Source organism: Labeo rohita, chromosome 20 (genome assembly GCF_022985175.1).
Source record: "Labeo rohita strain BAU-BD-2019 chromosome 20, IGBB_LRoh.1.0, whole genome shotgun sequence".
NCBI lineage: Eukaryota > Metazoa > Chordata > Actinopteri > Cypriniformes > Cyprinidae > Labeo > Labeo rohita.
In genome coordinates, this window is record NC_066888.1 from 19133652 (window position 1) to 19422009 (window position 288358).

The 288358-nt window shown below is 35.4% G+C and overlaps 9 protein-coding genes across 18 annotated transcripts; 5 read left to right on the forward strand and 4 right to left on the reverse strand.

The window, feature by feature from the left end:
* The first annotated feature begins 2298 nt into the window (after positions 1 to 2298).
* On the forward strand, positions 2299 to 19612 carry ywhaqa (tyrosine 3-monooxygenase/tryptophan 5-monooxygenase activation protein, theta polypeptide a). Its single transcript, XM_051138659.1, has 6 exons — positions 2299 to 2396; positions 3085 to 3521; positions 14064 to 14187; positions 16355 to 16518; positions 17830 to 17925; positions 18542 to 19612. Exons 2-6 carry the CDS (start codon positions 3228 to 3230, stop codon positions 18599 to 18601), a joined length of 738 nt encoding a protein of 245 aa, XP_050994616.1. The 5' UTR covers positions 2299 to 2396; positions 3085 to 3227; the 3' UTR covers positions 18602 to 19612.
* Positions 19613 to 20866: 1254 nt separating this feature from the next.
* On the forward strand, positions 20867 to 37772 carry adam17b (ADAM metallopeptidase domain 17b). Its single transcript, XM_051138492.1, has 20 exons — positions 20867 to 21166; positions 21267 to 21439; positions 23401 to 23533; positions 23618 to 23751; positions 23835 to 23923; positions 23999 to 24188; positions 24438 to 24565; positions 27437 to 27523; positions 27610 to 27720; positions 29965 to 30109; positions 30195 to 30290; positions 30363 to 30511; positions 30607 to 30806; positions 30939 to 31042; positions 32789 to 32923; positions 33006 to 33136; positions 33227 to 33305; positions 33391 to 33479; positions 35932 to 35988; positions 36325 to 37772. Exons 2-20 carry the CDS (start codon positions 21352 to 21354, stop codon positions 36706 to 36708), a joined length of 2529 nt encoding a protein of 842 aa, XP_050994449.1. The 5' UTR covers positions 20867 to 21166; positions 21267 to 21351; the 3' UTR covers positions 36709 to 37772.
* A 1440-nt stretch (positions 37773 to 39212) lies between these two features.
* On the reverse strand, positions 39213 to 48516 carry cpsf3 (cleavage and polyadenylation specific factor 3). Its single transcript, XM_051138493.1, has 18 exons — positions 48326 to 48516; positions 46627 to 46690; positions 46452 to 46549; positions 46253 to 46381; positions 45986 to 46163; positions 45817 to 45906; positions 45539 to 45689; positions 45286 to 45461; positions 43955 to 44113; positions 43725 to 43871; positions 43065 to 43217; positions 42778 to 42886; positions 42587 to 42685; positions 42155 to 42249; positions 41963 to 42050; positions 39905 to 39971; positions 39727 to 39823; positions 39213 to 39636 (listed from the first exon to the last, which is right to left on the reverse strand). The coding sequence occupies exons 1-18, from the start codon at positions 48394 to 48396 to the stop codon at positions 39535 to 39537; spliced, it is 2073 nt and encodes a 690-aa protein (XP_050994450.1). The 5' UTR covers positions 48397 to 48516; the 3' UTR covers positions 39213 to 39534.
* A 410-nt stretch (positions 48517 to 48926) lies between these two features.
* Positions 48927 to 73462, forward strand: asap2b (ArfGAP with SH3 domain, ankyrin repeat and PH domain 2b). The gene is made up of 28 exons (XM_051138506.1): positions 48927 to 49349; positions 55852 to 55924; positions 57276 to 57421; positions 57595 to 57669; positions 58692 to 58741; positions 59203 to 59332; positions 60896 to 60985; positions 61072 to 61146; positions 61244 to 61330; positions 61423 to 61526; positions 61634 to 61703; positions 63313 to 63400; positions 63525 to 63573; positions 63710 to 63876; positions 65810 to 65943; positions 66018 to 66109; positions 66239 to 66428; positions 66651 to 66736; positions 66821 to 66936; positions 67913 to 67980; positions 68260 to 68367; positions 69464 to 69710; positions 69803 to 69895; positions 70962 to 71220; positions 71333 to 71412; positions 72393 to 72463; positions 72961 to 73080; positions 73169 to 73462. Exons 1-28 carry the CDS (start codon positions 49224 to 49226, stop codon positions 73241 to 73243), a joined length of 3069 nt encoding a protein of 1022 aa, XP_050994463.1. The 5' UTR covers positions 48927 to 49223; the 3' UTR covers positions 73244 to 73462.
* An 846-nt stretch (positions 73463 to 74308) lies between these two features.
* Positions 74309 to 81726, reverse strand: e2f6 (E2F transcription factor 6). 4 transcript variants are annotated; one of them, XM_051138498.1, is made up of 8 exons: positions 81308 to 81726; positions 79331 to 79470; positions 79185 to 79237; positions 78903 to 79104; positions 78655 to 78801; positions 78455 to 78569; positions 77147 to 77321; positions 74309 to 75462 (listed from the first exon to the last, which is right to left on the reverse strand). In XM_051138498.1, the coding sequence occupies exons 1-8, from the start codon at positions 81620 to 81622 to the stop codon at positions 75425 to 75427; spliced, it is 1185 nt and encodes a 394-aa protein (XP_050994455.1). In that variant the 5' UTR covers positions 81623 to 81726; the 3' UTR covers positions 74309 to 75424. The 4 variants fall into 4 exon arrangements, with proteins under 4 accessions (XP_050994455.1, XP_050994452.1, XP_050994451.1 ...); XM_051138495.1 differs by having other exon boundaries at positions 74309 to 75934; XM_051138494.1 differs by lacking the exon at positions 81308 to 81726 and adding an exon at positions 80553 to 81032 and having other exon boundaries at positions 74309 to 75934.
* A 1088-nt stretch (positions 81727 to 82814) lies between these two features.
* mboat2b (membrane bound O-acyltransferase domain containing 2b) lies at positions 82815 to 120775 on the forward strand. 3 transcript variants are annotated; one of them, XM_051138499.1, is made up of 13 exons: positions 82815 to 83085; positions 101363 to 101508; positions 103074 to 103151; positions 109197 to 109292; positions 109378 to 109433; positions 112223 to 112277; positions 112451 to 112634; positions 114299 to 114491; positions 115293 to 115396; positions 115478 to 115542; positions 118541 to 118673; positions 119334 to 119485; positions 119579 to 120775. In XM_051138499.1, the coding sequence occupies exons 1-13, from the start codon at positions 83002 to 83004 to the stop codon at positions 119733 to 119735; spliced, it is 1503 nt and encodes a 500-aa protein (XP_050994456.1). In that variant the 5' UTR covers positions 82815 to 83001; the 3' UTR covers positions 119736 to 120775. The 3 variants fall into 3 exon arrangements, with proteins under 3 accessions (XP_050994456.1, XP_050994457.1, XP_050994458.1); XM_051138500.1 differs by lacking the exons at positions 82815 to 83085; positions 101363 to 101508 and adding an exon at positions 104967 to 105187; XM_051138501.1 differs by lacking the exons at positions 82815 to 83085; positions 101363 to 101508 and adding an exon at positions 104967 to 105184.
* Positions 120776 to 122385: 1610 nt separating this feature from the next.
* On the forward strand, positions 122386 to 153656 carry kidins220b (kinase D-interacting substrate 220b). 5 transcript variants are annotated; one of them, XM_051138486.1, is made up of 30 exons: positions 122386 to 122586; positions 124947 to 125100; positions 125202 to 125300; positions 126349 to 126447; positions 126569 to 126667; positions 126775 to 126876; positions 127168 to 127266; positions 127750 to 127947; positions 128053 to 128151; positions 128347 to 128445; positions 128529 to 128627; positions 128712 to 128889; positions 130399 to 130563; positions 130762 to 130941; positions 131034 to 131199; positions 133587 to 133738; positions 133840 to 134129; positions 134234 to 134374; positions 134973 to 135210; positions 136722 to 136810; positions 137701 to 137845; positions 139960 to 140122; positions 141225 to 141403; positions 142562 to 142782; positions 143591 to 143713; positions 145917 to 145949; positions 149068 to 149205; positions 149305 to 149403; positions 151109 to 151336; positions 151419 to 153656. In XM_051138486.1, the coding sequence occupies exons 2-30, from the start codon at positions 124969 to 124971 to the stop codon at positions 152547 to 152549; spliced, it is 5184 nt and encodes a 1727-aa protein (XP_050994443.1). In that variant the 5' UTR covers positions 122386 to 122586; positions 124947 to 124968; the 3' UTR covers positions 152550 to 153656. The 5 variants fall into 5 exon arrangements, with proteins under 5 accessions (XP_050994443.1, XP_050994445.1, XP_050994446.1 ...); XM_051138488.1 differs by having other exon boundaries at positions 145920 to 145949; XM_051138489.1 differs by lacking the exon at positions 145917 to 145949.
* Positions 153657 to 155405: 1749 nt separating this feature from the next.
* On the reverse strand, positions 155406 to 157065 carry id2b (inhibitor of DNA binding 2b). Its single transcript, XM_051138504.1, has 3 exons — positions 156629 to 157065; positions 156377 to 156437; positions 155406 to 155842 (listed from the first exon to the last, which is right to left on the reverse strand). The coding sequence occupies exons 1-2, from the start codon at positions 156962 to 156964 to the stop codon at positions 156381 to 156383; spliced, it is 393 nt and encodes a 130-aa protein (XP_050994461.1). The 5' UTR covers positions 156965 to 157065; the 3' UTR covers positions 155406 to 155842; positions 156377 to 156380.
* A 36055-nt stretch (positions 157066 to 193120) lies between these two features.
* Positions 193121 to 215496, reverse strand: rnf144ab (ring finger protein 144ab). The gene is made up of 8 exons (XM_051138503.1): positions 215232 to 215496; positions 199404 to 199563; positions 198812 to 198916; positions 198613 to 198673; positions 197923 to 198133; positions 196276 to 196423; positions 195961 to 196050; positions 193121 to 194463 (listed from the first exon to the last, which is right to left on the reverse strand). The coding sequence occupies exons 2-8, from the start codon at positions 199542 to 199544 to the stop codon at positions 194332 to 194334; spliced, it is 888 nt and encodes a 295-aa protein (XP_050994460.1). The 5' UTR covers positions 199545 to 199563; positions 215232 to 215496; the 3' UTR covers positions 193121 to 194331.
* Positions 215497 to 288358: the final 72862 nt, after the last annotated feature.

The following is a 288358-nucleotide window of genomic DNA, read 5'->3' on the forward strand; positions in this document are numbered from 1 at the left end:
ACTGGAAACATCTTCCTTATCTTAGGCTTTTTATCAGGGAACGCTTTCCCTCTCTTCCGCTACCGATGAATGTTTTACAGCCCTGGGGCCAGAGAGGGAGCAGCAGTTCAGAAACTTCACATAAATGCCCAGCACTCATCATATGCACACTCTCACACATTCTCCACAGCTCTCAGGCTCCATGTGAGTGTTAGATAAGCCAAGTATAGGCTGAGAAGGAGGCTCAGTGAATTACTGCTCTCTATCACTGTAATATCCCCATATCATTTTAAGCCTGATAGAAGAATATAAAGTGGAGTAAGTGGAGGCATAAAGTGGAAGATTTAGAAAGACAGCGCTATAACGTGGTGTAAGATAGAGCTGGCTTATTAGCATCTCTGTCACTTTGTGTCCCTGTGATTCAGTGAAATATGAACTGGTTGGAAGATGCAGTGAAAGCTGATCTGTAAAAATGTAAAGTATTTATATGTTGCACAGCAGAGTTGAGGAATGCCATGTCATGAATCAGAAAAGCTTCATTCAGAGATAAAACAGACACACATACACCCTTCCAGTCCTTGGGGCATAACAAAAGGATGGGATTACAGGGCAAGAGATCATTCCCGGTAACTGATCTGCAGTTTTTCCTGTTTCAGAGCAGGCCATGTGACCTATTGTGGAGTCAGACCGGAGCCGAGTCTGACCTGGAGCTAAAGGTCCACTATTTTCAATCCTGTCACCATTTTATTTCTTTTGTTGGTTCAGTTTTGGGTGCTTCAATTTAAAAGTCAACTTTGAGTGTTTCTTTTTTTTTACTTAAGTGCATTTAATGTCTTAGAAAACATCTTAGACACAACATCTTAAGTCAAGCACATTGAATAATATTGCTAACGTTTGCATGAAGATTTTAAAAAAAACTGGACATTTTAAATGTACAGAAAACATTGAGAAATAACTTTTCCACAACTTTAGAAAATATACTTTGAATTTTTTTTTGCTATGGATCAATGGCATAAATATGAAGCATACTTTGCACACTTTGTTTGATTCACTCACTGTATGTTTTAAAGTAAGATAATGTTTGCCCTTTCTCTGTAAATTGGTATCAGTGAAAACATTTATAATGCATGATCTTCTAACATATTGATTAAATTAATGGATAGTTGGGCTGTCGGTGCAGCACTGAAAAATTTTGCACATTCTACGCTACCACTTAATATTATATAAAAGATTAATAGAGTGTTTTCACGTCACACCATCAATCGGCCATACTGGCAGCACTGAATGCCACTGAACAGAACGAAACTTGCATATTTTGCTAATTATTGCTAATCGGTCAGACTGGGAACAACATTTGAAATACTAAAGACTGTCAAAGGTTATAAAAAATCAAGGAGAAGAGTGCAAAAACTGTCTGAGGAACAAAAGGTGCTTGTGGTTGGCCAAACTGAACCAGGATATCCAGGGCAAGAATCTTGACAACATGTGTGGTCAGGTAGGTGAAATATTAGGCTAATATATTGATTAATACTGCTGGTACGTATCTTTACCACCTAATAACTTTAGTTTTTCAAAATATTGCGCCCTTTCCCGATTACTAAGTCCATCTCTATATGATTTAGCAGCTTCCACATGTTTTTTCTGAGGTTTAGACAGCATAAATTAGCAGAATGACATATTCAGTAATACATTAACCATGTAATCAATGCTGTTGTTTACATCCAAGTATGCCAGTATGGCCATGCATCCGGGTAACTGACCACATTTTGACGTAAACCTCTATGTAACTTTATCATTTACATTATTTTGTAAATGTTTACATATTTTTAGCAGACACCGTCTTATCACAGCAGTTAATTCATAGCTCGTACATGTATACGAGTCAAATTAAAGCCAGCATGAAAGTGTAAAAAAGACGCCTTACTCAAACACAATTACAGACAGCGCTACATGTGAGTGGAACGTTTAGACATTTCCAAGTGTTAATAAAAAATTACGACGTTAAAGTGGATATAATATATTTACAATGTTGTAAATATATCAAACATTTGCACATCATCAATTCTCCATGTTTAAAAGTCTAAACCCAACCACGCCCGCTGAGTGCACAAGAATCGGGGGGGGCCGTAACCATCGTGATGATGACGTCCTCCCACTTTCTCTAATTGGCGTGAACCCCTATGGTCTCAGATTGGTCCTCCTCTAACCCCGCCTTTATTTCAACATCTTATCGATTATTGGTCAACGTAGCTTGACTGACGTTCGAAAGCATGGCATATGAAAGACCCCATTGGACTTGCGTTCTAAAAGCCACGCCCACCTTTCAGGTTCGGTTGAGATGAAGGCGAATCTTTTCTCCCTCCAACCCAAAGCGGATATAGCTTTTGCGGAGTAGCTGATTGGTAGCGTTCTTCAAGGTGGGAAATTTTTCTTACCTCTTCTTCCCTGTCTTATATAATTCTTTATTTCACTTACATGATGAATATGATAATGTTTGATATTACTGTTTTCTGCCAGGCGTTATTTCGCAAAACGCAAAAGCCCTGTCAGACAGGAGTGCAGTCGTTAGCTGTTACAAGCTAACCAAATCATATGCACGCGCTGTCATTTATTCTAAACCAATGCAATAATTTGCTGTTTGTTTACGTTATATACCTTAAACAATGTTTTAAACTTTCTGCGTGAATCGCGGACAGCTTTGCTGGAAGTGACAGGGAGTCGTGGCGCTCGTCGTGGTCCGTTAGTAGCAGGTTAGCCATTGGCTGGTTTAGGGAAAGTATTAGATTAGACAAGGGTGAGTAACTCGGGTAGAAGAAATTTTAAGGGTTTATATTTGACATTAATATGTCTATGATATTTATTTTGTCATTTGAATAAGGTTAAACAGTAGGAATCAACGTATAACGATGTATGTCTGTAAACCGCTTAACGTGATTTAAATGCACGTTAGAATATGTATTGTGTAACGTAACACTTGTTCTCTGACAAGCTAAAAACAGGGTAAATATGCTAAAATACCATAAATCTGCATATGTTACGAATCAAAACTGTCATAATTCTCGCGTACTTGCTTCAGTGATATCTTATGGTTATATTTCTCCTCAGGTGCTTCTGGATTGTTCCACTCTCACTGCTTCGGCCAGCCAGCTTGTCCTCTTTCCCCTTTACACACTGTTTCTCTCTCCCTCCCCTCTTTGCCGGACTCGCCAATTCCCGGAGTTTAAACGGCCGCGTTGTGCGATTAAATCATGGATAAGACGGAGCTGATTCAGAAAGCCAAGCTGGCAGAGCAGGCAGAGCGCTATGATGACATGGCCGCATGTATGAAGCAGGTGACGGAGCAGGGAGCCGAGCTCACCAACGAGGAGAGGAACCTGCTCTCTGTCGCCTACAAGAACGTCGTCGGGGCCCGGAGGTCGGCCTGGAGGGTTATCTCGAGTATTGAACAGAAAACCGAGGGCAACGACAAGAAACTTCAGATGGTGAAGGAGTACAGGGAGAAAGTGGAGGCAGAATTACGCGATATTTGCAACGAGGTGTTGGTAAGGCTCTACTCTATAATACCTATATGCAGCATATACTCTATTCTGTACTATCAACTGACAGTCTACACTTGCTATACCGTAGTGACTATACGCAAAATATACCCGATACTGACTCTGTACTGACTAGATTTCTATACTGGTTCAATATATCTTGTAATCTATACTGCATCTATAGTTGCTAATATAGATATAAATATATACTATACTGCATACTATACTGCTAACTAAACTATATATTGACTCTTTGTGATACACACTTAAGGCCAGTTCCAGTGTTTTTGTACTATTCATATTATATTATAGTGTTTTTTTTATTATTTAATATTTTGAATTAGATTTTAACTTATATTTTCAGTTTTCATTTTCAGTTTAATTTCATTTTAATACGTGCTTTCGTAATTTTAATATTTCTTAATTTGTTTTTAAGTTATAATTTTAGTACTTCATTTCAGTTGTTTTTTTGTATTATTCACATACTCTTATAGTTTTTTTTATTGAATATTTTGATATTTAGTTTTTATATTTTCAGTTTTCATTTTAAGTTTTATTTCGTTGTATGTGCTTTTATATATTTTCTGCTGTATAGTTTTAATTTTTACACTTTTATGTATAGCTTAATTTTTTATTTCATTTCTAATTAAAAATGATAAAATAGTAAATATATATTTATATACATTTATTTTTTGTTATATTCATATAGTTTTGTTTTTTTTAATTAGTTTTTAATTTTATATTTTTAGTTTATTTTATTTCATTGTAGTATGTGCTTTTATAATTTTTACACTTTTATATGTAGCTTATTTTATTTCAGTTATAATTTTAAAAATGTAAAAAATATTTTTTTACATTAATAACACTTCTGAGTTATTTGTATTATTCATAATCTTATATACATTTTTCACTGTAGTGTGCTTTTATATATATTTTTTTTAAACTTTATGTATTTTTTTTTTTTTAGTTATTTTAAAAATTATAATTAAATATATATATTATTAAAAAAATGTTTAGAACATTCAAAAACATTAATTTCGGTATTCAAATACTCTGATAGTGTTTTTTTATTTAATATTTTGAATTTGTTTTTAATTTGATATTTTCTTTTTTCATTTTAAATTTTATTTCATTGTAGTATGTGCTTTTATAATTTTAATTATTTTTCTATATTGCTTAATTTTTTAAAATATTTATTTTAATTTATTTTGTAATCTCAAAAATATATATTTTTTACATTTATAACATTTTTGTTTTTCGTCTTAAAAGAATATATTATTTATTTATTTAGGGTTGTTTTTATTTGAGCTTTACAGTAACACTACTGGCCTATTCACACCAAAGTCTGTAACTGTGATAATAATCGCTCTAGTTTTATGACACTAGGGAAGTCCGCGCCACAACAAATGATACACGGAGGAACAATATTGTTGAAATCATTTTCATATTTTACAACTGATGAACAATAAAAAACATTGAGAACCAAACAGAATCCACCAGACTTTAATGTGCCCAAGCATTTAAAGCAGCAGAAAACATGTCGCAGTCAGCACTTTCATTAAACAAAGTGTTATCATCCGTTGTTGTGGATGCTAAAATTGTTATCATTATAGTTATCATTCTTTGTGTAAACTATATACTAGCTGTAGCCTGTACTAGCTATAATATGTACTTTCTGTACTCTACTGGCTGTATATTTTGCTGCTATACTCAATACTGATTTTGTACATGCAGTATACTGGCAAAAATCTATGCTGTTTTTACTCTGTACTTTTTCAGTACCATCATTAGTCTACAGTGCCTATAGCTATACTCCATATACTTCTAGTTATACCATCTATGATATATTCTGCTTCTATGCTGAATGTCCTGGCTGACCTCTGTACATCAGTAGTACATATGGACGATTATATATGCATACACATATGGAGCCTTTAAGGTTTAGCAATGATGAGGAGCTGGTTGTGAGCACCAGCAGGCATCTGTCACTGTTAGCAGTATCATCACTTGGTTGTACGTGACAGACATTGAACCCAGTGGTTATGTTCCTCACCACTTCATTGTATCAGGAATAATTGTATTCATCTCAGAATGAGTGCTGCATAGAGCTGTGTCACTTGGAGGGGAAAAGGGCCACATACAGTGTTCTAGTGTATAGCTTGGCACCTCATCACAGTGCTCTTGTTGTAAGAGGCTCTCGTGGAACTATTAGAGGATTGATTCCTCCGAGCAGTGGTGCAGCGAACAACAACCAAGCCTTCAGCTTCTCACAATCAATATATATTGCAGGCAGAAGTACAGCATCTTTCTATCTCTCTCTCTCCTCCCACAGGCAGTGACAGTGAGGTTCTGTGTCATCACTATTGGATTCCCACTGTCACTTCCCTGGTAGCCTAGTCATCTGTTTGACACGCTTATCAAACTTGTTGAAATTCTGCCGCAGCAAAGACAAGACCGTTCATGTCAAGTGTTTGTATAGGATGCAGTAAATAAGAGCGTTAAGACCAGGGCTGGGTTTTGCCACAAATTGATTCTTATTCACAAGCTTGCGATTTGATTCAATTTCCGATTCCATATCAATTCTTTTGGATATATATCAGGTACAGTACATGCCAAATTTTCTCGGAAAAAAAAAAAAAATCTAATACTGAAAAATATACAAGAGTCAGTTGGTACTACATCGACATACAGTTGGTCACCGAATGGTTTTTCTGAGGTAGATGTGACGTTACGTGACATTGTTTACAAGCTGTTATATTGACGTCTTTGCGTAGTTGAAACACTGAGCGATTACATAAGACAGGATACGGATTTCAGTAAGTTGTACTCTTTCTTTTTAGATGCCTTCGGATGTTCACTCATGTTTATTTCGTGCTGAAACTGGTATTAAAGCGGAGGAGATGATCAGCTCACACGAGCTTCGTGTTGATGCTTTTCTTGAGCAAAGGCGGTACAGTGATCTGTTGCTTCACATTAAACAGTGCCAAAATGGTGTTTATTGTTTGAATACTGCAATAAAATGGACAGAATTTGAATTGTGAGACTTTTTCATATCAAAAGTAATAAAGCATAAAGCTTATTGCGATTTTTCTTTTTTTTTTTTTTTTTTTGGATGGGAGGTTAGTACTATGTTCTGTTCATTAACTGAAAACAGGCTAGACTAATCAATTTATGGGATTTAGGAATCCATATTGTTTCATATTTTTATTTTATTTTATTTATTTTTTTTAACCCAGCCCTAATTAAGACCATTTTTGCAAAAACTCAAAATTGATGGAACACCCTAAAATGAAAATTGTCATTTATTCACCCTAATGTCATTCTGAACCTGTATTATTTTTTTTTCTTTTATGGAACACAGAGGAAGATATTTTGAAAAATGTCTTTATGCAAAATATCTCAATAATATTTAGCCAATCACACAGTTTTAAAACAACACGAGGGTGAAAAAATGACAAAATATCTATTTTAGAGTGAGCAAATTCTTTAAAATGTTTTGTCATTTTGGTAGATAAAAGATATCTGGTCTGTTGTGGGTTAATATCATAAAAACAGTATTTGTTACTTGAAATTAGCTTTAACTGAAATAGAATATAAAAATAACCAAAACAGACTACATTTTTCCATGTTGGTTATTTTTTTTATTATTATTTATTTTTTAATCTTGTTAAAGCAGAAGTTCAATTACAGATAATTTACTCCATTCATCCAACATTCATCCAAGGTGTTCATGTCTTTTTTTCTTCAGTTGTAAAGAAATTATGTTTCTTGAGGAAAACATTTCAGGAATGATCAACATATAGTGGACTTTTATGGTGCCGACGAGTTTGAACTTCCAAAATGCAGTTTACATGCAGCTTCAAAGGGCTCTAAACGATCCCAGCCTAGGAAGAAGGGTATTATCCTGCAAAACAATAAAAAAAAAAAAAACAATCAAAAAACCAAACAAAATTTATTTTCTAAAACAATGTATAATTTATATACGTTTTAACCTCAAACCCTTGCCTTGTCTAGCTCTGTGATGCACATGCAACTCTTTGTAATCCAGGTCAATACAGTTAGGGTATGTCGAAAAACTCCCATATCATTTTCTCCTCCAACTTCAAAATCGTCCTACATCGCTGCAGAAGTACCGACCCAGTGTTAACAAAGTGAACGTGCATAAAGGGTCAAACACCCTTCACAAAAAAGGTAAAACAATGATGTAGGACGATTAGGACGATCGTTTAGAGCCCTTTGAAGCTGCATTTAAACTGCTTTTTGGAAGTTGAAACTCACAGGCACCATTGAAGTCCGCTATGTGGAGAACATTCCTGAAATGTTTTCCTCAAGAAACATAATTTCTTTACGAAGAAATACACGAACCTCTTGGATGACAAGGAGGTGAGTAAATTATCTGTTCTGCTTTAATACTTTCCCATTAAAAACATACTACCACGTGTGTAGTCTGTTTTATACGGACATGTATGACCGTTGCGCTTGCGTCTTTTGCAGTATCTTGCACGTTAGTGGTGCGTTTAAGATGGCAGGTCAAGTGTTTTTTGTTTTTTTTTAAGATTTATTTTTGCCGTTTTTATGCCTTTATTTAGATAGGATAGTATAGGTAAGACGGGAAGTGAAGTGGGGGAGAGAGAGAGAGAAGGGGGTAGGATTGGGAAAGGCCCCCGAGCTGGGATTCGAACTCGGGATCCGAACTCGGGACGCCCGCACCACATTGGCGCGCAAACCACGAGGCTATCGACACTGACAAGACAGCAGGTTAACAAAGTTAACAAAATTTAAACTTTTGCACGCAGCGCTGCTCAATGTCAGTTCCAAAACAGTGAACCAATCAGAAGACCATGGAGGCGGGGCAAGCATTACCAGTTTTTGTTTACAGTAGCAGGTTGGCATGGCAACTTTTGTATTTGACTACAATATGGCAGAGTAGGCTTCCTGCACTGCGCTTTTTAAACTATTCCTGTATTTTAGACGCAAAGACGTGTTCTGTGTGAATCGCCAGTAAGAACCTAGAGTAACTAGGTGATGCATAACGATTTTTAGAGAGATTTCAAGAACGATTCCAATGGAATAATTCATGGGTTATTGTTCATTATCAGGTGACCAGATCTCAATAGCTCAGTGTCTATTATCTTTCATATTGCGAGAGCAGAACAATATATAAAAAGCTTGCAACAGAGCTTGCGTTTGGAGTCTAAAAGATCAGAAGTACTTATTCATTAGAAAACTAAACATTACACTAATTTTGCTGACAGATAGGGCATCATGGAAAATGTACAACCCAGGCTGTCATAATGGCAGATAATTATTATTTTGTAGTGCAACCTATGACTTTGACTTAAACTCAAGCTGGGCTGCATATTATAAAGGCTTGTCAGCTTGAAAGGAGCTAATAATTCAGCTTTTTCTGTCATGAAGGGTTTCGTTTTCGGTGGACCTCCATCTCACATTACCTGCATCTTTCTCTCACACGGTTAATAAAGGAGCTTTTATGGTTGTCACATGCTGCAGATATTTGTGGTTAGAAACAGGTGACCTCAGCTACTAAAACTAGCCACGAAGACAGTTTCCGTGGCGATGCGTTGACGGTTGTAAGTGTGCTCTGTTTTTTAATAGTGCAGATTGTTTGTTTCAGAATTGTGACAAGCTAATCTGTCGGCATGGAGGGGTATCCTTAACATGAGGGGCCCATCCTGGAATGGGGAGTGATTGTGTGCATGCATACTGTAGGGTACATATAATGTTGCACAAGGTGGCAGGAAACGGACGTGCTCATCATCATGCCAGACCCTGTTTACTCTGCACCTCTTTATGCTGAAGAAAAGAGGGGAGTGACTGCATTAAAAGAGCTGGTTTCCTGTCAGATAAAGAAAGGAGAGTGTGAAGACTGGAAGGTCATAGGATTATGACACACAGGGAGGATATCCATTGGTCTGTAGTTTAAAGGGCATGACTCTATGAAACCTCTCATTGTCTGAAAGGTGACCAAGGGGTCAAAATTTGACTGGTTAGCATGGCCTTGTTTGCCACTGTAACTACACCATGTGACTGCAAATGAGTCATTGCCATTCAAAAGCACCTATGTGTAGGGCTGTCACGATTCCTTGTTTTAATTCGACTACACTGCATTTTACCCATGTCGAGTAACCGGCAAAATACCAGAAAGTGACGCTTTCCACAGATGAGAACCAGCATTATAAGACCGTTTTTCATGATATATTAAACTAATTTAAAATCATAAACCATAATGCTATTGTGAATTCACAAACGGTACAATCAAATTAAATAAATTTATGCGATGCAGGTTTAATATATGCGCTTAATTATTTGCATGTGTGTAGGTTACGTATGTGCGTCTCAGAGCAGTTCTGTTTACAGTAAATGCTGCTCCACACAAACTGTTATCATTTACATATATGGAGCATCTCAAACTTCATCTGTGCATATTGCTCTGAGTTTGAGTTTATTGTAACGTTCATCTGGGGACGCAACGTCCACCATTTCAGCAGATAAATCTTTTATAAACCTATGCAAACAGAGGAGAATGCATCAATATCTTTCTCAGCATGTTAACTGTTCATCACAATTTCAAAATGAAAGTTTAAACCCTCGCACACACGTTTTGATGCCCACATATTCAAGACATTACAGTGGCTGTAGCATTTCTGTCGTAAAGAAATGACCAAGTATGGAAGATTAAGTAGACATTTGAATTATATTGTTGAATCAATATTAAACAAGGATAAGATGCATAAAAGTGCAAAAACAATTACCAGGCCGTTGGTGCCCTCTGCAGTCATTTGTTATTGTTCATAATACGTTATGTACTTTCGTTCAGTAAAACCATATGATTACTTGCTTTTGATAAGTTATTTGAACAAATTGATACCTCATTGCTATTATACATGAATTTTAAGTAATTAAAAAAGTATAATTATCCGATTACTCAATTAATCGCCAGAATAATCGTCAGATTACTCAATTACCAAAATAATAGTTAGTGATAGTCCTACCTATGTGTATCAGTGTTGTTAGTGTTAACTAAAACTATTAAAAATAATTATTTCTGAAATGAAGCTAAAATATAAATATTAGATGGTAATGTATTAAATGAAAATTACAAATGTCTTGGCAACTGACAGGAATAAATTTATTACTGTTTACTAAATTACTAAAACTAAAATTTAAGTAAAAAGCTCATTCAAAATATTCAGAAATATAGTATAAAAATATACTAAAATAAAATGTCTTGAAAAAGACAGGGGGGCTGTTTTCTATTTTAATGTGAATAGTGTGGCGTAGTTGTTAAAACGTTTAAGTTTGCTGGTTCAAGCCCTACAAATAACAGGCACATGACCTTTCACCATGTTTCCCTTGAAAGCACTTAACCTCAGGAAATCACTACCTGCTTGTTTCCATTTATGTTCATTGTTTGCTGTTATTCAACTTCGTACAGTCATGTGCAGGTTAAAAGCTAGTTTTACCACTAGACTTCCACAGACTGCTCATAAAGATGCATCAAAACCTCTTAGACTATATTTTGCAGGGGACTCAATCTCTTGTTTTCTTCAGCTGGACTAAACTCTACATCATAAATTTTCTGCTCTCATTATCAAATCCTGTTCCACTTCCTTTTCATGAGGTGGTAGCAGCTGGGTTACTGGATGGTACACAGTAAAGTGATCCTTGGCTTCATAGACATTAGAGCTATGCTGATTATCTGTAAAACTGATTCATGTGTAAAGTTGGGTTAAATGTCATGCTTGCTTTTCTGGCATTTAGCATTTAAACTTTAGTTGCTGTTAACAGCAGGTGGTGAACACTGATATTTAAACAGCTTTCATTAGGAGATTGAAAATGACAGTGCATTAGTTTCTTGTTTTATCCTCCCTAATGTTACATAAAGCTTTTTTTTGGGTCCCTGTATGACTTTCCCTATAAACTGCTGAAATGAACTGATGGCATCATTGCACGATATCTGAAAATCTTATCCTAGGTTTTTCACCTGATCGGAACCAAACCAGTGCAAAAACATTCTCTGGAGAGTGAATATCACTGATTATCAAAAAAAAAAGTTGAAGTTTCAACTCTCCGTCGCATAGGGACGCAAACATGTTCGAAAGGGGCAAATCGATATGCGTGCTCTTGGTCCAAAGTGCCACAAGCATCTATAAGTACATTTGCGTATCTCAAAAAATGGCCGCCAATGGCCAGTGAAGTTTGAGCACGTATTAGACAAGGTTAACAGAGGTTGATCAGAACAAAACTCGCGTTTGACTTGCATACCTAGACGTCTATAAGAAACTTGAAAGAAATTGGCCACTGGGGGGCAATATCACAATTTTCAAGGGTGTAACTGATTGCATTTCGAACAACTTTGCCTCTAGAACCGCTGCTATCAATCAAACCATTTGTTAAATAATTGAGAAAATGAAAAAAACTACTTTTCTGAACTAATCAAGTTTTGTTGCTGGAAAAATCTTTGCAGTTCAATTCTCTGCACTGTCTAGGTCAGTTATCAAAAAAAGGTTGAAGTTTACCCTTTGGGAAGCTATAATGGGGATGTTTAAAAAAGGGGCCTTTCCCATTATACCCAAAAGCCTGTAAAGTCTAAATGAAAACTTAAAACTTCACGAAACCTGGTTAGTACATGCGATAGGTGATTCTAAACAAGCATGCAAGTTTTAGGGAGATCGGACCACAGCTGGTGCTGTAACAGTCATAAATGTTAAAGGGGCCAATGGATGCAAAGTTCACTTTTACATGTTGTTTAATGTGTGTTGGCAGTGTATGTACAAATCTACCTTATAATGATAAAAATCCATGCAGTGGTTTTTAATTAATCTGTAAAAATAATATCCCCTTTTTTAAATGGAGCCATTCTCAGATGCCTGTCGGTGTGGCGATAGAGGCCGCTTTCACAATAGTTGATTGACATGAGCGTCTTACCTCAGATCAGCTGTAACAGTCCGACCTCCATTGTTTCGATGCCGGAGCAGGGTTGTAAGTTAGACAAGAATATCTCCGATTGAGCGATTGAGGTGTTGTGTTGCTGGATGTAATAATGAACATAGTATTCGTCACTTACTCCTGACATCTGAGCCGCTGAAGATGCAGTGGATTACATTTGTAAAAGGAACGTGCCTCCCGATCTACATAAATGCATTCGCATGAATTTGTGATCCAGCTTCACCTACAGCAGAAGTGAATATAAGGGATTTTATTATTCTCTGCAGTCACCTTTCCTAATAATGTGCGAGTTAGCGGCTAAAGTAAACAATCTCTCAGAACAGCTCATCACTCCACAGAGAGAAGAGCAGGGCGGGGATAGCAGAGCTCATTTGCATATAAAGAAACAATCCCTCAGATTGGGATGAATTTTGCAGAGCTCATTTTGATATATTTTTTTTTAAATCACAGGATTCAGAAGTAGTATGTAATGTCTTACTGCTTATATATATATATATATATATATATATATATATGTATATATGTATGTATGTATGTATTTTATTTTATTTTTTTTTATATATATAACTTGTATATAATTTTTTTTTTTCAAATCAATGGTGTAAACATGCATGTATATAAAAAAAAAAAGAGTAACTTTTAGGGAATATGCTTTTCAACCATTTAAGAGACTCTCTAATACTAGGTCTCTAGATTCACAATATAGTAGCTGTCTGGTTTACGCAAGATTGTCTGCTTGTGGTTTCCTTTTTTTCTGTTCCACAACACCCAAGGTCACCTTTACGCCATCAGTGTTCAGTTACCACATATTTATATGCTTTATGCTTGGTAAAAACCTGGAAGAAATCTAGAAAGCGTTACGGTTTCTTCAATATACGTAATGTTTCATTTTTATTGCCTCAATGCTGACAGTTGCTTTTATGTTCTGACATGTCCGTGTCTGTGTTGTCATGAGGGGTGTGTCTTGCAGCACTCAGACGTGCTGTTAAATCGGGCATTAGGAAGCACATGTGATGTGGCTGTTGCTCTGACTGTGCAAGCGCAGGGTCATGTGGGGCCAGAGTACCATGACTGCCTTCTTAAGATTAAATACACTGTCATTTTTAATGTCAAAGTCATTTTTCTTCTGTTTTTAGTTTCCTCCTTCATTTTAGTTCTTTCTTTCACAGTAGGGAAATGTACACAGTTGGTACAGCAGATCTAAAATGACAGGCTGAGCATTGAAAGGGCTGGGCTGTCGCACAGGAAGTCTGCACGTTCTGTGCTTTTCAGTTGTTTATTTGTGTTTGCATGGTTCGTCTTACAGCCCTACTGAACCACCAACGCCCAGAATGTGGTAAACTGGAGAAGATGCAGAATATCAGTCAGTGTAGTAGCCTCAAACTGCAGTGAAAGTGTACAAGTAGTACGATTGGCTGTGCATACATTTTTTTTAGTTAATATTTAATGTTTATAATCCCTTAATACCGCAGCCGTTTCCACCTTAATTAATTGCTTCTGTTGTAACCGTTTCAAGGTAGATAAACAAGCCCTCTCTATCTGTCTATCCTTACACTTCCTCTCTCTCCCCACCCTTAGGGACTGCTGGGCAAATATTTGATCAAGAACTCAACAAATGCTGAGAGCAAAGTCTTCTATTTAAAGATGAAGGGTGACTACTACAGATATCTTGCAGAGGTTGCCTCAGGAGAAGACAGGACGGGTAAGTGTCTTACTGCAGCTCTGCTATAAATAAAAGTATGTATATAGATGTTGTTTACTCAGATGTGAATTATATAAATTTGGTATGTGTTTGGGAGACCTCGTCAGTGCTGCATCTTGTGCTTTGCTCTGGGCCATATTGGGTCTTTGGATTTCAAGTTCAGGATGAATGAGTCTGGGTTCTGTGCCGAGTATTTAGCTGCCTTGGGGCATCTTCTGCACCCTCTTTGAGTCAGCTGCTTGTCCTTCTGGGAGACAGTCTTCTGGGGCCTTAATTCCCCTTCTGGCAGGCTAAAGAACAGGGGCAGTCATGGAGAACCAGTTCAGAATATGCCTCACGATACATTTCCAAGCATCTAATGCTGGAGGATATTTCAACATCTCAGCCTACAGTCAAAGGCATTAAGTGTTTGTTCTTTGATTTAAAATGAGTGCGTTAGATGTTTAGAGGTTTTACCAAGACATTCTGTAATTTATAAAGCTTATGTATTTTCATGCTTATATCATTATATTCATACTTACACATTTAAAGGGATAGTTCACCCAAAAATGAAAATTCTGTTATTGATTATTCACCCTTATCTTCTTTCAGACCCAAAAGGCCTTTGTTCATTTTCAGAACCCAATTTTTTTTTTTTTTTTTTTTTTTTTTTTTTTTTTTTTGATAAAATCTGAGAGCTTTCTGACCCCGCATAGATAACAACACAACTGACATGGTCAAGGCCCAGAAAGGTAGTAAGGACATTGTTAAAATAGTCCACGCGACATCAGTGGTTCAAGTGTAATGTTATGAAGCTACAAGAATAATTTTTGTGTGCAAAGAAAACAAAAATAACGACTTTATTTAACAGTTTCTTCTCGTCTATGGCAGTCTTCGTGTTTACAACAGCGTCATGATGCGTGTGTGGTGCTGCTGATGCTGGAGCCGGCATTCTGATGTAGAATGACCATGGGCACAAAATTGCAAGTCATCCTATCTGTCAATCTTCAGACATGTTTACGAAGACCTGCATCCGGGTTCCATGTCAGAACGGTGGCTCCTGCATCAGCGGCACCAAATATCTGAGTTACCTTTTCAAATAAATAATGCATAGTTACTTTTTTCCTATTTGTTGATTGAAAGCTCTCCTGTCCCTATGTTGAGAGAAATCGGGAATAAAATGTCACTTATTAATTGTAGAATAAATGCAAACATGCATTAATTAATCTCACTCACAAATAAAGCAGATTCATTTGTCTTAAATATAAATAAAAATGGTTAAATGCAACTCAGAATATGATGCAAATCTGCAATCATTGTTAAATAATACAAATATCTTTTATATATTTAATCCTGGTTTATTAACAAATGTCTTTGATGATCCAATTCAACCATATTAATAAGCAAAAATTACTCAAGATAAACTAACATTGTTTTTTTGTTTTGTTTTGTTTTTTTTGCTGAAGGGTGTTAAAATTTCGTCTTCTGCATTCTGCTGTACAGATGTAAATTTACTTTTCCTTCAGCTTGAGACTTTTGGTGTAAAAGGGCTTTTACTTTTGCCAAAAATATAACTTTTTATATTAAAACAAGCATGCCCTGCCCACATTTAGAAAGATTTAGAAAACGCAAAAATAATGTAATGCATTACTTTCCATAAAAAAACGTAATTAGTTACTTTTTAGGGAGTAACGAGACTCTCCTGAACGTGCGTCAAAAGAGAAGAAAAAGTTGTTCTTTTTGTTTTCAAAAAGCACAAAACATATTCTCGTAGCTTCATAATACTAAGGTTGAACCGCTGATGTTGCATGGAATATTTTAATGATGTTCTTACTACTTTTTTGGGCCTTGAGCATGTCAGTTGTGTTGCTGTCTATGCAGGGTCAGAAAGCGCTCGAATTTCATCAAAAATATCTTCATTTGTGTTCTGAAGATGAACAAAGCTCTTATGGGTTTGGAACGACATGAGGGTGAGTAATTAATAACAGAATTTTCTTTTTTGGGTGAACTATCCCTTTAAGAACCACTAAATTAAAGCCAACCAGTTTTTAATAGGATTAATAGGTCCACATTCCTAGAGCTATGTTATCAAAATCAAAAACCACTGACTCATTGCTACTAGCTATAATTTTACCAACCACTAATAATGTGTCGTAACTTCTCTTTTTGTGTGTGTGTGTCACTTCAGAAACGATAACCAACTCTCAAGGCGCCTACCAGGATGCTTTTGACATCAGTAAGAAAGAGATGCAGCCCACACACCCCATCCGTCTGGGACTGGCTCTCAACTTCTCTGTCTTCTACTATGAGATCCTCAACTCTCCCGAGCAGGCCTGCGCTCTGGCCAAACAAGTAGGTCTTTAGAGATAAAGATACCAAACCTAAAAGCATAGTGATACGTTCACAACCTGATTGGTTGGGTTGAATGACGTATATTTTATGATGGAACTCACTGAACACTCCACAAACAAAAGGACAAGGTGCGTTTGACTTAAAGTCACTTTAAGTTGAATACACCTAATGCCATCTGCTGGATTAAGTGCTTATTGTTTCGTGTATATGATTTTATTTTCACCACCTGCAAGCTCACAAAGAGCTCATAAAAGGTTTTACCTCCTCGTTCTCTCCATTTTGTTTTGGATACACCGCTTGATCCCTTCGTGAAATTATGTCGCGTTGCATCGCATCTTATCATTACTTCCTCTTTTTGGTTAGTTTAGAAATATTTGGTCCATGCTGCGTTCATATTTCATTCAAACCACCAGAGTTTGTCTGGAAGCGGACCAAGACCCATCTTTTTAGTCTCGGTCCACTTGTTTGGTGCGCACCAGGGTTCGGATGGCAGCTTACTCAAATTACTCAAATGAACTGCACTAACAAAGCAATTGCACCTGAGTTTGTTTTGATCGAACCAAACATGACAAGTGTGAACACATCCATAGAAGATCCTAAAACAGGGGTGTCCAGACTTGGTCCTGGAGGACCAGTGTCCTGCAGAGTTTAGCTCCAGCTTGCCTCAACACACCTGCCTGGAAGTTACTAGCAAGCCTAGTAAGAGCTTGATTAGCTGGTTCATGTGTTTAATTAGGGTTGGAGCTAAACTCTGCAGGACACCGGCCCTCCAAGACCAAGTTTGGAAACCCCTGTACCGAAAGATTATAAAGGCATCATGAAATAAATCCATATTAATCTCTTGGTTTAATCCAAGTCCTGTGAATAGATACGATCATTTTATATGATGAACAGGTTTAATTTATGGCTTTTATTCACATCTAAACATTGGTTTAGTGTGAGTATATGACAGAATTTTTCAACATACTGGCGTTTAGCTCAACAAATAATATGAGTTGGAGGAGGGACTACCTGTAATAAGCTGTTTAACAGGGATTTTCCAAGTTTTTCTCTAAACAACAGCAGATAGGGTTGGGGCTCATTGTTATCATTCTTTTGGGTGCTGGTAGTAGTGTAAAATGCTCAAGTCAACTTTAATTAGACGTTGAGCTCAATAAAGGGAAATTCCTATGGAAATTTGACCCACTTGTCCTTCTGGATTTGTAGCTTTACTCAAGCTTTGAATTTTATCAGACACATGGTTCGCATACCAGGGGCTTGACTTGTGTGGCTCTTCACATACTTTGACTTATTGTGGCCTTGTGTTTGCAGGCCTTTGATGAAGCCATTGCAGAGCTGGATACACTGAATGAAGACTCGTACAAAGACAGCACACTTATCATGCAGCTGCTCAGAGACAACCTCACAGTAAGTTAAAAAGAAGTTCATACTGACCTACAGAAAATCAGAAATAATGTGCCGCTCAAAAGTTTTTGAACAGTTAGATTTTTCATGTTTTTTAAAGAAGTTTCTTCTGCTCACCAAGCCTGCATTTATTTGATCTAAAGTACAGAAAAACAGTAAATTTAGAAATATAATTTTTTACAATTTGAATATATTTTAAAATGTAATTTATTCCTGTGATTTCAAAGCTGAAATTTGGCATCATTACTCCAGTCACACGATCCTTCAGAAAGCAGTGTAATATTTAGATTTGCTGCTCAAAAAACATTTATTATTTATTATGTTAATGAAAACAGCTTAGTGGAATTTTTACAAGTCTTTTGTAACATTATAAATGTTTTTATCATGATGTTTTATATAGTAAAAAAAAAAGTAAAACTATTTCAACATTTTACTGTTTTTGCTGTACTTTCGATCAAATAAATGCAGGCTTGGTGAGCAGAAAAGACTTTCTGAAACATTAACATTACAAAAAAACATTAAAAGTCTTACTGTTCAAATACTTTTGACTGGTAGTGAGAATTCAAAATATAAATGTTCAGTGTTCAAGCACAGCATTTTGTCTTCTTTTTTTTATTAGTTATGGACCTCTGACAACGCTGCAGATGAGGGTGAAGGAGGAGACGGAGGCGAGAACTAAACCCCCACATCTGTCCACAAATGAAAGAAAATGAATCCTGGAAAAAGACAACTTTTTACACTTCTTCATTCCTTATTGTTTCACTTATGATTATTCTAGCCATGTATAAGCCCATGATCATTACCAATGAGCTGTGAATGTGGGAATTCCAATCAGTTTTGTTTTCTACCACCTGGCTTGTGGTTGTAATGAAAGTAAATATTAAGTTAAAGTAACATTTCCACTCCTCAGTTTTGTGTTTTTGTCCTTTGGCCTTCTATATGTGCAGTGTCTGCTGTAGAAAAGTATTAGCCTCACATAAAATCAATTGTCCTTTAATTGTGACAAAGCGACTAGTGTGTATATTCTGGTGAACTGAAACATTGGAAGTGTCGGTCACAAAATGCAAAGCGTTTCGCCTCCAAGCATGGCTAGTTCCTGTCCTGCTATATCACCTTCCATTATACGTCTCTCTAGGGAGATCAACATACACTTGAATGAGATTAATGTCTTGTTGACTGTCATAGTGTTGACTTAAAATGAGCCTGTGCTTTAGTATTGATTGCAGGAAGGCTGTTGTCTGATGTACCAAGTCAGCTAGCTTTGCTCAGCCAAGTATGCACTTTTCATAGACCATCTGAATCATGTCCTTATCATGAAGGTCACGAAACACTCCTGCCTGGTTATGGTTTTCACTATAATGTGTTACCTTGCAATGGCTTGTGATGTTTTAAAAAAAAAAAAAAAAAAAAAAAAAAAGATTAAAAAATATCATGCATGCCCATTTTTCAATATACACTGGAATGGGAACCAATACTGCATACTTGTTCCACAGTTTGGTTAAGTACTTTTCATTGCAGGTTTATGCACATGTTGAGAGGATGTTTGATTTGTCAAGTGATGTCAATAGTTATTTGGACCACTTGTGTTTTTGCTAATCATTGACTGTAGTCCCCCCAAAGCCTTGTGAAAATGTACAAGCCCTACATAACAGCTATGTAACCTGAATTAAAATGACCATTTTATAAACCATACCGTTTTGTCTTGTTTTCTCTCATTCTGTCCTGGTGACTTTTAGTGAGTTAATGTCATGCAGTTGACTGGGTTTCTTATGATATCGACATATTCATGTATTTCCTATACAGGGGTTTGCACTTACGTCATGGTTTGGTCAGTTACCCGGATGCGCGGCCATATTGGAGATACTTGAAATGTAAACAACAACACTAATTGCACGGTTAATGTACTACTGAATACGTTGTTCTGCCAAGTTATCCTGTCTTAAACATGGAAAAATATGTGGAAGCTGCTAAATCATATAGAAAAGGCACAATTTTTTGATTAACTAAAGTTTATAAACATATGTACGAGCAGTATTAACTAAAATATTAGCCTAATATTTCACTTACCTGACTGGAAATAAGAACAAATGCGAATTCTTAATGTGGAAATCTTGGTTCAGTTTGGCCAAACACAAACACCTTTTGTTCCTCAGACAGTCTTTTGCACTCTTCTCCTTGATTTGTTATAACTTCTGGCAGTCTATTATACTCCAAATGTTTTTTCCTGGTCCGACCAATGAATACAGTCCAAAACATGACAATAATTGAACATTTTCAGCAGCAATAATCCGCAAAATTTGCAAGTTCTGTTCGGTTCATTGGCATTGTTTACGTTCAGTCACAGTGCCGCCAATATGGCCGGTTGATGACGCATCGTGAAATAGAACGCTTAGTTATTTCCCTTATTTACTGATTTATTTATTAGCATTTTTCTTAGTAGAAACACTTTGCAAAAGTGTATAATCAAATGCTATAGTTCTAGAAAGCAACTGAATGGTTAAAATGGAGTGCAGGATGAGTCATCCGTATTTTTTGTCAATTTTCCGGGAAAACCAAATATCTGCTAAATGTAAAGCTTGTCAGCATTTACTATTACACTAGCATATTGGCGACCTAACAACTAATGGACGAGGTTTAAAAGCAATAATACAAAACTGGTTTAACAGTTCTCTGAAAATAATTAGCACTTATGACTAATCTTTTTAATTCATTTAAGTTAGTGATATTATCTCTCTGAATAAAAGGTTTACGGCTGCTTGTATACTGTCCTCCAAATGAGCCCAGACACTAGTCTGAATTTCATGGGGTTTGAGGTAAGATTTTAAAAATAGAGTCTGGACGAGACCGAGTCTGTTCTCAAAACCAAGTGCGCTTTCTACCTATACACACGCTCACACGTCTGTGACGCCGAACACATGCTGTCTATATAGGCAGCTGGCTAGATTTTGAGCCACAGCCCGAGAGTTTATCTTCTTACGTAAGTCATACCGCGGATACACTGACTAAAACCCATTTGAAATACCCCGTGTACTGTCACGCGTGAATTTAAAATCTAGAAAACGCCTTCAACACGACCTCTACATAAAGTTGATAGTGATTTCCTGGCGCGCCGTGAATCTGATCCATCCATCCCACATTAAATACTTCCGGGTATTTCACTACACTCAGATGTTTGCATGACTTGGTTTTGAGTGAATCTTTTTTCTTTTATAACATCAAGCGACATGGACGAGAGCGTTTTGAAGTGAGCGTTTTTTCTTCTACTTTGATACTCGGTTAATACTTTGTAGCTTTGTTTTATCCAGCCCAGATGTGAGCGTTTACATTTGTTTGGCCGTGTCCAGATGTTGATCTCAAGCAGATTGGTAATCCTTGGGATTAAATGCCGCTGCTGTGTGAAGTACTGTGTTGTACATTGACGTCCTCGCCATGAAACGCATCGTTTTCTTTCTGGCGTCTTTTTTCTTGACGGAATGTTCAAGGAGACCCATTAGGGATGTCCTGGACGACGAGTACGGTGAGTTTTTGGAAATAGGAATACTTTAAAACCATTACGTTTACATTTGTATTAAAAGACTGTGTTGTTGTGGTGACGCCGTCATAACCGTACTGCACTTTTTCAAACCCCTTTCTGTATTTTAAATATCGGATCTCAATGTTTTTGTCGTTGAATTGAATGACTTTCATCAAACAGTTTGTTGAGAAACTAAACCGCAAAGCATTTTTCTTACAAGAGTTAACCATGTCAACTAGACTTTTCATAAAAATGCTACGCTTTTAGTTGTAAGTATATAATTTGTGGTATTATAAAAAACAATATAAACAGGGCTTGACATTAACTTTTTTTTGTAGCTAGTGTTTTTGTAAAGTTATAGCCACTCAGTATTTTCCCTGGCCACTATTTTGTTGTTGGGAAATGACGTGTTATATGATTAAAGTTTAAATTAAGTTTAGATTAAAATTGTATTAATTTAAAATACGCATTTCTTACTGTCTTAATTTGTTTAGATTTATTATAAGTACTTATTGATTCACTGGTTCACATTTATAATCCGTGTTTGCTGTGTAGAAATATGGAGATGGTCCTTACTGCAGAACACAAGATCCAGGGGGGGAGAGGTTGGATCCAGATCCAACTCTTCCCACCTTACATATCCCTAAAAAGACACATCTCCACCCTCTGATCCCAAAATCCACCCATCTTCACCCCCTAGATGTCGATACAACCAATCTTGTGTTCTGCAGTGAGGGGCTACTGAAGATATGGGTTGATTTTCGCATTGCTCTAAACAAAAACAGTAGATGAGCTTATTGAAAATGCCAATTCATTTTCTGCCAGTTGGTGGCACTTTTGGAACGACAGAAATATAGTGTTTTTTTTTTAGGTATGAAACAAAAAAATGTCAGACGGTTCCCTTTAGAGATAGATTTATAAAAAACACCAGCGTCGTGTTATGACTTTGAAATGTGCAGACAATTTATTCAATGAAATGTAATAAACTAGCCTTTTAAAGTTTAATCTTCACATTAAAAAGGAATGGTTCACCCAGAATTGAAAATTCTGTCGTTATTACTCACCCTCATGTCGTTCCAAACCTGTAAGACCTTTATTCATCTTCTTAAGATATTTTTGATAATCTGAGAGCTTTCTGACCCTCCATAGACATATTCCTACCACATTCAAGGCCCAGTTACTCTCAGTAATGGTGAAACACAGTTACTTGGATGAGAAGAATTGCTGAATAAAGTTGTTGTTTTTTTTGCACACACAAAAGTATAGTTGTAACTTCATTAAATTATGGTTGAACCAAAGTCACAATGCTTTTGTCGATGTTCTTGGTACCTTTCTGGACCGTGGAAGGGTTGCCCCTTAAAAGAGAAACTCAGAGTTATGACAAATAAAAGTTAGAATTGAGAGGTGTAAACTCAGGATTGCAAGATATAAACTCACAATTCTAAGAAAGAAGTCAGAATTGCAAGACATAAACTTGCATTTGTGAGAAATAAAGTCAAAATTGTAAGATGTAAACAGAATTCTGAGGAAAAAATGTCATAATTGCAAATTGTTTACTCATTTAGAGAAAAAAAGTAAGAATTGTTTGATTTTAAACTCAAAATTCAGAGAAAAAACTCTGAATTAGATATAAATGCGCAATTTTTAGAAAATGTAAGAATAGCAAGATGTTAACTCAAAATTGTGAAAAATAAAATTGTAATTGTTATAAACTTGCAGTTTTGAGAAGGGTCTGAACTGTCAGATATAAATTTGCAATTGCAAGAAATAAAGTCAGAATTGTGAAATAAACAGCCAGAATTACCTATTTTCATTTTTTATTCTGTGGCCATAATTGAGAGAAACTCATTCTGAGCAATAATGGGGACAGAAAAGACACAACTGTTTCTTAAAACTTGTAAATTCACTTCAAAAATAAAATTGTCCTCATTTAGTGATAAAGTTGTTCCCTGTGCCTCTTTCAGACCAGCTCAGCTCATTGCTGTCAGACTTTGATGTTCTTCAGCTGTCCAGTCTTCAACAGCATTCAGTTCGCAAGAGAGACGTCCAGTCGCAAATGCAAGCAGAAAGACTTCTCGGTTTCACTGCATTGCAGAGGTGAATACTCATCACCCATGTACACACTGTCAACACCAAGATTACTGTTCAGTCATCTGATAAACTCTCCTAAATATTTCACAGGCATTTCAGATTGTACTTGACAACCAACACAGAGCTCTTCACTCATGACTTCAAGGCCGTGGTGGTAGGAGAGAATGGTGCTCAAGATATATACGAGGTCCAGAGAGAAAACTTCTTCACTGGTCATGTCATTGGTAACTGCAACTCTTTGTTTTAACATCTAAAGTGATTTTCAATATATAAAATCTAATATAAAATTTTTCCCGTTGATTTCTAGGAGAGGAGAATTCCAGAGTACAAGCACATATCGGTCACAATGACTTCACAGCTCATATTCTTACTGATGAAGCTGAATACAACATTGAGGTATTATAACATCACAAATATGATGTAGTTCATGCCGCTTAACAAAGACAATACATTTATGTTTAACCCATTCAGCCACTGTGGAGGTTTATCGAAAACCCTCGTGACAATCGGCTGCTCGTGTATCGCTCAGAAGACATCAGGAACGTGAGCCGGCTGGCGGCTCCAAAAGTGTGTGGCTACATCAACGCAAATGCCAGTGAGATGCTTCCAGAAAGTGTGCGAGCAGCCAGGGCACTAGATGAAGATGAAGAGGAGGAGGATGGTAAGTCTTTGAGTTAATTTGTAGATGTTTAACATGTTATCAAATTCTAAGAGCTCAATTAATGGCTTTCTATAACACCTCTGGTCTCAAGTAGAGCTGACACTTCTGCTCATCTGAGCCAAAACTAGACGGTGTAATGTGAAATGCCACTTTATATAGTTACTTTGTTACCCATGTGTAAATTTTCTCGTCTTCTCACCCTTTGTCTATTTTCACCGTCTTTTTCTCTCCATTGCGTCTTTTTCACAGTGCACCTGAGAGAGAGGAGGCAGACGCTGGACCACAGTAAAAACACCTGCCCTCTGCTGCTTGTGGCTGACTATCGCTTTTTCAGACACATGGGCCGTAGGGAGGAGAGCACCACCCTCAACTACCTGGTAAAAAAAGCCTTTAGATCCAATATTGTCAACGGGCCTGAGGCTACGTTCACGCTGCAGGCAAATGCGGCCCAAATCCGAAAAATGTGACTCAGATCTGTTTTTCTCATGTCAGTGTGAACAACACAAACCACATGGAATCTTACCTATTCAATTCTGATTTGTGCCACTTCCATATGTGGTGCTAAATCCGTTACAGGTCAGATGTTTTGCAATGTGAATGCAGTGTGAACAGTCACATCAGAATTCATGCGAAATTTACTTCACTCTAGATCAACATTCATCATGATTCTGCAATCATGGGAGTCACTTCAAAAATTTAAAATAGCCAAAGTTGTCAAAACAGTTGCGAAAGATACTCAGTGGAAGTACAGTGATGTGTCAGAACTCATAAGCATTACAGTGACAAGTCTATATACAAGCAAAATAAGGACGTGTATCATAAGTTCCAAAACGCTGCTCTCTTCTGTCACATCCTTGTCTTTATTTTTCATATTGCCTGCGCGTAGTTTCGTTGGCTTCTGCAGCAGGGCACACTATAAGTAAACATATAATCTCTTACTTTATGTCTGCTGTGTTTACTTCCATATGATGGCGCACTGCGCAAGTGTTGCCAGGTCCACAGTTTTCCCGTGGAATTGGGATACTTTTTGCACTGTTGCCATGGGTTGTTTTTCAAATCCGTGGGTTGAAGTGACCCCACTATTGCGATATTTACCCTCCGGGATGCAATTGGGCTAGTTTTGGAATAGTTTTGAGAAGCAATTGGACAGATTTTGTTGTGAAAACCTGCCAACCCTGTTTGTATCGTTCTTTTGCACATGTAGGTCAGTTCAGAACCATGAACCCCAATATTGGCCACATTTAAAACAAAAATGTGAACAGCTATACAAAAAAAATCAGATCTAAGCAAAAATCGGAATGGAGCACGAAGACTCGCAGTGTGAACATAGCCTTAGGCCCTGTTTACATTAGTGTGTTTTCGTTTTAAAACAGCGTTTTAAATTTTCAAATTGAGTATTTTAAATTGAGTATTAAAGGAGAAGTCCACTTCTAAAACAAAGATTCACATATAATGTACTCACCCCTTTGTCATCTAAGATGTCTTTCTTTCTTCAGTCGTAAAGAAATTGTTTTTTGAGGAAAACATTTCTGGATTTTTCTCCATATAATGGACTGATATGGTGCTCCAATTTTGTACTTCCAGAAGGCAGTTTAAATGCAGCTTCAAACGATCCCAGCCAAGAAAGAAGGGTCTTATCTAGCGAAACAATTGGTTATTTTCATTAAAAAAATACAATTTAAATACTTTTTAATCTCAGTCGCTTGTCTTGCCTTTCTCTCCCTGAACTGTGTATTCTGGCTCAAGACAGTTAGGGTATGTTGAAAAACTCCAACGTATTTTCTCCCTCAACTTCAAAAATCATTTCAAAATTATCCTACATCACTGCAGAAGTACGGATCCCAGTCTTTGCAAAGTGAACATGCAGAGAAGATCAAACACCCTAAACAAACATGAGATGGGAGTTTTTCGACATACCATAACTGTCGTGAACCGGAACAAAAACAGTCCAGGCAGAGTAAGACAAGATGAGCGTTTGGCATAAAGTATATAAATTGTATTATTTTTATAAAAATAACCGATCGTTACGCTAGATAAGACCCTACTTTCTCGGCTGGGATTGTTTACAACTGCATTTGGGATCGTTTGAAGTCGAATTTTAAACTGTTTTTTGGAAGTTCAAAATTGGGGCACCATATCAGTCCATTATATGGAGAAAAATTCTAAAATGTTCCTCAAAAAACATAATTTCTTTACGACTGTAGAAAGAAAGACATGAACATCTTGGATGATAAGGGGGTGAGTAAATTATATGTGAATCTTTGTTTTTGAAATGGACTTCCCCTTTAAAGTCATACTGATGTAAACGGTCACATTCAGTGTTTGTTAGACCAGTGGTTCTCAAACTTTTGACTCTATGGACCCCATTATTAAGCATTATTTAATTATTTGATAATTATTTGAAGGACCCTCTCTTCTGTAATGTGAATGCTGTTCATTCACAGTAAACTTTATTTATGGAAACTAGGAGTGGCAATATATTATAATAGTTCAATAAAATAACTATAAATAATTAAAATACAATTTCATCATTCTAGAATTTTCAGTAACTGAATGATCTTCAGGGTTTATACTTTTACATCAATTAATTTACATTTCTAGCCATTGATTTACAATATTTTTTTACTCTACAAATAGAAGTTGTTACTTGATTAAATATTAAGTAATCAGATGTTTAAGTTTGTTAGTTTTTTTGGAAGGAAATTAATACTTTTATTCAGCAATGCATTAAATTGATCCAAAGTGAATTTCTATTTCAAATAATAGTGTCCTTGTGAACTTTGTTTTCATCAAAGAATCTTGGAAAAAATGTATCACCGATTCTACAAAAATATTAAGCAACTGTTTTCAACATTGATGATAATGATTGATAATATTGAATACTGATCTGAATGATCATGTGACTCAGAAGACTGAAGTAATGACTGCTAAAATTCAGCTTTGCTATCACAGGAATAAATTCCATTTTAAATATATGAAGTTATTTTAACATGTAATATTACTGTTTTTACTTTTTGATTAAATAAATGCAGCCTTCTCATGAGAGAATTCTCTTAAAAATTAAACATTACTGACCACAAACTTTTGAACGTTAATGCAACTCGAAAAATCATTTTAAATATTGTGGCCCTCTTTAAAGTTTGCTGAGGCAAACTTAACTGAGGCATTGGACCTTAAAAATATCCGTTTAAAATGGTTATATACAATTGTTGGCAGATCTCTTACAAATTTACCTTGGATGTGTTTAGATTGAGCTGATTGATCGCGTGGATGACATCTACCGTAATACATCATGGGATGAGGAGTATAAAGGTTATGGAGTACAGATTCAGCAGGTAAGCTCAGTTCTTTGAGAAGAACGCTATAAGAACTCTAGTGAAATGCTATTTTGAAGCCAGCAACATGAATTTGCCTCTTTCAGATCATAATTAACAAGATACCCACACAAGTCGAGTCGGGAGGTGCCCACTTCAACATGAAAGGGACTCCTGTGAAGAACAAAGACGTCTGGGACGTCAAGAAGCTTCTAGAGGTGAGCGAGCTGGAGCTGTAGGAGCGAAAGACTGAATTCATCAGAGCGTGTCTTTTGGTTTCCGTTCTGTACTAATTTGAAATAGTGAGAAGTGCTTCTACTTGAAAGTGAAGAATATTATTGAGGACTTATGTATTGTGTTTCACTATCATTCTCTTACTGTGACCTGTTTGGCAGAGAACCAGCAAAGAGAAAGAATGGAAGCGTTATTAGAGCAGTTCAGTTCGTAACCCTAAAACTTGGAGGAGAATTATTGTCTTCCAGCCTGTTTGTGTAGGATTTTTGAGGAAAATAAGTCTGTGGTTAATATAACTTAAGGAGACTTTTGCGTTTTGCTGTACATGCTAAATCATTCAGTCATATCTAATATGTGAATCTTAAAACCACTGAGTGATTTTAAAGAGTACATTGAATGCAGTGTTAATTTTGACTATAGTCTAAGTCATAGTATTTTGACTAAAACTCTATTTCGTTTTAGTCTTATTCTAGTCATCTGAATTGTTTTAGTTTAGTTTTAGTTGACTAAATATAAGATTTTAAAATGTAATTTTAAAATTAGAATAGAAGAACAGATACAGAACAGATTTAACTGTGCACTGACATGCAACATTTAAATTTACTTTATATTAAAATTAATTGAAACCACTTCTCATAAAGAAACAAGAACATGGTCTTCTTTTCAATGAAATGCCAATGGTTATATAGGCTAATTATGCATTCTTTATAACAACTTGTTTACCACATTCTTCATTCGTTCAAGCAGACATATTTATATAATTTAGATTAATCGTTATTAGGGTTACTAAAGTGATTCACTCAAAAGCAGTGTGATTTTCTGTCTTTCGTTTGTAGCTTGATTAACATCAATGCCACAGTCAATAGCAACTAAATTAGACTGTTGTCCCTTTAAAACCGAATGCATGGATGCAATGTACTGATACATGTCTGATATTCACCCAACTGCTTACGTTCACCTAAGAGTCTTTTTACTTGAATACTTATCAAAACAGACCATTCAGCATCATTATGCGTGTAATCCTTTGTTCATGATACATGAAAGAGTGCTCGTGTGCTGTGTGAGAGGCGCTGCTTCGGTGTCTGCGTTCAGAAAGCCGGACCAAATTGAGTTCTCTTCTGCATCATATAATTTATCCATATGTCTGCTCTTCTCTTACTCCCACATACTAACTTTTTTTTTTTACGTTTTATGAAACGTGCAGCAAATGTATGTTAGCTTATTTCCCGCCGTATAGATCAGTAGGCTATGATACAGTTCAAATGTACGCATCTAACCTCCTAACCACGCAGCAGATTCGTTCTAAATAAATTCCCAAATCATTCCTCCATAACATTTTCATCTCGTTTTTATTCGTTGAGGAAAATGTCAAGACTTTCATCATAGACTGTCATCATAGTTGTCATTCAAAACGAGTTTTTTGTTTCGTTATCGTCTCGTTTTCGTTGGTGAAAAAATGTTGTTGACAAAAAATATTAGTTAACGAAATTAACACTGATCGGATGCCTATTTTCCACAAGTTGGTATGATGCTTTAGGGTCTTCATGAAGTATGCAACATACTTTGGTTAAAAGTCCTCAATGGTCATGTAAAACACCACCCTTTTTACCTTGTCAAAAACAGCTCTGTTTGCAGCAACCCATTTCGGTGCATGTCTCTTTAAATGATAATGAGCTATTGCTCATCCCGCCCCTCTCTTCCATTTTTTTTTTTTTTTTTTTTTTTTTTTCGTATTCGGTGGCGCATTACCATCAAAAAACAAAACTAATCCACTGCATCCTCAGTGGCTCTGATGTAGGGAGAAAATTAAGACTCTTATGTTCGCTTTTCCCATTCAAATACAAAACACCTGCATTGCTTACGAAACGTTGACACAACACCTGCTTGAGCATGGAGAAAATGATGGACAGCGTACAACTGGAGTGTGGAAATATGCTAATATGAGACAGTCAGTCAGCAGTCGTGGGTGGGGCTTGAGCAGTGTGACATCATACTACTCAGTAAATCAAATCGGCTCGATAACTTTAGTTTTAAGTGTAATTTTTTGGGGAGTAAAAATAAAGGAGTAAATGGATGTTTATCATTGTAGGGTGGTTGTGTCAACACACTGCTAAGACGCATTTATATGCAAACACCATGTAAAAGTAAATTTTGCATCTGATGTCCACTTTAGCTATAGCTGTGCTATAAATAGTAGTAAAAATAAAATTTTTGTCTTCCCCCTGCAGCAATTTAGCATTGACATCGCAGATAATGCGTCCCAGGTGTGCTTGGCTCATCTGTTCACATATCAGGATTTTGATGAAGGCACACTTGGCTTGGCTTACGTGGCTCCTTCCAAATCAGGCTTTCCAGGAGGTCTTTGCTCTGAAAGTGAGTGCAAATACCACAATATGGATGAATAAATTAGATCTTACGTTTTCACCATACTTAGACATTTTTGTTTGTCTCTCTTAAGAGTGTCCACCTTCAGGAAATGACAACCGTGCTATATACCTCAACACTGGCCTAACCAGCACCAAAAATTACGGGAAAACCATTCTCACCAAGGCAAGTGAAGTCCAAACACATGTACTTGATGGAATTATTTGGTTAACCGATTGTCTGACCATATACCAACAGGAAGCAGACTTGGTTACTACCCACGAGCTTGGCCACAACTTTGGTGCTGTTCATGACCCAGATGATGTATCATACTGCGCACCCAGAGAGGACCAGGGAGGCAAATACGTAATGTACCCCATTGCGGTGAGCGGGGACCACTCTAACAATAAAGTACGTCCTTCAGTGATGTGAATTCAGCTTGGTGTCTTTGTTCACAATGTCACATGAACATTTTGTAAGCGTTTTGTTTTTGTGCTCGCCTATAGTTGTTTTCAAACTGCAGTAAGATCTCCATAGCAAAGAGACTGAGGGCCAAGGCCCCCATCTGTTTCAGAGAGAGGAACAGTAATGTGTGTGGAAACTCACGGGTGGAGGAAGGTGAGGAGTGTGATCCCGGACTGCTCCACCTCACCAGCGACCGCTGCTGCACGTCAGATTGCAAGCTGCGGCCCAATGTGCAGTGCAGGTACAGCTCCTCCATGTGGCCTCATGACAAAATGCACACATATGCTGAATTAAAGGGACAGTTCACACAAAAATGAATATTCTGTGGTCATTTACTTTCTGTAACTTCTGTATTTTTTTTTCTTGACACCAGTGACAGGAACAGTGCATGCTGCAAAGAGTGCATGTTTGAGAAGCAGGGCAAGGTGTGTCAGCAGCCAATGGATGCCACTTGCAAGGGAAGGTCTTACTGTACAGGTGAGACAAAAAAGGGACAAACTCCAAGTTCAGATAATTGTACTTCTGTGCCTCTTCATACAGTACACTGCCATTCAAAAGTTTGGGATTAGTAGGATTTTTAATGTATTTTAAAGAACTTTTCTGCTCATCAAGGCTGTGTTTATTTGATTAAAAATACAGAAAAAACTGTAATATTGTGAAATATTATTGCAGTTTAAAATAGTGGTTTTCATTTTTAAATATGTTTTAAAATAGAATTTATTCCTGTGATGCAAAGATGTATTTTCAGCATCATTACACAGAAATCATTCTAATATGCTGATTTATTATCAATGCTGGAAACAGTTGTGCTGCTTAATATTATTATTTTTTTTTTTTTTTGGCACCTGTTTTTTTTTTTTTTTTTTTTAGGATTCTCTGTCTAATAAAACGTTACAAATAACAGCATTTATTTAACATTTACACTAATGATCAAAGTTTGGGGTCAGTAAATGTTTTCTTTCTTTCTTTGAAAGAAAGTAATACTTTTATTCAGCAAGAATGTGTGAAATTGATAAAAAGTGATAGTTAAGGCATATTTTGAATAAATGCTTTGAAGCTTTTTAACTTTTTATTCATCAAAGAATCTTGAAAAAAAAATATCACAGGTTTCAAAAAAATGTTAAGCAGCACAACTTTTTCCAAAATTGATAATAAATGAGCATATTAACATGATTTCTGAAAGATCATGCGACACTGAATACTGGAGTAATGACTACAAATTCAACTTTGCATCACAGGAATAAATTATATTTTAAAGTATATTGTAAAAAAGAAAGCTTTTTTTAAATTGGAATAATATTTCAAAAAACATTACAAATCTTCGAACAGCAGTGTAAATCTGATTATTATGATCGGATTTATTAATATTTTTAATTGGCTTTTATTTTTAAGTTTTCTTTTTTTTTTTTTTTTTTAGTTTGCTTTAGTTTTTGTTGTTATTTAAATTTTCTTATATATTTTTTATCTCTTTATGGCTTGATTTATTTTATTTTAGTTTTAGTTATTGAACTATTTATTTCAGTTAGTTGCCAAGACAGTTTTTTTCAAGTTTTGTTCAAGTTTTTCATCTGATGTTTGTATTTTATTTAATTTTAGCTTTATTTCTATTGCCAAAAGGTGGTTTATCATAGAATTAGTTAACATTTCATGAAACCTGTCAGTAATATGTCTAGGTCATATTTCAACCCAGAATCAAAAGATAAATAAATAAATACATTGTTTTGATACCATTAAGATTTTTGAAATTGTAAGACAGAAAAATATTTTTTCTTTTTTAAAGACATAATTTTTAAAAATCATATTTTGTTTTTATGGTACCATACTTTTTCTAGATTTATATGTAGAATATTTATCATTATTAACTCACTTAATACCATCATTTTAAATCCCATTCTCATTAATGAAATTCAAAGAAATTATGCTGTTGTTATATTTAAATCATGAAATATTTTAATATCATCAGGTGCCTTATGGTAATGAGAATTTGGGAAGAGAATGTGCTTAAATTTCATGAAAACAATGTTGCAATACATGTGGTAAAAATAGAATTTATTTTCTTGTATGATACTGTAATAGACTGACCTTGAGTGGTATTATAGTATAAAGGACTAGTTATGCTGATAGTTTATTTTCTTTAAGCTACATTCCTTACTGATGAGTTTTAACTGCATTTGTCAAGCCCTTCATCCTCACTGAAAGTCTATTCTTCTGTGCTTCTAACAGGACGCAGCAGTGAGTGCCCTCCTCCAGAGAACCTCCCTAATGAGACCATCTGTGTGGACAATGGCCGGTGTCGGAACGGAGAGTGCATCCCATTCTGTGAAGCTGTGGAGAACCTGCAGTCGTGTGCTTGCAATGGTACACTGAGCTGCTGATAACACTAATAATTCCGTCTCAAGCAAACATTCCAATTTTTACTTTTCTTGTATGTCATTTTTAGAGACAAACAACTCTTGTAAGGTGTGCTGCAGGGATAGGAACGCTGTATGTGCTCCTTACGTGAATGACAAGGGCAGCCACCTCTATCTGCGGAAAGGCAAACCCTGCACTGTGGGCTTTTGTGATGGAGACGTGAGTGCCAGTATACAGTTACATTATGTAAAGACACATCACAAGACAATTGGTAATGGTTTGCGTTCATTTAATTCCTCTTTTTCCCAGGGCAAATGCATGAAACAGGTCCAGGATGTTATTGAGAGGTTGTGGGATTTCATTGAAAAGTTGGACATCAATACTTTTGGTAAGTTATCTGTGAATACAGTGATTTTTATCTCACTTGAATTCCAGTGGAGAAATGAGACCTGTGTGTGTATGTGTGTTCTCAGGGAAGTTCCTGGCTGATAACATTGTTGGCTCAGTTGTGGTCTTCTCACTACTTTTCTGGATCCCTCTCAGCATTCTGGTCCATTGTGTGGTGAGTCATTTCCACTAACCTTTTACAGCTTGTTGTAGCTCTGAGGAAATGTGTGATACTATAATAGACTGACCTTGAGTGCTGTTACAGTATAAAGGACTATTTTTGCCCATAGTGAAACAAAAAAGTGAAATACGTTGCAGACAAAAGGTCCATTTACTAGGGCTGCCCTTTACTAAAGATTTTTCTGGTTGACTAGTAATCATTCTTTTTAAGCATTAGTCGACTATTAGTTGCCTGTTTATTAATAAACCATTTAAATCATAATAATGAGCCTTTAATTGTCTACATACCCTAGTAAGTGCTCAAGTGCATGCATAAAGCTTGCCACAGCGCAATGGCAGATATAATAATTATGAATGTGTCAGGGAAAAACCGTAAGGAGGCTCCATTAACATTTTAATAATTTATTAATAAACTAGTGTTTTCATTGTTTTGGGGTTAAGATATCATCTCTGCAGTAGTGGATGTGCCTGTATGCATTCATACGGATGAGATAATCTGAGAATATTTGTTTTCCGTTTGAATTGGGTCATTTGAAAGTAGACATTACACTCTCTATAGATATATTTTTCATGTCTGTAAGGCAGGTATACACATAAGGCAGGTATCGGGACCAAGATGTCAGAAAACGCATCCTGCTTGCATTCACTTTACAAAAGTGCAGTGTTTTGTTGTTATTGTAAGTGCACACTAATAAACGTAGAGTATTTACAGATTCGAGAAATGCATTACATTTATTACGAGTATTTTAAAAGAAGTCACTGCACTGTCGCCTCCATCTACTATTCGGCTTCTAAACTTGGCACAGACACTTGAATACCACACATTTTTCTAGGTTAACTTTATATTGAGTGGCCATGTAAATTTGCTTCTTACATATTTCAGATGTTGAGGTCAATGATAGGTGAGTGTTTGGATGTCCTGCCCGATGTATTTCTACATAGACCAGCCGTAAACGATCTGTGACTGTATGACTTCGCCACTTCCAGTTTTTTTTTTTTCTGCGACTAATAAAATTTTGGTCAACTAAGCCTCTTCTCGTCTAATACATAGTCGACTATTAGGGAGCAGCCCTACTATTTACACCAGGAGCATAAATGAAAATTTAAAATCATTCAAAGGAATAGCCTGCTTCCACCAGGACTAAAACAAAAATTTGAATGAATCACAGATATGGTGTCTATTTACACAAAGTGCAAAATAAAAACATTAAAGGAGAAGTCCACTTCCGGAACAAAAATTTACAGAAAATTTACTCACCCCCCTTGTCATCCAAGATGTTCATGTCTTTCTTTCTTCAGTCAAAGAGAAATTATGGTTCTTGTGGTAAACATATCAGGAATGTTCTCCATATAGTGGACTTCAATGGTGCTCCCAAGTTTGAACTTCCAAAATGCAGTTTAAATGCAGCTTCAAAGGACTCTAAACAATAGAGTTCACACAGACTTAGACAAGATGAGCGTTTGAGGTTAAAAAGTATATAAATAGTCAGTTTGTTCAAAAATGACTGATCGATTTGCTAGATAAGACATTTAGAGCCATTTGAAGCTGCATTTAAACTGCATTTTGAAAGTTCAAACTTGGGGGCACCATTGAAGTCCATTATATGAGATAATTCCTGAATTTCTTTTCCTCAAGAAACATAATTTCTTATCAACTGAAGAAAAAAGACAAACATCTTAGATGACAAAAGAGTGAGTAATTATCTGTAAATTTTTGTTCTGGAAGTAGATTTCCTCTTTAAGCAAATAACACTCAAATCACGAGAATGAAAAGAAATGTATTATATTTTTAATCTTATTTTTCTTAGGTTAATGAAAGGCATGGTCATTTTACCAGACAGAGTATTAAAGATATTCATTTATGTAAATTTAGGACACTAAATGGGCAAAGGTCATTTCAATATTCAGGTGCAAAAGAATGGAATATGCTGCCTCTGAACATTAAGGTATTAACAGATTGTGAGGGTTTCAGAATAAGGGTTAAGAGACTATTTTTGGATAAGATGCCTTAAATTGTAGAATTGTATAAAATGTATGGTTTGTAATTTTATGGGTGTGTATGGATTATTGATTAGGATTTTATAGGATTTTTAAGTTAATGAAACTTTTTTGTGTTATCCTTGACAAGAAATATGTAACAGTTTATTGTTACTTTTTTTATGTCTCAAATATAACTTATAACTCAAATAACACTACTGGAAGTGGGTAATTCAGGTTCCTAACAACTTAATTTACTTGCTTCAGTGCCAAATTTGACTGATTTCAAATTTGTACGTTTTTTTTTTTTTGTCAAAAACATTTGACTGATTTCAAAGCAAAAATGCACAGACAATAAATATTTCATTCACTTAAATGCAAAATATTTTTAATGCAATAATGACAGGCCCCATCCAAGAAAAAATGAGTTTGTTTTGTGTTTTACACCATTCTTGTCTCTCTTTGTCTAGGATAAGAAACTCGACCAGCAGTATGAATTGAACACAAAATCACTCTTCTACCCCAGTGTAAGTACCAATCAGTGTTAAAGTGTTAACAGTGTTAAACAGTGTTAAAGTAGCCCAATTCTTGGCAACACTGTAGGAGCTGTAAAGGCACAGCCCTATTCTGGAAAAGGGGGGGCGGGGAGCAGCAGCTCATTTGCATTTAAAGAGACATGCACGGAAACAGCGTGTTTCTGCTTCCTCTCAAAATAGGCATTTTCAAAACTATATAATAAATGATCAAAGCCGAAACGTCATTCTGGGGACACCTTGTATTACATATTCTAAAACAGAGCATAATTGGTCTCATTTAACATTTTACAAAGTTTAACAAATGACTTTGTTCATGTGCTGTCTCAGAATGCAGAGCTGCTGAGCAGTCTTGAATCAGCCTCAGTGCGGATCTTCAAACCACCCTCATCTTCGGGCTCCACTGCGGTGCCACGCTTCCAGGCGTCTGGACCTCTGCAGACCAGCACACCACCTGTCTCCATCTCTCAGGTAGCTCCAGCTCCAACCCAAACCCCGTGTCCTCTCCCAACAATAGAGCACCAACGAATGGCCACCATCCAAGAAGATCCCAGCTATGATTCCCATCTAGATGAACAAGTCTTAGAAGAGGACTTCCACACCTCAGGCTCAGCATCACGTTCTTTTGATGATCTGACGGACAACCGAGAAAACGCCATGTCCTTCAGGGTAAAGAGACACGCACAGAGTAACAGCAAGGAGACAGAATGTTAAGAGTGTAATTACATAAAATGGGAAAAAGAAATGTGACTATAAATGAACAAAAAGGGAATATGATTGGGAGTGCTCAAAGCTGAGCAGAACTGCAATGTGTGCTTACAGCTCCAGTATTGAAAATAACCAGAATGCAGTATGTTTTAAAGGGGTCGCTTGTCAAAAAATGAAAATTCTGTCTTTACTCACCTCATGTCGTTCCAAACCCGTAAGACCTTTGTTTATCTTCAGAACACAAATTAAGATGTTTTTGATGAAATCCGAGAGCTTTCTGACCCTGCGTAGACAGAAACGCAACTACCATGTTTAAGGCCCAGAAAGATAGTAAGGACTTTCTTAAAATATTCCCATTCAAAATCCTAGTTTATGTTATGAATGACTTGTATGTAATTAATGACTTATATTTTGGTCTGTTTCTCCACAAAGCTATCATATAGCCTTAAAACGCTATATCACATGTTCAGTTGATCACTTTTAATGCTAGTTTTAAGGTACTAAAAATACATCATACAGTTTTGGAATGACATGAGGAGAGAGTTTTCATTTTTGGGTGAACTGTCCCTTTAAGAGTGCTGGACATTTTTATAAAGAAACAGAAGGCACAAATTATACAGTGACTAAACATTAGATAGGAACTCCATGTTGTCAGTCCTGTTAGGATTATGCAATATGCACACAGAATTACACACACAATCACACACACACCGGATCTCATCAGCATTTTGTACATGACCAGCTTCATTGTTAAAGGATTAGATCACTTTCATAACAAAAATTTACAGATAATGTACTCACCCACTTGTCATACAAGATGCTCATGTCTTTCTTTCTTCAGTCGTAAAGAAACTGTTTTTTGAGGAAAACATTTCAGGATTTTTCTCCATGTAATGGATGTCTATGGTGCCCCCAAATTTGAACATCCAAAGTGCAGTTTAAATGCAGCCTCAAATGGCTCTAAACGATCCTGGGCATGGAAAAAAGGGTCTTAAATTACAATTTATATACTTTTAGCCTTAAACGCTTGTCTCGTCTAGCTCTGTGTGAATTGTTTTTTTTTTTTTTTTCAGTCAAGACAGTTACGGTATGTCTAAAAACTCCAGTCTCATTTTCTCCTCAAATTTCAAAATCGTCCTACATCGCTGCAGAAGTACCAACCCAGTGTTTACAAGGTGAACATGCAAAGAAGATCATACACCCTTTACAAAAAAGGTAAAAACAGCGATGTAGGGCGATTTTGAAGTTGGAGTAGAAAATGACGTACCCTAACTGTTCACACAGAGCTAGACAAGACGAGTGTTTGAGATTTTTTTTAAAGAAAACAACCAATTGTTTCACTAGATAAGACCCTTATCGTTTAAAGCCCTTTGAAGCTGCATTTAAACTGTATTTTGGAAGTTCAAATTTGGGGGCACCATAGAAGTCCATTACATGGAGAGAAATCCGGAAATGTTTTCCTCAAAAAACAATTTCTTTGCAACTGAAGAAAGAAAGACGCAAACATCTTGGATAACAAATACATTATTTGTAAATTTTTGTTCCTTTAAAGCTTAACTGCCCAATACTAAGATGTTTACAGATCTGTTTTTGTCTAAGGGATTGAACAGATGCTAACAGATCTTGAGAACCGTTATATTACGAATATACGTGTAATAGTTTAGTTCATATGTTATGTAAGTGCTCTGACAGTCACCAGCAATTTGTTATCTGTATAGAACACAATATTGTGTTCTTGCCTTTTATTGTTTGCAACAGACAATCTGACTTTTTTTGGACGTTTGATATTTTCAGATTTTGTCTGTGAAATATTTTTTGCTTTAAGTTGTACTGTTCTTGAAACAACATGTATCATTTAAACAATTCTACCAGCAGATGTTATAGATGTTTGGTAAATGAAAAGGTTTTGGCTCACTGGCTTTATTTGAAACTAGTAAAATCAGACAATCTGTATGCAAGAATATGTATCTTGCAGCTGCTCCCATAAGAATGTACTGATGAACACTGCTTTAAGATCAGCATCCAAAGTGCCTTGTATATGTTTTTTTTTCATTTGTATTGTGAAATCATATTTTACTCCATGTGTTTTGTAATACAATCTATAGGAAACTCAAAAAGAGTATGACAATGTAATTTATAGGTGGCTGAATAGTCACATTCTTTTGAATTTTATTCAACAATGTAATTGGTGATTATCTTGCAGAATACCAAGCATAGTAGTGTCATGTCTAAGTACTAGATCTTATACATGACCCAACCCTGAAAACTTTTGTTTTGATTCTCTGGTGTCAAATCCTGTGAAACCTTTTTCGATGTTGAGAAATGTGCCCATAATACTCCGACTGCATGGTTCCTCACAATGCTGTGATGGGCCAAGAGAGAAAGTATTGAATATTAAGACAGTGTTTTGTATCAGTGTGATATTTGTGTAACGTGGTGTATTTTGCAAGCTTTCATTTTTAAATAAAGTGTCGCCCTTAATGCGAGTTGTATTGAAATATACACTCAACTTGACTCAAAGACCTTGTTTATTAAATCAGATTAGATCTTAAATTACAGCTTCTTTTCAACGTAAAAATGTGAAATAAGACAAAAACAATATTTTAAATGATCACTACATAATGCATGTAGCAGACCTGGAAAAGAACTGCACAGAGTCCTGACTGCACACGTGTATCAACATCAACTGTTTTACATTTGGTTCTAATGTAAATTCATTGCTTTGAAGTGCTTCGGCCAGTTCAGTATCCGGTGTCTTCAGTCTGGTTGAAGTAGTTCAAATGAGATGGACTCTGATAACAAAAGTTCTTGAAGGAACTGAAGAAGCCTATCTCACATGACAGGGTTCATGGCTTCATACAGCCTCTGTACAGAGAGCTCCACCATTTCTCTGAGAGAATCATCTTCGGAATTGGCTTCCTCGCATTCCACGGTCTGAACACAAATATAAAAACACTCAAGAATTAGAAGGCTTCCCTTCCTATAAAACTTAAGTGTGTATGATTCACATAGTGTGATACTTACTCTGGTCTCCAGGTTGATGAAGGCAGTTTTCCCATCTACACATACAGCGAGACAGTTCTTGTCTTTAAAGTCGACACACTCTTCTCCAAACATGTCTCTGCAGATTGGAGCAGAAAAAGAATTTAGTTCATCATAAATATCATTGACAGTTAGCCGAGCGCTGTGAGGATGAACTTACTGGAACATTTTCAGTAATCGGTTCTGGAAAACATTCACATCCACCTTCTTTTCTTGGGGCTGAACAACTACAATGAAAAAACAAAACGAAAATGTTGATGCAAATAAGACTAGTTATTAGTTTTCACATCATGAGAAAGGAAAAAAGGAAGAGAAAGAAACAAGGAAGGAAGGGAAAAAAGTGAGGAAAGTCAAAATGAAGCAAGCAAAACAGTGAAAAAGGAATGAAGGAGGAAAGGAAGCAAGAAAATCAGAAAAGAGAGAAAAAACTAAAAAAAAAAAGCAAGTAGTAAAGAGAAATGTATAAAAAAAAAAGAAGAAAGCAAAAAAGGAAGATATAAAGATAAAAAAGTGGGAAATGAAGATAGAAAGCAAACGAGAATGTAAACTAAGACATAAAAACAAAAGAAACATGTAGAATGAAGAAAAAGTTTATTAATGTTTTAACATCGATAGAACAATGAGAAAAGTGAACAAAACAAAAGAAAATGAAGGATGGAAAAGAAAAAGCAAGGAAAGAAAGATGGAAACAAAAAGCAAGCAAAAAGTGAGGAAGGAGGAAAGAGGAAGGAGAAAAAAATAGAATGCAATAGAAAAAGAATAGAAGGAAGAAAGGAAAGAAGCAAGATAAAGACAGTAATAAAGGGAAAACAAGGAAGGAAGGAAGAAAAAAAGGAAGGAAAGTAAAATGGAAAAGTAGCAAGAAGGATGAAAGGAAGAGAGAAATGATAGAAAAAGAATGGAAGGAAGAAAGGAAAGAAGAAAGATAAAGGAAGTAATCAAGGGAAAGGAAGAAAGGAAGGAATAAAGGAGGGAAGGAATAAAGATTAAAAACAGCAAAAAAAGAAAGGAAGCAAGAAAGAAACGAACAGAAGAAAGGAAGTATGCAAGATTAAGATAGTACTAAAAAAGGAAGGAAAGAAAAAGAAAGAGACAGAAAGACAAAGAAGGAGAAAGAAAGAAAAAGAAAGAGAGAAAGGGACAAAGAAAGACAGAAAGAGAAATAGAAAGAAAAAAGACAAAAAGAAAGAGAAAGAAAGAATGGAAGGAAGAAAGGAAAGAAGAAAGATAAAGGAAGTTATAAAGGGAAAGGAAGAAAGGAAGGAATAAAAGGGGGAAGGAATAAAGACTAAAAACAGCAAAAAAGAAAGGAAGCAAGAAAGAAACTGACAAAAAGGTAAAGAGAAAAAGAAACAAGAACAGAAGAAAGGAAGTATGCAAGATTAAGATAGTACTAAAAAAGGAAAGAAAGGAAGAGAAAGAAAGAAAGAAAAAGAAAGAGAAAGAAAGAAAAAAGACAGAAAGACAGACAGAGATAAAGAAAGAAAGAAAAAGAGACAAAAAGAAAGAGACAAAGAAAGAAAAAGAAAAGAAAAAAGGGAGACAGAGACAAAGAAAAAGAAAGATAGACAAAGAGAAAGAAAGAAAGACAAAGAAAAAGAAAGACAGACAGAGACAAAGAAAGAAAGAAAGAAAGAGAATGAAGGGAGACAGAGACAAAGAAAAAGAAAGACAAAGAAAAAGAAAGACAGAAAAAAAGAAAGACAAAGAAAGAAAAAGAAAGACAGACAGACAGAAAGACAAAAAAAAAAAAAAGAAAAAAGACAGAAAGACAGACAGAGACAAAAAAAAAAAAAGACATAAAGGAAGAAAGAAAAAAAGAAAGAAAGAGAAAAACAGACAGAAAGACAGATATACCGAGACAAAAAAGAAATAAAGGAAGAAAAAAAGAAAAAAAAAAAGAAAGAAAGAAAGAGAAAAACAGACAGACAGAGACAAAGAAGAAAGAAAGAAAGAAAGAAAGAAAGAAAGAAAGAAAGAAAGAGAAAAACAGACAGAAAGACAGACAGACAAAGAAAGAAAGAAAGACAAAAAAGAAGGAAAAAAGAAAGAAAGAAAAGAAAGAAAGAAAAACAGAAAGACAGAGACAAAGAAAGAAAAAAAGAAAGAGAAAAACAAAGAGAAAAAAAAGAGACAAAGAAAGAAAGAAAAACAGACAGAAAGACAGAGAGACAGAGACAAAGAAAGAAAAAAGAAAGAAAGAAAACAGAAATCTCACCTTTCTGAGCTTTAGGGTTTGACTGCACCTCCAGCACCACTGTGGTGACGGCATCAGCGTACATGTCATTCAGAGGATTGGCAAACCACTGGAGGAAGAACACAACACACACACACACAAAATCAACCTTCACTTCAAGTCACTTCAGTTGCCATAGTTACACTGTTTTTGAATGGCTGGTGTGCTGCTCACCTCCAACATGACCATGTTTTGATCATGATTCACTGTGATGCTGTTAAAGACTCTCAGCGTGCTCTTCTCTGAGATCTCAATCTCCTCCACATCACCTGTAACACACACACACACACACACACACGATGAGCACCACATATGAACACAACACACACACACTTACATAGACTTCTATTGTTTTATATAAAGATAGTTAAGACATTTTATAACCTAACCCTACCCCAAACCCTAACAATACCCCTCACAGAAAACATCCTGCATTTTTACAATTTATAACGTTTACTTAATTTTGTATACCCGTTTTACAAATGAGGACATCCCCAACGGAAAGGTTCTGGCAATTTTGTCAGGTTTTGCTTACATTTGGGGACAAATTTGTCCCCATATTATGATAAAGTAGGCGCACACACACACACACACAGGTATACACACCTGTCAGGTGCCGTAGCTGACTCAAAAGCAGGGGAAAAGGGCCAGTGAAGGGAATGGCTTGAGTCTGTTTCACTGTGCTCATGGCCAGGTCAGTGTAATCTGTATCATTAAAACAAAAAAAACAACAGGTGTGAGTAATACACACACAAACACATATGAAACACCTGAAGCATTCACAAACACCAACTTACTGGAGAGGTCAGAGGGGGCGAGGATGTGATAACTGAAGTTCTTCTTCACGAGGATGCCTGAGACACGCTGACCCTGCGCACACTTCTTATCCGCAAGACAGCCCATCACCTTAACAGGTCAAAAAAAGAAAAGAAATGATAAAAAAGGACAAAAAAAAGATTTATCATAGAAATTAAAGATTCATAATAGGGCTTAACTATGTAGTAATTTTGTAATTTTTTTTGTAGCTTATTTGAAAGAAAGAAAGAAAAAACCTGAGACGTGTGAATGACAGCTGTGGTCTCACCTTAGCCAGTTTCTCTCCTCTGAAGTTCAGTGTGACAGCCTCAGTGTTACGAGGATTGTGCACCTCAATGTGAACCTCATCATTGTCCTCATATTCCCTAATCAGGGCGGCTTTCAGTCGAGCCATCTCATTCTGCTCTCCATGAACCAGGATCTGAAAACCACAACAATAACTTGACATCTGAACTAGAACCTGATGGCCTGCTGCCATGACCATCTCACGTAGGTGTGCGACAATTCAATTTGATTTTCCAAATGCATCGCGATACTCTCTGGAATCGATTCTGAGCTTAGTTTTTAACCGCACACTCAAATGCTCATGAAGAAGAGCGCTTGTGTGTTCAGTTGAGTAATGTAAGTGGTTAAATGTACTTGCACCTCAGCTTTTAGGCTTTTATGACATAAGATTAATGTAAACACAGCCCACTGTGAACACTCTTGTTATTTGCTTCAACCTTTTCAAACTTTATGAATGACTATTTTAGATTCATGTGTGTGTAAGGATCTCGACGCAAGCAGCATAAGGCTATTTCTAAAATACTCAGTGCCATTTCTGCTGTTAAAAACTAAGCTCAGAATTGATTAAAGAGAGAATCACAATGTATTTATGATAATTGCAAATTTATCGTTGCACCCCTAATTTCATGACATAATCACTTACCACATGAGGAGGTTTCAGAGCTCGGATGAACTCACTGGTCTGCTGGTAGTCTGTATGAGCAGAGAAGGAAATATAGTCCACGGACATCTTCAGCGGAAGCTTCTGTCCTGACATGGTGGTGATTTCCTCTGGCTCAGACATGATATGCTGAAGAGAAAACAGGGTTTAATTTAGCATTCATAAGAAACCTGGTGCTGGTCTGTGGTGATATTGTTGCTGAGGAGCTTCACCTTGGCGAGTGTTCCTTCCACACAATAACCTGCTATGATGACACCGTTCCTCTTGTCGGTGCACCAGCTCTCAAAAAGCTCTCTGGAAAGACCGCTCTGCATCATACCTGGAGATGCCATCACTACACTAGGGCCAATGTCATCGAAATGGTCCATACTCTGGAGGAGAACACAAAAGTTTAGATTATTGAAACTTGCATTTCCTACCGAGCCAGTGTTGTTATTGTTAGCTAAAACGAAAACTGTTAAAAATATTGGTTGGTAATTGATTTAAAGCTAAAATAAAATAAATTACGAATGTCATATTTTTAAAAAAAAAAGCAAAAATGGTACTATAAAATTTAGTAAAAATAAAGTAAAATACATAGAAATTTTAAATAACAAAATGTAAAAATATATAATAAAAGCCACTAACAAAATTACTAACACTAAAATGACTAAAACACTACATTTTAAAGAAAATATAAAAGCGAAAGGTAATTCAAAAGAAAACAAACTTCAAAAGAAAAAAATATTACATAAATTGGATTTTTTTTCTTGGCAACTAACTGAAATAAGTTCAAGTACTAATATTACTACAAAATTTAAATAAAAATAAATCAAAATAGAAAATAGAAATCGTTTTCAAAAACAAAAACTAATAAAAACAACAAAAACAACTACGAAAATTACTAAACCAAACTAAAATGAAAACAGAAATGATAAAATAAAAGTAATTAAGTTTGAAAATTAATTAGTTAGCTAATTAGTTAGAAATAAACTTTAATGGATATTAGAAATTTTGCTTTTGCAACTTACTAAAATGAATACAAAAGTTAAATATAAAATGAGTTAAATAAACAGGAATGCTTACAGAAACAAAAAATAGTAAACATGAAAAAAAAAAACAACTACAAAAATGACTAAACCAAACTAAAATTAAAATAAAATCAGAAATTATAAAAATAAAAGCTAATTAGTTTGAAATTAACTTTAATGGATATTAGAAATTTTGCTTTTACAACTTACTAAAATGAATACAAAAAAATAAATATAAAATAAGTTAAATAAGCAAAAATACTTACAGAAACAAAAAATAATAAACAAAAAAAAAAACTACAAAAATGACTAAACCAAACTAAAATAAAATCAGAAATTATAAAAATAAAATCTAATTAGGTTAGTTAAAAAAAACAACAACAAATCAACAAACAAGCAAAAAAAAAAAAAAGTGAACTAAACAGAAAAATAAATAAATACATGAATATATAAATTCATTAAAAAAAAAATATATATATATATATATATATATATATATATAAAAAAAATGTCTGGTCTGTGAAGATGCCAACCTTAAGATTGCTGATATGCTTGAAGACAAACGGGTTGTTAATGTTGATGGCCTTGCGGATCTTGTCGTTCATGGCGTTCACATAGGTCTGGTACACAGCCATGCACTTCTTTGCCAGGGATGAGGCATAGTAGATAGGAATGTCATGAAGTTCAGGGTGATTCTGCCAGTATTCATCTGAAATACAGGACATGCAGAACTTCAGTGAGCCATCGTTTAAGATGAGACTGAGAGTCTAAACTGCTGGACTTTACCTAGAATGAGCAGCAGCTCCTGTGCTCGACCCAAAGCAAACACAGGGATGAGACAGCGGCCCTCGCGGTTCACTATGTCATGGACCGTGTTACAGAAACGAGCCTCTCTCTCCTCTCTCTTCTCATGGATGTGCGTACCATAAGTAGACTCCTACATGAACAGAAAAGAAGACGAGCATAAAACACGTTGTAATGTATTTATTTACAAGTAAAAATGCTTGTGGGGCCAGAGAAAAACATAATGTTGAAATCATGTTGGAATAAAATCTAGTACGTACTGTGATAAGAATGTCTGGTTTGACGCTGGGAATCTCAGCTGCCATGAGATGTCTGTCTTCTTGACGTGAGAAATCTCCTGTGTACAGTAGCTGAAGAGAATGACCATGATCATTAGCTCAAACTGAGTGTGTGTTACTGAAAAGATCTGAATGAAATAACTACACCTACCTTCACTCCTGCAATCTCAATCATGAACATGGCTGCTCCCAAAACATGACCTGCGTGGTAGCACCAAAACTTGATGCCGGCCACCTCTTTCACTTCATGGAAGTTGATGGTCTCTATCTTGTCCATGCTTTCTTCTAGATCAGTCTCGGTGTACAGCATGTCATCCGCTGAGATGTTGCTTCAGAAACAAGGAAACAAGATAATATATTAGGGCTGGTACTCATTAGAAAATTTTTTGTTTTGTTAAAACAAGAGCTTTTGGTGTACCTGACTTTCACATAGTCTGAAAGCAACCAACGGTAAATGGCTTTGGTGGCATGGGTCATGAAAGTCCTCCCTTTGAAACTTGTCTTCTGTAAAAACCATGGCAAGGCTCCGCAATGATCCAAATGAAAACTGGAGAAAAAGAGGAGGTCAGCAAATGTCACTGACTTCTTATATATTTCATTTAGAGAATGGGACTCACTGGCTGATGAGGAGCAGGTCAATCTCAGCTGGGTCTATCAAATCAATGTAAGGCAGTGCATCCATGCCCTCCAATCCAGGGTGGATGCCACAGTCCAGCTGCAAAGACATTGCGTGTCAAAAAAACCATCTCTTAAATCCATCAAAACTAGGATGAAGCACAAAATCTTGCTTACCATGATTTTACGCCCCTTGAACTCCAGGATGATGCATGACCTGCCCACCTCTTGACCAGCTCCTCTGTTAGAAACATCACAGTAAGGAATAGTTAGAGTTATTGAGTTGCAACCAAAATTATTCAAGCTTCTTGACCTGCAAGACATTTTGCTGCAGAGAACAAAATTTTATAAAAACACTTCAACAAAATCATCAGTAAACTATCAGAGAAAGTTTCTGAGAACATAACATTGATGAATCATGATTGGCTCTAAACATTCATGTCTAAAATTATTCAACCCCCAAAAGGCAAATTCCGCGCAGAATCGTTTATTCTTTAAAAACCACCAATAAACACTAATTGGAAGCGCTTAGAAACTTCTGTCACCTCTCTACTGCAATCTTGTCCCATTCCTCGCCTAAAAAAGCTTCCAGGTCACTGACAATCTTTGGTTATCACATTGCCACTGCTTTCTTTAAATTCAGTCAAATACTTTCAGTGAGAATTAAATATTGACACTAAACAGGCCACTCAAGAACATTCTGTGACTGATCTCTAAACCAAGCTTAAGTAGATTTGGATGTATACTTTGGGATGATTGTCCTGCAGGAAAGTCCATTGATCATCAGCACCAAAGACTTCACAAAACAGCCTGATACTTCAAAGAATCCATGATGTCCTTCATACTGTTATGATTTTCACTGCTGCTACAGTAAAACAACCCCATAACAGGACTGATCCACCTCCAAGTTTGACGATGGAGATGGTGCTCTTCTGCTTATAAGCTTTGCCTTTTTTGCACCTGACATACTGCTGATCCACAGGTCCAAAAATTTCCAGCTTGGTCACATCATAAAACATTCTTCCAGAACTCCACAGGTCTATCCGAATGAATTTTAACATATTCAAGTCTGCCTTTTATGTTCTTCTTGGTCAAGAGTCTGACACGAAAGCCATACTTTCTTGTGTTCTTCTTATACTCTGCACTAAAATGTTTTTCCACCTTTCATCGGGTCATCTCGCAATGGCTGTACATTGCAGGTTTTTCTCAGTTGCTCTCATCAAATTTATGATGATATTGTGCTTTTTCTTCAACACCCTCAAAGGTTTTGCGGTACAACATATTTTAAACTAGTAAATTAAGGCTGCCAGCTGTGTCTCTAAGAACTTTTGAAGTCTTGGAAGTCTTCACGTAGCCTTAGACTTCCTAATGTAATAAAACTAATCTTCTCTATAGCTTTTTAAAGAGCTCTGTTGCCATTTTTGCTACTCAAGCGTAAGTTTATGTATGTGCAACAGCTCAAGCTAATTCTGTTTTTAAAAGACTGCATTGTGTTTTAAGACAATTGTGTTCCCCACCAGACAAATAAGTGACTTAAAAACATCAGTGTTGAATACTTGACACAACTGTGTTATTAAAAAATCCTATAACAAATATTACATCATATATTGACATTATCACTTTTAATATGCCAGTAAACTGTTATAGATACAATTTATATACAATCCTAGATCTTCAGAAGAGCTTGTATTTGCACAGTACAGCAGTCGGGGTTGAATAATTTTGACTGCAACTGAAGTACTTAGAGGATGGATTTCCAAGGGTGCAAGATATATTTAATCTCACTTTGGTGCTGTTTGACAGTTTATTATTAGTCACCAAAACATTTGGCGCGGAATAGAACTACTGAATGTAGTTATGAATGAACTGAACTCACAGTGGTCGTATGAGGAGCTGATCGCTCTCTTCAGCAGGCACTGGCACATCCGCTTTACGTTTTGCAGCCATGCTTACGACGTATTTTATACTTAACTAAGAATTACCTATTCAATATCCATCGATACTTCTAATAATAACAGACAACGACCATGAGCACTAAGAACCACACACCGTGAGCATGAAACAAGTACTTCCGGTGTAGTCATGAGTCAAAATAAAAGTTCGACGTGAAAATAAAGAAAAAAAGTGAAATAAGGCGAATAGTTAAACAGTTTGTTAAATAATATTAAAAAGCTTTAGGAAAAACTATAGGGATAGCTTAATAAGGATAGAAAAAAATAAACCGAATTTATTTAGAGATAAAAACTGACGAATGAATAAATACGAGATGTTGTTACCGATTAAAGGGTACAAAGTCAACACTAAAAATGCGTGCTAGGTTAAAAGCGTATTGTTTTTAAAACGTTTTAAAACGTTTTTCATGTTTTCAGCTGCAGGTTACGTCCCTCAACTCTGATTGGACAGCGAGACCGGGAGCTCTCTCTCATTGGCCGACTGGATATGATTGACGGCTGATATGATTCTACAAATCACAAGTAAAGTGAATTTGTACTGTACAGGTACGAATGGGTGGAATCCAGAAGTGTTGATCTGGTCAGTTGCGCGTGTGATGGAGCTGCTCAACTCTCCTGTTCAAAGACGAATTAACTTCTCATTGCCACTTTTTCTTTTTGATCTGTTTGGACTCCATAAGGAACTTTTTAAACTAAATTTAAGGAATGACTGACACGAACTGAGTTTGAATAGGGTTTTGTGCGGTCTTTTAGTAAAGTGCAAGCTTTAACAAACTTTATGTTTCTCGTCTTGGTCAAAGTCTTCATTTAAAGGGAACAATCATGCCTGATCAACTGACAGTACCGGAGTTTATGGACATTACCAATGAGGACTATAAAGCACCAACAACATCAGTGTTCTCCACACGCATGGCTCACTGTAGGAATACAGTTGCCGTTTTGGAAGAGGTAAAACACCTTTACAAAGTCAATAATACGGATGTACAGCATAACACAATTTACAGACGAGCGCGAAGCGCGCAATACACAATTATGAAATCGTTATAACTGTATTACAGAAAGCGTGCTGTCGAACTTCAGAACATTAGTTCAGTAAATACTATGAATTAGGTCTGTTTTGGAAAAGAAGCCTGGAAAATGACTTCCTTCTTCTAGCACCATAGCTCAGTGTGTCCCGTGTTGGAAGTGAACCTCGCCCATGTTTCTCACGGGTTCAAGTAACTTCTTATCGCAGTGTTATGAAATAAATAGACTAGTACGTTATGTTAACGTCACTCTTAACTTGAGCACTTTTAGTCTTTTATAAATCTCAAAGTCACATAAAGAACCTGGTTTTACATACATTTACCATAACAGTGATGTGTTATTAATAAATGCATGTAGCAGATCTTATGCACTGATTTATACAGCTGTCTGAGGTACCAGAGCTGTTATTAACACGACAGAAATAAGACAAACAAAACATAAAAAGATGATGGAAGATCTAATACAATGTATCAAAAAGCATCATGACATTGGTACCATAATTGTGCCATATTTAACAATTATTTTACAGTGGTACTGCCATATATACTGTAAAGATATAGAAGTTGTGTAAAGTCAAAGACACAAGTTTTATAAACTCAATATGTTTTGCTTTATTTAAGTGAACTTAAGGATTTAAGGATTTTAAGTTAGGCTGATCATTAACTTTGCATACAGTAATAGTGATGTAGAACTTTGTCTAACTTGTGTATCAGTTTGTTGAGCTGATACGGAGTTAATTATACACCAAAACATACTCATTTAAATGGAAGAAACTTAACAGAAGAGAACACTAACATAAAAGTGAACTGAAACATAACGCAACATTTAGTTACACTTCATTTTATGTCCTTTTTACGCATGTTACATGTATTTACTATAGTAATAGCAATAAATTATGCATAATTACATGTAACTAACTAAACGAAGTCCTCATCCTAATCTTAACCATTTAGTAAGTTCAAGTAGTTAATTAATATTATTCAGTACTTACATGTATAGTTATGCTACAACAAGGATATGTTAAAATAAAGTGTAACCCAACTTTAACAAAATATAGTCAAAGAACTATATGGAGCAAAAACATGTTAATAGACTGTAAAAAAGTTATTCAAATGCATCATCAGTGATCAAACTGAGCATGCTTAGTAGTAAGTAGTAAGTGCTTTTTAAGTTGTATAGCTTATATATAGACTTTAATTTAATTTTTGTGTAGCATCAACTTTATCTTAATTTGATAGTTCAGTCTATCTTTAAAATTAAATTTGTCTGACAAAATTGTTTATAGTGTACAAGCCAAGGGTTCACCTCTACATGATACTGTTAACTGGATTTCAGATGTTAGTTTCTTGTTGTTAGCAATTAATCCACATGATGGGTACTGTAAATCAACTTTTGAATTTTCTAGCAAAAGTTAGAACTAGAAAAGTGGAAGTTACATTGTAAAAATATGATGTCAGATAACCAACACAGTAAAAACAGTAACATTTAAAATAACAGATTTCTGTTTGAATATATTTTAAAATGTAATTTATTCCAAAGCTGATTTTTAGCATCACTTCAGTCACATGATCCATCAGAAATCATTCTAATCATTTATTATTATTATTTTGTTGAAAACAGCTGAGTAGATTTTTTTTCAGGTTTCTTTGATGAATAGAAAGTTCAGAAGAACAGCATTATGATATATTTCATATCTGAAATACAAAACTTTTGTAACATTACAAATGTCTTTATCATCACTTTTGATAATTTAAAGCATCCATGCTAAATAAAAGTATTCATTTCTATAATTTCTTTCCCCACAGAAAAAAAATAAACTGACCCTCAGCTTTTTAATGGTGTAGTGTATAATGTCACAAAAGCTTTTTATTTCAAATAAATACATTGGATCTTTCTGTTCATCAGAGAATCATGAAAAAAAAAGTACTCAACTGTTAAATATTGATAATAATAACAATAAAAAATGCTTCTTGAACAGCAAATCAGCATTTTAAAATGATTTCTGAAGGATCATGTGACACTAAAGACTAAAGACACAAGAATAAATTGCATTTTAAAAGATATTAAAATAGAAAACAGTTTATTTTAAATAGTAAAAATATTTCAAAATTGTATTGTTTTTTTGCTGTACCAATGCAGGCTTGGTAAGCATAAGAGACTTCCTTAAAAACATTTAAATACTTTTGACTGGTAGTGTAATAATGTATCATCTACATGAACTAGTTTACACCAATTTCAAAATTAATTTAATAGTTAAATCAGGTAGAAAGTTCCTTTAACGACAGAATTTAATCATTTTTATATGCTGTTGATCTCTATGAATAGGAACATCTATGTATGTTCTGTAGTTCTTCTAAAGGTTTGCGTTAGTTTCAAAATTGCTGTGACTTCTTCAACGGAAATACAAGATCTTTGTGCAAACAGTTCTGAACTCTGTCAGCCTGTTTCATTATCAGAATCATACTGATGTCTATTGACCTTGTATTTTGTTCTGTTAATCTAAAGAAGCCCTGCAGCTCTTCCTCTTTTACCCCTTTTGCACTCTGACTCCGAACTAAAGATGTTGACCTCTCATGAATGGGGAAATGATCAGTCATTTCTGAAGGATGATAAAGAAGCAGCTCAAACACTTCAAAAAGGAGATTCTTCATAAGATGTGGTCACACTTGGCAGGTTTGGTTTGATTAAAACAAACTTTGGTTCGACTGCATTGTTAGTGAGGTTTATTTAAACATGTCTACATGTCCTCTGCACAATCAGATTTTGTTGCAGCCTGAAATTAAACTGCTGGTTTCGTCTGGCCCTCTGACTGAGCCTGGTTCCCAAGGTTTTTTTCTCCATTTCTGTCACTGATGGAGTTTTGGTTGCTTGCCACTGTTGTTTCTGGCATGCTTTGTTGGGGACACTTAATTTTTTCTTGATTGCACAGATACTATTTAAAGTGAGCTTGGATGACGACACTGAATTAATACTAAACAGACTTTAACTGAACATTGAACATTGTTCACTATTGTCCTTTTGCATTATTGACACACTATTTTCTGTTTAATACTGTAAAGCTGCTTTGACACAATCTGTATTATTAAAAGCGCTATATAATTAAAAGTGACTTGATTTGAATAAGCGTGAATGCTACCATCCGAACCTTGAAGCGGACCAAACAAGTGGACCAAATGAACTAAAAAACAGGATATGATGTCAGAAGGTGCGATTAAAATATCTGTTTCTTCTCATCACAGAAGCTGTGTCACAACCGCCATCTCCTCCATTTACTTTTTTGGTCCTGTCCAAAAGAACCAAAAGAACTGAACTACAAATATAAACACCATAGTATATCAAGGACAAGGTGATTTTTGGAAAGCAGGCATGAGTAAAATCCACTGCCTCCGGCTCTTAGAGGAACTGGCGTTTTTGTGTGACTGGGATAAACAGAGGGAAACACTCTTTATGAGTTGCCCTTTGGCACTATCCAATTTGCATTTAGCCTCAGTGGAGGAAGTAACTGAGGTAAACAGATGTTCATGGTTTATGTAAAGACTGAAACTGGAGCTTTATGCATAAGTTTGCTTGTCTGTAAAGTGATGTTAGATGATTCGGTTGTTTTGTCAAACCCTGTAAATATTTGGATATGCTCTTTCTGTGTAGCACGAAGGGTACTGTGTGTACACTCACAGACACCATAAAGATGGCAGTTGGTATACTTCTTGCTGTCGTTTCCGGTTCTTCCATCCCTTTTCGTGGTGTCCTGCTGAGACTTGCCTTTGATGGAAACCCCAGTGCAGCTAATATCTCTCATCTCTTTCTTGCCCTTTCTGTTCTCTCTTTCTTTCCCTTCATCTTTTCTCATTCCTTAAGGCAAAGGCGGGATGGCTGTCCCACTTCTTGTCCCAGCTTGTCCTGTCAAATCTCCTTCTCGCACACACACGTCTGCTAACTATTTTTCCACATCTTTTTTTTAATGCGTCTGTGGCCCTGTTCGGTCACTCTTTGTTTTTTTGGTGAACCAGTGAGCTCTGACTATACAGTTTCTAAAAAGTGTCACATCTGAACAGCCTAGAGATGTAAAAATGGCTGTACTTGAAATACTGTACTTTATTAAAATACTTAAGTATTTTGTACTTCCAAGGAGAAATGTAACTGTATTTTATCAAAAAAAAAAAGCCCATTTTACTAAGCTTACAAGTAGATAAAATTAAAGTTCTTACTAAACCTCTATAGCCAATGATAATGTTGTTATTTAATGTTATTTGTTGAATTTAAATTTCAAAAGAACAGCATTTATTAGTATTATAAATCTTTTGTGACATTATAATTTTAAATTTGTCATTTTTGGTTCATTTAGTGCCTCCTTGCACTTTTAAAAAATCGTACTGATCCAAAACTTGAATGATAGTGCGTGTTTCATCATAACACTCTTAATGCTCAGTATCAGACAGACTGTGACAGTCTTAAATGTATGAATGTTGTCAGCTGGTGGGCACCAGGCTTGTCCCTCATCAGATGATTTTGTCTTGGTCTCGTACCAGACATGACATAAACACAGATTTTAGGCCACAAGTCTGTCTACTTCACTTGGCTCTTTTTGTGCAAAATTCCCAGAGTGTGATTCAGCATGAGTGATGGGTGGCTAGATTACAGGCTATATGAGTGTGTCTGGATGTAAATTCATTGTGTCGTGTGTCAGAGAGGGAAGTATAAACTGCCGTACAATGCTGTACAAAACTGGGTTACAAATGCTGTTTACATTTGTTATGTTAGTTTGACCTATATTATGCACACAGAGGTGTTGGTTGTGTTTATAAGGCAGTCCTGTAGACTTAGACAGTAGAGCATGGCACTAGCAATGCCAAGGTCATGGGTTTGATTCCTAGGGAAAGTAAGAGCTGATAAAATAAGTATCTAAAATGCAATATAAGTCATAAAAATGTCTGCCAAATGCATGAACGTAAATGCAATGCACTCTAGGAAAAGAAATGCAAAAAATGTCACTGGGGCATTATCCTTACAGCTGAGTTCAAAAGTTTACACACACCTTGCAGAATCAGCAAAATGTTAATTATTTTACCGAAATAAGAGGGATCGTACAAAATGCATGTTATTTTTTAGATTTTACATCTAGTCCACAAGAGAAAATAATAATTTAATTTATAAAAATGACCTTGTTCAAAAGTTTACATACACTTTATTCTTAATACTGTGTTGTAACCTGAATGATCTACAGCTGTGTTTTTTTTTTTTTTTTTTTGTGATAGTTGTTAATGTTCTGAACAGTTAAACTGTCTGCCTTCAGGTCCCACAATTTTTTTTTTTTTTTCAGCATTTTTGTGTATTTGAACCTTTTCAACAATGACTGTATGATTTTGAGATCCATCTTTTCACACTGAGGGTCTCATATGCAACTATCACAGAAGGTTCAAACGCTCACTGATGCTCCAGAAGGAAAACAATGCATTAAGAGCCGGGGGTGAGAACTTTTGAACAGAATGAAGATGTGTACATTTTTCTTATTTTGCCGAAATATCATATTTTTTCATGTAGTACTGCCCTTCAGAAGCTACAGAAGATACTTACATGTTCCTCAGAAGACAAAATAAGTTAAATTTACTCTGATCGCCAAATTCAAAAAGTTTTCACCCCCAGTATTTCAGTGCATCGTATTTTCTTCTGTAGCATCAGGGAGCGTTTGAACCTTCTGTAATAGTTGCATATGAGTCCTTTAGTTGTCCTCAGTGTGAAAAGATGGATCTCAAAATCATACAGTCATTGCTGGAAAGGAATCAAATTGTTCAAACGGTTCAGGACAAACAACTATCACTAAACACACACAAAAAAAACAGGTGTGGATCATTCAGGTAACAACACAGTATTACGAATCAAGTGTATGTAAACTTTTGAACAGGGTCATTTTTATAAATTCAACTATTATTTTCTCTTGTGGACTATATGTAAATGTCTTTAATGTGAAATATCTTATTCAGGTCAAACTAAATAAAAAATAACATGCATTTTGCATGATCCCTCTTATTTTGGTCAAATAATTAACATTTTGCAGATTCAGCAAGGCGTATGTAAACTTTTGACCTCTGTATGTATAATTTAGGTACAAATAAGAATCTTTAAGGTACCAATATGTACCTTTAAAGGAAAATAAGGTACCAAGGTGTACCCTGTGAAAAGTATGCACCCCAGTGACAACTTTTGTACCTGTTTTCTGGCAGTATAGAGTATGCAGCATTTTTAATCAGTGTAAAACATTTAAGATGCAGGTTCTTATTGTTGCATTTTGAATGTTGTTGAAATAAACCAAATTTTCACTTTGTTATCCTACCTTTTTTTTTTTTTTAAATCATCCTGTGTGTTTAGAACTGGTTAGTTCAATACAAAACATCAAACCTCTAAGTAAATGATTCATGTTGTTTTGCAGGCGTTGGATCTCGACCGCAGTGTGCTGCACAAAATGAAGAAGTCAGTCAAGGCCATAAACAGCTCTGGTCTAAGTGAGTATTACAAATAATCATTTGCCTCTCAGCCTAATCAGTAACCAATAGGTTTGCGCTTTTATTTTGTACTGTAAAGCTCAAGTGAAGTTTTTTAACTGTATAAATAACAGTATAATTGTTCTTTTAAGCCCATTTACCCAAACAGTGACAAATGATATATAACAATAGCCTGAAAAAAGCTTTTGGTTTCATATACAGTGCAATTTAAGCCATTGTTACTCTCGCAAGCAGGTTTTGTGCTCTGCCTCACACATTCCTCTCATTCCTACCAGAATCACCGATACCTGTTCCAGCAAGAACCTGCTTATTTCCCCTCTCTCTTTCGTTTTTTCGTACTCCTGTGTTCCATGTACAAATTTAGAGATTAACACATCTGTATTTTTACTTTAAATCTGCTGTACAAAAAAGTACTGGTGAGCGGTTATCTGTACTGTTCTGTGTACATACTGTAATATGGTACAGGAAAGTTATTCAGGGTTTACTGCAGTGATGTTATTGTTAAACTGCATGAGATCAAGATAGACACTTTTTACTTTGCACAGTACTTGTGGCTGAACAGTTATTCCCACAGTGGTTGTGGTTAAAAAGTTAACCTACAGACAGAATGTGTTTGTGTTCATAATCTGTATTTAAAATCAGACAGTTTTCTTCCGTTCTGGACTGTCATTTGTTTTTAATGATGTCAGCCTGATTATATTTGACGGCAAAAACTTATAAAAATGACCGAAGCCCATCAAAAAAATACTAAAGCTTAAAATAAAATAAAGTAAATAATCAAAATGTGAATAAATACTAAAATATTATATGCATAATACTAAAACAACACTCATTTTCACAAAATGAGTACTCTGTGTGAAGATTTGAAAAATTGGGCAAATTCTGAAAACTAGTTGAATAAATAACAATAAATGATTTTTTTAAATAATTCTATCAGTGGCAGTTCTTTCTTAGTGAATTTCCTTTAGTGAAGGAAGCAGACTTTGAAAGTGTTTTGTTTCCTCTTTATAGTAAACCTGATCTTAAACAGCCTGTTGGCCTCTTGCTGTACTGCACACCAGTGAGGAGTGGTTACTAAGCTCTTCTACAGCACTTTACTCATAAACTAGGAAGTATGTTTTTTTTTTTGCAAGCGTTAGGAATGGAAAAGGCCCACGTGACAGGAGTTTGCTTATGCCCGCATGAACCACTAAGATAAGGTCAAGCAAAGTGTATTAAAAACAAATGAGCTTTAAACTTTGGAATTGGAAAATGCATGAAGTATCCTTGATCACAAAACAAGTTTTTGTATATAATAATAACAATAATGTGAAGTGTACATGACTGACAGACTGTTTCTGTGTGTTTTCAGCTCATGTAGAGAATGAGGAGCAGTATATCCAGGCACTGGAGAGGTTCACGGATAACACTGTGTACAAAGATGACCCTGAGATGTCTGGTTACTTCCTCTCATTTTCTAATTTCACTAAGGAGCTCACTGGTCTCTTTAAGAACTTGGTGAGCAAGTTTCTAACACCCATATATTGTATATCTTTTTACTATGAAAACTTTAGACCTGTAGCTCAATGGACTCTTCAACTGCACATAGAGTGTTTTCACACAAATATATGTAATTACACAAACTATACGGTTTGTTTTAAAGCTCCTAATGTTTTCTTTTTTACCCACAGCTGCAGAACATGAATAACATCATTACTTTCCCACTAGACAGTCTGCTCAAGGGAGACCTTAAAGGAGTCAAAGGGGTATGCAGTGACAAATATTTGTAAAAATATGAAGTAACACTATAGCTTACCAATTCGTACAAGTCGGTTATTAGTGTGCATACATATTACTAGCATATTGGCTGTTTATTAGCACTTATAGAACACATATTAATGCGTTATTCTGCATGACCTTATTTTAGATCCCTTAATCCTACCCCATACCTAAACGTAACAACTATGTTGCTTATCTAACTATTACTAAGTAGCAAATTAGGTTTACTGAGGCAAAAGTCATAGTTAATAATTAGTTAATAGTAGGAGTTGATCCCTAAACTAAAGTGTTACCAAATATGTATTATGCTACTGTTTGGAAAGAATACAGTAAAAATAGAGTAAAAATAGTAATATTTTGACATTTTATTACAATAATGTACAAAAGTACAGCAAAAATAGTACAATTTTGAAATATTTTTACTATTTAAAATAACTGTTTTCTATTTGAATATATGTTAAAATGTAATTTATTCCTGTGATTTCAAAGCTGATTTTTTAACATCGTTACTCCAGTCATATGATCCTTCAGAAATCATTATAATATTCTGATTTGCTGCTCAAGAAATATTTATTATCATTATTATTATTGTGTTGAAAACAGATGAGTAGAATTTTTCAGGGTTTTTTGATGAAATAAAAATCTTTTATAACATTATAAATGTCTTTATCATCACTTTTGATCCATTTAAAGCATCCTTGCTAAATAAAACTATTAATATCTATAATTAGAAAAATATATTTATTTTAGTGTAACTGTTTTTTTTTATTTTAATATATTTATATTTTAAAATGTAATCTGTTCCTGAGATGCTAAGTGCCATTGGTGGTGCTTAAAAATAATTAAATAATAATAATAATAATATTAATAAACATTTTTTAATTTATTTATTTGAAAATACAATGATTTCTTACCAATACAATGATTATGGAGGTTTGTGTGTGTGTGTTTTTAATATTTGACCTTTAAGTCTCTTCACATGTTGACTCTACTTTTATTTGTTCGTCAGGATCTGAAAAAGCCTTTTGATAAAGCATGGAAGGATTACGAAACCAAACTGTAAGCACCTGTTAACCTCTGTATATCAACCTCAGAAAAATATAAAAAAGTAATAGTTACAGATTAGTGGGTGATAATTAAACTTAAGCCTTAGACATGCCTTAGTGATTGGATATATTTGAGATATTCCTGTTCTTGATGAGCATGATGCATAATAACTGTAGATTGGTTTATTTGAATCTAGCACATAGGGAAAGGGGAGGTTGCACAACATAAATGGAAGATTAGTCATTTCAGATGTTTGAGCTTAAAGGGATTGTTCAGATGAACCATCCCTTCAAGTCCTGGGCCTGTAGCATAGATAAAAAGATCATAATGTGGGGCAATACCTTAAGTAAACAACAGCACTGGCATATGATTTGTTTGTACAGTATGAGGCATTGATGAAAGCATGTTTGTGCATGTTAACGTACATACACTGTAATAGTTTTTTTCATGTCAGTGCTATAAACTTTTTACAGGGGCAAGATTGAGAAAGAAAAACGGGAACATGCCAAACAGCACGGCCTGATCAGAACAGAGATCAGTGGAGGAGAGATTGCAGAAGAGATGGAGAAAGAGAGACGCCTCTTTCAGCTTCAGATGTGTGAGGTAAAGAACGTGATTCACATACCGCCAGCGTCACTTTAGTTTTTTTGAGTGAGCGCCAGTGGTGGTCCTGGTTCACTTCTTGCCCTTGGTAATATAAGACATGGATAAAGAGAAGTTCGGCATTACAGTTGTAGTTTAATTTGCAAGGTGACCCGAGTTTAAATTCTGACATTCTCACACTCACACACACACACTCACATGTTGTGTTTCCATGTTTTATAGGGACATTCCATAGGCGTAATGGTTTTTATACTGTACAAACCCTATTTTCTATAGGCCTACACCTACCCTATACCTAAACCTAGCCCTCACAGGAGACTGTGCACACTTGTACTTTCTCAAAAAAACTCATGCTGCATGATTTATAAGCCTGTTTCCTCATCGGGACCTAAAAAATGTCCCCACAAGGTCAAAATTTACTGGTACTACTATCCTTGTGGGGATATTTGGTCCCCATAACGTGAAAAATACCAGGTACACACACACACACACACACACACACACACACACATATACAGTATATACACTGCCTTTCAAAAGTTTGTGATCAGTAAGATTTTTAATGTTTTTTTTTTAAGAAGTATATTATGCTCATCAAGGCTGCATTTGTCCAGAAAATCCAGAAAAAAAATGTAATATTGTGAAATATATTTTTAATATAAAATAACATTTTCTATGTGAATATATTTTAAAATGCAATTTTCTGTGACGCAAAGCTGAATTTTCAGCAACATTACTCCAATCTTTAGTGTCACATGATCCTTTAGAAATCATTTTAATATGCTTGAATGTTAAAATCTTAATATTTTTGGAACCTGTGATACTTTTCTTTCAGGATTCTTTAATAAATAAAAAGTTTAAAAGAACAGAATTTATTTAAAACTGAAATTTTGTAACAATATAAAGTACCATTTACAATTTGTGTTCAGTACATTTTTTCTTTTCTGTTTTGAAAGAAATTAATACTTTTATTCAGCAAGCATGTTAAATTAATAAAAAAGTGTTGTCAAAGACTTATATTGTAAGAAAATTTATATTTTGAATAAATGCTGTTCTTTTTAACTTTTTATTCCTCAAAGAATCCTAAAAAAGAATCAGTTCTAAAAAAAAATATTAAGCAACACAACTGTTAATATTAACATATTAAATTAACATAACATATTAATTAACGTATTAACATATTAAAATTATTTCTGAAGGATAATGTGACACTAAAGACTGGAGTAATGGCTGTTGAAAAATCAGCTTTGCATCACAGGAATAAATTATATTTAAAAAAAATATATTAAATAGAAAACCATTATTTTAAACTGTAAAAGTATTTCACCATATTACTGTTTTTTCTGTGTTTCAGCCTTGATTAATAAGAGAATTCTTTTGAAAACATTAAAAATCTTACTGATCAAACTTTTGAATGGAAGTGTATGTGTACATACATATATATATATATACACACACACAACTCTTTTGAAATAGTTAACAAACAGGTAATGGAAACAGAAAGCAAAAGAAAGCAATTGAAGTGGTTGTTTCATAATGAAATCTGTAACTTTTTTTCCCTAGTATCTCATTAAGGTGAATGAAATTAAAGTCAAGAAGGGAGTTGACCTGCTCCAAAACCTCATCAAATACTTTCATGCCCAGTGCAAGTATGTTTGTTTATAATATTCTCTCAGTAACAATACATTTCATTTTTAAATGAGACTTTTAATAGAAATGATTTTTCTATTTCCACACAGTTTTTTCAGGATGGGTTAAAAGTTGTGGACGACCTGAAACCTTTCATGGAAAAACTTGCCACGGACTTGACTGCAGTATGTTTTTTGATATCACTATCTGCTCTTTTAAAGGTGTGGGTTTTTTTAGACAAAGTAGTTCATTTCTTATGCTATTGTTTTGTGTGAATTGCAGAATAAGCAGACACAAGATGCAGAAAGGAAACAGCTAATGCAGCTGAGAGATGTTCTCAAATCTGCCCTACAGTCGGAGTGTAAGGAGGTGAGACAAAAATATTTGGAAGCTATGAATGATAGAACAATTGCTTGATTTTGTGGTAAATCTTGTTGTTTTGTTTGCTTGTGTGGTGAAAGGACCTTCAGTCAAAACAGAATGCAGGCTACAGTCTTCACCAGCTGCAGGGCAATAAAGCTCACGGCACTGAGCGCTCTGGGATGCTCCTCAAACGCAGCGAGGGGTGAGTTTGTCTGGCACTTTAATGATATTCACATTATATGCGTCCTTTTTAAGAGTAGTGAATGTTCTGTAAAGTTTGTGTGATAAAGGCTTCTCTCCGTCTTACAGACTGAGGAAGGTTTGGCAGAAAAGGAAGTGCACTGTGAAAAATGGATTATTGACTATTTCTCATGGAACGGTAGGGAAACAAAATAAACACTATGTGTCTAAACTCTTTCCAAATTGTGTTTTAGTTTTGCAAGGTTGCCTCCAGCATTTTGAGAACAGTATATTGGAAGAACATAATCTCAAAATACCGTTTAGTGGCTGCGTTTGAGAAAAGAAGTATGTGTAGATACAGTTCAGAACATATCCGAGGTGCATTTATCATGTTTACTCTATAAATATAATAAATAAATAAATATTTCTACTTATATAGAAATATTTATTTCTATAAAATATATTTTTTTCAACCTAGAGAAATGACTCATTCCTGTTCATTGGTGTTTTTAAGATATTTAAGTAACAATTAATATTTAATTCCATAAGGATCTTCTAAAGATTGTATTATGTAATATAGTTTATGTATTAATAAAAAGTATATATATATATATATATATATATATACATATACACACACAGTATGAATATGTATTATATGTATTATAAATATATTTATTTATTTATTTAAATGAATACATGTATTTTTTTAATTATTTATTTATTTAATAATTATATAAATAATAAGTATAATAAATAAATACATAAATAAAAAATGTGAAATTTAAAATAAATGTATTTAATTATTATTATTAAATTATAATATTGTAATTATAATATATATAAATATATACACACAAATACACATTTATATATATATTTAAATGAATAAATAAATGTATTTTTAAAATGATTTATTAATAATAAATAAGCACATAAATAATATGTATATAGAATCTGTATAATTTTTATTAATACATGAACATGAACTATATTACATTATAAAATCATTGGAAGATACATATGAAATTAAATATTAATTAATTAATTAATTAATTAATAAAAAATTAAATTTCAGATAAATGTATTTAATTATTATTAAATGAATAATACAAATAATAATAAATAAATAATAATATGTATAATAATAATAAAATAAATTATACACACACACACACACATATATGTATATATATAATATAGCATTTTATGATAAAATTACTGTATGCAGAATAAATTCTGTAAGTGTTTATATAATACAATTAGAATTATATACATAATTTTATAAATATAAATGTAAATAGGTTTATTAAATATATTATTACATTTATTAAATAACACACACATCATTTTTTATATTATTTTTAGGGCTGTTAAACGATTAATAAAAGTTTGTGTTTTATGTGTGTGTATTGTGTATATTTGTAATGTATATATAAATACATATACATACATGTATGTATTTTAAAAATATTTATGTCTATATATATAATTGAAGTACATTGAAATATTTTATATATAAATATGACATATTTCTTAAATGTATTCATACACGTGTGTGCATTTATATATACATAATAAATATACACAATACTCACACGTTATGTAAGCACAAACTTTTATTTTGGATGCGATAATTGTTAATAATGAATAATTGTTCGACAGCCCTAATTATTTTATTAAATAATTTTTATATAAATTCGATATATCCCATTTCAATGGCTATTGCCATTAGTGAGTAATAAATCCCTAAATATACCCATTTTTCTGCTCATTCTTTATTGCTCTTTCTCTCTTTTCTCTTGCAGGCCAACACACCGCCAGCAAACTTGAACCTCTTAACCTGCCAAGTGAAGCGTAACCCAGACGAGAAAAAATGCTTCGATCTTATATCACGTAATATACTTTTACAACAAGCACAGTCACGGCACAACGCTCTCATAAATTCAGCAGAGTCTTTCATGGTTTATACGGTTGGTTGACCATTTTTATTTACTTACTGTTTTATTCCATCTTCTAGATGACAGAACGTATCACTTCCAGGCTGAGGATGAAGCAGAGTGTCAAATGTGAGTGTGGAAGTGAGTGTGTGTGTGTGTGTGTGTGTGCTCATATGCCGAATTTTGCAATATCTTATAAATGTCGTGAGAATGTAATTCTAATTATGATGTCCATCACTTCTGTTCATGTGTGTCTTTCTATTAGATGGGTGTCTGTGCTCCAGAATAGTAAAGAGGAGGCGCTGAACAACGCCTTTAAGGATGATCAGAACGAGGGCGACAACAACATCGTACGGGAGCTGACCAAGGCTATTGTGGGAGAGGTGAAGAAGATGAGCGGCAATGACGTGTGCTGTGACTGTGGAGCTTCCAGTAAGCAATATAGGATTGATGTAACCTAGTGGTAAATCATCTGGGCTGGTGTCTGAAATGTTGCAATTTTGAATCCTAGAAGGTTTGATCCTTGAGTTTTTAATTTATATATACACATTTCTGGAAAGAAATTAATACTTGTATTTGGCAAGGGTGGATTAAATTGATCAAAAATGTCATGAACCTCTAGATGGCCCAGGCTGGCGGTCCTTAAAGGGTTACTCCACCCCAAAATGAAAATTTTGCCATTAATCACTTACCCACATGTCGTTCCAAACCCGTAAAAGCTTTGTTTGTCTTCGGAATACAATTTAAGGTATTTTGTATGAAAACCGGGAGGTTTGTGAATGTCCCTTTGACTGCAAAGTAAATACCACTGTTAAGGCCCAGAAACATATGAAAGACATCAAAATAAAACATCTGCCATCAGTGGTTCAAGCATAATTTTAAGAAGCTATGAGAATACTTCTCTATGTACACAAAGAAAACAAACATATGCTTATGCTTGAACCAGTGATGGCAGATGAACTATTCTGATGACGTCTTTCATACTTTTCTGGGCCTTGACAGTGGTATTTACTTGGCAGTCAATGGGACAGTCACAAACCTCCCGGTTTTCATACAAAATACCTTAAATTGTATTCCGAAGACAAACAAAGCTTTTACGGGTTTGGAACGACATGGGGGTAAGTGATTAATGGCAAAATTTTCATTTTGGGGTGGAGTAACCCTTTAATGCAAACTGATGATATTCACAGTGTTAAACAACTTGGCAGAATCTCATTGGTTCATGTTGCATATGCAGCTAATGAGCTTGCTGCTTTACATTTAAATGGCTGGTTAGCATTCACTAGCCGTAATCCTCTCATTGGGTCAATTTGACCCGAAATTCATTTTCAATTATTTTTTTTAAAAATCAGGCGTTGGTCTTTATGGTATGAAACTTCAGGACTTTTGTCATACTTGAATTTGGAACACACATCAAAAAAATTGAGTGGATTTGAATACTTTAATTGAAAAAACAAACATACAAACCCTTCTCTCGCAGGTCAACACTAAACGCCACTGAAACGTTTTTTTTTTTTTTAAACTGTAGGGTTTTTTATTTCATTTTGTCACACTTGACAACGTAACAACATAAATAAAATAAAATAAAAACCACCAAAAAATTATTTTATAAAACTACATAAAAATTAAGAAAATGAATCATAAAAATGAATGAATATATGCTTTCTGGACCAAAAATTCGTTTTCACCCTCATTTTGACCCGGGAGGAGAGGATTTGTTACACACTCGGGAGGAGAGGATGAGGGCTAGAAACCCTCCACCTCCCCAGCTCCACCTGTATAGATCTGCTACGGGCTATATGCTCTTTGTGCAGCAGCAGTATGTCTTAAATAATAGCATAATAGCATTGTATCTGTGTATGTATTGGCAGTAGCAGGTTCCTGTACTTGCTTTGCAGCAGCAATAATCTACAACAACAGCAATAAGCAACAGCAGCAGCAATTCAGCAGCATAGCAGATCTGTTCCACCAAGACCAAATACATTGTCATATCCATTACCATGCTAAAAGTCATGATAGAAGTAAAATTAAATGCTAAAATAATAAAACTAGAATTTATTTATTCATAATGGCTGAATCAAATACTTTGTTGTTCTCGGCATTATTTGCACAAACTAAAACGGACATTTTAGTGGAGCGTAAATCTTGGCAAAGGTCACTCTGCTTTTTTTTTTTATTGTGAAATCTACACCCTGCACTTCCTGTTTTGCATCTGGCCTTTCAACTTCTCTTTGCACATCGTATGAAACTTAGTCATCCCAGTAGAACTTGTTTTATTGTTTAGATCAAAGTTTTTCTTAGAAAAGATAACCCTGTATGAAATTCAAATGATACATCAGTGGCTTTTCACTTGTTGTTGCTGCAGATCCAACATGGCTCTCCACAAACCTGGGTGTGTTGATTTGCATCGAATGCTCTGGAATCCATCGGGAAATGGGAGTCCACTACTCCAGAATTCAGTCTCTGACGCTGGATGTCTTGGGCACGTCTGAACTCTTGGTAAAGTCTTGAGACAACTCTGTCTTTTTTAAGTAGAAATTGTACAGATTGTGATGGTATTAAATGCGTTGCAGCTTGCTAACAGCGTGGGCAATGCAGGATTCAACGAAATCATGGAAGCAAACTTGTCAGCAGAGATTCCCAAACCCAACCCTACTAGTGACATGTGAGCAATAGAGAAGTTTCACTGAAAATTTTTTAAAATTAGATTTTTAATCTCAAGTTTAGTCTTCACATCATAAATTTCTCTCGTAAATTTATACTCATAAATTAGTTTTCTCTTGCAATCCTTCAGGCAGGTACGAAAAGACTTCATTACAGCCAAATACACAGAGAAGCGCTTCGCTCAGAAGAAGTATGCGGATAACGCAGCCCGACTGCACGCGCTATGTGATGCGGTGAAGTCGCGGGACATCTTCTCTCTGATTCAGGTGTACGCTGAGGGATTGGACCTGATGGAGACCATTCAACAACCTAACCAACATGTGAGTTGTAGTTTGGAGTCATTGTGCATTTTCTTTTTTTAATGAGTTGTCCTCATGGGCTGCACACAAAAACAGCATGCAACACCACCCGTGAAGTCCGATTCATGAACAAATGACTCTTATGGGCTCCATTTTAATAAATCAAATACATATAGTGTGTTTTGTATTAGCATTATTTTTATTAAATGAAAAAGAATATAAATCTTTGCTTTTCACTGACAGGAACCAGGTGAGACAGCGTTACATCTCGCAGTACGAATGGTGGACCGGAACTCACTTCATATTGTGGACTTCCTTGTACAAAACAGGTGCTCCACTGTTTTTCTGTATTTTAGCCAAAATAAGATTTGATATATTATTAAGAGATTTTACATGTGGATATGTGTGTGCAGTGGGAATTTAGACAAGCAGACTACCAAAGGAAGCACAGCACTGCACTACTGCTGCTTGACTGACAATAGTGAATGTATGAAGCTGCTACTTCGGGGGAAAGCATCTGTCACCATTAGTAAGAGTTCATATCATTTGCTGCATTAACCTCAGGAATTCAAAGCTATCTATCTGTCTGTCTATCTATCTATCTATCTATCTATCTATCTATCTATCCATGTTTATTTGTATATCTATATCTGTTTATCTATCTATCTATCTATCTATCTATCTATCTATCTATCTATCTATCTATCTATCTATCTGTCTATATCTGTTAATCTATCTATCTATCTATCTATCTATCTGTCTATCTATATCTGTTAATCTATCTATCTGTCTGTCTATATCTGTTAATCTATCTATCTATCTATCTATCTATCTATCTATCTATCTATCTATCTATCTATCTATCTATCTATATATGTTCATCTATCTATCTATCATCTGTCTGTTCATCTATCTATCTATCTATCTATCTATCTATCTATCTATCTATCTATCTATCTATATCTATCTATCTATCTATCTATCTATCTATCTATCTATCATCTATATCTGTTCATCTATCTATCTATCTATCTATCTATCTATCTATCTATCTATCTATCTATCTATCTATCTATCTATCTATCTATCTGTCTATCTATTTATCTATCTATCTATCTATCGATCTATCTATATCTGTTAATCTATCTATATGTTCATCTATCTATATGTTCATCTATCTATCTATCTGTCTATCTATCTGTTCATCTATCTATCTATCTATCTGTCTATCTATCTGTTCATCTATCTGTTCATCTATCTATCTATCTGTTCATCTATCTATCTATCTATCTATCTATCTATCTATCTATCTATCTATCTATGTTCATCCATCTATCTATCTATCTATCTATCTATCTATCTGTTCATCCATCTATCTATCTATCTATCTATCTATCTGTTCATCTATTTATCTATATGTTCATCTGTCTGTCTATCTGTCTATCTATCTATCTGTTCATCAAATAAAAAACTTAGGGGGGGAAATAAATGTGTTTTTCTTGCAGCTAATGATGCAGGAGAAACTCCTTTGGATCTGGCGCAGCGTCTCAGACACACAAAATGCGAGGAGCTGGTGAGTACATTTGTTCCCTTTCAGTCAGTTGCGTTCAACATTACGTCGACTGACGTTCGGGCTCCCAGGTGAGACCCCTATTGTCAGTGGACGTAATGTCGAACGTGACTGACTGAAAGGGAACGTCTCGGTTACGTACGTAATCTTTAATGCCAGGAGAAATCCTGCTTTTTGCCCTTTTATTTTCCTGAGATCACGTTCTTTGCCTTGCCTGATTGTGTTCAAGCTAATTCCCCACCACTATGTTCTTCTGGTTCTTCTGTGTTGTGTGACCGACAGCTGACTCAGGCGCAAACAGGGAAGTTCAACGTCCATGTGCATGTGGAGTATGACTGGCGTCTGCATAACGATGACCTGGACGAAAGCGAGGATGAGATGGAAGACAAGGTTAACATGCTTTTTACACAAAAGATCCCATTTAATTCAGTTATACTATATCTTCAAGATTAAAAAAAAAAATTATACTTTTATTCAGGAAGAATGTATTCAATTTTTAAGACGTAACAGTGAAGACGTAGACATGAAGAATAATGTTACTAAAGATTCCTATTTCCTATGGTTTTCACAAAAATATTAAGCAGCACAACTGTTTTTACCACTGATAATAAGAAATGAGCACCAAATCAGCATATTAGAATGATTTCTTGAAAGATTGAGACACTAAAGACTTAGGGCCAGATTTACTAAATGGGGCAAATTAGCATTAGAGCACAATTCCATAAAAGTGCAGATGAGAGGGGAAAATTCTGCATGTGTTTTACTGACAATGCGCACATTAAGGAACAGACATGCCGCCAGATCATTTCCATAATGACCAGTGCAAATTGTTTTTTTTCCATAAAAACCAAGTGGAGCGCAAATTATTGCCTGCTTTAAGACATTCCTTTTTTAAATAATGGTACAAATACCAGTAATTTGATGAGCGCAAATGTTAGTAAATCACGTTGTATGATTCATTTTAATACTCTCCTCCCATTAATTTTGCATCTGAAATGGAAACACCTGCAAATAAGGTCAGGTGCAAAGTAACTGTGTGTCTTTAGTATATCCTAACAGTACTATTTTAACAACAAAAGACTGTTTGTGCTGGCGCAAGCTGTTGGTAAATCTGGCCCTTAGATTCTTAACTTAGCTAGCTTAGTTAAAGAGATAGTTTAGAGTAATGGAAATACTGTCATTAACTACTCACACTCATGTCGTTCCAAACCTCGTCTCAGAACACAAATTTTTGATGAAATCCGAGAGCTTTCTGACCCTATATAGACATCAACGTAATTACCACATTCAAGGCCCAAAAAAATAGTAAGGACATCATTAAAATAGCCCATGTGACATCAGTGGTTCAACCTTTATGTCATAAAGCTATGAAAATAATTTTTGTGTGCCATATATATATATTGATGAGACACAAATCAGAGTTGAATCAGATTTCAATCCATGGATCACTATGGCTCATTCTTATGCCACTGATTTTGTGTTTCAGCCTATTCCCATCAGGCGTGAGGAGCGTCCAATTAGCTGTATTGTTCCAGGCGTTGGCCCCATGATGCCCAACATGAGCGCTCTGGCACGGGACGTGGCTAATGTGGTCAATAACAAGCAGAGGGCTTTTATTCCTAGCATGATCTGCAACGAAACTTATGGCACCATGCTTGATGTTAGTCCACCGCCTTTGGGTTTACCAGGAGTGCCTGGTATTCCTCCTCTACCTCCTCGTACCTTGGGAAGGGGTGAGTAGAATCTGAGAATCTTCTGGTAGTAAATTTTAGAAAGTCTTAAGCAGATACAAGTTGTAAACATGTATATGTGTTTATGATGTCAGGGTGGAGTCCCCCAGTGGAGATAGCTGGGAGGCAGAGATCATGCTCAGACCCTTCAAACCCTCAGACTCCAGATAAAAACATGTCAGTGTATGGTGAGTCTGACCTCTGTAGATTTTTATGGTAAGTTCTATAAAGATTATTGTTTATTTGAAATGGTAATCTTTTGTAACATTGTATATGTCTGTATTTTGTTTATTTAAATAAAAAACATACTGCCCCCCAACTTTTGAACAGCAGTCAAGATGTTTTGGTAGCTGTTTATTTGTTCCATAATGCACTACCAGCTGTACCAGCTGGTCAACCAATTACAACTACTATGGAACAACTGTAAAACAGGGATCATGTTCCAAAAATCAAGCTAGTTTTTCTAGTATTTTCTAGTATTTATAATGATAATTAGACAATATTTTGCTGAGCGTGTTGTGCTGGTGAAGTTTAGGACTTAATGTTTTGATATTTAATGCTGAATATTGATATTTGAAATGATTTGGGGGGGCAAAGGGCAAAATATACTTTTAATATAAACATAATCGGCAGTTGGTGGCGGCAAATCACTGCATGAGTGAGTCATTGAATCATTCATTCAACCAATTAGTTCAAACGGATGACGAAACACTGTCGTGAGTTGCTTGGGGAAGTAAAACAATTCTGCTGTGGCTTTGTTTGGAACTATTTTCGTTGTCGAAATACAGCAAAAACAAACTGTTGTGTCTAAAATGTAAGTCACTTAATATTAACTTTGTGTTTATTGAGCTGTTCATCAAATTAATATTACATTTGCAATCGTGTTGATATTCGGAGAAAAACTTCACTTTTCATGTGATATTAACTGTATCAGATGATATAAATAGGAAAGATATAGTAGTCATACAGGGACATTTTTGCCCCCTTATCTTGAATTTTGGGGAAATTCTAAATGTATTATAATAGGTTAAATCATATAGTAAAAGCATGAACTCTAAATGTGCTCACGCAGTAGTCTAATCTACATCTCATAGTGTATGCATGCACTCTCTGGATGTGTTTTTGTTTGTTTTTGCAATGTTCTTGATAAAATCAAATTGCATATCGTTTAGAACAACAGTTCGATATTACTGTAAATGATATATATTGCACACCCCTACGTCAGAGTTGTAACAGGTTTTGTCTCTCCTATAGTGCTCCCCCCTGCTCCGCCACCTCCTCCTGCGGCCAAGAGACCACCGCCTCCAGATCCAAAGGCAGCTCTTCCCCAAGTGCCTCCGGTTCCATCTGCATCCTCTGCTCCCCCAGTTATACCACCCACCCCAGCTAGACCCGCACCCATAGTGCCACCTGCTCCAGTATTGCCCACGTCATTTTCATTTAAACCCCCACCTCCTCCTGTACCCCCACAGCCAAAAGCCCCTGCACCCAAACCAGTGAAATCTCCCACAAGGTAAGATGTCACCTCCCAGCTTTCAAATGCTGTTTTTTATAGGAATTTCAGGTGTGAGTTTTATAGCATTGGCTACATTGTATCAGCTGCACTGTTTTATGTTTTTCCTCAGGGATCCTGTTGGTCCTTTCAACAAAGATGTAAATATAAGTAAAGCTCCATCCACTGTCCCACGTCTAAGTGACAAAACAGGTAAATTCAATGATACTTACAAACATGACAAGTCTACACTACCAGTCAAAAGTTTTTGAACACAAAGATTTGTAATGTTTGTAAAGTCTTATCTTCTCACCAAGCCTGCATATATTTGATCCAAAATACGGCAAAAGCAGTAATATTGTGAAATGTTTCCTATTTAAAATAACTGTTTTCTATTTAAATATTTGAAAATGTAATTTATTTCTGTGATCAAAGCAAAATTTTCAGCACCGTTACTCCTGTCTTCAGTATCACATGATCCTTTAGAAATCATTCTAATATGCTGATTTGCTGATCAAGAAACATTTTTTTTATTATTATTATCAATATTTAAAACATTTGAGTACATTTTTTCAGGATTCTTTTATGAAAGAAAGATCCAAAGTATTTATTTAAAAAAAAAAAAAGCTTTTTTGTAACATACAGCATATCATTTAAAAACTTGGAGTCAGTATAGTTTTTTGGGATTGGTGGGGGAAAGCAATTAAAGAAAATAATACTTTATTTTAGCAAGGATGCTGTAAATTGATCAAAGGTGATGCTAAAGACATTTATAATGTTCCAAAAAAATTCTATTTCAGATAAATGCTGTTCTTCTGAACTTTCTTTTCATCAAACAAACCTGAAAATCTAGTTTTCAACATAATAATAATGTTTTTTGAGCAGCAAATCAGAATATTAAAATGATTTTTTTAAGGATCATGTAACTGGAGTAATGATGCTAAAAATTCAGCTTTGAAATCACATGAATGAATTACATTTTAAAATATATTCGAATAGAAAACAGTTATTTTAAATTGTACAAATATTTCAAAATTGTACTGTTTTTGCTGTACTTTGGATCAAATAGATCCAGGCTTGGTGAGCAGAAGAGAATTCTGTAAAAAACATTAAAAATCTTTAAAAAAAAAACTTATTATAGATATTTTAGGTTTAAATAAATCTAAATGGTGATTTTCATTTTTTCCCTCCAGATTCCGGGCCGCCATCTGCCTCCGCACCAGTTCCTATTCCTGCTCCCAAACCCAGAACGGCCCCACCACCTGTAAGTGACCAGTTAAGACATTAAAAGGACATTTTCCTCCTCAAAAGTATACTATCATTTAAAGGTTTGGTGTAAAAGTTTGTTTTGCATACCAAGCCAATGTTTATTTGATCAGAAATACAAGATAACTGTAATATTGTAAAATATTGTTACAATTTAAAATAACTGTTTTCTATTTAAATATATTTAAAAATGTAAAAAAACAACCCACATTTTTGAACAATAGTTTATATGTAATTCTTCTTTTAAATGAAATGACATTAAAGGTCTAGTTCACCCAAAAATGAAAATTCTTATTCTTATTATTATCATTAATTACTCACCCTCATGTCGTTCGAAACCCATAAGACCTTTGTTCATCTTAAGAACACAAATTGAGATATTTTTGATAAAATCCGAGAGCTTTCTGACCCTGCGTAAACAGCAACGCAGTATTTTGTTGTACATATTATGATGTCAGTGGCAAACCTAAGATATTTGCTTTATTTTTGTTTTAGAAACAGAGACCTAAGAGAGTAAAAGCCCTATATAACTGTAAGGCTGATAACCCAGATGAACTGACCTTCTCTGAGGGAGAGGTAATAATAGTGGATGGTGAGGAGGACAAGGAGTGGTGGGTGAGTATGCAGTCATACTTTACATACATCCTCACATTAGCTGACTGAATCATGTATGATCTTGATGACTCTTCCGTGTGTCTTGCAGGTGGGCCACATTGATGGGGAACCAAGCAGGAAGGGCGTTTTTCCTGTCTCGTTTGTTCACTTCATCACTGACTGATGTCATACATTGCTGTCTTACTAAGATCACAGGCTCAGACTTTTTGTGTCAGAATCCTGAGACCACTGATTATTTAACAACGGATTAACTAGTCAGCCCTCCTTACGGCTGGATGGTGGCGTACGGGACATTCACAAACATAAGACCTCAGGAAATGGCTCACTTTATCAATCATTACAATGCCAAGTGCAATTACCTCTAATTTTGAGGCAGAAATAATGTATGAACTGTGATGAGTGCTATGCTTTATATTATGGGGACTATTTGTTTTTATAAACCGTAATATAGTTGGATCCTTACTCTCATCTTTATAGAGCTTTTTATCTATATCAGTTGCAGAGCAACTCTCTTTTACAAGTGCAGTTAAGTGACGTGTATGTTCTCCAAGTTCTGTTACGGAACAAGCCATTAAACCTTTCTGTACATTTAAAATACTGGTTTTATTTTCAGCACTAGAGATACATTTTTACAAAAATAACACAAAATATTAAAGTAGTGGTTCAACAGCTTACAGTAATGTTAGATTTTAATAGTTAAACTACTATGGTTCAGATCGGGTGAAAAACCTAGGACTAGTTCGCAAAAGTAGGTTTTTCAAAAAATGCAAAATTTTACTGTAAACCTTGAAAATGGGTAAACCATTTACACCCATTCAGACCCAAACCAGTGCAGAAGGATTCTCTGGAGCGTGAATATCAATAATTATCAAAAAAAGTTGAACTTTCAACTTGCCGTTGCAAAGGGCCACCAAAACGTTCGAAAGGGGCAGGGCCACTTTTAGTAAATTCCCGAACGGATTGAGATATCTTCACCAAACTCAGAACTGAAGCTTGGTCACTTGGTGGTGCTATAAAACATGGTCGCCATTGGCCAACAAATTTCGAGCACCTGTTAGACAAGGTTAATGGAGGCTGATCGAAACAAACTCGTTGGGCCTGTTCAATTTACAGCCCCAAAGGTCTGAGATAAATCTGAAAGAAATTGACCACTGGGAGGGCGATATCGCATTTTTCAAGATTGGGCAGTTTTTGCACATACACGCCATATTTGTATCGTACGATAGAGCTCTTCATTCCGGACAACTTTGCCTCTAGAACCACTGCTGTCATTCAGATTGTTTGTTGAATGATTGAACTAGTCCTAGGTTTTTCACTCAATCTGGAAATAACCACTGCAGTACAATTCTCCATCAAAAAAAATGTTGAGCTTTACCCTTTGGAAAGCTATAACGGGGTCATTTAGAAAAGGGGCCTGTCCAAATGTTCCCAAACTCCTATAAAGCATAGTGATTCTAAACAAGCATGCAAAGAATTAAGGGGATCAGACTACAGCTGGTGCTATAACAGTCATAAACGTTTAAAAAAAAAAAATATTTCTATGGCAAATTACATGTATTGGCCAAAAATGCTTTTTTCAATCATTGATTTAGGTGGTTACAGACTTGCTAAACAATATGCCCTTTTCTATAGTTGCTTAAATGTCTTAAAGCACTTGAACCCCGGTAATCGCTGCTTGCAGCTATATTTATTAAGTATTATTATTATATTTTAAAATGCAATTTGATCCTGTGACTGCATTACTCCAGTCTTCAGTGCCACATGATCCTTCAGAAATCATTCTAATATGCTACTCTAATATTTGGTGCTCACTAAACATTTCTGATTATTATCAATGTTGAAAACAGCTGCGCTGCTTAAAATTTAAAAGGAAACTTTTTTTTTCCTCAGGATTTTTTGATGAATAGAAAGCATTTATTTGAAATACATTTTTTGTACTCAAATTTACTGTCACTTTTCATGAATTCAGTGTGTCCTTGCTGAATGCAAGTATTCATTTCCTGTGTAGTAAACATGGATATCTTGCCATATTGAAACAAAGGGGTTCAACGTCCACCTTCGACCGCCACAGATTTTTAATTTACAGCATTGTCAGATGGTCCAAGAAAAAAAAATCATAATTTTCAAATGACAATCTTCAAGTTTCCTCATAATGGTTATAGAAAAAATACTTTCAACTGTTCAAAATACTCATCCATATATTTACAAATCAAAAGTCTTCACAATAGATGTCCTGAAATCCAAGAGAGTAAATAAACACACAGTGGTCTCTCCTAAAGTCCAATAAAGTCTGTTAAGATGCGGTAGTCTGTCTCAAAGAAGCAAAGCCTCTTCTTTTAGGTCCTTATGCGCTCTGTACAGCTGCTACAGTATTTGAAACATCTGTAAAAACAAATAGGAAAAGGGTTTTCAGTCAATTATTCTGCAGCCCTATCCAATGCAATATCAACTGCAGCACATTCAGGAACTGAAACACAATCATGTTTGAGGTCCACAGGTGCAGGATCTTCATCCACAGGAGACTGCAGTGGTGCTGAAGCAGAGTAGTTGTTCCACTGGAATAAGGTGGGTACAGCCCCTTTTCTCAGCAAGCGGCGCCCTTTAGGATTCGATGGCTCTTTTACATCTTCACTTTCGAAATGACGACTGCAGACTCTCATATGGGAACTGATGATTATATTCTTGCGTCGAATGTTTTGTATCCACTGTTTGCGTCTTTCTTCGTCCATGGGGAAAGAGTGAAAGCTCAGCACAGAGTTGAACTTTGAGGAAGCTGAGCACAGTGGGACACAACAATGTTCGGCTGTGCTACTGTCTTCCCGCCGTTGATATTTATACTTTCTGGATGCCTTTACTACAATGAGATATTGTGTATATTTATAACAGAACTTAATTTCTGTATACTTCAGAAATTAATCAATGTTTAATTGGAGATATGTGTCCTGTGCATACAGTCCATTGGATAATGCAAGTCTCAAATGTTTATCTTTGCTAATTAACAAACCACAAGCAAATATTGTTATATATATATATATATATATATATATATATATGTATATATATATTGATGTTTGATGACAAGACATTTTTTGTTCTTCAACAGCTAATACCTCAAAAATGTTTGGGGTCGGTAAGATTTTTGTTTTGTTTTTGAAAATCTCTTTTGCTCATCAATTGTCCAATTTAAATGACTCCAGTCTTCAGTGTCACATGATCCTTCAGAAATCATTCTAATCTCTATGCTGATTTGGTGCTCAAGAAACATTTCAGGAGTCTTTGGTGAATAGAAAATTCACAAGAATAGCATTTTACTGTCACTTTTGAACAATTTACTGCCTTCTTGTTGAATGGAAGTATTAAAGGTTCAGTTTACCCAAAATTGAAAATTCTGTCATTAATTACTCACCTTCATGCCATTTTTTTTTAAGATTTATTTTTGGCCTTTTAGCCTTTATTATGATAGGACAGATCATACAGACAGGAAGGGAAGTGAGAGAGAGAGAAGGGGGCGGGATCGGGAAAGGTCCTCTAGCCGGGATTCGAACTCGGGATGCCCAGAGAGCAATGAAGCTTTTGAGTTCACGACAGTGCCACAATATGCGGGTGCAATTCTCTGGTTGTAAACAAGGCACAGTGCATCTAGGCTCTATGTCAGAATGAATCAAGGATTGACCCGGAAGAGAAGAAATTGTTGAAAAAAGTTATTTGTTTTTTTGCGCCATAAAAAATAATTTCTTAGTAGTTTCATAAAATGTCAAACCACTGATGTCACATGGACAATGTCCTTACTACCTTTCTGGGCCTTGAACATGTCAGTTGCACTGCAGAGTCAGAAAGCTCTTGGATTTCATCAAAAATATCTTAATTTGTGTTCTGAAGATGAACAAAGGTCTTATGGGTTTGGAATGACATGAGGATAAGTAATTATTGACAGAATTTTCATTTTTGGGTGAACTATCCCTTTAATTTCTTAAAAAATGCAAATCTTACAGACCCCGAACTTTTGAAAGGTGTTGTACATGAGCAAAATGCATCTAAATGTGGAAAACAAGGCCATATGGCTAACCTGATATAAGTGGTTGTGTGTGTATCCGGCTTTCCTCTAGCGTTAGAAAGCAGGCAGGTTTGACAAGCTTTGATTCTGTGTTAGCTGGATCCACAGCTTCACTTGGGCCCTCAGTCTCACAGGTGAGTATATGGATGGGGCCCCGGCAGCCCTTCAAGTGGATCTGGATAGATTCCTAGAGCAGGATGTAAACATATAACACATGTTACTTCCAGCTATCAGCTATTCAAATTAGGGGTGAGCAAAATGACCAAATGATGTGTCCTCTCACATCAAAATCCACCAACATACTTGTTTAGAACAGTTTGGGGCTTTTTTTCCCTAAGAAAACAGCTTGATCTGTGCATATTTCTCTCCTGATTTGGACAAGACTACTTTTTTAACTGGAAAAATCAATGTTATGGATCAAGTACTTTAGTATTTTAGCCAAAAACAGCAGTTTGAAGTTAAAAATGTCTTGAAGATGGATTTATTTATTACAAACAGGCAGCTTTTCACTTCACAGGACATTAATTGATGGACTGGAGTCATGTGGATTACATGTGTATTATTGATGTTTCTATCAGCTGTTTAGACTCTTATTCTAACAGCACCCATTTACTAAAAAGGATCCATTAGTGAGCAAGTGACGTAATGCTAAATGCTCCAAGTCTGTTCAGATGAAGAAACAAACTCATCTACATCTTGGATGGCCTGAGGGTGACTACATTTTTATTTTTGGAAGAACTACTCCTTTAAATGTGACATATCATGAAAATTTGACTTTTTCCAATGTTTAAGTGCTATAATCGGGTCCCCGGTGCATCTACCATGCCAGAAAACATGACAAAGAACAACACAGTCCGTTTTTTGTCAAGTTTTTCCTCTGTAAGCTGCTGTGTCTTTGGCTGCACAGACAATCACAGAAGTCCCAGCCTTAGAGAAGACAAAAGAGTGGTGGATTTATTGATTTATTTGCTGTATATTACGCTGCTGCTGCTGCCACACAGATCTAATATGCAATTTCTTTCCCAGCTGTTTTACCTTCACACACATAACTGTGACTGTTTTTGTAACTTGTGTTTATTTGACAGTTTAAGCACAATAAGACATGAAAGAGAACTTAGTTTAGCACTCACATGCTGCTTTCTGTGTGCGTGCTTCGGATGTGTGCTTAGAAAAACAACTATCAGAAGTTTAAACTGATATGGCTTTAAAACTCAACATGTTAATCAAAACCAAACAGATGTTTTTTGGCCCTAATTTGAACACTACATTTAAAAGTGACTCCTAAGGCCCAAAGCCTTTTAGTATGTTTCTCACACTTACTTCAGTGGGAGTGGGCACCTCTAGCTTGGTCTCTTCAGGGGCCCTGATGGCTATTATAGTCTGGTCCTTGAAAACGCCGATCTGACAGATGTCCTCGTATGTCACATAAGCTGAGGTACAACTGCAGTTAAGACCAAAACACATCAAAGAACTAATATTGCATTTGTTAGAAACATTATCACAGAGAAATAAAAGGATATTCAGCATTCTCTTTGAGGTCAGTCAGGGCGAACAGCTGTTGGGCGCAGTCTTTGATGAGCCAGTCGAGGGCCTCCTCTGTTGACTTCAGATGAAGTAAGTCAGCTTTTGTCTTGGCGCTCCACTGGTTCCCGCTTGATGCTGGATTCCTTGAACATAGAGAGAAAAATCACTGTGTAGTTCACTGTGTATTTACAAACTACTAAATCTTGTTGTGGAACTGTGGAAGTAACGTTCGGTATAAACTTACATCCACTGGATCTTGTTTTTGGACGTCTTTTTGATTAGCTGGATGCCGGTTAGCACGTTGGTGATGTCATACACCCGCCTCTTTCGTGTGCCCAGTTTTCGAGTAACCTCATTCAGGTCAAGGACTCCATTCGGTGCTGTGTGAAGAAGCTGCATGAAGCGTTTGGTCAGTAGTCCGAGAGCAACATCAGAGCGATTCTGAACTGGAATGAAAAATGGAAGGTTTGGTCAAAGAACATTCATTAAATTAAATTAATTAAAAACTTGTGAGAACATTTCATACCTTGTTTGGCGGATGCCTCTGTTGCCTCATTCATATTGGTAATGTAGGAATTGCTAATTAAATAAAAAGCAGGCAGATTATATAATGAATGGGCAAAATAATTAATATTCTTTCAGTCTTTTTTGTAGTACTTAATATAGTGATACCTTCCAGCGAAACACTGTCCTTGGACTGTACTACTCATGCTATGTGAACCATCATCTGCAAGACTGTGGTCTTCATCATCTTCTTCCTCATAATCCTCAAACTCTACATCATAAAGACCATCATCTGCAGCAACTCCACCCTGTCAAGATGAAATTAAGGTTAATAACACTTCATAACCCATAGCGTTAACCAACTTTTTTAAAAACAAAATCGTCCCAGCTATTTGAGCACATGTAGTTTACTTCTTTTTATCTTCTATTTTATCTTTCTAAATTTTCTTTCAGGTTACAGCCGTACAACATAGAGTGTTTTCACGACGCGACATCAATCGGCCACATTGGTGGCACTGAGCGTAAACAATGCCACTGAACCAAACAAAACTTGCATATTTTGCTGATTATTGCTGCTGAAAATGTCAATTATTGTCATGTTTTGAGCTGTACCAATCAGTTGGACTGGGAAAAAACATTTGGAGTACTATAGACTGCCAAAAGTTATAACAAATCAAGGATAAGAGCGCAAAACCTGTCTGAGGAACAAAAGGCATTAGTGGTTGGCAAACTGAAATTGGATTACAAGGGCAATAAGCTTGACAACATTTGTGTTTGTTCTTATCATTTCCAGTCAGGTAGGTGAAATATTCGTATGTATGTTAGCTCGTACATATGTTTACCACCTATTAACTTTAGCTTGTCAAAACATTGCACCCTTTCCTTCTCTATATGATTTAGCAGCTTCCACACATTTTTTCTGTGGTAATTAGTAGAACAACGTATTCAGTAGTACATTATCCATGCAATCAAAGCTGTTGTTTACATCCGAGTATCGCCAATATGGCCGCGCATCCGGGTAACTGACCAAATCGTGACGTAAGTGCAAATCCCTCTACAGAGTGACTGTGGCGCTCGGATAATAATAAGGCCCAAATAAAAGCTTTAAACAATAAAGTAATATTTTGAAAGAGCATATTGCAGTTTAGAGTCCCCAGTGACTCAATGTATAGAAAAATAGTGTCGCCACTAATGCTTCTGGGATCGTGTTTGTGAGTGTCGTTTTGTGAAAGTTTTACTTTCCCATCAGAAAAACGTCAAACCGGAAGTGACGTAACGAGAGGGAGCGCGGTCGATTTAAACAATAGGAGAACAAAAAATAATAATAAAACAACAGGAGAACAGGGCAGTTGTCTTGCTGAGATACCAGTGTTAGCTTATAGATATATACATGTTTTCGTTGAGTTGCATCTTCAACGGATCCGTGATCATCGTGACTCTCGCCGGCGGCCGAACCACAGGCTAACGGCTGACCCGGTGAAAGTGCCGCCGCTGCGTGTACCGAAGGAACCGCATCAGCTCTGAGTCTCACTTGGTTCTTGCTACGGCATCCCATGTTGCACTCCATCATATCACCGGGATGATAATCCTCCGGTCTAAAGTGAATGCTACACACAACCGCGTTTTTTGAAACAGATGCAGAAGTGAAGTCCGGTCTCTTCATCTGCACAAAACGCACCCAGGCATGGAAGATATCACCTTGCTTTTTCTTGTTAGGAAACCTGTGGACTCGATGTCCTGAAAGGCCGGAGTTTGTGCAACCTCTACAAACACAATAATTTACCATAACGGTGGTAATTTGAAATACAAAAACGACCGAAAACACACTGTCTCACGATCGCTGCTACCGAACACCAACCTACTCCGCAGAGCAAGCAAACAACTCCCTCTCGTGACGTGAAATGACGCGGTGTTTAAAAAAAACAAAAACAAAAGCGGTTTTTGGAAACTGCATGCACGCATTTTGGCTGGTGTAAGTAATCACAACTCCTGACTCAACAAGCCTAAAAGTAATATATAGGCCTAATCATACATGTTAAAAGTTAAATAAGTTAAATATTATTATACAAAAACTACCCCTGTCAAAAATACTGAATGCCTGTCATACATAGTTGGTTGTCAGAATATGCATTGCACTCTTACAACCTTCTCAACTGGATCCGAGTGCTCGTCCTGCTCATCACACGAGCTCCAGCCGGCGACCGGTCCCTCTAGTGGGGGCATAATAGGGATGGCGTCCGGGCTGATGCCGTTCGGCGTGATGTGATGGCTCAGGAAATGATCCTCGCATATCTGATGCTGATCTGTGATTTCGCGCTCAGTCTCCCGTAAAGCGGCCAGCCACACTTTCACTCGGGCCTTGTCTTTGGGAAACCTGAAAAACCTCTTGCGCGGACGGCTCGATTGCTCTCCCGGTCTGAGATCACTGTGGTTAATACATCCTTGGACCACACACTTCATCGTCACAACACGCTGTCAGATTATATTGCTACATTCAATCAGATCAACGTGCAAGCGCAATGTTTACACACATCAAGAGAGGAAACGCAAAACACGATGTCACGTGATCACGTTGGACCAATCAAATGATTTATATTTCTGCTTCATGTGCTCTCTATTGCACAATCGCCCCTAGTGACATCTAGTGGAATGGAGAAGTAATATTTTAGACTACGCTTGAGCACTGTAGATACAGTGCATACTATTTTTATGTCTGCATTTTTTTTTTAAGTTTACGTTGATGTACATGATGATTTGCGGTTAAAGAAACATTTATTGTTATTATTATCAATATTTAAAACCGTTGGGTACCTTTTTTTCAAGATTCTTTGATGACTAGAAAGATCTAAAGATCAGCATTTATCTGAAATAAAAAAGCTTTTGTAACATTTTACACTATACCATTCAAAAGCTTGGGGTCAGTATATTTTTTGGGAAATAAATTATAGAAATTAATATTTTCATTTAGCAAGAATGCTTTAAATTGATCAAAAGTGATGATAAACACATTTATAATGTTAAAAAAATTGCTATTTCACATAAATGTTGTTCTTTGGGGTATATATGAGCATTAAGAATTCAATAGTATATTTTTACTGAATAGTGTTCAATACTTTTAGGGTTTGAGTCGACCCTATTCATAAAACCTCTCCGATTCGTGTATAAATCGAAACGACTCATTTTACATGTTAAATTCTAACCAAACAGCAAAAACGTTGCAAAAACACGTACTGTACATGTTTACGACTTGATTATATCCACACATGTACAAAACACAGTTTTAATAGCCTAAATAGCACGTTACGTTACGTTTCATTGCAAATGTCAATTTTTAAATTAACATAATTCTAAGAAAGTGCATTAATAAATAAAACGAGAAAAGAAAGCACAGTAACAGCTTTTATATTTTATATATTTCATATCGCAAGGAAATGGGAGAGCAGATGGTGGCGTGAAGAGAACAGATGAATGGTTCAATAAAACAAAACAATTCAGAACTGTTCAATAAAAAAGGAAGTGTTCTAAAGTTTCGCGGAAATGAGTCGGACTTCCCATTAAGTGAAGTGTGCCAACCTTACCAACGTCCGCCTTTCAGCCAATCAGTTCGGCCGAACGCCAAGTTGCGTAATTAATATTCATGAGCCAGCCAAGCCTTCACTGTAGTAGGATTTGTAAATGCGTTCGGCGAACTGTGGGGTGCTGTACTGCCGTTTTTTACCAGCAGTGGACAGCAGCAAGCAGCAACAGTCCCTCCAGAGGTGGATGTGTGGGATTGAATCAGGGCGAACTGGGCTGCCACTGTCATAGAGAACAGCACAGAACTAATACAATAGCGAAACATGGCTACTGAGACGATATCAGCCTGCACCGGATCCAACTTACTCCAGCCAATAAGCGAGATAACCAACCTTCCGTTAGATCAGGTACATTTCTGTTTTTTGTATTTTGTCAAATGAGTACTGGAGGCACAAAACCTTCATCACAGCTTTCACTGGCATCCAGGGTCCTTCTGCAAATCCTTTACAGGCTGTGCACGAAAACATTTGGCGAGGACAATGAAAACGTTGCATTTTTAATGTTTCCTCCCGAAATCCATGACGTCTGCCTGAGCAATCGCATATTTCCGTCGGATAGAGTTGATGGTGTGATGGTAAAATGTGTCATTTGCGCGATGAAATGGACGGGGAACCGCTCGAGGATTTGCATTAGCGAATTTAATTCATATACAACCTAGATTAATGGAGACATAGATCCTATAATACAGGCAAGAAAAAAACACTAGTCAGTGTCAGACACTTTTTGGAAACGTCACGATGTCGTGCTACCCAAGGGAATTTTTAAAGGTGTTTCTTTTTACTGTGGTTATCATTTCTGTTTGCTTAAATTTAGCACATACGTTGCATAGGTAAATGTTTGTATAGCCTATGGGATGCTGCTCATAGCCTAGTGAGCTGTCTATGTAGACAGCATTTTGGGATGACCATGAAATGCTGTCTAGATAGGCAGCTCACTAGATTTGGAGACACAGCTATGGCACTGTGTGTACCACCGAGAATGGCAGCTTGGGTAATTGCCTTGTTTTGAATCTCTGTTCTCTAAGAGACATGACAAACTAAAACAACTTTCGGTGAAATCACATTGCATGGTCAATGATATGGTGGCATTTTCATCTAGGAAATACTGAAGGAATTTTCACAGGATGCTTTGAGACTTTCTCTGCATTGATAAACATTGTATCAATTGCAGATTTGTTATCATGACAGATGGGAAAAATTTATTAGGCCTACACTGCAAGCATGTACACCTGGTAATTTTTATAGAGGGTTTGCACTTACGTCACGATTTTAGTCAGTTACCCGGATGCGCAGCCATACCGGCGATACTCTGATGTAAACGCCAGCATGGATTGCACAGTTAATGTACTACTGAATATGTTGTTCTGCTAATTTATGCTGTCCAAACCACAGGAAAACATGTGAAAGCTGCTAAATCAAATAAAGAAGGACTTAGTAAGCAGGAAAGAGCCCAGTTTTTTTGACAAACTACAGTTAATAGTTGATGAAGATATGTACAAGCTGTATTAATTAAGATACTAGCCTAATATTTCACCTACCTGCCCGGAAATTATAAGAACAGACTTGAATGTCAAGATTATTGCCCTGGAAATCCTGCTTTACAAATGTCTTTTGTTCCTCAGACAGGTTTTGCACTCTTCTACTTGATTTGTTATAACTTTTGGCAGTGTGTAGTACTCCAAATGTTTTTACTGATCCAACTGATTAATACAGCCCAAAACATGACAATAATTGACCATTTTCAGCAGAAATATTATTTCAGTTTTGTTCGGTTCAGTGGCATTGTTTGCATTCAGTACTGCCAACATGGCCGATTGATGATGCATTTTGCAAACACTCTATAAGTCTACATGTCTTAATTTGTAAATAGCTTGTACCTGTATTGTATAGCTATGTTTTAAGTGAAATGCCCAAGAAACCAATAACCATGACCTCAGGTCAGGGGCAGAGGCCTATGGAATGTACATCATATTATAAAGACAGATGCTGATGGTGCTGATTATCTTTCTCACTGAAATATCTGACATTAGTAATTGATTGATGTTAATTGGGCCTTTTGTCTAAAAGCATCTTAACCTTTAACGCAGGCCAAATGATTGGCAAGACTTTATTGAAAGATGGACACAAGCCATAGTTTGCAATATGTAACTTTGAAAAAAATGTCTTTAAAGGGGAACTCCACTTCCAGAACAACAATTTATTTTATATAATTTACTCACCCCCTTGTCATCCAAGATGTTCATGTCTTTCTGTCTTCAGTTGTGAAGAAATTATGGTTTTTGAGGAAAGCGTTTCAGGATTTTTCTCCATATAATGGACTTTACTGGTGCTCCGATTTTGAACTTTCAAAATGTAGTTTAAATGCAGCTTCAAAGGACTCTAAACGATCCCAGCCGAGGAAGAAGGGTCTTATCTAGCGAAACGATCAATCATTTTTTTTCGGAAAATAAAAATTTGTATACTTTTTAAGCACAAAAGCTTGTGTAGCACAGGCTCTGGGATGTGCGTCCACGTACTATTAAATCATGTCGAAAGGTCACGCGGAAAGTAGGTGGAACCACAGACCCAGTGTTTACAATGCGAACGTGCAAAGACTAAGAAAGTGCAAGTCAAACGCTGTTTACATACAAAAAGGTACAACGATGTCGGACGATTCTGAAGTTGTAGGAGAAAATAACATGGAGTTTTTCGACAAACTACGTTTTTGAGCCAGAGTACACAGAAGATGAGCTTGTGGTTATTCAAAGATGTGATTCGTAGTAGTGATGGGAAATTCGGATCATTTTACTGACTCGGACCTTTGAGTCTTGTTCAGCAAAATAAATAAATCTTTTTTCGAGTCATTTCATTCATTTTAGCAAAATCAGCATCATGTGACAGCCCCATAAGATGAACGAACGACTCTAAAAACCTGAAGACTTGAAACAGGTGAACTAATTCCAGTACAGAACCTAATAGAATGTTGCACATGGGCGACTGAACGAATCACTCCCCAAGATGACTTGTTCTTCCCGAGTCACATTAAAGATTTGTTCAAAATGAACGAATCGTTCAAGAACGACCCGTGGACGCACATCCCAGAGCCTGTGCTACACGAGCTTTTGTGCTTAAAAAGTATACACGTTTTTATTAAACGTAAACCATGACCGATCGTTTCGCTAGATCAGAGCCTTCTTCCTTGGCTGGGATTGTTTAGAGTCCTTTGAAGCTGCATTTAAACTACTTTTTGGAAGTTCAAATTCGAGGCACCAATGAAGTCCATTATCTGCAGAAAAATGCTGAAATGTTTTCCTCAAAAACCATAATGTCTTTACGACTGAAGACAGAAAGACATGAACATCTTGGATGACAAGGGGGTGAGTAAATTATTTGTAAATTGTTGTTCTGGAAGTAGAGTTCTCCTTTAACATAGCAGTGATAGTATGGATTGTTTAAACACTGATGTTGAGAAACAATGAAACCAAGCAAGAGTGGTGACTTATTACATTACATAGTTTGATTTCTGTATGTAAGTTTCTATATTGAATTAGTACAGAAAGGATTTTAGTAAAACCATTTTAAAGGATGGAACTCATATTTTTTATTGCAAACAGCAGCAAATGTACTGTTCAAAGCTTTGTGAGATTTTTAAAATGTTTTTTAAGAAGTCTCTTATGCATACCAAGTCTGTGTTTATTTGATTAAAATACACTAAAACAATAGCTATTTTTAGCAGCCATTATACTTCAGTGTCACATGATCCTTTCAGAAGTCATTCTAATATCCTGATTTGGTGCTCAAAAATATTCATTATTATCATCATGTTGAAAACAGTTTTTGTGGAAACATTTCAAATGTCTCCGCCATCACTTTTGATCAATTTAATGCATCTTGCTGAATAAAAGTATTCATTTCTTTAAAGCAAAATCATCCTGAGCCCAAAAACTTTGTATTGAATTGTAGTGTATGCTCTACATCCAGACACCTTAGATGTAGGTTTCGTAGAAAAGTTAACTCCTCCAAGGTGTCCTGTTGATGTAGAATATCTCTGAAGTGAGAACGCAGACTGTAATGTGAGCAGTACTCGGCTAGCATTGCTCTCCCTCTGCCAGACACTGGAATCCTGTTACACTTGGGCCTAAAAGAGAGAAAGTCTCTAATGCCTTTTGTCTGTTGTGCAGTTTGTGGTTGGTTTGGATCAGACAGCTTTCCTAGTTCCTTCTACAACAGGATGTCTTGTTCTGTGCTGTTTTGTACACATTACAGCCGCATTCATCAAACGACAGCGCATTTCTTTAGTTTTGTTGTGAGGTCACAGCAGGTCACCAGCTTCAGGGCTTTTAATATTCACATCAAGAACGTGCCATTTCACAGCCGTGGATGGGCAGGTCAAAAGGTCAAAGCCTAAAGCAAAAATCTTTTCAGTAGAATTTTGTGATCTTTGGCTTCAGAACTGACCATTATTATTATTATTATGAACTCAAGCACTGGTAGGGGAAGTGTTTGGGGTAACCTGTTTTTTTTTTAATGTAACAGTTAATGTATTCTGGGGTTGTGGTCGTATCTGTATCGGCCAATATATGTGATTTGTTAGTGGTACCAAATGTTGGTGCATCCGTCTGATCTTTTGTTAAACACTTTAAAATAATATATATATATATATATATATATATATATATTTCATATAAAAGAAAAATAAAATAAGCTTTTATTAAAGAAAGTTAGCCTATATTCATTTAAGTTTCCCACTTTATTTGAGGCTTGGTGAAGTTTGAAGCATGCAGAAATTTAGACCTTTAAATTGAATTATTTTTATTATTTTTTTACTGATCTGTCTAACAAAATCGATTGATATCTAATATCAGCCAATACAGTATTATGTTGGTATCAAAATATCCATATTGGTTTTCAGTGATCAGTTCATAGTATTTAAAACGATAGAATTTATTTTTAGTGTATTTTATTTTTAATTTTAATAATATTATGGTGTACAATTTTATATATCTGCCTTGATTATCAGCCATAACATCAAAATAATTATAGGTATTGGCCAAAATGTTCTATATTAGTACATCCCTGGTGCATTTAGTGATTGTTCAATTATAGCATTTCAAACTATTGATTTTATTTTTAGAGTGATTTTATATATATTTATATTTACTACAAGTCAGATTTTTTTAACAGTAAGATTTTTTATATATTTTTTCAATGTTTTTTAAAGTCTCTTCTCCTCACCAAGCCTGTATTTATTTGATCCAGAGTACAGCAAAAACAGTAAAATTTTGAAATATTTTTTCTATTAAGATAACTGTTTTCTATTTGAGTATATTTTATAATATGTAATTTATTCCTGTGACTTCAAAGCTGAATTTTTAGCATCATTACTCCAGTTACATGATCCTTCATAAATCATTCTGATATTTTGATTTTCTTCTCAAAAAACATTTATTATTATTATTATTTTTTTTTTTTTTAATTATTATGTTGAAAACAGCTGAGTAGATTTTTTTCAGGTTTCTTTGATGAGTAGAAAGTTCAGAAGAACAGCATTTTTCTGAAATGGAACACTATAAATGTCTATATCATCACTTTTGATCAATTTAAAGCATCCTTGCTAAATAAAAGTATTAATTTCTATAATTCCCTCTACCACCCCCTCAAAAAAAAACTGACTCCAAGCTTTTGAATGCTATAGTGTATAATGTTACAAAAGCTTTTTATTTCAAATAAGCTCTATTCATCAAAGAATCCTGAAAAAAAAAAAGTACTCAGCTGTTTTAAATATTGATAATAATAATAATAAAATCAGCATATTAGAATGATTTCTGAAGGATCATGTGACACCGAAGACTGGAATAATGATGCTGAAAATGTAGCTTTGATCACAGGAATAAATATATATTAAAAGATATATTATATATATTTTATCCCAAATAATATAGACTGTTATTTACAGAATTTGCCATTTCTTGATTATCTGCCATGACATTAAAATATTAAAATAATTATAATAATGATCGGCTGATCAATTCATTTGTAGCATTCAAAACTATTGATTTTATTTTTTGGTGTGTGATTTATTTTTAATATTTTTTAACTAAGGTAACTTTGAATTTTGTATACATTATCTACCATTTATTGATTCTCTGCCATGACATCAAAATAATTATTGCCATTGGCCAAAATTTCCATACCGGTGCATGTCTTGTGTACTCAGTGCTCAGGGAACACGGATGGATTGCTGAGACCTTTAGTGAATCGAGAAGTGGCGTGTTAACATTTTATGCTCTGCTTAACCATTTGACTGTGAGAGGTGTTGGTTTCTTTGGCTGAATGAACGGGTGAAGTGGAAGGAGGTAGTCTTATCTAACAACGCCACAATACCTCACTTTTGCTTAACAAAGGCCCCATGCCTCATTAATGCAAATAACACCCATGTGTGCTGTTGTGCGGGCCTCCAAGTTCGTTAGTCAGCTGTTGTGTACCTGATCTGTGGAGCCTTCGCATGTTTGATTGAGTTCAAGGCTAATGCTAATAGCTCATATTAAATGCTGATCTCAGAGAATTTGCTTGCTACATGTGCATCTATATAACAACTTAAGTAAAACCAGTAGTTTTGTGTTTGAATGTCTGAGGCCTGATCTCCTGGTCTCCCACAGGAGGAAGATGCCTCAGTGCTCTTTGCTAATTGCTCAAGGAGAGAATATTATTCCCTGGGGTGTCCTGATGGAAACAATGGAGACCAATAATTGATTTAAATCAGTGAGCTGATTTAGAGATGGATACAGGAGTTATTTACATGTAGTTGAGGAAACATTTCTCACTTTAAAAATGATCTCAAACTCATTCTGGATGTTTAGGCTTTTCAGTGAGTCATATGTTTCTTTGGATCCTAAATTGGCATGATGCTCACTTGATTTGGAAACTGCTTGATTATTAGTCTTCATTGAGTAATGTGGAGAAGTGGGCTCTCTGAGTCTCTCAGAAGATGCAGATTAATTTAGCAGGTCTCCAAGGAATAAGAAATCTAGTGTGAAAGTGTTTTAGAGACTGCGGTTTACTCTGTTACTCAGCATTTTCACTCATGTGCTGGAGAAAAACAAATCCTCACATTGCCACATTGCTATTTTGTGGATTACATAACAAACAAGGCCTATCCAAGAATTATGTGTGCAGTTGAATGGTTGAATGTTGGCCTGATAAATCTGTTAACTAGGAGACATTTAAAAACGCTTCAAATACATTTAAATCTAAATACAGACAAGAACAGGGAGTGGTTATTCTAGAAGTCTTTTTTTAGCCATGTCAAAAGCTACACATTTTTCAAGTCAGCCATTTACATGTAATGCATTCTTGCATTTATAAACAGCTCAACAGCACAACAGTACAGAACATGTATTTTTGAAAGTGGAATAATAATTTTTAAAAGCTATTAACAATAGCCCGTTTTTCCCCACTGAATACAAAATTATAAAAGCTTATTGCGACTTATCTCACAATTCTGACTTTTTTCTCAGAACTGCGTGATATAACCTGCAACTGTGAGTTATAAAGACAGAATTGCGAGACATGAAGTCACAATTCTGGCTTTTTTCTCACAAATGCGACTTTGTATGTCACATCGACACTTTTTGTCAAAAATTTTGTCTCACAATTCTGACTTTTTTATTCTCGCAATTCTAAAGTTTTTTTCTCAGAATTGTGAGTTAAAAACATAAATGCGTGTTTATATGTTGCAGCTGACTTTTTTTCTCACAATTGCGAGTTTATATTTTACAATTCTGACTTCTTTCTCAGAATTGTGCGATATAAACTCACAGTTGTGAGAAATAAAGTCAGAATTGCAAGATAAAAACACAATTTCACAATTTTGACTTTTCTCACAAGTGCGAGTTTGTATATCACAATTGACTTTTTTTCTTGCAACTGCAAGTTTATATCTCGCAATTTTTACTTTTTTTTTTTTTAGAGAACTGTGAGATATAAACCCACAATTGTGAGATAAAAACTCACAATTCTGACTTATGTTAGTTTGAATGTCGCAGTTGGCGTTTTTCTTACAGTTGTGAGTTTGTCTCGCAGTTCTGACTTTTTTTTTTTCTCAGGATTGTGAGTTATAAGGTCTAGTTGCGAGTTTATCTCATAATTCTGATATAATAACTTGCAGTTGTGTTACAAAATCATAATTGCAGGATATAAACTCACAATTCTGACTTTTTTTTCCCTCAGAAATGCTACTTTTTTTTTTTTTTTATACTACTTTTAGTTTATATCTCACAATTCTGAGAAAAAAAGAACTGTGAAATGAATGTCACAATTATCTTTATTTATTTTCTACTCAGTGGCAGAAACATTTGATTACTATTACAAGTTTTTATTTAGTTTTATAATTTTTTTCATATCAGTTGATATTGGCTATTAACATTTTTGCATTTAGATTATTTTTGCCATCATATAATAATGCTTATTTGAACTTTAACATATATTATTGTGCATTTTAATTATTTCTTTTTAAACAATTAACAATATATATATATATATGTTGTTTATCACTTTTAAGCATGATATTAAATGAGTTATTGTTATTTTAATATTTACATTTTTTATATTATAATTTTTCAGATGACTACTCAGCCATTGTGACCCACTCCTAATTGTTTCAACTTTCAGTCCTTTAATGTTGAATTTTTTGCAGCTGCTTAAAATGATTAGAAATTACATTTCATGTCAAAGTAGTATTTTTGTATGCCGTTTCATGAAACCTCTTTCTCTGAAAGTTTTTGTGGCCAATCCCGTAGCATGAAGAGCTACAGAATCAATCTAAATGTAATAATAAGATCATCTGATCTATAACTGATGCTAAGTGCAAGCAAGGATAACTGATATCCATTCCACTCCAATTCCAGTCCATTTCTAAGATAAATTAACCAATTTTGCCTTTGCATACCTAAGACAAAAGCTTATTCCATCTTAATATCTGTGATACGCTGTTTTGGAAGCTCTTATTGGAGTGGGCAATCTCCTCCAAATTCCACTGTAGCGTCAAGGGCTTAGTGTTATGTAATGGTTATTCTTACCTGCGCAGTTGACGGGAGCATGAGTGCACCATGTGCATTAGCAGCACCGATAAATAATTGAGTATCTAATGCACTATTTGGTGGGAGCACTTAGTGCTCAAGAGCGATTTAATCATCAGCTAACTGCTTGTCATGTAATTCCAATGCCATAGCCAAGGTCAGACATTTGGTTATAGGGAGATTAATGGGTTAAGTGTTGTAGAGCTTACCCTACCACAAATGGTTCTCGCTTAAATGTTATGATGGATCCTCTTGGCTATCAAGCAGGATTGATGAAAGTTTTGATTTGTGACTGGGTGCTGGAAAGAAAATGGGAGGTGCTCTGCTGGGATATTTGGAAGTAATTATGTTGCATATCTTGCATAAGCACAATATGAGTCAACAGTTAACTGAGTAATCAAAACCATTTGTCAACCATTGTTTCACCAATGCCGTTATTATCAGATGATTTTTGGCATTTTTTTAATTGTCGCCATTGTCCCGAAAGTTTTTCTTTTTGGCCAATAAGTGTCGGAAGTGTGATGTAGTGTTAAAGTGTGATGTAGTATTACATTTTTCATCCAAAAATGAAAATTAGCCCATTATTTACTCACCCTCCAGGCATCCTAGGTGAATATGACTTCCTTCTTTCAGACAAATGCAGTTGGAGTTATAATAAAATTTATCCAGGCATTTCCAAGCTCTGTCCTTCTCTTCATCAGTCCAAAACAAGTCCAATAAAGTGCATCCATCCATAAGTGCCTCACACTGCTCCGGGGGGTAAATAAAGGCCTCCTGTAGTGAATAGATGGTACTTTTATAAGAAAATTTCCATATGTAAAACATAATCATTTTAATCTAGCTTGCGCCAACTGCTTGTACATGGAAGCAGCTCCGGGCGGATGACGTAGGACAGGGGTGGCGAACTCCGGTCCTGGGGAGCCGCAGCTCTGCAGAGTTCAGCTCCAACCCAAATTAAAACTCACCTGCCTGTAGCTTACTAGTAACCCTTCAAACTGTGATTAGCTTGTTCAGGTGCGTTTAATTAGGGTTGAAGCAAAACTATGCAGGGCTGTGGCTCTCCATGACCGACGTTCGTAGGATGTCGGCATTGCACATGCACCAGTGAGTCTTGCGAAAACCAACATTTGTTTACAGGAGCAAAGGAAGCAATGTTTCCTTACTTCAACAAAGGAAAACCAGTCTCCTCTTGGTTTATATCGAAATCCTTCTATATTTTTCTTAACAAATCCTCGTTTTGAACTTCTAATTTGTGACTGGTGCTTTGTTTACCTTTCTCCACGGCGCGTTTGTGTTTGTTACGTCTGAGCAGCGCATGCGCAACGCCAACGTATTACATCATCCGCCTGGAGCTGCTTCCGTATACGAGCAGATAGCACAGTCTATATTAAAGTGATTCTTACGTTTTTAAATATGGATATTGTTCTTGCAAAATGCATCAGTTCACTATAGGAGGCCTTTATTCATCCCCTGGAGCTGTGTGAGGAACTTCTTATTATGGATGGATGCACTTTATTTGACTTGTTTTGGACTGATGAAGAGAAACACACGCTCACGCAATGATAAAGCTTGGAAATGCCTGGATAATTTTTATTGTAACTCCGACTGCATTTGTCTGAAAGAAGCAAGTCATATACACCTAGAATGTCTGGAGGGTGAGTAAATAATGGGCTAATTTTCATTTTTGGGCGACCTATCCCTGTTATTTCCAATGTCATTTTTACTGCATACATGAAATTAGCGTTATTGGACCTTTTTGGCAAAAATATGATTCCTAGTGTGCTGTTGAATTGCTGCTGCTGTTGGCTATAGCTGTTGTAGATTATTGCTGCTGCTGCAAAGCACAGGAACTTGCTACTGCCAATACATACGCCGATACTGCTGCTGCACAAATAGCATATATAATAACCTGTAGCAGATCTATACAGGTGGAGCTGGAGAGATGGAGGGTTTCAAAGGGACTCTGAAAGCATGCTCTGAAATGCTCCTAGTGAATGCTAACCAACCATTTAAATGTAAAGCATCAAGCTCTGGCTGTGTATGCAACGTGAACCAATCAGCTTGTGCCATGTAGTTTAATGCTGTGAATATCATCAGTTTGCATTAACAACCCATCAGCCTTCGCCATCTATAGGTTCATGACAGTACTTCGCATTTAGAAGCCAATAACAAACCAATTAAATGTATGTATGTAATTATTTATTTTTTTAACTGCGTTTTTGTCCACTTTTGTACATTAAAATAATATGGGTCTTGAAGTTAAACCAGATGAGTGTGATTTACAGTCCTAAGAGGGAAAATATTCCTGCTCTGTATCACATTATAGCTCATGCAGAATAAAAATATAATAGGGTTTCAGTTGCATTTCACGGCAAGAGATATGAAAAAGGTTACTTTGCTTTGATCTCCATAGAGGTGCTCGGAGTGGAAAGCAAATCAATCAGGCCAAGCGTGTGGCCAGTGACAGCTGAAAAGACTGATGACTGCAGCGGGCAGCTTTCATTCTGCACCTCAGTGTCCTCTTTTATTTTTAGGAGGACTGTGTCCTAGCAACAGGCTTCTCAAGGATTGCCACAAAAAGCCGACGCACTTAAAGCTGAAGTGTGTCATCTTTGCGCCTCTAGCGATACAAAGCAGAACTGCAAAAATAGTGGTTGTTCTTAAACAAGTTTCTAAATACTTAGTGGTAGGCCAATCAGATTGTCTCATCTAAACTAAATGGCCTTAAAAGGATAGTTCACCCAAAAATGGAAATTACCCATGAATTACTCAACCACAAGCCATCCTAGGTGTATATGACTTTCTTCTTTCAGATGAATGCAGTCAAGAGTTATATTAAAAAATGTCCTGGCTCTTTTAAGCTTTAGAATTGAAGTGAATGGGAGTTGAGATTTTGAAGTCCAATAAAGTGCATCCATCCATCATAAAAAGTGCTCCACACGGCTCCAGGGGGTTAATAAAGTAAGCTATCGCTTTAATTGAAGCAATAATTTTTTTATTATTATAACCAGCATCGATTTCTGTTTTTTTTGCATATTTTTCATAAATATGTCATGGTATGCAAAGCTTGTTAGCTTGTTATTTTCATTTTCATTTTAAACTTTATTTTAGGTAAAAAGGAAATTTGAATCATTTTTTTTTTTTTTAAATGTCAAATATGCTGTTGTGACCTACTGTGGTTCTTTGACACAGTTACCAACTGTCCTGTTTTTCCAAAGTCTAATTTTACAAGGCAGAGCAGGGAAAAATATTTAGGCCTGGCTTTGCCAACTTGTGCTTCTTTATTACAAAACCACAGACACTTTATGGATTTGTTGTATAACTTGTGTGCACAGTAATTACACAGCATTTGCTGTTTTGTTTTGCTGACAGATATTGTTTGATTTTGTGCAACAGTGCAACAGTATTTGTGAGTCAGCATGAAATTAATATTGACCCTATTTACTTCATCAGTACATCCCTCTAGAATTATTGCGTCATCTGTGCACTTTTCCCCAAGTCTTTCTCTTTTTTTTTTTTTTTTTTTTTTTTTTTTTTTAAATAACAACAACAACAACAACAAAACTCTGAAATGACTTTACTTTCCTGCTAATGGCACCAAGTACATTTGACATCCCCTATTGTTTTATTCATTCTCTGTGTTCAATCTCAGTTTCATTTATTCTGACAATTGGCACATTTAGCATCGCAGCAGTGACATTCACCACCTGATGAAGTGTAAAGGCCTTTCACTTTCCCTGCGTCAGCTGACCTTGATGAATCTCCAGGATATTTCTAGCCAAGCCCAAGCACGGTTGTCTGCCTCTGAGTCACACGTACAGAAAGAAATCAGATTTATCTGTTGCTTATCAGAATCTGTGGGTTTGGCAAATTCTCAGATGTAGTTTTATCTCCAGCGGGGTGCAGCCAGGTTTAGCCTATGCTCTGAGGTGATGAGGACCTCTGCTCAGGTTCCTCTGCACTGACACAGAAGATCAGGCACCAGGTAACCTGGACATAAAGGAGACTAGGAATGTAATGAGACACATCAAGGATCATTAATTAATGAAAGATAGTGAGAGAGACAGAAAGAAAGAGAGATCCAACTTTTCTGACTAGCTCGACTCATAGGAACAGTAAGACGTCAAGACGGAGCAGTACAGACGTGCTGAGTTATTGATGAAGGTTAGCAGGTTCAAGGCTGTTTTTTATTAAGAGTTCCTCATGTCAGTTAGATATTGGGTATATATGCTTTAAAGGGGTCATCGGATGCACTTTTTCATGTTGTTTGAACATTAATATGTGTTGGCAGTGTATGTACACATCTACCCTGTAATGATAAAAATCTATGCAGTGGTTTTTAGTTAATCTGTAAAAATAATATCCCCTTTTTCAAATCGAGCAATTCTCAGATGCCTCAGATGTGGCATCACACCGACAGAGGCCGCTCCCACGAGTTGATTGACATGAGTGTCTTACCTCAGAGATCAGCTGTAACAGTCCGACCTCCATTGTTTTGATGCCAGAGCAGGGATGCAAGTTAGACAAGAATATCTCCGATTGAGCGATTGAGGTGTTGTGTTGCTGGATGTAATAATGAACATAGTGGTCGTCATTTACTCCCAACATCTGTGCCGCTGAAGATGCAGTGGATTAGGTTTGTTTGTGAAGGGAATGCGGCTAAGTGAAAAAATATGATATTTAGGCAAATAAGAAAAATGTACACATCTTCATTCTGTTCAAAAGTTTTCACCCCTGGCTCTTAATAATTTTTCCTTCTAAAAATTCTTTCCTTCGGATAATTTTTCCTTCTGAAGCATCAGTGAGCGTTTGAACCTTCTGTAATAGTTGCAAATAAGTCCCTCAGTTGTCAAGGGACTCATGAATAACTATCACTAAACAAAAAAACACAGCTGTGGATCATTCAGGTAACAACACAGTATTAAGAATCAAGTGTATGTAAACTTTTGAACAGAGTCGCTTTTATAAATTCAACTATTATTTTTCTCTTTTGTGGACTATATGTAAACGTCTTTTATGTGAAATGTCTTATTCATGTCTGTACTAAATAAAAAATAATATGCATCCCTCTTATTTTGGTAAAATAATTAACATTTTGAAGATTCTGCAAGGTATATGTAAACTTTTGAACAGAGTCGCTTTTATAAATTCAACTATTATTTTTCTCTTTCGTGGACTATATGTAAACGTCTTTTATGTGAAATATCTTATTCATGTCTGTACTAAATAAAAAATAACATGCATCCCTCTTATTTTGGTAAAATAATTAACATTTTGAAGATTCTGCAAGGTATATGTAAACTTTTGACCTCAACTGTAAATATTACATATAAAAAAGTCAAAACCAGATTTTTTTAAAATAGAGCATGAAGGTTTTCATCCGTGCATCTCAATTCATTTTTGTCACATTTACCCTATTTTTACTTTTAATACGTTGCTTAAAATGGCCATTTAATAATTTGTAAAATATAAGAAACAAGAGTCCATTTCTTCTTCTTAAGAGAAATCACAAAGGAGTTTCCATAAATTCCCTTATGTTCTAGCACAGAAAATTACTCCTTAGCTTTTATGATTGAATTAAATCACCCCAGTTTAATAGTTTCACTACAAGTTCTTTTATCAAGACCTTTTCGCAAAATGATAAAGCAGTAATTACACAGAAATGGGTTGTTTAGTAGGTTTTGTAATGCTAAATCAGGTGTTAAAAAGTCCAAAATGTAGAAGCATCTGCTTCAGATGGGTGCTGTCGGGTTCAGTAGCTTGGCCTGTTTTTCCAAGTTTTTTTTTTTCTTTTCAGCCTCTTTCATTTACAGCTAGCTGTTAAGGCTGAGCTTGTGAATGAGCCTTTTTAATGTTCTTCTATAAAAATGTTTGCTCAAGCCCCTCTTCTCTCTCCTTGACTGCCCTTAACATCGAGATCTTATGAGAGCATGTTTTATAATCTGTATTGATATATTGAGTTGGTGTCATCTTTCATGGCACCTTTTATCTGAAAGTCTGAATCTAGCAGTATATGCCCTCTGTTTATGTGCAGTCGAATCAAAAAGCTATGCTAGTGGAGTGTAACTCATGGGAGCCTCTTGCAATCTACCACTGTAAGGTTAAATAAAGCTGAGCTTTCTTTCGGAGACTAATTGTTTTAGAAACAATTATTATCTATGATCTGATTTGTCTTATCACAATGCAGCTAAAATGCTTTTGTGTGCCTTGTGGCTTTGTGGTGAAATATTTGGCACTGTGTCTGCAGCTCAAGACTGTTAATCTAATGGTAACAATAATATTTTTAATTTACTTATTTTTGTGAAGATCTTACAAGGCCTTTTTTGTTTTGACGGCACATTCATGGCAATTTTTTAACCATTTAGCTAACTAGTTTATTTAGCATGTTGTGTGTGTGCTTCATGTCACAAGAGTGACAGATGAACAGATGAATTCGAGTTAGAGAGCAACAGGAAGTCTGCAAAGAAAGTGACAGAATCTGGCAAACAAGCCTCTGTCGAAACTGGCTGATAATCCTTCATCTGTCACGGATTATTCATGTTGTGTCTGAGACATTATGTGAGCCTTTATAATCACTTGTAACTCAGTTTTATATTAGCATCCTTCAGTCTTAGCATCATACAGCAAAAATTAACTTGTAGTATTTAAAATAATTGAATTTAGTTTGGGGTTTTATGTTTAGATATTTGTTGTATAATAAATGTTTTAAATATAAATTTTAAAGGCCATTTTTCAGTTACCGTGAAAGTACTTCTTATCTTATGTTATCAATAATGCTGTCAAACAATTAATCGTGATTTATTGCATCCAAAATAAAAGTTTTTGTTTACTTAATATGTGTGTTTAGTGTGTATATTTATTATGTACATGTAAATGCACACAAATGCATTTATATATTTAAGAAAAAGATGTTATATTCATATATTAAATATATTTATATATAATATAAATTATATGAATATAAGTATATACATGGAAATATTTTCAAAATATATACTGTATGTGTGTGTATCTATATATACATAATAAATACACGCAGAAAACAGTTTTATTTTCGATGCGATTAATTGCGATTAATCGTTTGACAGTAGTAATACTCACACATATAATATTAAAAAATAAATAATTTTTTTAAAATATTTTCATGTATTTACGTTCATAATTTTTATTCATATAATTACTATTATATATAAATAAATAAATGTAATATATAAACATAACACATTTTTCTTAAATACATCCATGCGTGTGTGTATTATATATACAAAATAAATATACACAGTACACACACATATATAATGTAAATAAAAACATTTATTTTGGATGCGATTCATTGCGATTAATCGTTTGACAGCACCGGTTACCAACCTGAATTGTAACATCAAGGCCTTTCTGGTAGGCCCTGTTCAGTTGTTAGCAGATTCAGTTTAGAGTTTTGATGACCACCCTTGTCTGTTTTAATATATGAAACTTGGCAAATGTTTCTCGTCCCACGCATGCTAAAACAATAGCTATTCTGCAGACTTGTGATGATTGTTATATGTATAAAGCGTAGGAATAAAGCTCTTTACAGATGTTTGACTTTTTGAATTTGGATGAAGATGTATATGTGTCTTCAGATGACTTGCAGCAGAAATTTCACAGCTGTGTCCAGTCGAGAAACAGCTCCCGGTCTCATGCTGTGGATGTCTTTGGCTTTCATGTGAAGCATGTCAGTGTGAAGCTCAAGGCATTGTCTTTTAAGTAGGTCACAAGGCTTGCAGGGTCCTGAAATACTGCAGGAACCTCACTGAGTCCTGCCAACCTTCTGACGTTCTCCTGGAACAGTGTTAAATCATTGTTCTCTGACCCTGTTAGTCGTTGTTTGTTTGACTGCTTTTTTATTACTTCTAAATTCCATTGTTTTTATACAATAGTCTTCGCACCTGGGGCAAGTGACATGTTTCCAGCATCAAATACTGTAGCGTTTCTATACACACAATATATATGCAGAATATATTTCATGTTAAATGTACACCTATGTGGAGCTGTATTTGGATCAGTGGGATTTCAGTGTGGGCAGGGCTACCAAATGTAAACCAAATGACAATGTCTTAATGCCTATCATTCTGTTGTGTTGTGGATAATTTAAAAGGATAGTTCACACCAAAATGAAAATTACCCCATGATTTACACACCCTCAAGCCATCCTAGATGTATATGACTTTGTTCTTTCAGACAAATACAATCTGACTTATATTAAACCATCATAATATCGCCATCATTTACCATAGATTTACTGTAGCAGCACTAACTACACAGTGGTATTGTGTCAGAAATGTGGGTATATTTGTGTCAAATTTTATTATGTTTTTAATGTAGTCATATATTAAATGTATTGAAGGAGGAGTAATGGAATATAATTACAGTATTTTTTTGTGATTAAGCTATAGCATTTATGCATTTAAACTAAATGTATTTAGACTACTGTTTTTCATACAAATACATAGAAACCATATTACATATTTACCATAGTATTGAGGTGCTATATTTGTGGTTTTAACTGTTATTATCATGATCTAAATGTATGCTACTATGGAAGAGCAATGGTTAATTTAAAAAAAAAAAAAAAAAATAAATAAATCAAACAGTCAGAATAATTAAATTTCACCATATAAAAATGAGGTTGCTACAATTTTTACAGATATTGCTGATTTTGATCTAATGAACAAATTACATCTGCATCTTAACTCAAGCTGTGTATTTCTAAAAGAGACCAAAAATGTTATATTATTATTAACATTATCAGGTAACACAAACCTGTTTCATGATTTGATTATTAAAACATGCAGAACTAAGAAATAATTTTTTTTCTATTAAAATATTTATTTTGTTAAGGAAAAATGACTGGAAAAAATGTAAAGAATTAAAAAAAAACATAAAGCTTTCATCATGTTCTGACCATAAGGAATAGTTTAACGCCATATTTAACCGTCTGGTTTTTACATCTTTCACGTTGTAGCAAAAATTGGCCTTTAAACTTGAAAGACATGCATTCCAGCAGATGACATAGGCGTGGTGTAAGCTCCAGTGAGAATATGCTAGTCTCATGAGAACCAATTTTTGTTTACAGCAAAGGAAAACCAGTCTCCTCTTGGCTTATATCAAAATCCTCCAAGGTTTTTCTTTACAAAGCCTTGTTATGGTTTACGGAATTACGGTTTACGGATATTTTTCTTACACAAACGCATTGATTTGCTTCTGAAGGCCTTCATTAAGCAACCAGAGCCATGTGGAGTACTTTTTACAATGGGTGGACACACTTTATTGGACTTTAAAATCTCACCAGCCATTCACTGCCATTAAAAAACTTGGAAGAGCCACAACATTTTTGACATTTTATTGAGTTTGTTTCTTCACTAGAATAGATTTGGAGAAATGTAGCATTATGGCACTTACTCACTAATGGACACTGCAGTTAATGGGTGCCGACAGAGAAGTTATACATCTGATCAAAGTATCAGCCGTTTGACTCAGATGGCTTAAAGTTCAATTGATGATTATTGTTTGTCTTTTTTTGTTGTTTTTAGGTGAACTTTGTAGTATGTCAGCTCTGTGCCCTGCTCACGGCTGTGTGGTTCAGGCTCTATCTGCACCCCAGCAAGACCAGTCCTTTTGTGCGGCATGTGGTGGCCACACTGCTGGGCATCTACTTTGCCCTCTTCTGCTTTGGCTGGTGAGTATTTGTCTGCAGTCCAAACTGACGCATCTCTCTCTTTGTGTCCACATGGAATCTGAAACCAGTTTTTGCTTGTACTCCCTGCTGCTGGACTGCAGGATTTGTGCTGGTGTGACATTCCAGAAAGATACAACAGACGACAATCAATACAAAATGTAGCGGTCTGTGAAACGACAGACATTTGATACAGAATAAACAAACGGCTCATAGGACAATAAAGAAAGCTGAAGCTGACGTCTGTAGTACACAGTGTAAGAGGTATCAAATTATGTTGTATTTTTCAGTGGTAAATACACCTGTATGACTCCCTCAGTTGAGTGCAACAGTGACTGGACATTTTTTTTTAGCCTTGGTTGGGAAAGTCATCTATAATCTTATAACAACATTACAATGTTTGATTCAAACCAAAAAAAGGATTGAAAAATGGAAAACAGAAATTCAAATTTTAATGGTTACATTTTGTTGATTGGTGGGTCCCATTTTTGGATTGTGAGTAATATAGTAATATACATTTATAATTTAAAATTCGGATTAAGCATGTTACATTTTTTTTTTTTTTGGAGCATGATCTTTTTAAAAGGTTATACACTGTGTTCTTTTTTTTTCACGATATTGCATATTCAGAAAATACTTCAGATCCTTGTATTAATTTTGTGTCCAATCATATAATTTAATGTAAATTTAATTCCAGTATACTTAGCGAAAACCTTTGCGGGAAACAGCTGGTGTTTTAATTTTATTAATAGAGTAACATTAGAAAAAGTCAATACTGACATAATTTTAGATACATTAGTGTCTGTGTTTTGAGATTCACTGTCAGCACACACAAGCTTGTATTGATGTGTCGGTGGTGACTAAAATCTGAAACTCATTAACGTCTCATTTAATAAGACAATCAGATCAATAGGCCACACTCATGATAATAAAGGATAGATAAACTTCTGGCTGCTAATTAGTGGTGTCTTTTCAAACGCTTATTAAATTGTCTTTCTTTGTGTCTCATCATTTGAAAGTTTCTTGTATAGTGGTACTGAAGAAGGGGACCTTAGATGCAGAATTCAATTTTACATATAAATGTGTCTTGGCAGTGTTTGTACACAACCACCTTGCAATGAAAAAAATCCATTCAGTTCTTTTTTAATATCCAAAAAAAGCAGTTTTAACAGTTTCAGTTATCAAGCGTATTGATTTTCTGAGCAATATGATGTCATATTGCTCAGGCCCCACCTACCACCACTGACAGATTGTCCCTTATTTGCATAATATTGCATAAAAGTGAATGTAAAAATCTTTATTTTCTACTGACATCAGAGCCACTGAGGACGCAGTGGATTAGTTTTGTTTTTGATGGTAATCTGCCACCAAATACTTAAAAAAACAGAAGAGGGGGTGGAGTGAGCAGTAGCTCATTAGCATTTAAAGAGACATGCAGCGAAAAGGAGTTTTAACTAAAGTGTGTTACACACATTTGATGAAGACTCTAAAGAATCATACCAACTTGTGGAAAATGGACATACATCGTCCCCTTTAATAGTAACAACATTTTTCTCTCTGTTCTTCAGGTATGCTCTTCATTTCCTGCTTCAGAGTGGCATTACTTATGGCATAATGATTCTGACCGGAGTCGAACACATGCACAAGTGAGTCCATAACATTTCACATTTCAGCTTTAACAACATTGAAAGTACTAAAAAGACTTTAAAAGCATTAAAGGCCACATTAATTCAAAAGTGACTCCATTTACTACTAAAGAGCCCATGAAATGGCTAGACAAATGCTTATGTTGACTGCATAAAAATGGCCTCAAAGCTAATAATACTGTTAAAAATAAAGTAATGGTTGTGAACACCATTACATTAAAGGGATAGTTCACCCAAAAATGAAAATTCTGTCATTAATTACTCACCCTCATGTTGTTCCAAATCCGTAAATCCTTCGTTCATCTTTGGAACACAAATTAAGATATTTTTGATGAAATCTAAGAGCTTTTTGATCCTGCATAGACAGCTACCAAACTACCATGTGGTTAAACCGTAACGTTGTGAAGCTATGAGAATACTTTTTGTGCACAAAGAAAAATATTCTTGTAGATTCATTAATTACGGTTGAACCACTGATGTTACATGGTCTATTTAAACGATTAACTTGAAAATGTCAGTTGCGTTGATGTGTATGCAGGGTTAGAAAGCTCTCAGATTTCATCAAAAATGTCTTCATTTGTGTTCTGAAGATGAACAAAGGTTTTATTGTTTTTGAACAACATGAGGGTAAGTAATTAGGGGTTCAAATGCATAGAGCTGAAACCCTATTGTAATTGTTAGAATGACCATGGATCAGTCCAAACTGTAAGTCGTAGAGACGTGAAACTTGGAGTGATGGTAGTACTCACACCGCCTACAACGTCACGAGGCTCACCCCAGTTGGCCTGACGGGGGCTCTATAGTGATCAAAAATCCGAAATTGCTTATAATGTTGCTGGAATCCTTGGCTCACGCTGGACAAAACGCACGCCTCGGATTTGTCTGTTACCCTGGCGAAGTTTTCGGGTATTTTGCATTTTTTGAAAACCTGCTTTTGCAAACTAGTCCTAAATTAGAAAGGGCTATAACTTTTAATCGGAATGAGATATCTTTGCCAAAACTCAGAGTTGAATCTGAGGTCACATGAAAAAGTCACAGAGCTTGGCCACTTGGTGGCACTATAATAGGGAAAAAAACATAAAAGCAGCCATAACTGCGCAACTGTTTGTCCTATCAATGGGAAAATTGGTACGTCTTGGTCCAGAGTGTCACAAGTGTCTATAAGGACATTTGCGTGTCTCATTTGCGATATCGCATTTTTCAATGTTGTAAACAATTGTATATTGCACGTTTTTTCACACATATGCACAATAGTCGCAGCATATGATAGACCTCCTTGTTCTGAACGACTTTGCCTCTAGAACCACTGCTGAAAAACCTACTTTTGCAAACTAGTCCTAGGTTTTTCACTCAATCTGAAAAAAAAACACTGCAGTACAATTGTCTGGACTCTCTAGGTCAATAATTTTCAAAAAAAATGTTGAAATTGACTGTTTAGAAAAGGGGCCTATCAAAATGTACCCAAAAGCCTATGAAGCCAAAATGAAAAGTCAAAACTCGAAATCTAGAGAGCACATGTGAAAGGTGATTCTAAACAAGCATGCGAAGTGTTAAGGAGATCGGAGCACAGCTGGCGCTATAACAGTCATAAACGTTAAAAAAAACATATTTACCTTGATTTGCCAAATGTGTCATATGTGCTTAAATGCTCAAAAGCGTTTGAACCCCAGTAATCGCTGCTTGCAGCTATATTTAATGACAGAATTTTCATTTTTGGGTGAAGTAAACCTTTAAAAATGCTTTACTTTAAATTCAGTAGAACCCATGGAAAAAAACATGAGCCGCTTTTTCATGGCCCCCTTTTTTATTCGTAAGGTGAACTGAGGTCCACGCTGATAGAAGTCGTCCCCTCTCTTGGAGCCCGACTCTGCTGATGAAAGAGTTGAAAACTGACCCAGAGATAATTATAATGAGAAGGAGATCATTCTCTTCACCCGCTGACCATCAGTCACTGTCCTCCTCACGGGCGTAATAAAATCGTCCATTATTTCCCCTCTGCCGTCTCCTGCCAGCTGCCAGGAACTTTTTACTAGGTGGTAAATATAAAACAGCCTCAATGTCAGACTTCTGCCAAACGGCCCTTTAGGGACATTTTGTTTCAAATGAGGTGATATTACTGTCTTAGGATGATTCAGGGGCAGTTGTTGAGGTAGACAATTCTTCCTCCACCTTTTTCTGTCTTTTATTGGTGGGTTGTGCTGCAAAACAATTGATGTGATTGGATGTGTCATTTTAGGAAACATACAGTGGTTGAGAACATTCTATTTTTGGCATTCTTTAGAGGGGCAAACTGTTTTGCAGACCTGCAAAAAACAGTCGCATTGTTGAATGGAAAGTGCACGACACGACACACACTCCTCGTCTATCTTTGTACTCACACCTGCAGTGTCTGGGGACCTGAGCTGAATGTGTCATCACTACAGCTCGAGTGTTATGCTTCTGTTATGCTAGTCTCTGCTAGCTTCATTTGCTGTTTACATTTAAAATCACGCAATTCCTGGACTAATGACCTTCTGTTATCAAGTGCAGTAAACAAAACAGAAGTTGTTTGTGGCTGATCTTATACTAAACTCTCTGTCAGTACATTTGCATGCACAACAGAAAACCACTTATTGTGAGAAATCAACGTTCTTGTTTTCATGCACTGTGTTAGCATCTGGTTCACACTGCGTTTTCCACCCTCTTAGACTTAGACATGACTCAGAAGTTAAAGCACAGTATACAGTTAAAGTCCTCATGAAATCAAAATAGTTTTTTGGCTTTTAATATGAATATGTTAGCCTTAAGATTATCTATAAACTAGTGTGTTTCAAAACAATGAAAAAATATGCATTTACCGGATATACGCATTCAAAACTTAACAGCCTTTAACTTCCACCAGTATGGATCAATGATGACATCACCCTGCACCTCAGCTTCTCATTAAACATTCTGTCCAATCAAATGCTCTCTAGAATCCGAAGTTATATATGCTGTATATAAATTATGTAAATAAATAAAAAAAATAGGCGTTGGGACTGCTTTATATGTCTCGCCCTGTCTTACTGTTTCATTTTAAATTATGTCAACACACAGAGCACTTCAGTGGACCTTTAAGCTTGTAGATAACTTGTAGATAACTTAACTTACTACCACATCCATCCAATGAAACCAGCAACTTGGCAAAATCATGATCAGGTAACACAGAGTAGTTTTGTGAAGGTTTATGTTGTGATAATGATAGACTGTCCATTTATTCAACTTACACTTATTCCACACACTTACACTTTATTCCACTTACTTACATGAGTAGCATACATATAGTGCATAATTAAATGGCCATTAAATATTATTTCCAGTTCAACTTACTTTATAATATGAGAAGAGGTATCAAGGCCACCCTCACTGTCCACAAGCTCCAGTTGTTTGTTATTTGTTGGAAAAGAATTGAAGGGATATTTTACCCAAAAATTAAAATTCTGTCTTTAATTACTCGTCCTAATGTTGTTCCAAACTCATTAGACCTTCGTTCATCTTCGGAACACAAATCAAGGTATTTTTGTGCACAGTTCTCGTAGCTTCATAAAATTACGGTTAAACCACTGATGTCACATGGACTATAATTACAAGGACTATATCCACGTAATTGTTAGAATGGTCACGGATCAGCGATCTCCATGTAAAACTGATCGTGCAGACCCAACCGTATGTAGAGACTTGAAACTTGGAGGGATGGTAGTTCTCACACCACCTACAATGTGACCAAGGCTTGCCCCAATTGGCCTGAAAGGGGTGCTACGGCGATACAAAATTACTCATAACTCCTAGTGTCTTATGTTGTTGGAGTCCTTGAGTCACACCGGACAAAACGCACACATCAGATTCGATCGTGAGCCTGGCAAAATTTTGGGGAATTTCACTTTTTTTTTTTTTTTTAAATCTACTTTTGCGAACTAGTCCTAGGTTTTTCACCCGATTGGAACCAAACCAGTGCAGAAAGGTTCTCTGGAGAGTGAATATCAATAATTATCCAAATAAAAGTTGAACTCACCATCGCAAAGGGATGCCAAAGTGTTTGAAAAGGGGCGGGGCCACTTTTAGTAAAATGCTTATAACAAGTGGAATGAGATATCTTCGGCAAACTCAGAACACATATGTAAGAGCTCAATCTGAGGTTACAAAACAAAAATCGTGGAGCTTGGCTACTTGGTGGTGCTATAAGAGGGGAAAAAACATAAAAATGGCTATAACTGTGCAACCATTTGTCATTTCAACATGAAAATCAGTGTGCATGGTCTTGGTCCAAAGTGTCTAGAAGGACATTTGCATATTTTGAAAAACATGGCCGGCATTGGCCGACAAAGTTTGAGCACCCGTTAGACAAGATTGGAACGAAACTCAGTGGGCCTGTTCGACGCACAACCCTAAAGGTCTGTAGAAATTTGAAAGAAATCAGTCAATATCAATCTGTGGTTGATACTGCATTTTTCAAGGGTGCAAACGATTGTAAGTTGCATGTTTTTTTGCAAGTATGAACGATATTTGTATCATATGATAGAACTATGATTGATATGATTGAGAAGATGTAAAAAACCTACTTTGGTGAACTAGACCTAGGTTTTTCGCTCAATTCTTTGGACTCTCTAGGCCAGTAAAAATGTTAAAAATGTTCAAATTTACCCTTTGGGAATCTATAAAGGGGTCATTTAGAAAAAGGGCTTCTCTAAATTTACCCAAAATCCTACAAAGCCTAAAGGAAAACTCAAAACTTCACAAAACCTGCTGAGCACATGCGACAGGTGATTCTAAACAAGCATGCAAAATTTTAAGGGGATCAGACCACAGCTGGTGCTATAACAGTTCAAATGGACTCAAAAATGCTACATTTCAATGGTAAATGACCTGGATTTGCCAAAAAATTTTAAGTCATTGATTTAGTTGGGTACAGCCTTGCTAAATAAGATGTAATGTCTTTTTCCTTATATGCTTAAATGCCTTAAGTGCTTGAACCTGGTAATTGCTGCTTGCAGCTATGTTTTATTGATGTCCTTGCTACCTTTCTTGGCCTTGAACGTGTCAGTTACGTTGCTGTCTATGCAGGGTCAGAAAGCTCTCGGATTTCATCAAAAATACCTTAATTTGTGTACTGAAAATGAAGTTCTTATGGATTTGGAACGACGTGAGGGTAAATAATTAATGACATAATTTTCATTTTTAATTTTCATATATATATATATATATATATAGTAGAGTTTGAAAATATATTGAAATTTATATTAATTAAAAATGGCCAATGAGTTTTATATAATTTTAATAATTTACATGACTACTCCAGATCTAGAAATCACACTTCTAAAACTAGACTTCCTCATATATACAGATTTTTCAAGACAGAGGGCACTCTGGTTCTGTAAAGGAAAAAAAATATCTTGATTTTTTTTTTTTTTTTAACCCTTAATTTGATGCTTTTTGCTTTATTTTCAGTCATTTCACATATAATTTATTTAATTCAAAATATGTGCTTCAGTTGGCCAATCCAGTTTTCCAGAGAGCCATGTAAAATACCATACAGACTGAGTAAACACGTTCACAAAACACACCTTGCCTCAATCAGTGATAATGAAACGCCTCTAGCAGTTTCAACTGTATGTGTTTGAGAAATCATTTTAATTTCCACATCCTTTTTTTCTGCGTCACAGAAGAATAGGGAGCAATAATGTCATTCATTAGTGTAGAAAATAATGTCTATCTACACACACACACACACACAGAGGCTCTGTTGTTCAGCCTCTGCAGATCAAAAGCCCTCATCACCGCTGAGAGTTCATTTCTGGAAACATCACTGAGCTCTTTGTTAGCTTATTTTTAAAAATGCTGTTTGTACTTGTTTCTGGGTTTTAATGGATCATAAAAAGTCTCCGTATGGCATCCTCCAGGCCCTCATGATATCAAAGCTCTTGTAAAACTACAATTTATGTGCATCATCTGAAGAAAAATGGTCAAAAGTACATTAATGCATCAGAAATGGCTTGCGATGTTAAGACTGCTCTTTGGTTCACATTGCAGATACTGTTTGGTGGTCGCCCTGGGTTATCTAAGCTTCTGCCAAATCACCCGGGTTTACGTCTTTGATTACGGAATGTACTCTGCAGATTTCACAGGGTAAGAATATGCCTTTCTGTGCGAGGTTTCTGAGCTTCGTTGTCTGTGTTGTCTACTCACTTCTCTCTTTGTTTCTCCCCGACAGACCGATGATGGTCATCACACAAAAGATAACCAGTGTGGCTTTTGAGATCCATGATGGTGAGTGTATGTGTGTTTGGTTAAAGTTTAGAATACACGCAGGAATGAAGCATTGGGATTCTGTTGTGGATGCTGTTTCGGGCGGCTGCTGTTGTGATTGTCAAATGTGCTGCCAAAGGGCCTGAGAAACTAATTAAAGAAATGGAAGGCAGCAGGATGAAATGAAAGCAAATGAAAACAAGCCTCCCTCCTTCTCTTCACCCCTCTATTGTTCCACAGGGTGACAGATTACCCTTATGATGTGTGCTCCCTACACCGCACTTCTTAATATTACCGTTATCACTAATTCATTTCTTTGTCCTCTGCTGAGATCAGCTGCTGGCCTGCAAACCTTTGTCATGGAGATTCTTCGAAACCGAGTAGATTCCCTTAAGATGTACTCTCTGTTTTATCTTCACTGAATGTCTAGTGCAGGAGTAGGATTGGGCGATATGATTATTTATACTGTGCAGTCTGTGCAGTATGTTTTTTGCTGCACATACTTATGTTGAATTTAATTTAATTTATTTTTTTTTTAATATAATTTTATTTTTTATTATTTTCAGTTTGTCTTTTTTTATTTTTTTTGTGTAACAGCGTAGATTTTATTTGGTTTTGTTGCATGTTTAATATTGTTAATTGGTGTCATTGTTAATTTTGTTAAATTATTTAAATTTTTTTATTATTTTTAATTTGACTTTGTTAGTTTTAGTTTTTTTGTTTAACAAAGTTTTTATTTAGTTTTTGTTGCATGTTTAATTTTATTTAATTTTTTTTATATATATATATATTTTTTTTATTATTTTATTTTGTATTATTTTCATTCTGTCTGTCAGTTTTAGTTTTTTTTAGTTTAACATAACATTATAGTTTTTATTTAGTTCTTGTTGCATGTTTAATATTGTTAAATGGTGGCATTGTGTCAGATGTTGTCGATATGGTTTATGTTGCACATAGTTATGTTGAGTTTTATTTTATTTTATTTTATTTTTAATTTAATTTATTTTTTTGTATTATTTTCAATTTGTCTTTGTTAGTTTCAGTTTTTTTGTTTAACATAACAGTTTTTATTTAGTTTTGTTGCATGTTTAGTTTAATTTTTCATTATTTAATTTTAATATTTTAAATTTGTCTGTTAGTTTTAGTGTTTTTTTAGTTTAACATAATATAAAGTTTTTATTTAGTTTTTGTTGCATGTTTAATTTATTTTTTTTTATTTAGTATTATTTTCATTTTGTCAGTTTTAGTTTTTTTTTTTAGTTTAACAGTTTTTATTTAGTTTTTGTTGCATATTTAATATTGTTAATTGGTGGCATTGTGTCATATTGTCAATATGGTTTAGGCTGCACATAGTTATGTTGAGTTTTATTTTATTTTATTTATTTTTATTTATTTTTTTATTATTTTCAGTTTTTCTTTGTTAGTTTTAAGGTTTTTTTTAGTTTAACATAACATAGTTTTTATTTAGTTTTTGTTGCATGTCAGATTTTGTTGATATGGTTTATGCTGCACATAGTTACTTTAGAATTTCTTTAAAAATGTAATTACATTTTATTTAATTTTATTTAATTTTTATTTTATATAATGTTTTATTTCATTTCATTTATTTTATTTTATTATTTTCAATTTGTCTTTGTTAGTCTTATTTATTATAATTTTGTTTGTTTTTTTTCTTTTTGTTGCATGTTTAACATATACATTTTGTCAACACAGTCTAGTTTTATTTCTGTCTAGTGGTAATTTGATGCAGACATCATGCCATTTTAGATCCATGGAGTGATGAAAGAAACATTTAGCTCATGTTACATAGCATGATGCTTTTTTTTCACACTGATGTCAGACATATCATTAATTTGTTATGAGTAATTGTATCTTTTAGTGTTCATCGTAGTCCAGATAAATATAGAACATAATCAAATAAGATGAAGTACCTTTCATTTGGAAAGTATTTAATTCAATGGATTATCCAAAAATGGACATTACCGTGTGGTTATTCTCATTGATTTCTAGTACAAATAACTATATTGTGATATACTCTTTTACTGTGATATAAAATTACTCGTTTTGTGATATGAATTGTATGTAAGCTGTCTACCGGGAGTCTTATAAAGTGGTTTCACTCGCCTTTTGCCCTGAATAACCTGTCATTGATATTCCCCATGGTCTGTAGGACACTAATAGTCCCCCATAGAAGTCCTTGCTGACGTCCAACACTAGCTCTGGGAAATGTTGGTGCTTATTGTGGGTGAAGCTCTGTCCCTGCACTGTTGCTGCTCCCTGGGTCGGTCATAAACTTCAATGAAAACATTTCAAGTGACTCGTCTTGTTATGTGCATAAGGGTGGCGATAAAACAACAAGAAATTATTCAAGCCACTTACCCTGGGTCGGCCTGCTTTGTCTTATCGGGTGGGAAGACAAACAACGGAGGCAGAAGAGACTCATGAGTCGACCACATGAACTCTGAGCCAAGTCAATTTACAGCACATTTCTTCCCTCTCTAATTACCTCTGTAAATCAGGGAGAGGCCAGGCAGTGTTAGACAAAACTCACAAGCTTAGAAGGGCCTACGGTATTTCCACTGTGTTCATATGTAAATGCCAAGATTTCCTGCCAAATTGTATTTCAGGAATGGTTTACCCAAAATTACAAATCTGTCATCGTTTATTCACCCGAATGTCATTCCAAACCCGTATGACTTCTTTCTTATGTGGATTGAGGCATTATCTATAATCTATATCTACTATATGGGACTTTTATTGTGTATTGAAAGTGTTGGTATTGATATTTTTTTGTGTGTCTGTGTTTACAGGAATGGCGAGGAAAGAAGATCAACTAAACCAAAGTCAAAAACTGTTGGCCATAAGGTATGTAGTTTAAAATGTTAAAAAGAAATAATGTAATTTTTGGTCTCAAAAAATAGTTGCTCTGCTCTTTATGTTTCAAACTACAAACTAACTCAAGTCTCTTTACTAGATTTGTTGTTGCTCTTGTCCTAATGCAGTTCTAACATTATTTTCTTTGTTTGTGTTTGATTCAGACGGATGCCCAGTTTATTGGAATACTTCAGTTATAACTGTAATTTCATGGGGATTTTGGCTGGTCCCACCTGCTCATATAACGATTACATTGCTTTCATTGAGGGCACCCCCTATCGCCACAGAGACCTTGAGACCAAAGGAAAAGTCAATGGGAAGAGCAGACTAAACGACCCTTCACCAAATGTTCGTTTTATTAAGTTGTTTGTATTTATTTTTTTTTTTTATAGAAGTTCACATGACACACCGATTCACATCACAGCTTACAGGTTGAACAAATGTTGTACATGACCGTTCAAAAGTCTGGAGCAAGATATTATGCATTTATTTAATAAAAAATACAGTAAAAAATATTCCTGTGATGCAAAGCTGAATTTTCAGCAGCATTACTCCAGTCTTCAGCTTCACATGATCCTTCAGAAATCACTGTAATACACTGATTCGGTGCTAAAGAAAAATGTATTTTTATTATTTAGCTATTGTGTAATATGTTTGTGGAATCTGTGATACATTTTATTCTACATTTATTTCTAAATTCTTTTATCAATATAAAATTATTATAGAAATATTTTATAATAAGGTAAAAGTCTTTACTCTCGTATTTTAATTATTTAATGCGTCCTTGTTGAGCAACAGTACTTTTTTTTTTTTATATATATATGTACTGACCCCAAAGTTTTGAACGGTAGTGTACATTAATTATTTTTTACTCAAAATTAGGTCACACTTTATTTTAAGGTCCAGTTCTCGCCTTTAACTAACTATTAACAACAACTTTTGCCTCAGTAAACTTCTAATTACTGCTTATTAATAGTTAGTAAGGTAGCTGTAAAGTTTAGGTAATGGGTAGGATTGGGAATGTAGAATATGTGCTTTATAAGTACTAATAAACAGCCAATATGCTAATAATATGCATGCTAATAAGCAACTAGTTAATAGTGAGAATTGGTCCCTGAACTAAAGTGTTAAGTTGTAACAAAATTATTAAGTTGTACACTACCAGTCAAAAGTTTTTGATGTTTTTAAAGAAGTCTTTTCTTCTCACCAAGCCTGCATTTATTTAATTCAAAATACAGCAAACGTAGAAATATTGTGAAATATTTTTACTATTTAAAATAACTATTTTCTATTTGAATATATTTTAAAATGTAATTTATTCTTGTGATCAAATCTACATTTTCAGGATCATTACTACAGCCTTGAGGTCACATGATCCTTCAGAAATCATTCTAATATGCTGATCTGCTGTTCAAGAAACATTTTTATTATTATTATTATCAATATTTAAAACAGTTGAGTACATTTTCAGAATTCTTTAATGAATAGAAAGATCCAAAGATCAGCATTTGAAATAAAAACGTTTTTGTAACATTATACACTATACCATTCAAAAGCAATTTTTGACGAAATTATAGAAATTAATACTTTTGTTTAGCAAGGGTGCTTTAAATTGTGATGGTAAAGACGTTTGTAATGTTACAAAGATTTTTATTTCAGATAGATGCTGTTCTTCTGAACTTCCTATTCATTAAAGAAACCTTAAAAAAAAATTCACTCAGCTGTTTTTAACATAATAATAATAATAATAATAATAATAAATGTTTTTTGAGCAGCAAATCAGAATATTAGAATAATTTCTGAAGAATCATGTGACTGGAGTAATGATGCTAAAATTTCAGCTTTGAAATCACAGGATTAAATTACATTTTAAAATATATTCAAATAGAAAACAGTTGTTTTAAATAGTTAAAATATTTCAAAATTGTACTGGATTGTGTACTGGATTGGTAGTGTAGATGACTGGCCTGTTCCAAGTTCATTACAGTTTGTGCATTTCTGTTTCTCTACAGACAGAGGTCATCCGTAAACTGGCCACCTGCTTCATCTCTCTGCTGGTCTTCCTCTCCGTCTGCAAAGTCTGTCCTGTGGAGCGTAACGTTGATGATGATTTTATTGCCACCACGCCCTTCTATGCTCAGGTGGTCTACCTGTATTTGTCCATGCTGACCACCCGGCCTAAATACTACTTTGTTTGGACTCTGGGTGCGTGGACTTCCTGCCTCTCCTTCTCTTCCCATCTGGCTAGATCTCTCTCTCTTATTGTTGTATTGATCATTTTTGGAAGATGCTGGTTTGTCTCATCTTCTCTTTGCTTGTGTTCTGATAATGGATATCATATTTTGATTCTTTCAGTTCATTCGCAGGGGCATAAGACAAAATCAATCTGCAAAAAGACTTGACTAGCCTGCAAAAATGTTTAAATTTCTATCATATTTTTGCAAATTGATCACGTCTTAGAATAATAAGTGATGCCTGATTTTAAACAGGCATGACACTTCTTTCACTAGTCTGTTTTCCTATTTCCAAGTTGTCCTTTCTCTCCCCCGATGTGTTATACATGTGTCTATTGAACCAGACTGGAAAGAATAATTTAATCAAGTACGAGCTGTAGTTTGTCTTTCACATTCCATCATTATCGTTTATGCTGTACCTTGGGCATGATTAATTACACATTAGGATGCATCATCCATCATCAGTTGTGCAGACTGGTTGTGTGACCCATTTGAATTGGGATCAACATCTTACACAACACAGACTTGGTTCATATGGCTTGTGTTTTACTGCCCTCTTCAGACAAAAGATGGAACTAAAACTCATATTCAAAAATAATTCTGCCTATATTTAATGTACTTACATTTCATGCTCCTTTGAATTATAAAACATTACATCACTACATAGTTTCATTATATAAAGGTAGAAACAAACTTTGGGGCATTCTGGGTTTCTTAACATTTATTATATCTGATGTGAGTATCCTGACACTCATGCTGTCTTTCTAAATAGCTGATGCCATCAATAACGCAGCAGGATTTGGATTTAATGGGTACGACAGTAATGGTTTGCCTCGATGGGATCTTATTTCCAACCTTAGGATCATGAATATCGAGGTCAGTTCCGATGCTTTTAAGTTGTTTTTCCCCTCCGAGTGAATCGGAAGTGTTATAATCAGTCTTCTCTTATATTTTCAGCTTGCCACCAGCTTTAAGGTATTCCTGGATAACTGGAACATCCAAACAGCACATTGGCTTAAAAGGTAAGAACAGGAAGAGCACATTTTGCTTTTGTACACTAACGTTGAAACCTTTGGAGTACGAATATTAATGCTTTTGAAAGCAGTCTTTAGTATTTGCCAAGGCTGCATTTATTTGATCAAAACTACTGTAAAAACAGTGATATTGGGAGATAACATTACCATGTAAAAGAACTGTTTTCCTCTTCAGTATATTTGAAAATGTAATTTATTCTTGTGATAACAAAGCTAAATTTACAGCAGCCATTACTCCAGTCTTAAAGGAGAAGTCCACTTCCAGAACAGCAATTTACAAATAATTTACTCATCCTCTTGTCATCCAAGATGTCTTTCTGTCTTCAGTCGTAAAGAAATTATGTCTTTTGAGGAAAACATTTCAGGATTCCTCTCCATGTAGTGGACTTCATTGGTGCCCCGAATTTAAACTTCCAAAATGTAGTTTAAATGCAGCTTCAAAGGGCTCTAAACGATCCCAGCCGTGGAAGAATGGTCTTATCTAGCGAAACGATCTGTCATTAAAAAAAAAAATTGTCTACTTTTTAAGCACAAAAACTTGTGTAGCACAGACTCTGGGATGCGCGTCCACGAGTCGTTCTGGAACGATTTGTTCATTTTGAATGAATCTTTAATGTGAGTCGGGAAGAATGCGTCACCTCGGGGAGTGATTCGTTCAGTCGCGCATGCGCAACGTCCTATTAGCTTGTGTACTGGAATTAGTTCACCTGTTCTTCAGTCTTCAGGTTTTTTGAGTCGTTCGTTCATCTTATGGGGCTGTCACGTGATGTTGATTTTGCTAAAATTAACGAAATGACTCAAAAAGATTCATTCATTTTGCTGAACAAGACTCAAAGGTCCGAGTCGGTAAAATGATCCGAATTTCCCATCACTACTATGAATCACGTCTTCAAATCTCCACAAGTTCATCGTCTGTGTACTCCGGCTCAAAAAGGTAGAGTATGTCGAAAAACTCTTAACTGTTATTTTCTTCTAGAACTTCAGAATCGTCCGACATCATTGTACCTTTTTGTTTGTAAACAGCGTTTGACTTGCACTTTCTTAGTCTTTGCGTGTTCGCTTTGTAAACACTGGGTCTGTGGTTCTGTCTACGTTCCACGTGACCTTTCGACGTGATTTAATAGTACGTGACCGCGCATCTCAGAGCCTGTGCGACACAAGCTTTTGTGCTTAAAAATATACAAATTTTTTTTTTCCGAAATAAATGATCAATCGTTTCGGTAGATAAGACTCTTCTTCCTCGGCTGGGATCGTTTAGAGTCCTTTGAAGCTGCATTTAAACTGCATTTTGGAAGTTCAAAATCGGGGCACCAACGAAGTCCATTATATGGAGAAAAATCCTGAAATGTTTTCCTCAAAAACCATAATTTCTTCATGACTGAAGACAGAAAGACATGAACATCTTGGATGACAAGGGGGTGAGTAAATTATTTGTTTATTGTTTTTCTGGAAGTGGACTTCTCCTTTAAGTGTCACATGATCCTTCAGAAATCACTCTAATATACTGATTTCTGCTCAAGAAATGCTTCCTATTATGTTGAAAACTTTTGTGCTGCTTAATATTTTTGTGGAAACTGATTGAATAGAAAATTTAAAAGAATAGCACTTATTTGCTATAGAATTCCTTCGGTAACATTATACTTTTTTTTTTTTTTTTATCAATTTAATGCATCCTTGCTGAGTTAAATACTAATTGCTTAAAAAGCAATCCTTCTGATCACAGACCTTTTGAATGGTAGTGTAATTACAGTACCTGTCACTCCTCTACCTTCATAATTAGAAAAATGCTGTGCTTGTTTAAAATAATGGGCATCCTAGATTAAATAAGGAGTGTCACCACAGATCTCTGTGTGAGATGGCTCCATCTACTGGTCATTTTGAACAATTATCCATCAATTAAAGGAGAAGTCCACTTCCATAACAAAAATTTACAGATAATGTACTCATCCCTTTGTCATCCAAGATGTTCATGTCTTTCTTTCTTAAGTCGTAAAGAAATTATGTTTTTTGAGGAAAACATTTCAGGATTTTTCTCTCCATATAGTGGACTGCTATGGTGCCCCGAGTTTGAACTTCCAAAATGCAGTTTAAATGCAGCTTCAGACGATCCCAAATGCGGTTGTAAATGATCCCAGCTGAGGAAGAAGGGTCTTATCTAGTGAAACGATTGGTTATTTTCACAATTTATATACTTTTTAATGTCAAACACTCGTCTTGTCTCGCTCTGCCTGAACTCTGTTTTTTTTTCTGGTTCATGACAGTTAGGGTATGTCGAAAAACTCCCATCTCATGCTCTTCCTCAACTTCAAAATCGTCCTAAATCGCTGTTTTACCTTTTTTGTTAAGGGTGTTTGATCTTTGCATGTTCACTGTGCAAACACTGGGTCGGTACTTCTGCAGTGATGTAGGATGATTTTGAAATGATTTTTGAAGTTGAGGGAGAAAATACGATTGGAGTTTTTCGACATACCCTAACTGTCTTGAACCAGAATACACAGAGTTCAGGGAGAGCAAGACAAGACGAGCGTTTGAGATTAAAAAGTATTTAAATTGTTTTTTTTTTTTTTTTAATGAAAATAAACGATCGTTTTGCTAGGTAAGACCCTTCTGTCTTGGCTGGGATCGTTCACAGTCGCATTTGGGACTGTATTTTGGAAGTTCAAAATCGGGGCACCATATCAGTCCATTATATGGAGAAAAATCCTGAAACATTTTCCTCAAAAAACATAAAGGACTGACTGAAGAAAGAAAGACATGAGCATCTAGGATGACAGGGGGGTGAGTACATTATCTGTAAATTTTTGTTCTGAAAGTGGACTTCTTCTTTAACCTGTTGTCATCATAAGCAAAAACAGACTGACAAGTGATACAAGGCAAAAGCATTAGATGAAAAGATGAAGAATCATTTCCTTCCTCATTTTACTGATATGTTAGCATGATTATTGCATATTGTTTTATGATGTTATTTTGTTATGTTGTCTTGTAGGGTGTGTTATGAACGTTGTCCCTACAACCCCACTGCTGCAACCTTCCTGCTGTCAGCTATGTGGCATGGGGCTTACCCAGGCTACTACCTCACCTTCCTCACTGGCATCGTCATCACTCTTGCAGCCAGAGCTGTGAGTGACATCACATTCTACCAAACATGAAGTTCACTTCACATAGGGAATAGTCTTGGCCCTTTTATGTAATGTTGCCATTTTCTTGGCCATAAACAGTTTGGCAAATGGCAAAATGACTGTCAAAAAAACAACAACAAACAAACAAACAAATGGGCATTAGGGGTAAACTTGTTTCTGTTCCATTCACCGAATGGTACAAAAACTATTCCAGTTTTTCTCAGGTGTTTACTGAACTTTTTTTTCATTATTTCTTTTTTGCTTTTTTCATTTTATTATTCTTTTCATTTTTATTTCATTTCATTTTATATTTTAGTTTATTTTATTTTGTCTTTTTTATTTGATTAATTTTTATTATATTTTATTTCCTTTTATTTTATATTTATTTTATTTTATTTTATTTTTGGTAAATCAGTAATGGTGCCCTAAAACGAAGTTAAGGGTGAAGAAATACATCATAATTAATTATTTAATTTAAGTAATTTTTTTCATTTTTTAATTTAATTTTATTTGTTTATTTTATTTCATTTTATTTGTTTTCATTAATTTTATTTTTGGTAAATCAGTAATGGTGCCCTAAAAAGAAGTTAAGGTTGAAAAAATGGGTTGTTAGTTGTCATTCCTCCCTTTTCTAATGTCATGTTCCCTGTTCTCCTTCAGGTGAGGCATAATGTAAGACCGTACTTCTTGGGTTCCCCAGCCCTCAAGTTTGTGTATGATGTCATCACATGGGCAGCCACACAAATTGCCATTTGCTACACAGTGGTTCCTTTTGTTCTGCTTTCTGTGGGCCCCTCGCTCAAGTTCTACAGGTGGGCAGGACAAACAAAAACAGATACTAAAAAAAATACATAACTTTTATTTCATTCATGAGTTGACATTCAACCGTCTCCATCACTTTGTAGGTCATGGTACTTCTGCATCCACATAGGCTGTATACTGCTGGCCATCGCGTTGCCAGTGAAACCACGCCACCTGCGGCTGAAAGAGCAACAGCCTGCCGTACAACCGAGCCTGGAGAGCACAGACAGCAACAGGAACCAGAAACAAAAAACAACATGAGTCCTGGAACACCTTACCCATCTTCTATACACACACAGACTGGGCAAATGTACCTATTCTCCAGCCACACATGAAGAGAGTCAGATAAACTAAAGCTCACAAATAAACCAACCAACCAGCCTCTGTCTGGACTGATAGAGTAAGTCATCTCTTGGCTCAGTATAGTGGTACTGGGATTAGACAATGATTTGAGAGGATGGAATCAAATCTGACTGGTATAAGAAGAGTTTTATTGCCAAGTGAACACTGTTGTATAAATTATGTGACCTTGCCTTTGTAATTCAACTTGTCACAGCAAGTATTAGTGTCCTAATCTGGTGGTCTTGTATTGGGCTGTAAATATGGTTTTCTTGCAAGGGACAAGGCCAATAGCACTTGCAGAAAGCTGGCAATATTATATTTGAAACAAAGAGCTTTCATGCGGTAGGGGTCAAATAAATATGACGAACTAAACTAACAGGAATAATAATAATGAAACTATAGGAAAAAGAAGGTTCTTTTTGAAATCAGAAAGACTGAATTAAGATTTGATTTCATTGAAAACTGGGCTCTCGGCCCTTTGTCATGTTATGTTTGTTATGGTCTGTCGTAGCGTCTCGTCCATGTAGTCTTCACATAAAACTCTGAAAGTTACACATAATACATTCCAATCTAAAGACCAGAGATTCTTTTGTCACAAACGAAAGCATTTCTTAGACTAATCCAATCTAAAATGGGAATTTTGGAAAGTAGTGGAATGGTAAAGTAACGTCCAGCAAAAAAAAAAAAAAAAAAAAAAAATGGATAGTACTGTTAACTGCATGACTTTCGCGAGTCAGGCGGGTGGTGATTCTGTATGCACAGTAATGCACATTTTGTATGGCCTCAGTCAGCTTCAAGGTCTGGCCTGCTGAACGTTGGAAATGAAGCTGAAGTTTGTGTTAAAGATATATGAAATTGTAGAGGATGTCCACTGGATTTGTTTGAAACATTACGTTCTCTGTGTGGATCTGGAACATTTGTTTTTTGCAAATTATGTGATTAAAAAGGTCTTTTTACTACTCCTTTGTGGTCTGTTTGTCTTCTGATGAACGATTTTGCAATTCAGTAGTGAAATGCTTGAAACGCGTTGGTAATTTCTGTATTCTCACATGCCTCAACCTGGATAGTTCTCAACATCTGCCCTTTGCTCTGCAGACATAAATCGTGCACTTTGCGCCACTACAGACAACAATAAGTTACTTGATCTTGCTGACATCATATTATCCACCTTATTTGTGACTCTGGACCATAAAATCAGTCATAAGTAGCATAGACACTAGTAGCAATAACTAATACATTTTATGCATCAAAATTATCAATATTTCTTTTATGCCAAAAACCATTAGGATATTAAGTAAAGATCATGTTCCATTAAGATATTTTGTAAATTTCCTACTGTAAATATATCAAAATGTAATTTTTGATTAGAAATATGCATTGATAAGACTTCATTTAGACAACTTAAAGGTGATTTTCTCAATATTTCAGATTACAGTCTTATCCTAACAAACCATACATCAACTGAAAGCTTATTTATTCAGCTTTCATATGATGTATAAATCTCAATTGAAAAAAATTGACCCTAATGTCTGCTTTTGTGGTTCAGGGTCTCATTTTTCAATGCGGATATAAGCCTTTTTCAGTTCTCTTTTCTGTTTGGTTCATTAGCTGCAGTACACTGTAAAAAATGATTTGTTGAGTCAACTTCAAATAATTTGTAACCTGGCTGCCTTAAAATTTTAAGTTCAGTCAACTCAAAAAAAGTTTATTCAACTTGAAATGTTAAGTTATACTAAGTGACAACTTAGATATTTGAGTTGAATCAACTTAAAATTTTAAGGCAGCTGGGTTACTTACCCATCTGTTAAGTTTAGCAAACACAAATATCTAAGTTGTCACTTAGTACAACTTAACATTTCAAGTTAAATAAACTTATTTTAGTTGACTGAACTTAAAATTTTAAGGCAGCGGGGTAACAATTTATTTTAAGCTGACTCAACAAATTGTGTTTTTTATTTTTTACAGTGTAGGGAAATAATGAGAAAAATAACAAAGTGCAGTAAACAGTAAAACTGTTTGCCCTACAAATCAGTGTGTTCATAATTTAGATAATACATTTAAAAAAATATGGTAAAACACACCAGTTTGCAATATCAAGCAGCAAAACGAGGTGTTTTGTACAGCTGAAAATAGCTGGAAGTGAAGGACACCGGAAGCCAGACACATTAAATTTACAAATGGCCGCGCTATGTCTTTCTTTCTTTCTTTCTTTCTTTCTTTCTTTCTTTCTTTTCTTCCCAAGCAGTATACATTTATTTTGTCCTTGTTCCAGTGGTATAATTTATTATAATATAATAAATATACTTTTTTATAAAGAACAATGCGAACAATCTTTACAACCTTTGATTTGTCAAATAATGTCAAAGTTTATTGTTTATTTATTTTATTTATTTTTGCCAAATTATGACAAAACAAGCAAATGTGAGTATTTAGGGTAGGCCTACATGATATGTCAGGTAGAACAAGATGAAATACACAGGATGATATATTCTACAATTGCTGCGTAATGTAGTATCACTTCCCACATACTGTATCACATGTACTCGTGTGCTGATTTGAGTAGGCCGTGACGTCACGCAGTGTGTTGTCAGGGACTCGCCCGCCCGGGAAGAAGCTTAAACTGCACAGCGCTATGCTTCGTCAAAATGGCTGTTGTTAAAGATGGTGAATAGGAAGAGAGAAGCGCCGTAGACCGAGAAACGAGAGAGAAATACGGCTCTCTAAACGGACCTTCAGACAGCAAGGCATTCCAACGTTTCTTTTCTGTGAGGTACGTCTCGTAACAGAAGGCAGTCGAAGGGTTTAAATCGCCTTTGTCGGTTGATGCCGCGTATGATTGACAGTCCATATAGCCTCTTAAAAGACAGTAACGAGCATCAAACTGTAGAATTAAGCAGAATTAAACATCCACATCGAATAAGATGTAGCTTTTTAATGTAAATGTACTCATGTACTGATACGGTTCATCAGGTCATAGTTGTTTTGATGGCGATTAATTGATCTGTCATAGTGAGTCAGTGCGAGCCACTGCCCGTCTTGTTTATTTCTGGAAATACATTCTTTAATATCAAATTACAATAATGTTTAGACAGGCAAATATATTAGGATTAACAAGCACTTTATTAAGGCGCAGATAATAAAATGTTTTGGGGTTTTATTGGGCTGCTACTCACCCAAGTCTGCCTTTCTCTCTGTCTGTCTATGTATGTATCTATTTATCTATTTTTCTATCTGTCTGTCTAAAAAAGTAAATATAACTACATATAAGGTTTTGTTAGATTTTTATATAAAAATACAGCAAAGCATAATATGTAATGTGTAGCTATTTTTATTGTTTTATGTAATACAGTGTGCTTCTTAACAGTCTTTATAAATATCTATATATTATAAAGCAGCATTATAATTGCAGGGCTGTCAGTCATCTCAGCATCTTGTTGAAGACTCTAGGCGTGAACCACTCTTGGTCGCCATAAATAATGCGTGATGCCATTCCAGAGCAGACAGACAGACAGCAGTCACGGCTAGAAATCTAAAGGCATTCGGACAAAAGCGGAGGACAGTGTGACACTGAGTGGGCTGGATATATGGTGTCACATAGTGGTTTATAAGAATAACTTAGGTGTCATGTTTCACTGATAGAGCTTTAAAGAGCCGACTGGATTCCTGAGTGAGCTGCCATGTTCTCTTTGTTGTTGTCCTGTTGTTTGTTGAGCACCTGTCTATTATCCTCCTCTTTAATTTATCTGTATTCAAGGTTAAATGAGGGTCACATACTGGCGCATATTAAATAAGGGTCAAATGCTGTCAGATATTAATATTAAACATTTATTTGCATTGATTTGTGGTTGGATTTTTGCCACACAGGGTGGTATAGAGTGTTGCGTGTTGTCGTGTTCATATTTAATTGATCTGTTTATTTATCTATCCAGCAATCACTCTGTCATTCTTCCTGTCATTCTATGTGTCTGTCCATTAATTTATTTATTTATGGTTTCACCAGGAATAATTTAACATTTTTAATGAAATGTTGAAATGATAAATGACAAATATCCAAATTAAAAATCTCATATAATGTTATTTTGTAATTATATTGACGTCAGTTGCTGTTTTTCATTACTATTGTATGTTTTTTAATACATTGCAATAAAACAAACAAATACGTAACTAAGTTTAATAATTAAATTAAAATGGAAATGTTATTACACTACCAATCAAAAATTTTTAAACAGTAAGATTTTTAATGTTTTTTTTAACGAAGTCTCTTCTGCTTACCAAGCCTGAATTTATTTGATCCAAAGTACAGAAAAAACAGTAAAATTTGAAAAATATTTTTACTGTTTAAAATAACTTTTCTATTCGAATATATTTTAAAATGTAATTTATTCCTTGTGAATTCAATGCTGAATTTTTAGCATCATTTTAGCAATCTCATATTCTGATTTGATAAAATCGAACTAATCAACTGTTTTAAATATTGATAACAATAATAAAAACAGTTTCTTGAACAGCAAATCAGCATATTAGAATGATTTCTGAAATATCATGTGACACTGAAGACTGGAGTAATGATGCTGAAAATTTAGTTTTGTTCACAGGAATAAATTATGTTTTAAATTTTATTAAAATAGAAAGCAGTTATTTTAAATAGTAAAAATATTTCAAAATTTTACTGTTTTGGCTGTACTTTGGATCAAATAAATGCAGGCTTGGTGAGCAGAAGAGAATTTTTTAAAAAACATTAAAAATCTTACTGTTCAAAAACATTTGACTGGTAGTGTAGGTACGAAATTGTCTATTTAACAGACACTTAAGCTAAATATTTGCACTAATTTGTGTGTCTGTGGAGGTGTTTGGAGAAAATGAATAGTTATCTCTTAGTTATGCTTATCTGTGCCAGCCTCCTTTCTCCTGACATTTAAAGTTCATTGCTGTTCTGATATCACCTGTCACTGTGATAGGCCAACTCAGCAATTTAACATCTCTAGCAGTTAATCTTGGAGAGTTGACTTATATCGGTTACTTATTTCTCCCTGTTATCCTCCATCAACCTACTGCAGTATTCTGTTTATGTTTTGACTGTCTCTGTTCACAGTCTGTGTTCTGAAAGTGACTAAATGTGTTTCTACTCAGGGTGTCATAGTGAGTGGCAATCATGGACACCACAACCTCCATCAAGATGACCACTCTGGCCATCCAGAACCTCTTCAGCTATGTGGAGGAAGAGAATCTGGCTGCTGTCAAAGCCCATCTTGACAAGTTCAAAGAGGTGGATGGTCGAAGCGATGTAAGTTACATCTAAAAAAAGTCAAATAAAATGTAAGATTATCAGTTAAAATTTAGGGATATCAAATTTTTTTTTTTTGTTTGTTTGTTTGTTTTTGACAGAATGGACAGACTCCTCTGATGTTGGCCTCAGAGCAGGGCAGTCTTGAAATTGTTCAAGAGCTCATCAGAAGGGGAGCAAATGTCAACTTGGATGATGTGGTGAGAAAATACCCACTTTAGCTTTACAAAAAGAGTTGACAGGTAGTCGCTTTTGTTTCGGTTCAAACGCTGCAGATATTCACATAACATTTACCAACCAAAAGTGGTGCAGACATTCTCAGTGATTTTTGATATCATTTCTGGATAGCAATTATCAGCAGCTTATTACAATGTTGTTATAAGAAAAAGCAAACTAAATAGACAGGACAGCTGCTATCTGCTATAATTAAGTAATCCATAAAATAATAAATAGTACAGGAGAAAAAAAAAAAAAAAAAAATAAAAAAAAAAATATATATATATATATATATATATGTATATATATATGTGTGTGTGTGTGTGTGTGTGTGTGTGTTATATATATTAATAATAAATAAATAATATAAATATTTAGATAATACATATACAACAATATATATATATATATATATATATAATTAATAAAATAAATATTCAGATAATACAGATTATATATATATATTCAGATAACACAGATCATATATAAACAAGTAATCGTGATTAATCGCATAAAAAATAAAAGTTGAGTTTGCCTAATATATGTGTGTGTATTTTTAAGAGAAATGTTATTTATGTACAAAATATTTTTATTTATATATAATATAAATTATATAAAAATTATAATAAATACATATACTTGTAAATATTTCTTAAATATATACATGAATGTGTTATAATTATTTATGTTTATATGTATATATATATATTCCTTCTACTTTATTGACTGCAGCAATCTACAGAGCATTTTTTTATTTCCTCTATTTTTTTTAATTATTCAAAATTAGATTTTTTTTTTTATTGAAAAATTAGACATTGAATAGAAACCCCCAATAGAAACCTTTCTGTTTTTCTGTGCAATATTTTCACCATATATTTAAAATCTGTATAAGATGTGGTGTCCATTATAATTGTGGCGTAGGGCTTTTTTTCTAGTACATCTTCTGTGCTCTCCATCACTGTTCCCATGGTGACATTAGCCAATGGTTCAATGGTTTCCATAGCGACCCGTCTCTGTGCTTTTCCCTGATAGGACTGCTGGTCCGCTCTGATCTGTGCAGCGAAGGAGGGGCATGTGGAGGTGGTGAAAGAGCTGCTGGAAAACAGTGCTTATATTGAGCACAGAGACATGGTGAGAAAATTGAGTTGCAGAAGTTTGTATCAAAAGCAATACGTACAATAATCACATTTGAAACTGAAACACATTCTTATGTAATTATCAAAACTTAGAGAGGTGGCTTTGTGTCTTGCAGGGGGGTTGGACTGCCCTTACTTGGGCTTCATATAAAGGTAGAGTTGAGGTGGCCAAGGTCCTGCTTGAGACTGGGGCAAACCCAAACACCACTGGACAGGTAAAACATGCATGGTATAAGCACATACAAATCATAAAAAATCAATAATAAGTCCAAATTAATATATGCAATCATTGACTAAGATTTCATGCATTTCATATGGTTAGCAATACAGCGTCTACCCCATTATCTGGGCAGCCGGTAGAGGCCATGCAGAAATTGTGAAACTCTTACTGGAGCATGGAGCTAAAGTCAACTGCTCCGATAAGGTGAGCTAAACCAATCCTGACTGATTGTGATTAAATTAATATTCTGTGTTAAATACAAGTTGTGTAAACAAAATAATAGTAATGTACTTATAATGGAAAGGGTTAATCATTTGCAGTGCAACTGCATTTTATTTAGTTCTGTTTCTACAAAACCAAAGTCAGCTTAATTTTCTCTGGCCATCAACAGCCTGCCACAGTTGCTGAACAGGAAATATTCCTTTAATGATTTTACTATAAGATATGTTAAGACTTGAATATTTAACTTTAAAATCTGTCATTTTATGCTTTTAGTATGGCACCACCCCACTGATCTGGGCTGCAAGAAAAGGTCACTACGACTGCGTGATGCATCTACTGGAGAACGGAGCTGATGTTGACCAGGAGGGGGCGGTATGTGCTCATCATTTAGCATAGTGGTCCTTTTTAACTTTAAGGCCACCATTGTCTTCAATGAATTTTGAAGGCCCAGTTTGTGATTTACTAGATAATGAAACTTTTGAACGGCAGTGTATTTCACTCCTCATGCACAATTTTCCATAAGAAATATACATAACGTTACATATTAACTGAAAAGGTGTAGGCTGTTTTTTTTTTTTCATCATAATTATAATTCTAAATAGCCTTACATGGGCAGGTTTTCAAAAGTTCTGGTTCTTCAAAGCCAAAAAATGAATTAAATAAGATATATCTTTATTTTTAGTTGTTTTTATATTCATTTTAAATTGCTTTAAGTCATCTTGTTAGTTTCCTTGAAAGTTGGCTGAGGCTTCCTAGTGGGCCTTGAAGCCCCTGGTTGAGAACCACTAATTTAACAGCATTCCTTCAGAATCCTGAGAGCTTGTTGGTCTTATGTTATTAATCTCACCCACTCAGAACTCCATGACGGCACTGATCGTGGCTGTGAAAGGAGGATATACAGAGGTCGTTAAAGAGCTTCTGAAAAGGAACCCTAATGTAAACATGACTGACAAGGATGGAAACACAGCTCTGATGATTGCAGCTAAAGAGGGCTACACTGAGATTGTCCAGGACCTGCTTGATGCCGGCACATACGTGAACATCCCAGACAGGGTGGGTTAAACCTCACAACGAACCTGTAAACAAACAGAAATGAGTTGGAAAACTACAATGGATAAAAATGACCTGGATATTGTGTATTTTCGTTGTGTGTTGTAGAGTGGAGACACTGTGCTGATTGGAGCTGTGAGAGGTGGGCATGTCGAGATTGTGAGGGCGCTACTGCACAAGTATGCAGACATCGACATTAGAGGCCAGGTAAAATACCTGTTATATCATATGTGTGAAAATATTAGTAAAAATTCCATTAATGTTTTTGTTATATTTTGAAGGTCAATATCAAGAAAAGCAAAAATCTTAATCAAAATTAAAATAGGATTAATTGTCCAGTCCTATTTTACACAGCAAGTGTGTAAGAGTTATGGGAAATTCAATACTATTTGTATATTGCAGGAAAATAAGACTGCCCTCTATTGGGCTGTAGAGAAAGGCAATGCAACCATGGTTAGAGACATACTGCAGTGCAACCCTGACACAGAGACCACCACTAAGGTAAAGAACAGCAAGACTCATGTTAAAGAGATTGTTTCAATGTTTTGAGCGAGTCTTGAGTCTGTATTTGTCTGTATATGTAGGATTCTGAGACTCCACTAATCAAAGCCACCAAGATGAGGAACATAGAAATAGTGGAGCTGCTGCTGGACAAGGGAGCCAAAGTGTCTGCAGTTGACAAGGTCAGTCACTACTTCATGCACATAATTCATATTTACATCATAAGACTGTACTGCACTTTAAGTCTCTGCTCTCTTTGGCTATAGAAAGGGGACACCCCTCTTCATATCGCCATTCGTGGACGGAGCCGCAGACTGGCTGAGCTCCTTCTCCGTAACCCTAAAGATGGCCGTCTGCTGTACCGCCCCAACAAGGCTGGAGAGACACCCTACAACATCGACTGCACCCACCAGAAGAGCATCCTCACCCAGATTTTTGGAGCCCGTGAGTCTGAGACTACATCTCCATCATAAGCTTCACTATTGATTAACACTGATTATTAGGGTTGAATATCAGTGCAGATTTCCTGATTCAATTAGGTTCTGATTTACAAGCTCTTGATTCATTTGGGTTTATCTTAGTTATGATGTCCTTTTTTCTTACATACAGTACCAGTCAAAAGTTTTTGAACAGTAAGATTCGTAATGCTTTTTTTAAAGAAGTCTCTTCTGTTCACCAAACCTGCATTTATTTGATTCAAAATACATCAAAAGCAGTAATATTGTGAAGTATTTTCACTATTTAATGTTAATGGCTTCTATTTGAATATATTTTAAAATATATTTTATTCTGATAAATTATCTGTGATCAAAGTTAAATTTTCAGCATTATTACTCCAGTCTTCAGTGTCATATGATCTTTCAGAAATCATTCTGATATGCAGATTTGCTATTCAAGAAACATTTTTTTATTATTATCAATATTTAAGTTGAGTACATTTGTTTTCTGGATAAATAAAAAGCTTGTAACATTATACACTATACCACTTCGAAGCTTGGAGTCAGCATAATTTTTATTTATTTATTTATTTATTTATTTATTTTTTGGGAAGGAAATTATAGCAATTAATATGTTTATTTGCTTTAAAAGGTGCTTTAAATTGATCAAAAGTGATGATAAAGACATTTATAATGTTAAAAAAGATTTTAATTTCAGTTAAATGCTGTTCTTCCGAACTTTCTATTCATCAAAGAAACCTGAAAAAATTCTACTCAGCTGTTTTCAACAAAGTAATAATAAATGTTTTTTTGAGCATCAAATCAGAATATTAGAATGATTTCTGAAGGATCATGTGACTAGTAATGATGCTAAAGATTCAGCTTTGAAATCACAGGGATAAATTACATTTTAAAATATATTCATATAGAAAACATGTATTTTAATTAGTAAAAATATTTCAAAGTTTTTATCAAAGTATTTACCTTTTTTGCTGTAATTTGGATCAAATAAATGCAGGCTTGGTGAGCAGAAGAGACTTCTTTAAAAACATTCTTGCTGTTCAAATACTTTTGACTGGTAGTGTATGAAATATATTCTCTCTTTGCAAATGCTGTAAATAATACAGAACAGTGTTTCAGACTGTTTCAAATCAGTAACTCAACTTATGGAATTGTTTATTAAATAACTGACAGAAGAGAGTCATTTTGGGAATCAAATTGCACTGTGTTCACATTTTGTTTTCGGTTTACTTCACTAAAAAGAACTGGCTCTTAAGAGTCATTTGTTCATGAATCAGATTAGACAGGTTGTTTCCTCTTCTATTGCAAACTTAGTCTTATTGATTTACAATAACCAGAGTCTTGCTCTTGGTAGTTCAGATCCCAGTAGTTCTTTTAAGTAAACATATGTTTTGAATTGCTGTAGTTGCATTTCAGCACTAAATTATACCGTATTTTCAGTAGGTTATGAATGACCTGTGTGTATTTTTGCCCCTCTCTGTGTTGTCCCCTTTAGGACATCTGTCCCCCACAGAGTCAGATGGGGACATGCTGGGCTATGACCTGTACAGCAGCGCTTTGGCTGACATCCTGAGTGAGCCCACCATGCAGCCGCCCATCTGTGTGGGTCTGTATGCCCAGTGGGGCAGCGGCAAGTCCTTCCTGCTCAAGAAACTAGAGGGTGAGCATTATTTAGAGTCGCTCGGCTTAAACTAGGAAAGTGACCTGAAAAGGATATTTTAAAGCACAGTTTACTCATGTACAGCACGTACCTACCTAGCTTTTTAGCTATTTCTGAGCTTGAAATGTTTAATCGAGCTCAATTCGCTGCATCTGGTGTATATTTATTGGTGGATGAATCTTCATATTTCTTTCTCAGATGAGATGAAGACATTTGCAGGTCAGCAGGTGGAGCCTTTGTTCCAGTTTTCCTGGCTGGTTGTGTTATTATCGCTCCTGCTGTGCGGCTCTGTAGCGTTAGTGCTCGGCTTCACCGTGGATCCCAAGCTGGCTATCGCCATCTCTCTCAGCATTCTGGCACTGCTTTATGTTTTCTTTGGTAAGAAAAAAACAGGCCCGTTATTTATTGTCACAAAGTAAGTTCTGTATTCATGACTAAAAAAAAATGAGCAAATCTCCATCTCTACACAGTGGTTGTGTACTTTGGAAGCAGGCGTGAGGGTGAGAGCTGGAACTGGGCGTGGGTCATTAGCACCCGTCTGGCCCGACACATTGGATACCTGGAGCTTCTTCTCAAACTCATGTTTGTCAACCCACCAGAACTTCCGGAACAGACCACCCGTGCTCTGCCTGTCAGGTAATTACCTATACTCTACATAAACCATGTGGTGTTGACTTGCTACCCAATAGTCACTGCAGCGTTAAGGCAGTAGTATCAGTGCTGTCTGTAACGTTTTCCCAACTGTAATATTAGAGTCTACTATGTATAGTTTTACAGTTTATGCATTGTTTTTGTTTGCTAATATTACAAAAATAAAAATATATTAATAAAAACAAACATTATTATTATTTATTATATTAGGGACAATAACATTTATTATATTATAATTATAATTCATTATATTATAATCGGCAAGAATTCATTAGGTTAATCAAAGACATTTATAATGTTTTTTATTTCAAATAAATTGTTCATGACTACATCACGATTTACATAAAGTAGCACAACTGTTTTCATCATTGATTAATAATGGATAGAGTAATAAAGAAATATTTCTTGAGCACCAAATCAGCATATTAGAATAATTTCTGAAGGATCATTTGCATTTTATTTTTAGGAGCACAGTCAAATTTCAGGAGCACCTTCTAATCAATAATCAAAAATTTAAAAATAAAAGGATAAAAAAGTATCCTTCCCATTAAGAGGTGATATCTGACTCAGAGTGATTTACGGGGGAATTTTGTTTTTTCACTTTAGAATGCCATTTTTCTAACTTTATTAAAATTATGTCATCTTTTATGTTAAATTTTTAGAAAATTCTATTTTATAAGCTTTTTAAAATGTTTTATTAAAACAACAGAATAAGAACACGTAGAATAATGAGTTACCAATCAAATTAAATCAGTTTTAAAAAAATTAAATTGTACTACAGAGGTGGCACATAAGAACAAAAATGTGGCTGTGTGTAGGTGTATTTTCATATGCTGAATGAGGCTCAGAGGTGGCATGAGTGCAATCAAATTCATAAATTCATGTTGAGACTAATGTTTTAAATATAAAAATTTGAATACAGAAATGTTAAATGATTTAAATAACTAAAAAGATACTTTAAAAATGACACTAAAATTACCAGTAGGTGGCGGCAAGTCACTGATTTAATTACTGAATCATTCATTTGTTTATTTGATTTGTTCGAACAGCTGCTTCATTCAGGAATAAAGCAAGTGTCTTTATGACTGGGAAATTGAATTAATTACTCAATAGATTTGTTTAAAAATGCACGTTCATTCATAAACAAAACACTGCTGTGTTTAAATGGAGATGTGCAGTGGCTCAGTTGTGACTTGTTTCAAACTATTTCTGACAAAATAGAGCAGAACCAGGCAGTGTTATAGTCAGACAATGTCACTTATTATTAACTTCTTGTTTATTCAACTGTATTAAATCAATATCTCATTTACAAACTCCCTTAAAAATCATTAAAAGCTATCACTCATCTAAGTTCCATTATAATCAATGAAGCTGCACAATTAATCTCTTATTTACATTCTCTCTACACTTCGTTTATGAAAGGATTTGTGAGATACGTCTGTGATACATTACTCAACGTTGCAAAAACACGTAGAAACCTTTGAAGCTCCCCTCAGCACAAACACAAATATGCTGATCGGGTCAGTCACACTGGTGGTCCTAAATATTTTTTCATAGTCGCATGCAGTAGTTTTCGGTCGCACAGAGAGATTTGACACTGAAGATTAAAGAGTAATGGCTGCTGAAAATTCAGCTTTGCATCACAGGAATAAATTGCATTTTAAAATATACTAAAATGAACAACAGTTATTTTAAATTGTGGTAATATTTCACAATGTTACAAATTTTATTTATTTATTTATTATTTTTTTTTTTTTACTATATTTTTGATTGATTTGGGACTTTCTGAATGGCAGTGTATGTTTTTGATGTATATTGATTATATTTTTATGTTTGTTGTAATGGTTTTTAAATTTGTGATCCTGGAACACAAAACCAGTCATAAGGGTCCATTTTTTATTGAGATTTATACATCATCTGAAAGCTAAATGAATAAGCTTTTCATTAATGTATGGTTTTTGTTAGGATAGGACAGTATTTGGCCAAGATACCACTATTTGAAAATCTGGAATCTGGGTTTGCAAAAAATCTAAATACTGAGAAAATCGCCTTTAAAATTGTCCAAATGAAGTTCTTAGCAATGCATGTTACTAATCAGAAATTAAATTTTGATATGTTTAAGGTAGGGAATTTACAAAATATCTTCATGGAACATGATCTTTACTTAAAATCCTCATGATTTTTAGCATAAAAGAAAAATCGATCATTTTGACCCATACAATGTATTGTTAGCTAATATTACCTGTGCTACTTATGACTGGTTTTGTGGTGCAGAGTCATTTTTTTAGTAGAAGAAAGCAAACAAATGAGGCATGGTTTGAATGTGACTCTTTCCTAAATAAATACTGAAATCTTTTTTTTTTTTTTTTCAGGTTTCTGTTCACAGACTATAACAGATTATCCAGTGTTGGTGGCGAGACGTCCATGGCTGAAATGATCGCTACTCTCTCAGATGCCTGTGAGAGAGAGTTTGGCTTCTTGGCCACCAGACTTTTCAGAGTCTTTAAAACTGAAGACACTCAAGGTAAAAGCCACTTAACCATTCTCGATTGTTCAGGGACTATGTAACTAAATATAGCCTAGATTTGCTACATTACATATTGTTGTGACCTTGTCTACCCTCAGGTAAAAAGAAGTGGAAGAAGACATGTTGCATCCCATCCTTTGTTATCTTCCTCTTCATTCTGGCCTGCTTGATCATGGGAATGGCCCTGCTGGCGGTCTTCAAGGTGGATGGGGAAAACCAGACAGTGAACGCGGTCCTGGTTTCCATGGCGAGTGTTGTTGGTTTGGCCCTGTTGCTTAATTGTCGCACCTGGTGGCAGGTGACAGACTCAGTGCTGAACTCACAGAGGAAGAGGCTGCACAGTGCCGCCAACAAAATGCATAAGCTGAAAAGTGAGGGCTTTATGAAGGTTAGTTGGCAGGCTTCTGGGTAACTTATACATAGAGCTACATAGAGTTATTGTATACAGCATAGATTGTATACAGCATCACAGAAGATCGTCTTTTTTCACAGGTCTTGAAGAATGAAGTGGAGCTCATGGCGAAGATGGCCAAGACTATAGACGGCTTTACCCAGAACCAGACACGTCTAGTTGTCATCATTGATGGTCTGGACTCCTGTGAACAGGACAAAGTGCTACAGATGCTTGACACGGTGAGCACACCAGTGTTGTTAATGTTAACTTAAACTAAAAAATTGAAAATCATTTTCAGTTAATAAAAAAACTACTAAAATACCAACGGAAAATCTAAAAATAAATACGAATTCAAATTAGTAATAACTTTTATAATAGTGTATAAATAATACTAAAAAAACATTAATCTATTTCTGGAACAGTCTGCCTTTTGAATTATCATTTGCCATGAAATCTCTTATAAAATCTTAAGTCTGCACTGTCATGTGCAGTGGTGCCTTCAAGCTGATTAAATTACTTGAAAAGACGGTGGTCTCCTTGAACTGGCTTTTCTGCTAGTCTAGCAAAGACTGAACAGACCCGTTGTTTTTAGTGATAACCAACAGCATCCCTAATCTATTTAGTCAATTGTATTGAGACCCTGATAACAGTCAGTCGTCCTGTTCTAAATAAAATTATTTTATTGTACAATTAAAATGTATGGATATTGGATACTGACTTCTGAAGCTGGAGTAAATCCTTAAAATGGTACCTGCAATTTCTATAAAATGTGTTTTAGTGTGTAAGTTTTTGTACATTTTGTAAAAATGTACCTGTCAAATTTGTTCCTCTGATCAGGTGAGGGTGCTGTTCTCCAAGGGTCCATTCATCTCTGTCTTCGCCAGTGATCCTCACATCATCATCAAAGCTATAAACCAGAATCTAAACAGCGTGTTGCGTGACTCCAACATCAACGGGCATGACTATATGCGCAACATTGTCCACTTGCCTGTGTTCCTCAATAGTCGTGGCCTCAGCAGTGCAAAGAAAATGTGTGCACCCACTCCTGCTAATGGAGATGCTGGGAACTCTGAGGGTTTGTATCAGAATGGGATGAGAGGTTAAAATAAAGTAGGACGCCTTGTGTTTCAAATAATGACTGACTATTAAAGGAAGTAGTCTTTTTTTGTCTTTTGATATACACTACCGTTTAAAAGTTTGGGATCAGTATGATTTTTAAAATATTTTTTAAAAAGAAAAACATTTTTTTTCTTACCAAGACTGCATTTATTTGATCAACAATAGATAGTAAAAACAGTAATATTGTGAAATATTATTACAAAAGGATTAGTTCACTTCCAAATTTACAGATAACGTACTCTCCCCCTTGTCATCCAAGATGTTCGTGTCTTTCTTTCTTCAGTTGTAAAGAAATTGTTTTTTGAGGAAAACATTTTAGGATTTCTCTCCATGTAATGGACTTCTATGCTGCCCCCAAATTTGAACTTCCAAAATGCAGTTTAAATGCAGCTTCAAAAAGTTCTAAACGATCCCAGCCGAGGAAGAAGGGTCTTGTCTAGCAAAACAATCGGTTATTTTTTTTTTTTGAAAAATTACAATCTATACACTTTTTAATCTCAAACGCTTGTCTTGTCTAGCTCTGTGTGAACTTTTTTTTTCAGTCATGACAGTTAGGGTATGTCTAAAAAGTCCTATCTAATTTTCTCCTCCAACTTCAAAATTGTCCTACATCGCTGCAGAACTGCCAACCCAGTGTTTACAAAGTGAACATGCAAAGAATATCAAACATCCTTTACAAAACAAGGTAAAACAGCGATGTAGGATGATTTTAAAGTTGGAGGATAAAATTAGACGAGAGTTTTCAGACGTACCCTAACTGTCATGACTAGAAATAAAACAGTTCACACAGAGCTAGACAAGACAAGCGTTTGAGGTTAAAAAGTATATAAATTGTATTTATTTATTTATTTATTTTTTGGGGTGAGTACCTTATCTGTAAATTTTTATTCTGGAAATGAACTAATCCTTTAAAAGAACTGTTTTCTGGTTTAATGTGTTTTAAAATGTAGTTTTTTCTGCAATGGCAAAGCTGAATTTTGAGCAGCCATTACTGCAGTCTTCACATGATCCCTCAGAAATCATTCTAATATGCTGATCTGGTGCTCAATAAATATTTTTTATTATTATCACAGTGGAAAACAGTTGTGGAAACCGTGATATAGTTTTTTTGAGATTTTTTTTGATAACTAGAAAGTTCGAAAGAACAGTATTTATTTAGAATGGAAATCTTTTACATTATAAAGGTCTTTCATTTCTGATCAACTTCATGCATTCTTGCTGAACAATAAAAAAGTACTGACCCCAAATGTTTATATGGTAGTGTGCAAAATGTAGCCAAACATATTATGTTTTATGTCAAGTCTCCAAACCACATTACTTTAACCCTGCTCTGACCAACATGTTGTTTCATGTCAGTTTTTATGTCTTTGTTGAAAGTTAATTGCTGAATGACAAAAATCACAGACAATCAGAGCATATTTGGTGGTGCTTGCAAAGCAAATTTCTTACAATTTTCTTCCGCTGTAGGTTGGCATGAGGAGTTGGACAGAAAGTTGTCCCAGAACAGCCTGGGTGACCAAACCAAGTTTGGCAGTAAGACGACTCTTAACCGCAGGGTAAGCTAATAAATATGCTGCTTTGTTATGTCAGAAGGCTACTTATATGATAATGATTAATGATCATGAATGCGATTAAAGAGATAGTTTATGCAAAAATGAAAATTCTGTAATTAATTACTCACCTTAAATGTCGTTCCAAACCTGTGAGACCTTCGTTCATCTTCAGAACACAAATTGAAGATATTTTGATGCAATCCAAGAGCTTTCTGACCCTGCATAGACATCAGTGCAATTAAAACTTTCAAACGGCTCAGAAAGGTAGTAAGGACATCGTTAAAATAGTCCATGTGACATCAGTGGTTCAACCGTAATGATATGAAGCTACGAGAATATGTTTTCTGCGCAAAGAAAACTTTATTTAACAATTTCTTCTCTTTGTGACAGTCTCCAATGCACGTTTACAAGACTATTACTACCTTTCTGGGCCTTTTGAACATTTTAGTTGCATTGCAGTCTATGCAGGGTCAGATTTCATCAAATCTACAGCTCTCAAATTTAATCAAAAATATCTTAATTTGTGTTTGAAAAATGAACGAAGGTCTTACAGGTTTAAAACGACATGAGGGTGAGTAATTTATGGCAATTTTAATTTTTGGGTGAACTATCCCTTAAATATTTATGTGATAGTAACATTATCTGATGTTTGCAATAGCATGATTTGAACTTCAAAGACAAATTATATTGTTCGTCCTCTCTGGCAATCCCATGGCTTGTGTTTGTGCAGTTTGTCTGGCTGTAATCCAATGACAGTAATGTTTGACCACATGATATGCTCATATCACAAAATGCTTCCAAATGTCTCCCTTGACATTTTCTTTCCCTGTATTCCTTAATGCTATTGATTTTGAATAATAAGCGTGATTTAAACCTATCCAATCTCTCCTCAGGATACTTATCGCCGTCGACAGATGCAGAGGTCAGTCACGCGTCAGATGTCATTCGACCTCACAAAACTGCTCGTCACTGAGGACTGGTTCAGTGACATCAGCCCTCAGACAATGAGGAGGCTCCTCAACATTGTATCAGTCACAGGTCAGCATTCAGTCTTGAAGGCCAACATGTTCTTAAAATGATTTATCATTGCATGTTATTTTAAAGAAAAACATTTCTTTGTATAATCTTTAATCAAACTTGATCTTACTCTGAAACAACTTTCCGTTTCCAATGACATCACTTGAGCTATTAGGTAATGTTAACCAATAGGCAAAGGGGTTTAGTCTAGTTGTTTAGTCTGGTTTGTAATGGCCACTTTTCATGATCCAAATGAAACGTTTCTTAATTGACCCAAATTTCCTGTTTAACTCTGCACCAATTCAGATGTTTGCAACCTACTTTTTTTCAAAGTTGCAGAATTATACTACCGTACAAACATTTACAGTCAATAAGTTTTAAAAATAAATAAATAAAAGGAATGATTTTTTTTTTTTTTTTTTAATTCAGCAAGGGCACATTATATTGATCAAGTGGCAGTACAGACATTTATAATGTTACAAAAGGTTTATTTTTTAAATAAATGCTGTTATTTTGAACTTTTGATTTATCAAATAATCCTTTAAAATGTATCACTGTTTCCTCAAAAATATTAAGCAGCAAAACTATTTGAAAGATTGATAATAATAAAAATGATACTTGAGAACCAAATTAGCATATTAGAATGATTTCTGAAGGATCATGTGACACTGAAGAGTGGAGTAATGGTTCCTAAATATTCAGCATGCATCACATAAATTACATTTTAAAATCAGGGTTCATGCAAGGTGCTTAAAGTGCTTGAATTTGACTTTTTGAAATTTAAGGTGCGGAAAACCCTTTAAAATAGCAATATTTCTAAATAAGTACTTGAAAATTGCTTGAATAATTGAAAGACACTGTTTTTATGAAATAAGTGTTTAATTTTTTCAATAAGCACATATCGTCTCTCGCCAAATTTTGGCAGCGAGCTAAGCCAATGGTTGTACTGACATGAAAAGAGGAACAGATGAACCAAATCAATTGAGTCATTTACATTGGAACCACTCTGATTGATTCAAACTCGTGACTTTGATCGGTCATTTCAAGCGATTCACTAGCAAAAACCAGATCAAATTAAAAGAGCCATTTCTTTTTGAATTGACATTGCTTGTAATGATTTTAAAAAGCACATAGTTATGGATGAAACTGAGCTTTTCGAAATTCCGAATCAGTTCAACCAATGTGTCACAAAATGATTCACTGTTTCGAAGTGCTCAAATCGGATTGTGTATCGCGAATCATTTGATTTCGATAGGTTTGCGAATCATTTCACTGAGGTCGGAACTTTGCGTATTGCTAATCATTTGATTTAGATCATAACGGGTTCGTAAATTATTTTGCGAATTGAATGATTCAAATCGAATGGTTTGCAGTACGCAGTTTGAAGGATTGCGAATCATTTGATTCAGATCAGGACTTTGGTGTGGGTTTGCAGATCATTTCATTCAGTTCCGGACTTCGGAGCATGTATGGCAAATAATTTGTTTCAGATCAGGATATCGGACCGATTTCGCAAATCTTCTTTTCAGATTTTTTTCTTAAACACTAGAAAACATAAAACAATTAAGGCAGTACAGTTATAAAAACAAAGGAAAAAGAAACTAAGTATACACAAATACAAATTCCTTAAGAAAATTAACAGTGGTTTTACTATAGTAAAAGTGTAAAAGTGTTTGAAATACTTTAATAGTGATACTTTGCATGTGCTTCACACTTTATTTTTGCCATTTGTTTATTAGTCTATTTCTATTTATCTTTAGAATTTAGAATTTTAAAGAGAAGACATGGTTTGATAAATGAGATCTGTGATTGATGTCCTTGAAAATAAAAAAAAGAATTGCTTGAAAAGTCCTTGAAAGTCCTGGAATTTCATTTTATGTTGTCTGTACGAACCCTTTTTTTTTTCTTTTTTCTTTTTTCTTTTTTCTTTGTTTTTTGGGGTTGTGCTGTGTTTTTAAATCAAATAAATGCAGCCTTCTTGAGACTTAAAAAAAAAAAAAAAAACATTTAAAAAATCATACCAACCCCAAACTTTTTGACTTTATAGTAGTCACTATAATGGACTATGAAGTTTTAGATCTGAAATCATAAAGTCTGAACATTCAGTACTCATGAAGTATGCTCCTCTTGTTTAGGCCGCTTGCTGAGGGCCAATCAGATAAGTTTTAACTGGGACCGACTTGCATCTTGGATCAACTTGACTGAGCAGTGGCCATATCGCACATCCTGGCTCATATTATACCTAGAAGAGACAGACGGCATCCCAGATCAGACAACTCTGAAAACCATCTATGAAAGGTAGGGGCTTTTAAAGAAACCACATGACTCTATTTATGTTTTATAATGTCATTATGTTATAATGTAGATCTTTAGAAAACTGCATTTGAGCTAACACAGTTCCTGATGTTTCATTTTCACCACAGACTTTATCACGGTAGTTTTGCAGCTCTTTCATAATGCCGTCAGGTTGCCAGAAACACACTGTTGTTTTAAACTTGAGATCAACAGCTCAGATCATTACTAATCCGTACAAGAAAGTTTTGTTTTCAGTGTAATCTTATGTAATGCATTTGTCTTGTAAGATTTTTTTGTATGTAGTTAGTTCATTAGCCCATTAGGGTCCTAGAGAAAAATGTCTCCTTTGAGAAGCTTCCTGGAAAGGAATAATGGGAGGCCACAGAATGTCAGATGAAGCCAAAGAAAGCTTGTCCAGATCATTAGATAGGCTTCCCTACGGTGATTAGTCAGATGATGCTATTCATGTAAGACTTGTGTCACTGCATAGATATTGTCTTGTCGTCAGATATGAAATGGTTATGGAATATACTGACTGCATTTGTGTTGTTTACTTCTTTACACAAGCTACATAACATCGCTGTGTAGATCTTGTTGTACCCAAATATAAAGAGAGAAATAAATGCATTCGCGGCATGGGTGTATTCTGACTTTTTGAGGGGTTTATAGAGCATTTTTGAAAACCCCTAGGTCTGTTTAAGTGGAAACATATGAAGTTTGTGGTTCTATGAAGAGGTTTGGCGTCCAGAACATCAGTAATATTGCTGTATTGTGTTGATACTGGCTGTCTGCACACTCCTTCCACTCTTAAAGCAGCTCATGCCCCAGAAACACAAAATGAAATGAAGATATTGTACTGCTAATGCTGAGTTATATCAGCATCATTTTCATTTTCAGTAAAACCATCATGACTTTGTTTGATCTGGCAAGGCTCGGTGTAATTTATGCCAGGGTATGTTAAAACCAGCCATTCTCACAAGACCTGCATTGTTTTAGTACAAACGTGATGGACGCTCAACACATGCTAAAGTAACTTTTACAAACCTTAAAATATTAGTATTGTCTCATGTTTCTCAAGTTGTATCTTTCATGTCCTGCCTGACAGGATCTCCAAGAACATTCCAACCACTAAAGATGTGGAGCCTTTGCTGGAGATAGATGGTGATGTCCGTAGCTTTGAGGTTTTCCTTTCTTCCCGAACTCCAGTGCTGGCGGCTCGAGACATCCGCACCTTTCTCCCCTGCACTGTTAATTTAGATCCAAAACTCAGAGAGATTATTGCAGGTAAATGTCTTTCTTTAAAACAACTCATATTTAAACCTGAACTATCTAGTCCCTGTCTGACAGCTTTATTTTTATTTAGTTTTATTTTAATAGTATTTATTATTTTTTAGTAATCTGTGATTGATTTTTAAATGTGTTTTTTTGAAATAGGAATTATTTTTTAATATGTTATTGTCTTTTTTAATAATATGTTTATTGCATATTGACAGCTTTGCAGTGCTGTAACTCATTCTGGCTTGTATTTTATTTGATTGAAATAGTAATTTCTTTGTAAAAACGTGTTGTTTTTATTTTATGTTTATTGCATATTGACAGCTTAATTTATGCTAAATTTGCAACACTGTCATTCTGCTTGTATTTTTATTGTATTTTATTGAAGTGGAATTATTATTTTTTAATAATATGTTTATTATACTATCATATTGATAGCTTAATTTATGCTGAATTTGCAACACTGTCACTCATTCTGGTTTATATTTTATTTTATTGAAGTAGTAATTAGTATTTTTTAATATTATGTTATTGTCTTTTTTAATTTTGTTTATTGCATATTGACATCTTAATTTATGCTAAATTTGCAGTGCTGACACTCAATCTGGTTTGTATTTTATTTTATTGAAATAGTAATAATTATTTTAATATTATGTTATTGTCTTTTTTTATTCAATGTTTATTGCATATTGACAGCTTAATTTATGCTAAATTTGCAATACTGTCACTTATTCTGGTTTGTATTTTATTTTATTGAGACAGGAATTATGATTTTTTAAATAATATGTTATTGTCTTTTTTATTTTATGTTTCTTGAATATTTATTTTATTGATGTCACTCATTCTGGCTTATTAAAATAGTAATTTATTTTAATTGACAGCTTAATTTATGCTACATTTGAACTTATTTATTACTCACTATATTCATTACAAATATTACATTAAAAAACAAACATTTTATATATATATATATATCTCAAATGTTTATTTCTGAATGTAATGTTTAATGCCAGAAATTAGAGAATCACAAATGCTTTTTTTTATTTGTGAATTACAGACCTTATAGAAAGTGTATAGAACATCATATAATATTACCTTTATATTTACCTTTCTCATACCTTGCTGACAAGCATTAATTTCTAAGTTTTTATTTCTGTATTTTCTCAGATGTTCGTGCCGCCCGGGAGCAAGTGAACATGGGTGGCGTCACCTATCCCACGCTGCCTTTGCAGGAAGGCCGTCCAATATCAGTCTACAGCCAACAGTCCTCTGCCTGCTCCCCCACTGCCTCGTTCAACGGCCCGTTTAACCCTCCGGGTGTCTCTCCTCAGCCCCACAGCGCCTATTTCAGTGGCATGGCCGGTCCGCAACACCCGTTCTACAACAGGGTGAGTGTCACTGCACGAATAACGTACAAAAGATCACTTGACTTGCACATTTCTGATACACTGAATCAGAAACTGTTGTAATCTATCACTAGATTATTGTCATCTCTTCGGGGGGCATTTGAGGTGAAATGGGTCCAGTTAAATCTGATTCAGTGTCAAGTGTAGATTGATGACTCAGCTGTGTTTTAGACTTAACTTACCTCAGGGAGCTCTACTAGGCACGTCGGCTCATTTAATAGATGAGGGAAGTCCCTTGGACGAGCACACACCTCTCAAAGTATTTCGGCCTCAGTGCCAAACATTTTCACATGCCCACCCAGACAATTTTTCATTCATTTCCCTGTGCTCGTGTTTCAGTTATTATTTTTCTTCATTTTTTCGATTTGCGTTTGCCTTGTTTTCTTAAGTTCAGCCTCTTAATGTAACAAAATGAGGTGTTTATGAGGCTACATGTTTGTGCGCATTGTATCCCACCTTATGATTTATTTTTTTAAGCATTTGTGCATGTTAAAGAGAGAATGTGTGTGTTTGAGAGAGAGAGAGAGAGAGAGAGATTGAGTGTTAGAAACCTCATTATTTCACATGTTTGGATTTAAAGGAATCTTTCAGGTTCAATACAATTTGAGCTCAGTCAACAGCATTTGTGGCACTAAATATTTTCCTAAAATGGAAGATAAAGTCAAAATTATCAATTGTTTATTCATTTCCCTTGTATTGAACTTGAACATTCCTGCATGTATTTATGTATGATTTTCTGTTATATTTTCATTCCCTAATTTTTTATTTTCCTCCAAACTTCGTCTCCCAGCCATATTTCCCCCAACATCTATACCAGCTGCCACGGCAGTATGCTGGCAGCTCCTTCCCTGCTCATGTTCTTCCACGTCCATTCATTAAAACCGGCTATCCCAAGGACCATAGCAGTGGACTTGTAAGTACTAGTCATGAACAAAAGCTGCTAGACTTTGTGTTTTTGAATAACAGCATAGCGCTAGTTTTAGATGTTCTTGCTAGGGTTCACTTGCTGACATACTTTTCTTCTACAGCTAATGTTTAATTTTTGCTCTGCAGGTGTTTCCTTTTATAAACATGAATATAAAGTTTCTTCTTCCCTCTTGTCTTATGTGTCACTATCATTTTATTTTTGCTGTTTTCATGGTGTTGCTCCAGATATACTTCATGCTTTTTCTTGGAGTGGAATATGTGATATGAAAAGTCTGTCATATTCTTCATGGCACTTTGTACGAATAGGGTGCTGTTAGTTATTCATAGTGTTTTTGTTCATTTTTTTTTTTTTTTTTCAAAAGGGTCAAATATTTTAATCTTTAAATGTCCTTATGCTCTCTTTAAATAGAGACTCGTCCCAAATCTTGACAGTCCCGACTGTGTTCAACAATAAAAAAAAACAAATAAATAAATAAATATTTTAATAAAATAGTATTATTTGCTAAAATAATATTTAGTGTGCATTAACATTTTTAAGGTCCTTTGATTTTCTGTGATACAGGCGCAAAATAAAAATGGAATTTACTGTATAACACGGAATTTTACTGCAGTTTTGTTTACTACACAAATACTGAAGCTTGTGTGATGTTTGCTGTGTTTTTTCGGTCTCTGCTGCCTCAATATATGAGAACATAAAAACATAAACTTAATCTCTTAATCTCTATATATTTCTAAAATAGAAATACTCTGAGTCACTTCATGAGCATTTCAGTTTCTTTTGAGAAAAACTACCATCATATTATGCAAAAGAAACTTAAAGTTCTTCACAGCAAAAAAAATAAAAGTTTGGTTTAACTTGAAGAAATTGTGACAGAAATGTAATTATAGTACTACTTCTCCTAAAATTATTATTATTAAAACATTATTCTTTAAGAAATGTTTAAGTACACAACACAGTATTTCTGAAAAAAAAATTATATTTATATTTATATTTTATATAAAAAATTTTAAAAAGTAAATGTTTTACTTAACAGTTAATTAGAGATGCTTTTGGTTATTAAAATGTAATAAAACCTTTAAAATGGAATCCAGAAAATTAATGGAAAACACATTTTGGTAAAAATAAAACTTTTTTTTTTCTTCTTCTGATTTTTTTCTAGTCTAGAACAATTAAAATGTAAAAATATGAAATAAAAAAAAAAATTAAACAGAAGAAATTAATTTGGAAAAAATGAAACAGATTTCATAGGGCCCTACATTTTGTATACAGCTCTTCCCACATTTTATTTTCACAGTTATCACACAAATTAATCTGTTGACTTTAAGTTCAGCTGTTATTATAAGAAAAAGTTTTTTTTTTTCTTTAATTTGTAACAGTTTTTGACAAACCAATTTTTGATCCCAAATTAACTTGATCCCATAATTTTTTTTTTTTTGTCTGTTACTTGTTGATGTTTTTAGAAACAGTAAGATGTTTTGTGTTTTTAAGAAGTCTCTTCTGTTCACCAAGCATTCATTTATTTGATACACCAAAAACTGTAACATTAGTTTAGAAATATTTTTACTATTTTTAAACTAACTGTAACTAATTTGAATTTATTTTAAAATGTAATTTATTCCTGTGATTTCAATGTTGAATTTTTAGCATCATTACTCCAGTCACATGATCCTTCAGAAATCATTCTAATATTCTGATTTACTGCTCAAAAAAACATTTACTATTATTATTATGTTGAAAACGGGTGGGTGGAATTTTTTTCAGTTTTTTGATGAATAGAAGCATTTATCACTTTTGAAGAGACATCTTTAAAAAAACATTAAAAATCTTACAGTTCAAAAACTTTTGACTGGACGTGTCATTTAAAAAAGAAATTTTCAGTCCCCTGTTTTTGTATAAAGTGCCTTATACCTAAGTGTTTGACATGTGGTACATTTTAAGCTTCATTTGTGTGAGAATAGAAACAAGATGCCAGTGTTCAAACAGGCTCTGCACTAGTGACGTCAAGCACCAGCTGCCTTAATGTTCACCGGAGGCTTTCACAGTCCACCAGTTCCCACATGCTGTAGAGAAAGACTCATTTGCTCCCTGTTTAAACTCTCTCTCCATCTTTCTTTCATCAACATGAATGTAGTTCCCTCACGATTTCCACCTCCTTTGTCTCTTCCCTCCTCTCCTCTCTCTCCTCAAGCAGGGTAAGGTACCATCTTTCAAAAAGAAGCAGGTACTGAATCCTTCTAGACTCGGCTTAAGTTCTGCTGCTCTGCTGATGCTGCCCCTCCTCACACGCCTTCGCAAACACACGCTAACACTCTCCTAAACACTCACACCCCGGCATGCACTATGGGACAAAAAAAATCACTCAAAGTGGGGAAGGAGGGATAAAAGTGCTTAAGTTGGGGTTAGATGCAAAGTAAAATATGCCAGTTAACTGTACAAAAAAAATTGTGCTCAAACCCATGTGACATGCTAACATGGAGCGTATATTACTCGCTCACATTAAACTTAAGTTCTTCTCCTTCCTCGGGGTCTTTCAAACTTCTTTCCTTATAAAAAAAATAAAGAAATCCTACCCGTTTCTATACCCTTTCAGTTGTGATGATGCAGTTGTTTCAGTGATACGCAAAAGTAGAGCTGGGTGATAAATTGCTAACGTTAATTATTGCACGATAACAAAAGTTCGATAAAGGCGGAACGAAACGGCGCTAGTCATTTAAATCGCACCACTCGGACCGTTTATCCGCTCGGATCAAAGTTCAAACATGACCATGCGTTGACTGGCTCGTTCACTAAGCAGCGCTGTGAGATCCAGTGTGAAGCGCTTCAGTTTAGTGAAGAACACAAATAACTGTTTAAAACCAGATGAAACAAAGCTGACAAACAGGAGAAACACTGTGAGCAACAATACAGCCAGAAGGCTTTTTAATTTACAAATCACCATCATTTAGCATAGATTTACTGTAGTAGCACTAACTGTTGTGTCAGAAATGTGGGTATTTGTGTCGAATTTTATTATATTATTAATGCAGGCATGTATTAAATGTATTGAAGGAGGAGTAATGGAATATAATTACAGTATTTTTTTGTGATTAAGCTATAGCGTTTATTCATTTATACTAGAGGTCGACCGATGTATCGTCTTGCCGATTAATCGGCACCGATAGTTGATTGGCGGAACTATCGGTTAATGGCAAAAATCCATGCCGATAGTTTTTACCAGGTTGGGTCCGTTGCTGGAGTGGCTGAGAAGGTCGTCATTATACAGCAAAGTCCCTATAGTCTTTGTTATACAGCACGAGAGCGGCCTCTTTTGGCAGAAATCACTGACAACACATGCCGTTTGTTTAGACACCGGACACTGCGCGCTGCACAGAGCGGGACACTTCAAAGGCGGATTTAAAACATTGACAATGAAACGGTGTGTACAGTATACTGTAGTGCATGTTTCCAGGTTATTACTAAGCGATGAATTTGTTGACTAGATGCTGCATTAGTAGAGAAATGACATCTGTATACTTTTCCCGTTTGCTGATCAAATAAAGTCTTGTAGACCGCCACTTGAATTGAACGTGATGCGTCCAGTGTGTGTGATATCCTGGATAACTGTGAGTTCTTCTAGACGCAGCGCTGTACTATTGCCCGTTGTATGACTAACATATTTTTATATTTTGATTAGATAACCACAAATGTTCTACAATAGAAGCAGTTTAATTGTGAAAGTGCACAATATCCATATGTATGCAATTTCAATACTGTGGCCTTTGTGTAGATATTTAAAGATGGCCATCTTTAGTTTGATTGTTGACGTAATGGTAGCACTTAACAATATCAATTTGTAACATTAAGATTGATAAAAGCTGAAGAATAGAAGTATTATTCTTTGTTAGAGTGTGTTCATTTCAGCATTTACTGATATGTTTTTTGTTAACATTAATGAACAATGAACTAACTGTAGTGATCAGTATATAATTAATATTAATATTTTTATTCATTTACAAATTGTGGTTCAGTAGGCTACTTTTTTTTTTTTTTTTTTTAAATAAAGCACTATTTATTTTCCGTTCAGTATCCATTTGAAAAACTATCGGTCGATTAATCGGCATCTGCCAGTGTGGTCCAACCTAGTTATCGGTATCTGTAAAATCCAGTATCGGTCGACCTCTAATTTATACTAAATGTATTTAGACTACTGTTTTTCATACAAATACCTAGAAACCATAGTACATTTTTACCATGGTATTGAGGTGCTATATTTGTGGTTTTAACTGTTATTATCATGATCCAAATGTATGCTACTATGGCTAATTAAAAAAAAAAAGTCAGAATAATTAAATTTCACCATGTAAAAATGAGGTTGCTAATATTTTTACAGATATTACTGATTTTGATAATGAACGTAAATCTATATCTACATCCTAACTCAAGCTAATGTTAGAAATGTGTATTTCTAAGAGATAAAAAAAAATAATATATCAATAATATTATCAGGCAACACAAACCTGTTTTTTGATTTGAAACATTACTCATGAAGACTAATGAGAACTAAGGAATTATTTTTTCCTATTAAAAATGACTGGAAAAAGTGTAAAGAATTAAAAAACAGTGTTTTTCATGTTCTGACCATAAAAGAACAGCTTAAAGCCACGATTAACTTATAGCTTTCACATTGTAGCAAAAATCTGCCTTTAAACTTGAAAGAAATAAAAACTTGACATTTATTGTGATCATTATGAATATCGGCTAATATGAAAAAAAATTGCCCAGCCCTACGCAAAAGCCATTGAAATAATCAACTTCTCACACAGCGTGGCCTGGATGCTGAACTTTTTAAGTATTCTGTCAGAAAACTTTAAAAGTATAGAACCCAGGTGCCACTCTGACTTCCCTTAACAGAGGCCTGTATTTATAGTCTGTGTAGTGTAGGTCACAATTTTTGGTTTTGTTATAATTAGATGTAGCTATTTGAAAGCTACGTAGTACTTAACATTAAGTGCGGTGGTAGATGACACTCCAGCACTAACAAATTCTGAGTACAACTGTGTATTCCTAACTTTTTCGTTACCATCCTGTCACTAGATTTGCACTAGCTTCTTTGAAATCCCGCTGACAGCAATACATTCAAAATGCATTGCGTATTTTTCCCTGCAGTACCTTTTTTGATCCCTCTCTTCCTTGAATTTTAATTCAAGACCTTTTGCATCCCCTTTGGACCGTTTTCTGAAAATCTGCATGGTTTATCTCTTGTGGTAGCAGTCTGAAGGCTACCATATGAGATCTTTCATATGCACACTGTTCTGATGTAATTGAGTGGCACTAATGGTTTGGTGTGTTGTTTGTACCAGGGCTCTGCCTCGGTGGTCTCAGGCACCCCGTCGATTCTGCTCAGCTCAATGAGCACAGATGTTGTCTGTGAGCGTGTCAGACTTATCGACGGCATTGACCAGAGCATGATTTCTCAGTATACAGCCACCATTAAGAAGGTGTGTATTTGTGAACAAAAAAATTTACAATGAGAAGAAAATATTAAATGCAAATAGTTGTTTTGCACTACGTTCTAATTTTGAGATTTCTTTTTTCAGGCGAACATAAATGGCCGAGTTCTGTCTCAATGTAATATTGACGAGCTGAAGAAAGAGATGAGCATGAATTTTGGAGATTGGCAGCTTTTTAGGACAACAGTAAGTAGTTTTCTGTCATTTTTGTAATGAGTTGGTTGCCTTGCCAACATACAAAAAATTATACATTTAAAATATATAAATTTATATGTGTGGTTTTGTTTACATTTTATACATTCCAAATTTCTAATTTTATGTATTATATGAATACATTTAAAAATGTATTTCATTAGTTTAATACTTATTATTTATTTAATATTCATATTAAATTTACAAATAACAAATTTGAGATGTATGAATTTAATTAAAAAAAATTCTAAATCTCAAATTGTATTTAACAGTACATATAACATACATATGAAATGTATTTGAAATTAGTTTAATATTTATTATTTATTTGATATTTATATAAAAATGTAAAATAATACATTTAAACTGTATGAATTTGTGTGCTTTGCATACAATTCAAAATGTCACATTTATGTATAATATGAATACATATGAAATGTTTCAAATGAGCTTAATATTTATTATTTAATATTTATATTAAATGTAGAAATGATACATTTAAAATGTATGAGTTTAATTGTGTGTTTTTGTTTAAAATTTAAAATTTAATGTGTAATATAAATGCATATGAAATATGTATTTCAAGTGAGCCTAATTTATTATTTAATATTTATATTAAATTTAGAAATAAGACATTTAAAATGTATGAATGTAAATGTGTTTGTTTAAATTATTAAATTAAAAAAATTATGTATTATATGAATACATATGAAGTACATATGAAATCTGTATATGAAATTAGTTTAATATTTATTTAATATTTATATTGAATTTATAAATGATCAATTTAAAATGTATGAATTGAAATGTGTGCTTTTGTTTAAATTTATATATCCAAAATTTCAAATGTTATGTATTATATGAATACATATGAAATGTTTATTTCAAATGAGTTTAATATTTATTGTTTATTTAATATTTATATTACATTTAATAATACATTTAAAAAAATTGTTTACATTTAGAATTTTAAACTGTAAAATTGTATGTATAATTCCATGTATTATATGAATACATATGAAGTACATATATATATATGTATGTGTCTGTGTGTGTGTGTGTTTTTTTGAAATTAGCTTAATATTTATAATTTAATATTTATATTAAATATTAATATATTTATATTAAATTTGTAAATAAATTTAAAATGTATGATTTTAAATGTGATTAATTTATAAATTCAAAATGTCAAATTTTATGTATAAGTTCATGTATTATATGAATACATATGAAGTACATATGAAATGTATATTTGAAATGGGTTTAATATTTATTTAAGATTTATTGCATTTATTATTTATATTTATTATATTCATCTTTAATTAATTGTTAAGTGTGTAAATGCATTTAGTTGCTTTCACCAAGTGTTTTACAAATAAATATAGAAATAAAATATATGCAATAGTAGCTTAAAATAATAGCCTAAGTTTATAAACTCTTTTGGATGCATGGAAGATTTTTAAACTACAGATTTTACAGACTTGTTGCTGCTTAGTCACATTTTATTCTTTTGAACTTATTCTTTTTGTGTTAGCCAATAATTTTACCTAGCAAAATTCATAACTAAATCTCAGAGAAAACCAAATGTTTAAGTTTACAAGATATACAAAAAAAGCATGTACATTATCAAGAAATGTGGGATTGACCCAATAGTGCAAGTAACAGTAGATACTGGCGTAATAAAGTCACTGTTGTGCAGGTGTTGGAGCTCCGTCATGTGGAGAACCAGATCCTGCATGAAGAGGCTCCCAGCGAGCAGGGCAGCACGGTTGGCCACGTGGAGTCTTGCAGGCACACCGGAGCATCCGTTCACGGAGGAGTCGGTAACACAGACACCTCACCCATGTACAACTTCAACCTCAGCTTTGAGGAGCTCAGTAACGTGGGCTTGGATGAGCCTCCTAGGCAGTCCAACCCTTCGTGGATAGTAAGCGTTTCTTCCTAGGTTCTTGCAACCCTTTTTCCAGGCCGTTTTAGACATTTATCTCAACATCTCTTGTCCTCTGTAGGCCACCACTCACCGTACACCTAGCATGTCCAGCCTCAACTCTCAAGAGTCCTCCAATGAAATTTGCAAGCTAACAGACAAGCAGCAGGCTGAGTACCGCAACGCCTACCAAGAATACATCGCCTCCATGGCTCAGCTTGAGGCAGGAATGGAGAAGCCTGTGCCACCTTTTGTGGGCCAGCTAATGCACTCCAACTCCGAAGACAAGAAGAAGGACGGAGGTGACCAAGATGGGCGCAAATCCGTTTCAAAACGAGGAAGCAGCAAGTCTGGGACCGATAGTACTGACTACGCTTCAGTGGACACGGCCACTTTAGATCCTATAACAGAAGAGGATGAGAAGATTGACCACGGGTCATCAAAGTCCCTTTTAGGACGCAAGACATCTGGAGACAAGGTGAGCTTGTTCCAGGGTGCTGATCTGAAACTAAAACCTGGTGGCGGTTTACGCTACCAGAAGCTGACTAGTGATGATGAAGAGTCTGAAGAGTCAGACAACGCCCCTCTACTCAAAGATGGAAAGAAAACTGACCCCAAAGCCTCAGATGTTGGAGATCGGTCTTTGGCCAAAGGTAAGGATTACCTTTCAGATAAAAAGGATTCTTCTGACTCAGGTGTCCGCTCCAATGAAAGCTCTCCCAACCATTCCTTGCAAGATGAAGAAGCTGACCTGTCCCAGTCTGAGAGGGCTAACCTGATCGAGCTGGATGAGGAAAACTCCGCTCGAAAGCGAGGCCTCCCGAATAGTCTGAGTGGCCTCCAAGACCCAACTATCGCCCGCATGTCCATTTGCTCCGAAGACCAGTGCAGTCTTCTAGCCAGCAGCCCTGAAGAGAGCTGGCCTTCCTCCAAGAGCTACAACCTCAACCGTACACCCAGCAACACCACCCTCAATAACAACATGAACGCCCAACAAGGAAACAATGCTCGCCAACCCACAGATAGCTCCAACACCACCACTGGAAGTGACGTCATCATGACTCCTGGCTCCAGTACCACTTCCACCACCCAAAATGAGAATGTCCGTGTGGTGCATCTGAAGAGGGGGCTTAATCCTGGCGATCCTCCTGAGATCCTCAAAGTGTCCTCTGACACCGTCACCTTTGGAGAAGAGCGTGAAAGTATCCTGTAGGCAACGTCTGGATCTGTTGCATTCTGGTCTTTGCCAATTAATGTTTTGTGGTGTTAATGCATGCCTGAATACGTGAAACTGTGATTTGTAACATTTCTAAATGTTAAGTGTAGTTGAAGTGGGCTTCATTCACATCCGTCCCATCATCTACTCATCATCCACCAACTTATAGTTACATACAGTTGAGGTCAAAAGTTTACATACACCTTGCAGAATCTGCAAAATGATAACTATTTTACCAGAATGCATGCTATTTTTAAGACGTTAACATATTGTCCACAGGAGAAAATAATAGTTGAATTTATAAAAATGATCCCGTGTTTTTACTTCAATGATCCACAGCTGTTTTTTTTTTTTATTTACTGATAGTTGTTCATGAGTCCCTTATTTGTCCTAAACAGTTCAACTGCCTGCTGTTCTTCATTAAAAAAATCCTTCAGGTCCCACAAATTCTTTGTTTTGTTTTTTTTTGCATTTTTGTGTATTCGAACCCTTTTGAACTATGACTTTATTATTTTGAGATTCATCTTTTCACACTGAGGTCAACTGAGGGACTCATATGCAACTATTACAGAAGGATCAAATGCTCACTGATGCTACAGAAGGAAAAACTATGCATTAAGAGCTGGGGGGTGAAAACTTTTTGAATTTAAAGATGAGGGTAAATTTAACATATTTTGCCTTTTTCCTTCTTTGAGTTTAAGTATCTTCTGTAGCTTCTGAAGGACAGTACCAAATGGAAAAAAAAAAAAAAAAAAGATATATTGAGGCAAAATGTGAATAATGTACACATCTTCATTCTGTTCAAAAGTTTTCACCCCCCAGCTCTTAATGCATTGTGTTTCCTTCTGGAGCATCAGTGAGCATTTGAACCTTTTGTAATAGTTGCATATGAGTCCCTCAGTGTGAAAAGATGGATCTCAAAATCATACAGTCATTGCTGGAAAGGGTTCAAATACACAAAAATACTGAAAAACTAAAGAATGTGTTTCTGAAGAACAGCAGGCAGTTTAACTGTTCGGGACAAAGGGACTCATGAACAACTAAAAAAAAAATATAAACTTTTGAACAGGGTCATTTTTATAAATTCTAAACTTTTTTTTTTTTTGTGGACTATATGTAAAAGTCTTTTATGTGAAATATCAATATTTAGTTCAGTACTAAATAAAAAAAACATGCATTTTGTGTGATCACTCTTATTTTGGTAAAATAATTAGCATTTTGCAGATTCTGCAAGGTGAATCTAAACTTTTGACCTCAACTGTACATATTTGTGGTGTTTCCGTACAGTATTAGTAGCTTAATCATGTATTAATGTCACCAGTTGTATGGCTATAAAGCATTTTGGAATCACAGCTGTAGGGGAAAAAAACAGTAGTGTTTCCCAGAGGGAAAAAAGTCCTCATTTACTCATGTAAACCCATTAGAAATAAATATGAACATTCATTCTGCTTTGGAAATGTGTTGTATTGTTGTCCTGCACGCTGTCATTGTGCTGTAGTTACAGTAGTATAAGCAGTGACAAGCATGTGTCAGACTGCAGTCCTAAATTAGCCAGTAGAAACTGCATGCCCTCTAATGTTAGTCTTTAGCAGTTATAAGTTAACTGTATATTGGCAGCCGTCCTGAAAAGTAAAATGTGTTTGGTGATGCTTGTCTTGAATGTGGAATGAAATAAACCTGCATTGACAGGATCCATCTTTCTTGAGTCTTTGTTTGAGGATAACGGAAATGAATGAAATAAACAATTTGCTGTTCATTCGTGCAGAAGTGTGTTCCCACGAGATGATTTTCTAAGGGCAAACTTAGAGAAAACTTATTTTAGTACTGTGAATTACAGATGGGTGGCACCAGTAGTTCATGCATTACAATTATATCCCACACCCTGAGTTGCCATTCAGTGTCTGAATTTTTTAATGACTCATGTTAACTTTTTACCTAGCTAGCATCTTTTGACAAACTTTTTAGTGATATACTTTGATAATCACAGAAATTTTTATCTTTTATGTAATATCTCACCCAAAAATGAAAATTCTATCATTTAGGCACTTTCGTGTCATTCCAAACTAAGCTAAATATAGACCTTTGTTCATCTTCGGAACACCAAGATATTTTTTTTTATTAAATTTGAGAGCTTTCTGACCCTGCATAGACAGCAACGCAACTACCATGTTCAAGTGCCAGAAAAGTAGTAAGGACATCGATAAAATAGTCCATATGACATAAGTGATTCAACCGGTAATTTTATGAAGCTACGAGAATACTTTTTGTGCACAAAGCAAACAAAAATAAGTTTATTCGACAAATCTTCTCTTCCGTGTCAGTCTTAATGCACATTGGTGGTACTCGCGAGAACGCGCGGCGGAGAAACGAGGCGCAGTGCATCCGGGTTCTACGTCAGAACGCCGGGTCCTGCGTCAGCAGCACCACACGCATGTTTTACTCTTGTTAATTCGCGATGAAGACTGACTCGGAAGAGTATTTGTTAAATAAAGTCGTTATTTTTTATTTCTTTGCGCACAAAAAGTATTCTCATAGATTTTAAAGTTAAGGTTGAACCACTGATATCGGATTTCATCAAAAATATCTTAATTTGTGTTCCGAATACGAACGAAGCTCCTACGAGTTTGGAACGACATGATGGTCAGTAATTAAATAGAATTTTCTTTTCTTTTCTTTTCTTTCCATTTTTTATAGTCCTAAACCCTTCATAACAGAAACTTATAGTCTTTACAATACAACAGAGTAGGTTCACAGCCTGAACGGTAATAAGTTAATAAGCTTTATGCATTTGCAAAAACGAAAAATACAACAAAACAATGCATTTGTAACTATATCTCAGACAAGGACACTGACTTCATACTTAGCATTTAATTATGTACAGTATAAAAGTGCCATTTACGTTATAATTATAAAAATTCTGTAATATTATAAACATCACATTTTCAGCAGAAAGAGAAAACAAAAGTACATTTTTACAAAGTCCGCAGCCTGGTAAAATGCGCGCTCTTTTTGCGCAACATCTTGACAACATAAAAGCAAGGAGAAAAAAAAAGAGAACAAAAATCCTGCTTTTTGAGATTGCTTGCTTAATTACGGTTTTCCTTTAAAATCTCTCCAGTCTTTTTGAATCTTCCTTTGGAAGAAAGAATATGAAAGTCCGTATATACTAACTCGGAATCTTTTTATGTCCGTTTGAGGGAAATCCTTTGTCATTCAAGACGAAGTCCAGGCGAATGACACGGGACAAAAAAACACAAAAAGCCCCTGTTTTTGCTCCACGACCGAAACACCTGCAAAAGATTGTGAGAGAGAGAGAGGGAGAGAGGCGTGTTTAGAGAAGGCAAAAGGACAGAGATCCGGACAGACTGGCGCCAGGGAGGAAGCCACAGGACGTTTTTTTCGGACTTTTAACCAAACACTAGCGAAATACCGGGCAATCCCATACAGCTCCAGATGGAGGAGTCTACACGAGCATCTGACACACATAAACTTCATAGTTCTTTAAAACAGACTAGCTATAAGCAAACATTGTATTAGAACTATTACTAAACCATCAAAAAAATGAAGATGTCACGCTCATATTCTTCCAAACCTCTGTGATTTTTTTGTGCGTCAGAATAGTTAATTTAATTAAGTGTCTTGAGAATAATCTTTAGTTTTAGAGCAACGTGTTCTATTAAGCATTAAATCATGTTTAAATGACTTAAACATAAAAATATCAGTACATAATGCATCAACCATCAGACAGCCCAGCGTGCACGAGTTTACTTTGTTGCAGCTTCTCATGTAAAACCATCAATTTCAGAGCAGAGCATCTAACTTACCATTTCAACGAGACAGGGCTATGAGGTCATCTGAGTTGATCTCTCTTTGAGGGTTACTGGGCTGTTAATTAACAGAGGTAAACAATGATTTTCAGTGTAGCTGCCAGCCAAGTTACATTTCAAGTTGGTGTTATACATTATGCTTTTAAAATTAATGCTGATCGCATTGCATATTGTTCACTGACGATGAAATATCACTGCATGCTGTATGCATGAAATGCAAGTATGAAATGTTCTACAAACTTGCTTTACCTGGAAGGAGATGATGCTGATATCAGCTCCGAGTGATCTGACGGTCTTTTTTGGAGGGGTCTGTCCAAGGATCTGCTGTTGCGGGTTCTGGTCCAATGCGATCTGAAGATCCAGAATGTAGTCTATGACATGCTGCAAGATCTCCATCTTACTCACGCTCTTGTTCTGCGGTAAACTCGGTACGAGCTCCTTCAACCTGCTGTAGCAGTCATTCATGTTGTACAGGAGACTGAGCGGGTCATCCGAGGAGCTCTTGCTCCGTGTAATACCGAGGTTATGCTCCGAAAAATACAAAGCGGGTTTCCTTATGGACCTCACCGGACTGACTGCCTTCATAGTGGATCACGATGTTGTGGTTAATTTCTGGGCATGCGATTCTTCCCACAGATCTGTGCTGGAAGCTTGTTGTCAATGCGTTTATATAGCAACCGAGCTGGGTTTGTTATAAGGCATAAAGAATTAAGCGGATTGGTCGATGTGACGACGTCATTCTGTGAACCGGAGCATCAACATTGGCCAAATTTGCAGCACGTGAGCACCTCCCACATCCTCTGCATTCTTTCCTCGTGCTGGAGAGTATCTGAGCAACTGCTTGCACGGACAAATAACATCACATCACATGTATAAATAATCAAGGGACTGATTTTGCAAGGGCTTTACATTTGTACAGTCTCACAGCATTAAAAACAAGTAATAGTGAAAACTTTATTAACGCCAGATGTTTATTTTCCTGCACGTTTATTTTGTTGCCCATCTCTTAATCCCTATTGCGTGCACTTAAAGACTTCATGCAAACTAGCTGGTATGCAGACATTTTTTTTAACTTTTACAACAAGCCATAGATATTGGCTAATTACTTAGTTCTTAAAGGGATAGTTCAGCCAAAAATGAAAATTCTGTCATTATTCAACCTTATGTCGTTCTAAAGAGAATACTTTTGTGCACAGACAAAAAAAAAAAAAAAAAGGAATGACTTTATTCATTGATTTTTTCTTTTCTGGGACAGTCTGCCACCATTAACGACAGTACCACAACATGCATGTGGTAAAACGCACGGCTGAACCACTTATGTCACATGGAGTATTTTAACAATGTACTTACTACCTTTCTGGTCCTTGAAAGTGTCAGTTGTGTTGCTGTCTATGCAGGATCAGTAAGCTCTCGATTTCATCAAAAATATCTTCACAGGGTTTGCACTTATGTCACAAGTATGTCAGTTACATGGATGGCGACACTCTAATGTAAACAACAGCGTGGATTGCATGGTTAATGTACTACTGAATAAGTTGTTCTGCTAATTTATGCTGGCTTAACCATGGAAAAAACATGTGGAAGCTGCTAAATCATATAGAGAAGGACCTAGTAAGCAGGAAAGGGCACAGTATTTTGACAAACTAAAGTTACATAGGTGGTAAACACACAGATACACAGTATTAATTAAGAAATTAGCCTAATATTTCACCTACCTGACCAGAAATGATAACAAAAAATATGAATGTTGTCAAGATTTATGCTCTGGAAATCCTGGTTCAGTTTGGCCAACCACAAACGCCTTTTGTTCCTCAGACAGATTTTTTGCACTCTTCTCCTTGATTTGTTCTAACTTTTGGCAGTCTGTAGTACTCCAAAATGTTTTTCCTGGTCCGACCGATTAGTACAGCCCAAAACATGACAATAATTAACCATTTTCAGCAGCAATAATCAGCAAAATATGCGAGTTTCATTCAGTTCAGCGGCATTGTTTACGTTCAGTGCCGCCAATATGGCCAAACACTATTATTGCCTAGCTACTAATGCGACTTAAGACACTGCATTAATATAATATAAACATCAACATTATATTTTCTGTAAAGCTGATGTGAAACAATTGATGTATATTGCGAAATGCGTTATATTATTTGATTTGACTTCCTTTTATAAACGTATATACCAAATATTAAAAATACACATTGTCTACCCAGCCGAAAACCGATCGGTGAACTGGTCAGATGGTGTGAGGTGAACTGAGGACTAGAGTGACGAATCGAAAAGTTTACAAATAAAAACCTGACTGTATGACAGCTGTATCAACACATACATACAAATCATAGTGGTTTGAATAAATAGGGTTTATTAATAGCCTATGTGCAAAAGCATTTTCAGCCAAGAGATTTAAATGTGTTTCTTGGCTGCAGCAAACTGCGACACAAGAAATGATCTTATTAATAAATTGCATTAATTAGCCAAATTGGAACGTTTTTATGCTACGATGGAATGTAAGTAACCACGTGATGACGTAAGAAACCGCTCAGTTGTTTAACTGAACCGATTCTTTGAAACGAACTGTTTGATAAACATGATTCGAACTTCCCATCGCCAGTGAACGCGCTCCCCCTGAGCTTGCGACTCTCTGGCGCCAGGTGCGTGACGTCCTATTCAGGACCAACTACGGGAGTTTGTGCTTTCGGCGCCGCGCGGCCGGTTACCTTCTTTGACTTTCAGCGCTGTGTGAATGCGCGTACTCTCATTTTCACTCTCGCACTGCTCCTGCCTGTGCGCACCTGCAGCAGATTTCAGCTTGTCTTTTTTCCCTCATCTTTGCCTCAGTCTCCTTTTAAGCCCCTGACATTTGCCATCAGTCAAATATACTTTGTTTACTTGGCTTGGCATTACGCGCTCACTTTTTCATCCATAGTAATTGACAGCAGTACGCTACTTTCAGGTCCAGTAGGTCAAGTGCAATGCTTAGGGACGCAATCCCGATAAAGCAGGATCAGCGGTTGTCTAGTCCGGGTCACCCCTCCCTGAGACTGAAAACGATTCTAATAAAACGAAAGTGACATGCTACATTTTAAAACTTGAATCTTGTGACAGAATGTTTCCTATTTACGTCACAGTGACCTAACTGGCAAAAGTTTAAAAATGTAAAATATTCCTGTTGTGGTAAAATGAGAAATGTTTACTGGTTTTATTATGCAAAGGAAGAGTCTGTGAGCCATCATGATGTACCAGTATCTTAAAATTACACAGCGTTGAATGTTTTTTGACCTTTTCCTCCAGAGACTATCAGTGGTGCAAACACAAAGGAATGTGTCTAACTTTACATGACTGAATGGCATCCCTTGGAGCATCACACAGAACTAAGAGCTAGCCTTTCTGGCTCTCCCTGTGCCCATTACTGAAGTACACAAGCCAAAAAGAATAGAGTTTCAGGATAATGTTCTTTTCTCAGCTGTTTTGGGGAAATATGAGCAGACGAACATGTTTTCTCAATCCAGAGTGCTCCTGAAGTCGTGCCAGTTTTCAGTCAGTGTGTATTCTGAGAAACAGCCATTTCCCATATCAACTTATGGCCCCACATTTTGGCTCTGTACCCTTTGTTTGTGTGTGTGTGTTTGTATGATGAGGTTGAGTGTCAATAAGTTATCGCTGTACAAATTGCAACAGTATTGTACACAGTTTAAATAGTGTAAAATAATCTATTGAGAATAAGCCCAGTTGAGTATTTGGAAAGATAGGCCTTATTATGTAATTGAAAACAATAAAATTAAAATGTAATTTCTACTTAGACTAATGTGCCATTCTACAGAATTGGTCCACCAAAAAAAAAACAAAAAAAAAAACACACATTTAAAAAGCATTTAAAGATGTTTCTAAGATCCATCTATTATGTATTGAAACCCTGTTTTGCAAGTGTTTATTATTTAAAATATTAGTAATCTTAATACATATAAAATCATGTTTTATTGGGCACTTTCAGTTGAGAGGTGGCTGTCCCGAACCGTAACCCCTAAATTTCAACTTTTGAAAATAATTGTTTTTCTGCAAATAAGCACACTTTTGTGGGAGTTATTCCATAACATTTAGTTTTTTATATGTGCGCCACTATTCAGAACTGTGCTAGTCAACTATGTGCTGATTAGCATCTTTGAGCTAGCTTCAAAAGTATGTAAAATTGTCACTGCCGAAACATTTGGTAGAGTTTCGGTAGTGACATCATTGATTTTTTGGGTGTTATTCTATGAATTTATAATTACTGAAATCAATTTATATTCAAACTAAAGAATCCTTAACTAAAGTTTGAAATCAGTATGATCAACTTTTTGCCTTTTACTAAGAAAAACTGGATACAAAATAGAACAAATCTCATAAATTACACTTGAAATATTGTTAAAAATGTAATTTTTATTGATTTACTTCTGAAAAAACGTTGTAAATATATATTTTTCCTATGTATATGCAAGCAAAATCTTAATAGGTCAATATAACCCTACTGTGTTTCAGTAGTGACAAATTTGAGGAGAGGGCAAATATTCCAAAACTTTCTGAAAGTACAATATGAGAATTAACTGCACAGTTACCAGAAATGTGTACCTTGGATATTATACAATTTTCCAAACAGCTTGTCCTGTATTATATTATATTTATTATGTACCGATATGCTGTACCACATGCACCAGTTCCTCTGTTTTTTTTCTTTGATTATATGGCAACCACAGATTAACGCACCTTTAACAGGATGTTTTGTGTATATTGTTCCTGTACCCATATCAACATGTATTTGTTAGCTGATAAAGTGTTTCAGCAAAGATTTCCAGAAGCAGCAGATGCATGTTTCCACATCTATCACGTCAGATCCAGCCAGTGGTGATGGCCTCGGGTGCAGTCGTTTACATGCTCTTTTAGTTTGAGTCTGAGAGATGCCTCAGGCATGACTTCACAGGACAGGTGCTGTTTGCCCTGCTGCCCCAGAACTGTGCTGAAACATCAAAGGTGGGAATCAGAAGGATCACTGAAGTAAAGGTTTAGATACTACATCTGAATTGACCTCAGACCTGTGTCAGGTAGCCATGTGCTTAAAACACATATATGTCAAGTGAAGAAAGACAGGGAAGGGTTTGCTCAAAAAGACTGATGTGGAAATATACTTTCACACTTTAGGGGAGAGGTCACACCTGACTGTTAGTAAAGAATGCAAGAGGAAGCTAATGTAGTTGTGGCTTTCATCACACATGATGGATGGAGCTGTGGCTACCGTCTTTCTCTATATCAAGATCTAGTGCTGACCTCCAAATGACAGCAAATAAATATGCTCATATATACCAGTGCTCAACTACACTGAACAAGGGGGACAATATTTTTAAATATAAATTTAGTATGCAAATACTATGCAGCGATAACTTATAATTATATCAGAGCATAATTGTGTTGCCACAAAAACAGTGAGTGGTTTTAAACAAATGAACAATCCATCAAAAAGTATCAAACTTCAAACAGGCAAATCTATACAAAACAAAACAAAACAAAAAACCTAACTTAACATAAACTTTCACAGGGACTTGAATCGCTGGATCGCTTTGTAATCTGCTCGTCTGAACGAACTAGATCTCTCTAATGAATGAATCCAACACTGTACGTGAGAGAGCCGTCTAGATGAACTGATTCACTAGAATGATTTGAATGTTCCAACGCTACATGAGGATAGGATCCGTTTCGGCCAGCCTGACTTACTAATTAACTGACTTACTACTGAATTTACTAATGAGAGAAGACTGTTGAGGACGAACCGGTTTACTAGAATGAATTGGACTTTTTAACACTATAGTGTTTTCACAACGTGTCATCTATCGGCCATACGGCACTGAATGTAAACAATGCCATTGAACCGAATGAAACTCGCTTATTTTGCTAATTATTGCTTCTGAAAATGGTCAATTATTATCATGTTTTGGGCTGTACTAATCGGTCAGACTGGGAAAAACATTACTACTACAGTAGACTGCCAAAAGTTATAACAAATCAAGGAGAAGAGTAAAGCAAAAAACTGTCTGAGGATCAAAAGCCATTTGTGATTGGCCAAACTGAACCAGGATTTCCACGGCAAGAATCTTGACAACATTCATGTTTGTTCTTATAATTTCCAGTCAGGTAGTTGAAATATTAGGCTAATATCTTAAGTAATACTGCTCGTACGTATCTTTACCACCTATTAACTTTACTTTGTCAAAATATTGCGCTCTTTCCTGCTTACTATGTCCTTCTCTATATTATTTAGCAGCTCCACATGTTTTTTCCTGTGGTTTCACAGCATAAATTAGCAGAGCAACATATTCAGTAGTACATTAACCATGCAATCCATGCTGTTGTTTACATCTGAGTATCTCCAATATGACTGTGCATCTGGGTAACTGACCAAACGTAATGCAAGTAGAAACCCTCTATATATGAGAGAGAGAAAGAGACAGAGAGACACTGTTTAAGACAAACTTACTCACCAGAATGAATTGGACTTAAAAATGATTTGTTTAGGATGAGGCGACGAGCCGACTCACTAGAATTAATGAATGTCGTTACAACAACATATGAGAAAGAGAAGATCCGTTTATAATGCACTGATTAAGTAGACTCAACTGGACTATTCAGCGCAACACATGAAAGAAAGAGAAATCATTTAGGTGAATGCGTTTGATTATTCACTCATAAAAAAACATAAAAAAACAGCGATGTAGCAACGCTACTCGTTGGAAAAGTAGGTTGTTAATGGAAAAATGCCATTCTTTTGAAAGCAGCTTCCTGTCATGCTACAAGTTCCAGCACTGATGCGCGCAAAAAAACTCTGCAGGTGTTTCAAATGTGTGCCAGTTGCACCTAAGGCTCTTTGGGCGTCCCCACCCATGTCATCAATGACAAACCAACTGGAGCAACTTCTGACTACACAAATACTTAAATATTATGACAAAACCACATTGCTACATAATTGTTAACCTTCCAATGTCTTCATAGCTATACGTTTTCTGTCTTTGAACACAACCCCTCACACACTACGTGTCTTTTTCTAGGTGCACTTGCCTCGGTCATGAAGTTTTCCTCCCCTGGTGTTCAGCTGAGTGTGGTAGGTTGAGTGTCCAGGTGGGGAGCCCATATGTGGGTGTCATGGGGAGTGTGCCTAGTTGGGGGGCTACTGCTGGTTGTTGAGGATGGGGAGGGCGTTGCCCACAGGGAGAACACCTGCTTACCCTGCCCCGCTACCGCCCCCCTCCCCCCACCTGCCCCAGCTGCATGCTGCGGGCATCTGCCCACCTCTGGGTAATGGAGCTGTCACTCTTGCTGGCTGCTCACCACAAAGGCTTGACCTAATTTATCTGTCCTGTCTTCAGCTCACCAGTACGTCCACTGTGAGTCTATGTCTTTCATCAGTCTTAAGTTCTGCATGCTGTAGGATCGCCTACTTTGTCCTTCGCCGAGGTGAGGTGAAGTTTCAACAATATTACTGATCATTGTAATTAAAGAATTGGCGTTAAATCCATACTGTGGTAGGGCTAGACAAATAAAGTTCTCCTTTTCAGTTTATTAGATAAAGTTTGAATTGACCACACCCACAGAAAGTTGAATTAGAATTTGAATTACAGGAAGCTGGAATTGACAGAATTCAAATAGAATGCAACAGTGCATGTCCTCTTTTTCAACAGCCTTGGTTCTGGAATTTTTTTCCAAAAAAAGATTTTTTAAGAAGACTTAAAGATTTATAAGCTATGAACCGTACCACTCAGATACTAGGTGAATCACAACATTAAAATCTTTGATTTTAAGCAAATTTGAAAATTGGACAAAAGACAAAATTGTAAATTTACATCCTCATATTCAAATTTGAATTGTAATTCTTAATTCTCACTTTTCTAAGCACATTAGTGTGTAGTTGAGCTTCACTCACCCAAGCCTCTCTTTCTGTCTCTCTCATACACACACATGCATTCACACACCTTTGTTCTCCTAGCATTTACAGTAGAGGTCATCTAACAGATGGGCACCAACCTTGAATTGTAACTCTTGCGGTTTTGAAGTCTGTGCATGATGCTTACGCGTTCTCTCATGTCACTGTCACACTGCTCCAGAAAAAGCTTCATTCACACACCAGCACTGCTCACAATATGCCTCATCCCAACTTTAAGATTTCACATCTTAAGATGTTGTGTATTTACAAGGAGGAATGGAATGCAGCAGTGTTACTCACTCGGCATCAACAGGACCAGGGCTTTTCAACTGGGTGTGAATGAAATGCAATAAAATCGGTAGGAGTGGCTGTATGGGCCGCTGAAAGTTTATAAGCAGAGATGATTGCGGAGAGATGAAATTAACGTCAAGCTCTTCCAGATATGTGGCATCTCTCTGACATGCAGTCATCATTTAGGCAGCTGGAAACAATAAAAACTAATATCGCACACAGTCCAGCCACCAACTTGGCCCGCTGAATGCGTCTCTGAGAAAGCAATAAACTGTTGTAAGGTTGCCAGTTTGTAGCTCACTGTTCATCTGATGGAAAACAAAACTAAAGCTTTCTGTAGGTGTTATAATGCATTGAAACAAACTTAAATTGTATTATATACACTATTGAATTATTTAAAAATTATTAAAATTTATTATCATTTAATAGGTACTTGCAATTGGGAGGTGGCTGTCCCGAACTTATGAAAATTATATTGAAATAATTTTTGCATTTTATTCCATTGTTGTTTTAAAAATATCTTTTTGATTTTAAAAAAGTGATTTATGTGAAAAAGTTTATGTAAAAAAAATGTGTCCTGGATTTTCATGTCACTACTTAAACAGTGCATGTTTTAGTTCTTATACTGATTTTAATTACACACCTACATTTGTGATCAGGAAATATTTCTGTTTCCTCTCTCTCATAGCTACATGGTGAGTAGATAGGTCCCATCATTTTGAGGTAAATGTGTTCAAAATCTGTGTATTACTTTAAACAATGTCACTACCGAACACCATTTTTCTAGAATTAAACACTTTTTTGGGAGTTATTCCATAACATTTAGTTTTTATATGTATGCTGTTCAGAACTGTGCTAGCTAACCATGTGCTGATTAGCATCTATGAGCTAGCTTCAAAAGTATCTAAAATTGTCACTACCGAAACGTCCAAAACATTTGGTGAAGTTTCGGTAATGACATCTTTGCTTTTTTGTGTGTTGTCACATAAAATTGTCCCTACCGAAACACTTGGTGAAGTTTCGGTAGTGACATCTTTGCTTTTTGGGTGTTGTCCCATAAAATTGTCAGTACCAAAACAGTTACGACCGAAACATTTGGTGAAATTTTGGTAGTGAAAGCTTGCTTTTTGGGGTGTTATCCCATAAAACTGTCACTACTGAAACATTTGGGGAAGTTTTGGTAGTGACGTCTTTGCGTTTTTAGGTGTTATCCCATAACATTGTCAGTACCAAAACAGTTACGACTGAAAAAATTGGTGAAGTTTTGGTAGTGAAATCTAGCTTTTTTGGGTGTTATGCCATAAAATTTCAACTACCAAAACATTTGGTGAAGTTTCGGTAGTGACATCTTTGCTTTATTGGGTGTTATCCCATAAAATTGTCACTACCTTAACAGTCACAACCAAAACATTTGGTGAAGTTTTGGTAGTGAAATCTTGCTTTTTTGGGTGTTATCCCATAAAATTGTCCCTACCAAAACATATGGTGAAGTTTCGGTAGTGACATCTTTGCTTTTTTAGGTGTCATCCCATAAAATTGTCACTGTTGAAACAGTCACAACCGAAACATTTGGTGAGGTTTTGGTAGTGACATCTTTGCAGTTTTGGGTGTTATCCCATAACATTACTGTGACTACTGAAAATGTGCTGTCTCAAACAAATGTTATGATAGTGTTTGGTTCAATGTATATTCAAATTAATAAATCCTTAAGTTTGAAATCAGTATGATCAACTTTATGCCTTTTACAAAGAAAAATCTGATTCAAAGTACAACGAATCTTGTAAATCACATTTGAAATATTGTCAAAATTTCAACTGTCATTGATTTACATCTAAAAACTTTTTAATAAAATAGAAAAAATATATATTTACAAGGAAGATGTAAGCAAAATCTAAATAGGTCAATATAACCCTTCTTATTAAATTAAATATTAATGTGTTTCGGTAGTGACAAAACTGAAGACAGGAGAAATATTCCTAAACCTTCTGAAAATACAATATGAGAATTAACTGTGCAATTACTAGAAATGTGTCCCTTGGCAATATTATATAATTTGCGTACATACAAAATATGTGGAAAAATACTTTTTTCATGACATTTCCAACTCTGACATTGAATCAGTTCTGTAGCACGGCCCATATATGTTTGGCAGTTTGCAGTATTATATCAGTTTTCAATGCATCGTAGTCTTTCATTCAATGGCCTGATCCCTAAGCAGTTACTTTTGTTTTTAGCATTATTTCAAAGCTTCATACAGCCATTATATTTTCGATTATTTTCCACCGTTTTTGGTTGGTGTAGTGCCATTTTAGAGATTTACACTGACAAGAGGTCATATTCTGCACCTGTGATTCACCATTGTCATAATTAGTTAATGGTCTTGCGATGACGGTGAAAGCAGAAGCTTCTCGCTTCCTGAGTAAGTGCCATTAGAAGCCATCTGTGAGGTTCCTCTGTCCTTATGCCATAGAGCGTCTGTCATAGCTCTCCAAAAATCATAGCACTGTTTGAAATCCACTTCTACTGCATTATCACTGCCAGATGATATCAAACGCAATGTGCTATGCTTACACAGAATAAAATTTAAGTGCCACATATAAGCTACAAAATGCCATTTTATTGCCTATGGCTGAAAAGGCGGATAAGCCATTATTTTTTATAAATGAGTATATGGTGCAGGAGGACTTTAATACTGTGTTTTAATTTAAATTCTTTAATCTAGACAATTATTAGTATATATGATGTTTACAATCACATACATTATCTAGATAAAAAACCCTAAACTTACAGATCTAAAGTGAACTTAAAAAATAATGAATCTTTATTTACATGAATAATTTTAGCTCAAGCTGCAGGTTCTGCTCTCTGGCATCTCAGTTTCATGCAACAAGGTCACCTCAGAAGTCCTGTGTGAACCCTTCTCTTGGCAGACCATCTCATAACAGCTTGCATTGAATCAGAAAATAAAGAATTAAAAGCCTAACAAATGAAACATTTTATTTGTAAGCTATATCTAGGGTAGAAACTGGACGTTGCTTTAAAAATTGTGGATTTTAGGAGCGAGGATTGTGGGCGAGACCTTGCACAGACACTGGAGACCGTGAATCATGAGACAATAGCTCAGATTTCACTGCAACCCTCACTATTATGTCAGGACAGAGCAGTAATCACCTCATTTTGAGGCATCCTGGATCTCTTGGACATCTAGGGCTTTTGTGAAAATTGCTTCTAATTAACTATGTTTAGGATGAGGTGATTATAAATGCAGCTTAGCATCAATATTATAGATTTAAACAGAGTCCAGTTGACTCTAAAGATGGACAGAGTGCTTATCTCAAATTTGTTTTTATTTCCAGGATGATTTGGTCTCCACCCTGGAATGGTGCGTTCATTTCCCTGGGCAAGGACATCCGCAAATGTGTGTGCAGAAGGCATTGAGACAGATAATCTAATCTGCCACTGAGCGCAAGGAGGGAGGTCCCCATCACAGACGGGGTGTTTGTTAAAGTTCTCCCGTCCTCTAGTTTTACAGCGTTCGAACCCGTTTGTTGTAAACGACTGACATTATCATTTATTAACATACGACAGTCGTACCTTCTCACTTCTCTGTTTGCTCAGAGGTCTTAAAAACAGACTCTGTTCTCTCTTTTCCTCCCTCAGACGTTGTAATCTCCTGTCCGCTGTCTGCTTATCGTCCACAGACTGTCTCTCACATTCCTGAGAGTTAGCACAGGCACGGTGGATGTCGAAGAACTGCACGTTTCAGCATGCGTGTGGCTCTTATCTGCGGCTGGAGGGAAACGAACAAAGTGAGGAAATGGCTGGTTAGGATTAGTCTTCCTGCAATGCTGAGGAGTTGGGGGTACTTCAAACATTACTTCTTCAAATTGTCAGAGTTACGATTTTGGTAACTGCATCTTGGGACACCTATGGCCCTGTTTAATCCTGATATGAACAGCCGTTTCAAAATTTGATGGTGTTAAGTGTTAATTGGTGCAAGACTGGGTTCTTCCAGATCTAATTCATGAGAGAGCATTTCACCTTGTTTGCAGATAGCAAATTTAAGTTTTCCCTTAAAGGAGAAGTCCGCTTGGTGGACCCACTTGTCAAGATGTTCATGTCTTTCTTTCTTCAGCCGTAAAGAAATTATGTTTTTTGAGGAAAACATTTCAGCATTTTTCTCCATATAATGGACTGCTATGGTGCCCCGAGTTTGAACTTCCAAAATGCAGTTTAAATGCGGCCTCAAACGATCCCAAATGAGGTTGTAAATGATCCCAGTCGAGGAAGAAGGGTCTTATCTAGCTAAATGATCAGTTATTTTTATTTGAAAAAATACAATTTACATACTTTTTAATCTCAAACGCTCGTCTTGCCTTGCTCTGACTTGCTCTGTGTATTCTGGCTCAAGACAGTTAGGGTATGTGGAAAAATCGTATTTTCTCCTCAACTTCAAAAATCATTTCAAAATCACTGAACTGCAGGAGTACTGACACAGTCTTTGCAAAGTGAACATGCAAAAAAGATAAAACACCATTAACAAAAAAGGTAAAACAGCAATATAGGATGATTTTGAAGTTGAGGGAGAACATGAGATGGGAGTTTTTCAACATTCCCTAACTGTCATGAACCGGAAATAATCAGTCCAGGCAGAGTAAGACAAGATGAGCGTTTGAGATTAAAAAGTATATAAATTGTAATATTTTTATGAAAATAACCGATCGTTATGCTAGATAAGACCCTTCTTCCTCGGCTGGGATCAACCGCATTTGGGATTGTTTGAAGCCACATTTAAACTGCATTTTGGAAGTTCAAACTTGGGGCACCATAGCAGTCCATTATATGGAGAAAAATGCTGAAATGTTTTCCTTAAAAAACATAATTTCTTTACGACTGAAGAAAAAAAGACATGAATATCTTGGATGACAAGAGGGTGAGTATATGTAAATCTTTGTTTTGGAAGTTGACTTCTCCTTTAAATAAAGTCCTATTTAAGAAATGGACTTCTTGTAATGGCTTTTAATGAGTTGTAATGATTTGCAGATCCAATAAATTCAGTAAGTGATGGATATTTTTCACTGGCTTTAGGCCCAGCCACAAAACCAATTTTTATTTCCTAACAAGACATTTTTCATGTTAAGGGTCTTACATTTTGTTTCTTCTGTCATGTCCAAGTGTAGTTCCTTCTTTTCTGTGTACTCTGAAAGAGAACAGTCAACAGTTTTACAGTTGTTATAGACATGGTTATATTTTTTAAAGCTAGAAAATGATTTAATGTGTAATTTCAAATAAAACCATCTGTCATCACCAAATGAATTTGCACAGATGTGACCCTGGACCACAAATCTCGGCATAAGTAGCATGAGTGTATTTGTAGAAATATCCAACAATACATTGTATTGGTCAAAATTAAGTTTTTTTTTTTAATCAAATTTCCTACTGTAAATATATCAAAACTTATTTTATGATTAGTAATATGCATTGCTAAAAGCTTAATTTGGACATGGCAATTTTCTCAATATTTAGATTTTTTTGCACCCTCAGATTCCAGATTTTCAAATTGTTGTATCTTGGCCAAATATTGTCCTGTCCTATCCTAACAAACCATACATCAATGTTATTATAAATCCCAATTAAAAAAAAAATGACCCTCAGGACTGGTTTTGTGGTCCAAGGACACAAATAATAATTCAGTTAGGTGTCCCTGCCATCAGTGTTGTTTTTGATAACTAGAACTAAACTATTAAAAACATGTTATGTTAATTTGGATAAAGCTGACATACACTGTTTGTGCTGCCTTAAAATTTTAAGTTTACTCAACTCAAATATCCACATTTTTTTGTGAAGTACAACTTAACATTTCATGTTGACTAAACTTAAAATTTTAAAGCAGCACAAACACTTACTTGTTTAGTTGAAACAACCTTTTTTTTAAAAAAGTTGTTTTGCATTACAGTGTAGAATAAAATATAAATATTAAATGAAAACCTTAACCTTAAAAACCTAAATAAAAATGACAAATGTTGCATTGGGAACTCACAAAATCACACAGAATTACTAAAGCATAAACTGAAATTAAAATGAAACCTGAAGCTGGTTTGGATGCAACCAACAAAACAATCAATCAAACAGATGATGTTTTGAGAGCACTGATCCAGAGTGTTTGCACATCTATGAATATCTTTCTATACTTGTTTATACTTATTCATTAAATTGAATTTTCTGGTGTATCATTTTTAAACAGTTGTAAAACAGATGCTTGTCTATCACACACTGAAGTATCAATGAATTGTGCTGGTAAGCATTTTGTGTTTTCACTTTTCTAATCGGATACCTGGCACATCAAGTGCTGCCATCAGCAGATTCATCCCGAGCAGAAGAGGTGCTCCATCTCTGTATTTCATCGCAGAGTAATGGACTTCCTCCAGCACAAGTGCAGTCAGGTCACCTAACGGTCCCTGATCCATTAGAGTGAAAACTGCCTCAGAGAAACTTCACTTTCTACATGTTCCAAACTACAAAAGCAGGACATACATGGGTTTCCATTGGCATCCATGTTAAGTACAACTAACAATGTTCCAAGAAAGATATAGATAAGGGTTCATTTACCACTGGGTTATTGGATTTTAATGCCAGAACAATGAATCATTCCTAGTGGAAGCAAAAACTGGTTAAATTCTGTAGTTTCTCATTTCTCTTACAAGATGCACATAACCGAATAACCACAATTATTGTTAGCAAGTGTGTTTCCTTTAACTGCTTTCCCAGTTATTTCTATAGATTCATGCAATACAAAATGTTATTAGTAAAATCAATTTACTAGTGCGTTATGTCTGAAGTTTTGGCAAAATGTCAGCACACTTGTCTAATTATCTTAAATTACGGAATGCAAGCCTGCAGAAAATGTGCCAAAACAAATTGACAACAACAGCAACAACACAACCAGGGAACACTGAAAAAATTTAGACACACTGTCTGCTGAATGCCAGTGTGTTGTGCTTTGGGAGCGCTCAGTAGAAAGTGTCTCGCTGTCCCTCAGGGATTCTGGTTATCATCCATCTCAGAAAGTTTACAGCTCGCTGTGGTGTACCACAGGAATCAGCCACTCATTTCCATCAGTGTCAAAGTGAGGCCCGACAAGTCTGAAAAGACATATCTTTAGAGCGTTCTGAGTTTTCACTCTGCATGTGTGAATTGATTCTGATACGTTTGGCTTAAATGGATAGTTCACATGAAAATGAAAATTCTGTTATGATTTACTCACCCTTATGTTGGTCCAAACTTATGACTGAGTTTCTTCCTTGAAACACATAAGTAACATTTTACTGGTTGCTCTTTTCCATGTAGTTAGATTAAACAGAGACGGAGGCCTTTTAAGTTTCATAAAGGATATAAACGCACCAAATGAATCATAAATGTAGTCCACGTTCAACATCCAAAATATCCAATATCCAAAAACCCCTAGAACAGTGCTACATATTTTGTTGACTTGTGTATTTGCATTATCCCAAATGTTTCCAAGAATGTTTAAATGTAGAGAAATAAGCAATTTAACTAGTGTAACAGACTGTGTCAATGCATCGTCTCCCAGTGACGCCATACACACTCGATTTCCAGTTTTGTTTTGTAGCAACACAAAAGTTATTAGAGAGGCGACAAACGCACAGAGTAGCATTATAGCATCATAACAGAACTCATAACATTCTACTATGATAAAACAGTGCTGCTTTACCGCACAAAAGCATGACCAGAAAGAGCAGAAGTGGTCGACTGTGGCATAATAAAAGCTCCACTGTTTTCAGTGGGGATGAATACAACAACTCCCATGATTCCACACTCAATCATGGCGTTATCAAACTATGCCTTTGTTTCTTTGTTTGTTTTGAATATGCATCCTCTGCAAAAAATTACATACTGTGCCATTAAACCACTATTTACACTCGTTTGCCGCATTCATGAGTTCATGGGAGAGGTAGTTTGTTTTTTAAAAGCTAGATATTTTAAATGAAGTTGTGATCCACTTTACAAAAAGAATGATTTAGAATCATTTGTTCAATTATTCGGGAACATTCTATTTACTTCAAAAAAATTGGAGTATAGGCCTAGTGTACAAGTTGTATGTACTATTTTTTGATACTTTTATGGTGTTTTTGTAGTTTTTAAAGCTTGAAGATGCATTCGTTGCATGGAAAACATCAATCAATGTAATTCTTAGAAGTTTTAGTAGACCAATTCAGTGTTTGCAAATAGTGATGATGTTTTTTTGTGAGTGGAGCTTATCTGGTGGCAGGAAATGACAGTTTTCAAGTTGCAGTCTATGGAAGCCATGGAATAAAAGAATAAATTTGAGTTTATATTTTAAAATTCTGACTTTATTACAAGATATAATAAATGGGGAGAAAAGTCAGAATTATGCCATAAAATAGATAAATGTGTAAATATGTAAGTAGTATAAATAGTATTTCATGCTGTAACTGTAATACAATATGTCCCCTATGTGAATATTATGTAGACAAATTGTTTAAATCAAATTATGCTTTAAAAGTAGAGTAATCATAGCAGGTTTCATCCATAGTCTGTTCATTTAAACGTCTTTTTAGCTTCAAATGTCATTTTTGACAACGGTATTCTATAAAAATTATTTGCATTCCGATTCCGACATCTAAAGACACAATACATTCTTTTTCTTATTCCATTGATTTGAAAATTAATAGGTGGTAAACATATGTACAAGCAGTATTAATTAAGATATTAGCCTAATACTGACCGGAAATAATAAGAACAAACACGAATGAAGATTCTTTTCCTGGAAATCCTGGTTCAGTTTGGCCAACCACAAACATATTTTGTTCCTCAGACAGTTTTTGCACTTTTCTTCTTGATTTGTTTTAACTTTTGGCAGTCTACAGTACTCCAAATGTTTTTCCCAGTTCAGCCATTAACTACAGCCCAAAACATGACAACAATAATCAGCAAAATATGCACGTTCCGTTTGGTTCAGTGGCATTGTTTATATTCAGTCCCGCCAATATGACCGATTGATGACGTGTCGTGAAAACACTATATAGTTGATACTTTTATGGTGCTTTTTTGTAGTTTTTGAAGATTGAATATTCATTAATTGCATGGAAAACATCAACCAATATAATTCTCAGAAGTTTTTGCTCTTACTTTCTATTGTAAGTAAAAGTCAAAATTTTCATTTTGGGCAACTATCCCTCTGAGAACTTTATTTAGTAAGCCAATCTTCTTTCATGTAATGAAATTAATGCTTGTCATGTCATTTGCAAGACAAACAGTTATTCTCTAACCTGTTATAGAGCAGAAGATGTGGTGACTGTTGAATGTGCAAAATAAGAATAACTCCTTTGTAGCACTTGACAGTAATGCACTGTACCACAGACAACACGCCCATCTCAGCATTTGAATATTTCACAGCATGTTGTGTTTCTGTGTATGCATATGCGTACACGGATGCCCAGAGCTGTGCAGCTGCACGATGACCCCCGATAGTATTTTGCATGTGTGCGTGCAATCTGCCGATAGAGTGAGGCTGGCAGGCTGGCTGAAAGGGCAGATAGAGGATAACATGCAAACCGCCCAGGATTATTAGTGAGCTTCTATTGTTGAGCAACACGTTTACTAGGTAAATGTTTGAACTTCTTTGCCTATAGCTGCATGGTGCGATACCTTTCTCATACTCAGGTGGTGTCTGATAAATGAGGAAACAGAAACGCTCAGCAAACGTTTTAGTCATGTGTATAACACATCAGACGAGTTGATAGTGTGAAGAGTGACATCACTACATTAAATGAATAGATAACTTTACTCACCCTCAGTCGCTCCGGTATAATTTTCTTCTGTGAAACAAAGAAGATAATTTAATCAATATCCAGGTGGGTGAACTGACTAAAATGACAGTATATTGTGATTGATTTTAAAGGTTAAAGGAGAAGTCCACTTCCTTGTCATCCAAGATGTTCATGTCTTTCTTCAGTTGTAAAGAAATTATGTTTTTTGAGGAAAACAATTCAGCATTTTTCTCCATATAATGGACTGATATGGTGCCTCGATTTTGAACTTCCAAAATGCAGTTTAAATGTGGCTTCAAACGATCCCAAATGCAGTTGTAAACGAACCCAGCTGAGAAAGAGGGGTCTTATCTAATGAAACAATCTGTTATTTTAATAAAAATAATACAATTGATATACTTTTTGATGCCAAATGCTCGTCTTGTCTTACTCTGCCTGGACTGTTTTTTCCGGTTCATGACAGTTAGGGTATGTCGAAAAACTCCCTCAACTTCAAAATCCTATATAACTGTTTTACCTTTTTTGTTAAGGGTGTTTGATCTTTGCATGTTCACTTTGTAAAGACTGGGATCGGTACTTCTGCAGCGATGTAGGATGATTTTGAAATGGTTTTTGAAGTTGAGGGAGAAAATATGATGTTTTTCGACATACCCTAACTGTCTTGAACCAGAATACACAGAGTTCAGGGCGAGAAAGGCAAGATGAGCGTTTGAGATTAAAAAGTATTTAAATTGTATTTTTTTAATGAAAATAACCAATTGTTACACTAGATAAGACCCTTCTTCCTCGGCTGGGATCGTTTACAACTGCATTTGAGATCGTTTAAAGCCGCATTTAAACTGCATTTTGAAAGTTCAAAATTGGGGCACCATAGCAGTCCATTATATGGAGAAAAACGCAGAAATGTTTTCCTCAAAAAACATAATTTCTTTATGACTGAAGAAAGAAAGACATGAACATCTTGGATGACAAGGGGGTGAGTACATTATCTGTAAATCTTTGTTTTGGAAGTGGACTTCTCCTTTAAATGCGGCTTCAAAGCAGCGATGTAGGATGATTTTGAAATTATTTTTTAAGCTCAGGGAGAAAATACGATCAGAGTTTTTCAACATACCCTAAATGTCTTTAACCAGAATACACAAAGTTCAGGCGGAGCAAGACAAGATGAGCGTTTGAGATTAAAAATATTTAAATTGCATTTTTTAAATGAAAATAATCAATCGTTTTGCTAGATAAGACCCTTCTTCCTCGGGTGGGATCGTTTACAACCGTATTTGCTATCGTTTGAAGCCGCATTTAAACTGTATTTTGGAAGTTCAAACTCGGGGCACCATATCAGTCCATTATATGGAGAAAAATCCTGAAATGGTTTCCTCAAAAAACAATTTCTTTATGACTGAAGAAAGAAAGACATGAACATCTTGGAAGACAAGGGGGTGAGTACATTATCTGTAAATTTTTTTGGAAGTGAAAAGAAGTTTTGGAAGTGAACCTCTGCTTTAAGAGTTTCAGCACAAAAAAATGTTTATTTAGTCATTAAAAATGAAAGTTTTTTTCAGTTGCATTCCAAAGAAGAATCATGTTTGGTCATACTAAGCTGACTTTCTAAAGTGTAATTCTGAAACTACACATATTTAATGTAAATTCAATTGCTACCTGAATTTTACGGCATTTAATTGCTGTAGGCCAAGTTGTATTTACTTGTAAGCAGCGCTTATTGGCAATTAGTTGTGCAACATTTGTTTTACAACATGGTGTTGTAGGCCTGTTTCTAAATCTCATGAGGAATGATCATTTTTGAATAAGATTTTGGCTCATTTAAACTTAATTTGAGTTCTCTTTTAAACTTTTCTTAGAAGAAACTTTGAGAAAACAAAATGCATAAATGTCCCTCCCTGCCTGCACCTCTTAAATGTGCTTCCATTAGTGTAAGTACTGCATAAATATGTCCTCCACTCTCATAAAAGTGCTTGGCTAGGTGCCTGCTCTTCACAGGCTGTGGGTTTGCCTTACGTTGTGACAGTGTTATATTTTGTTATTCTGAGCCAAGCACCCTTTTTCCTTGAGAGATGACATGAGGAAATCCATTCTTTGCCAAACTGCCCCATCGCTTTCACAAAGGACTGATTGTCTCTTAGTGAAGGGCGGGACCGAATTCTCTTAAGAAAATGAGTAAACGACCCGGGTACAGAATAGGAAATCATTAACCCAAGGGAAATACATCCCAACACCTCCATTAGGAAATTTGCTGATAACTTACTCAAGTCAACAAAGTGGAAGAGAGAAAGATTTTGGCTGTTGCTGAGGAACTCAAAGCAGATGCACTTGAATATTTCTCAGAAAATGGTGACAGAATAGGATCGGCTAATGAGCAGAAATGCAAATGACTAGAAATAAATCTGTTCTCCTGGATTCAGAGTTCATTCTTTGATAGTTTGAAATCATTTTGGGAATCATTTAAAAGTCATAAGAGAGTGTGGGTGTTTTTCAAGTTTGCAAATGCTCACTATGTTAAATATGCTCACAGTATCATAACCATTACGGTGACTTGTTAAATTGCCAGCTACGCTTTACTCAACAATCGCTACAAAGGCAATAACACTCGTTCAGCTTCTACATTTACATTTTCTGTATATGCTGATTACAAAATGACATACAACACAATAACATAATCACGGCTGTCATCCTTCCCGGAATACATTTCTCTTTTTTTCCCGTGTAGAAACCCTGCAGCAAACATACGAGAAACTGAAAGTGTCCAAAACCGCACTGTCCAGGCGTTCACTGTGGCAAACCAGAGTCCTCTACTCAACATGTGGCTTTGATAAGTCTGTGGCTCCTGGAGTTTTGCAATCTAAACTGGAGTTTTGGGATCTGTGAGGAAAATCTGCATGGACAATATTTTCCGTGAGAAACTTAGCATCAATGAACTGAGGTGAAAAATCACAGATCTTTCCCCATTTATAACTGGGCTGCACCATTCTCTCCAAAGTCATTAAATCTTCTCGTGAAACCAAGACCGGCTGGGTTTGAAAGTACACAGTTACAGGAACTTTGGAAATGGCAAGATATGCAGTACTTTCCTGTAACCAGCAACTTCTGTGTTGACTTAAAGGGATAGTTTACCCAAAAATGAACATTCTGTTGTAATTAAACTAACCTTTGTGTGATTCCAAGCCTGTATGAGTTTCGTTTTTGTCTCTGTGGAACACGGAAGACAGTATTTTTAAGAATGTTTTTTAACATACAATGAATGGGACAATATCAGTGAGGTCCAAAAAACATTTCAAAACGTCTACTTTTGTGCTCCACAAATGAAATACAGTCATACAGGTTTGGAACAATATGAGCGAGAAGAACTGATAACAGAATTTATTTTTTTATAGGTATTTTGTTTAGTGCTGTCAAAATTTGCATGCTAACGCAGGCAATTAATTTTTCCAGTTTAACTGCGTTAAAAATATTTAACGCAGGGGCGGTGCTGGGGTTGGCCACCTCACTCACAACTGCTGCTTCTGTGTCTTTTTTCTTGACAAGAATTGCGTTTTAGTCGCAGAATGTCTTTACGACCACATCAAACAGGAGACTTTTTCAGGCGCGCACTACAACTTCACTTCAGCGCCAGGCGCTAGTCAAATGAGTACGGGAAAGGTACAGGTGACGATGGAGCTTCAGTAGAACATCAGTGAACTGCGGTGAGATGAGATTTTGTCAGGCCATATGTCTGTAAAAACAAATTTTTCTGTCTTGTCAGCCGTTATACTGTGCTTGTAGTGTGCGCTCTTTAACTGCATGCACAAATACAGTGGTGTGCACCGTAGCCTGTATCATTTCATATTAAAGCATGAATGAAACTACGAGCATTCGTATCATATGTGCATCACGTAGCAGCCAAATAACCTAATAACCCAGCTGCTGTGATGTCTACTAAATTAAAGAACAAAAGAAAAAAATAGGAAATCAATAACTTTAGTAACTTTAGTAGATTCATTTATATTTAATTTAGAATTTAGTGTTTGATAACTTTATTACTTTATAACTTTATGTATATTACCTACTTGCTGAAGAGCACAGGTGAATAATGGGTTTATGTGGAGACTGTTTTAAGTTTACTTAAATTAGAAGTTGTTATCTTTTAAAGTCTAATAAATATTAAAAAATGATAGCTCTCAATTGACCCTTCGCAAACAGCTTGATTGACAGGCGATCTGACCAATCATAATGCCAAATCCACCATTCTGTCTGACAAACAAATCAGACAGGAGAGTATATTAACTTCGGTGGACTTAAACTTGAAAAAATGCTACTAAAAACTAGCCCAAACTAGCTCAATCACCTTTCAGAAGGGGGCCCTGTAAAATCTCCTTCTAGGGGGTAAAATACACATTTTTTGGCAGGGGAATATTCACATTTCAGGGGCTAAATATCACGTAATTGGGGTCGCTTCAACCCGCGGACATGAAAAACAACCTGCGGCAACAGTGTTAAAGTAGCCCAATTACACGGGAAAACCACAGACTTGGCAACACTGGTTCTGGTGTTCATTTAAGTAAAGAACAAAAGACCATCAGTTCACATGTCACAGCGATCTGTCACAAAACATTAAAGAGCCACAAAACGGCACTTATTGTTTGAATTAAAAACAACAACAACAACATTTTAAAGCTGAGACCTTGTTTCATACCAGAAGTAATCTGCTTTGTCTTGTCTGTTGGCATGTTGTCAGTTTCCTCTGTGTGTAGTGTGAGAGCGGCAGTTTGTTGGACATAGCAACAGTAACTAAGGAGGGTGGGTTTTTGCAAAGGGTCAATAATAACGTAATGTTGAATGTCTATAGTCAATGGTTAAATATTCAGAAAAAAATAATTTTGCTAAAAATATACTTTCTGTTGTTTTTACATTAATTTGAAGATTGCGAAATCATTGCAAAATAAAAGTACATTTAAAAATCTTAATGTTAGGTGGTCTTAATCAAAATTAATCATGATTAATTTCACAAAAATTAATTGCTATTAGTTAATTTCTTAATGGAGTGCACAGCACTAATTAATTTATTTATTATTTTTAGTGAACCGTCAGGTTACATATTGTTCTTCCTTTGCCTCAATTCTGAAAACCCTAATGAGTTTACTCAACTCAACAGAGTAAACTCATCCACTCAGTTGAATTGAGTAATGGATGTCCGAAAACTTGTATGTTTAATTCCACTCAATTTGGTGCTCTTTCACTCTACTTAAATTTTTAAGTTCACTTGATTTGTTGGTCATAAATTGCACTTAAATAAGTTCACTTAACTTGTTCATTTCATGTGTACTTAATGAGATTGGTAAATAAGACCACTACATGCTGGCTATGCTGGCTATATCATCAACAATAAGGAACCAATATCATCTGATCAGATTTTCTCTTGGATTTGTTGTTTTAAGGAATGTGCTTTAAAAAGACAAAGTTAAAGCAGAAAAGCTAATAAGAAATCAAGGGTCAAAAGCCCAACAACATCATGGTGACATCAAACTTTACTAAACTTATACTTTAATATTAAAGCATGCATTAACATCTAATCCTCTGTTAAGACTAAGATTATGTATTTTTAACAGATTAAATCAGGGGTGCTCAACCCTGTTTCTGGAGATCTACCTTCCTGCAGAGTTCAGCTCCAACCCTGATCAAACACACCCGAACTAACTAACTGGGACCTGAAGGAGAACTTGATAATTACATACAGGTTGATCAGGGTTGGAACTAAACTCTGCAGGAAGGTAGATCTCCAGGAACAGGGTTGGGCAACCCTGGATTAAATAAAGAGAGAGCCGCCTTTTGTTATTATCTCAGCTATTTTGGTGAGCACTTGAGACTTATTTTAAAAACATTTTAAAAATCTTACAAACACCAAACTTTTGAACGGTTGTATAAATAAGTCATACACTGTAAAAAATAAAAAAAACACAATGTTACCCTGCTGCCTTAAAATTTTAAGTTCAGTCAACTAAAATAAGTTTATTCAACTTGAAATGTTAAGTTGTACTAAGCAACAACTTAGATATTTGTGTTTGCTAAACTTAACAGATGGGTAAATAACCCAGCTGCCTTAAAATTTTAAGTTGATTCAACTCAAATATCTAAGTTGTCACTTAGTATAATTTAACATTTCAAGCTGAATAAACTGTTTTTGAGTTGACTGAACTTAAAATTTTAAGGCAGCCAGGTTACAAATTATTTTAATTTGACTCAACAAATAGTTTTTTTTTACAGTGTAATATATATCACTTTATATTATGTTTATATAATTTAATAACAATGATGTGGCTGACATTGTAGGAGACCCGACAGTCGGGAACGGTCGAGAAGTTCTTCATTAAATGCTGTACTCTGACACTAACTGATTTCAGACACAGAACTTAGGCACAATCAGTAAACTGTTTTGTTTTCATCTGGTTTATATTCCCTGGAATTCCCTGAAATTAATCAGATGTTCTGACACAATATAATAGAGAGAATTTTGGACAGCATTAGATTACTGACTAATGTTTAACATATTTAAAAGAACAGAGCAACCAAGGAATACAAAAACGATTTGTCTCTCTACAGCGCTACTTGTTGGAAAATGCAGTTTGTTATTAAGAACGAATCATTTGAGCCACTGCCATGCTACTGAAAAAAATAGTAGCATTACTGTTAGCAATGAAGAAAGCATGCTATGTACAAACATAGCTCCCACAAGACCAAAAACCTCTAATTCCAGTCTGAACAGCTCAGAGGTGTGAAGCCAGGATGATCTTTCCTCCGAGGGCTGGAGGTGACTGGTGTGTGTACAGAGGGACTGAAGGCGGAGGATCAAACAGGGCCAGGGGAAGGGTAGACACTGCAGCTGGGTGCCTGGGCTTCAGGCCCCAGGCAACAGGAGCCCAGCTGGGAGAGGCTTTGGCTGGCTGGAGTAGAGAGTGCTGGCTGTCTCTGGGGCCTGTGCCCTGTTGCAGGTAGTTCAGCCATCTTGCCTGAGGAGCAGAGGGGGATGAAAGGCAGGCACACAGATGTCGCCCCTGCTGGGGACCGAAGGCCCAGCCAGGAAATGTCATGTTTAGCAGCTGGTCTGAAGCCTCCCCTCCCTTTTGGCTCTCTCTCCCAACCCCCTTCGCCCATACATTCATTCACTCATCATCGACACTCGCACACGGATGTCAATAGACGATCTGTCAATAAAGATGCTTGTTTGAAGCTCTGGTTACATTCCTAAAGCTTTTCTTGCCTGAACTGGTGTGGTCCCAGCAAAAGTGAAGTTTAGTGTGTAGGTCATCGAGGAGAAGCAGGCAGAAGAGGCTCCGGATGGTGCGGGTGGCAGCTGCACGGGCCAGACTGCACTCTGTCTCACCCACAGGGCGAAAAAGAGAGAGAGTGAGAGAAACAGCATCTGTCTGACTTTCCCCACGGACACATCCCTTCTACCGCACCGGCCTGGACAGGCTAAAATGGTACAGTAAGAAGGTCACCTCTACCTCTCTTCCCCCCTGTTTCCTTCTCCAAACTGACCTGACCTGCCGCAGCCCCCATTAGCCATGGAGCGTCCCAGTACTGTTGCCTCACCGAGCAGCTACTGTGACAGATAGGATGGATGGGAAAACTCCCTCAGGAGCAGTGTTGAAATGTCTTTTCACTGTTTTTGTTTTACTTTGGTCATAGCTTTTTATGAAAACATCCTTTAAATTTAGTCGTTTTTTTCCCTTTCATATTCATTACATTTAGTGAATTTTACTTTGATCTATCTCAATCTAAAATAATATTTTTGACATGAATTTTTTATGTGAAAGTGCAAAATTAAATCAAACACTAAATATTTTATTTAGAACTAAACCAGAATTGACTTGAAAGTACATTGAGTATATTATTGTAATACAATTTTGTGAATTATTTATGCTTTAGTTTTGATTCTGTGTTTTTGCGTGTTGTTACGGAAAGTGTATTATGACTCATACATTCTGTCTAGCACATGACTTATGCTGCCTTTAAGCGCACCTGTGAAACTCGAGTCAGGCGTTTCTTATTACGATGCGTCACATATTCAAGTCGGAAACATAACAGGACAGTAGTCTAAACACCACAAAAGATTTATGTTGTGAACAGTAAACTCAAACGTATTACAACTGAATTCTAAATTATGAACATTTTTAATTTTCTATATCTAACTTATATGGAAAATGTATAACTATTTATACTTGGCATAAATATGTGCTACATAAAGCAAATCGTGAAAGTTGAGTGATTAATATAACACTTTTCATCTATAAACTTTTCCATGCATTGAAAAAAATCACTCATTAATAGCCATTTCTCTATATATATTTCATAGATTTATTATATTATAATGTCTATAGTTTGTCTCATTTTGAAGGCTGCGTCCTCTAGAGGTCGCATGAGATAACCTTGATGACATATGTGGCCGACAAATGCGAGACCTCTTGAGAGAGCAAAACATGACCTTTAAAACGTGACACATCACACGTCATGTTTTAGTCGACATTCCCTTTCCAACGTCATGACTCGGCTACTCGTGTATCATCTAGAATTCCAAGTTGTTCACTTCCAGAACAAAAAATTACAGATAGTGTACTCATCCTGTTGTCATCCAAGATGTTCGTGTACTTCTTTCTTCAGTTGTAAACAAATAATATATTTTTTTTAGGTAAACATTTCAGGAATTATCTCCATATAGTGGACTTCAATGGTGCCCGCGAGTTTGAACTTCCAAAATGCAGCTTAAATGCAGCTTCAAAGGGCTCTACATGATCCCAGCTGAGGACGAAGGGTCTTATCTAGCGAAACGATCTGTCATTTTATTAAAAAAAAAAAAAATTATATACTTTTTAACCACAAATGCCTGTCTTGTATAGCTCTGCATGTACTCTGTGCGTTCCGGTTTAATATAGTTAGGGTTGAAAAACTCGTTTTCTCATCTCATTTTCTCCTCCAACTTTATGGACGTAGGAATTGTCCTATATCGCTGCAGAAGTACCGACCCAGTGTTTACAAAGTGAACGTGCAAAGGAGGTCAAATGCCATTACAAAAAAGGTAAAACAAAAAAACTATATGGAGATATTTTCTGAAATGTTTTCCTCAAAAAAAAAAAAATTCCTTACGACTGAAGAAAGAAAGACATGAACATCTTGGATGACAACGGGGTGAGTACATTATCTGTACATTTTTGTTCTGGAAGTGAACTACTACTTTAAATAAGACTTTGCTCGGTTATTAATGTGCATTCTCAATAGGGGTGGGAATCTTTCAGTACCCCATGATTCGATTCATATCGATTCTTGCAGGTCACGATTCGATTAAAAACCGATTCATGATTTTTAATCATGAGTCACGATTTTTCATCAAATATTTGTGCACACTGGACATCAACCACACCAGTATTTTGATACAAAAACACACTAGTCTATAGTATGGGTAGTGCTGATGCAAGAAATGTTGACTCTGAGTATGAGATGTTTCAGAAGGAAACACAATGCATAAAGAGCCGGGGGGTGAAAACATTTTGAATTTAAAGATGAGGGTAAATTTAACTTATTTTGTCTTCTGGGAAATATGTAACAATCTTCTGTAGCCTCTGAAGGGCAGTACTTAATGAAAAATCATGATATTTAGGCAAAATAACAAAAATGTACACATCTCCATTCTGTTCAAAAGTTTTCACCCTCTGGCTCTTGGTTTTTCCTTCTGGAGCATCAGTGAGCGTTTAAACCTTCTGTAATAGTTGCATATGAGTCCCTCAGTTGTCCTCAGTGTGAAAAGATGGATCTCAAAATCATACAGTCATTGTTGGAAATTGTTCAAATACACAAAAATGCAAAAACTTTGGAAAACCAAAGAATTTGTGGGACCTCAAGGATTTTTCTGAAGAACTGTTGACAGTAACTGTTCAGAACAAACAAGGGACTTATGAACAACTAAAAAAAAACAGCTGTGGATCATTCAGGTAAGAACACAGTATTAAATCAAGGGGATGTAAACTTTTAAACAAGGTCATGGACTATGTGTAAACATCTTTTATTCGAAATATCTTATTCAGGTCAGTACTAAATAAACAATAACATGCATTTTGTATGATCCCTTTTATTTTGGTAAAACAATTGACATTTTTAATGATTCAGAAAAGTGAATGTAAACTTTTGACCTCAACTGTATATGGGGATTAGTTCATATATGTTATAAGTGCAGCAGTATTTGCAGTATTTCTTACATGCTCACAGCAGGATGTCTGTAGATGCATTGATTTTGAATTTCCAAAATGCAGTTTAAATGCAGCTTCAAACGATTCCAAATGTGGTTGTAAACGATCTCAACTGAGGAAGAAGAGTCTTATCTAGCGAAACAATCTGTTATTTTCATTTTAAAAAATACGATTTATATACTTTTTAATGCCAAACGCTCTTCTTGTCTTACTCTGCTTGGACTGTTTTTGTTCCGGTTCATGCTCCCATCTCATGTTCTCCCTCAACTTCGAAATTGTCCTATATCGCTGTTTTACCTGTTTTGTTAAGGGTGTTTGATCTTCTTTGCATGTTCACGTTGCAAAGACTGGGTCAGTACTTCTTCAGCGATGTAAGATGATTTTGAAATCATTTTTGACGATGAGGGAGAAAATACGATTGGACTTTTTCGACATACCCTTACTGTCTTGAGTCAGAATAGACAGAGTTCATGGAGAGAAAGACAAGACGAGCGTTAGAGAATAAAAAAAGTATTAAAATAATATATTTTTAATGAAAATAACCAATCGTTTTGCTAGATAAGACCATTCTTCCTCAGCTGAGATCATTTACAACCGCATTTGGGATTGTTTTAAACTGCTTTTTGGAAGTTCAAAAATTGGGGTAACATACCAGTGCATTATATGAAAAAAAGCAGAAATGTTTTCCTCAAAAAACATAATTTCTTTACGACTGAAGAAAGAAAGACATGAACATCTTGGACGACAAGGGGGTGAGTACATTATATGTGAATCTTTGTTTTGGAAGTGGACTTCTCCTTTAACACTGTCGTGTACATTACCATGCTAAACTCTCAGAGAGTTTTCATGACTTCAAATCATATTATTTCTAGATTTTTCTCTTTTAAAAAACAAAAAATGTTACATCCTGCATCGCTTTTTTCTGGTCATTTGCGTCAATAGTATGTTTTAATTAAAATCATAATGATGCACATTTTTTGTCGTTGTGGTTGACGAAATTGAAAAAACCTCGAACATTAGTGTTAGTAATTACATTGGCGTGATTAACATTGCTCAGGGATGGTGTTTATGGATGCGCAGCCGCTTGCAGCAGCCCAATAAAAGTCATTCCACCTGCAATTTCCCCAAAGTGCTGACGCAACTATCCAGTTAGTAATGTCATATTTAATATATTAAATGAGTTAATGGAGTAATGTTGAATAGCAGTTTCCCTCAAGGACTGAGGGGCAATCTTGAGAGTTGTGTGGATCTAGAGCAGAGAGTGTCTGATATGTGAGGCGTGTTTCTCTCTAAGTCTCCCCAGAGTACCCATCTGTTACTGCAGAGCCATGTCTGATTCAGAGAAGAGCCAGCTGGGCATGAGAACTAACCCAACTCCCGCTAGTCTAGGCACACTTTAAAACACTTTCACATACACGCAGACGCATCTCGGAGAGCTTTTACTAACACGGCTACCAGGTAATCGAGCTGCAATGTGTGTTAAGATAATTTCGCAAGATTCAAAATAAAACACTTGGCCGGTCGGAAACAACCAGGAAGGACACAGTTCCGCCAGATTTGGTTAACAAGCATGGTTAGTAGTAGTTTTTCATGTGGGTGAAATAAAATGCTGCTCTTACAAGAATTAGCTGATCGGTGCAGTCCAGCTGGGGTGTATGGCTTGTAGATAATCATTGGCTCCATTGTAGGCCAGAAAAAAATATCTTGAATTTGATTCTGGCCACAACAGGAAACGCATGGTAAGATCCAAGGAAAAGCATGTGCCCAAATCACATATGCAACCTAAATTGTATATAAGATTAGAATTAGTGTGACCCAAAACCATGGAAAACAGTTTGCCAAGTACAGATCAGTAGTATAAACATTTTAGCGTACACGAATTGGGATGCAGCTCTGCGCTTTGTATCCATGTAAGGGATTGAACGAACATGCAGACAGTGAAAAGTGAATAACAACCTGCTAGTCATGAGATAAAAGCCTCAACCATGAGTCAGATGGGATAAGGTTGCAGAAGAACTGGAAGTGCCCTGTGCTGTGTTGCAGTGTGAAGAAGCAGGACCGGGCAGTTGTTGCAATGTGATCAGTGAAGGTCAGTTGGTCATCAAGGACAGATCTCATCGTGCTTTCATTGCACCAGGAGCCGATGACTGTGACCTTCAGCATAGACTGGAAGTAAACGGAGTGGGGGAGTGCTTAGTTTGGAGGAAAAGTAGCTCAGACATTAAAGGACGCCTGATCGTAGTAACCTTTCTCTGGTCGAGACAAAAGAAAGAAAAGAAGAGTGTAAACACCCAGGCATTGTGAACAGTCTTTAGTATAGCATAGTATTAAGGTTAGTATTATTTATATACTATTATAGTATTAATATTTTGAATTAATTTTTTTATTTATATTTTATAATCAAAAGCATCTCTAAAGTCATCTCTTTTTCATTTTAGTTGTGCTTTTTGTAATATACTATTATATTATTTAATAATTTGAATCACTTTTTTTCTTTTTTACTATACTATTATAGTATTTAATAATATTTTTAATTACTTTTTTAGTTTTTTGTTTTCTTTTTAATTTTAGCTGTGCTTTTTAATACACTATTATAGTATTTATTAATATTTTGAATTGCTTTTTTCTGTTTTCTCTTTAATTTTAGTTGTGCTTTTTAATATACTGTTATAGTATTTATTAATATTTTGAATTACTTTTTATTTTCGGTTTTCTTTTTTAGTTGTGCTTTTTAATATACTATTATAATATTTATTAATATTTTTAATTGCTTTTTTTTTTTTTTTTTTACTTTTTTCAGTTTTCTTTTTAATTGTAGTTGTGTTTTTTAATACACTTTAAATTGCTTTTTTCTGTTTTCTCTTTAATTTTAGTTGTGCTTTTTAATATACTGTTATAGTATTTATTAATATTTTGAATTACTTTTTATTTTCGGTTTTCTTTTTTAGTTGTGCTTTTTAATATGCTACTATAATATTTATTAATATTTTGAATTGCTTTTTTACTTTTTTCAGTTTTCTTTTTAATTGTAGTTGTGTTTTTTAATACACTATTATAGTATTTATTAATATTTTGAATAGCTTTTTTTCTGTTTTCTCTTTAATTTTAGTTGTGCTTTTTAATATACTGTTATAGTATTTATTAATATTTTGAATTACTTTTTATTTTCGGTTTTCTTTTTTAGTTGTGCTTTTTAATATACTATTATAGTATTGATTAATATTTTAAATTACCTTTTTATTTTTGATTTTCCTTTTTAGTTGTGCTTTTTAATATACTATTATAGTATTTATTATTTTGAATTATTTGTTCTGTTTACTTTTTAATTTTAGTTGTGCTTTTTAAAAATACTATTATAGTATTTATATTTCGAATTACTTTTTTCTGTTTTCTTTTTAATTTTAGTTTTGCTTTTTACTATATTATTATAGTATTATTTAGATTATATAAATATTAAATTTATTAATATTTTAAATTAATGTTTTATATTCAGTTTTCTTTTTTATTTTAGTTGTGCTTTTTAATAGACTAATATAGTATTTATTAATATTTTGAAATACTTTTTTTTTTTTTTACTTTTTTCTGTTTTCTTAATTTTAGTTGTTCTTTTTAATATACTATTATAATATTTATTAATATTTTGAATTAGTTTTTTTCTGTTTTCTTTTTAATTTTAGTTGTGTACACTTTAAAACACTTTCACATCATTTATTATAGTATTTATTAATATTCTGAATTACTTTTTATTTTCAGTTTTCTTTTTAAGTTTAATTGTGTTTTTTTACTATACTATTATAGTATTCATTAATAGTCTGAATTAAGTTTTTAATTTTAGTTGTGCTTTTTATTTAGCTTTATATTTACTTCAGCTTTGTTTTAGTTAATTTTTAATTTTTATTTTCAGTTTTCTTTTTAATTGTAGTTGTTTTTTTTTTAGCTTTATTTTTATTTCAGCTTTGGTTTCAGTAAATTTAGTACTTTAACATTAATAAAAACGTAAACACTTGCCTTGGCAACTAACTAAAATAAGGTGAAATTTTTTCATCTAATTTACATTTTTTTTTAACTTTTAATTAAGTTCAATTTGAAGAATAAATGTCAATAAAAAATATTTTTAACTATTTAAATGTTTAGCTGATATTAATAACGACAAAGGATGTAACAATCAACACTACAAAATAAAAAAAAGTCATAATTTCACTATTAAAACAGATCAGTCATTCAGCCTCTACTTAAGAAAATAAATGTAACTTAATGCTTGTAGATAAATAACTTGATTTTTGTATTTTAGATATATGAATTAAACTAAAAATCTATCTGAATTTGTTTTCCACAACAACAATTCAATCAAAAGTAATTACAATGCAATGTAAGATGCAATAAAGAATGAATGCCTACAGCTTCAACTAGTTGAGAAGCTCCTAAAACAGTGCTAAAACTTACATCTTAAAGCTTATATTAATTAGTGTTAATAACAGTAATACTAAGCTAATAGTGCGCATCTGAAATTACACTAACGATGGAACATCTACACAGTATTTAATCTGCAGGAAGCTCACAGACACTTTAGCAGTTGGTGAAGTGTGTGGTGGTTTGTCCTAGCAGCAGGCCTGTTTAGGCTTTTCAGGGCAGACTGCGGAGGTTGGTGAAGGCCACAGAGGATACAGGGACCATCGCGCCTGCTTGTCTCCATCTGTAGCTGAAGCTGGTAATTATAGTTGGGAGAGGCGCCCGCAGCTTGATGCCATCTGCCAGCGGGACGGCAGAGCCAGGCTGAAGCGGGCACAAAGGCCCAGTGAAGTTCCCTTAGCTGCGGCCGACAGGAGGACCAACACCTGCCAGCGAGCCGCTGGGTCTCAGCTGCTCGGATGGGGCACACGACGGAGGAAAGCGAGGTCTGGTCAGAGATGGTGAAAGCAGCAGGTCACACGCAGAAAACCAATACTAACGGTGTCTCTGCATTATTATATACAGCAAAACTCCTGTTATCGAAGTGAGTGGCTTTAGACTGCTGACTTCACACATGAAGGTAAAAAAGTGAGTCAGTCGTACCATCTTGTGGCTGAATACATGCAGTGCAACTGAGTGAAAGCACAAGAAAACACTCAAAGCCAGCATTCCAGACACTCTAATTTAACATCCAAGCGACTATAGTGACAGGAAGACAGCTGTGCTCCTGTCTCTCGCTTTCCTACGTGTTGGCACAGCGTAGCGCTCCGCAGTCTGCTCTTGCGCGGCCATGCCCTACCCCTGCTCTGCCCGTCCTGCGTGTCACCAGAGCTTGTGTGCGAACCGCTGGTGAGCGTGGACACAGATGGTGCGGGGGGAGCAGCGCATGAATATATGATGCTGGAGGGTGAAGTGTAGCGGGTCGAGGCAGATGCCCACTGGCCCCGCGAGAGCCCCTCTGCTCGGTCAGCCACGGCCCTTCGGCTTCCCACCAGATGCTGCAGCAGAACCCAAGCGAAACCTCTCACGCTCTTCAAAAGATGGACGTCGACATGTTTGATTGAGTATTTAGAATGGACGGAAAACTATGGAACTTTTTGTGAGACTCAAAAGTTTATGATAAGATTAGCAATCATTTGAGAAGTGGCAAGGGCTTTTTTACACTGGGCTTAAAGGAGAAGTTCACTTCCAGAACAAAAATTTACAGGTAATTTACCCACCCCTATGTCATCCAAGATGTTCATGTCTTTCTTTCTTCAGTCGATAAGATATTGTGTTTCTTGAGAAAAACATTTCAGGAATGTTCTCCATATAGTGGACCTTAATGGTGCCCTCATGTTTGAACTTCCAAAATGCAGTTTAAATCTCAAAATGATCCCAGTCGAGGGAGAAGTGTCTTACAAGTGTCATTTTTGAAACAAACTGACAATTTCTATACTTTTTAACCTCAAATGCTCGTCTTGTTTCATCTGCGTAGTCTGTGTAATCCGGGTCAACACAGTTAGGGTATGTCGAAAAACTCCCGTCTCGTTTTTTTCTTCAATGTCAAAATCGTCCTACATCGCTTTTTTACACATTTTATTTATTTATTTTTTTTTTGTAAAGGGCGTTTGATGATCTTTGCATGTTCACTGTACTTCACGGTAATTCTGCAGCGATGTAGGACGATTTTGAAGTTGGGGAAGAAAATGAGATGAGAGTTTTTTGACATACCCTAACTTTATTGATCGTATTGAACCAAAAACAAAAACAAACAAAAAAAAAAACAGTAAGACAGACTTAGACAAGAGGAGCGTTTGAGGTTGAAAAGTCAATTAAAAGTCAATATATAAATTGTCAATTTGTTTCGAAAAAAGACCTACCGTTTTGCTAGATAAGACCTTTCTTCCTCAGCTGGAATCGTTTAGAAGCATTTGAAGCTGCATTTTGGCAGTTCAAACTTGGGGGCACAATTAAAGTCCACTATTAAAAGTCCAACATTAATTTTAGAAATGTGTGCTTTAAAACCAAATGTTGCTAAAAACTGCTACATACACGACCACAACAGCCTGTGATTACCTTATGAAACGTGTTAACCAGAAGAGCCCTTATATAACATAGATGGGCCACTTGTCCACCATATTCTTCAACGCTTACGCCAATGGTCACGAGACTTCCGAACCCATTAAATAACAATGTCCAGTAAATGGTAAAACTCTTTTCACTACAAACTAGTGTGTTTGTAATTATGATAATACATTAAAATGATGTGGTAAGGCAAACCAATTTGCTATATCAAGCAGCAAAAGAAGCTGTTTTGTACAGGTAAAAATAGCTGGATGATATGAGACCGGAACCAGACCCATAAAATGTACAAATTGCCGCACCTGCTCTTACAGAAAAAATATTCTATTACAAAGAATAGAAGAAAGGGAAGTGTCCAACATACTGGCTCTAGTAAAGGAAGTTCTAACTACAAAATAAAAGAATTTTAAAAGAATTGCCTCATTCAATGGACCCTTTTCTCAAGACTGTGATGATGCGTTTCACCGGTCATCAGCATCATAAATCCTTGAAAGTATGTACATTTGTAACACAATACTTTATATTATATCACCTTTTCATCAAGTTACAAAAAACTAAATGCTAATGCAGCGTCGATGGCAGGGACGATAAATTTGACATCAAACTCTCTTCTGACTGCCGATATCAGTCTCTCTAAAATTTTTTTTCCTTTGATTGAAAGTCGTGAAAACACTTGCGTGGAAATTTTCTTTTGTTATTTGAGCAAATGTGAATGCAAAAATATATATTTGTCGTACTCTCCAATTCTCTGCTCTTGGATTTTACTTCACTATGATGACTTCCGCTATGAGAAACCCAAAAATGTGAGAAAGGTTCATTTCAAAGGAGAAATACCTACTACAACCAAGTACGTTTTCAACATTGCCGGAAAAGTAGAAAAGTAAATGTCACAAAAAAAAAACAGAGTAGTTGTACACACATGAAAAGCTACCAAAGTCTTAATTCTAAAGGGGGAAAAACCCAATGTTTTTTTTTTTTACTCGAGCCCAAGAGCTTTTAAGTTGGGATGTGTTGCTGAGAAAAAAAAAAATTACAAAAGTTTAATTGCATGTACAAAATATGATAGTATTGTGCAATTATAATTAAATATTTTTCATTTGTTTTACAAAATCTTAATACACTGAACAAAACCAAAGCAAAACACCTGGTGCAAAATCTTTGTTATTTTGTAGCAGTTTTGCTGTTTTTTTTTTTCTTTTTTAAATAAAGGTACAGTGCAATTTTGCTTCAACCAAACTGATTTTAAGGCACCTGACTTTGCAATTATAATTATGTTTTCCCAACTTTTAAATACTAACTTCCCAGGGGATAACACACACACTAGAAACCATCACAGAATTTGTAGTGGTTTTACTGCTAATTATGGTAATGGGACTTGTATTGGGTTTAATGAACACTGTACTAGTAATTGGTCACCTTCTTTTATGCTTACACTGTAAAAAACAATTTGAGTGAACTTAAAATAATTTGTAACCTGGCTGCCTTAAAATTTTAAGTTCAGTCAACACAAAAAAAAGGTTTATTCAACTTGAAATGTTAAATTATACTAAGTGACAACTTATATATTTGAGTTGAATCAACTTAAAATTCTAAGGCAGCTGGGTTACTTACCCATCTGTTAAGTTTAGCAAACACAAATATCTAAGTTGTTACTAAGTACAACTTAACATTTCTAGTTGACTAAACTTATTTTAGTTGACTGAACCTAAAATTAAGGCAGCAGGGTAACAAATTATTTTAAGCTGACTCAACAAATTGTGTTTTTTATTTTTTACAGTTCAGTTTAAACCACTAAAACCTAATAGAAAATACTTTCAATGGTTGATTTTTAGTGGAAACCATTAGAATTGTGAAAACTTGTATATTAGCTTGCCCAAAGGTAATTTTCTTCTACTTCATTTTTTTTTTTACTTTGTAAAGAGTTGTTCGAATGCACAAGTAAAGCCAAACAACTGCATTGCAGCATAATAATATATTTAAACGTGAAAAACATGTACATGTAAATACACATTATATACAGTTAGCTACAAAAAGTGTTTCAACACACACACAAAAAAGTTTACAAAAATAAATTAAAGGCATATTTAACAAAGAACAAGAACAAAAACTAGGTGTACGTGTACCCTAGTCATCAACCAGTTATTAATGTGCTAGACAGTGAACATGTGGACTTACGCATTACATTTGGCAAATTGTTCCCAAAAGTATTACTCCAAAAAATAAATTAGTTAAATACACAACTTCAAGAGTGACCTGAAAAGTAAGAAGTTAAGCCTCACTGGCCTGATTACTCTGACCCAAATTGGTAGGCACATGGTAATGCAGGTTGTATTTGGATCTTCAACAGGTTGTGGATAAGACCCTTCTGGGTTGGAAATACAAACAAAAGCCAACATGTGTGTTATGTCAACAAAAATATATCTGTAGATGACATCGTTCACAATGTGTATAAAATAGCTTACTTTATGTTTGTGAAAGCTCGGTTATAATCAGTGATTGATATGTGACCAGCTGTCTGATACCAGGATAATAAAATCTTTCAGCAACACCCAAGCCTACAAGCTTCGAAAAGGCATCAGGTGACGTCTGCTACGTCTATGGTGCGTGTACAGTATCTGAGTAGATTCAAATGGAAGAACAAGGTTAAGAAAGAGCACGTAGGAAGCAAGTGATAGGCTGAGTCTCATTAGATACCCTGTATGCGAGGTACAAAAGTGAAACATCCTCAGCCTCCAGCATGCATATGCAGTTATACTGAAAAAACCGGCTGAGATATTGAGGTTGTGTGACTATGCTACAAGAAAATTATGAAAGCGCTGCCAGGAAATATATTCCTGACAAATCGGTTATATCTCAGGATAAACAACATCAAAAATAGCTTAGTTAACCCTAATATCACAGAAAGTGAAGAAACAGTGATGCTGAGAAAAGATACAAGACAATGTGTAACAATGTGCTTCCAAACAGATCTGTGGCTCATCCAATCAGCTTCTCTGCTCCTCAGTAACACCTTTCAATGCGAGTCAACCTATTCAGAAGTGCAGTCTCACGGACAGATGAGTCTTTTACCAATGCACCTGCAAAGTGTGCTTAGGAGAACAAGACAGGATTACAGCTGATCCTTTGTCGAACGAGTGGAAAGGGACCTCCCGACGCTGAAACGTAGCTCTAGGTAGGAAGATGGTCGTCGTCGCCACGTTTACACTTGCACTTGCAGCAAAGCACAAAAGGAGTGGCCAGCAAAAGGAAAGGGGAGGCCACTAGTAACAGCAGACCGAAGCCAGCAAAAATCCCAACAACCTGAGCGTAGACGTGACAGATACAGGGAGAAAGGAGTAAAATTGTTAAGAAAAAAAAAGCCAAAAATTAGGATAAATAACTTGCTGATTATAAAACAGTATACATTAAATATTATAAATAGTCTGTGATGTTTTGAGATGTCAAATCAGATGCCATTCAGCCACAGGGGGGCAGTGATGGTTTTGTGATCGTATCTTGGTGTCTGTCCTAGTGCTACTAGTACTGGTTTAGTAAAGTAGAGAAAACTGTGCTCCCAGTGCTTAATAAAAAAAATAAAAAAAATTATTATCATTATTATCATTATTATTATTGTTATTATTATTAATAATAATAATAATAATAATAATAATAATAATAATATATATATATTTATATATTTTCATTCATTCTACCAGGCAAAAGTTTTTGAACAGTAAGATTTTTTTTTTTTAAGTCATCTCTTCTGCATTTATTTGGTCCAAAGTAACAAAAACAGTAACATTCTGCAATATTTTTACTATTTAAAATAACTGTTTTCTATTTGAATATATTGTAAAATGTAATTTATTCCTGTGATCAAAGCTAAATTTTCAGCATCATTACTTCAGTCACATGATCTGTCAGAAATCATTATAATATGCTGATGTGCTGTTCAAGAAACATTTTATTATTATTATCAATATTTAAAACATTTTTTGTTTCAGGATTCATTGATGAATAAAAAGATTCAAAGATCAGCATTTATTTGAAATGATCAAAAGTGATGATAAAGACATTTATAATGTTACAAAATATTTCTATTTCAGATAAAAGCTGTTTTAAAAAAAAACTAAATAATAATAATCTACTCAGCTGTTTTCAACACAATAATAAATGTTTTTGAGCAGCAAATCAGAATATAAGAATTATTTCCAAAGGACCATGTGACTCGAGTAATGATGCTAAAAATTTAGCTTTGAAATCACAGGAATAAATTACATTTGAAATATATTCAAATAGAAAAGTTATTTTAAATTGTAAAAATACTTCAACATATTTGTTTTTACTCTAATTTGGATCAAATAAATGCAGGTTTGGTAAGAAGAGACTTTGTTGAAAAACATTACAAAAATCTTACTGTTCAAAAACTTTTGACTGGTAGTGTATATAAATTTATTGTATCATTTTTTAATAACCTATTAATTTGATTTAGTACTAGATAGTCAAACTGATGCTCTTCACATCAAAATATCAATGTGGTTTTATTTACATCATAGGCATCAGGCATCACTGCCTCCTGTTGTGTTTTTGAGAATCAGCCACCTCTCTCTCTCTCTTTCTTTTTATTCCTGATATAATAAAGCACTGTAACGTGAACCACTCTTTTAATAAACATCTAATATCACCTTAGTATAGAAAAATAAACCATGCTCTATTGGCTTTTAGAAAATGGAGGGTTATTTCAGGTGAATTGTGTGGGCCAGCTTGTTTAGCACTTCAGATCTGCAGTCTAGTGGGATATGATCATGTGGTACATACCTGTGTCCGATGCCAGATGACGGAGGCTCTGGAATGACCCAGTTTGTTCCGGCATGGTCCTTTATCATAGTGGATCAGTAAGAAGTCATCCTGAGGAGGTAAAGGAGCGATGATAGCACTACATGGAGAAGCAGCACTCATAAAATCCCACAATATAATGGCCTAACCAAGCACGACTGGATGAGTAACACATTAAAAGACATCTCAATAATGTTCAACCTTTTTGATAAATAATTAGTATAGACATTTTTTGGCCCGTTTTAAATAATAATAATACAAAAAAGTTCTACAGGTCAAACTGTATGGATAACTTACATCTAATGACTCCAGGCAGTACCAGCAGAAGGCGTGCTTGCAGTTTTTACACATCATCTGGGCACAGCCTTCATCTCTCTCAATGTACACTTTACATTTAGGACAACGTTTGATCGGAGCCTCATCCTCCTCACTCTTGAGGTTGGAGCTGAAAGTGGGGAGAACATCATGCTCTGTTTAGAGTCAGAGGGACATCAAGGCTATCTGATTATCTCTGACATTGAAGCATTAGGTTATTAATATCTTTTCCTAATGTTATAAAAAAAACAATCTAAAATTAGTAATTACAAATATTTTTGTGGAAACCTTGTGGAAATTTTTACTTTTAGTTTTAACTTTGAGAGAGTTCAAGAACAGCATTTTTCCCCCCATTTTTAAAATTGTAGTTTCTACCATGAATTTCCTGAGATAAAACTGAATCCTAACAGAAACATTACTGAAATGAATACCATTTATGTTTCCGAAAAGTGTATGGGTACTGTTTTGTAAAACAGAGGCATACTTCATATATTTCTGTACTCTTTTCACAATAAGGACAACTGAGGAACTCATAAGCAACAATTACAGAAGGTTCAAATGGTCACTGATGCTTCAGAAGTAACGATGCATCAAGAGCCGGGGGCTGAAAACTTTTTAAATTTGAAGATCATGGTAAATTTTAACTTATTTTGCCTTCTGGGAAACACTTAAGCATCTTCTGTCGCTTCTGAAGGGCAGTACTAAATGGGGAAAAAAAAAAAAAAAAAAAAAAAGTAAAAGTAAAAATCTCCAGTCTGTTCAAAAGTTTTCACCCCCCTACCCTTAATTCATTGTGGAAATACCATCAGTGAGCATTCAAACTTTCTGTAATAGTTGCATACGAGTCCCTCAGTTGTCCTCAGTGTGAAAAGATGGATCTCAAAATCATACAGGCATTGTTGGAAAGGGTGCAAATACACAAAAATGCTAAAAACCCAAAGAATGTGTGGGATCTGAAGGATTTTTCTGAAGAACAACAGGCAGTTTAACTGTTCAGGACAAACAAGGGACTCATGAACAACCATCACTAAACAAAAAAAAACAAAAACAAAAAACAAAAACAAACAAACAAAAAAACAACAGCTGTTTATCATTCAGATAACAACAGTATTAAAAATCAAGCATATGTAATCTTCTGAATGGTATTTTTTTAATAAATTCAACTATTATTTTCTCTTTGTGGAGTATATGTAAAAATCTTTTATGTGAAATATCTTATTCAGGTCAGCATACATTTTGTATGATCTCTCTTAATTTGCTAAAATAATTAACATTTTGCAGATTCTGCAAGGTGTATATAAACTTTTGACCTCAATTGTAAATAAAAACTTCCTGGATCGACATTTCACTCAGTAACACTAGGCAGTGGTAAAGGACTGTGAAGCTTGGTTGTGCTGATAAGAGCGATCTACTCATCTTTGCTTTGATCACTGTACTGAATATGATCCAGATATAGTATTTGATAAAAATGTGATTTTCTAAGCTTTTCTGTTCAGAATGTTTTTTTTTTTTTTTTTTGATGAAATTCACCTACATTCAAGTGTTGATAAAAAAAGAATGTTTGAAGCAAGAATAAAACCGAAATTTTTTGTTAAAAGCTGAAGATTTGAAATAAACTAGTGCAAGTACCCGTTTTCCCCAGGCAGGAAGGTGGTGATTGGCAGGCTCTCCTGACACGCCTGGCCGGTGTGGCAGTCTGCCCTGCAGGCGGAGCAGAAACGCAGACTGCACTGAGGGCACTGCACCGGCTGCGGCAGCTGCACTTCTGATTCATTCAGCTGGCACACAGCTTGGCAAGCGGACGATGGACACCAGGTCCGACAAGGATCCAGAAGCACCTCTGCAAGGAAAAACAAACAGTATGTTTGAAATGACCTGTTTGGTTTAATCTGAAACTACTTCAGACATCTACATTCCCAGTTCGACATGAGGTTTCAAAATTTATTTTGAGATAAAAGAGGCTGATATATGAACACATACTGTTAGTCTGCAAAAAACTAAGCTGCAAAAATGCTAATTATAAATTAATAATTCTGTGAAAAAATTTATGAATGTGCCAAAATTTGATGCAGGCTTTTGAAATCTTGTTGAAAGATTGAGACATCAAAATACTATGAAATACAGAGCGTTATTAATTCCAAATTAATTTTTTTAAAGGCACTGTAGCAAAAAAAATAAAAAAAAATAAATAAAAAAATTATGCACACAAAAAAAAAATAGACCGTTATGTCAAGGGGGGGTCTTAGAAATGATTGAAAATGGATGTAAAAAAAACTAAACTAAAATGATGACCTTCATGAATCTCCCAGGAAAACTTACCTCGCTCAAACTGGAGTCTCTTATACCGTTGCATGACTTCACTAGCCACCATAAACTCAATCTACATCAGAGAAAAAGAGTATGAGTAAGACAGGTACAAGTGACAGTGGGCAACAGACTGTCTTAACATTTTAAACTTCAAATACAGAACAATTATTTCTAATCCCTGGTAAAGATGACAAATTTTAAGTGATCTTACCTCATTTTCCAGCAAATGTCCTTGTTTGGGGCAGGCAGAGTCTGGACAGCTAATAGCCGTTTCAAGGCCCTCTTTAATGAGGAGTTCGACATATTGCTTCAAACACTGTAAGAGACAGATTCTTTTTTTTCATCTTTGAAAAAATAATGAGACAACTGCTGCCTGTGGTTATGTTTCCACCCACAAACACTCTGTTCATTGTAGTCAGGCCAACATCAGACCATCAGAGCATTCTGCTGAGACAACATTCAAGAACTGCTCGTAGAGAACAGGCCAGTTTGGCCAATAGCAAGATTCAAGAAGCTAATGCAAGGCAAAAACAACCATTAAAGCATTAGTATATAATTATATGTACATACTAAATTATATATTCTATATCTAGAACAAAATAACTGTTTCATTAGACTCAGGCAGGTCACAGACAGTATTTAGAGGCATATAAGCACCAGCTCCTGCATGTTTAGTGCAGTTACATTACTGCTGTATTCTACTTGTGAAAAGGCTGTTTTATAATTTGTTTTGTAAGACTGAAATGCACACTGCTGAAAAATGAAAAACGCACTAAAGTGGCCTCTGAAGACACAGTCCTTACCAGACTGCAAAATATGCACTGGCACTGGGAGATGGTGGTCATCTGTTCCAGAGGAAACTCTCCCAGGCACAGTTTACAGGACAGAAGGGGCGCCAGGTCCACGTCCACGTCCCAGCTGGGTTTGTAGCGAGAGCTGCTCATGGTATGCGGATCTGTGACACTGAAAGACAGACAAAAACAATAATAAAACAGCTGATGAAGTCAATAAATACCATATCATTTTATCTAAGTAAATTAAAAACACTGCAAAATATAAATCAACAATTTTAAATTTGCAACAAGTGAATTTAGAAACCACCAGCAGTGTAATTTTAGTACAATAATACACTATTACAGTATTTAATCATTTTAATCACTTATATCATCAGCTTTAATATTGTGCTTTCATTTGACAATATGCCAATGATAACAGTAAAGAGGAAAGAACGATCCAACCGCATGTCGGCGCACATGATTTACCGCTCACGCATGACGCGCTCATATTGCTTGACTGTTGTGGCTAGAAGGGATACAGCTCCGACCGGAAACTAACAATGAAATGAATTGTTCTACCTATTGGATTGTGTTTTTTTAACGTCGACACCTACCCCAACCCTAAATATAGCCCTTACTATAATAAAAAAAAAACAAAAAAACAAAAACAGTTCTATTGTTGTACAGTGTGACAAAAATAACGTTAGATCGATGTACACATGCCCAGTAGCTAGAGCTGTATTCCTTCTAGCCTTAACCCCGCTAGGCGCCATTCACATAGAATAGGAAGGGCAGTGGAATAGGAAAACATGCAAGAAGATGGGAGTGAACTTTTAACTTGAGCGCCATGTTTTTATAATGCCGTTTCATGCATGAGGCGCTGCGAGAGACACACGAGTGCAACAGTCAAACACATCCATGTTTACATACAAAAAACAATGGGAAAGCAGCACAATTCAGTTTTACTGAAAACATTTAAAGGGATAGTTCACCAAAAAATGACAATTCCATCACTAATTTCTCACCTTCATGTCATTCCAAACCTGTAAGTCCTTCGTTAATCTTTAGAACACAAATTAAGATATTTTTGATGAAATCTGAGAGCTTTCTGACCCTGCATAGACATAGACACGTACAAGGCCAAAAAAGGTAGTAAGGACATTGTTAACAGATGAGAAACTGATTAAGTTGTTATTTTAGTCTTCTTTGGGCTCAAAAAGTATTGTTGTAGCTTCATAACATTACGGTTGAACCACTGATGTCACATGGACTATGTTATCGATGCCCTTACTACCTTTCTTGGCCTTGAACATGTCAGTTATGTTGCTGTCTATGCAGGGTCAGAAAGTTCTCGGATTTCATCAAAAATACCTATTTGTGTTCTGAAGACGAATGAAGGCCTTACGGGTTTGGAACGACACGAGGGTGAGTAATGAATGACAGAATTATCATTTTGCGTTGAACTCTCTCTTTAAAAGTTTTTGTTTCAATTTGTGATCACAACATTACAATGAACAGTAAGGAAAATAAATTTTAATTCTGAGATTTGCTAAAAATGACTTTTAACAGTGTTAACTTTAAGTGAGCGATGACACAAAGGTAATCTGAAGGTAACAATACTGGGGGTGGGGGACACTTCCCCTACGAATACAAATATTTGGGGTATCTCACTCCTTATCTATTAAAATGTTTGTTCTGCTATGAGACTTTTCCCTTCAGGGAGCTTCTGTTGTTTGCCACGGGCTTGTCCAATCAGTCAATAGCAAGTCAATATCCCTCAGTACTGCTGCCAGGCAACCCAAAGAAAACTAATGACTGTCTCTACTGGAGAGCCCTACAGAACAGACTCCCTCAGAGAGTACGAGCAAAACACTGCAGCCTGCTAAAAACAAACAGATCTCTGCAAAACGCTATATATGCGTAAACTTTCAAAAGCATCTTCACAACATGGCACAGGAAAACTTTCGCACCTTGGGTTACTAAAAAGTAGTGTGATTCACTGTACCATCTCATCGCGCACTACACACCACCATGTGCTGAAAGAATTAATTGTCGAGGAACATTCAGATGGTCTAGTTTGTACGCTTCCCCACAGCAGATATCTGTGTAGGTGGAGCAGATGGAGACTCGTGTGCTTGCGCCTGCAGTATCTCATTGTGTTGTGGTGGGAACAGTCGACAGCCCAAACAGCAAAGGGCTCTCAGCAGGCTGCGCGTCTCTCTGTTTGGGCCTCTCACCTCCGTCAGCACACCCACACAGCCTTAACCAGACACTCATATGTCATATGTAAAGCCACGTGTACGTGGTGAGATTATTCTGTCCTTTCTGATTATCGCCTGTCGCATACATCCCCAGTGAATTCTTGGGTAAAAGCCAAGGCAGACTGTGAGACATCTTAAGTGTTTTTTTGTCAGACTGATTGTATGATGCACATCTTAGGACAGTGCTGATGTGATAATCACAGCTCTTTCTGACATCCTCAAATTGAAATGGTACCACATATATGAAGAAAATTAAATGCTGTAGAATATATGGACTCCATCGTTGACTCCTCAATATAGCAAACGAGGCGGTGTTGATAATGTGAAAGAAACGTAATTTAAGACTTTTCTTTCTCTGACAAACACACTGCATCAAATGTCGCCACTTGCTGGGAACCTAATTGGTTCTTAATTAGACATTCGTAATAAGCGCAGTTAAACTGTAGGACTGCAAAACAAAATTTCAGATTCTTTCTGAAATTTATTGGATACCCATAGACATCACAGCAGCAGTTAAATGCCTCTAATTGCGAATGCTAACACTAAACGATAAAAGACTGCAGAGTTTATCCTACTACAAAAGAAATCTTTCCTCAAACATCAAAATGGTAGCCGCATTCTTGCAGTATTGGCTTAATACATTAAATCTAATCAGGAACAACTATATTGTATTGGCACAAGCGCTGGGCAGGTTATCCAATGGCCATTGGCCAGACAATTTTCAATCTCTCCCCTCTAGCAACCGGTCGCTCACGTAAAACTATCATCAATTGTAGTCACAATGGCCACTTTTGACAATCCAATAAATTCCCAATGGATGAGTTCAAGTACCGCCCTACATTTTTTTTCTGATTTGATGAACTGTGAATATATGGGTATTGACAAATTTTTTTTGGACCATTTTTGAAGAAGAAACGCATACATTTATGTAGTGTGAAGTCTCACCTTTGAGAAAATATAAAGAGTCACTAACTTGGTATTGAAATGTAACATAAATTTGTCCTATGGTTTGACTCAGCAAAAATTAAGGAGGAAAAAAAACCCTCCTAATAATATAGAAATAGCATGAGAGAGATTTATCTTTTCCGTTGTTCTATTGTTAGACACTTATTTTCATATAGAGTTATTTATTTTATATGAAATTATAATTAACATAATTTTCTTCCCATGACTTGGACAATTTCAAGACAAACATTGACAAGACAAACTTTCCTGTCCTTGTTCAAAACTGCTGAAAATTATACAATTTTAAGATGAGTGATATTTATATCTCCCCTATTGAAATACTCAACTGTTTAAGATATTTTGAGATCAAAACAAATTTGTGGTTCTTTTATGTGTCACATCATAGGACACTACATCACACTAAAGGACAGAAATGGTAGTTATTAAAATATTTCTATTTAATTTTTGAACACGTCAGATAGAAAGAAAGTTTAATTTTGATACAAACAATAATCATGTTTTTAAACATTTTTTTTTTATATGGCTACTCTTTTTAAGGCATCATTTTGATTCCATTTATGTTCTGCATTGCTCTCCTCCTTTCTGGTGGATCCCTGTTAATTTTCCTCTCTATATTTCCGTGTCCTCTCTCTTCCACCAATTTCCCTCCCTTAATTCTTTGTTTCAAAAACAAATCACCACATTTTATACTTATTTTCATGACCCTTCATAACAGTACAAGTTTTCTGCAAAAACATTAGAAAACAGTTTAATTCATGTAATTATTGTATTTGAGAACACCGAAAATGATCAAAAAAATAATAAAATGCTTCCTAAAAAGACCTTGTCCTCTGGTGTGACATCTTTGTCCTGTGGTGTGACAGCACAGGTGTCACACTGGAGGACATTTTTTGTCACACCAAAGGACATTTCAGCCTTTTGTGTCAATTAATGACCTTGCTATTCTGAGCTAACCTGTCATTAGTGATTAGCAAGACACATTAGCATTTTTTTTTGCATGATTACATAGTTTAACATACAGTATTTAATTAAAAATATATATATATATTATTTAGTGGTGTCACACCAAAGGACAACAAAACGCAACACTTTTGCAGTGATTCCAAACAAGTTAAATATTTAAACAATTCTAAGACAAAAACTGACCATGTGCACGTCATGGGCTTCACAGGGAGCTTCAGTAACATGATCATGAATGGGGTCCTTCAACAAATTAAAGTTTTCTCTGGAATTGGGTGATTTAAAAATCAGGATATGGTGTCACACAAGAGAACATGATTTTTTTGATACAAAGTCTATCAAGTTCCTACGCTTTCAGAAATATATGGATGGAAAAAAAACAAAAAAAAACAATTGCTTGCTATTTACTAAAATAGACACTTGTACAATTATGCCGGATATTGTTAAAATGTTTAACAATTTACTGCATTTTAAATAATGCCATTATTAATTCTATTCATTTTTATTCCTAAACACAAATGCAAAGATATTTGCATTAGTCACATGGACTATTTTAAACATATCCTTACTCAGACAGCTCTTGCATTTCATGAAAAAATATTAATATGTGTTCCTAAGATGAACAAAACTCTTACTAGTTTGAAACAAAATGAGGATGAGTAATTAATGAGAGAATTTTTCATTTTTTTGGTAAACTATAGCTTCAAATTAAAATGAACCAGAAACAACAATGTCCACCACACCAAAAATTAAAGGGGGGAGGAAAAAAAAAAAAAAAAAAAAAAAAAAAAAAAAAAAAAAAAAAATCGCAGGCATGAAAGAAAGCCTGTAAACTTCCATTCTGCATTCATCTAGACAACAACTAACCACATCTGGAGCTCTTCTACTGTTGGTCAGGAAGGGAAGGTCAGGAAATACCCTATATAACTAGATCAGACACAGCGGATTGGCACAATGAATGCTTATAGAGTCCAAGATGAGGACAGAGAGTGTCCAGCGGTTTGGCACTGTAATTGAACTTTTCTATTGGCTAACAGAGGTTAATAGTTTGAATTAGCTGTGAAGCACATTTTCTTGTAGTGTGTGTGCACACACATTTAGCGCTCACAGATCAATTTAATAAAGAAGCTGGTTTTGCTCAGTTCTGCAAAAAGCACTGGGGCTCCAGAGATGCCAATGCAGCCTTCATCTAAGCTTTTAGCACAAGTATGAGTAAAATTATATAACAAATGATAAAGGTCTTATGTAAGATCTATTTTAATCTATCTAGGTTAAAGCCAAATTAAGCTGTTCTCAATTGTCGCTCTAACTGTCTCTTTGAACAGAGTAGAAACAGCTTGGCTATAATCAAGACCTTTGGTAGAAATATTAAAAAACATTATCTTCCATTAATGAAGAACGTAAGGACGTCAGTATACTTTATTGAAGACAACACATTTTACACTAACTTGCTCTAAATTTTATATCTGCTTTGCAGCATACTTTTAAAAGGTGCTGAAAAAAAAAAGTGCAGCAACACTTTAAATAAGCCTGAGCACACATGCTTTTAACAGGTCTTCCAATTTGTGTCAGCAACAACACTGAAATCCCTGAGCAACCTAATTGCCTAAATGGATTACATTACCAAGGAGTATGTGAACACTTAAAGGAGAAGTCCACTTCCAGAACAACAATTTACAGATAATGTACTCACCCCCTTGTCATCCAAGATGTTCATATCTTTCTTTCTTTAGTCATAAAGAAATTATGTTTTTTAAAGGTTCATGAAACTACTTTTTCTGAGATTTGAGCAGAGGTGATATTGCACATCATATATGACAATGTTAGCATCCATTAATTTTAATTGTTGGAGGAAATTGGTTAATTTTGAGTTTTCTGCTCTATTTTCATCTTCCGGGTTTAAAATCTACATTGTGCTGACGTCACAGTTTGCTGGACTATAGTACATCGATGATGCGTCAGTGTCTCATAATTATTCATGAGGCTGCATGTTCTTATCCTATGAGAAGAGGCTTCGTCTTATTATTTAGGACAGTGTGTGTTGATTTGCTATGACAGAAGCTTCAGACTGTGAGATTGCGTACAGTGAGAGAAACTTTAATGGATCAAAGGAGACTGTTTTTTTTTGTTTTCCTTGTAAGTAGAGTGCGGCACAAACGCGATTCATTCATAAGGTGAGTGTAATAGCGGTTTTTACAACTCCTTAAGGCAATCCATCAAAGGATTATAAATGCCGCAAAATAAGCCTTAAAAGTTAATAGAGGTGCAACAGCACGTACATATACGTTTTCGATACAGAGTGGAAATGCCGGTGCATTTATTTGTGTTGTTAACTCAATGGGAGTGTAATGAAATTGTCTGAACCCGAAGTTGACGCTCTCTTCCCCCACCGCTCAGCAGCGCACCACGCCCACCTTTACAGCATTTTTCAAAACTACGGCGAGAACTAACCAGTGCTGAAACTGGGGGGTTTCATGACACTTTAAGGAAAACATTTCAGGTTTTTTCCAGTTGATGACAGTTAGCGTATGTAGAAAAACTCCCATCTCATGTTCTCCCCAATCGCCCTATATTGCTGTTTTACCTTTTTTTGTTAAGGGTGTTTGATCTTCTTTACATGTTCACTTTGCAAAGACTGGGTCGGTACTTCTGCAGCGATGTAGGATGATTTTGAATGATTTTTGAAGTTGAGGGAGAAAATATGATTAGGGAAAGTAAGACAAGATGAGCGTTTGAGATTAAAAAGCATTTCAATTCAATTTTTTTTAATGAAAATAACCTATCGCTTAGTTAGAATAAGACCCTTCTTCCTCAGCTGGGATCGTTTACAACCGCATTTGGGATTGTTTTAAAGCCGCATTTAAACTGCATTTTGGAAGTTCAAACTCTGGGCACCATATCAGTCCATTATATGGAGAAAAATCCTGAAATGTTTTCCTCAAAATACAATTTCTTTACGACTAAAAAAAAAAGAAAAAAAAAAAAGACATGAACATCTTGGATGAGAAGGGGTGAGTACATTATATGTAAATCGTTGTTCTGGAAGTGGACTGAGACAGACAGAAAAAAGGTTTTTGCATTCACAGTAATTTGATAAATTAGCATGATAAAATCAGGCCTTTCCTGAAATTGGCTAAGGACGTGGAATCTGGTGCCTGACAAAAATCAAATTACAATGCTATTGTTCTCAGTCACTGTATTTGGAGCATTCTTTTGAGGATGACCTTATAGGAACAGTTTCCACTCTGTCTCACTATCATGTTTCAATTTAAAGGAATTTTATAATCTAGAGGACTGTTAATACTTGCAATCAAGTTGAACCACTGGATCAACTGATTTACTGATGAAATCTGAATTATACGAACGATTCATTCAAGATTCATTCAACATCTCAATTCTGATATCCTCTGTAGACCACACTATGGTATGACTTCAAAAGACTTGATATATAGTAGGACTGGGTAAAAAATATTGATTTCTCAATTTTAATCGATTCTCATTTTTATGAAACGAGTATCGTTTAGTTTAGCATGTTTTAAGTCAATAAACAAAATATTGTAGCACACCTCCCATCCAATAAATCGCAATAAGCTTTGTGCTTTGTTACTTTTGGTATGAAAAAGTATCAGATTTCAGATTTCTGTCCATTTTGTTATAGCACTAAAACAATAAATGCTGTTTTGGCACCGTTTCATGTGGAGTGACCGATCGTTGTCAAGAGAACGATCAATAATGAACAGTAAACAGCTGCATTTTGCTAATAATATAGTATAAAAACTTAATTGAATGTAATCTAATCATTTGTACACACGAGTTAATCTTGTTAATCTTAACCTTTATATAATATTATACTAATGCAGACTCTCATGTAGTGTTGTCACGATGCCAAAATTTTTACTTTGATATGATACCTGACTAAAATATCACGATGTTACTACTAAACCAATACTACGAAAAAACAGAGAACAGAAAAAGTAACAGAATAACAGATGATCCAAATGGACAAATCGAACTTTTATTTTGACGAGTTGCTGTGAAGACCTTTAGGGTCTTTAATACAGAGGGTATGAATGTGACGTCACCATCAGGTGGAGTGGCTCCGCCCACTGAGTGGCAGCATTGGTTTCAACTAAATGCTGCGACAGAACACACAAAACACCTCTAAAACCAGAACGAGCTTTGCGATTGACTGTACAAAGACATTTTACAAGAAACCTGAGGTATATTTTTACAGACTGCTGAAAGCTACTGAAAAGAGAAGCAAATTAATCGCTGCAATTCAAAGAAACAAACAGTCTCCAGGCAGCGAAACACGGATTTGCAGTTATCATTTCATGTTAATATGCTGAATTGTGCAGTAACATCATATCCTATATATTGTATTGTAGTATATCATATTGACAAGTCATCAGCTAAATATTTACCATCTTAAATTCTGCATAACTGGATGTTTTTGACTGACAAAAACTATATACGTTTTTCAGCTGGACGATATGATGATATATACAACATTGATATAAGTGATCACCGGGGTTCAGGCCAACCTATTTTGTATTTACAAAATCACAGGCAAATTTGCTTTATTTTCCCGGGCGTCAAAATCAGACACATATAAGTGCTAGAAAACACAGTTTCTGGCTGCATCAATATCCACTGACCACTGGATATTTGTTAAGTTGTTAAGAACATTATATAGAGTTCAGCAACCTTTAGTTTAAACTGATTATCATTTGTTTTACTCGCGTTTTCGCATCTTCCCTATTAAATCCATTCACGCTGAAGGCTCTTTTGCCACTCAGTCCAGCTGAGGGGGCGTGTCCCGGCGGGAAAGTGACGTCAATGCATACCCTCTATATAACGATAGTTTTCCGCAAAAGAAATGGTAAAATGCTCATGAAGTGACTCTCAGAGCAGTTCTAGAGATTACGTTCATGCATTTATGTACTTATATATTGAGGCGGCAGAAGCTGAAAACACCACGAGCGTCATGCATATGTCTGTAGTAAACAAAACCATTCACTAACACAGACACGCAGGAATGCGTCTCTTATTAAAATGCATTCTTAAAGTACCGGTACTAGTAAAATGCGGAATTGTACCATTTTTAAAAGCAGGGTATCATGATACTTTTTAAGTACTGGTATATCGCGCAACACTACTCTCATGCATATTTTACATCATCAGTTCAGAGTTTTTTTCCTCGAGAAAATTTGCCATATACTGTACCTGCTGTATATCTAAAATAATCAATATTAAATCAAAATCGGAATTGTATCGGAAGCTTGTAAAACAATTAAATCAAATTGTAAAATATATTAGCACACTAATAGGTGTTTTTTTTTTTGCCAGTACTTATTGACTTTTTTATTTTTAGATCAACATGAAAGTTCTGTCAGCATTTACTCACTGTCATTTTTGTTGAATAGTTTAAATTGCTTTTAATTGTTAAGACAATAATAAAAAGATAAAAGGTTTTGCGCAAAACAGTGTAGCCATGTGGGAATAGACAGCAAGCAAATTCTGAGAAAATATAAAAAATTGCAAACCAAGCACATGTATCCCCATTTAGAACAGTGTGGTTTGAAATAATCTTTGTGAGGCAGTGTGTAGGTCAGAGGGAGCTGAGAATGTTCCTGCCAAGCACAGGATGTGAGCTCTGCCCAAGGAAACAGCAACACTTCCTGTTTTTGCCATACGCATGCCAGCATATGCATGACTAGGAGCACAGACCTACTGTATGCTCTGCAAGACTGAGAACTGGTGTAACGCTACAAACAGAACAAGTCTTAGTTTGTATGCCAAAAAACTTTTCTACACCAAAATGTGGAAAAATATGTTTCATAATCTGATTAATGACCTAAATATTAATACTAATATTTTTCCTGTTTATCTGCAGAAAATTCAGAATGACATTTTATTTGTTCTCATAAAAGATAAAGAGAATTACACTGCTGACACTGAAAGGGAATCTTAATCAAAATACGCAGACACCAACTGCCATGCATCATTCAGTTAATAACGTTTTGTAGTGTAATTTAATCATTTAATGAGAAGAATGCAGTTTAATAATTTAATGAGAAGATATGGGTAATAAGATCATGCGAGATAGAAGTCTAATCTCACAAACAAGGATTTGAGATCATTAGCAAGTGTTAGTAAAGTGACAAATCGCACTGCTCACTGGAAAGCAATGGAAAAGCTCAAGAGATGAATCTCTAGAGGGCTTGTTCTGTTTCAGTTTAGACAACATGATCTAAAGAGGATTTAACAGATTATTTGAATGGCTGAGATCAAAAGATTTGTAGCAGTTTAAAACGCACACCCATCATCTCTCATTCAACAATGTCTGAGAATAAACATGTCTGAGGAATACAGAGAAATAGTTAAGGGAGTTTGTTCTTTGTGTATTCTCTGTTCTCATAAATGTCTAAATCAATACTTGATATGCGTCCAAAGTTTTCAAAAACAGGTTGTTTTTTTTTTACTTTTTGGTGACTGTTTAATCTCTGTTTTGAAGTCACTGGCCTGTGGCCTCATTAACTCAGAGATTAACCTACTTCGTTGGGATTGCTTCTACTGATCTGTTCAGATCCAGCGCCATTCATTGTTCTTTTGATGTCGGGAATAGTTTGTTAATATTTAATTTTAGCAGAAAAGCCACAATTAAGACATGACCTCACTGTGAACCCATGATATCCAGGACAAGTACTTACAAGCTGTACCTGTACTGTATCTAGCACCACTTTTCCCAAACCAGGATTCATGAAGAAGCTAAAATAATGAGTGAGCTAAAATAATTTATTAAATCATAAAAAGGAAAATATAAATAAAGAAAGAAATAAAACACATACAACTTAAGTACATCATTTGTTCACCTGTAGGTCATGTGAATATTAAAATCAGAACTATAAACTATAAACAACAGAACAGAATAACATTTGTATCACGCAGGGATGCGTGGTATACCGGTACTGGAAAAATACCAGTATATACTTTTTCAAACGGAAACAGAAATCCATCAACGTGTCGGAAACTAGTAAATAAAGACACAGAAGGCAACACATCAAATCTTGCCAAGCATTTGTCACTTTCTCATCCTGATGTTTTCTGTGAATTTAGAGATCGATGAAGAGTGCATCATTCATAAGTTCAGTTTTAATTAACTTTTATTCACAACAGACCAGAGGCAGACAGTAGTAAAGTATTTTTACTTTACTCAAGTAAATGTAAAAAGTATCTGCAGTTTATCAGAGTGTTTTTATTTGGAAATGTTTTACTACATTCCAAAGCAATGTCATACTTTTTACTGCACTACATTTCATAAATAAAAATTGTTGTACCTTTAAAACTTAACAATATTAACAATATAGTATTTTCTTGTACTCAAGAAAATGTTTGAATTACTTTTACTTGGGTGTCCCGAGTTCGAATCCTGCCTCGTGGACCTTTCCCAATCCCAACCCCCTCTCTCTCTCCCACTTCCTGTCTCGTCTCCACTGTACTGTCAAAGGAAAAAAAAAAAATTTTTCTTTGGCTATCTGAGTCTGAAATCTAAAAACAATCAGAGAGAGAAAGAGAGGTAATAACATGATTTTGAATACTTTGATTGTAAGAATAATATTTTAATATTTTATTTTTTTAGTAAAACAACCTTTGTTAAAATTCATTAGGCAAGCTGAACTAACCATATTACAACACTTATTAATCTAGGTCAATAATTATTTATAAATGATAAGTGAACTAATACGTTTAGTATGTTAACATTACTTACTAAATTGTTTTCAATGCACTTATCTTTTGAGGCTGGTTATTTGTCACCTATGGTATTGATTTAGTACTGATACTGAGGTATTAGATTCTGGTATCGTACCGAAGCCAAAATTATGGTATTGAGCCATCCCTAGTTGCACGTTACACACTCACATCTTGAAGTCACTCATGACAACATGGACAGCTACAAAGAAAAATGTGAATTTCCCAACACTTAAAAATTATACGTGGTAAAATGCATTACATTTGGTGACGTATCGTGAAAATCTGACTTTTGTCATGTTTAAGTGCAATAATCAGGTCCCCGGTGCATCTACCAACCCAGAAAACATGAAAAAGAACAACCCAGTCAATTCTTTGGTAAGCCTTTCTCTGCAAGACTTCGCTCCCCCTGTGATGTAGAAAGGGGATCTTATTACAATATCACAGTACCTTAATCTGCACATTTCCACCATTCTGTTTTTGACAACAGTGTATCAGTTCTAACACCATGGTGAAAGTTTGAACAAAGCATGCTAACTATTCTGTTTTTGGCTCCACAGAGGAGCACCAAACACTATTTACAGTCCCAGGCTCAGAGGAGAGAGCAGGGAATTTATTGATTTGTTATTATTTGTATATTACACTGCTGCCACACAGATCTAATATAATCATGTGATTTCTTTCCCAGCTGTTTACCTTCACAAACATAACTGACTGTTTTTGTAACTTGTGTGTTTTCAACACAAACTTAGGTGTATTTGACTGTTTAAGCGCAATAAGACATGAAAGTGAACCTAGTTTAGTACTCACATGCCATGTGACAGCTGCAACTCAGAAAACCCTAGATGTCAGATGTTTAAACTAATATGGTTTAAAAATGCAATAAATGATTTCAGTGCAATAAATGTTAATCGAAACCAAACAATTTTTTTTGCCTAAAGGTCATTGCACACTGAATCTGAAATTTTCACATGTTAAAAAATAAATACAACCTCATGTTGTCAACTGATTTTACACACTGCCTCCGAAACTTTTGTCCGTCATAATTTTTTTGGATCAGGTTAGATTTTCTGTATTTTCGCATCTATAGCAAGTATTTTGAGGTGATACTTCACACACGCATTGTGGGGACACCTGAGACTTATATTACTTATATTTTAAAAAGGAGCATAATTAATCTCCATTAATGCTTACTTGATTCTAGCAAAGTTTGACTGCAAAGGCAGTCTGTGATTAAATCATACTTTCAAACTGTTTTTTGTGCCATATAAGAAGATATAATATATATGGTGACGCTTAGTCCATAGTCTGACCATTAAACGCCCTAAAATGATCTGACACCCCGTATGTGAGCTGATCATATGCTCCAGTAGACATTAATACACCTCACATTCTTTAAAGTTGGCGATCAGCATGCAGTGAGTCACCTCAGCCTCTTGTCCTCACTAAATTGGAGAGATGCTAAATAGCTCCCTGATCACAGACCTGAAAATTCATAAAGGACACATTAGTACGCTAATTTATTTTTTCTGGCCTCAATAACAATTCACCTACCTGTGCCTAGACATTAACAAATCCTTGACGTAATAGTTAAAGCGTGTGTGCGTATAGTGCAGGAAGACTGAATTCTGGCAGGGACAGTTTGTTCCGGACATGGGAAGTCCCTGCGCATTTCATGAAAGGGACATTCAGAGCTGTACTACGGCAGACACTAATGCCCCTCTTTCATGCACAGCCGAAAGCATGCTCGTTCTGTAACGTCACACTCGGCTCAGTCGACTTCCCCTCTTTTTATCTTTATGTCTGAACATCCCCATTTATGTTAAAGGAATCGATCTGTGTGTAAACCAAATGAATACACACGTTTTCACAATGAAGTCTAGTCCCTTTTAATAATAGGTTTCCACACATTACAGGTTGGATTAATCGTTCTTGTCAAAGAGCAGATAATTTCATCAATAATTTATGCCATAATTCATATCTGGCTGCCAATCAAAAGATCAGACATTACAATATATCTGGGGTCCAATACTTGAATCAAGGATGATCTGGGTCACTCTCAGATTGGTCACAGACCAAAATAAGTAACAACTGCCAAGGCTGTGGCTGCTAGTCGAGTCAAAACAAGCTGAGAGGCTTTGAAGGAGTCTATATGCATGAATAGGCACATGTCTAACTCGGCTCGCTCTTCTATAGTGGGGAGAGGACTGGAGAAAATACTGTGAGACTGATAAAATCTGATAGAAATTGTGTTTGTGTAAGCTGGATGTGTTACACACTTGTAGTTACAGGTAAGGTTATTATTGTTAACTCAAGAAATTAACTGAAATAAACCTAAATAAAATAAAATGTAAATATTAGATAAATATTAGAAAAAACAAATGAAATGAAAATCAGAAAAGTTGCCTTGGCAACTAAAAGAAATGTGTATTAAAAATAAATAGAAATTAAAAATGAATCTGAAATACAGTTGAGGTCAAAAGTTTACATACACCTTGCAGAATCTAAGAAATGTTAATTATTTTAATGCATCGTTTTTCCCCTTCTGGAAGCATTTGAACGTTCTGTAATAGTTGCATATGAGTCCCTCAGTTGTCCTGTGAAAAGAAATGTCAAAATCATACAGTTGGATTGTTGGAAAGGGATCAAATACACAAATGCTAAAAAAAAAAAAAAAAGATGAACAACTATCACTAAACAACAACAACATCCAGCTGTGGATCATTCAGGCAACAACACAGTATGTAAACTTTTGAACGGGGTCATTTTTGTAAATTCAACTTATTTTCACTTGTGGACTATATGTAAACGTCTTTTACGCATAATGTCTTATTCAGGTCAGTACTAAATAAAAAAAAAAAAATATCATGCATTTTGTATAATCCCTCTTATTTTGGTAATTTGTTTTTACATTTTGCAGATTCTACAAAGTGAACTTTTGACTTCAGCTGTAAATATAAATCTAACCTATATAGTATCATTTAAAAAACTAAACTAAAACCAATAAAAAAGACAAAATTAATTACTAAAAATCTAAATTAAAAGCTGAAAACATAAATACAAAATCAAACTCAAATTATTATTAAATTTATTATCATTATCATATAAACAATAACAAAATACAGGCACGCAAACTAACGCTTTGATTAAAAAAACAAAAAAACATCCATTATACTAATAGATAAAGAAAAAAAAAAAAACTAAATGCAGTACATAGGTCAGTTGTCACTACTGTCAGTTTGTTGTTAATGTTTTTTTTCCACTTCAACAGATTTCCTTATCTATTAAACATCCTGAATAAACAACCAATGTGAGAACCATATTCTTGCAATGAATCAACAGTAGCCTGTCAGGTATTATATAACAAACTATTAAAAACAACTCCCACAAACATTGTAAAAGGTCATGTTTTGACTGAGCCATATCCTGGGAAAGGGGAGCACATGATTTCAACTGTTTTGTAAGTGGTCTAGCTGTCGTTAAACAATACTAAGGCTTATTAAAAGTACATTTCTAAAGCAAAATAGCATCCATTTAAATGTAACTGTTCTTATTACAATACATTAAAGCCAGTGATGGTTATTATTTAGAGGGAAAGCTCTATAGGGAAACCTGTTGTTGTATGACCAGCTTCCTTAATGACACGTATAAAATAATGGAGTTTCCCTGGATTATGTGAATTGGCTCAATTTGACAACATGCTGAGATTTCCCAAACGCTAATGTACTTATATAATATATACAGTATATTAACGTTAGATGTTTTAATAAGACGTGAACGGTTTCAAACACAACATACAAGGTGGCATGCAACCAAAACAAATCACTGCTGTCATATCATGCTTCGTACTAACAATGAACACGCAGCTGTACTCATTGTAGTGTCATTTAAAAACAACACTACATTCACCGCTTACCTTAGGATGAATCTATTAGTTGTCAATCCGTAATAAGAATATCACAGCTCCATGGACAACTAAGCGCAGTGTCTTCCTATACGTCCACATTTGTCACAGACAAATTTTAAAAAACCATAGCTTACACAACCATAGCACAAAAAGAGACTATTATTATATCAAAGAAGCGTTATCTGCTCTAATTAACATCAGCTGGTCGGACTGGTCGCTGTGGCTCTCTGGAGAGGCGCCATTTGACTGCGCTTGGAGGCGCGCGGCTGCTGAGACGCGACCGACGTGCGCGCTCACGGGCGCCCTCTGCTGACGCGACGTGGATAGTGCTTTTGGAGAACGTCAGACAAGCGGAAACTGCCATCTGCTGGTGTTTGTCAGCATAGAGCTGTCCTAATTTGACCTGTGCATGAGATGTTGTATGAGTATGAAACAAAAACGTATCAGGGTTTGCACTTACGTCACGATTTGGTCAGTTACCCGGATGCACTGCCATATCGGCGATACTCGGATGTAAACAACAGCATGGATTGCACTGTTAATAAACTACTGGATATGTTGTTCTGCTAATTTATGCTGTCTAAACCACAGAAAAACACGTAGAAGCTGCTAAATCATATAGAAAAGGAATTAGTAAGCAGAAAAGGGTTGCAATAGTTTGACAAACTAAAGTTAACAGGTGGTAATACGTGCATGCAGTATTAATTAAGATATTAACCTAATATTTTGCCTACCTGACTGGAAATGATAAGAACATGCTGTCAAGATTCTTGCCCTGGAAATCCATGATTCAGTGGCCAACCACAATGCCTTTTGTTCCTCAGTTTTTTTTTTTACTCTTCTCCTTTATTTGTTATAACTTTTGGCAGTCTATAGTACCCCAAATGTTTTTCCCAGTCTGACCAATTAGTGCAGGCCAAAACGACAGTAACTGACCATTTTCAGCAGCAATAATCAGCAAAATATGCGAGTTTTGTACACTTCAGTGGCATTGACATTCAGTGCCGCCAATATGGCCGACTGATGGTGCGTCGTGAATTAATACAAATAAAATAATTAATAAATTTAGTATTAGAAATAATTTAAAAAGTTTTGTTCACACATCTTACAATGCCAACCTTGAATTTAATGTAGACTGAAATAAACTGTAATTCAAATGCAGCACTGTTATAGTTTTAACTGTGTTCTTTTAATATGGACACTTCCAGTTCCAGAGGACCTTCTTCAGTCCTTAAGACACTGTTTACAGGTGGTAGACAATTAAGGTCACAATTATAATAACTTAAGTCAGTAAAAAGACCTACGTATTTTTAAATACACCTGAACGAATCTAATTTACAATTTTATACTAATATACTTTTTTTTATATAATTAGAAAAAATGTTACATAGAATTTGTTAATGCTACTATGCTTGTATTCTGTGAGTTTGGCACATCTTGTTTTGTCAGTAACATTGATCGCCACAAGGTGTCAGTGTGAGGCTTATAAGCTTATAATACAGCACGTGGCAACGTCACAAAAGATTTAATTCATGCTGCAATGAAAAAGTGCACTTGTCTACACCGCAGAACATGTCAGGACATGTTACAGCATGTTATTTTTCAAGATGTAGGTTGTTTTGGAAGTCTGAATAATAATCTGCATGCTAATGTTTGGAAAGGATGTCCTGCTAAGCACTTTGCAGGGTAGTGCTTCAGACAGAATCTAATTACACACTGTGTAATTATGAATGCATTAAATGTTAATGAAAACTAATTGATAATGCGATGATGCAATGTCAAACTGCATAAGTCTAAAAGTAGGCCTATTTCCTTTAACAGAGATCTACAGATTTATTTCACATTTGTGAGACAACATTTTGTGACACCTGTACAATAAGCTAAACATCTAAATACTTATTTTCTCATTAATTTAATATTATTGGAAATATTCACAGTTATACTGACAAGACAGCAGTAGAAGAAATTAGCTGTTAGGAGAGAGAAAATATCAAGCGTGCAGTTTTCATGGTGAAAAATGTTGGCAAGCACAGCAGGTCAGATATTGCCTTGTGGTTTGGTGTTTACCTTTGCACTCCATGTAGCCCAGGGCCAAGTCACTATGGCAACTTCCTTGCACCAGGAAGGGAATAATTGCAGTTCGGAATTCCAAATGGATGGTGTGCCGTGTTGAAGGTGATAGTTTTCTGCCTCTCATTGAGATACTGCAATCTGTCTGGCTAAAGAAAACAGTCACATATCGACCTAGTTCCTGTGGTGGGTTTCTGTGTTCATGTGTTGCAAATCAGTGGATTTGCTTCCGTATAAAGGGATACAGCACTGAAAGCTGCCATGTTTTATGTCATGAGAAGACATATATCGGATTTTGTTCATTAGTCCAAGTCATATATCATTTTTTAAGTAGCTGCATTTTTCCTCTTCGGCTCCAGTATGGCTTGGAGATAAATTCTCTTCTTTTTTAATGTTTCTGCTATGAAGGATCACTTTAATCTGTCAGCTTTTTTCCTGCCTGCATTTGGGTGGTATCTTCTGAAGGAAATGTTAAATTGATTGTGATAAAGCTGCGAAAAGCACAGGCTAGGTATTACAGAAATCCACTTCCAAAACAGTAAGTGTGAAAGATCACTGACGTCTTTGTTTGAAAATTGTTCAACGAATATTTGTGGTTGAAACTAGCCGTTTTTAATAGAGATCTCCACGATTTGGAATTTTGCATAAAGGTCCAGTCAAATTTGCAGACAAAAAAGTTTCACTGTGTGTTGTCAGTAGTGTAGTGATGAACTGTATGAAGCACACAAGTCGCTTTCGAACCAAGCAGGTGTCTGTTGGTCAGTGCAGCAAATCTTTCACTCTCAGGAATAATTCACAATCATAAGGATTTCACATTCAAGTCAGCCATGCGAATTTACCACTTTGCTTTTGACCAACAGAAAGCTGGTTGGCTTGATTGTGATTCTGTAAGAGCTGTGCTTCATACATCGCTACGCTATACACTGCTGTCAAAAACAACTGACATTTTTTGCTTGTGAGTGCATTTTACAGGACAGCAGCACAAATTTATCACATCAGCTCGAGCCACTTTTATTTCTACAGCGCTTTATATAATACAATTTGTCAAAGCAGCTTCACAGAGATAAACAGGAAGCAGCAGAATCAATTATACTCAGCAATGGAGAGAGTCCAGTTTCTGCAGTTCTACAAAAGACAACAATGTTGTTATTCAGTTCAAGTCAGTTCATTGTTGATTCAATTCAGTTCAATACTAGTGTTAATGCTGCAAGATGTTTTTCAGCTTTAAAGCAGCTCTACAGAAAACAATAGTGCCACGATCCAGCTTAAAGGGATAGTTCACCCAAAAATGAAAATTCTGTCATTAATTACTCACCTGTCAAAGACTGGCAAGAAAGAGAAGAAATTATTGAATAAAGTCATTATTTTTGTTTTCTTTGTGCACAAAACGTATTCTCATAGCTTCATAAAATTACGGTTGAACCACTGATGTCACATGGAGCATTTTAACAATGTTCTGGGCCTTGAACGTGGTAGTTGCATTGCTGTCTATGCAGAGTCGGAAGACTCTTGGATTTCATTAAAAACACCTTCAGTTGTGCTCTGAAGAAAAATGAAGGTCTTCAAATTTTCATTTGGGGTTGAAATATCCTTTTACTTCAGTTCAAATTTTGGTCTCACCTAATGATGACCGTCAACGTGGTCCCCAACTAAGCAAGCCAGAAGGCAACAGTGGCAAGTAACCCAAACTCCTTCAGGTGACAGAAATGGAGAAAAAAATTCAGTCGGGGAACAGTATTCCTTTGGCCTAAGTGAGATATTGACTTCAAATACTAAAAAAAGGCAGAGTTGTAGTCTGTTCAGCAGCCTTCTCATCCTTCTTAATAAAACTTAATGCGGGAAATAATTTTGCTATTTTTTGGATGAAAATCTTTGCATAGGTCTTCCTCATCAACCTCATTTTCACTACAAAATTTTATTACTAGTATTATTATTAATTTCTGACTACAGTTGACAACAAAATTCAAACAAAGTTCCCTTAGGAAAATTAACCATGGTACTACAAATAAAACAAAAAAAAACAAACAAAAAAAAACATGGTTACTATAGTTAAACCATAGTAATTACAAATTAACCACGGTCTTGCTACACTAACCATAGTTTAACCATGGTATTTGTAGTAAAACTATGGTTATACAAATGGTAATTAATGCACCAAAAAACCATGGTTACTACACTTTTACTATAATTAAACCATGGTTAATTTTCAAAAAGGACGTTTGTATGAAACAACAGAAAGCGAGTTTGCAGTCTAATTATTACACAGTTCTCTGGAATGCTCAGTTCTGATCTGTAAATCACAGCAATCAATTTCATGTCACCACCTCTATGTCACCCAGATCACAGACTCTTTTCTCTCGCTTGCTTCATACAAACCAAACTGGTGCCATCTTGGTGTCATCTCAGCTATTAACCTGGTGAAAATTGGTAAAATCCATTTTTCTTTTAAACTGGTAAACTTGGTAAACTAAAATTCTAACACAATCAGCATTTATAACCCAAATCGACATTTCAGATACGTTCACACAGCAAGCCTTGGTGCACAGTTCAGATTTTTTTCTCAGATCTGATTTTTTTTTTTTTTATGGCTGGTGACCTTGTTTTAAATGTGGCTAATATTACAGTGGAACAGATCATGGTTCTGAACCCACATGTGTAAACAGGGTTTCCAGGTTTTCACAACAAAATCCACCCAATTGCTTCTCAAATTAGTCCAAAACTAAGCCCAGCTATGTTCAGGGGGGTATATAGTGTTAGTAGGGTCGCGTAAACCTATGAAGTTAAAAAAAAAAAACACAACAGTGGAAAAAGTAGCCCAATTCTGTGGGGAAACTGTGGATTTGGCAACACTTGCAAAGCGTGCTGTCATACAGAAGTAAACACAGAGAACACAAAGTAAGCAATTATGCGTTTATTATAGTGTGATTTGCTGCACAACCAGCAAAATTATGTGCAGGCAATATGAAAAATAAAGACAAGGATGTGACAAAAGACAGCAGAGTTCTGAAACTTTTATGATATGAGCCCTCATGTTTTGCTTGTATATGGAGTTGTCACTGTAATACTTTTGAGTTCTGACACATCACACTTCCACTGACTACCACTGCAACTGTCTTGATAACTTTGGGTATGTAAAATCTTTGATGTGTCTCCTGTCACCGCGGAATTATGATGAATGTGGATCTAGAGTGACGTAAATGTTGTATGAATTCCGATATGACTGTTCACACTGCGGTTGCATTGCAACATCTGACCTGTTTCGGGTTTAGTATCGGAATTAAAAAGATCAGATTCCATGCAGTTTGTGCTGTTCACACTGTCATGACGAAAACCAATCTGAGTCACATGCAAAAAAATTGGATCACATTTGCCTGCAATGTGAACCTAGCCTTCATGCCATATTTCATATTTATTTGTAAAGAGCAGGGTCCTGATTACTCTGTCTTGACTTCTGTACTTATTGTACATATCCCTCTCGTATGTCTTATCTCAAATGATTCATACATCTGTTCAGCACTGGCTGGATTATTCCGTCCTCCTGACTCTGATATATTTTCTTAAAGAAGATGGAAGAGGGATAGATAAGGGCTAGAGATGCAGAACATCCATGTCATATACCTGCTGACCCCTTTGTTTTGTTAGGCCCACCATGCCCATTACAATTTCATTACATGGAGTCAATTCATCTTTTTTAAAATCTTGATTAAATCTTCATGCTTGAGCTAACCGGAGGCACTGATCCATCTAGCTGTCTTCTCTGCTCCTACTTTAACCTCTGGGGTTGTGTGCGCAGGGCCGTTCTCGGCGCAGTCCAATGAACCCCTTTGACACTAATTGAATTACTGGAAAGAGCGCAAAGCCATGTGACCTCTTTATGTTATGGTCATTAGAGAAAATAGGAGCTGATTTTTGATCACACATACAGTATTTGTGAAACTTTTCAACTAATGCAAAGAAGCAGAGTACCTGAGGGTGAATCGCTGTGCCGAATTCAACACAAGAAGTCTCTTTTCATCTGAAAAGTCCTGATTACAGGACTGCAGCAGGGCAGAGAACAGCAGCTTGGATCTGTTATCCATCACCCAGTCTGACATCGGACCACCGCAGGCCATTCAATCCCATCGTCCCTCTCCTCTTTCCTGCACCATAACCATACATCTCCCCCTCCCTTCTTTCTCCACCTGGTCTGAACTAATGAACCCCTGAGGTCAAGGGTGATGGTTGGGGCACTGTTGTCAGTCAGACAATGTCCAGATGATCCCTCTATCATTTCCCCCTCTTATTTTTGTCCTAGTGCACCTTGATTAAACTAGGTGGCATTACCTCATCATTGTTGTCATAATACGTGTTTCATTCGAGCTCAGGCAGTTGTATGACTTCACTCATCTGGCTGTGGTTTTCAACGGAGTTTATACCCAAAGCCCCAAGCCTTTATTTCCTGGAATAATTAATGACATAACCAGGAGCAGCCTTGTTATTTACTAGATGAACAGGGCCGGTGACAGACTCCAGGGGAGGGAATGAGAAGACCGGTATGTGCGGATTCGTTACAAGCCGTAACGCTTCTTTCCTCGGCCCAGCTGCAGTTCTTTTCCCAGCGGAAACCAACCGGACTGTGTCCATCACTTCAGGTGGAAGTGATTCCATTAGCAGCTGTAAGGCTAATGCCTTGTTCTCCCTGCAGACTTGGGAGGTTGTATAAGAGCCCTACATTGACTCCCGCAGGTCCTGGAGATCCTTTAAACATCAGAATCTGGACCTATCAGAAAACGTCTAGACAATACACACAAAGAATAGTGAATGGATTTAAGAAATATAGGCAAAATGTATGTACATATTACAATAAAGTTTCACTTGTTTACACTAGTTAAAGGGATAGATCAGCCAAAAATGAAAATTACCCCATGATTTACTCATCCTTAATCCATCCTAGAAGTACATGACTTCCTTCATTCAGACGAATACAACTGGAAATATATAAAAAAATGTACTGGCTCTTCAAAGATTTATAATGGCAGTGAATGGCTGTTGAGAAAAATCAATGCGTTTGTGTAAGGAAAATATCCATATTTAAAACGCTTACGCTAACTGTTGTTAATTCGAGAACCAAGTTTTGTTTACAGCAAAGGAAAAACAGTTTCCTCTTAGCTTATATTAAAAGCCATCTCTACAAATCCTTGCATTTTACATCTAATTCGTGACAAATGTTTTGTTTTGCTGTCTTCTCTGCACTTCGTCAATTCTCACAGAAGCTTGACGGTTTTAAATATGGATACCCTTCTAACAAAAATGCATCGATTCTGCTCAGAAGGTGTTTACTAACCCCTGGAGCCATGTGGAGTACTTATTATGATGGATGGATGCACTTCATTGGACTTCAAAATCTTAACAGCCATTCACTGCCATTATAAATCTTGGAAGAGCCAGAACATTTTTAAATATAACTCTAATTGTATTTGTCTAAAAGAAAAAGGTCATATACACTTAGGATGGCTTGAGGGTAAATCATAGAGTAATTTTCATTTTTGGGTGAACTATCCCTTTATTAGTTAATATGTACTAATACATCTACAGCCTTTCTTAATCTTAATGTTTATCTGAACATTTACTAATACTCTGTAAAATCAGAAGGTGTATCTGTTAACATTAACTAATGTACCTTGAACCAACAGGAACATTTCATTAAGGAGATTAGATTACTAATCGCTAAGATTAATAAAACTTGCAATAAATAAAATAAAACAAAACAAAAACACTTAAAGAGTCAGTTCACCCAAAAATAAAAATTAGCCTATTAATTACTCACCCTCCAGGCGTCCTAGATGTATATGACTTCCTTCTTTCAGACAAATGCAATCGGAGTTATATTAAAAATTATCCAGGCATTTGCATGCTCTATCATGGCAATGGGTGGGTGTTTCTCTTCATCAGTCCAAAACAAGTCCAATAAAATGCATCCGTCCATTAAAAAAAGTACCTCACACAGCTCCGGGGGGTGAATAAAGGCCTCTTGTAGCGAATCGATGCATTTTTGTGAGAAAAATATCCCTATCTAAAACATAAGCTTGCGCTGACAGTCATAAACGGAGGTAGCTCCAGGCGGATGACATATGATGTTGGCGTTGTGCATGCACTGGTGATTCTCATGAAAACCAATGTTTGTTTATATAGGAGCAAAGGAAGCAAAGTTTCCTTACTTTAGCAAAGGAAAAACAGTCTCTTCTTGATTTATATCGAAATCCTCCAACATTTTTCTTTACAAATCCTCGCTTTGAACTTCTAATTCGTGACCGGTGCTGTGTTAACCTATCTCCACTGCACGTTCGTCTCTTCCGAGTGGCACATGCTGATTTTGAACATCCAAAATGCAGTTTAAATGCAGCTTCAAAGGGCTCTAAACAATACCAGCTAAGGAAGAATGGTCTTATCTAGCGAAATGATCGGTTATTTTCTAAAAAAATAAATGACAATTTATATACTTTTTAACCTCATCTTGTCTCATCTACCTGAACTCTGTTTTTTTGGGTTCATGACAGTTAGGGTGTGTCGAAAAACTCCCATCTCATTTTCTCCTCCAACTTTAAAATCATTCTAAATCACTGCAGAAGTACCAACCCAGTGTTTACAAAGTGAACGTGCAAAAATCAAACACCCTTTACAAAAAAAGGTAAAACAGCGACATAGGATGATTTCGAAGTTGGAGGAGAAAATGAGATGGGAGTTTTTTGATCTACCCTAACTGTCATGACCGGAAAAAACAGAGTTCAGGTAGACGAGACAAGACGAGCGTTTGAGGTTAAAAAGTATATAAACTGTAATTTATTTTTTGAAAATAACCGATTGTTTCACTAAATAAGACCCTTCTTCCTTGGCTGGGATTGTTAAGAGCCGTTTGAAGCTGCATTTAAACTGCATTTTGGACGTTCAAAATCAGGGGCACCATTGAAGTCCAGTATATGGAGAGAAATCCTGAAATGTTTTCCTCAAAAAAAAAAAAAAATTCTTTACAACGGAAGAAAGAAAGACATGAATATCTTGGACAACAAGGGGGTGAGTACATTATCTGTAAATTTTTGTTCTGGAAGTGGACTTCTCCTTTAAAGTGATTCTTATGTTTTAAATATGAATATTTTTTTTTTACAAACATGCATCAGTTCCCTACAGGAGGCCTTTATTTACCCCACAGAGCCATGTGAGGCATTTTTTTTTATTATGGATGGATGCACTTTATTGGACTTGTTTTGGACTGATGAAGAAAAACACCTGTCTATGCCATTCTAAAGCTTGGACGTGCCAGGATAATTTTTTAATATAACTCTGATTGGATTCGTCTGAAAGAAGGAAGTCATATACACCTAGGATGCCTGGAAGGTGAGTAAATAATACATTTTTGGGTGAACTATCCCTTTAATGTATTACTAACTAATACATCAGATCTTGTAAAGTGTTATAGAATATTAATAGTTTTAATATAGATGTATATAGGCCCACTTTATCAGGTTTGTTTCAGGCATTTAATCCTATCAGTCTGGGAAAGTGAAGTCATTGTTTGCAGAGGAAGAAGAAATATTGTCCATGTGCTATAAATAAATAAATAATACTTAGACATCGGTTCAGGCTGCTTGCCATCCGTGGTAGAGCTGAATCCAAACACAGAAGCTTGCCAAATCCCTGCGTAGATCATTTCCACGTCTCTGTTACAGTATGTGCGATTTTCAGAGTAGGTGTCATTCTCTTGTTTTGTCATTACTTCGGTTATTTTTGTATATTCACATTTCCAGATATCCTGGAAGGCATATTAAAATGTTCAAACATAGTTTTCTTCTCTCTTTGCTCCTTTCGTGAGAAACATTGCAGACTTTGACATTGAGGATAAATTGAAGAGGGTCAAGCCCTCAAAATTTCTAATATGCATTACAGTATTACAAATATTTTTACCTCGAGATGTTCTGTGACTGACAATTTCACTTAAATTGAATGTACAATATGTGTGTTTTCCATTGTCTATGTGTATTTCATGATGTGCGCGTGTGTGTACCGCTGAGGGAAAGCTGAAACAGGGTTTATAAAGTGACAGGCTGGTTTGTTAATAAGCAAGAGACAGAGTCAGTGGAGTGACGCTGAGCACTGCAGACAGATCCTTCTGAAGCCAGATATTTTCTGAGCAGAAATATCTCTCTGGGCAAGCTTGTGTCATGCATTGTGTGCTCATAATGCAAATGCGGACTGATCCCATTGTCGCTTTGCTTCGCATCGCAGGCTCGTGGACCACTTTGTGAATAGATGGGGATGTGGATCAGGAGAGGTCATGTTAGGGCTCTCTCTTTTTTGTATGCTGTAAGTGGGAGAATAGATAGACAGATTAATTAAAAATGTAGCAGGAACATGAATGCCTTTAATTCTTTATGAAGGATATCAAAACATTACTAATCAATTTGTCTTCTAAAAACTTATGTAACTGCTGATTATTAATATCTGAGCCTGCAGCTCCCATTGCCAGACATTCCTAAGACAGATTTATATCGTTAATTTTCATACCTTTGTATAATGAATTGAATTATAAACTTACTTTTTACACATTAGTGATACGTTTGTAACTGGTATATATATAAAATGTTGTAACTGGTATATATAAAAACAGTCTATAGTCATTTGCCAGTTCTTGAATTATGACTTTTAAATGTTTCAGTGACCCCAAATTATATAGTTTCAATTTTGTTTGATGAGAATTCTACCACTGAATAAAAAAATAAAAAAGGTAACTGCAACGTTATCTTACAATTGACTTTTTTTTTCTCACAATTGCGAGCTGACATCTTGCAATTTTTTCTTCTCAGAATTGTGATATAAATTCACAATTCAGACTTTTTTCTCAGAATTGTAAAATATGAACAAAATTGTGAGTTATAAAGTCAGAATTGTGTGATATAAATTCACAATTCTGACTTTTTTTCTCAGAACTGTAAAATATAAACTCAAAATTGTGAGTTATAAAGTCAGAATTGTTTGATATAAACTCACAATTCTGACTTTTTTCAGAACTGTGAGATATAAACTCACAATTGCGAGTTATGAAGTCCAAATTGTGATATATAAACCTAAAATTCTGACTTTTTTCTCAGAATTGTGAAATATGAACTCAAAATTGTGAGTTATAAAGTCAGAATTGTGAAATATAAACTCAAAATTGTGAGTTATAAAGTCAGGTCAGAACTGCATGACATAAATTTACAATTTTCAGATATTTTTCCCCCTCAGAATTGTGAGTTTATATCATGCAATTCTGACTTTTAACTCACAATTTATAACTCACAATTAAGTCAGAATTGTGAGATATACATACTCGCAATTCTGAGAACATTTCTCTTTTTCTCCCCTCAAAACCGGACTTTGTAACTCACATTTGCAAGTTCATATCTCACAGTTCAGAGAAAAAAGTCAGAATCGCAAGATACAAACTTAGAATTGTGAGAAAAAAAGTTGGAATTGCGAGATACAACTCACATTTGCAAGAAAAAAGAAGTTTATATCATGCAATTCTGAGAAAAAAGTCAGAAATGTGAAATAAAAAGTCACAATAACCTTTATTTATTTTTTATTCGGTTGTGGAAATAGATTTCAGCCTACTTAAAAGCTTTTTTTTTTTTTTTTTTTTTTTGATTCAGACAGAACAGTGCAGAAAGAGTATAATGATTTTGACAACAAAAAAAAATAAAAACAGTTTTCTGCAAATCCACTGAATAAAACAATGATTCAAAACAAGAAGTTCCGAAATAGCTTTGTAACTGATTAAATGTTAGGGCATTGAGCAGATAATGAAGGCCAGGCATCTCTATTATACAAGACACAATTATGTGCTGAGGATTTACAGTCTGTTATTAATCTTTACGCAACATAATACACAGCATTCAAGGAAGAAAGAAGTTAAGAAAGAGCAAATTGGTACACAACATAGGTTTTTTTTTTTTAAATAAAACTCTAACTTTGTCTTTGTCTTTCTCTTCAGCTGCTTAATATATTAACTAAAAGATTTAAGTTTCATCTATGAGAATGTTTGTACATTCCCTGATTCTAACGTAGCCAAATTTTGCTTTAGAGATGTAAGGCTACTTACTGATTTCTAATAAATTAACAACAAATATTTAGTTTTATTAGCATTCAAACCAAGCTTTAAATGATAAACCTTAATTAAACTGCATCAAAGGCTGACTGTAATTTGGATAATATGCAGGTTTATTACTGTCTGTTTCAGCCCATCTTTTTTGACACCCTGATTCAGTTTTTGTCTCCGTCTTACGGCATTAAACTCTCTGCATATAGATCTTAATCCTCTTCTATAGTGTTTGAGTTGATACAGCTGAGCTTTTGTCCTTGTTCTCCCACATTACATAAAGACCACAGGACCACTGAACTGTTTCTCTGTTACAGGACTTGAAAGATCTGCCAGTGAAAATGCTTCAAGCTTCCTGCATATGACAAGTTCATTGCACGCATCCATCACTTTTGTGAAGATTTCTGACAACTTTACAGCTAGTAAAACTCAAAAGATCCTGCAGGAACAGTCAAGTTCTGCCTGAAATACATGCCATATAAGATCTTGTTTGTTCATCAAAACTGCAGTTATCTGAATAAAAATAAAACCATCAATTTTGTGAAAAACAATTACATTTTAAAAAGAACTGTTACAAAACAGTTTAGTTTTTTGTTCTGGACCCAATGCTCTGCTGCCACACTGGAGCGCACTCGCCACCAACTGGACAGGGGTGGGAATTACAGCTACAATTTAAAATAGATCACCCTCAGTCTAATCTCTCAAAGTGACAGATGGCCTTCAAATTTTTTTCCGTCATTGATAAAAAAATTCCATCAATGACGGACAATTTTCGGTTAATGCGACCTTTGGCGCTGACATACAGTGCACTATGGGCATCCCGAGTTCGAATCCTGGCTCAAGAACCTTTCCCGATCCCGGCGCCCCTCTCACTTCACTTCCTGCCTGCTCTCCACTGTGGTATCATAATAAAAACGAAAAAACACCAAAAAAAAAAGAAATATGTTGTATCTTTAGAAATATCTTTACAGTCTGTTTTGATCAATGTAATGCATCCTGAATAAAACTACATTAATCATGATCACATTTTGAGTGAAACATATTAAAAAAATTAACATCAATTTCAGAATTGTTTCTGTTTTTAGTACTATTTTAGGTTTGTTTCAATTTTGCATTAATGACAACAGGACAGCTGAAATGTTTAAGAAAATAATGAAATCAGACATAAAGGCAACATTGTGAGAAATAAATTGGCAATATAAGACAGAAAATCATAATTGTGACCCTGGACCACAAAACCAGTAATAAGGGTCAATTTTTTTAAATTGAGATTTATACATCATCTGAAAGCTTTTTGAAATAAGCTTTTCATTGGTTGTATGGTTTGTGAGGATAGGACAATGTTTGGCTGAGATACAACTATTTAAAAATCTGGAATCTGGAAAATCAAAATATTGAGAAAAGTTCTTAAGGTGCGTTCACACCAGACGTAAATGAAGCGTTAAGCGTGAGTGATTTACATGTTAAGTCAATGCAAAGACGCGATAGACATTCTGCGGCGCGATTTGCGTGTATGACGCGGCACGAATAGAGTGTTTCGGGTGTTTGATGCGCGTAATGCGTGATTCTCGCAAGTTGAAAAATCGGAAATTTGGCGAATATTAGCGCTGTGTTAACCAATTAGGAGCTTGCTCTAGTAGTGACGTGATTATGACTTAGTGAGCGGAGGCAGAAATCCGAAACAACAATGGAGGACAAAATCATTGATGCTGTGGATACCCGGAGCTGTATGATACATCTTCGTACTTTTATAGAAACAGGAATAAAAAGGATCTTGCTTGGAAGAAAGTGAGTGAGGAGGTCGGACAATCTGGTAAATTGTAAAAAACGCCCTTTACTTAATTTGAGCTAGCGTTATATATATACATATTGAGACTACAAGCTAGCTAAAGCTTATTCACCGTATTTTACAACTACTTTCCTGCTGACAAAATCCATGTCAGCCATTTTGCAACGAGACTGGAGCCACCTGGCAGAAGCCCCTCCGATGATGCGAATTCGCGTCTGTTGTGAAGAAATTTCACATGCGAATTAAACGAAGAGAGTAAACTCAAAATGTTCAAGCGTCCAACTACGCGCTGATATTCACACAATTCGCGTCTGGTGTGAACGCACCATTAGCAATGCATAGTAAAATCAAAATCAAGTTTTGGTATATTTACAGTAAGAAATTTACAAAATATCTTAAAGGGGTCATCGGATGCCCATTTTCCACAAGTTGATATGATTCTTTAGGGTCTTAATGAAAAGTCTCTAATATACTTTGATTAAAAATTCTCAATGGTTTTGTAAAACAACACCCTTTTTACCTTGTCAAAATGAGCTCTGCAAAAATCATCTCATTCTAAGAGGTTGTTCCTTTAAATGCAAATGAGCTCTGCTCGCCCCGCCCCTTTCTTCTCTCTGTGGAATGACGGTCTTGTTTACTTTAGCCACATTTAGCCGCGTTTAGCTGCTAAACTTCCTAACTACTACATTATAAGGAAAGGCGATCGCAAAGATTCATAAAAAAAACGCTTATACACACTTCTGCTGAAGCTGGATCATGAATGATTCGTGCAAACATAGACGGATATATGTAGATCGGGAGGCGCATTCCATTCACAAACAAATGTAATCCACTGCATCTTCAGCGGCTCAGATGTCGGGAGTAAATGACGACCACTATGTTCATCATGGCACACCGACAGACATTCGAGAACGGATCGATTTGAAAAAGGGGATATTATTTTTACAGATTAATTAAAAACCACTGCATGGTTTTTCATCATTATAGGGTAGATTTGTACATACACTGCCAACACACATTAATGTTCAAACAACATGAAAAAGTAAAGTTTGCATCCAATGACCCCTTTAATGGAACATTATCTTTACTTAATATCCTAATGATTTTTTGCATAAAAGAAAAATGTATCATTTTGACCCATGCAATGTATTTTTGGCTATTTTTACAAATATACCCATGCTACTTAAGACTGGTTTTGTGGACCAGGTTCACAATTATGAGAAATAAATTACCTTTTTGTTTTATATACTCTCTGGTGAAAACTGGCCTCCTGCTCATTGCAAGGTATAAATAAAATTTACAATCCCAGATTTTTATTGTGGTCTCCGGAGGTCCTATAACAATAATGGAAGAAAAGGCACACTGCAATCTTTCTTATTGGTCATAATATCTTTGCTCTTTTGCCTGCCAGTGTCACAAATCATGAAGGTCATCAGGCTTGTGCCAGACTCTCTCTCTCTCTCTGTGTGTGTGTGTGTGTGTGTACACAGGCTGTGGTCAGAGGCATCAGAAAGCGGATGAGTCAGGTAATGAGAAGGAGAGTGAGGAATGCTAAAACACCTCTCTGAGATCAATGTCATCAGTCTCACACAAAGGCTTGTGCACAGTCCTAGCCCGAGGCTTAGGCTAAAAGCCTGGAAAAAACACACATAATGGCTGGCCAAACTGTCTTTGTCACCTCACCCGTAGCCCTCAGCGCTGCAAAAAACCAAGGCATCGACTCAAAGGAGCTCCATTTTCTCCACACATAACCGGTAACTGAGACAGCCCCACTGAGCTCTTAAGAAACGGAAATGTGGCATTGTGGAGTTTCTTCTATTCAATTATTCACGCACAGCCCCTGGCCACTGCTGCCATTTACAACGGCAGTCATCTCTTCAAAGCCACGATAGGGCTGGGCGAGATCCTGTTTCTGAGACTGAGGAGTGTGTGAAGGGAGTGGAGCTCACCTTCAACTCCCTCCTCTGTCTCGCACTATCTCTCTCTATACAAAGTAGTCACTCCAGGGCTTGGCCCATTCAACTCAGCAACATGATACAAACGTGGAACAGACAAAAAGGAGCAAAAAGAGAAAACACAGTATGCTATCAAAAGCGTTTGTGTCAGTGTAAAAAGCTTCAGGCTCAGAATCATCAATTAAATGCAAGGTTAAACTAAAGGCTGATATCTTATTTGGTAAGGGCTACAAGACTGTTTCAAAAGCATAAAGTCAACCCTGCATAACCTAAATCACATACACTACTGTCCAAAGGTTTAGGGTCAAAATGCACACCAATGCTGCATTTATTTAATAAAAATACTGTAAAAACAACTTAAAATTATTTATATATATATATTAGCATTTTACAATTTTTTTTCCAGTTTTTTTCTTCAAAGTTGAATTTTCAGCAGCCATTACTTCAGTCTTCTATCTAAGCCCGTTTCCATCACTCAATAAAAAATGTAAAAAGGTAATTGCGACTTTTTTTTTTTTTTTTTTTTTTGCAATTTCAAGTTTACATCTAGAAATTCTTTTTTTTTCTCAGAACAGTGAGATATAAACTTGCAATTGCAAGTTATAAAATCAGAATTGTGAGATATATACTCAAAATTCGTATTTTTTTCTCAAAGCTGCATGATATAAACTCGAAATTTCGAGTTATAAAGTCAGAATTGCAAGATATAAACTCACAATTATGACATTTGTTCTAATTTATATTTTTTTTATGTTTACATATTGCAAACTGTGATTTTTTTCTCAGAATTGTGAGTTTATATCTCGCAGTTCTGATTGTATAACACGCAATTGCGAGTTATGCCAGAACTGTGAGATATAAATGTACAAATTTGAGAACATCAGTCTTTATTTCCTCTCAAAATTGCACTTTATACTTTGCAGTTGCAAGATTATGTCTCACATTTCCGAGAAAAATAAATCGCAGGAAAAAAGTCGCAAAATACAAACCCGCATTTGTCAGAATTATACGTTTTTATCTCGCAATTCTGACTTTACTTCTCGCAACTGTGAGTTTATATCACACTCCTGAGAAAAAAAAGAAAAAAAAAATAGCTCGTATAATGCAATTCTTAGAAAAATTGTCAGAATTGTGAGATATAAAGTCTCAATTACCTTTTTTTTTTTTTTTTCCTACAGTGTCGGAAATAGCCTTCAGTGTCACTTGATCCTTCAGAAATTATTCTAATATGCTGATTTGGAGCTCAAAAACATTTCTTTTTATTATCAGTGGTGAAAACAGTACTGCTGATTGATCTTTTAGTGGAAACGAATTTTTTTTTTACAGATTCTGTAATGAATTGAAAGTTTAAAATTAATTTTTTGTTTGTAAAAATTATTTCATGCATCCTTGCTGAATAAAAGATCTTACTGACTCTGAACTAGCTGATATTCTGAGTTGGGATTATTCTTTAATGTTTGAATGTAGCAAAAGTGTCTTTAAATATTGTATTTTTTTTTACATATTTTAAAAATTTGATGTTTATCTGCTTACCCCAAGGGCATCCAAGATGTGACTTTTGTTTCTTCAGTAGAACACAAACAAAGATTTGTAACTCAAACCGTTGCAGTCTGTCAGTCATATAATGGCAGCCAATGGGATCCACAGCTTTGAGAGTCAAAAAAAAAAAAAGACAGACAAAACCAAATTAAACCCTGTGGCTCGTGGCGATACATTGAGGTCTTAAGACTCGAAACAATCGGTCTGTCCAAGAAACTGAAACTGTTTCGAGTCTTAACACCTCAAAGTATTGCCACAAGCCGCAGGGTTTAATTTGGTTTTGTCTGTGTATGTTATTTTTGAGTCTTAAAACCGAGGATCCCATTGACTGCCATTATATGACTGACAGACTGCAACGGTTTGATTTAAAAGTCTTCGTTTGTGTTCTACTGAAGAAACAAAGTCACCTACATCTTGGATGGATTTTTTGTGTCAACTATCCCTTTAATACATTATAGTATTATATAGATATTTACGTCACAAGCAATTTATCAAACAAAAGCCAACAATACTCACAACATCACAATGGCATAGAACACAAGCTAATGGAAGCTCATTTCTGCCACATAAAAAATAAACAATGGTTTGGAAAATCATAATTATGACATTAAAAAACATAACTATGACATAAATGTCTAAATTATGAGACACCAAGTCTTAATTATGCCAAAAGGCAAAATTATGACATACTTAGTCGGAATTATGACAAAGTAGTCTATCATCTAATATATTTACTTAAAAAATAACATCTTAATTATGACTTGTTTTATCATAATTATGACTTACATCATAATTTTGAGTAAATGGGCTTCCTATACAAGATACAGCAGAAAATAAAATGCAGAGATGGCAACAATGAATAAATAAAAACTGTTTGTCATCATTTGGTTATCATTTGGCTTCAGAAGAAATGAGATCTAGATGAATATTAATAGATTATATTAGATTATTACATTTTGATGCATTATGATCATTGCATAGTTTTGCGACTTTTATAATACCTTAATGATTGTTCTGTCATGTTTGAAGATCCAGCCTAGGCATTAAACACACACACACACACACACACACGTTTTTGGGGACTTTCCATAGACTTCTATAGTTTTTATACTGACCAAACGATATTGTCTATCCCCTAACCCAACCCTAAGCCTAAACCTAACCATTACAGAAAACATGTTTGCATCATTACATTTTCAGATAAACACCATTTACTATTTTTAATAACCGCAGGCCGGTCCCCACAATGTCAAAAATTTCAGGTTTTACTATCCTTGTGGGGACATTTGGTCCCCACAATGTAGCAAAAACAAGTACACACACACACACACACTTTATGTCCTACACTCTAAAAAATGTTGGGTTAAATACGACCCAGTGGTTGGCACTGATAGCCTTGTGGGCAGCACGCTGACATACAAAGCCGTTACGGACGTCCCGTGTTCGAATCATGGACCTTTCGCGATCCCACCCCCCCTTCTCTCTCCCACTTCGTTTTCTGTCAATTCTGAACTGTCCTGTCGCAATAAAGGCAAAAAATGCCAAAAAAATAAATCTTTAAAATACAACCCAGCAGGGTTGGGGCCAATCATGAATTGAAATGAGAATGAATGGTAAATTCCAATTCACTTCCTGGAATGGAATTGGAATTGGAATTGCATGCAGCTGACAGGAAATGGAATTGGAATTGAATTGGAATGTCAGGAAACAGAATTGAAATCAAATAAATTCCACTAAATTCCACTTGAGATATTTAGGCCTGAGAGATGCAATCTTAGCGATGACAATTTTCAGGAAATGATGATAATTCGATGCAATAAAAAGTGAATGAAATACATGAATGAACATGACTCATTTTTTTTGTGAGTTGAGACATATATTATGTGGTAATCATATATTGAATGTATAGTACATCCAGAAACTTATCACCACTGTCATTCAATTATTAATTCATAATGTACAGTTCTCATTTTTATTTACTTGCATTTGATCAACTCTATTTCATACATTACTTGGTATTTGTAAAGCATCATAAATAAAGTTCAAATCTATGTCTCTAAATGCAATCACAAATAAATGCTCAGAAACAGCAATAAATGGAATTCAGTGGAATTTCCCTGAATTAAATTCCACTTCCTGTAATTCCAATTCAATTCCAACTCTGTTTCCTGTAATTGTTGTTGAATTCCAATTCCAATTCCATTTCCTTCTTTGAATTGGAATTGTTGAGTTCATTCCTGAATTGACCCCAACCCTGCAACCCAGCGATGGGTGAAATATGGAAAACGTAGTACCCAAAAATAGGTTGTACATTAAAATAATTACACATAATTACTAGAGTCATCAGCAATAATCAAAAAGTGAACATTTAGCAATTCAAAAAATGTTTGTTATTTAATTATTTGTTCAACTTATTAATAAATGTTCATTTATTGAACATAATTATGAAATATAGGCATTTTAAGCAATAGTTCAGTTAAATAAAACTACCCAGAAGGTTGGGTTAAACATTTAACCCAAATGCTGGGTTTGTCCATATTTCTACCCAATCTGTGTTGTTTTTAGTGTAAAGAAAATGAATTATAAAATATTAAGTAAATGATTACAGCATTTTTAAAAATTGTTAAGTGTAGCCTTAGGTAAAGTAATATAATACAAAATTATAAATACAGTACAAGAGTGCTGTTTTGGTGTGCTGTCCAAGGGGCAGAAAAGGAGACTGCAGGTTCTTCAGGAAGACTTCTTCCAATGATCGGAATGTTTCAAAGTGATTTAGCCCCAAACCGAGCCCATTCTAACATTAACCGCAACTGACCTCGCAGACATACACTCGTACAAATCCCTGCACCTACAATGTCAGAATAGAGAGAATCAAGCTTTTAGTTACAATATGTGACAGTTATCCTGCATTATCCACTGGAGGTTTGCATGGAAGAGATGTGACCTCGGGCACGGTTGTTGCGTGACCCTGTCAGTGTGTATCCCCATGTCCATGCCCACGGCGGTGGTAAGCACCATTAAGCACTGAACCACGCAATCCTCCTGCACGCCCTCAGGTAAGTTTGTGCACACACACAGGAACCATCCATACTCTCTCGCTTCATGACAACAGTCATTCAGGCCAGTGGTTTCACGATGTCGCACAAGATTACTACAGCAAGCGAGACAGACGTTGCGTGCCTGAAGAGGAGCCGTGTTCCCCGTTTCCCCACGTGGCTCCTCAAATGTGGTGCCACTCCAGAGCTCAGTAAAAACGAGCCCTATGGACTGCGAATGAGACTCTGTGGAGTTTGCATCTGTGCTGAATCATTAATGCAGCGCCCATCCGTTACACACAGATGACATTAGCTGTGCATTAACTTAATAGCTAGAACTGTATATGGAGAATGTTGTCAAATTACATATGTTGGAAAAACAGCGTACTGTAATGTAAACATAAGTCATTAGACACATTTCATGATTAAATATTCATGCCTTCACCAAGATGCACTTTACATGCTTTTGCTCTAGATACGTTTGAGGAATTGATGCAAACAGCAGGGTTATAAACTACAGTGCACAATGCGGTTCAGATAAGGTAAGACGGATTTCTGGGAACATGTCTATGGACCTGTGAATACATTAGAATATGTTTAAAAATGTATTTGTATGGATGTGCCTGCCTCATTGTCTCATGATTTCAGCTGGCATGCAACATTATAAGGAGCATCCAAAATCACTTACATCTTTCATGCTTTTATTCTAAATATATGAGCAATATTGTGTTTATACAACAGTTCGACAGCACAAGTGTGTAAATAAAAAAAGAGACAACAACAGAATGTCTTTAAAAACCCTTTTGTGCAGAACTACCTTCTACAGCTAAGGAATCAAATCTCAGTTTGACAGCTGAACAGCTGAACCCAAGCCTCCATTACTTATTCAAAAACGGCACTTCAGAACTAGTATTAAAGGAACGTTGAGTTGCTTCATTAAAAACTTATTGTATTACTGTATTAAAAGCTCACTGTATTATGTAGAGTATTATGAGAGAGTGACTGAGCTAGTGGGATTACCTGCATCTGATACAGCATTCATTCTTCAATCAATCTATCTCATATTCACAATAAAACATTAGTTTAAATGTCCGCTAATGAAAGCGGTATCTTTGTTGTACTATCCTTTCATTTGTTAAGGGTGCTCAGTGCATTTGTTGGCTGCATCTTACAAGGTGAGGTTGAAAGTAAAAATAACTTTCTTGTTTACAACCGTGTTTCAGTCTCTTTCAATATAAAAGTCTGCTGACTCAATCATAAAAACAGTCTCTTGTTGCCATTTAATGTCGGAACAATGTAACTAATCACCATCACAAACACATTCCCTATTACTCAATACTAAATGCTAATTTCAAATACTACTATTATTTATTTAAAATGTTATTTATTAAGTATTAATGTTTAATAAACACCAACAGCCTTCAGAAATGTTGCTAGGCAATTCAGTCAAAGTACAAAGGCAGCGATTTGATACAGCATTGAAGTTACATAAAATAACGTGATGAGATTTTTCCCTCAGCCAAAACTATTTGCTCTGGAACAAATAATAGATTAAAGAGACCAAAGACTGCCTGTTAGATTTACCCAAAACAAATTATATGTCATGTTTAAGCACTTTAGAGACATCAGAGTCAGCAGCTAATTTCATAAGATCTGGCCGAGGTGAGGCTTCTCTCATGAGTTCATGAGATGACCTGGAGCTTACATCTCCAAAAATGTCAAAGCACATTTTCAAGTAGACATTATCTTTATTAAAAAAGAATAAATGAAATCTAAACAACTGCATCCCCGCCTAAACACTATTAAAAGTATGTTTGGGGCACAAAAACAGTCTTGTTTATAAAATTATAGTGGATTGGGACGTTATTACATGTAATTTAGAACTTTCTGTTCATAAAAAAGAATACTGAAAAAAAATGCATTGTATATAACATATCACAATATCTGCTACCAGTCAAAAGTTTTTGAACAGTAAGATTTTTAAAGGGGTCATCGGATGCCCATTTTCCACAAGCTGATATGATTTTTGTTTAAAAATTCTCAATGGTAGTGTAAAACAACACCCTTTTTACCTTGCCAAAATCAGCTCTGCAAAAATCATCCTGTTCTGGTCGAGGTTGCTTTAAATGTTAATGAGTTCTGCTCGTCCCGCCCCTCTCTTCTCTCTCTGGAGTGAGGAGCTTGTTTACTTTAAAAACTCTTAACTTACTCTACTCTAAACTTGCTAACTAGCACGTTATTAGGAAAGGCGATCGCAAAGATTCATAAAAAAACCCTTCTGCTGTAAGTGATTTCTGAAGGATCATGTGACTGGAGTAATGATGCTCAAAATTCAGCATTGAAATCACAAGAATAAATTACATTTTAAAATATATTCTAATAGAACACAGTTATTTGAATTAGTAAAAAATATTTAAAAATTGTACTGTTTTTGCTGTACCTTGGATCAAATAATTGCAGGCTTGGTGAGAGGAAGAGACTTTTTTAAAAAACATAAAAAATCTTTTGACTGGTAACGTAATTTTTTATTTATTTTGATCAAATAAATGCACTCTATTAAATCTAAGCAACCAACTCAAAAATACAACAGATCCTTCAGTTAAGACAATAGTCTTCCTCCCACAATCAAAATCATCAAGCTGTAATTGTGTCATTTGGATGTTGAGAGGGAAGTAGGGGGCCTGGTTTCAGGGACTTGTGTGCTTATCTATTGATCAGGGAAACTAGAGAACACAGTCCACATTTTCACAGGCAGAAATACCAGGCTTTAAAGAAACACAGTCTGAGCTTAATTAACTCAAAAGGCATGTTCAGCACATACACAAAAATTTAGCAAATAAAGATAATGCGATTATGAGAGAGCCTGCTATGGTCATTAATATATGGCTGTTGATACAGTGCCGTTTTCTTAAATAAAAAGCAAGAGAGGGCAAAAATTTCATTGTTATTCTCTCACTGATTCTTTAACTGATGAGCTCTAGAGATTCTAGAGGGACTGTGTCTTTTGCTGACTGTATAATGCATTGCGAGCAACTCATACATACTGTAGTGTGATAATGAACACATCTGATATTGAGCAATATCCACATGAGCTGAGTATCCTCATTGTACCTCCTCCTCAGCTTCCTCTGACTGCATGGTTTTAAATAGATGAACACATCGCATAAATTTAACAAATTACTTCATGTGAAATATCAGGCCTGTTATTTTGTATAATCCCACTGCAGAATGACCCACGACGGAGTGCAAAGTCATTAAGGGCAATACGTGTGGCCCGTTGTCTGCTGGCATATTACAATAAGTCACTGGGTGATGATACACTCATTTGATGCCTGCAGGTCTCTATTGGGGGTGATGAATAGCTACAGACTCACTTTAATAATCTCACCGTGGGAGGCCTGCAGCTCATGTGTACTGCAGTGCCAGACTCCAAGATTTTTTTTTTTTTTTTTTTTGAGCCACTGATTTAATACAGCGCACAGACAATTTGAAGCAATTTGTCACTGAGATCTAAGTTATGCAAAGGGAGGGAGCCATGTGCTTAAAGGCAGTAATGAGAGCAGTCACATTCATCTTTAGGTAGCTTATTTCTTCACAGTTGTGTTAATGAGGAAAAGGCATCCAGCATGCTGACATATGTGGTACATTGGAACGGGAATATTTAATGTCGAGTAATTGGCTTAGCAGACGTCCTTCTGTAGCCCCAAGAGCAAATCCGGAGTGTTGATCCACATACACAACCATACTACTAATGATTTAGAGAGAAATAATCATTTTTTTTCTACAAACCAAGATCTAAATGTGTTCTTATGAAAGTGTGAATATGTTTCTACATTAGCTTAAGGAGTGATCCCCAAACAGAAGTACATTTAACGTTTAATTTTATTTAAGCAGGCTTCAGTGAAGGATAGTTCACCCAAAAATGAAAATTCTGTCATTAATTACTTACCCTCATGTCGTTCCAAACCTGTAGGATCTTTGTTCTTCCTCGCAACACAAATTAAGATATTTTGATGAAATCCAAGAGTTTTCTGACCCTGCATACACATGTTCAAGGCCCAGAAAAGTAGTAAAGACATCATTAAAATAGTCCATTTGACATCAGTGGTTCAACTTAAATTTTATGAAGCTACAAGAATATTTTTTGTGCAAAGAAAACAAAAAAAAAATGACTTTATTCAACAGACTCTTCTGTGTCAGTCTTCGACACGCATTCATGAGAGTACCATGATGCATGCAAGAAGAAATTGTTGAATAAAGTCGTTTTGTTTTCTTTGCACACAAAACATATTCTTTAAAGCCCTATTCAGAGGGTAATTGTTTCTGATTTATAGGGGGTAGTTGGTAATTTTATTGCCATACAAATCCAGAATGTTGGTGTTTATCTCTCACCACCTGCATTAAAATCCCTGGCTGGATTACCTACTGTTTTTTGACAAACACCAAGATCGTGTGGTAATTTAATTGCCATCCAAATCCACATCTCTGTCTTGAGAAAGATATTTTACATAAAAGATGTTTACATATGTGACCCTGGATCACAAAACCAGTCGTAAGGGTCATTTTTTCAAAATTGAGATTTATACATCATATGAAAGCTGAATAAATAAGCTTTTTATTGATATATAGTTTGTTAGGATAGGATACTATTTGGCCGAGATACAACTATTTAAAATCAAGAATCAGAGGGCGCAAAAAATCTAAATATTGAGAAAATCACCTTTAAAGTTCTTCAAATAATGTTCTTAAAAATGTATATTACTAATCAAAAATTAAGTTTTCATACATTTACAGTAGGAATTTTACAAAATATCTTAATGGAACATGATCTTAACTTAATTATTTTTGCCTAATGATTTTTGCCATAAAAGAAAAATCTGTAATTTTACCCCCTACAATGTATTTTTGGCTATTGCTACAAATAAACCCCAGCGACTTAAGACTGGTTTTGTGGTCCAGGGTCACATATAGTCTTCAAGACAATTTCTTTTTTAAAATAACCCCCTTAAAAAGTTTGGGAACCATTGGTTCTTAATACTGTGTGTGGTTACCTGGATGATCTGTGACTGTTTTTTTGTTTTGTGATGGTTGTTCATGAGTCCCTTGTTTGTTTTGAAAAGTTAAAATAAGCACTGTTCTTCAGAAAAATCCTCCAGGTCCTGCAGAGTCTTCAGGTTTCCAGCATCTTTTGCATATTTGAACCCTTTCCAGCAGTGACTGTATGATTTTGAGATCCATCTTTACACACTGAGGACAACTGAGGGACTCAAAAACAACTATTAAAAAAGGTTCAAACATTCACTGATGCTCCAGAAGGAAACACAATGCATTAAGAGCCAGGGGGTGAAAACTTTTGAACAGGATGAAGATGTCCAAATTTTTCATATTTTGTTGAAATATATTTTTTTTCCATTTAGTACTGCCCTTCAAAATCAACAGAAAATACTTGCATGTTTCCTGGAAGATAAATTACGTACAATTTACCTTGATCTTCAAATTCAAAAACTTTTCACTCCCCTGCTCTTAATGCATCATGTTTCCTTCTGGAACATCAGTTAATGTTTGAACCTTTTTTTATGTAAAATGACTAAGCTAAATGACTATGCTAAAAAAAAATAAATAAAAATAACATGCCTTTTATATGATCTCTCTTGTTGAAATTATTCACATTTTCACAGATTCTGCAAGGGGTTCTCAAACTTTGCATGCCACTGTACATAACTATATTGTGTATAATTATATACAACTAGGCTTATATCGTGTCTATTTTCTTATTTTTAAACAGGAGATTTAAATAATCAAATAATAAATAGAATTATATATTAGCCTATAAAATACGCTAGAATTATAAGAATACATTTTACATAATAATACGTAATTTTTAATACATTTTACACAATTATAAAAAAAAACATTTTATTTACAGCAGACAATCATATGACTGGCCACGTGAGCAGTGCATTTCCGGGTTCATAGGATCACAGAACTTGCTTCTCCACTGTGAATAAATCGTCATCCGTATTCATGAGTTTTATCACTGAGGTGCCATGTAAATTTATTTTTACAGACGTCCACATGGGAAACAATCACCATCTAAATCGGGCTAAAGATTCTCACAATTAAGGTTGAATCACTGATGTCGCATGGACTATTTTAATGATGTTCTTACTACCTTTTTGGCCCTTGAACGTGTCAGTTGTGTTGCTGTCTATGCAGGGTCAGAAAGCTCTCAGATTTCATCAAAAATATCCTAATTTGTGTTAAAAAGATGAACGAAGATCTTACAGGTTTGGAACGACATGAGGGTGAGTAATTAATGACAGAATTTTCATTTTTGGGTGAACTATCCCTTTAAGTTTCACTGTGAAAAACCTATAAAACATACACTGTGACTAGCCAATAAATAAATAAATAAAATAAAAAAAAACTAAAATTAACAATGAATCACACTTAATCTTATAGACTAACCTTGGACATTCAGGTTTCAAAGTTTCACATTCGTAAACCCCAGGTTTATGATCTTATTTGTGTCAGTATCACTGAATGGATGAACACAGCATGCAATCTGTTTAAATTACAGTTTGACCTTCTCTTATGCATCAAAACAAAAATGGGTTCTGTGAACGGACCCCTAAGGTCCAGTTAACACACAATGTGTTTCATGTATAAAAACAGTGACACGCGTGGCGATTTTTTTATTTATTTATTTTTTAACAATTTGTGCTGTCTGCAAAAGAGGCAAGATACGAGTGCATCAGTCAAAGAAGTCCATTTACTGCATGTTTACAGTACACAGAAATACAACGGAAAAAAGGAGAGCAATGCAATTCATTTCATTTCACACTGTACACCTTTCAAATCAGTGTTTAAAATGATGGCAACAGGGCTTTCATATTGTTTTTGAATGATACAGAAATAGGATTTGCAGTGAGAAAAAGACTAATTTTGTATGTATTTATTCAATTATTGTACTCAAGTATAACATGCTGACACGTTGTGCATTAGTCATGAAGTATCAGCATGGCAAAGACAGATTCCCATAGGCCACATGATGATGGGAGCTGTTTTGATTATTGCCCAATTTATTTTATGATTCATAACGCAATAAACTTTTATAGCAGAATAATGAACATGACTTACATAGTGATGATAGACCAAGAGGGAGTATCTTCACACCGGCGACAGTAGGGCCTCACACACAGCCAAATATTTAGCCAGCCTGATTTTTTTACCCCATGCCTCTTGCATTCATTAAATAAACCCTAACTAGAGGAGAACTTGGACGCCAACTCCCATGAGTTCATTTAGGACACACAAATTCAGACAAACAACAGAGTCAAGACAGAGGGGAGGAAGCACTGAGCAGGCAGCTTATTTATTAATCCCATAAAGCCCATAAACCTAAAGGACAATGTCTGTTAATGTGGGCTGTGCATTCATAGATTGCACACATGAAATCATTGGGAATAAGAGGCCAAGTCCCCCGAAGGGGAATTGCATTAGGTGAATTTTTCAGTCCGGCTACCGGGCAGTGTCTTCTTAATCACCGCACAGGTTACACAGTGGCACAGTGTGTTAAAAGGTTATGTCTCAGTCTTATGGAACAGCTGTCTAGTCATTTGTGAAACGCGAAGGGCCCCCGGTCTCATTCAATCTGCATTAATGTATGTGTCTTAATGAGCGCTGGACACGCTAATGATAGCTTGGTTACAGACCCAGATCCATTATCTAAGTGCATTTTACAGGCATCTGCAGCTGGGACCAAACCATTAACACACCGCTAATTTCAAATTGTGTAATGCTGATGCGCAGGTCGTGCCTGTTAGGAAGACAAGGGTACTGCGCTTTTAATTATTTGTCGTGGAAAGTTTGATGAAAAGATTTTAGAAGATCTCTGATTCCTGCAATTCTATTCGAGTATTCGATTTTAAAAATCCTTGATTGCATTTTTACCGTGTCCAGTAATCGGCAAAATACCGGTAGTGGTGTATTGCACATATTAAACCCATTTAAAAATCATAATAAAACATAATGGTATTAACAATTCACAAACGTTATGATTTAATTAAATAAATATACGCGATGCAAGATATGCACTTTATTTATTTACATGCGTGTAGGTTACGTACGTGTGTGTCAGAGCGGCTCCGTTCACAGTAAATGCTGCTACACAAACTCTCATCATTTACTGTACATGTGCGGAGTGTCTCAAACTCTGTCTCTGCATGTTGTTGTAAGTTTAGGTTTATTATAACGTTAATTTGGGAACGCAACGTGTGCTATTTAATCAGATTTGTAAGGTAAATCATTTATAAATCTATGCAAACACAGGACAATAGGTCATCATCTTTCTCAAAATGCTAACTGTTCATTGTGATTTCAAAATAAAAGTTTAAACCCTCACTCTGAGTTTACATGTTTTGATTTCCACATTTTAAAGAAATTACAGTGGCTTTTCTATCATAAATAAATAGCCAAAAATTAAAGATTGAGTGGACATTTGAATTAAATGTTGTTGAGTCAATATTAAACACGGATTAATCGCACAGTAAAGTGTAAAAACAATCATCAGGCCGTTAACACCCTCTGCAGTAGGGATACAACAATACAGTTCAATACATACCTCGTTTTTTAACCACGGTTTTCGGTTCGGTTCTGATAAGCTTGCCACATCAGTGTGTTTTTTTTGTATCTAATTAACAAAATACTCCTGTAAACCTCTGTAGGCTGAAAAAGCGTGGATTATTATATGTCTGACAGGACATGAGAGGTATTATTTATCCTATTTTACGCAAAATAGAATGGGTTTTATTCATACTAAATCCACATATGCGTCAAAGACATAACACGTTCCAGCCAGGAAATCTTTAATATGGATAAAGGCATCGCTATTGCTGTAACTGAATAAAAACAAGATATAACGTTAAACGTTTTGAATGATGAAATGTAAGGACAATAAACACTCGTCTGCCATAATATATGGTATATCTGTGTTCTTCAAGCCATCTCGGGTATTTTCAGAATGATTAAGTATATTTGTAAGCCATTGCTAATCGACATACAGTATAGAATATATTGTCTGCCTCATTCTATGATAAGAAGCCACATCAGATCACAAAAGGAAGTTATTTCAAACACTCGACCGATGCTGTAAAGTAAAAATAAGTTATAATGTTCTCTTTCGTTGGACAACAGGTTTAGAAAGGCTTATCATTGCATTTTATTAGAAGGGAAGATGCTTTAAGTGTTGCTTTTTCAAATATAAACGGGGGAGACGTTTCCTCATCTCTGCATGTGAAATCACAGGCACACACAAAGCAAATTTCGAGAGAAATAAAACAAGGGAATTAATTAAATGCAAAACCGAAAAAATGCAATTCACAAGCACGTATCGAACTGTGGATGTCTTACCGAATGGTTCGATATCATATTAAGTATTGTGACATCCCTAGGTCATTTATTATAATGTGTAATGTACATTAGCTGTATTGTTTATCATACATTATGTATTTTAACAGTTTTGTTCAATAAAACCATATGATTACTTGCTTTTGAAACTGTATTTGAACTAATTATTATTACCTCATTGGTATTATATATGTATTTTAAGTCATTTTAAAGGTTGTTCACTTAGGTCTATTTTTATTACTACAAAAAAAGTAATTACAATTATCGAGTACTCGATTAATCGTCAGAATAATCGACAGATTACTCGATTACAAAATAATCGTTTGTGACAGCCCTACTCTGATGATCTCAGAGTGACTTTTATAGGTCATCTCAGTACCTGTGGAGGATAATACAGATGGAGACTGACACGAAAAAAGAAACTGCTGAATAAAGTCATCATTTTTGTTTTCCCTGTGCAAAAGTATTCTCATAGTTACATAAAATTAAGAACCACTGATGTCACATGGACTATTTTAATGATGTCCTTACTACCTTTCTGGGCCTTGAAAATGTCAGTTGCAATGCTGCCTATGCAGGGCCAGAAAGCTCTCTGAAAAAATATCTTAGTTTATGTTGCGAGGACGAACAAAGGTCTTACAGGTTTGGAACGACATGAGGGTGAGTAATTAGTAACAGCATTTTCATTTTTGGGTGAACTGTAACTTTGAAACACCAATTCAAGATGATTAGCAAAAACAGATTAAGCAGGAACTGTTTTCTAAACCAAAGGGTTTAAAGGTTATAAGCAGTAGTTTTGAGTTGATGACTAGAGGGTTTGACTGCAAAGACCCCTCTTAATCAGTGTGCCAAATTTGACAGCTTTCCTCCAAACGGGTTGCCAAAGACTCCCATGGCAGGGGGAAGAATTTCTCTTACAAAAACAATAGGGGCTACGCACCTCTGGTGAACCTTCAGCGCTTAGTCCCTAAGAACATGAACAGGAACATTGGATATCCAGTATCTGAACTGAAGTGTGCTTTAGAGAGGAGCTGCCTGGGGGCAGAGAGCAGAAATGAGCCGCTGATTAGCGAGCGCCTCCGCACAGACTGCATGAGGTCATTTCCTCATCTGCTCTCTAAGGATGGCTGTTCAGACCTCTCACTCATTCTCTCATATCAAACATAAATCCGGTGATGAGAAGGCAATACATCCTACATTCTATTGAGCTTTATCTCATTCAAGTGATTTGTGCTTTTGTGTATATAGTATAATAAACTAGTGAATAAAAAGACTATTTCCGCTCTGAAATGTTTGTGAATATCAGTTCTGGGAATGCTCTTTGCATGCTTCATTTGCAGTGTGCCAGTGTTGCTGAACCAGCAGGAGCAGTGGCTGTAGATTAGACACAGAAGAATGGCACACAGGCCTTTCGGGACCAAAAGGCGAGGAGATAAGCTAGCCAACGAAGACTCTACACTGGGGAGCTGCTCTGTTCAGAGAGGGTGTAGAGGGTCCTCCAAGGTCCTGCAGTACCAGGCAACACAGGGGCCCCAGATAACAGGGAATACTGTTTGGACTAGGGGTGCGACTACCAGGGGAAGCTGCAGACAGGGAGAGAGCAGTAGAATAGAGGAGCAGAGGTCTGCAGGACTGTGATATACCTACATCTACCTCGTTGATGGACACAACAGGGAACCTTTAAGAAGGACAGAGCGAGAACTCCTTCTGTAAGTGTAGTACACAAACACATACAACATCATCATCTGTGAATTCATTACAATCTAATTCGCTTAATCCATCAGTCTCTAAAACTCTATAACGATTTCAGAGTGATGTAAGGCAGACGTAAGGCAGTTTCTTTACCTTGCAAAACATTCCTTTTGTCTTGTTTTCCAGAACAAATATCTAAAAGTTTTTAAATGTGTTTTTAAAGAAGTCTCTTCTGCTCACTAAGCCTGCATTTATTTGATTAGCGAAAAAAGTAAAATTGTGAAATATTTTTACTATTTAAAATACCTGTTTTTTTTTTTTTTTTAATATATATTTAAAAATGTAATTTATTCCTGTGATTTCAAAGCTGATATTTTAGCATCATTACTCCAGTCACACGATCCTTCAGAAATCATTCTAAGCTAGAATTTCTTTCAGGTTTCTTTGATGAATAGAAAGTTCAGAAGAACAGCAATTATCTGAAATAGAAATCTTATGTAACATTATAAATGTCTTAATCCTAACTTTTGATCAATTTAAAGCATCCTTAATAAAATTATTAATTTCCATAATTCCAAAGAAAAAAAATACTGACTCCAAGCTTTTGAATGGTATAGTGTATAATGTTACAAAAGCTTTTTATTTCAGCTAAATGCTGATCTTTGGATCTTTCTATTCATCAAAAATCCTGAAAAAAATGTATTGAACTGTTTTAAATATTGATAATAATAGTAATAAAATGTTTCTTGAACAGAAAATCAGCATATTAAAATGAATTTCTGAAGACTGGAGTAATAATGCTGAAAATTTAGCTTATATAAATAATATTTGAATATAAATATAAATATCTGAATAGAAAGCAGTTATTTTAAATAGTAAAACATATTTCACAATATTACTGCTTTTGGCATTTTGCTATTTTGGATCAAATAAATGCAGGCTTGGTGAGCAGAAGAGACTTCTTTAAAAAATATTAAAAATCTTACTGTTCAAAAACTTTTGACTGGTAGTGTCAAAATCTTAAAATCCTAGAAACAAGATCAACTGACCTGAGAAGCAACACTCCAACAGATTTTGAGACTTGTTTTCAAACATCTTTAATATGAATGTATTTGTCTTACTGCACTGGCAGGTTTTCCCAGATTTTAAGTGTAAAATCAGTGTGGTAAGACAAAATGCACATATTCAAGATTTAACCTATAAAAACAAGTCTTAATATCTTATTGAGTGTTGTTTTGTAAATTTATTTTGTTTAAGAAGTATAAACTATAATCGTATTTTTGTCAGCTGTTATTATATTTGTAGTTTGGAAAAAAACACCGGCTCAACCAATGGTGTGAGTTGGGGCGGGGTTATCTGTTTTGAACAAGCAATGGCAGACAGATTGAGTAACTGGGAAACATGTTAGAAAACAATCATCATTGTCAAGTTCTGTCATAAAACTCTAGATGTCACATGGGTTGTTAATGCAAATTAATAATATTCACAACATTCATGTTGGTTCATGTTGCATACGCAGCCAAAGAGCTTGCTGCTTTACATTTAAATGGCTAGTTAGCATTCACTAGAACAGTTTGCAACAAGCTTTCACAGTTCCTCTGAAACCCTCCACCTCCCCAGCTCCACCTGTATACATCTGCTATGGGTTATTAAATACGCTACTTGTGCAGCAGCAGTATGGCTCAAATAATCACAGCACCGTATCTGTATATGTATTGGCAGTAACAAGTTCCAGCAGCAGCAATAATCTACAACAACAGCAATAACCAACAGCAGCATAGCAGATCTATTCCGCCAAGACCAAATACATTAACATTGTCATATTCATTACAATGCTAAAATCTTTAGAGAGTTGTCATGACAGAACTTTATTTAGGCATTTCTGTGCCTTTATTAGCCGTGACAGTGTTGAGGTGAAACAAGACATGATAGAATAAGTGAGACTTCTAGCATTTGGGTTGCCCAACTTACTGCTGCGCGATATGTCAGAGTGCTGCCCACATGTGGCCCAAAAATTACACACTTCACCTTTAACAGAAAAAGATGAATAAGAGAGAAATGGGGGACGGTGGGTAGTCTGTGTGCAGTAACACCAGGGTGCTGTTATCTGTCAGCCCATGATAAAGCAGACCGCCACAGCAGAAGGAATTTCCTCTGGTAATACACAAACACTACCACCTTCAGCCCACGGATCTTACCATGCATATCAATGAGAGAACACAACAGTAAGTGTCCCCTTGTGCGAGGGACTGACGGAGCGAATGCGACTGCATGAATGAAAGCATAATCAGGGAGAATGAGCTTCATAGCAATTAAATGCAATGTAATCTGTGAATCTTCACAGCCAGCAGGTGGCAGTAAAGTAATCCAGTACATGTGCGCTGGGATTGCAGCTCCACAGGCAGTCGGCCAAGTGTTTCAAGTTCAAATGTCTGGAGAGTAACCTACTTCTCCTATTTCCCCAGCCACAGGCGCCACAAGGACCTGATTCAGCGCTCACTTCCACCTCCCATAAGCACAGGCTCCAAACAGACACACACAGTGATCTAAACTGTATTGATCGAGCTGACACTGCTATTGTGACTAAATCATGTTGGTTAAAACAAACAAATAACCCTTACAAAAGTACTTCTGCGGTATCGCAGCAGATCATAGTACTTTGATTTATAGCTTTGTGCTAAATGATTACCATATTCTTCAACAGGGGGTCTGTGGTGGTACTGCAGGCGGTCTGACAATTATTGTCTGCATTAAACAAAAAAAAGATGTAAAAACCAAAGCTAAAGTTAAAATGTTAAACTTTTATTGGCCCTCCTACATTCAAATTCTATAAGATTCTTTTAATGTTTTTGAAGAAGTTGATTTTAAATGTAATTTATTCCTGTGATGGCAAAGCTGAATTTTCAGTAGCCATTAATCTAGTCTCCAATGTCTCATGATCCTTCAGAAAACATTCTAATATGCTGATTTGGCACTCAAGAAACATTTCTTAATATTGTCAGTTTTGAAGAAATAAATAAATAAATAAATAAACAAATAAACAACTGTACTGCTTAATGTTTTTTTTTTTTTTTATGGGAACTGTGATACATTTTTTCAGGATTATCCAGTGAGCAGAAAGTTCAAAAGAACCATATTTATTAATTTATTTATTTACCATTACAAATGTCTTTACTGTCACTTTTGATTTAATGTATACTTGCTTAATACAGATATTAATTTCTTAAAATAAAAAATATGTTACTGACCCCAAACCTTTGAACAGTAATGTATACTTACACTATGGCTGTCAAATCAGTTAATTGCAATTAATCGTGAACATGTGTTTACTGTGTATATGTGTATATATATATATATATATATATATATATATATATATATATATATATATACAGGTGCAATAAATTAGGATGTTGTGGAAAAGTTCATTTATTTAAGTGGGTTTTTGTTAAATGTGAGCCAAAATCATCACAATTAAAAGAACCAAAGACTTAAACTACTTCAGTCTGTGTGCACTGAATTTATTTAATACACGAGTTTCACAATTTGAATTAAATTACTGAAATAAATGAACTTTTCTAATCTACCTTTCTTCTATTCTAATTTATTGAGATGCACCTGTACACACACACACACACACACACACAAACATACACATATAAAACATATATGCAATATACATTTATATTTATATAATATAAATCATATATAAATATGAATACATATGTACATGTATATATTTAAGAAATATATATAATAAATATTTATATTTATGTATAATATACAGTATATAAATATGAATATATGTATATTTCTTTAATATATACATATATGTGTGTATTTATATACATATAAATATACACAGTACACCCCACATTTATTTAAGTAAACACTAACTTGTATTTATCGTATTTACCCTTGTCATTCAAGATGTTCATGTCTTTCTTTCTTCAGCCGTAAAGAAATTATGTTTTTTGAGGGAAACATTTCAGAATTTTTCTCCATATAATGGACTGCTATGGTGCCCCGATTTTGAAAAATGCAGTTTAAATGCGGCTTCAAATGATCCCAACCGAGGATGAAGGGTCTAGCAAAACAATCGGTTATTTTTATTTAAAAAATACAATTGACATACTTTTTAATTTCAAACGCTCGCCTTGTCTTGCTCTACCTGAACTCTGTGTATTCTGGCTCAACACAGTTCAAGGGTATGTCGAAAAGCTCCAATCGTATTTTCTCCCTCAACTTCAAAAATCATCATCGCTGCAGAAGTACCAACCTAGTCTTTGCAAAGTAAACATGCAAAGAAGATCAAACACCCTCAACAACAAAGGTAAAACAGCGATTTAGGATGAATTTGAAGTTAAGGGAGAACATGAGATGAGAGTTTCACTGTCATGAACCGGAAAAAAACAGTTCAGGCAGAGTAAGACAAGACAAGCGTTTGACATTAAAAAGTTCCTTGGCTGGGATTGTTTACAACCGCATTTGGGATTGTCTGAAGCCGCATTTAAACTGCATTTTGTAAATTCAAAAACGGGGCACCATACCAGTCCATTAAATGGAGAAAAACCTTAAAATGTTTCCCTCAAAAAATAATTTCTTTACGGCTGAAGAAAGAAAGACACGAACATCTTGGATGACAAGGGGTGAGTAGATTATCTGTCAATTTTTGTTCTGGAAGTGGACTTCAATGAATGCCATACTGATGAATGCCCAAACAACCATGGTAAAACCAAATTACTAATTTAGTCCTTAATAAGTGAAACAGCTGGCCACTGAAAACTGAAACAAAGTCACACAGCAAATAAATTGATTAACATAAAAGAAGTACAGTCATTACACGACTTGACTAATTTCCCACACATTTCCACGCATAATCAACAGCTCTCTGGTGGGGACTTTTTTTAGTCCCTGCCCTCCCACGCCAACATACAGTTCCAACATTGTTTGTTCAATGTTATTCCTGCGTTATCATGTTGCTACGGGAACATGACTGATGGTGTGAAAGTGCTATGCGCTCGCCGGTCACTTTGCATCAGCACGCCGATATTATCACTGCTGTCTGAGAGTAGGCAGAACATGATTCATGCTCTATCTCTGCCTGTCAGCTCTAAAGAAAAATAATAAATAAATAATCCATAATACACATGCTGTTCTGAACATGTGAAACACCAGCCCCCAAATAACACTCTGTGAGGACAGCAAAACTCACGGATGAATCACAAAGAACATAAGTGCTACGAGTGTTACATAAATCACAAAATCGTGAGCGATATGAAAAATAGAACACAGAAAATGTCAGTTCTGAGAATTTGCTCTGTTGGGTTTTTCAAAGTTTGTGTCCGATTGGTTAATTTCAGCATCTATATTTGATCGGTACTTTCACAACAACAGTCGCTTTTTGCGCCATGATATAACAAGCCTTTCTTTGAAATAAGGTCTCCATTCAGCTCTGTCTTTTTAAGTTTACTGAAGACGTGTTTCGCTATTCAACCTGGTTTCTTTGAGCTTCTGAATAGTCATTATCATTATTGTATCATTATGTAACCCAGTACCATCATTGAAGTGCAGAGTGTATCATTACCTTCACAACATTATGTGAGAACAGAGCTCCTCCGTGCTCAGTCAGAAGAAAAAGTCTTATTTTCGGAGTGATTGACCCATTACTGTGTCGGACACCCACACACCATTTCAGCACTGACAGTCGAAGTGAGGAGAGGAGATGATGTACTGATGAACAGAACAGCATGAACAGAACAGACCGTACACACATACACAGACACTCACAGCATGCTGGAGCCCACAAACAGAGCTGTATCCAAAGGTGGGCGCTTGTACTCAGTACTATCGACGGAGATGTCATCAATGTACCGACTGGATTCTTCTTCATGACCTCAGCACTTGCCCTCATTCTCTGTCATCTGAGCATCTCATTGACCATCATCCACTGATACAAGTGCATTGTGGAGCATCAAGGAAATCCAGGTATGGATGTAGTGATAATAAAATCACTACATAAGGCAAAAAATAAAGCCACCTTACACAAACATAATGAGTCAGTTATTCTTGATCCAAGCACAATCAGTGGCCTGATACAATATGTGTCATTGCGATATGACGGCTTCTGATAAAAAGTATTTGTCATTGTCATCTGGTACAGTACAGTGAGTCACGAGCTATAAAACACGCTCTCCTTCACTTAGTCATAAAGCACTCATAGGTTTCACAGACAGGGCTTAGCCAAAACCAGGATTAGGCCATAGTTCAATTAAAGGGGAAATTTACAGATAATGTACTCACCCTCTTGTCATCCAAGATGTTCATGTCTTTCTTTCTTCAGTCATAAAGGAATTACGTAAAGGAAAACATTTCAGGATTTCTCTCTATATAGTGGACTTCTATGGTGCCCCGAGTTTGAACTTCCAAAATAAAGTTTAAATGCAGCTTCAAAGGGCTCCAAACGATCTTGATACGCAATTTGTAAGATGTGATGGATTGGATAATCAGGGAACAATGACTTAAATTTCCTCATGCGACTTGTATGACTTCAGAAGACTTATTATTTTTAGAAATTGACAGTCTGTAGCCACTTTTCAACATTATTGTATGGAAAACCAGTGTGAACATTTTCTTAAACATCTCCTTTTGTGCTCCTCAGAAAAATGAAAATTGTACGAGTTGATAGAATATGATGATAGAATTTTCTTTTGGAAAACTATCCCTTTAAGCCCAACAGCTACAAAGCAGTCACATCTTAAAGAGAAAATGAAAATTACCTCATGATTTACTCACCCTCAAGCCATCCTAGGTGTGTTATGATATTCATCTTTCAAATGAATACAATTGGAGTTATATTTAAAAATGCCCTGGCTCTTCCAAGCTTTATAATGGTAGTGAATGGCTGTTGAAATTTTGAAGACAGGAAAGTGCATCCATCCATCATAAAAAGCACTCCACATGGCTCCAGGGGGTGAATAAAGGCCTTCTGAAGTAAATTGATTGCATTTGAGTAACAAAAATATCCATATTTAAAACGTTATAATAATCTCTAGCTTCCGCTAACTGTCAAAAACAAAACACCAAGTACAAAATGAGGATATTTTAAGAAAATGTCAGAGGGTTTCAGTGTAAGTCAAGAGGAGGCTGCTTTTCCTTTGCTGGAAACAAAATTTTGTTCTTACGAGACTATCATATTCTAATCGGAAGCTAGAGATTATGGTCTATAAAGTTTTAAATATGGATTTTTTTCTTACACAAACACATACATTTGCTTCAGAAGGCCTTTATTAACTCGCCAGAGCCACATGGAGTACTTTTTATAATAGATGGATGCACTTTACCGGACTTCAAAATCTCAACAGCCATTCACTGCTATTATAAACCTCGGAGGAGCCAAGACATTCTTAAATTTAACTCTGATTGTATTCATCTGAAAGAAGAAAGTCATATACACCTCAGATGGCTTGAGGGTGAGTAAATCATGGGATAATTTTCATTTTTGGGTGAACTATCACTTTAAATGTGCTTATACAACATGGCTACTCTAAAGTGGTTGGACTAGAGAAGCAGAGGAATGTCCAATGCAAATAGCCAAATCTCTTAGTCCTCCACCAGAGGTTTGTCTGAGCAAGAACAATCATATCTGAGAGATCAGAGGAAATCTCTGGAACTATCACATTGTTCCTTCCCATAATATGGTTCTCATATTCCTTGAACAAGGAATATCTGAATCAGATTACAAATCACTCATCAAAGTGCACAAAAAATATTCAAGTAATTATTCCCAGCCTCCCTCAACATTTTTTTTTACCCTGAAGATAATGCTAGTTGATTCTGATCTGAATAAATTATATGAGTCACAGCCCATTGGTTGGACACAGCCAGCCAATGATCCAGTGGCCTAAGGCTTTTAATGGTAACTTATGAAAAATAATAAGCATAACCGTGGTTAATGATAACTGTATCAACAGTTTTTGTGCAAGACATTCAGTGTATCGTCTTACAGTTCAGGATAGGTTTTGCCTATTTGGCGAAACATTAACTCACCATCAGCGCTTGTTTGAATAGAAATATAATGAGTTAATGGATGTCTATAATGTACTTATGCAATGACAAGTTACTAGGTTTCATTTGACTTTGCTAGAGGCCTGAAATAGGTAAATATTATGACTACAGATGTATTCAACACGTATGAAAGCGTGGATAACCATGTCAAGACACAATACAAAAGCCCACTGTAGAATATTATGGTGTGACTAGCTTTCACATAAACATCCACACATGCACAAACACTCACACATAAACCCAAGCCCATCTCTTTTGCAAACAGAGAGCTGTTTTTACATCCCAGGCAGGCCGAGATAAGGAAAAGCTCCTGCCGGACTCTTTCAGGTACACTGCAAATATGCAAACTGCCTGTGATGGCAGATAAGGGCCGAAAGCAAAGCTTGCACTCACAGAGCACTATAATTAAAGTGCTGTCATTAGGGATGGCTGATTAGTCATTTCTAATCACTCAAAGTGCTGGAACTCTTTCATTTTCCAAGACTTTAGGTCAGCATAAATGACCGTAGCGGGTTTTTCTAAACTAACTTGGGGTCAGCCGAGTCCTTGGATCTTTAAAGTCAGAGCATTTATGATTAGCATTTGCGCGCTGCGCTGAGTTCTAGAGGTTGAGTTGCGAAGATGATCACGTCTTTGATCCGTTAGACAAACAGGACTAATTTATGCCTTGTCTTCTGTAAGAATGTTAAAAAAAGCAGGAGAAAAATGCTGTAAACCCATTGACCTTTTCACTGCAGGGTTTCCTGAAGCGGAACATGGAATTGCCAGTGGGAGCAGACTGATGCCTGATGCTCTAAACAGGATGTACTGTGCCTCAGTCGACTCGGGGCGACAGAATGTGCCTTCTTGACTGAGACGGCCTGTGAAGAATCATTGAGATGGATGAACGCAAATGGCCTCACAGTGTCAGAGACGGAGGTTGAGAGGAACTGTGTCAGACTAAACCCTGTTTCTTAGTCGCTATTTCTCTGACCTACTTATGGCTCTGGATCGATATTCATAGTCCCTGTGGTGCTCCTGCAAAGGCTGTATAAGAAGCCCAGGCTGCTTTAAATGGCTGCTCTCATCGAATTACAGAGATGGACAATCCTGAGTGCTAAAGCAACCTACCAGAGAGAGAGAAATGTCAATTTTATAACCACATTGTCTACTCTGTATGAAGAACAAAAGAAGACATCATGTCCATTTGTTTGATTTAAAATGCATCTCGATGATTTAGCACACAATGCTCCTGAACTTTGAAAGGTTTGCATAGAAATGTCATGTGTGTCACCTCATTTTCATTTTGGAAAAAAAAAAAGTAATCTGTTTTTGCAAATAAAGTCTTCATATATATTTGTGTGTGTCTGTTTGTATAAAGTGCTTTATAATCCATAAAGAATAGTCTGTCTATCAAGCAATCAATCAATCAATCAATCAATCAATTATCTATCTATCTATCTGTCTATCTATGTATCTATCTATATTATATTATATTATTAGAAAAAAATACTTACAAAGTACTATGCAACTAATCACACATATATTTGTAAATGTACTGGGCAAAAAGATTTGACATAAATAGACTAATTATATATATATGTGTGTGTGTGTGTGTGTGTGTGTGTGTGTAATAAATGACAAATACATCTATAACACAATTCTCATCTATTCATATAATCAGTTAAACACACCTAGCACATAAATATAAATATATATCAATAACATTTGGCATAAATAGAAATTAATACATCTATAACACAAAATTCTCAAATTTTATATATATATATATATATATATATATATATATATAATTTGAGAATTTAGCATACTTAGCATAAAAACAAATACATATATATTAATAATAATATTTGACATGAATAGATATAATTTATAACACTAAATTATCAAATAATAATAATAAATCTATATATAATCAATTAATAAAACTTATTAATCAAAATATATCAATAATAATCTTTGACATAAATAGACATTTATATATATATATATATATATATATATTAATCATACTTAGCATATACGTCAATAATATTTGACATAAATAGACATTAATATATCTATACCACTAAATTCTCTAATAATAATAATAATAATAATAATTTATCTATATATAATACATTGATGAAACTTAGCATTTAAATATATTAATAATAATCTTTGACATAAATAGACATTAATACACCTATAACACTAAATTCTCAAATAATATATATATATATATATATATATATATTCACTTAATCATACCTAACATATAAATATATATCAATAATAAATAAATAAATAAATAAATAATTAACTTTTTTTAACAATTTAATTTAATTTTAATTTTACATTCATATAATTTTCATCGATACAATATTTGATTAATTTAAACTGAATTATTAATATGTAAATTATTAACATATTTAGCTACACTTACAAAACATGTTTAAACAAATTTAAACTGATTTCACCATGGTAAAATATACTACTGTATATTTTACTACTAGACTACTTGTTACATGCCACTAAAGTGCTTCCAGCATCTTCATAATGGGCACCTCCGCTATGTGGCAGAACAGCACAGGGTTAGATACTGTGTGTCTATGAGAACGATAACCCAATCCAAAAGCATTTGGCAAATGGCAAGCAAGCTTAATGCAATAAACAAGGGCACTGTAAAGCACCAGAGCACTTCTTTGAACCCTGGGCCGCCAGGTTTGCACGTATACGCTGTTAAGCTTGTTCATTATTTAGCTCTGTCTGAGGGAGGGTGGGTAGGCACAATGACACATCTAGCGCTCTGGAGAGATTTCGCTCCTTCTGATTTTATAGCTGGCTGGGCATGGTGGGCGGCTGTCACTGAGTGATGATGCGTAGGAGGCCCAGGGTCACGCTGCCACCAGAGGTTTAGTGACAACAAGTTAAATGAGCTACTTTTGACCTATTTCTCCTCCCCGTTAGCTTAACAAGCTATAAATACCTGTGGCCCTCTCCATGTCTCGCCACAGGAAAGATGGAGGATGAAATACGTCTGGTACAGGCGCTGTAGGATAAACTGCTGGACGAATCTACATAGATGGATTACTGTGTGGAAGACTGTCAAATATGATCAGCTTGTACAATACACAGCTGCATTTAAGAGTTCTCTTCTATAATACTGCCATGTAATGTCTCAGAAAGTTCAAAACAAGATCTGTGGTTCTTATTTCTTTTTCTGACAAGGCACAAAACTGCATTTGAAAAGCACGGAAAACTGTATTCTTCTCATAGTTCACAGCTCCAGAGGGTCTATCAAAGTCTTTAGGCGCTCACTGATGAGGCTTAAATATTTAAACACGTTCTGCTCTCCAGCTCTCTCGCTTGTACCACATTTGTCTGCAATTATGTTATTCTGCCACAGCTTTCAAGTTCAGCTCAGTTTGATAACTTTCTCCATGATGGTTTGAGGGCACAAGCACATACACAGACCGAAACAGAGAAAAAGTTCTAATTTTCTCAAACAATATTGCACAGACAAGCAGCATAGATAAATAAAGCCTCTCTGAAACATTCACTTATGCAAAAATAAAAATTCTGTCATCATTTACCCACCCTCACTTTGTTCCAAACCTGTATGAAAAGCTACAGAATATTAATTTTTGGGTGAACTATCCCTTTAAACAAAACACTGATTTTGAGAGACTGCATGTGGGTCTGTAAATAAATCCTGAGGGGGAGAGAAGCTCTTTACTGAAATCAAATAAACTCTGTGTTATGCAGTATCATTTGGACCATACCACTATATTACATCTATAGAATTCGAAGATCAAAGGCCATGAGAACAGGGTCTGTCTGGCTTTCTCAATAGCGTGTATACGCATTTGTATGCAAAATTGTGTGTGGGTGTCTTCCTTGAGGACTTTGACTGGCTGTAGAAGCCAGAAATAGCTTTGAAGAGATCAAACAAAGCATATTCTGATGACCACACAGTGCACCGCCTAGATTCCTTACTATTAAAATTAAATTTATTTCTCCAATTTGTGCCTTTAGCACACTTACAACACTCTTAAAAATAAAAGTTCTTTATTGGCATCTGTGATTCTATTAAAGGGCACTTTCTATGCAAAAATTCACTTTACACGGTGTTTGGACATAAATGTGTGTTGGCAGTGTGTGAACACAGCCACCCTGCAATGATAAAAAACCACCCGCTCCTTATTTTTTAAGATCCATTAAACCAAACCAATCTCATTACGCATGCGGTTTTGATTCTCAATGCAGTGTGACATTACATTGTTTAGGCCCCGCCCATGACCGCTGACTTACAGTCCTGCACTGCCATAGTTGTCTTTGGTTTGTACACTAACTTAAATTTTCTCTGCGGTATTGAAATAATCAATATAGTGATATTGTGAAAACTGTCTTGATACTATCGTGGTCACATGACGATATGAAACGATACATCTGGGCAAAAAGTGTAGTTTTAAAATATATTTAAACATCTTGTTCCAACATAAAAAATGTTAAAGTTGTGGGGCCATTATGCTTTGACACAGTATCTATTAAACAAACTAAAACCGAAAGTGCTAATGCCTTCATCAAGTGTTTTCGGTGCACGTTTCAAAACGAAGCGCACACTTTGCTGATGCATTAAGAGCTGGGGGTGAAAACTTTTGGAATTTAAAGATAAAGGTATATTGTACTTAATTTCTCTTCCGGCAAACATGCAAGCATCTTCTGTTGCTTCCGAAAGGCAGTACTAAATGGAAAAAATATATTTCAACAAAATAAGAAAAATTTGGACATCTTCATCCTGCTCAAAAGTTTTCATTCCCCAGCTCTTAATGCATTGTGTTTCCTTCTGGAGCATCAGTGAATGTTTTAACCTTTTTTATTAGCTGTGTTTGAGTCCTCAGAGTGAAAACATGGATTTCAAAATCATACGGTCACTGCTGAAAATGGTTCAAATATGCAAAAGATGCCGGAAAACAGAAGAATCTGCAGGACCTGAAGAACAGTGCTCAGTTTAACTGTTCATGAACAACCATCACAAAACAAAAATACAGTTGTAGATCATCCAGGTAACCACACACAGTATTAAGAACCAAGGGTTCCTAAACTTTTGCAGGGGGTTATTTTAAGAATTTCAGCTACTTATTTTTGTATGTTAAAAAAATAACATATATTTTGTATGATCGCTCTTAATTTGTAAAAAGGGCCATAATAGGTACCCTTTAAGAATCTTTAACGTCCATGGAACCATTCCATTGCTAAAGGTTGTTTATTTTGGAAACATTCTTCACATTAAGACAAAATGATTCTTTTAAGAACTATTCACTGAAAGGTTCTTTCTCAAAATAGTTCTTTTATGGCAATACTACAAAACCCCGCCCTTTTAAAATTTTGGAGTTTGCACGTTTTACACCCCTGCTAGTCGAGCACCCGACCATGAAAACTCTGCAAGACTAAAATGACCCATAACTTATGAACGGGCCCTTACTTGCAAGCCTCATTTCCACTCATTTCAGTCTTGGTGCACTCAGAGCAGGTCGTCACCGCTGAGTCCTATGATCTCTGTCCAAACAACACCGGCTGGTAACGCAGCGGATCAGAGTCGTTTGCATGCCAGAGCGGGATAGATGAGGGGGACTGCAGCGATGAACAGACGTCATTTTCTGCTAACTAATCAAATGATTCAGAGCAGTGTGCTGCATCACTCTGGTACCTGCTTCATGCGCCACATCTAAAGGCATCAACTACAGTGCCAGCACAGAAAAATTCATGCGTGTCTTCCTCTTTTCTCAAGGCACTGACAGCATGGGTAGCAAGTTTCTCTACGAGTGCGTTTTTCTAAAAATACATAAGAAAGTCCCTGGTGAGTATAATCTGAATTTTGATAGGTTTGCATTATTTGAAGGCATACAATGGATTAAATGAAATCCCTTTTGTTACACTGTTTATTCCAGTGAGTATTTCTCAGCGTACAAACAGTAGCCTCTTGGCTGAAAAAAAGCAGATTTAAGATTTCCACCATTACTGTCCAGGCAAAAAGACAGTGAGGTAAGGCTGGACATTAAACACGAGTTTTCAATATCAAGCAGCATAGCGGACTGTTTTGTAAAGCTAAGATAACTGGAAGCAAGTGACACTAGAAGCCAAGCACATTAAAGCCCTTAAAAAGGGCTATTATTAATTTAAAAAAAATCATGTAACAGCAAAAATGAAAATGGGAACATACAAAAATATCAATCAATGGCATATCTAAATACCATATTACTTTGGTGAACACAAAATCGAATATATAGTATAAATCTGGTCACATCTAATTACCATCTGCATGAAAGTCAAGTGTTGATTATGTGTCACAAATTAAGTGGAAACTGAAGTATTAAGCAATATAGCACAAATGTGATATATGGTCTGGCTAAACGAGAGCTTAGCAAGTCAGCTGAGAATCACACCTCTCCATGGCAATGATCCAGAGTGCCTGTTATGGTGTGAACAAGTTTTCTCTCTCTCACGGGAGACATCTCAAGGAGCAGATGAACTCTTGTGTCATGATGAACATCTGTGTCTTTAACCATTCTGACGTCCCATATACATAAATGCCATGTTTTTTGTGAACATACCTGTTTAGTTCTTCCTCGCAGTCAGGACATGCCCATATGCTGCGTAATCTTGCCAGACTGTTGATTGGCTCGGTTGTCCCTCAGAATGATGTAATGCTCAGGGGAAGGATGGCTAGTGCTGCTCACTAGGGCTCAGTGAGACTGATCGGCGTTCAGCAGAAGGTGCCACTTGATTAGCAAAACCGAATACCTTACAAGGAAAAGCATGAAAAATAAAAGAAATTACACATTCTTAGGGATAATGCGAAAAATAAATAAATAAATAAAATCCACTTGCCTTTTTATCTTCTCCTTTTATATGTGCGCACCGCAGAAATCCAAACCTGTTTAACTTAACATAAACAAAGCTAGTCTACTATATCATATCATATAATGTTTGAAAAGACTACATTAACGTATAAAAATATATTATATATGTCAACATGTTTCTTTGTCTCAAGCAGGCTGCTGCACGCAGTTGTTTCTTTCCTGAACAAATCTTTTAAGTAAATGAATCGTGAACAAAAAACAAAAATGTTAGCTCTTTTTTGTTATTAATTGCAAGATGCACAAACGGTCTTTCTGGAGTCTCTTAATAATAAAATGACATGCGTTTTGTAAGATCTCTCTTTTTTTGTTAAAATAATTAACATTTAGCAGATTCTGCAAGGTGTACATAAACTTTTGAGCTCAACTGTACCTAATTCTATCCTAATATAAATACAGGAACAGCTAATTTTGTCATTGTGACACATACAGATATATGGCTTCGCTCCATACTTCCATGTTGACGACTACTAAAACACTCCACAACCCCGAAGTTTACACCAGATTGACTGTGTATAAACAAGACAGTATGGCCGGCCCTGTCTGTCAGAAGCACTTTGTAATGAAGTATGGTAAGAGATTTAAAATTCATTTTGAATTAAAGTGATTCACCACTAAGAGAAGTTTTCAAACAAACAACTGCCCAGTGGTATTACGCCCTGAGATGTTTTATCTGTGAAAGAGAAATCAATAAAGCCTCTTAAGTTAATGTGTAATATTTCATTTCAGAAGCTGTCCATAGTTATAAGTTCAGGTCCATTAAGTTATAAAAGAATAATGGATTTATGCTGAAGTGTTGCTGTTGGGTCGAGGTTGCAGCCCAAACAGTGGAGGGAATATCAAATAGTGCTCACAAATGGCTTATTTCTGGAAACATGCCCAGGCATTGCTCAATGAGCTAGACATACCTGAGTGACAACCTGCTGAAATAATACTCTGAACCATTGTGTTTGCAGGGCCAGCTTTAGTGGGGCGAGAAGTGGGAATGATTTTAGGGGTCTGCAATTTCACATAAAAATTCTAAATTGTATTTTTTTTTAAAAAGGCAAGGAACCAAAGCATTGTACAGAATACATAAATATATAAATTAGGGGTCCAGAAATATATATATATTTTTTTCAGAAACAATTTAAAAAATCTTACCAACCCAAACTTTTGAACAGAAGTGTATAAATAATAAATTATACATGATAAATCAAATTTAAATGTTGACAAAGCAGATAGGATAGAAATAAAGTCTGTTTCTCCAAAGATAAATGAGTTAAACAGCAACAAGGACAGTTACTTTGGCCTTTTAAAAGTGATAAACTTGTTAAGTTAAAAAATATAACTTACATCAAAAGCATTTTTTCCCCTTTCATCATAATGTCAACTCACAGGTTATTTAAAATGCCAGAGGACTTCGTTATGTGATAACTCAGACCTTTACATTGCAGTTCTTAGGTTTAAGATGCTAAATCCTAAATATAAATAGAATCAGCAGGCCTAACTGAAAATGAAAGAGCAGAAAGTCTGTCTGAAAGGCCCAGCCAATCAGCGCAGAGCTAGTGGGTGTTCGCACCTGCCTAATTAATTTCCACACCAAAGGTTCCCATTGTGTGTCTGCGCAAAGCCGGACTGACCTGATACAGCTGTCCTTGTCCATCAGAAATTGTGTTTCGCGGGACATATGGTAGGATGGTGGGACGGGTGTATGTGAAGTGTGTGAAGATGGAGGTGCTGTTGACAGTCACCGCGGTGCGCTACCTGGCCCACTTCCACTCCATAAATTTAAATGAATGAATCATGCTGGCGACATATGCTCCAGTGATTCTTCATGTGCCAGAAGCCTGCAGGTCCGGTACTCCTGTAGCCCAATAGTAATTCCACAATCTGTTCCTCTCCGGTCTCAGGAGGAAACCCCTCTATCCTCCCTCTGAAATAAAGCTGGTGTTAAGAGAACATAGAGAAAGTGAAGACTTTATTAACTAATATATCTTAAACCATCCCATCTTTTTGGAACGGTCTGCCTTTTTAAACGACTGTCCTTCAATACTTGTTTTTTGTATGTGATAAATATTTTAGTTTTTTTTTGAATCAGCATCTGTTCATTTCTATATTTGTGCATTGCTTTTCTGTATAAAATAAAATGTGTGACACTTCACAATGTTTAATTTATTAACATTTGTTAACCTAAGCTAACAATGCTAAATACTTCAAAAGCATTTATTAATCTTGGTTAATGTTAGTTTCAACATTTGCTAATACATTAATTAAAAGTTGTATCTGTTAATATTAAAGGAGAAGTTCACTTCCAGAACAAAAATTTACAGATAATGTATTCACCCCCTTGTCATCCAAGATGTTCATGCCTTTCTTTCTTCAATCGTTATGAAATTATGTTTTTTTGAGGAAAACATTTCAGGAATGATCTCCATATAGTGGGCTTCAGTGGTGCCTGTGAGTTTGAATGTCCAAAATGCAGTTGAAATGCAGCTTCAAAGGGCTCTAAATGATCCCAGTCTAGGAATAAGGGTCTTATCTAGTGAAACGATCTGTCTTTTTCTAAAAAAAAAAAAAAAGATCGTTTTGTCTAGCTTTGCGATGCGCGTGTTAGGGTATGTCAAAAAACTCCCATCTCATTTCTTCCTCCAACTTCAAAATCGCCCTACACCGCTGTTTTACCTTTTTTGTAAAGGCCGTTTGATCTTCTTTGCGTTTTCACTTTGTAAACACTGAGTCGGTACTTCTGCAGCGATGTAGGATGATTTTAAAGCTGGAGGAGAAAATGAGATGGGAGTTTTTCAACATACCCTAACTGTATTGACCCGGATTACACATGTATTGACCCGAGTTCACCTGTGCATCGCAGAGCTAGACAAGAAGAGCATTTGAGGTTAAAAAGTATAAAAATGTTTTATTTATTTATTTATTTTTTTTAGAAAATCACAGATTGTTTCACCCTTTGAAGCTGCATTTAAACTGCATTTTGGACATTCAAACTCACAGGCACCATTGAAGTCCACTATATGGAGATAATTCCTGAAATGTAACAAATGCATTGCTTATTGTTAGTTAATGTTAGTTAACGCATTAACCAGCGTTACCTAATGGGACATTATTGTAAAGTGTTACCAAAATAAGTATACGCATGTAAATAGGTACTTTATATCCTTACTTTTTTGTTTTACATTTACTAGGGCTGGGTTTTGAAACAAATTTCCTAATTTGATTCGATTCTGCTTTACGAGCTTGTGATTTGATTCTGCAAATTGTCTCAAGGAAAAAAAATCTCTCAACTAATGCTGTAAAATATAAATGAGAGTTATATAAACATTTAAATGATGGTTGTCATAAAAACAGTATTTATTAACTTTAATACTAAAGAACAGTAAAAATTTTAATGTATATGTTATATGGTGCAAATATTTAGCAAAACGTTCCTCTTTAGAGTTAATTATTGTATATAGCTGACTAAAAAGTTAAGGTCACCATAAATGTTTTTTTTTTCTGAGGTAAATGTGAAGTTACGTGACATAATGTTTACAAGTGGTTATAGTCCTATGTCTTCCCGCAGTTGAAACACTGATTGAGTGATTACATGAGGCATGATACAGATAGCAGAGGAGACGATCAGACGATCAATGTTGCCAAGTCTGTGGTTTTCCCGTCGATTTGGGCTACTTTAGCACTGTTGCCGCAGGTTATTTTTTATGTCCGTGGGTTAAAGCGACCCCATTAAGGTGATATTTCGCTTCTGGAATGCGAATATAACCTGGGGAACCCCACCAAAAATCTGTATTTTACCCCCACAGAACTTATTTTTTAACATCTCCTGAAACGCATTTGGGCTAGTTATAAGCAGCAGTTTTTTGTTTTGAATCCTGGCAACCCTGAGCTGCCGCTTCTCTTGAACTGTGATCTGTCACTCCACATTAAATAGCGTAAATACCAAAAAGGTATTTATTCTTTAAATATTGTAATAAAACAGAATTTAAAAACTGAGATATTGTTTCATATCAAAGGTAACAAAGCAAAAAGCCTTTTGAGATTTATTGGATGTGAGGCAAGCTAACTGAAAAAGGCTAGACTAATCGATTTTTGGGAATTAAGAATTAATATTGTTTTGTACAAATGAGAATCGATTAAAATCGAGAAATTGATATTTTTTTTTACCCAGCCCTAACATTTAAATTATGAATTAAAACAATATATATTTGTGGGAAAGAACTTCGTATTAAAAAAAATACTTTATATAAATTATAGAAATAAATTTATATAAAACAATTCTTCCATTTTGCTTCAGTTCATTTTTGTGTGCAAAAATAAAAAGTAAAAAATAAAATAAAATAAAACTCTTGCTTCTTGGTGCCAAACCACAGTTTTTTTCCCTTTCCAATAATGAGATTTTTTCTCATTATTTGCTGCAAGCCTGCGTCCCCTAAAGCCATTTCCTTCTGTGATATTAACTCATCCTGGGCAAAAGTAACTGAGTGGATACGAGAGGAACACAAATTGGCCTTTGCCTCGGGCAAGGCTTTTTCCCAAGATGGTTGAATAACAGGACATGCAGTACAGAACTGCCCGGTGCAGAACCCGGTGCCGCTCGAACAGCCCATCTCAACCCGGAGAGAGCCGTTTCTGCCAAAAATCAGTGATGAGCTGCCGCCCATCTCTGCCAGAGAACACTCTTGCAGTACGGCAGGTCCGTGCCCAAAGCTGATGTAATGGTGCCACTTCCACAGATGGCTCTGTAACTCTATGCCACGTTAGCAGCTCCCCTCGCTCCCTGTGCTCGGTCTCTCAGAGCACCTGCAGCTTGTTAATGATGAGACTAGATCTGTAAAAGAACAAAAGTCTTCAGCACTGGAAGACAGGTGGAGTCTTTTATATGTGCTTTATTCTACAGGGATGAAATGTTATGATGCACTAAACGGTCCCGAGTGAGACAGGGAGACGGCAGGAAACAGCAAAGCTGCTACACCAGACAACAGGTGCACGTCTGTGTAGAGAGACAGCTATATCCTTCTGGATTGTGTGAACAGACAGAGTTAAGTAGAACAGCAGAGACAGACTATAAAATGCTGACCAGGCATGCATAAGTTTACTTCTTACAGTCGTAAGGGCTCAGTGTGAGTTTTGGAATGCTGTATAAGGGTGCTTTATATGGTATCCAAAAAATACACATAATAAAGTGATTAACTTTTACTTAACTTAACATGCATAAACTATAAATTGAAGTATTACATTTAAAATTACAAACCTGACCATCAGGAATTCTTATTTACGTGAGGTCAGGGAATATCCAAATAGTCATAAATCTACACATAGCAGAAGCCAAACACCAAAGTGTAGCTGTAAGCTGCTTAAAATGTCTAGATTCAGTTTACTGAACAGAAAGTTTGTGTGCCTGTCAATGAGAATTTCATGTTACTGCTAAAGTAAAAAGCATGATTAACAAACATTGTTAAAATATGAAAATGTAAAAGTAATAGTGAAAAAAGGAATTTAAATTATAATGCTGTTTCAGGGCTAAAAAAAGGGCAGACAAAAAAAAAAATCTTGAAAAGTGTGCTATATTTCTGTATAGTAAATGCTACTTGTTTTTTTTTATATATATATAATACAGTGGAGGTTGAAAGTTTACATACATCTTGCAAAATCTGCAAAATGTTAATTATTTGACCAAAATAAGAGGGATCATACAAAATGCATGTTATTGTTATTGTTTATTTAGTACTGACCTGAATAAGATATTTAATAAAAAGTTTACATGCACTCAATTCTTAATACTGTGTTGTTACCTGAATGATTCAAGGCTGTTTTTTTTTTTTTTTTTTTTTGTTTAGTGATAAAATAAGGCTGTGTTTTTTTTTTGTGATAGTTGTTCATGAGTCCCTTGTTTGTCTTGAACAGTTAAACTGTCCACTGTTCTTCAGAAAAATCCTTCAGGTCCCACAAATTCTTTGGTTTTTCAGCATTTTTGTGTATTTGAACCCTTTTCAACAATGACAGTATGATTTTGAGATCTTTTTGCAACTACTACAGAAGGTTTAAATGCTCACTGATGCTTCAGAAAGAAAACAATGCATTAAGGGCCAGGGGGTGAAAACTTTTGAACAGACTGAAGATGTGTACATTTTTTCTCTTATTTTGCTTAAATATCATTTTCCCCCCATTTAGTAATGCTGAAAAACCAAAGAATCTGTGGGACCTGAAGGATTTTTCTGAAGAACAGCAGACAGTTTAACAGTTCAGGACAAACAAGGGACTCATGAACAACTATCACTAAACAAAAAAAAAACACACACAGGGGTATGTAAACTTTTGAACAGGGTCATTTTTATAAACTCACATATTATTTTCTTGTGTGGACTATATTTGAACATCTTTTATGTGAAATATCTTATTCAGGACAGTACTAAATAAAAAAAAAAATAACATGCATTTTGTATGATCCCTCTTATTTTGATAAAATAATCAACATTTTGCAGATTCTGCAAGGTGTATGTAAAATTTCGACCTCAACTGTATATACAAATTATTCATTCTTTTTTATTTATTTATGGCTTAAGAATCCAAACACTTTCATGCATAAAAAGATACTGTACACTGCCCTTCAAAAGTTTGGAAACACCCCTGGCAAAGTGTGGTTTTGGACGATATCAGCATAAATCCTTATCATTTTTTGGTGCAAATACATTAAAGTAACTTGAAATTATCATTGAAGACCAGCAGTAATAATTTTCATTTTGATTACATAATAATGACAATATATACATGTCAAAGTCAGACATGCCCCTTTGCCAGCTGTGATGTCTGGTTACTGGTTTAAACTTGGCCCAGTTTTTTAAAAGATTTTTGGGTCAGCACACCTTTATAGCTTCAACAATTGATTGCTTCAACAATTGATTGCCAATTAAGTTTAGAATACAATTAATTTAGGCTCATATTATGCAGAGCTGTAATAGCTGCTAATGGTAGATATTTTGATTAAACTGTTTATGTAATAAAATATGTTTTCATAGTTTGTGTTGTCCCTTATAAGTGCAAAAGTATCACAAATTAAAAAGGATTTGTGCCAATATTGTCCAAAACCCCACTTTTCTAGGGCGTTTCCAAACATTTGGAGGGCAGTGTATGTATAAAACTCTCTTACATGTTAATTAAAATTATGAACATAGCTTGATAGCTTAAATAAAATAAACAGTTTAAAAATATACTGCTTATTATGTCTACATTTTTTTTATATGTGGGAAAGCACCCGGTAAAAAATTATGGCTAACACTTTACAATAAGGTGTCATTTGTTAACATTAATTAATGTATTAACTATCATGAACTAACAATGAACAATACATTTATTACACTATTTATTAATCTTTGCTAATGCTAGTTAATAAATATACAGTCGTTCATTGTTTGTTCATGTTAGCTCACAGTGCATTAACTAATGTTAACAATGACTATGATTTTAATAATGCATTAATTAGTAATGCTGAAATGAACATTAACTAAGATTAATAAATGTTACCAACATGGATATAATAAACTAGAATATTTTAAAAAATATTAAATTTAATTGAAAATTAAATGACTAATCACAGTTCAAATTCCTGCTAAATAACGGCTTCTGTTCTTTTGTTGTATACTTCATGCTTTAAGAAACATTGAAACAACCAGTCATACCTGTACAAATAAAGTGACTGAAATAAAAGAGGGGGAAGAAAGAGCCTGAAATAGAGTAAGAGAGAGGTGTGTAGATATATCAGATTATTGCTGTGTCCTTGTCCCCTCCCACATACACAAGCAAACACTCGCTCTTTTCAGCCAGGCACCTTTTCAGCAAAGAGGTCCGCATAAAAAAAGAAATGAAAGTTAGCTGATGCATTGGCCCTTTCCATCAGCATTTGCCACTTGAGATCAAAGCCCCTGCGGCCATGCTCTCTTTCTCCTTTTTCCTCTCGCTCTCCCTCCTGTGTGGGTGTGTGTGTGATGTTCATTACCACCCCGGGCCTTGCCCATGCACTTCAGCCAGACAGATCTGCTTTCTGGTACGAGCTGAAAGCTTCAAATTCACTTCTCAAGATCAAAGCAGGGAGAAGCAGGGCTAGCATGTCAGAAAACTGAACTAACAAACTACTCGTGTTCTAAGAGCAGTGTGGACAGGCCTACCTGGATTCAGCCTGAATGTTGTTTCACAGAGTGTCTGTATCTTCATCCTGGCTGCTCAAAGCTGGATGTACAGTAAGATGAGAAGTGATGTCACTTTCCAACCCCAGAAATGTGTTCTGGTAAACATCAAACATAATAAGATGGATGGTTATGGAGCTGTATCAGATGGAAAGCAACATTTTCCTTATTTTAACAAGCAATCTGTTCTGACAGGCTTTTAGCATATGGTAATGCTCAACGTTTAGAGTTTTTCAAAAACAACAGTCTTCTTTTGTGATATAGGCTCCAACTTTCGTTCTTCTCTGCTCCTATAAAAACACAACTCCTAAATGCTCTCTTTAGACATGATTTAATGTTTAGCCTACAGCCATTGTTAAAGTCAGAGTATCACATCACAACTGAACCCTTCTGCAACTTCTCAGACGGTACAACAGACTATAGTGAGAAGGTAGCCTCTCCAGGGCATTGAGACAGCTGTGTGGGCCTGGAAAATGCAGACAAGCCTCACGCAGGGGCAGATACAGATAGCCTTGCGTGGCACAATAATTAATCAGACAGCAAGCTAACGCTAACAAGTAATGCATCAGTGTGGTGGAGACCTGGATTATGGATGATGGGGAGAGAGGGCTGCTCTGGATGAGACAGATCTGGTGCACCTGGGCAGAAAATCACACGTGCTGCTCCCCGACGCCAGGCCCATGAATCACCTCTGCGCTGAATGAGGACTGCACTGCTTCCATGTCATTTCATCTCAGCCAAGCGACACACACACCATCCGCAGACTTGCTAATGTGGGATACGTGTCGAGGAAAAAAAAAGACACTTTTTACTTCTTAGTTCTTAGTTCTGCTTTGTAAATAGGTTATAATTTTTCACTTTTAAAAAGGGAAGTCCAACCAATCATTATTTGTATTAAATAAATAAATAAATAAATAAATAAATAAAAATAAATAAATAATAATTACTATTATTATTACAAATACATTTGAATTTAAGGTTGTATAAGAAATTACTTAAAAATAAATACCTTGTGAAATATTTGATATGGATAATTGAATAAATAAATAAATAACACTTAAGCTTGTAATAAATTATTTAAAATAATATTATTTATTTAAAATAATTATTTAAAAAAACCTTTGTGAAATATGTGCTATGGGAAATTAAATAAGTAAACAAACAAACAAACAAGTAAAACAAAACTCTTTTTTATATATATAGTTTCCATATCAATATTTATATTTATAGTTTCCATAGCACCCCCTCTCACATGTTTAATAATAATAATAATAATAATAATAATACATTTTAACTAAAGGTTGCATAAGAAATTACTCAAAAATAAATACCTTTGTGAAATTCTTGCTATGGATGAATGAATGAATGAATGCATAAATAAATAACACTTAAGCTTGTAATAAATTATTTAAAATATTATTTCTTTAAAATAATAATAATTAAAAAAATTATTTAAAAATACCTTTGTGAAATATGTGCTGTGGATAATTAAACAAGTTAACAAACAAGTAAAACAAAACTATTTTGTATATATAGTTTCCATATCAATATTTATATTTTTATTACTATTACTAAACGTGTTTAATAATAAATATGTATTTTTTATAGTTTATTGTTATTTATTATTATTATTAAATGTGTGAGGGGGGTTGCTCTGAAAACTATAAATGGAAAACATAAATATATGTGATATGTGTATATAATATATATGTAAAATGTAAAATATGTATGTAAAATAATAACAATAATATTAATAATAATTAGTATTATTATTAATATTATAAATACATTTTAACTAAATGTTCTTTAAAAAATTACTTAAAAACAAATACCTTGAAATATTTGCTACGTATAAATAAATAAATAAATTAATTAATTAATTTGAGCTTGTAATAAATTATTTAAAATAATATTATTTATTTAAAACAACTATGTAAAAAATAATTATAAAAAATAAATACCTTTGCGAAATATGTGCTATGGAAAAAAAAACCCCAAAAAACAAAACAAGTAAAACAAAACTTTTTGTATATAGTTTCCACAGCAATCCCCCCATGTTTAATAATAAAAATAACAATAATAATAAAAAATGTTAATAATAATAACAATATATTACAAATACATTTTAACTAAAGGTTGTATAAGAAATTATTTAAAAATAAACGCCTTTTTAAAATGTTTGCTATATGAATAAATAAACACATAATCAACAATCTTGGAAAAAGTATAAACACCTTAGCAAAATGTACCATGCATATTGACTGTATGTAAATTATTTAAAATATATAAATAATATATAACAAATGTATTTGTTTCCCTATATATCTCTACACCACTGGTCAATATAATACACAATATTTTAATATTTTATGTTTTTCTGTTGTTCCTTTAAATTTGGCTTAAAAAAGATGAAATAAAAAGAATCCGGCTAGAAATTGACGGTACCAATTAGCTGACATGCTATTCTGTTTTGTGGTCTATCGACTTGCTATCATATGCATGATCATCATTTGCACAAGGACAAGCATCCTTTATAGCCAGTAGGAAAGCAGGTGTGTGGTTATCTTCCAGCGGCGATCTCACAGAAGGGCATGCTAAGCAAAAGAACAACGATACACACAGATTTACCTGCTGAGTAAGTGGATACAGAAGCTTTTAAATAGGTTATTGAGGGCGGTCAGAGCCTAATTGCTTTTAATTTCACACAGGGTGTCCACTAGCCCAATTAATTACAGTGCAAATGAGTCCTTTATAAAGTCCTTTATACCCGTTGTCCTTGATTTTGAATCATGTAACTGATAAAGTATTCAGTGGGGGTAAGTGGCCACTTCTCCAATTCTAATTAGAGCCTGAAAAAGAGAGGTGAGCGTTGGAGGCAGTCATCTGTATATGGTTTTCCTCCAATCGCACCCTCCGCATTTAACAAGAACCAATCTTCACTGTCAGGAAATGAAGCATTACCATTTTAAATGACCTAGGCTATTGCGATGGGGAGCGAGGCAGAGTGTATTTGTATGCAGGACAAGCGCCAGGCGCATGACAATGTCAAACTCGGTGACAAACCCATTGGAAATGACTAACCGAGAGAGAGAACGCTCAGGCTTAGGGCAGCTCACGGGGTGAAAATAATCCTTTTAGCAAACATTCAACAGTAATGTGGAGATAATTACTTGGAAATGTCATGGTTTTATCGCAGCCATGCACAGAAATGTAATTTCATTCAGACTGAAAATGTGACAACATTTTTAAATGGGGTCGCTTACACTCAAGTCATTTCAAATGTGTTTTGCTAAGCTCTACGCATGCATCTTCTTGTGAGCCTTCAGAGTCTATTCAAAATATAATTTACAACACATATCCCGCACAATGTTTTATTCCTTTATTTAAAAAAGCGCTTTGTCAGACTTCACAAATAATAAGCAAAGAATACGTGCAAAACCCTGGCTATACTTACTCTGAGGATGACACTGATTTGATTTGACTTCACACAATCCCACAGAGGAAGCAAAGCGCAGACCGACATATCAAACACAGATGGACAGGTTATTTAATATAGACCATCAAAAGCATGCCGTGTAAGTTTGATAGTATTGCAACAAATTGCTTTCTTATGTGGGTCAAACGAAAAATTGCTCCTCAAACACAGCAGCAGCAGAAATAGGGAGCATTTGCCCTGCTGCCCTGTTTGAAATCACTTGCTAGGCCTATATCATATCTCACTCCTGTACTAGAGTCCCACTGGGCTGCCCTCTATCAATGCTCTTCACTGACTGAAACTCCTGTATCTACCCCATAATGATTTGCTGGAGACAGGCCACGCCACAGAGACGGCTTCTTATTAAGATCCATTTCCATTAAACAACAACAATGCAACTGAATGACGTTAGGTTCTGCTAATGGATCCTTCATGTGCATTCTTCCCTCTAAAATGCTCTTTTGAAGCTTCCTTCACTTTCTCCCTTTTACTTTTTCAATAGGAGCAGCACCACTAAGACATGAAACAGGTAACACAGTAAGTTCCAAACGAATGACTCTTTAGAATCGGTTCTTTTTAGTGAATCCAAACCATAAAACGCAACCAGTCTAGTCCGATTCCTGAACAGATGACTTATATCAGCTGAAAAAACACAGCACGAGTCCTGAACGATTGCCTCATATGAATCGGTTCTTTTCAGTGGATCAAAAACATAGAGCACAACGTGGAGTGCGTTTCCCAAAAGCACCGTTAGCTAACTAAGGTCGGAAGTGCGTTTGAACTCTTTCGGTAACGACGAAACGCGACCCTGTGTAGTACGATTCTCGACTCTTATGAGCCGACTCTTTTTAGTTCATTAGCATTCCGTCATCATTTACTCACCCTTAAATAGTTCCAAACCTGTATGACTTTCACCGTGTCTACACCGGACGGGACAGTTTACATCAGCTTGAGGCTGCCTACACTGGACGCGACAAAGCGACCGTTGAAAATCATTTGAACTTTTCGTCAGTACGTCATAATAGAACGAGCCATCAGTTTACTGTGTGGGATTTGTAGTGTCGCGCATCCGGTGTAGGCATGGTATCTTTGAAACATTTTGAAGAAACATTTTGAAGACATTTTGAAGAATTTTGGTAAGCAAACAGTTGATGGTAGCCACTGACTAATGAATCGGTTCTTTTGAGTAAACACATACAGAGCTATCAGGTAGAACGTGTCCTGAACAAATGACTCTTACGATTCGGTTCTTTTCAGGGAATCAAACACACAGCTTACAGCTAACTATGGGGCTTGAAACAGTACTGTTACTGACTTGTTCACATGACAGTGTAGTTAAAAATGCATATGTAGTTTTGTTAGTAATTCAATTCAATTATTGGCATTAACTATATAACAAACATTAATAAAATGTATTTATTTGTTTATTTTTTTTTTAATAAAACACTACTAACAAAACTACATATGCATTTTTAATAAATAAAATCTTATTGTTTTTTATTACATAATTGATGCCAATTATTTAAAAAAAAAAAGACAATTTGTGCCTAACAAATGACTTTTATGATTCTGTTCTTTTCAGGGAATCAAACACACAGCTTACAATGCTGATACTGTTCATATAAAAATGTGTAGTTGAAAATGAATGCATATGTACTTTTGTTAGTGGTGTTTTATTGAAAAAATAAAACAAATAAACAAATAAATACATTTTATTAATGTTTATTATATAGTTAATGCCAATAATTGAAATGAATTTTGCTATGGAAGCCCGTTTTCGCCATTGAATAATAATAATAATAATACTAAAAAAAGATAATTATGACTTTTATCTCACAATTTTTTTTTTTTTTTTTTATCAGAATTGCATGATACAAAATCGCAAATTCTGACTTTTTTCTCACAATTGTGAGTTAAGTCAGAATTGTAAGAAATAAACTTGGAATTCTGAAAACATATCAGTCTTTTCCCCCCTCAAAATTGGACTTTATAACTCGTAATTTTGAGTTTATATCTCACAATTCTGAGAAAAAATCAAAATTGTGAGTTTTTATCTTGCAATTCTGACTTTATTTATCGCAATTATGAGTTCATATCATGCAATTCTGAGAATTTTTTTTTAAAATTTATTCAGTGTTGGAAACGGGCTTCCATATTTTGCTGTCTCTAAAAGACTGTATAAAAGTCACTGCAATTCCGTCTGCGCCAATAGCCTTGTGATTAGCGCATCAACATATAGCGGCATTGGGCTGCGGGCGACTTCCCGGCTTGTGGACCTTTCCTGCTCCCACCCCCTATCTAAAAAAAAAAAAAAAAAGGTCACTGCAATTCTGTGTAAAAAAAAAAAAAAAAAAATTTCTCAAGAACTGTCTTAGAACTTCATTATTAATAGAACCATTAAGCAACTGGAATCATTCAATTCAGGGGGCAACTGATAAGATACATTCTAAGACGTATATTACTGGTAAAAAACACATTTATATCCCGCTTAGCAGAATACACACATATCTTCCTATTCTTTCTTAACCTGGCAGCTGCGTTTACCATGAGAGTTGTGGGTGATGTGTTGAGACCCCGAGGGCAGGAAGCTGTCAATTAATGGAAGGTCCTGTCACGAAAGACTTGTCGGGCCTCTGCTAATCAAAGACCTGTTCCTTAGCAACAAGTCCAGAGCCTCTTCCATCAAGACATTTTCATTTGAACACACAACATCACAAAAACTTTAAGAGGTCAGAACAGACCCCACAGTAAATGAGCACTGGCTACTTGAGATTGAAAAGTGAGAGTAAAACTGAAAGTCTGTGAGTGAAAAACATGACCACTGCAGTAATGCTGAAGAAAATGACATAAAAGAAAAAATAATGATTGGTTGGATCAAACAGATGGGACTCCATGCTGATTTATTGGGCTGGTCGAGATTCTTAAACAGAATAATATTTTGATATCACCACAGAGCCGCAGTGTTTACACTCAAAATACTAATAGTTGTCTCTCTAGAGAAGTAGAGAGTATTATAACAGAAAAATAGCTTTAAGATAGCATAAGTGAAATGAAAAAGGAAACAGAAAAGACAAATGTAGCTATGATTATGTTCACTTGGCTCTCCAAGTACAGTAATCAGTCCAGCTATTGTCGTTTTGGCTGCTGAGGATCCTTAGTGTTGATTGTAGTGGAAAATGATGGAAAAGCAACCAAGGTACTCAACAGTAAGTGAGAGCGATTCATTTATATGCTGTTATAAAAAGCACAGATCACACATTCTTCATTTCTCACTAATTTTCTTGGGTCTTGGTCTTCATGATGATTGTTTCCACACATACTAACTGTGGCCTTTTCTAAACCATTTTGAGCCCATTATCATGTGGCCTGCATCATGTGACCCACAATCTAAGCATGAACATGTGGCGAGACTCACACTGTAAATAGCCTTTCAATGTAGAAAAACAGCAAACATGTAAATAGCTCAGTGGAAATGAGCAGATAATCGCTTGAAAGCATTCCAGTAATTTGGGTCATACCTTCAAGTGCTTTTACACAGAAAATGCTGTCAGTGCTATTTGCATCAATCTCTGGAGGTTTATTATGCCTGCCCATTTTAATGTTTTTAACAATTTATCTCTCAATATTCATATTCATTCTCTGGCTTTAAATGTGAGATAAAAAAAAATGATCAGAATTATAATGGTAAAAGACTGTAAAAATGCTTCGTTAAAAGCCTGTTAATTGGTTAAAGGTACTTTATGCGATAAAAAAAATGTAATAGATCTAATGGGACATTTTATGTAATTTCACATAAAATCTCAATATACTGTTAAATATACAGTGAAAAAGAAGTCACCTTATAATTTACACTGACAAAAAAAATAAAATGGCATTCCCAGAATGCTCTGTGACTCATCACATTTGTGACACTGGACCACAAAACCAGTCGCTGGGGTATATTTGTAGCAATAGCCAAAAATACATTGTATAGGTCAGAATGATTGATTTTTCTTTTATGGCAAAAATCATTAGGAAATTAAGTAAAGATCATGTTCCATGAAGATATTTTGTAAAATTACTACTGTAAATATATCAAAACGTAATTTTTGATTAGTAATATGCATTTTTAAGAACTTCATCTGAACAACTTTAAAGGCAATTTTCTCAATATTTAGATTTTTTGCACCTTCAGATTCCAGATATTGAAATAGTTGTATCTCAGCCAAATATTCTATCCTAACAATCCATACTTCAATGGAAAGCTTATTTATTAAGCTTTCAGATGATGTATAAATCTGAATTTTGAAAAATTGACCCTTATGACTGGTTTTGTGGTCCAGAGTCACATTTGATGTTTTTTTCATTTACAACTATGTTTTTTTTCTAATCATTTATTTAATTATGGTTTTATGTGTGTTACCATGATGTTAACACCAGGCAACATTTTTTACAGGTTTCATTTGTTAAGATTAATTATATTAGTTAACATGAACAATATTTATAAAGCATTTATTAATCTTAGTTAATATTAAGTTTAGAACTTACTAATATATTATTAAAATGTAAAGTTGTATCTATTAACATTAACATTAATATACTGTAATGAACATGAATAATTGTATTAACTAACATTAAGAAAGATTAATAAGTGCTGCAAAAACAACATTGTTCATTGTGAGTTCATGTTAGTTAATGCATTTACTAATGTTAACAAATGAGACCTTATTGTAAAGTGTTACCAAATATCTTATATTGGCTACTTGTGATCATCATTTGAATTTCTATGTATCACTTTTGTTTTTAAAGTGGTTGTCAGTATATTATGAAGGTAAAACAGATTTTGGTAATTTGGTATAGTAACAATTTTTTGATACTTAGAGGTATGAAGGCTGCATACTTTTCTGTTATGAAAGCTTTTACAATACATACAAATATGTTTACAACATGTTTACCACGCTGCATTAAAAGCGTGAGTCATTCTGGCACATAAATATGTAAGTAAATCTAATAAGAAATGACATTGAATGAAATGTCAGAGTGTCCTAGGGCTTTCTTGTCCTTCCACAGCACTTTACTAAAGAGATATTTAACCTGCGGTAACAGTGTGATCTTGACGTTGCGTGCTTATCTGAAAGAGAAATAACTGTTACCAAAGGAACATCCAAAGGCCAAATGTCTGGACCACCTTGTCTGGGTAAGGATATCTGAACTAAGAAGAACACGCTGTCCCAGTGAAGCACATGGTTCTGGGTTGAGGATAAGGGTTGAAGGTAAGTGATGTTAATGATGATAATCACAGTGATCTGGCAGTTAAGACCCAGCTGCATAAACAGAGAACAACCAAAGAAAGCTGTTTGTGGGTCCAGCAACAGGATCTCTACTTCAGAGTGCCAAGATCTATTGTGAGAGCTTCGATAAGAAACATATGGAGCAAATCAGCCTCGTCTTCTCACCTTCCAATTATAACATGACCCACATAAGATGTAATCAATAGAAACAAAATGACTGCATTCGTTTATTTGATGTTCTTTAAAATATTCTTTTATCACATCACTTTTGGCCAGTAGTGTATGTATGTGTGTAAATATTTTTTTTCTTATTTATACATACATATACATACACATACACACAAATACAGTGCCTTGCAAAAGTATTCATACCCATAGCCTTGTGTTAAACTGCTTTAAATGACTTTTTTCCCACATCAGTCTTCACTTCATGCACCATAATGACAAAGCACAAAACAGATTTGTGACAGCTTTGCAAATTTATTAAAAATAAAACTATGAAATAAGTACATTGCATAAGTATTCATACCCTTACTTCAGTACTTAGCTGAAGCATCTACAGACCAATTATTTGTTTGTAAACATTCGGGATGTGCGCGCATCATGGTTGCAGAAAACCCGGGAAAGATGGCCTTTACTGCTAGAGAATTACACGGATATGGTACAAAATAGTTTGATTTAAAAAGACTATTGATTATATTGATTAGATGTCATTTTCTCAGTGTTCTCTGCATATTACAAGAGCTTGTCACTCAGTGATAAACACTGTTATTCAACAAAATTAACGTTAAATAGTGGGATAGTCTTACAGATTCGAAATAGGGATGACTTTTTGTGAGTGGTTCAAGTAGCAGTCTATGATTTTATATTTTAAAATTCTGACTTTATTCTCACAATTCTGAGATTATATCTCACAGTTCTAACAAGGAAAAAACAACTCGTCATTCTCTCTTTTCCCCTGGCCTCAAAACAGAAGTTTATCCTACACTTCTGGCTTTTTTTCCTTCAGAACTGACAAATTCACTAATTTTGAGTTAAATCGAGTTATCAAGTCCAAATTAGCAGATATAAACTTGCACTTGCGAGAAAAAAAAAGAGTCAGAATTGTGAGATAAAATAAATAAATGTTATTTTTAAAAAGTTTACTAGTATTAGGTTTAAATAATATTTCATGCTGTAACTGTAGGGATAATACAATATGTTCCCTATGAACAGCATATGTGAATATTATGTAGACCTATTGTTGAAATTCAGTTTATACTTTGAAAGTAGAGTAATCATAGCAGTTTTTATCCATAATACGTCCGTTTAAACATCTGTGTTTAGCTTCAAATGGCATCTTTTTTATTCTATAAAAATTATTTGCATTCCGATTTTGACATAAAAAGGCACAAAAAATAGTTTTTTTCTCTTATTCCATGGATTTTACCCGTTTACCTCCACTTGTTACCAGTGTTTTTCTGCAACCACTACGTGTGCAGCTGCAAGTAACGTAACTGTGGCGTCTACCCCTAATTGGTCTATACAGCCTCAAGTCTTTTAATGTGTGATGTGACAAGTTGCACATCTGCATTTAACAGTTATCTGCTGGCGGACTTTTTCCGGTTTCTCCAGAAATGTTTGATTGGGTTCACTCAAGGACATTCACAAAGTTGTCTATAAGTCACTCTTGCTGTGTGCATAGAAACACTGTCCTGTTGAAAGGTGAACTTTATGCTCAGTCTGAGGTTCTGAATGCTCTGTTTTTTATTAAGGCTATCTCAATATTTTGCTGTGTTAAGCTTTCTTTCTGCTCTGACAAGTCCCTCATTCCCACTGCTGAAAAACAGCCCCACAACATGAGGCTGCTACCACCACACTTTACTGTTGGGATGCTACTGGGCAGGTGATGAGCAGTGTCTGGTTTCCTCCAAACAGGATGCTTGGAATTGAGGTTCATCAGACCAGAGAGTCTTGTATATATCTGCATATATGATCATGGAGCTCAACTAAAGAGTTGGTGAAGTGTTGCAATGATGTTTGTCCTTCTGAACCATCTGCTTCTTTATGGTCACCCAGGTCACCACCAAGGCCCTTCTCCATCAATTGCTCAGTTTGGCCAGGAGGCCAGCTCTAGGAAGAGTCCTAGTTGTTCCAAGCTTCTCCCATTATGGAAAATGGAGGCTACATGCTTCTGTGATTCTTCAATGCAGCAGATTTTTTTCTCTTTTCCAGATCTGTGCCTTGATGCAATCCTCCGCTGTTTACCTTTTATTGAGAGGTGTGTGCTTTTCCAAATCATAGTGATTCAAATGAATTTGCCACAGGTTAACTCCACTTGTTAACTCCACTTGAAGTGTGGTAACAAACAATATGAAGAGTCCCAGTATGAATACTTGTGCAATGGAATCCTTTCAGTTTTTTATTTTTAATAAATTTGCAAAGTTGTTACAAACCTGTTTTGACCTTTATCATTATGGTCTGTGGAGTGTAGATTAATGTGGGGAAAAAGTAATTTAAAGCAGTTTAACAAAAGGCTGCAACACTACAAAACATGAAAAAAAATGAATACTTTTGCAAGGCACTGTATATCAGTAATATACTCATTATTTTTCAAGTGATCACAGCCATTAACAAACAGCCATATCTATGTGCCTCTACTACAGACAATGGCCTTCAGAAGGCTTTAGTCTCAATCTCAGCCTATACTGGCCCCTGACCTCTAGACTATAATTATAAGCACTGACCTCTGACCCAGCAGACAGACAGAAATCGAGCAGGACGGGGTGACTCTAATTATAGACAGGATGCCCTGTTCATCAGCCAAATGCACATGAGGACAATGGAGACAAATATTTCCCATCTATGGTCTACATCAGTTGTGACTGTTAAACTAGCTGGACAAGTGCCCCCAAGTGGGTAGATGTGAACTGCTGGATAAATGTTATGATGTTTTTCCCCCAAAACAAACAATCGAACAAAAATAGCTTTGGCTGTTTTGCTGTAAGGCAGGACACTTTTTGGCTGGGAAGGATTTTTATGTAAGCCTCGACAGCTGGTGCCAGTGCATTTTTAAGCAGTTAAAGATGTGTTTGTTTTTGTAACAGGTTAATATCGAATGCAACAAAACATGGAAAGATCCTTCCTCCAGTCCTGGACCTTGAGAAACAAGCTTTAATGTGCAGACATTTTATTTATCACAGAACAAACTGATTCAAAGCACAGTGTCTTTGACTTTACAAGAAATCTTTGATCATAAAGCCAAAGTTAAGAGTCAAATATCTATAAAACCATAGTTCTCCAGGAACACAAAATCCTGCCTGAAGTGCCATTGCAGAGTTGCGTTTTTGGACAAAGATGCGACTGCTGAGGAGTCCATGATGGTCCGTGTAACAGTCTTATCCTCTCTGCACAACTGCATCCCTGAGTTATAGAGCAGCCTCAGGAGATTTTGATTAATCAATGCCAAGTTCATACAAACTAAGCTGTCGTGCTGATAATTTATAGCCGTTCCCTGGATTTTCTTTTTCCTCCTTCCATATTTTTACCTTATGGCCCACAGGAATCATGACAGCCTTGTATGTGAACGACCCATTCTTTACAGTGTGGCAGAGAGATCAAACACGAGCAGCGTCCCGACAGTCACCAGCGTTCTAATGCAAATAAATTATAGCTGGTTCACCGATTCGGAAGGTCAACAAATTTTAAAGGCTGTCAGAAGGTTATTGACAAGCCGGTGACTGAAAATAGGGTTTGTTTGGAGAAAAATGATGCTCAATTTGCAAGGTTTTAGCCTCTATCCTATGCAGCCTTTATGGCAATGCTGTTTCCCGTGTGACTTATGGCCACTATTATAACAATGCTACAAGACGTTCCATTATAAAGCTAGAAACCCCTTAAAGACAAGGTCAATTAAACAATATATGGTCTCTGACTTCATCGACGGCTCACCAGAGAACAACTGCTGAGCAGTTCAAAGCAGAAAGGGCAGGTGAAATGGAAATGATGAGGTTGGGGTCTTCAGAGAGAGAGAGAGGATGCATTTAAGGCGCTGCTTTAATGCACATCGATGTGTTTGTTCAGCATGGCCTTCATTTCAGATTTGGAGCAGGCACTGGGGTCAACCCACATCTGGGGTTGGATGGATTGTGGAAGGGGGAATTAGGAGCAAGCGATTTTTCTCCATCTTGTCTTTAGTGAATCAAGCCTGTTTTATCAAAGCTGGGCAGGAGAGTGAGGACGGGGGAATAAAATATGGGCAATTTGAAACAAAAGTATTCTAGCTTTTTCGACTAGACTTGCAGATTTCAACTGCCACTGCCTAGTGAGTTTGTAGTTTGAGTTGCACTGCAAATATATATAAAGAGTTCAGATGCAAAAGCCTCTAAATCCATCTGACATTTTTCTTTAAAATTAGTATTTTTATCAGGCTCCTATGAATAGGTTTCTATGTAAGTACTGGCACTTCTAATTGAGCTGAGGCTGGGATTTAGCGAGTTTGAAGTAAAAGTATTTGATGGACGTATAATATGTGTCAAAAGCACTCACTCAGTATCATTATATCATTTTTGACCGAGGTGGCTTTTAGCTCGTTTTGCATTTGATCTCTTCATAGATTTTCCATGACATAAATAAATTACACTGTCGTTCAAAAGTTTGGGATAGTTTTAATGCTTTTTAAAGAAGTCTTTCTGCTCATCAAAGCTACATTTATTTGATTAAAAATACAGAAAAAAAATGTAATATTGCAAAATATTCCTGCAGTTTAAAATAGTGGTTTTCTATTTCAATATACTTTAAAACAGAATTTATTAATGCGATGCAAAGCTGAATTTCAGCATTGTTGCTCCAGTCTGCAGTGTCAAATGATCCTTTGGAAATCATTAATGTGCTGATTTATTATCAATGTTGGAAACAGTTGTGATGCTTAATATTTTTAGTTTTTATGTAATACTTTTTTTCAGGATTCTTTCATGAATAAAACATGAATAAAAAGCTTAATTAAAATAGAAATCTTTTGTAACAATAAACATTACCATTCAAAGTTTGGGGTCAGTAGATTTTTTCTTTTGCTCTCTGTTTGAGAAAAATACTTTTATTCAGCAAGGAATATAAAGATTTCTATTTTGAATAAATGCTGTACTTTTTTAACTTTTATTAATCAAAATCCTGAAAGAAGAATCACAGATTTTAAAAAAATATTAAGCAGCACAACTGTTTCCAACATTAATAATAAATCAGCATATTAAAATGATTTAGGAAGGATAATGCGACACTGAAAACTGGAGTAATGGCTGATAAAATTCAGTTTTTCATTACAGATATATATTATATTATAATAGAAAACCACTATTTTAAAATGGAACTTTGATGAGAGACTTAAAAATCTTACTGATCCCAAACTTTTGAACGGCAGAAAAATTTTTACAATATCTAACAAATATAACAAATACACAACAAAAAAACATTATATATGCTGTTCAAGATCTTTAACAAGCCTTGTTAAAAAAAGCACAGGCCAAAAGTAAAAGAATATCAGATATCTTTTTATTAGATAAATAAAAAAAGGTCCTCAAAGTTGCATATTTATTTGTGCAGAAAAGATTATAACATTTTTGTTACCTGAAATAAAATCATAAAACATTCTTATTATTCTTATTTTCAATTCAACAAACATGAAACATGATTTCAGAAATCATTTAGAAATCACTGAAATGCTGATTTGAATGAAACATTTCTATAATCAGTTTTAAAAACAGTTGTGTTTTAAAAAATAAAATTATTTAAAATATGAACTTACTGATGAATCATGATTTCTTTGTGAAAATGTTCACACATTTCACATTTTACACACAAATAAGTGTGTACACATGGTCAGCGAAAGAGACCCATTAAAAAACCTGAATTAACATTTTATGTGTGTGGCCTGTAAAACCTTCCTTGTTTTAATACCATTATCCCACAGGACATACTACAACAAGGCTTGTCACTTTGAATCAGAAGTATCAGATTAATAAGCTACACAACATATAAATGGTCACAAACAGAAAAACACAACGCTGTAAAACATATTTATTGGGCAATAACCTATCACAAATTGAGCCGTAAAGCTGTCTGAATTTGCCTGCGCTCCAAATCTGGCCTCCAGGCGAAAAGATGTGTGTTTACAAGCACATTTTGTTGGTCCCCAGAAGTATCTCACCATCTCAGAATGTATTCTCGAGCAAATGAAACCATTTACTACATTTTAACTTTTGCATTTCAGCATTTGGCCTTACTGAAAACAAAAACGCTGACTGATCAGAGCTAAATAAAAATGTATGCGCTCAGTATACATAAATAATAAATGTTTAGTGAAGAAGAGAGAAAAAATGCTCCAGATAATTTCCGCTAATTTTGTTTCACTGGACTGTGAGAACGTCACCCCTTTTTCTCAATTATATTATACAACTCCAGCAGGCCCTCCTGAATAACAAAACCCCGAGGGCGCATCTGTAGCCATGCGCCCTCCCTCTCTCTCAACATGGTTTCTATTGATCTGGTGGTCGCAATATCACACTCATCTTCAGCATGGGGCAAGGTCCTACTCCCACCTTAACCCCCTGCGGTCTTAAGCAGTGCCTGCCAGCAGGAACCCTGAACCTAGGGTCGCTCCGAGTCCTCCTACAACCCTTGTATCCCCTCCTCCACGGCCCCATACCCCTTGCGCCTGTGTTTCTGTAGCCCAGCGGGGCCCCTGCCGCCGCCGTCTTCCATCTGCTGTGCCGTGCCTGGTGCCCTTCCTCTCTCAGCCACATTAGCAAGTCAATGTGGACCAAATCAGAGTGCTCTCCATTTTTAGTGTTGATTTGGATGCCACTTTAAAAGCAGCATTTAATATGGAATACTTTGGGAATGGGAAACCTGAGCCACGAAGAAAAGAGATTAAACCGCACTGAAATATAAAGCAAACAGCCTGTTGCTTTAAAATTTCAGCGTGCAAATAAGGAGTTACAGGTAAATAGCACCGGCCATCTGCTGAGATATGCATAGACAGAGAGAGACTGAACAAGCTTAACTGACACCTGTGGTCTCTCATAAGAAATGATCTCAGGGTATTCATTCCAGCCCCAGGACCACGGCTGCAGAATATTGATTAGAGTTGAGATTCAACGTGGAGACAAAGAGAGAGATGTGATGAGGCCCTCGGAGACCTTCTCGAATGTTTCCATCCTGTAATGCGAGAGCATGGGCGTGAGTGAAGAATAGGAAGGAAAAACAAGAAATAAAAAATAGAGGATTCTCCTTTTAAATATTTCATTGGACAAGAGACCGAACATGCAACTTTCATCACATCCTTGTGATATTTGCAGCTGTGCCCGTCGGATGAGAGGAGAAGACTGGCATGTGGCACATTTGGATTGTGGCATCAGGAATATGATCAGGTCATTTCATGATAAACAAACCTGATTTAGTCCTGGTCTGTGCCAGTGTCTTCGCCAAATATGAACATTCTGTCATCATTTACTTACCAAAACTATATAACAATATTTTTAGGAATGTTTTAACTGTTTTTGGCTGGACAAAAATATTTTCTTTTATGTTTCATAGATGAACATATGGTAACATGATAGGTAGCTTAACTGAATTGTCATTTAGACCGATTTTTAGAACCTCTGTATGGCACCAACATGTTTGAGAGTTTGTTCTTAACATTTGTTCATTTGCAAGGGACAATAAAATAATTTGTATTGGAAAAAATGTATTATTATTTACAGCTGATGTCAAAAGTTTATATACACCTTGCAAAATCTGCAAAATGTTAATTATTTTGCCAAAATAAGAGGGATTTAAAAGTTTTTTTTTATTTAGTGCAGACCTGAGTAGGATATTTCACATAAAAGATGTCTACATGTAGTCCACAAGAGAAATAATAGCTGAATTTATAAAAATTAGCCCATTTAAAAGTTTACATGCACTTAATTCTTAATACTGTGTTATTACCTGAATGATCCACAGCTGTGTTTTTTTTTTGTAGTATAGTTGTTCATAAGTCCCTTTCTTGTCCTGAACCATTAAACTGCCTGCTGTTCTTCAGGAAAATCCTTCAGGTCCAAAAGATTTTTTTTTTTTTTTTTTTTTTTTTTTAGCATTTTGTGTATTTAAACCCTTTCCAACAATGACTGTATGATTTTGAGATCCATCTTTTTACACTGAGAACAACTGAGGAACTCAGTATATGCAACTATTACAGAAGATTCAAATGCTCACTGATGCTGCAGTAGGAAACACCATGCATTAAGTGCCAGGTGTGTAAATGTTTGAACAAGATGTGTACATTTTTCTTATTTTGCCTAAATATCATATTTTTTCATTTGGATTGCCCTTCAGAAGCTACAGAGGATACTTGCATGTTTCCCAGAAGACAAAATAAGTTACATTTACCCTGATCTTCAAATTCAAAAAGTTTTCACCCCCCCCAGCTCTTAATGCTTCATTTTTCCTTCTGGAGCATCAGTGAGCGTTTAAACCTTCTATAATAATTGCATATGAGTCCCTCAGTTGTCCTCAGTGTGAAAAGATGGATCTCAAAATCATACAGTCATTGTTGGAAAGGGTTCAAATACAAAAACATGCTGAAAAAAGAAAGAATTTGTGGGACCTAAAGGATTTTTTTGAAGAACAGCGGGCAGTTTAACTATTCAGGACTAACAAGGGACTCATGAACAACTATCACTAAACAAAAAAACACAGCTGTGGATCATTCATTCAAGTATCAAGTGTATGTAAACTTTTGAACAGGTTCATTTTTATACATTTTAAAACTATTATTTTCTCTTGTGGACTAAATGTAAACTTTATGTAAAAAAGTACTAAAGTAAAAATAAGATGCATTTTGTATGACCCCTTTTATTTTGGTAAAATAATTAACATCTTGCAGATTCTGCAAGGTATATGCAAGGTATGTAAACTTTTAACCTCAACTCGAAGTAGTCGGGTCGGTTTTGGGTGAAATATAACTTTAAATAAATAGTCCACCCCAAAATGAAACCTAAATGAAATTTACTCACAGATCATTCAAAATGTAGATTAGTTTGAAATTTAGCATTACATGACTCGCGCACCAATGGATTCTATGCATTGAATGGGTGCCGTCAGAATGAGAGTCCAAACAGCTGATAAAAACATAACAATAATCCACAAGTAATCAACAAGTCACCAGTCCATCAGTTAATGTCTTAAAAACTGTGTAAAAATCTCTTAAAAGCATTCTTAAAGCATTCTAACTTTAAAACATCGCTTCTGGCCAAAATACCAGTCATAATCCACAATAACCATCATTCGGCACCCATTAATGCCACATTTCTCTAAATCTGCTCAGATGAAGAAACTCATCTACATCTTGAATGGCCTGAGTACATTTTGAGCAAACCTTCTTTTTGGGTGCACTATTCCCTTACCTAAGCTTATAGCAAGACTTCATTTAGCTTTAGGAAAAAGGTCATGCTTTTCCACTGACCAAGGAAGTCTTGCTCGTTAAGCTAGCAACAGAACACAAGTATTACATAAACAATACATCTATTAAACAGCTGCTTAGATGAGGCGGTTCCCAGAGTTTGTTGCTTGTTTAGTATAAAAACAGAGAGATAGCAGGGGTTATAGTTAAATGATGGAGATAATGAGCAACCAGCTT

What these genes read in the sequence shown, in the direction of transcription:
- id2b (XM_051138504.1), bottom strand. Translation starts at nt 156,964, where the DNA reads ATGAAGGCAGTCAGTCCGGTGAGGTCCATAAGGAAACCCGCTTTGTAT. An exon ending in TCAGCATCATCTCCTTCCAG is followed by an intron (nt 156,438 to 156,628) that starts GTAAAGCAAGTT and finishes GTTAATTAACAG; the next exon opens with CCCAGTAACCCTCAAAGAGA.
- adam17b (XM_051138492.1), top strand. Translation starts at nt 21,352, where the DNA reads ATGAAACGCATCGTTTTCTTTCTGGCGTCTTTTTTCTTGACGGAATGT. An exon ending in AGGAGGTCTTTGCTCTGAAA is followed by an intron (nt 30,110 to 30,194) that starts GTGAGTGCAAAT and finishes GTCTCTCTTAAG; the next exon opens with AGTGTCCACCTTCAGGAAAT. An exon ending in AACCATTCTCACCAAGGCAA is followed by an intron (nt 30,291 to 30,362) that starts GTGAAGTCCAAA and finishes ACCAACAGGAAG; the next exon opens with CAGACTTGGTTACTACCCAC.
- asap2b (XM_051138506.1), top strand. Translation starts at nt 49,224, where the DNA reads ATGCCTGATCAACTGACAGTACCGGAGTTTATGGACATTACCAATGAG. An exon ending in ATGCTTCGATCTTATATCAC is followed by an intron (nt 63,401 to 63,524) that starts GTAATATACTTT and finishes TCCATCTTCTAG; the next exon opens with ATGACAGAACGTATCACTTC. An exon ending in CCAGTGAAATCTCCCACAAG is followed by an intron (nt 71,221 to 71,332) that starts GTAAGATGTCAC and finishes GTTTTTCCTCAG; the next exon opens with GGATCCTGTTGGTCCTTTCA.
- mboat2b (XM_051138499.1), top strand. Translation starts at nt 83,002, where the DNA reads ATGGCTACTGAGACGATATCAGCCTGCACCGGATCCAACTTACTCCAG. An exon ending in GGCTTTTGAGATCCATGATG is followed by an intron (nt 109,434 to 112,222) that starts GTGAGTGTATGT and finishes CTGTGTTTACAG; the next exon opens with GAATGGCGAGGAAAGAAGAT. An exon ending in CAAAAACTGTTGGCCATAAG is followed by an intron (nt 112,278 to 112,450) that starts GTATGTAGTTTA and finishes TGTTTGATTCAG; the next exon opens with ACGGATGCCCAGTTTATTGG.
- cpsf3 (XM_051138493.1), bottom strand. Translation starts at nt 48,396, where the DNA reads ATGGCTGCAAAACGTAAAGCGGATGTGCCAGTGCCTGCTGAAGAGAGC. An exon ending in CAGCTCCTCATACGACCACT is followed by an intron (nt 46,691 to 48,325) that starts GTGAGTTCAGTT and finishes TGTTTCTAACAG; the next exon opens with AGGAGCTGGTCAAGAGGTGG. An exon ending in AAACCCTAAAGCTCAGAAAG is followed by an intron (nt 39,972 to 41,962) that starts GTGAGATTTCTG and finishes TTTTCATTGTAG; the next exon opens with TTGTTCAGCCCCAAGAAAAG.
- rnf144ab (XM_051138503.1), bottom strand. Translation starts at nt 199,544, where the DNA reads ATGAGCAGCTCTCGCTACAAACCCAGCTGGGACGTGGACGTGGACCTG. An exon ending in AGTGCATATTTTGCAGTCTG is followed by an intron (nt 198,917 to 199,403) that starts GTAAGGACTGTG and finishes TGTCTCTTACAG; the next exon opens with TGTTTGAAGCAATATGTCGA. An exon ending in ACTGCCTGGAGTCATTAGAT is followed by an intron (nt 196,051 to 196,275) that starts GTAAGTTATCCA and finishes TTACCTCCTCAG; the next exon opens with GATGACTTCTTACTGATCCA.
- e2f6 (XM_051138494.1), bottom strand. Translation starts at nt 80,948, where the DNA reads ATGGTAAATTATTGTGTTTGTAGAGGTTGCACAAACTCCGGCCTTTCA. An exon ending in GGACAGTGTTTCGCTGGAAG is followed by an intron (nt 79,238 to 79,330) that starts GTATCACTATAT and finishes TTATTTAATTAG; the next exon opens with CAATTCCTACATTACCAATA. An exon ending in AGGTGCCCACTCCCACTGAA is followed by an intron (nt 77,322 to 78,454) that starts GTAAGTGTGAGA and finishes ATCCTGCTCTAG; the next exon opens with GAATCTATCCAGATCCACTT.
- kidins220b (XM_051138486.1), top strand. Translation starts at nt 124,969, where the DNA reads ATGGACACCACAACCTCCATCAAGATGACCACTCTGGCCATCCAGAAC. An exon ending in TAAAACTGAAGACACTCAAG is followed by an intron (nt 133,739 to 133,839) that starts GTAAAAGCCACT and finishes GTCTACCCTCAG; the next exon opens with GTAAAAAGAAGTGGAAGAAG. An exon ending in GGCAGCTTTTTAGGACAACA is followed by an intron (nt 149,404 to 151,108) that starts GTAAGTAGTTTT and finishes ACTGTTGTGCAG; the next exon opens with GTGTTGGAGCTCCGTCATGT.
- ywhaqa (XM_051138659.1), top strand. Translation starts at nt 3,228, where the DNA reads ATGGATAAGACGGAGCTGATTCAGAAAGCCAAGCTGGCAGAGCAGGCA. An exon ending in ATATTTGCAACGAGGTGTTG is followed by an intron (nt 3,522 to 14,063) that starts GTAAGGCTCTAC and finishes CCCCACCCTTAG; the next exon opens with GGACTGCTGGGCAAATATTT. An exon ending in CCTGCGCTCTGGCCAAACAA is followed by an intron (nt 16,519 to 17,829) that starts GTAGGTCTTTAG and finishes TTGTGTTTGCAG; the next exon opens with GCCTTTGATGAAGCCATTGC.